The sequence below is a fragment of the Lissotriton helveticus genome, chromosome 2_2 (genome assembly GCF_964261635.1).
Source record: "Lissotriton helveticus chromosome 2_2, aLisHel1.1, whole genome shotgun sequence".
NCBI classification, from domain to species: domain Eukaryota; kingdom Metazoa; phylum Chordata; class Amphibia; order Caudata; family Salamandridae; genus Lissotriton; species Lissotriton helveticus.
In genome coordinates this window covers 297393166-297681523 of record NC_136060.1, presented here as the reverse complement: position 1 = coordinate 297681523, position 288358 = coordinate 297393166, and the positions used below count along the sequence as shown (strand labels likewise).

The 288358-nt window shown below is 43.4% G+C and overlaps 1 protein-coding gene across 1 annotated transcript; it reads left to right on the top strand.

Moving 5' to 3' along the window:
• Positions 1 to 64885: 64885 nt before the first annotated feature.
• LOC144821805 (ADP-ribosyl cyclase/cyclic ADP-ribose hydrolase 1-like) lies at positions 64886 to 277644 on the top strand. Its single transcript, XM_078678980.1, has 9 exons — positions 64886 to 64905; positions 83051 to 83292; positions 141586 to 141715; positions 164565 to 164700; positions 173194 to 173276; positions 194314 to 194390; positions 234538 to 234630; positions 263385 to 263471; positions 277445 to 277644. Exons 2-9 carry the CDS (start codon positions 83075 to 83077, stop codon positions 277497 to 277499), a joined length of 879 nt encoding a protein of 292 aa, XP_078535106.1. The 5' UTR covers positions 64886 to 64905; positions 83051 to 83074; the 3' UTR covers positions 277500 to 277644.
• The last annotated feature ends 10714 nt before the right edge of the window (positions 277645 to 288358 follow it).

Sequence of the window (288358 nt, the reverse complement as noted above, 5' to 3'; positions counted from 1 at the left end):
ATACCAAATGGGCATTAGCAAAAAGGACTCCCGAGAAATAGGAGCAGATGAGGTCAAGGGTCGCAAAGGTCGCAAAAGAGATGTAGTATGTCGAAATATAGGGGAGACAAGACACTGGGCTTTAGCGGTGAATAGGAGAACTTCCTCAAATGAATGTGGAAGCAACAGATCACGCTCAACAGAAAGCCAAAGTGGAGACAGGAAGGAGATGTCGTGTGACAGCCAACGAGAAGCTTGACGGAGGGAAAAGGATTTGTGGTAGAGACGGAAATCCGGGAAATTAGTACCACCATTTACTTTGGGTTTACGAAGGGAGGAGAGGGAGATGCGTGCTTTTTTCTGTTTCCAGAGGAATTTGGACAAGATAGAGTCAATACGACGAAAGTAAAGAGACGGAATATGGATCGGGAGCATGGAAAGTAAATAAATTAAGATTGGAGCAATCATCATTTTAATGGAGTCGAGACGACCCCACCATGAGAGGAAAAGGGGATTCCAGGAGGAGAGGAGGGAATCTATTCTAGAAATAACGGCGGTCATGTTAAGACGAACAGATGATGAGGGAGAGTTGGAAAAAAGTACACCTAGATATTTAAGTTTCTTACTCTGCCAAGCAAAGCCAGTGGAAGAAAAGAAGTGCGGAAGACAGAATTTAGTGAGGGGAAGAATCTCCGTTTTATCCGAGTTGATTTTATACCCGGAGACCAAAGAAAAATGTTCAAATTCAGCCAATAGGGAGGGAACAGAAGTAGCAGGGTCAGAAATAAAAAGAAGGATGTCATCAGCATATGCAGACAGTTTAAGGTGATTGGGTCCATATGGAAAGCCCGAGATAGAAGAATTATTACGAATAGAGGTCAAAAAGGGTTCAAGAGCAAGGATGAACAAAAGAGGGGAAAGAGGGCAACCCTGGCGGACACCGCGTTTAAGAGTAAAGGATGAGGAGAGTTTACCATTGACTAAAACAGAGGCTTTGGGCATGGAATAGATTAAGGAGACATAGGAAATGAATTTTGGGCCAAAACCATGCCATTTCAGGGAAGCCATGAGAAACGACCAATCAACTCGGTCGAAAGCTTTTTCAGCATCTACTGAGATGGCCGCAAGAGGGATGGATAAGGAAGGGGCTTTGCTGAGGACATTAAGGAATAGTCTAGAGTTATCCGAGGTGAGGCGACCTTTAATAAAGCCGCATTGCTCTTTCCCTATGAGATGAGGTAGAAGGGGGTCAAGGCGGAGAGCGAGAAGTTTAGCAAACAGTTTATAATCTACGTTGACCAAAGATATTGGTCGATAGTTTTTGCAAAATTTGGGATCACGACCTTCTTTAGGGATGAGGCAGATGGTAGCATCTTGGAAGGACCCTTGAGCGAGGCCTTCGGAACAAAAGGACTGAAAAAGGAGAAGAAGACGAGGTAAGAGAATGTCGGAAAAATGGAGATAAAATTCAACAGGAAAGCCATCGGGGCCGGGGGTTTTGCCTTTGGTGAGAGACGTCAATGCAGTGGATAATTCAGAAAGGCTAATGTCAGAGTCTAGAGTCGAGCAATTGAGCTGGGAGGTATCAGGTGTAGGCAGACGAGCAAAATATGACTGAAGAAGATCTGGGGTAGGTGGATTTTCAGGAGTATATAAAGTTTCATAGAAAGAATGAAATTGCTCCAAAATATCTTTATCCGTATGGAGGAGAATATTGGAAGGGGAATAAATAGCATCAATAACAGTCCGCTCCTTCCGTGATTTAAAGTAATTAGCAAGTAGCTTACCGGACTTGTTGCGACCCCCGTAATACCGAGCACTACTGCGGAGAAGATAAGAAGAGGCCGAATCTGTGGTAAGCTTATTAAAGGCAAGTTTAGAGCGAAGAAGCTCAGAAGACATCTGATTTGGAGAAGAGGTATAAAATTGGTGTTCAAGTGATTTAATATGTTGTAGGGCGACCTTGCGTTTTTGAAGAAATGCTTTCTTTTTCTTAGAGACAAAGTCAATAATGAAACCCCGGGCCGTGGCTTTAAACGAATCCCAGAGGATGTGCAAAGGGGTAGTAGGAGTAGAATTAAGGTGGAAAAACTCTGAGGTGAAAGAACGAAATGCTGAAGAGAAAGTGGGATCAGTGAGAAGAGAAGAGTTAAAGCGCCAGCGAGAGGATTTAGGGGTAGGGGGGAGAAGATCAAAGACAGTAAGGATAGGGGCATGATCAGAGATGACAATAGGTTCAATGGAAGAGGAAAGAAGGTTTTGAGATAAGGAGGAGGAAAGGAAAATGTAATCCAAGCGGGAAAAGGAAGAATGTGGGGGAGAGAAAAAGGAAAAATCCAAAGTGTCCGGGTGTGTGATCCTCCAGGAGTCTATGAGATGAACCTGAGAAATAGTGTCAAGAAACTGCTTGTGGGGTTTATGAGGAATGAAACGAACAGAAGATTTACGATCTAAAAAGGGGTCAACAATCTGGTTACAGTCTCCACCTAATAAAAAGGCATCGTCTTTGTATTGGATACATTTTGCTGTGATCACGGGCCAAAAAGAAGAATCAGGGCATGTAGGACCATAAACATTCAGTATAGTAATCGGGACAGCATTGACAAGCAATTTAACTAAGATCCAGCGACCCTCTTCATCTTTCTCCTCAAGGAGCAGTTTACATTTGAGACGTTTGTGAACTAGAATAGCAACCCCATTTTTTTTATGAGAAGCAGGTGAAAAGAAAACATCGCCGACCCAGAGTCTTTTGAGTTTCAAAGACTCAACGTCAGAGAGGTGTGTTTCTTGGAGAAGAGCAATATCAGGATTATAAGAGGAGAGGTGGGAAAGTACTCTCTGCCGCTTAATAGGGTGGTTAAAGCCTTTAACATTCCAGGAAATGACGTTAAACATGAGACCGCATAACCTTATTTAGGAATAGTAGGTGCCAAAACATACTGTACATGTAATAAGGTGAAGTTGAAACAATATAAGCAAGTAGAACTAGGGAATGGAAAACTGGATAAACATATTGTATGAGCAATAGGTTAAACTGCAAAAAATCGAAAAATATTAAAACCATTGAAAATGCAGAAAGAAGAGTAGGAGGAATAGGAAAAAGAGAGGGGGGAGGGGAAAAGGCGAGGGGAAAGGAAAAAAGGTCAGCAAAGGATGGTGAAGAAGAAAAAGAGAGAAGGCATAGAAGACAGTACAAATCCAAAAGGATGACTGTAATAAACATACCTGAAAGGGGCAAATACAGAAGGGAAAGCGGGGAAGTGGTGATGCGTTACAAGACGGGGGACCAGGAACAGGAGCGGAGCCACACCAAGACCTCACAAAAGGGGAACGAAGGACTGAACAAGATGGTGAAGGGAACATCCGAGAAGATCTGCGCATGGAAAAAGAAAGTTAATTAGGGACATACGGAACAAGATACACGAAAAATATAACCAGAAAAGAGAGAAGGGAAAAAGAGGAATGTGGAGCGTAGTCAAGGAGACTCAAGAAAAGAAAGAATTCAAGAGGAGAAAAAATGAAAAAAGAGCAAAAGAAAAAAGTCGAGAAGAGTACATAGAGCTAGAGAAAAGAGTGCCAGAGAGGAAAACATGAATACAACAGAAACATTTCAGCCACTGTCTGAAGGAGAGGAGGAGGCTTCCATTCCCTCCTCACTCTGCAGAAGAAGAAAATTACGGAGTTCACCAGGTTCCTGAAAAGTCCAAGTCTTATTCCGAAGAGTGACTCTGAAGGTACAAGGATGAAATAAGCCATAACGTGCCCCAAGAGAACGCAAAGAGGGACGCATTGCCAAAAATTCCTTGCGTCTGGAGGCAGTAGCATTAGAGACATCCTGAGAGAAGTAAAGTCGCTGACCTTGAAAAGTCAATTGTTTTTTGGTTCTTGCTGCCGAGAGGATCAAAAGAAGGTCGGTGAACTTCAAAAACAGGATAATAACCCCACGGGGTTTGGCAGATGAAGATTGTCTGGTGCCAAGTCTATGTGCTCTCTGAAGACTGATGGACGTAGAGGGGGGTAAGTCCAAAAGTTTCGGAAGGAAGGAAGTGAAGAAAGAGACTGGATCGTCCCCCTCAAGATTTTCTGGCAGATTGTAAATACGAAGGTTGTTTCTTCTGTTGCGATTTTCCAAATCTTCCGTGTGTTTCTGCAGAGAGAGGACAGTCTTTTCTAGCGTTACAATGCGTTGTGTGTTGGACTGAACCTCAGGTGAGAGTAGTTCAACAGAAGAGAGGCGAGCATCCATGGATTCCCATTTATCTTTGAGAAGCTGCATATCTTTGCTCGTCTCTTCGATAAATGGACGCATTGCACGAAGTTCCTCCAGAATTTGATCAATAGGAGACGAGGAAGATGGGTCGTCTGGTGTGGGAGAATTTTGTTTGGTACGTTTGCCAGTTGGAGCCTGTGGAGAGGATCTACTGGAGGCCGAATTACCAGAGGGGGTACGCTGAGAGGAAGGAGTCGACATTTTAGTAGACTGAGGCAATGTAGATCCAGCAGGTGAAGAAAGCTCCGGAAAACACACCGAAGAATCAAAGAGAAACTTAGGTTTACGTAATGATACCATAGGAGGCTCTCCCTCAGACGACAATGAAAGGTCAAGGCGCGTAAAAGTGAAAAGAAAGACGACAGTAGTGATGCAAAAGAGCACCGCAGTGTTAAGGGAGCCAGTCACTGGGGATATATAAGAAAATTCAAAAACACATCTCCGTGGGTTACGTTGACCAGAGGAGAGCAAAATTCGTTGAAAAACTTCAGTTAAATATGACAGGCATGCGCCAATAAACAGACCTGAGGAAGTACAGGTAAATTACATTGAGAAGCTCAGCGAGCTGAATGGCGTGGGTGCCGGTGGTATTGAAGCGAAAAGGCACAAAACCTGCCACAGAAGAAAAAGGCTGTGAGGCATTCAGGAAGCAGACAGTGAGGGAAACAGTCACATTATACCCCAATGACAAGCGCTGTAGTGGCAAAGCGCGTGGGGAAGCAGGTTTCACAGCAGGATCCTCACAGATTAAAAGTCTGAATAGACGTGCCTCAAAGGAGAGGAAATTGTAGCAGAAATGCACTTTAAATGCTCACCCCAGAAATTTGTGTTGCCAAGCGACTCATGGTGGTCGAGGGAGCGCTGGTTTGGTGATGAGGCGGAGGTCCGGTGCGTCGCGGCATGCCTAAAATGGCGGCTGCGTGAGGAGCGGCAGCAACATCGCGGCAAATGAAGAAAAACGGCAATTGAAAAGCCGCACTGGCGCTCCGTGTGGTCTCCGGATGTTCCAATAGCAAAATCCAGGAAGAAGAAGCGAAAATAATCCCCTTCACATCGGGGAAACTTCAAGGAGGTCGGGTGGTACGGCGGAGCTCCGTAGCTAGCCGGCCATCTTGCGCGGCGCCAAGCCACGCCCCCCACAATTTGTTTTTAATTTAAATAACTGAAGCCATAGTATGAAAATATAAGATGACTACAGAATTTAAAGAAATTGTCCCATCAGCACGGGTACAGAATTGCACTTCTTTAAAGGGGGACATACAGATATGATTAGGAAGTCACTGACAATGCAAGGCAACCAATGATTGAAGTGGTCTGACCATTTGGCCCATGCAGTACAAGTAGTAGTATGTTTATTTCAGCTAATTAAAACAATTCTTAGCGCAAAAAAGAAATCTAAAATAAAGGATAGAAAGGCATGAATATTCCATACAATAGGAATCCTGGAGCTTATTTATGAGAGCCCTGAGTCACTTTTGCACCACGTAAAGAGGTACATGCGTGGCACAGGGCTCTCATAAAGATTTATGAAGCCACACAAAGCCACCCTCCATGGATTGGAGTGGCCTCATCAATCATGAGTAAGGTGATCCAGCGCAAAATTGCTGCGTCGCCTCACTCTGCGTCCAGGGAGAGCTCTATGGGCGTAGTAGTGGATTTTCCCGTGCAACTACCATGGAATTTGACGCTGCCCCAGAGTTACAAATTTACAAATAGCGGTGAAGCGTAACAAGGAGAAATGTCTTTATTTTTCCTCTTTATGTCTTCTGCAATCTGAAGCAAACATAGAAAAAAGAAAACGGCTTGTAGGTTTGTTTTGTCCAATATTGTTTCCTGCACGGAAAGAATCCTGCATGCAAAGGAGGTTCTCTTCAGTGCAAGGGTGCCTACTTTGTCACTAGGCTGCCAAAAGGTGCCAGTCCAGGCAGAAAGGACAGGAATGCACCGTATTGCTTAAATATGGTGCCTCCCAGCCCTTTCACTTTGACCCAGGGCAGTACAGCAAGGTGCCTTGCTGCCCTGCCTTATGCCAGAATGTAATAAATGAGGCCTGGAGTTAACAAAATTGACAGCATAGAGAGAACCATTAGTAAAAGAATTTAGACTGCACATAAAGTTCACATATTGATCCCGTCTAAAAAACTTGCTCGATTGTTATTAAAAGACATTATTAGAAATAATAGGACCAAAAGGCAGCATATTGACCAGCATTAGTAAAGCTGGACCTAACATCCAATTTAAGCTCTAGTCCGATGCTGTAAATTTGCGGCTCAATGCACTGGTATTTTGGCTTTTGCGAGTATTACATATTCTAAAAAAGCTCAGAAAGGCAAAGCAACCTGTGCTCTATTAAAAGTTTAGTTTATGGTTAGCGAAAGAGTTCAAAACAGGGGGCCTCTTTTACAAGACCATTGCGCTACCTGTGCGTCACTTTTTTGATGCACCAGTGGCGCAGTGTGCCTGCCCATATTTGCAGGGTCACGTAAAGTTACCCAGTGTGACTTTTCATGGCCGTGTAAATATGGTCCCCTTTCATGAATTACTCTGCAAGAAAGGGACTTTCTATGGGTGTTGCTGTAGGTGCTTCCAATCAACATCCATGGAACCTGACACATTCACAGATTTACAAAGTGTCATAAACTTGGGATCACCTCAGAATCCGACGACTCCCTGATGGAGGCATAGGGAGGTGTAGGAGTGGCACAAAGAGGAGAAATACTTTTATTTCCCCTTGTTTTTTCTTCTTTTTGCATTCTGCAGCAAGCATAGAAAGAGGAAAATGCCATAAATTATTGTTTTTGTGGAGGAAAGTGTCCCTTCCTGCACAAAACAATCATTCCTGCAAAGCAGGCAACTGTCCAACATGAGGCAAGGGTGCCTGCACTGACAGTTGGCAGCCAATTATGCACCAGTGCAGTGGAAAGCACACAGATGCATCATATTGTTAATATGACAAATCCTTGAGCTTTTAAAATGATGCAACTCGGCGCAACAAAATGTCTTGCAGCGCTGTGCTGTGCCATTTTTTGTAAATTAGGCCCAGGTTGCTTAGTACTTTAATATTACAGTCTGCCAGTCCAGGGAGGACCTTTCCTGGTAGTTCGGGCTGGACTGTTCCCATTGGGCGCAGGGTCAAGACTGATTTGCATATGGCTGGGTCCAAACTGGAATGGCATGGTGAGCAAAAAAAAAGGTGGATACAGGCCCAGATCTCTGTACTGGGGTGAATATATGAATTTTTTCTGCATTCTGTCCATCAATTGTTCTTTTTGCATTTGTCACCCCGAGTGGGACAGGTATGCCCAAACGTGGGTCATGTGTTCTCCATGCCACAGGAGTCAAGATATCCTGGTTGATGAAGGCTGAAAGCCAGAAACCGGTCCTAGGATGCTTGTTTACATTCCAGGGAGGACCTGGCCTGGCAGTTCGGGCCGGACTGTTCTTATTGGGCGCAGGGTCAAGACTGATTTGCATATGGCTGGGTCCAAACTGGAATGGCATGGTGAGCAAAAAAACAATGGATTCAGGCCCAGATCTTTGTACTGGGGTGAATGTATGACATTGTTCTGCTTTCTGTCCATCATTTGTTCTTTTTGCATTTGTCACCCTGAGTGGGACGGGTATGCCCAGACTTGGGTCATGTGTTCTCCCTGTCACAGGAGTCAAGCTATCCTGGCTGATGAAGGCTGAAAGCCAGAAACCGGTCCTAGGATGCTCGTTTTCAGTCCAGGGAGGACCTGGCCTGGCAGTTCGGGCTGGACTGTTCCCAGTGGGCGCAGGGTCAAGACTGATTTGCATATGGCTGGGTCCAAACTGGAATAGCATGGTGAGCAAAAAAACAATGGATTTAGGCCCAAATCTCTGTACTGGTGTGAATGTATGACATTGTTCAGCATTCTGTCCATCAATTGTTCTTTTTGCATTTGTCACCCCGAGTGGGACGGGTATGCCCAGACGTGGGTCCCGTGCTCTCCATGACACTGGAGTCAAGCTATCCTGGCTGATGAAGGCTGAAAGACAGAAACCGGTCCTAGGATGCATGTTTCCAGTCCAGGGAGGATCTGGCATGGCAGTTCGGTCTGGCCTGTTCTCATTGAGCGCAAGGTCAAGACTGATTTGCATATGGCTGGGTCCAAACTGGAATAGCATGGTGAGCAAAAAAACTATGGATTTAGGCCCAGATCTCTGTACTGGGGTGAATGTATGACAATGTTCTGAATTCTGTCCATCAATTGTTCTTTTTGAGTTTCTAAAAGTGGCATTTTCAGAATTGTGACTTGAATCCATCTTTACAATTAAAGGGGAATTTAAATGACAATTCATTGGAGTGTAAACACCATATCTCTATCTGCTCCAAATCAAACCCTATCACTTATTAAATGTAATATGGTAACCAAGTGTTTGTCAATGGGGAAAATAGACCTTGCAACGGTCAAATTGCAACTTTAGTAGTTTTTTACAACTAGCATATGTAAAACTTAAACCCACATGTCCTACATTTTAATTACAATGTACCCTACACTATGAGGCTTTTGGGCATAGCCTAGAAGTGTTGTATAAGTATTTGTTAGACCCAGTTCTTTCGGGCTCACTGAGATACATAACAGCCAGTCGGAAACCATCATTCCAAGTAAAGTGAGTCTGATACACTTGTCCGATAACCTGTGCTCACCCTTTGGTAGCTTAGCACCGAGCACAATACACTGCGTCCATCACAAAAAGACTCAACATGTGTGTATAAAAACACTTGTCCTATATTACACACACTGAAATCAAAATGAGATACACATTGTATATACACTGTATAGTTACACGCAATTGTCAAATACCTCCATTAGCATCAAAACAAAACACACTGTATATACACTTCACAGTTATATGCAATTGGCCGACTTTACCATTGCAGAAAGGTCAAAAAGTAACTAGTCTCTGACTACGCCTCGCGACCCAGACCCTCAGTCTTACAAGTCCACCAGCCACTGATGCACGTTGCCCCTGCTGTTGCCCTGTTGACTAGACAGCTGGAACTACCTAACACTGAAAGGAACAGTTGCTTAATTTCGTCCATCCGGATAAGACCTCCAGGTGACCAACAGCACCAGCAGGAGTGCAGATTCACTATCCCCTCTGTAAATAGAAGGTTGTGACCCAGGAAACCGGTGCGCTCCCCATCTGTTCCCTAAAGAGAAGGTATGACACGCAGTAGACCCCAGCCAGTCAGCTGCAGATGCCCAAAAACGGTGAGCAACCTTTACAACGCAACTTTTAGAACGCACTACCATTACAACGAAACTTTTACAACTCAAGTGGATTTACAACGCAAGATTTTACAACACAAGATTTTACAACGCAAGTACCTTTACAACGCAAGTACTTTTACAACGCAATTATTATGTGTTATATGTAATATGTTTTATATTTTATTTAAAAAAATTTTTTATTATATTTGTGAATTATTATTTTTATTGATTTTTAAATAGTAATACATTTATATAATTATTAAATTTTACAATTAATCTATTTTATAAATATAATATTTTAGTATTAATAATGTAATGAAAAGAATTAATATTGTCAAGATTTTTGAAAGTTTACTTTTTTGTAATATATAATGTAAAGAGTCAGTAAATAATATTTGAAATATTAAAATATATTAAATATAATAAATAATATACTAAGGTATTAAATGGTAAAATACTCTAGTATATTGAAAAAAGTACTTTAGTATAATTGAAAAAAAAATTGAGTATTATATTTGATAATTTAAAAATAATATTGTTTTTAATCTCAGGTATTATATTTAATTTATTGTTAGTGATACTCAAGTTATTTGAATTAATACTTTAGTATTATAATAAAAAAATGGAGTATACAATTTAAAACAATTAATTTAGTATTATAAATAAAATAAAGTATTGTTATTGTATATACATTTATTAAAAATGATATTAGTATTGTTTTGAAACTCAGGTAATACATTTAATTAAATGTTAGTAATACTTTAGTACATTGAATTAATACTTTAGTATTAATTTAAAAAAAGAAAATTAATGTTTGCAATTTTTATAAAAAATATTTGTTTAGTATTTAAATTAAAAAATGTATTGGGTAAAAATTTAAAATTATTATTAATCTGAGAATATTTAAGTTTGGTTTAAGTTAAGAAAAAAAATTAGGATTAAGGTATTATTTAAATACTTAAAAATAACAATTAGTTTAAATATAATTATATTAAATTAATAAATGTATTTAAATTAAAAAAAAAATGTTTTAAAAGTGATGGATAAAATATAACAATTATTTACTATTAATAATAGTTGTAAAATGTATTAAAACTAATTTAATAAAATAAGTTCCCACGATTTTGCATTAATTTCAATGGAAGTAATTGTCTTTTATTTATTTCCATAGATGAAGCTGGTTGTCCCGCGGAACTGAAAATGAAGGTTAAAAAGAAGAAGAAAGGGAAGATTCTGAAAAGAAATGGGATAAGCATACAGGTAAGGATAATATTACATTATTTTAGAAGTAATACATTAATAAAAATATGTTTAGATTAAATAAATACATTAATAAAAATAAAGACAACATTGTTTCGTTCTTTATTTTTTTTATTAAAAAAATATAGCTACATTTCTATATTTTCAAGTAAATTAATACATATTGTTCTGTATTTTAATGACTTATAATTATTTTAATAAAAATATATTAAATTATTAATTACAAATAGTCCCTTTTTAATCTTTGCAGATTTCGATGACGTAAGTACATAAACGTGAACGTAAGCGGCCATTTTGAAGAGCATCGATGGAGGAAGCAGTTGGAAGCTGATCTGCGTTCAGGTAGGAAACATTTCTAATTATTATTTATACATGTTAAGTTAAAAAAGTATACATATATTGTAAAGAAAGGATAAGGAGAGATTGCAGTTCACAGATGTAATGTAAATATTGTAAAAAAGCATGTCGCCGATCATGTAATTAGAGTATGCCTATGTCGGGTCGTAGAAAGTTAAAAGTTAAAGAGAAAAGTTATTTGTGATAATAATTTATTTAATTTGAACAATAAAGGAATATACTGTTAATGTATTATAGAAAGAATTTGTTTACGAGATGAAGATTTCATAAATGCATTTTTCGATAATTTCTTGCTGTTCTTTGTATACAAAAAAATGTGAAATGTGGTTATTCTATTTTTGAAAAAAGCTTCTTCGATTTATAAATGTAATTTTGGTAATTAGAAAATGTCTAATAAATAATTTATTTTGTATGCGTTGTTTTTTGAAAGTATTAGGATTGAAAGTGATAGTATGATTTAGAAGGAGGGAATAATTGTTTACTTTGGATTGCTTGGTTAGATAATATAAAATTATCTTTATAATTTATTATTGTAACTAGTAGAGGTGAAGATAGGTAGAATATGATTATTTTGGTGGTAGATTTGTTTCTTTTTTTTAAAAATTGCATTGGATTTTTGCCTTAAATTCATAAATAGCAAGGGTGATATAGGGAGAAAATGTTTTGTTAGGAGGTAGTATTTTATTTAGGATGCCATTATAATGCTCACATATTTTTCAACTAAGTATTAGAATTATAATATGATCAATCAACATATTATAACAACAAGGAGTGCGAAAGAGTACACTTTTTGTACATCGTGGTTTTTATCTGGATATTTAGCGAGATACTTTAATTTTGGGTTTACCAAAATAGAAGAATAATTGAGTTTATATGATTTATTTCCTCTTATTACTAAGGTATTTTATATACATTTTCGAAAATATTTTGTGCTTGTAACCACAATTTGTATGACAATTACATGGTTATTTAAAGAAGCTTTTTCCAAGTTATTTTTGTGTTCCAAAAAATAGAAGAAATTATTTTTAATTCAAAATGCATTTTTATTTAAAAAAATATATATTGTCAGATGGTTGTCAAATTGGAAAATATTTTCCAAATTTTCAAAAAAATAGTAAAAATATTGGCTTTTTTAGATTCCGGGTTATTGTGGTATTTTGATGTGTCAAACATTGGTTTCATAAAGTTTGAAAACATAGAAGAAAAAAATGTATGGTAAAAAAAGATATGCAGACCCGACGAAAATTTAGAAAAATAGTTTTGCAAAAATGTTATAGCCAATTGTAATTAGTGTTTGTTTAAATTTAGGGCAAAGCAGGAAAGTAAAGAGAAAAAAATATTTAGAAGCTTAGAATGTTAGCAACATTTTCAAGGTAGTCTAGAGCCACAGACAACGAAAATTGTTGTATAATACCCAATAGTCTCTCAGACATTTCCTTTGTTCTTTGTGTAACTCGTGGGTTTAGACTACCAGCTAATGTTTGTGATAGTCTCATTTCTTGAAAACTTTGCTCCTTCTTCAAAGTTTCCAAAAAAGAGTAGAAATTAGGGTGTGGTTTTCCAATTGTATGGTTGAAGGAGTTATGCCATCCCTCAATGGCATTATTTGTTTTAGCTTCTCCCTCTAAACAGCTTGTGTAACAGTTCCACCACTCCACATGGAAACGTGGCTTCCTCCTGCGACCCGATCTGCATAGGTGCCCAATCCATGTGTCTTCAAAATAATTTAGAATGGGTGCCAATTTGTCTTCATTAACATTGTAATAATTTGATTCTGTAATGGCAGTGTAGTACTCATCTACACTTTCGTGAGGCACAAAACAAAGAGCTGTTGTAGGTTCAGGGGGGGAGGAGAGGGTAAGGCGAGGTTTAGCAGTTTGAACGGGTGACGGTTGTTGGACAGCAATGCAGAAGAATATTTACTGATCCCACTAGGAACTGTGCGTGGGGACAAGGCATGATGAACTGGAAAGTAGCATTACCGTATCAAGGTCACCCGGATGCTACGGAGACATACTATATATCCTTGCACAAGTTCTTATTTCCGTTGCGCCGCTCGACCTCCGGGGTGTGAGCTAAACGGCTGTGTAGTACAAGTACGGAAAGCTAATGGATTTACCGGGCACCGGGGGGATAGATACCAATGCATTGTTTGTACCAACTAATTTGCTGCAATAAAAATATATTTACAAAAAAAAAACAAAGAGCTGTTCATTTTTTTAACTCAACTTGTAGTTTGCTGTCTGTTGAGTATTCTGCAACCAGGGTTGTTTTCTGTAACTTACGCCAGAATGCCTGGGAAAAATGGAAAAAACAACCCTGAATTTGGGCATCCGTGTACGTTTTATTGATCACATTGATCATGCTCAATTCAAAATCCACAATTATTTTCCTAGGACTTTTGGTTGTTGTATTTTTAATAACTGATAAAAGTTCAGTGTAGGTTGCAGAAGACTTATCAGGCAGTAAACTATATACTAAGGGGATCACATTATGGTTAATTTTAGCATGTATAGTGTAAATTTGGGTGAAAGGATGGGGTGTACTTTTAAACGTCCCATCCATCATCCAAATTTCACTATTTTCTAACTTAACAAGGTTGCGGGTGTACTAAAAATTAGAATACGTTTTTGAGGGTTTTCGTTGTCATGGAGAAGGAAGGGTTCATCAGCAAAAGAAATAGTAAGTTCATGTGAAATAACAATGTCAGAAAAGGTATGAGGTGTAGTTGTGTGTGTGTTACTTGCCTGCTTTTGTCTTTGTATAATTCGCCTCAGATTAGGAATTATAGGCATATTACTAGCGACATGACTGGGTACATGCTGTGCAATCTCTCTTAAAATGGATCCTGTAGAATCATTGGAGGTGCTTGCAAGTTCTTTCATCTCATTTATGGTTTCTCTTACATCAATCTCCATTGCAGAGTGATTATGATCAGTTGTTTTAATAATAATATCTTCATGGGTAATCGCTCTGCCGCTGCAATGGGATGAGTAGTATTGCACGCACCTCCAATGATTTCTGGGAAAACTTATCCTTTCTTTACAATATATGTATCCAGCATGATTAAGTAATTTGTTTCCTTTTCTGGATTTTATGTAAGTAGCAGTTTCCTGAGCAGACATTATCTGTAAAGAAACAATGTTTTATTTTAGTATGTAAATTGAAATGACAAATAATACATAATAATAATCTATATTTTCCTAACTGCTGCATTTTGATGGAGTTAGAATAGTAATAATTACTTCTACTCTACGTCACACTTTCTCTACTGCTGCACCTTCCTGGAGTTAGAATAGTAATTCTTAGCCCTACACTATCCCACATATTCTCTACTGCTGCACCTTCCTGGAGTTAGAATAGTAATCCTTACCCCTAGACTATCCCACATTTATCTACTGCTGCACCTGCCTGGAGTTAGAATAGTAATTCTTACCCCTACACTATCCCACACTTTTCCTACTGGTGCACCTTCCTGTAGTTTGAATAGTAATTCTTACCCCTACTGTATCCAACACTTTCCCTACTGCTGCAACTTCCTGGAGTTAGAATAGTAATTTTTACCCCTAGACTATCTCACACTTTTTTCTACTGCTGCACCTTTCTGGAGTTAGAATAGTAATTCTTACCCCTACACTATCCCACATTTTCCTTACTGCTGCACCTTACTGGAGTTTGAATAGTAATTCTTACCCCTACACTATCCCACACTTTCCCTACTGCTGCACCTTCTTGGAGTTAGAATAGTAATATGTTTTGTAATGTGCTTTTTAAATACCTTTTGATGTAGATGCTTTATTTTTGCTGTACTTTTTGTTCTGGTTTCTTGTTTTTGGCTGGTCTTTTTGGTTGTCTGGTTTTCAGGGATTCGCTTTTTGATTTGGTTTTGAGAAGATTTATATGAGTATCTGAAAATATGAGAATTTCTTTTGAAATGTAATATTTAATTTCAATGTTTGAGATACAGTCACATGTGTAAATACTTTTCTGCATACGTTACATTACATTTATATTACCTTTTAACTTTATAACACTTTCCCACCTGCTGCACCGTTCTGGAGTTAGAATAGTAATTCTTACCCCTACACTATCCCACATTTTCCTTACTGCTGCACCTTACTGGAGTTTGAATAGTAATTCTTACCTCTACACTATCCCACACTTTCCCTACTGCTGCAACTTCCTGGAGTTAGAATAGTAATTCTTACCCCTACACTATTCCCCACTTTCCCCACTGCTGCACCTTACTGGAGTTAGAATAGAAATTCTTACCTGTATTTTATCCCACACTTTCCCTACTGCTGCACCTTCCTGGATTTAGAATAGTAATTCTAACCTCTACACTATTCCACAGTTTCTCTACTGCTGCACTTTCCTGGAGTTAGAATAGTAATTCTAGCCCCTACACTATCCCACATTTTCTCTACTGCTGCACCTTCCTGGAGTTAGAATAGAAATTATTACCCTTACTGTATCCTACAGTTTCCCTACTGCTGCACCTTCTTGGAGTTAGACTAGTCATTCTTACCCCTAGACTATCCCACACTTTCTCTACTGCTGCACATTCCTGGAGTTAGAATAGTAATTCTTACCCCTACACTATCACACACTTTCCATACTGCTGCACTTTCTTGGAGTTAGAATAGTAATGTGTTTTGTAATGTGCTTTTTAAATACCTTTTGATGTAGATGCTTTAATTTTTCTGTAGTTTTTGTTCTGGTTTCTCGTTTTTGGCTGGTCTTTTTGGTTGTCTGGTTTTCAGGGATTCGCTTTTTGATTTGGTTTTGAGAAGATTTATATGAGTATCTGAAAATATGAGACATTTTTTTTAAATGTAATATTTAATTTCAATGTTTGAGATTGAGTCCCATATGTTATTACTTTTCTGTATACGTTATATTACATTTACATTACCTTGTAACTTTACAACACTTTCCCTACTGCTGCACCTTCCTGGAGTTAGAATAGTAAATATTACCCCTACTGTATCCCACTTTTACCTACTGCTGCACCTTCCTGGAGTTAGATTAGTAATTTTTATCCCTACACTATCCCACACTTTCTCTACTGCTGCACCTTCCTGGAGTTAGAATAGTCATTCTTACCCCTAGACTATCCCACACTTTTCCTACTGCTGCACCCTCCTGGAGTTTGAATAGTAAATCTTACCCCTACTGTATCCCACACTTTCCCTACTGCTGTATCTTCCTGGAGTTAGAATAGTAATTCTTACCTCTAGACTATCCCACACTTTCCCTACTGCTGCAACTTCCTGGAGTTAGAATAGTAATTTTTACCCCTAGACAATCCCACACTTTCTCTACTGCTGCACCTTCCTGGAGTTAGAATAGTAATTTTTACCCCTACACTATCCCACACTTTCCCTACTGCTGCAATTTCTTGGAGTTAGAATAGTATTGTGTTGTGTAATCTGCTTTTAAATACCTTTTGATGTAGATGCTTTTTGTTCTGGTTTCTTGTTTTTTGCTGGTCTTTTTGGTTGTCTGGTCTTCTGGGATTCGCTTTTTGATTTCTTTGACAGAAGATTTATATGAGTATCTGAAAATATGAGAAAGAAATATGAAATGTAATATTTAATTTCAATGTTTGAAATACAGTCATATATGTTAATACTTTTCTGCATACGTTATATTACATTTACATTACCTTGTAACTTTACAACACTTTCCCTACTGCTGCACCTTCCTGGAGTTAGATTAGTAATTATTTACCCTACTGTATCCCACTTTTATCTACTGCTGCACCTTCCTAGAGTTAGAATAGTAATTCTTATCCCTACACTATCCCACACTTTCTCTACTGCTGCACCTTTTTGGAGTTAGAATAGTCATTCTTACCCCTAGACTATCCCACTCTTTTCCTACTGCTGCACCTTCCTGGAGTTTGAATAGTAATTCTTACCCCTACTGTATCCCACACTTTCCCTACTGCTGCACCTTCCTGGATTTAGAATAGTAATTCTTACCTCTACACTATTCCACAGTTTCTCTACTGCTGCACTTTCCTGGAGTTAGAATAGTAATTCTTACCCCTACACTATTCCACATTTTCTCTACTGCTGCACCTTCCTGGAGTTAGAATAGAAATTATTACCCTTACTGTATCCTACAGTTTCCCTACTGCTGCACCTTCTTGGAGTTAGAATAGTCATTCTTACCCCTAGACTATCCCACACTTTCTCTACTGCTGCACCTTCCTGGAGTTAGAATACTAATTCTTATCCCTACACTATCCCACATTTTCTCTATTGCTGCACATTCCTGGAGTTAGAATAGTAATTCTTACCCCTACACTATCCCACACTTTCCATACTGCTGCACTTTCTTGGAGTTAGAATAGTAATGTGTTTTGTAATGTGCTTTTTAAATACCTTTTGATGTAGATGCTTTAATTTTTCTGTAGTTTTTGTTCTGGTTTCTCGTTTTTGGCTGGTCTTTTTGGTTGTCTGTTTTTCAGGGATTCGCTTTTTGGTTTTGGTTTTGAGAAGATTTATATGAGTATCTGAAAATATGAGACATTTTTTTTAAAGTAATATTTAATTTCAATGTTTGAGATACAGTCCCATATGTTATTACTTTTCTGCATACGTTATATTACATTTACATTACCTTGTAACTTTACAACACTTTCCCTACTGCTGCACCTTCCTGGAGTTAGAATAGTAAATATTACCCCTACTGTATCCCACTTTTACCTACTGCTGCACCTTCCTGGAGTTAGAATAGTAATTTTTATCCCTACACTATCCCACACTTTCTCCACTGCTGCACCTTCCTGGAGTTAGAATAGTCATTCTTACCCCTAGACTATCCCACACTTTTCCTACTGCTGCACCTTCCTGGAGTTTGAATAGTAAATCTTACCCCTACTGTATCCCACACTTTCCCTACTGCTGTATCTTCCTGGAGTTAGAGTAGTAATTCTTACCTCTAGACTATCCCACACTTTCCCTACTGCTGCAACTTCCTGGAGTTAGAATAGTAATTTTTACCCCTTGACAATCCCACACTTTCTCTACTGCTGCACCTTCCTGGAGTTAGAATAGTAATTTCTACCCCTACACTATCCCACACTTTCCCTACTGCTGCAATTTCTTGGAGTTAGAATAGTATTGTGTTGTGTAATCTGCTTTTAAATACCTTTTGATGTAGATGCTTTTTGTTCCGGTTTCTTGTTTTTTGCTGGTCTTTTTGGTTGTCTGGTCTTCTGGGATTCGCTTTTTGATTTCTTTGAGAGAAGATTTATATGAGTATCTGAAAATATGAGAAAAAAATATGAAATGTAATATTTAATTTCAATGTTTGAAATACAGTCACATATGTTAATACTTTTCTGCATACGTTATATTACATTTACATTACCTTGTAACTTTACAACACTTTCCCTACTGCTGCACCTTCCTGGAGTTAGAATAGTAATTCTTATCCCTACACTATCCCACACTTTCTCTACTGCTGCGCCTTTTTGGAGTTAGAATAGTCATCTTACCCCTAGACTATCCCACTCTTTTCCTACTGCTGCACCTTCCTGGAGTTTGAATAGTAATTCTTACCCCTACTGTATCCCACACTTTCCCTACTGCTGTATCTTCCTGGAGTTAGAATAGTAATTTTTATCCCTAGACTATCCCACACTTTTCCTACTGCTGCACCTTCCTGGAGTTTGAATAGTAATTTTTACCACTAGACTATCCCACACTTTCCCTACTGCTGCAACTTCCTGGAGTTAGAATAGTAATTCTTACCACTACTCTATCCCACACTTTCCCTACTGCTGCACCTTCCTGGAGTTTGAATAGTAATTTTTACCACTAGACTATCCCACACTTTCCCTACTGCTGCAACTTCCTGGAGTTAGAATAGTAATTCTTACCACTACTCTATCCCACACTTTCACTACTGCTGCACCTTTTTGGAGTTAGAATAGTAATGTGTTTTGTAATGTGCTTTTTAAATACCTTTTGATGTAGATGCTTTCTATTTGCTGTATTTTTTGTTCTGGTTTCTTGTTTTTTGATGGTCTTTTTGGTTGTCTGGTCTTCTGGGATTCGCTTTTTGATTTAGTTTTGATAAGATTTATATGAGTATCTGAAAATATGAGAAAAAAATATAAAATGTAATATTTAATTTAAATGTTTGAGATACAGTCACATATGTTAATATTTTTCTGCATATGTTACTCTTTTTTTACTGCTGCATGTTCCCGAGGTTAGATTATTCATTGTTTTCCCTACACTATTCCACAGTTTACCTACAGCTGCACCTTCTTGGAGTTAGAATTGTTATTGTTACTCTTACACTATTTCACAGTTTATCTACTGCTGTACCTTTCTGGAGTTTGAATAGTAATTGTTATCTCTACAGTATACCACATTTTCCTACTGCTGCACATTATTGGATTTAGAATAGTAATTTTTATTCCTATTCCATCCCACACTTTTGCAATATTTTACTACCGATATACTTGAACACAGTATAAAAATGCTGTTATATAAATTAAAAATATTTACCTTCTTTAAAAGTGGACTTTTGAATTTCCAAAGATGAAAGTATTTATTATATTTTCGTTATTGAATTTCGGTGTAAAAATTAGATTAAATATGTGTGGATTAGAAAAAGATTTTAAATTTTATTAAATTTAAATTATTATTCTTTTAAATTAGAAAAGTACCTTGAAATTATTGTTGAAGAGGAGTATGGATCCTTTAGTAAAATCCAATTTTTTTAAACTTCACTTTTTCGTCAAACTTTATAGAAGTTTTTCTATATTTACTATTTCAACTTTTCGTGCTGCTAGAAAAATAATATATTTTTAGATATTTAAAAATAATTATATTTAATAAACCATGTAATTTCAATTATAATCATCTTAAAAAATGTTGTGCTTCATTTTATTAATATATGTCTCATTAATTATAGTAATATCTGGGTGGTAATAATGTTAATTTAAGTTTGAAAATCAAACTTATTAGGAATCGCATTTTAAATACTTTATGAAAATATTTCTGTTATTACTTTTGTAAACTTACTTGTATTGCGAAAAATAATGCTTCTTAAAAGGAATCGGGTGTTATCTCAAAGAAGAGGTCACAGGGTCAGCTTTTGGCATCTGGTCACTCTGGTAGTTGATAATCAACTGATTTAAAAATGGTGTCTTACTCGTATTTATAAGTTTGAGTCAGTGTCACTGTTATTTTTAAGAAACATAGCGTTGGTATTTATGTTTTTATTCCGTTTCATTTCTGTGGAAAGTTATATTTTAAAACTTAAATAAAAATGTGTAGTTTTCACTTTTTCGTTACAATTTGGCATCCATTTTGGAAGTAGTGTTGTGCTATTATTTTCATGGAAAGAGTTGTAGGACATATCTATGAACTACACAGTTTAAAATGGCGACTATCTTTATGTAAAATGTTTGTTTTTACGAATATTTATTTACCTTAAAAAATATATAGTCTGAGTTTGTTATATTTTATAAATCGTTCCATGTGTAAAAATGTCATTAGTTACTTTAAAATGAGTATTTTTTTAATACTCGAGTATTAATTTTAATACTCGGGTATTGATTTAAAGAAATCTTTCATATTACTTTGGATTAACATTTAATTTTTATCCACATTTTAAAACACTTCCCCACCCAAAACCCCTACATCCCGTGCCAGGTTTTATTTTACAAAACCCCCCCAAAAAAACGTATTTTATGCGTTGTAAAGGTATGCGTTGTAATTTAATTCGTTATAACAGCATTTTTCTAATAATAACTCTATTTCGCGTTGTAACAGTATTCGTTGTAAAAACATGCGTTGTAAAAGTATTTGCGTTGTAAAAAATGCGTTGTAAATACATGCGTTGTAATAGTATGCGTTCTAACGTCATACATCCCCCGAAAACACATGAAACCCCAGGAGTCTCGTCTCAATGCTTTCCAAAATAAAGTAACCTGTGGCGTGGTTCGAGGGAGAAGGAGCTGACGAATTCAGACAAAGGCCATGATGTCAGGTAGCGTACTCCTCTCGATCTGGAGACCAAAGACAATCTCAGCTCCTGGCTCCGGTTCCCCCGACGGCAAAAACACAAAACCTCTCCCTAGCAATAATTTTGACAAATGGGTGTTACCTCAATTCATTACATAAACATCACTATTGTCCCAGACCAGAATTACATAAACAGTTATTTTTTTATTGAGTCAAAAATGTCAACATACTATTTATATCTATACACATTAGTTGTCTGTACATCATAGATTTTTACATTAAGCCCCAAACACAAATATATACATAAAGGTCATTCCAATCCTACTCATTCCACACACACCCATATGCATCACTCAACCCATACACAACACAAAATACGTCATACTACAATACAAGAAACGGAACAATATACAGACGCGCGTTTTGGAGTAGGACAAGGGTCCAAATTCCTGCTTTAGGGCTCAATAGAAGCAATTCTTTACAGATACGGGATTCCTCCGAGAATATTGGAGCACAAAATTGCGCAATCACCAAAACAAGGGGTTCAGATTCTAAATCAATATTCCAAGCCTGGAATATATAGCGGCTGGGTAGGCCGACACCACTCAGACATCACACACTCTGAAGCACAAGCAAGCACAGGCCCCCTTGGTTGCAAGCACGGGTTTCTTGTACTCTGCCAGCTTCCCAAGCACTTCTCGAACTCCTCACATCTCAACACCACAGATGTCTGCTGATGTTTGTGCACACACCCCTCTTGCACAGCACTGGAGTATGTCAGGATAGTCTTTGTCCCAACCACAATCACTACCTTCTGTCTCTGCTGCACCCAGTGCTGTCCTTACAATTTAGAGGAGACAGTGATATCCTTTGTGTCCCTGGGATTTTATGGACAGGAGGCCAGCTCACCAGCCCTCAGAGAGTACTTCGAAACCCAGGACATGAAAGTTGCCACTAGCTGCAGGCCAGGAACATTCAAGCAGATTTTGTGATAGTCCCCAATCTTGGAGCCCGACCAGCTCCAAATCAACACAAGTCTTTTGATAGTCCAGTTGCAGTCCCTCCTACCCTAATAATTCCTCTTGTCAATGTCCTTACATTGAACCAGCATATTATGGTTTCAAATTCAAAAGTGTCTCTACTTTCAGAGGCTAAAGCCCCAGCCTCCCCACCATGGCCTTTGAAGATACGGTCAGTTGAAAATACCACCTTTGAAATGCACATGCCTTCTCTAAATTTTGATCTGTCTGCCATCCTACTAAGGGAGGTTTGATTGCAATCTTTATTGGAGCCAAGACCCTGCCAGCCTTGGCATGCAGGTGCCAATTATACCCTCACATCACCGTCCCAGAAGGCCCTTCAGAGGTCCACAGTTCCCCATTAGCCACTAGTTTATGGCCCTATCTCAGGAATGTGGCCATCTCCCTAGCATCCATTTGGGTATTAGGTGACAGGCCACCAGGCGCACAGAGCCAACAAAATCGAAATGCCCACTTCCCAAAGTTACATTTCCATTCCTGCAATGTCAAACCCACTCCCACTACTGGAGAGCATTTTCCATTAGAACTCATAGACACCAAACACCATACTGGTACTATTCTGTCTGTAGGAAATAAAGCTAGACACCTTTCCCTACATCCCCTAACACTAATCCAATGCAAGAAGCAGGCCTCATCACACTGGACACACCATCCGGTGTCATTCATGACTCTTGCAGGTAACACACCTGCCCAACCTCTTCCACACACCACACCCTATCACTAGGGAGAACTCTGATGTAGCAAGAGGCATGCTGAACCTTGGCACACAACTGTATAAATGCCAAGTCATATAACAATAAGCTGTGCACACAGGCCCCACCCTGGCAAACCTGTGGCAAATCAATGAGCTACCTCTGTGGACGGCACAATCAGTGAGGCAGGCCCACAGAGGCACATTTGAGCTACATACCCTTGTAATAGGTCTATCAGCATGATAAAGGACTTAAAATTAACTTGAATCCAACAATCAGATATACACCATTTTGCAGTATGTACATGATGAGCACATTGCATTGACACTGCATGGCAGTGCCAAACGTGCTAGAGCCCTAAGGCTAGCCTCCAGAGTAGTGGAAAACTGGAAAGGAGACAAGCACAATGTTGAAGGAATGCACCCTAGAATGAGCCATTCCTACAGTATTAAAAAGAAAAGTTTAGACCTGACAAAAGGTGCAGTGGGAGGCCTGAGATATGTTTTAAAAGGCTGCTTCAGTGGGTGGCACAATTTCATATCAATATGCTTTGAGCCCTTTTTGCCATTCTACCTAGTAGAAAAAACAATTTTAGTTTTGTTATAGTTTATTATGATTTGGTGTTCCTAGCAGTATAGGGCTAATAAGATCAGGAGCTTGTGTATACCTATTGCTGTTTGATTTATTAATACACAATGTCTTCTACATAAATGAAAAAATGACAGAATGTGAGCCCAGTTTGGACGAGAGGGTTTCATCCAATAGGCAGCTCAAGTCTGCTGTGTACTGTTTGAACTCTGGTGGAGCTAGTACACATCCTTGCCTCAAACTTGAATTGGTGTAGATCCTTTCAGACAACGATTGATTTGCTCCTATTTTACTCTTACCCAAGTTGATGTGTAAAGAAGTTGCATCACTCAGAGAAGGTGATCTGGGATGTTCTAAGGTGCTACATTTTGCCAGAGTAGTTTTCTATTTACACAATCAAAAGTTGTGCTAAAATGGATGAAACAGGTGTATGAAGGGAGTTTATTTGCTATTGGTTTGTCAATCAGCATGGCAAGACTGACCGAGTTATCAGTAGCAATTGCTGATGGATTAAATGCAGATTGAGCAAAAGGTAATAAATTAAAGTCAGCTGCCCATGACTCCAGGTCTTTCAGCAGCACTTTTGCAAGGTGGCTTAGCCTCTTTACCCAAGAGTGCTATTAGCCTATAAAAGGTTTGACCTAAGGTAGGGCAGTTTTCATAGATTGGCTGTAATATCGATTCATGCTATGAGTCTGGGATTATCAAAGTGGTAAGGAAATGGTTAAATAAACATTGTAGAATTGGAATACAATGTTCTTATCCATACTTGCAAAGTGCAGCTGTGTGTGACATGGCCCTCTCTGCTGGATTATCCCCAAACCGTTTGCCTTCTCCCCTCCTTTTTATGAACCTGTCTTTATTGGAGTTTAGGACCCTGTGCACTTTACCACTACTAACTAGTGCTAACGCTCTCATGCTCTTTCCTTTAAACATGGCTTACGGGGGCGTGGCCAGGATGCAAATGGAGCAAGATGTGTATTGCTGAGTCTCCGATCTACCGCCGCCTGTTAAACCTCAGAAGCCGGGCCACCGGACATGCTGACCATCACCGAGTGTCCAGCCCATTGCCAGATCGGCAGTGGGTGCCCCACCTGCTTAGGAGCTGCCCCTTGAGCATCGAGGGGGCCGCGGTTAGCTGTTGGGAGAAGCCGCTGCTGGGGACAACACCACCATCTTGTCTTGGGAGAGGTGAGAAAGAGTCTGTCCCCCAGCCTTGTTCCTGGGCTCCCGGCCCAATGCTTTTTCAAGGGAGACTCTGGGGGGGTCCTCTGATCTCCTTGGGGACCCGAGCCTCCAGGTCCCGGAATCCGAGCTCTGCACTCCTCCAGCGGTGCGATCCGGAGTAGCCGTCGGGCTGCCAGTTGAGCTGCCTTCCGAGAGCGGGGAGGTACGATAGTGTGAAGTGCTCCTTGGATGGTGTGACCCGGCCATTTGACGGGACAGAAGTAGGTGATCTCTCTTGATGGGGGCCTGCTCCACCCAATGGGCATTGGAGGGATTGTGGCCTGCTGCCGAGAGGAGCCGCCGTCAAGCTCGCCGCCCTCATCTTGTCACTGTGGCGGTGTGTAAGAACCTTTCCCCCTGCCTTGTTCCTGGATTTACTAGCTTGTTGCTGTACCCTTTCGGAGATGCTAGGAACTTGGTAGAATCATTGCCCCCCACCCAGTCCCTAAATCCAGGGCTCTATACCTTTGAGGCAGTGCGAGCCGCTGGAAACGCCCGAGCCTCCCGCTGAGCTGCCCCTGATTGCGGGAGGCTGGAGCTGCGAGACGTGGCCCCGGAGGGTGCGTGGCCACAACATCCGAGCTGAAGAGTCCTTGAGCCCTGGAGTACATCTTAACATGGATTATGAGCACTCTGCCCCCTTGATAGAGAGGACCAGTGCAACTGAGGTGATCAGAGCGAGACCTGGCAGCAAGGTTCCGGTGTGCCTGCCCGGTGAGCCTAATATGACTTGGAACAAGGACCTAATTGCCTGGGGGTGGTGAGAGTCCCCCCACTCTCGTATGCTGAGGGGCAGAGCAGTATAGACCCGGGGAGGTATACAGCCCCAGTGGAGGTTCACCCTCACAGGTGGAAATGCTGATCTCATCGCGTGCGGCATAGGCGGAGAAGGTTTGCCATGATTTGGGTACTGGGGACCTCTTACTTCTCCGGTTTGTTCTGTGTGCTAACTGAGGCCCCCCTGTCAATACTTCCTTGGGCTTGAGATAGCATCCTCACCAACCTATCCCAAGCAAGGTGCCCACTGCACCGCTTGATGGCCTGAGTCTACCCCGGAGATCACATTGGAGCTAGGGGAAAGTCAATAAACCCTATTGGTGTCTCCGGCGGCATAGAATTACCGGCTGAAAGGGCAGTGTGGTGACCTGGACCCCGTGTTTTGCCCTGAAGGCACGCTTATACCCTTCTCCCCACCACCTTTAGGGCTCTACTGTTGTGAATCTGTATAGCCTGGGCCACAGCTGAACCTGACACATACTTGGCTGCATTATCTGTACGCTGAAGCGATACCTAACTCGGAACTGTCGAGGCTGCCGCCAAGGAGTAATCTTCAGCTATGCCCCCCCCAAAAAAAAGTAAGGAGCATAAACCCACCTCATCCAGAGACAATTCAGTAACCTCCCTGTGGTCAAATATCAACCCGCATTCACAGCCTGCAGCCGTCTCCCCGGTTCCCGCGACGGAAAGGGATCAAGCTGATACACTGATTACACAGGCCTTTATGAACCCTTTCCTCTAAGAAATTAAGGCCAAAATGGGGTCACTTAAACAAGATTTTAAGTCTGGTTTGCAGGATATCCGGAGGAATGTCACGGAAATCGGTGGACGTGTGGATGATCTCAAACACACTATGGATGCCAGGACGGAGGATCACGAGAGCCTATAGCGACAGATGGCAGAGTTGGAGGATCAAAACATTACAGCTCAAGCAGCAGTACCTTGAGAATCGAAGTCGCATAATAATCTACGCATTAGAGGAGTCCCTCATGGAGCGGAAGCTAAAGACATCATGGCCTTCACAGCGGACCAACTCCAGGCGATCCGCTATAATGAAGATTCATCCCCACCCACCCTGGACTGAGCGCATAGTGTCCCTGGCCCCAGAGGCTGCCGAGATTTCCTCCCAGACATACTCACACAGGTCTACTTCTTTGTTGAAAAAGAAGGTATCCTGAAAAAAGATCCACGGAGCCAAGACCCTATCCTACAATGGCTTTTTGATTCAAATCTTCCAAGACATAACCCCTGTCACCCCCTGGAGGCTAAAAGACTTTAAGCCAGTTACAGACAAGCTTTGCAAACTCAATATCAGATATCAGTGCGGCCATCCCTTCGCATTGATATTCACCTGGGAGGGCAAACAACGAGCCCTTCGCTCATTAAATGAAGCGAAACAGCTGCTTCACCTCCTGCTGAATCCTGAGGATGGGGGTTCTCCTTCCTCACATGGGTGCTGGGGAAGGCCCCCTCCCTGGAATGGTCCATTGTCCCACTGCCCAGACACAGGCGAGGCCTCTAGGAGCGGGACTCCTCCCAGGCCAAGCAGGATGTTATCAACAACATCCGCACTTTGAGTGACTCTTCCCCACAGCCTCGATCCCCCGCGAAAAAGGAATGATCCAGGTAGGGAATTCTCAGATCTTTAAGCCTTCAACGTTCAACATGGTTGGAATTCTCAGATCTTTAAGCCTTCAACGTTCAACATGGTTCTCTAGAGTCTGGGCATGCTAGAGAGGACTAACTATCAACAATATGCCAAACCATCCTAGCACACTAGGGAGATGTGAGTTCCCAGAAGCAGATACGGACAAAACTTAGCGCTGGCTTGAGACCCCCAGCCTCGTCCTTGCCTGCTTCATCACTGGCTCTCGGCCTCCCCGAGGCGTTCCGGAAATGGGCGATTACCGGGTGTCTTTTTTTGCAGCAGGTCCTTGGAAGCGGAGATCTGAGGAACTGCCTTCGCCTGCCACCTCCCCCACGTTTACAGTGTCCCCTTGAATAGTGATTTCTTCAGAATGGCCTGACCTTTGGACAATGGGCTGATCCTTGTAGATATTGATCGGCCCTGTTGGCCGCCCCCTGTTGGGAACATTACCCCCTCCTTTTTCCTTCCCTCCCTGCCATTACCCCTTGGATGCACCTCTTATATGGAAGACCTGGTTGGGTATTCCCAGTCTTGTGGGTTTGGTCGCTGTTTGCGGACTCCCTGTTGTTTCAACTGTCTTACACACTTTCATATCCACCCTTCTGTACCAGGGTCTCTCCAGATATGGGATTGGGATCCCACAGACACTTTTGAAGGGCTTGTCACGAAGGAAATCTTGCTGGGCCGATGATGACTAATCTCTTTAAGTTGCTCTCGCTGAACGCTAGGGGACTTAACTCCCCTAACAAGAGACGCGAGATGTGGCGGTATCTTCTTCTCCAGGACCCTGATATTATATTCCTCAGGACACCCACCTTCTCTCCACTGACACTCGTCTCATGTCACATCCTAAATATCCGACACAATACTGGGCCTGTTCTTCCACTATAACAGCCCTAGTGGCCATACTACTTAAGGCTGGCCTGGTAGGGAAAGCCCCTAAAGTGATAAGGGATGCTGAAGGGTATTATCTTAAAATTCAAATACACTGGGGCACATGACCTCTGACCCTCCTAAATATTTACGCCCCTAATCAGACCCAAGACATATTCTTGCGCTCCAACCTAAGTGATCTGCTAATACTGTTAAAAGAAGCGATTATTCTTGGGGGTGAGTTTAACCTGGTATGGGATCCTGACTGTGACCCTAGTGCACACACATAACAGGGTACTGGTGCCATGTCCGCAACTCTTAAAAACGCCATTACTGACTTAGAGCTATTTGATGCCTGGAGATATACGCACCCTGTCTCCAAAGACTTCATATTCTTCTCACATGCACACCATTCATTATCACGAATTGACTATTATTTTCTCTCCCTCCCCCTGCTTCAATTATTAGTCACTGCGGAGATGTCTGACATTTTCGGATCTGACCATGCTTATATCTCAATATTACTTCAGCCTCCCAAACCCAAGCGCACCGTCCAACCTCATAGGAGACAACCTCCCCATGTCTTCCATGACCCAGTCGACCTAGTAGATATCCGGAAAGAGATCGAGGCCTTTTTTTATCAAAAAAGATTCCTCTGATACTTTGGAAGCTGTCAAATGGGATGCTTTTAAGGCGACCATCCGGGGAGTCATATCTTATATCGTGATAGCCCGATCTCGGGAAGCCCGCCTTATTGAATCAATTCTTTCTGCTGACATCAAAGCCCTAGAGCAAAGGGCCACCAACAACCCTCCCTTCACAATACAAAGTAGCTGGCTATGTTGCAAGACCATCTCTGTTTACACCACACTAATAGAACAGAACGCCTCTTGCGTGTGTAAAATTCGTTAATATTTATAATAAAAGAAGAACCAAGTCTTTGAGAAGTAAGAGGTGGGTTTATTAAAACCTCATCCTGTAACAGCCAACAGCAACTGACATAGAAGAATATTCAATGCATTACATTCTGAGTTCTAAGAACACCAGTAAAGACTCACGAGTCTTAAAGGGGAAGAGGAGGAAACATCACACATCTCCCTTCCATACATTTGAATAAAAAGAATACAATAAGAAAAAGATTCGGTAAGCCTAAGAGAATTGAAACTAAGCAAACAAAGAAAACATGTGCAGAGAAGGTCATGAAAACAATGAAACATGTTCAAACATAATCTTTTAAATAAATGGGAGCTCTACGGGTTCTTTGACTCCTTCTGAATGAAGACGAGGACCTGTCAAAGGAAGGGTTAGACAGAAAATGGAAATTATCACGTGAATCACTATAAAGAGCTGAGTCCCTTTGAGAAGACAAATACGGATCAACAACAACCACACGACTCTTATTCCAGATTCTCCCATCGTCAGTTTTAACAGCATTTTTAAAAATCTTGATAACAGCCCTAATATCAGAGTATTTAGACCAAGGTCTGCGTCCCACAGGAGTCTTTACTTTTACAAAATCCCCCACTTTGACCTCCTGAAAGCAGACATTTTTCTTTTTGTCAAAATTAGACTTGCGAGCATCTAGTTTGAGTAATTCTTTAGCTCTCCAAGAACCAATATCATTGTCCACTAGACCTTTATTCATACACATCCACCCAGGGCACAACAACGTGTTAGGAACTCTCCCTTTGAACAGCTCAAATGGAGACCTGCCAGTAGAAGAATGAGGGGCAAAGCGATAGGTGTTGATCCTGTCCTGAAGGGTGGACTTCCAATTCAGACTAGAAGAGCGAGCAAGCTGTATTGACTCTTTCAAAGTCTTATTAACCCTCTCAATGGCACCATTGGTTTCGGGATGATACAAAGAACATCTTTTATGAACTATCCCACATTTTTTCAGAAAATCAACAAAGACCGAGGAACAGAATTGGGGGCCATTGTCAGACAATAAGCTGTTGGGAAAGCTTTCCTTATTAAACAAGGGCTCTAAAAATTTAATGACAGCATCAGAAGTGATATCTCTGACAGCAGAAACTTCAATCCATCTGGAGTAGAGATCGATCAACACAATAAGATAAGGAGTATCAGAGACACCAGATAGAGGACCTAAAATGTCAATGGCAACCTCATCCCAAGGATGACTTGGTAAAACCCTTTTTACCATTGGCATTTGTCTTGTTTTCAAAATCTTATCACTAGAACAACACTCGGGGCATTCCCTGACCATTCTCTCAATTTCTAAGTCCATTCCAGGCCACCAAAATTGCATGCGAAGAATCTCCTTGGTTTTTACAATGCCCAAATGACCACAATGGGCATGTACTAACAATTTTTCCCTTAAAATGCTAGGAGGAACAAGCTTGGTCCCTCTAGTCAAAAGACCATTGTTAACAGAAAGTTCATCAGAAACTAGTAACCAAGGCTTACTCAACCGAGTGTTATTCTTCAAGGAGAGAATGACTTTAGAAATCTCTTCATCCTTCTCCAACTCTACTCTGCATTCAGATTCGTCAATAGCACCATCAGTCACCTCACACACACTTGTAAACTCCTCCCAGTCACATGAATCATCAAATTCGAAATTGTCAGAGTCAACTAATCTTGACAAGCAATCAGCTGATTTATTAGCTATACCAGGAATATACTCCACTTCAAACTCAAATTCTTGTAATGAAACAATCCATTTCCTGATCCTGGAAGATATGGCATCTAGCCCTTTTTTTGAAAACACTTCTCTCAAAGGTTTATGATCAGACAAAACACAAACTTTCGTGCCCCAGATCAAATTTTTAAACTTTCTCAAAGCCCAAAAGATTGCTAACGACTCCTTCTCTATTACAGAATAATTACACTCCGATCCTCTGAGACAACGAGAAGAACAGCAAATTAGAGCATCTTTGCCATTCTTTTTTTTAACTAAAACTGCTCCTAGTCCCTTGTCACTTGCATCAGTAAACATGACAGTAGGAAGACCAGGAACAAAAGCATGGAGAGAAGGTGCTTTTTTTAACTCATTCTTAATACACAAGAATTCCGCCTTACATTCACTTGTCCAGTCAAAGACAGCATTTTTCACTGTTAATCTCCTCAAATTACATGTCTTGTTGGCAACATTAAAGATAAATTTACCATAGAATTCCACCATGCCTAAAAATGAGAGAAGTTCATCTCTGCAAGTTGGTTCTTTTACTTTATCAATGGCCTCAACTAGCTCCTTTTTAGGAAAAACACCATCACCGGTGATACGATGACCTAAATAATTAACTTCTTGTACCCTGAATTTACACTTAGACCTCTTCAAAGTCATACCTGCACCATCCAAACGTTCCAGTACCAAGGAGACTCTTGTATCATGCTCACAAATACTACTGCCATAGATTAACAAATCATCTTGGTAGCACTTAACGCCAATCAAACCCCTTAAAATGTTTGACATGATCCGTTGGAAAACAGAGGCCGCAGATACAAGGCCAAAAGGCATCCTATTAAACTTGAAGGTACCCATGGGTGTTACAAACGCAGTCAAATCTTGAGAAGAGTCATCTAGCTCCACCTGATGGTAAGCGGAAGCAAGATCAAGAGTAGTAAAATACTTGGCTCCTTCTAAAGTACAAATCATCTCATCTATGTTGGGAAGAGGAAACCTATCAACTACGACCTCCTTATTTAAAGATCTTAAATCAATGCAAAGACGAATCTCGCCAGTGGGTTTCCTTGCTATAACCACTGGAGCAAGCCATTCAGTAGCTTCAACCGGTACAATAATGTTATTCTTAACAAGCTTGTTTAACTCTTCCTGAACCTTAGCCTGCTCCATAAGAGGGATCCTTCTAACTTTTGCTACAACAGGGAGAGCATTACTTTTCAATTTAATGTGATGCTTGTAACCACGCAAACAACCCAAATCTTCTTTAAAAACATTAGGAAATTGCTTAGCTAAACTCAAAGACAACTTTTCATCACTCATGTTACATACAGTATTAGATATCTCATGAATTTGAACTTGAGGAGACGCATTGGGATCAAGTGTAACACCCAACTGGCGTTGATGAAGCCAACCCAACAGTGCGTCTCCTTTTTTTTGACACATAAACTTTTCCCACAATAATGTGAGAACCAAGTTCAATCTCAGCCATGAAATATCCTAACATAGAAATAGGTTTCTCACTATAACCCAAAGGCAGAATATCACATTTAGACATTTTCACATTTCTTTTAAACAACTCATCAAACAGTTTTTCATCAATTATCGTTATCTTTGAACAAGAATCAAACTTAAAATTCACCATTGAATTTTCTACCTTGACCATGAATGATGGATGATCTGGTTTATCATCTTTTACCTCAAAACAAATAGATCTCACTTGTGGTTGAGACCATCTCCTCCTAGAGTTATCACCACTTTGTGTCTTTGTCCTGCAAAATTTAGCATAGTGCCCTTTCTTATTACATAAATTACAGGTTACCTTTAAAGCAGGACAAGTAGGTGAATTAGCCAAATGCGTGAATTGACCACATCTAAAACATGAAAACCTATTATTTGGTGGATTTGATGATCTAATCTGTTTTTCTTCCAAATGTATTCCCTCAGTTCTTTTAACTTGACAGACAGTCTCATTCACTTTTATTTCATCTTTCGATTCAGATATCGAAGGTTTTTCTTTTTCCTTACTAAGCTCTCCAACGCACTTTGTCATATGTTCAACTTGTTTAGCAATTTCTAAGACTTCTTCAAGAGGGGGTTCGTCTTTCAACCAAAGTTCCTTTCTAATTTCATCATGTGCACATCTTAACACAAATTGATCACGAATCCTTTCATCAAGGGATTGACCAAAATTACAGGACGAAGCAAGTTTCCTTAAAGAAGATACATATTCCTCCACCAACTCATCTTTTTTTTGTTCTCTTAGGCCAAAATGGTATCTCTCCATTATAGTACTAAGTCTAGGTAAGTAATGCCTATCAAGTTGTACGATCGTTATCTCGTACTCATTTAGATTTCTTTGTTCAGCAGCCGACAGGTCAGGTAAATGTTCAAGTACATCCTGTCCTTCCCCTCCTAGACAATGTAATAAGAGGGAATGCTTTCTTTCAGCACTCAAGTTTGTTCCACAAACTCTTGCATAATTTGCAAAAAAATGTTTCCACTTCTTCCACTTTACATTCGGCTCACCTGGACTCGTAAGGAAAAATGCCGGTTGAGTTACATTTTGCATCTTCTCCTTTTTTTTTTTAAACAAAAGAAATAAAACAATTTTTTTTTTATTTGTCTCAGGTGTTTATGTTATTTCACACCTTTTAAAAAAAAAAAAATTATAATACTGTTCCTTTAATAATACTGTTCCTTTTATGTAGATAGACTCACACTTAAGTTATTCTTCACTTTTAAAATACACCTCTTAAAGACTCTTTCTCTCCCTTTTGTGATGTTTTTTTTTTTTCCTTTTATTTTCTTTTTTTTTTATCAACAATTGAACAATATACGCTCCTTTTCCCTTTTTTTTTTTTTGAGTTTGGAAGATTTTAATAATGCAACAATCCAGACATGGACACGAAGCTGAAATACACTTGAAAACGTTCTGATTAGAACGAGGAATACAAAGAGAACACTGAAGTGACGCTGAGAAACTGCGCATGTATTCTGGAACGCAGCGCTCTGATTCCTTGAAACGCAGGGAAGTCGGAAGTCTGCACGTAATGTGTGCGCACTGTGACGTACTTGTCAGTGCGAGCAGATAGACTGCGCGAGATCAGTGACGTTGTTGCTCGCGAGCAGTCCAGCGAGAAGCAGAGCGCGAGGACGATACAACGCTCGCTTCACACAGAGATAGAAATTTCTCTAGACTCCCTTTAAATTATGTTCCAGATTAAATTATAATTCATTTCAAGCGCCACCCGCTCTCCTCACCAGTCAATTGCAGCCGCTGAGAAGACCACACTTCATTTCTTTACGAGCAGCCGCTGGAGGAGGGATCAGGTCAGTTTCCTTGCTGAGTTGTTCAGTTGAGGTGACTCCCGATCGTCGCCAATGTAAAATTCGTTAATATTTATAATAAAAGAAGAACCAAGTCTTTGAGAAGTAAGAGGTGGGTTTATTAAAACCTCATCCTGTAACAGCCAACAGCAACTGACATAGAAGAATATTCAATGCATTACATTCTGAGTTCTAAGAACACCAGTAAAGACTCACGAGTCTTAAAGGGGAAAAGGAGGAAACATCACAGCGTGCTCTCAAACAAAAGGTCTATACAGGGGGAGAAAAGGTCAGGTAATGCAAAGCATGGTGTTTACGGGCAAAAACCATGCGAGCTCACATTTCCAAACTTCTGCGAACAGACGGTACCCGGGCCATATTGGAACTTGACAAGAATTTAACACTTTCAAATTTCTACAGAGATTTATATATGCGGATGAACCCTGTCCCCTAGAGAAAATCACGTCCTTTCTTGATTCCTGCCCCTTGGAATCTATTAGCCCCCATCACATGAACGTCTTAGAAGCACCAATCTCACAAGGGGAGATAGCAAAAATCCTGAAACAGCTTCCAACAAGGAAAACCTATGGCCCTTACGGTCTTACTGTTGTCTTTTACCGCACTTTCTATCTGCAGCTTCAAGACCACCTTCTTCATCTTTTTAATAATTTCTCGGACACCACTGGCCTTACTCCAACTATTCAGAAGCTGAGATAGTGCTTGTCCCTAAGCATTGGAAAGACCCCTCCCTTTGTACTTCGTACTGTTCCATTGCCCTCCTAAATGCAGATGTGAAGATTTATACAAAGATCCTTACGAATTGCATGGAACCCTATCTGCCAAGTATCATAGACCCGGATCAGGTTGGATTCATCCACCATTGCCAAGGTGCAGATAACATCCACCGCATAGTCCATATCATTGAAAAAGTCCACTATAGAGACATACCTGCTTGCCTGGGGTCTCTAGACACTTAGAAAGCCTTTGACCGGATAGACTCTCGCTTTCTTAGGAAGGCACTGAGACGAATAGGGCTAGGCACTATCAATCAATCAATCAGTACATTTGTAGAGCGCGCTACTCACCCGTAAGGGTCTCAAGGCGCTGGAGGAAAAAAAAAGGGTGGGGGGTGCTGCTACTGCTCGAATAACCAGGTCTTGAGGTGTTTCCTGAAGGTGAGATGGTCCTGGGTCAGTCGTAGGTGTGCGGGGAGGGAGTTCAATGTCTTAACTGCTAGGTAGGAGAACGATCTTCCTCCTGTGGTGGTTCTGCGAATCTGTGGGACGGTGGCAAGGGCGAGGCTGGAGGAACGGAGCTGGTGGGTGGGGGTGTGGAACGAGATGCAGTTGTTGAGGTATTCAGGGCCCATGTTGTGGAGCGCTTTGTGTGCGTGGGTGAGCAGCCTAAATGTGATCCTCTTGCTGACGGGGAGCCAGTGCAGGTTTCTCACCTGGGCGGATATGTGGCTGTGGCGGGGGATGTCGAGGATGAGTTGTGCGGAGGTGTTCTGTATGCGCTGAAGGCATTTCCGAAGTTTGGCTGTGGTTCCTGCGTATAGGGCGTTCCTGTAGTCCAGTTGGCTGGTGATGAGGGCCTGGGTGACCGTCTTTCTGGTTTTGGTGGGGATCCACCGGAAGATCTTTCGGAGCATGCGCATGGTGTTGAAACACGAGGACGAGACTGCGTTGACTATCATGATTTCCGGGCTGATGAGCCCAAACACGCAGCAGATCACACGTATTCACATTAATGGCCGTCTTGCCTCCCCCATCCCGATATATCGAGGCACATGGCAAGGGTGTCCGCTATCTCCTCTCCTATTTGCCATAGTGGTGGAACCTCTGGCGATTGCAATCCACCAGTTGCCCGCCATCTCGGGCATCCTACTTGGAGGACACAAACATATGATTTCTTTGTTTGGGGATGACCTACTTTCTCTCCCTAACTACTCTGGCCTCATCTCTCCCAGCATTAGCTGCACTTCTGCGCTCCTTCGAGGACACCTCAGGTTTTAAGATCAAACCCATGCCCTGAATTTCACCCTACCGATCTCGGAGATGCGAGATTTACTAAACCTGATTCCTCTGAAATGGTCTGAGAAGACAATACGATATTTAGGTCTGGACTTGCTTTTTTCCCGGACTCACGCCAACTGCCCAAGCTATAGACGCGCCATACGGGAAGTGTTCCACAGATGGTGTAACCTCCCCTTTTCCTGGTTAGGACTCAGTAACACTGTCAAAATGTCACTCCTCCCAGAGATATTATATTTATTCAAAATCTTCCCTACCCCAATTCCACAAATCGATATTCTGTCCCTCCAACGTGATCTAACCAACTTTATCTGGTGCACGTCTTGCCCACACTTTTCTGACAAGATCCTGATGCTGCCCTGAGATTGGGGGTGCTAGTGTGCCCCAACCTTCTTGAGTATTATTGGGCCTGCCATCTTCGATACATCTCAGAATGGGTGGTTCGGGAGAGTGAAAAGAACTGGTTCCACATGGATCGGGTGGTAGCATGTAGACCTTTTTGATACCTAGCCAGGCTTCCCTGCGGGGCTTGCCCCTGTAGTGCATACATAGGCACTCCCATGAGAAAGGTCTTAGACATATGGGATAAACTGGCAATATCTCAGGCCTGAATTCCTTCCCTTCCCCTAAAACCCACATAGCACTTTACCCCATCTTTCCTCCTGCTTTGCAACCTCAAGCCTTTAGTGCCTGGGCGGATGGCGAGTGCCGCATAATACAAGATTTATTTTCACGGTACAAATTTATCACTTTCGACAAGTGCAAAAAATCATTCCACCTTACCGACAGTACATGGATGTAATATTAACAACTTTGCCACTGACTACTCTCCCCCACCCACACCCAAGGAGCGACCAGGCAGCTCACTGCCTTCAAGACTCTAGTCCAAAACTTTGAGAGCTCGAGAAGATTGATCTTTCACACTTATAAAGTACTGCAACACTCACAGCAACTCCAACTCCACACATGCCAAAAACAATGGAATATAGATCTCGGCGAAGAGATCCTCCCAAAGAGGTGGGACAGACTGTAGTAAGATATCAAAAAATCTACTAAAGCATCCCACAGTGTGAGTCGTCTTACAAGCTCATGGTATTCAGCAAATGGTACTGGTCTTCCCCCAACTTGTTGGAGGTGCCAAGGATATAGAGGTGACCTCATTCACATTTGGTGGTCCTGTCCCAGGCTGATGTTATTTTGGAAAGAAATCCTTAATTATATCAGAGACACAGTGGGATTCCTAGCTCTTTGATAGTGACCTTGTTAGGCATCAGACCTTCAACATTGGTAGCCATGACTCACTCTGATTGTTGCTTAATAACACAAATGCTAGGAGCGGCTCGGCAGTCCATAGCTCTTTATTGGCAGAAACCTAACTCCCCTCCTATTGCCACATGGTTTCTCCGCTTATGGCAAGTTCTGGCCCTTGAGCTACTTACCACCCATATTAATCATACTGACACCAAATTTACTTGCACCTGGCAGCCATTAATTCAGCATTACTCCCAGATAGAGCTTTCCCGCTTGGTCCCTTCTCACCTGAGAGCTTTACAACCCTTTGATGATCCCCTTGCACCCTACTAGAGGGGGGTACAACAGGCTTCTCCTACTTCATTGGACCTCTAGGGAGATGTCTTCCCCCGAAAAAGCTCTAATCATCCTCCCCAACTACAATCTGAACGCATCCTCCCCTTCCTGTCTTTTCTATTTGGGTTCCGTCTTCCCCTCCGCTGTATGCTGGTTGTGGCATACATCCACTACTCTCAAAATCTGCTAACAATAATGAGTAGCAATGAATACACAAGCGAAGTGCTACACAGACATGCATAAACCTCATTTACTTCATCTCTTCATTGGGGGTGGGCCCATAAGACCCCCACAAAATGTTTTTTTAAGCTGATTGGAGTTTTTTATTTTTTTTAATAACAATATTTATTTACATCTCAAGCTAAGGAAACAGCATATTACCGCCTCTTTTTGCTTTTATTGCTCCCCCACCCCGCTTTGATTTACACTTTAATGTCTTGCCTTGCAAGACTCCATCCATGTACTATGTTATTTGGAATGTAGTTTGTCATATGCCTTCTCTTGATTTTACCTGTTCAAATCATATTCAATAAACAGATTTGAAAATAAAATAAACATGTCGTACACCTAATTCATACATTTCATTTACCAGGTCCCTAGCAAAGTGGTGCTACATGTGCCATGGGCCTGTAAATGAAACACTGTGGGTATGCTGCACTTATTGAGCCCCCTATTTAGCAAGCCACTTTAAGACATGTCTCAGGTCTGCCGTTGCAGCCTGTGTGCTCAGTTTTAAACTAACTTTTCGATTTGTCAAAACAAAACTTTTGCTAGGTCTAAAGCTTCCATTTTAATACATATTAATCGCCCCTACAGTAGACCATAAACAGCCCAGAGGGCAGGGAGCATTGTATTTTAAACCATGGACATGTACCTTTATGTTTTACATGTCATTGGAGTAAAAAAAAACACTCAAAGTCATTTTTCACTGTTGCAAGGCCTGCCTCTTCTATAGAATCGCATTGAGTTACCTTATTATATTTAATAAGTGATTACTTTTAGTTGGGTGCAGGTAGGAATATCATGTTTTGGTGTCTGAGGAATTGTAATTTGAAACCCCTTTAATGGTAAAGTCAGATTTTAAGTAACAATTCTGAAAATGCCACTTTTAGAAAATAGGTATATTCTTGTCCTAGCCATTTGTAAATGTAAATGTATGTGTCTTGTAAAGCGCTCTGCTGCCCTGAGGCGTTGTGGCGCTGTAGACCGCTGGGGAACCCGTCCTGGCTTTCCCTGTGAGATGGTCCCTACTGGGTATCTCCAAGGTGAAACCAGGTATCCCCGGCAAATGTGGGGGGCCGTTGTAGAGATGAGGCAAGCTAATGCCCAGAGTTGCCGAGTGTGATCCCTGGTTAGAGTAGGCACCGAGGCGAGAATTATCGAGTCCGCTGACCCTGGTCCACGACCCTGCTGCGTTGGGAATTGAACCCTGGTCCCGGGCCGTTCTCTGCTTCTGGGTCTGCCGCCTCTAACCAGTGAGCCACACCACTCCACTTTTGGTGCTTGAAGCCTGTTGCCTTGTTCACATGACTAGGTGTGGTACACAGTTGGCCTTTGTATATTTCCCCTAGGCTGCCACACAATAGAGGCCTGAATGTTGGCAGGATGGGGTGGTGGGCAGAGCTGTGTACAGCACCACTTGCACTTCAAAGACACTACTTCGGCTCACACACAAAGAACACTAGCTTCTTGTCACTGCAGACAGACTGGGACAAGAGAATGTAATGGGAAACCCAATCTACCCTTGAGGGCTTGGGCAAATCAAATAAACGGGTAAAAAGTGCCTTCAAGGGATTTATTTAGAATATTCTGTTCTATTGCTTTTGGTATATATATATTTTTTTGTTTAAGAAATTTTTATGGAATTTTCAATTACAAGAAGTACAAGAAGAAATAAAAGCGATAAAACAATAGAGGTATACTATATACAGCATAATATGCATACAATAAGAAAAAATGAAAGAATGTACTGGAGTAATATATACATAACCGGAGAAAAAGAAGGGAAAGGAAGGAAATAGGAAAAGGAGGGAAAAGGGGAAAAAAAGAAAAAAAAAGAAAGGTAAACAGATATAAGGAGGCCAACGAGGGAAAAAGAATAATATGACAGAAAAGAAAGAGGAAATAACAGATGAATGTGCAGGATTATGAGTAGATAGATAAAATGAAAAAGGAAACCATAGGAGATCAGATTTATTTTTTGAGAGACAGAAAGAGAGGAAACATTAGTAATTCTATGCTCGTAAAGTAAGGTTGCATTTAAAAATTTTCATGCACGTAGACCAAACAGATTTCCAAAAGTTAAAAACATTAGAGCAGTCATAAAGTTGGTGTCTCAATGTTCCAGTATCAGTAGAACAAGACCAGCATAGAGGAGAAGAAGAGGGAGAAAACTTTGAAATCCCAACTGGGGTCATAATAGCTCTATTATAAATGAAATATAAAGACTGAGTAATACGAGCAGCAGCAGAAACTTTAAACAATTTAAACCATAATTTGTCCGAAGTTGCAACGGAAAAAGAAACACACAAATCAATTTCCCATGCAGTTTCAACAGAAGACTTCGGTCTCTCAATAATACGGGATAACAATAACTTATATACAAGAGCAGCTTTAGGTCTATGTGTGGGAAATAAGAGATGTAAAGGAGAGGTTGGAGTAAGGGAAGGTGTAGCGTCTGGGATAACAAATGTATGTAAGTGTGAGAGTAGGGCATTGGAAAGTATATTATACTCTTGAGTGCAGGAATCAGGTAATTGAAATTATAGTTGCAGAGTAGAAAAGGGGAGAAGAGAGTTTTGGGAAACCATTTGATGAACATAAATAATACCCTTCTCCTTCCAAAATTTGTAGTAGAATGATTTACCTTTATACCTAAGATATTTATTATACCAAATAGTGGAGGATAAGAAACATTGGAAAGGGGGGTTAGATCATTAGAAAAAATATTATAAAGCAGATTCTGAGAATATTTTAAAATAGGGTTATGTGATAGGAAAGTGCTATTGGACATATAAAGTACATTTGGAAAAGATTTTTTTTTTAATATGGAGCGTTCATAAACAATCCATCTAGGAATAGGGATAGCAGCAAAATCATATGATAAGGCAAAGGCTTGTTTAATTAGAAAAGCTGAATGATAACCTCTGAAATTAGGGAAACGGACACCACCCTCAGATTTAGGACAAATAAGTCTGGTAAGGGAAATACGTGGGTGTTTCTTATTCCATAAGAATTTTATACACATGTAATTAATTTGAGAAAAAAAGGAGAGAGGAATGCAAATTAGTAGCAAAGATAGTGTGTAAAGGACATGAGGAACAATCATCATTTTTATAGTTCCATCCTACCCACCAGGAAAGAAATAAAGGAGAACAGGTGTGAAGAAGTGATTGCATTTTTGTAAGTAGAGAATTAAACGTGTATTTAAGGGTGGTATGCAGAGAGGAGGAGAACCAAATACCAAGGTATTTAATTTTAAAAGGGCAGCAAGTAAAATCGGTATTGTTAAACATAAATTGATAACAGATGGAGTTTAACGGAAAAAACTTCTGTTTTTGAGAGATTTCATTTATACCCAGAAATACTAGAATATAATTGGACCTCTTCCATAAAGGGCGGGAGTGAGTCAGTAGGTTTTGACATATAAATTAAGATATCATCTGCATAGGCAGATACTTTGGTCTCAATGGAATTATGAATATAACCAGATATACGTGAATTAATACGAAATGCTTTCCAGGAAAGGTTCAAGGCATAAAACAAAAAGTAAAGGTGAAAGGGGACACCCCTGTCTTGTACCTCTGGACAAAGAGAAACATTTTGAGAAATGATTATTAACAAAAATACTAGTCCGAGGACAGGAATATAATAACATAAGATATAAAAGTAGGGCCAAAACCAAACCATTTAAGAGTTTTAAACATAAAGTGCCAATTGATCTGATCAAATGCTTTTTCAGCATCGAGGGATAATGCTGCAAGGGGAGACTTATATTTTTTAGCATATGAGATAATATTGGTAAACATTCGTGCATTATCTGATGCCAATCTACCTTTGACAAATCCGACTTGATCAGTTTTAACTAATAAAGGGACAATTGTTTCAAGTCTTTACGCAAGAATCTTGGAAAAAAATTTACAGTCGTAGTTTATTAAAGATATAGGACGAAAATGTTTACATTGAGTATGATCTTTATCTGGTTTGGGGATTTGAACAATTAAGGCATCCATAAAGGAGCCAGAAGCTTTGGCATCTTTAATAAAGGAATTAAAAAGTGCTAGAAGGTGAGGGACAAAAATAGAGGTGAAGGTAGAATAATCTTCAACGGACAAACCATCAGGACCAGGGGCTTTGGATTTTTTTTAGAGTATTAATAGCATTAATTATTTCTTGAGAAGTAATCTCTCTCTCTAAATCATTAAATTTATCAGGTATAGAAGGGGGAGAAGGGAGGCCTGAGAAAAAAGTATGTAAGTTTTGATTAGAGGAAAATGTATCATCAGAGTAGAGGGATTTATAAAATTCATGAAAGACTTCTGCAATATCTTCATCTGAGGACACCATTTTCTTAGTAGAATCATTAAAAATGGGGCCCATATTCTTGCGTTCAGATTTAACTTTCAGGTAATTGGCAATTATTTTACCAGCTTTATTTTGACCACCATAATATTTGGATTTAATTTTGAGAAGAATATTACAAGCCACAGTGGTGGCTAGTTTATTGAGTTCAGATTTGGCCTTCATTAATTCATGGAGAGTAGAAGGTGACTGAGAGGTGTAGTATGTGTGTTCCAGTAATTTGAGATGGTTTAATTGTTCAGTATACTTTTTCCGCATAGTCTTCTTTTTAGTGGAGACATAGGAAAAAGTGAAAGCACGAAAAGAGGCTTTGAAGGCATCCCAATTATGAGAGACAGACGTATCTATTGGATTATTAAACTAATAAAATTGCTTAATAAATGTGGTAGCTTCTGTAATGTAATTAGTGTCAGATAATAAAAAAACATTAAGCTTCCAACGACTAAATTTGGGTGAAGTAAGCGAGAGGTCAAGAATAGCATGTACGGGGGCATGGTCAGAGATAAAAATTGAACCAATTTCTGAGGATTGAATAGAAGGAAGCAGAGATTTACTAACTAGAACATAATCAGTCCTAGAACGAGTATGGTGAACACTAGAAAAAAAAGTATATTCAAGTAAATCGGGATTACAAGTCTTCCAGACATCGTAAAGTGGACGAGAGGTGATGGCTGATTGAAATGCTTTATGAGATTTATCCGGTTTAAACTTGCATTTAGATAATCTGCCTGAAAAAGGGTCAATCCACTGGTTAAGATCACCAGCAACAACAATATCAGGACAATCAATGGAAGAAATTAAAATTCTGATTTCATCCCAAAATTTGGGGTCTGGTTTGACAGGACCATAAATGTTAAATAAAACTAGGGTTTTGTTGTGTATAACAACCTTTGCCATCACCCACCGTCCAGCATCATCACATTGTGTACATAATATTTGTACAGATAAAGATTTATGAAATAAAATGGCAACACCCTCTTTTTTATTCAATGCAGGAGAATAAACAACATGCTGTCCCACCCAATTTCTCTTCACTTAAGAGAGTCTGCATCAGTACAATGTGTTTCTTGAAGAAAGGAAACCTGAGAATCAAGTTTAGATAAATGAGATAATACCTTTGGACGTTTGACGGGGTGTCCAAGACCACGAACGTTCCACATGACGCAACTTACACATAATGGAGGGTTAGTAGGGTAAAATACACGTGGAATCGAGACACAGCAGGAGCACATCTACAAAAAATGGAACAGCACTCATGAGATACAGACAAAAAAAATGATGCAAGAAAAATGACATACAGTACCACATCACATTCAGAGCAGATACATTTCAAAGGTAAATCTACAAAAGAAGATGCAACACAAAACAAATGGCATAGTGAAAAAACAACAAAAATACCTACTACACCGTAATAACTGAACAGTAAAGAAATAACAAAGGACATTAGTAACCTAAAAATATATAGAAGAAAGAAGCATAGGAAAAAGGATAGAGCAGAAAAGAAAAAGAGAAGAAACGATATAGAAAGAAAAAGGGGAAGTAAAAGAAAAAAATGATAATGAAAATGAAAAAAGCAACATAGGGAAGAAAAAGGAAAAAATAGAAAGTGAAGAAGAACAAACAGATCAAGGTATAATAACCAGACCTGTAGAAAGAGAGGAAGAAGATTAGGAGGGAGCATAGTGACGCAAGGCAAAACGGATCGCAGCAATAATAATAAAGAATATAGGGAGAAAAGAACCTCAATCGAGTAAAGAATTAAAGAGAGTGAAAGGAGCTAGTCATGATAGGACAGAACGAGGAAGGTAGAATAAAGAGAAAAAAAAAAGATCAAGAGGCAATTAAAGAAATCTAGAACAGTCAGGCATTAGCGTCCATTCCATTAGAAGAGAGGCTGTGGAGAAAAAGCTTGAGTTTATCCTGATCATCAAAGGAGCGAGAACGACCATCATGAGTAATCTTGCAGAGACAAGGATGAAGAATTCCTTATTGAATATTCAAATGACGCATCTGAGGGCGAAGTGCGAGGAATTCTTTACGACGTGCATTAGTTGCAGTAGAAACATCCTGCGAAATGAAGATGTTGTGGCCAGACCAAATAAAGTGTTGTTTAAGTTTTGCAGCTTTCAGGACTGTGATTAATTCAGTAAACTCCAAGAAAAGCATGATAATTCCACGAGGTTTCGTAGCATTAGAAGTTGGACGACCTAAGCGATGGGCCCTTTGTATGTTAAAGGGAGGAGATGAAGACGGGAGATGTAGAAGCTCTAGAAGGAATTTCTGAAGAAAGAGTACCATATTGGGCCCTTCAACATTTTCCGGAAGGCAATACAGGCGTAGGTTGGTTCTACAGTTCCGATTTTCAAGATCCTCTGTGTGGAGTTTCAGCTTAAGAATTTCTTATTCAAGTAACGGAATTTTTGTGGTAACATCTTGTATATCGCTGACATGTTGTTCCAGATTCAACACCTTGTTTTCCATAACAATCCACCTCTCCTCGATCTGTCGCAACTTCTCATTTGTTGTAGACATAAATGGTTGAAGACCACGAACTTCTTCCATAATGGAGTCTAGAACCGGGTTCTGAGAAGAATGGATTGGAGATGGTGGGTCATCTTTTGTCTTTTAGATTTTGTACCTGTTGCAGATAATCTAGCTGAATGGGAATTGTTAGCCATCGTAGTTTGGAGGTACATAAAGAGTTAGTTAGAACATTCAATAAAGATCCGGTGTTAGCCTAGAAAAAAGGAAAAATGGCGATGAAGGACACTGCAAGAAGTACAAGCAGAGTTACTCCGTTAGACCAGGCATGAGAAAGCGCATGTACGGCACATCCTTAATCGTGAAAATACAGTTGGTATGGAGACCATGAGGCTGACTTATCAAAAAGTGGATATTATATGAAGGAAACCAAATTGGCGATAAAACAGGAGCTCAGCAACCAGAAATGATAGTTATCAGCATCCCCAAGAAGCAGGAAATAACCATGCATCAGGGCACAATGGGAAACTGTTGTCACACATCATAAAATCATGGTCAATAGAAGAAAGTCCAGCAAATGAGGTAAGCCATTCAGCGTAGAATCCCCTGTCATGCCAAGCAAGCGTAAAAGTTAGAAGGCAAAGAAAAATCATTTCAATAATGTGAAAGCAGAAAAACCAGGATGACTGGCTATAGGTTAAGAAAAAGCAGAGAAAAAAGCTTGCGGGCGTGGGAGCCAGAAATGGCGACATCCCGCCTCACGAAAAATGCCAAGTTCCTTTTCCAAAAAAGGCGAGGGCATTAAAACATTACAAACGCAATCAATGCGCTCACCGCATACTCCAGCGTTGGTATTTGGCACTCAGTCAGCAGATAAACGAAAGGCCAGAAGGTTTGTGGAAAGAAAACGCGGGAGCGGCAGCGCAAAATGGCGGTCGCCCGCGTCGGAGACAGAATGTCGTAGTTTGACAGCGATTTGGTTAACATTTGCTTCAGCTACACGAAGCTTTCACTGTTAGCTTGACTATATTCCGGAGGCCAATTTGTATTTCTGGCTTCCATCTTAGTGAATGCGCTGCCTCGTGGTCAGCATGCCCTTTTGTCCTTTCTCTCTCCCGATTGCCATTTTGCTCTGCCCAGCAACTGGCTATTTTTAGCAGTGGTCAAGCCTGCACATGCGTATTCAAACTCTCTAGGTTAATGATCGGTCACTGCTTAGGAATGTTCTTCAAACTGACCAGTAGTACTAAACTCCTCCCACATGTTGGCCGTGTTCCAAAAATGCCCATATATGTACATAAAATCGTGTAAAAGTGTTCCGCCTATTTCTTGCATTCCTGTAAATTGTATAAAAACATTTGATGCTCAGTGTGATACTCCTTGCATTACCGAAGGGTGTTGTAGGATTGTATCACCACCCCATGGGGTCCTAATAAACTTGTCTCTTGCATTTTCCAGTTTCCGTGCCAACTTCTATTCTAAGGTATGAAGAGTTTTCGCAGAGTATGTAGGTCTCTCAAAAACCCAATACCACAAATTGGCACCTGAACAGGGACTCATCGGCGCCTCGGATGCCCGAAGGATTGGTCATGACGAAGGATTTGAAACTCGCCCTGGACGCGCGCGCTGCCACTGAGTGACCCGAGTCTTGGCACCCACGGCATTTTTCCCTTTCTTCCGATCTGACCTTCCAGGTGGCGCCGGTCCTCGACTGAGATCTTGATCATTGGGTTGCGGTGCAGTGACCGTTTGGCCGATTCGAGAACTTGGCAGTTGGAATCTGGACATTTGGGATATTTGGTAAGCTTTGGATTGGTAAGGTAGTCTACTGACACTTACTGTGGCTTTTTGGATTTGTTTGAGTTAGCTAACATTTGGATCTATGATTTGTACTATATGTGGAGTGCACCTCACAAAGGCAGGTAATGTGGAGATATTTCTCTGACTTTGTATTTGTTTGAACGGCACACTATGTGTTAAAACATATTAAGTGCCACTAAGTGCAATATCATGTTTTCGTAATATTTTTATATCAAAAAAGGGGGAGAAAGGACAATCGATCACTTGATCCACGGACACTGTTTACCACTCAGAGTGGTGGAAGGTCCAGTAGCAGCTTGTGTCCGTATCTAGTAGTGAGGATACAAAAGGGGGTTGCTGAACTGTTCCTATGGAGGGATAGGGAAAATGTACCTGGCGTGACCAAGGGTGTTAGAATGACACCCTGGGGCATCCATTATGTTGGATGTAGTTGCCTCACACACCCAGAAGGGTGTCATGCTTCATCATCGGCGGTTGCTCCTCGTCGGGGAGGCGGTGCAACCCCCGACGGGCTCACCTCAAGGAGGGGCTCTTTGGCGGAGATCTTTTTATCCAACAGCCTTATGGTGAGGTGAGGGTGTGTGGGCAGAATGGTGTATTGTTGTGGTAGGGTTATTAAAATGTAGCAAGGGGTACCGGAATTCACTTTATTCTGGGGGTCCCCTGGCTGCAATTAAAACGTGGGGCTAGCTCGCTAGGTGTCAACAGGTTAGGTCGAGTGACCCTAGAGGAGACTAGATGTGAACGTGGTCGACATGTTTCTCGCAATGGGTTAATCACCCGCGATTCTTCAGGACCTTATAAAAGTGAGAAAAACAACATCATGCTAGTGTCATGTGTGTGGTGTATGTTACCTCTGTGGATTCTCCTATGCCTACTGGTCAAAACACTAATAGCCACATGAGGGATCGGCGGGACAGGACATCAGGGATGAGCCCTAAGGGTGTAGCTCTAATCTCCTGTGTCCGCGTGGGGAGACCTACCCATAACCGCCGAGCTCGAGTATGGTTATGGGTAGGTCTCCCCACGCGGACACAGGAGATTAGAGCTACACCCTTAGGGCTCATCCCTGATGTCCTGTCCCGCCGATCCCTCATGTGGCTATTAGTGTTTTGACCAGTAGGCATAGGAGAATCCCCAGAGGTAACATACACCACACACATGACACTAGCATGATGTTGTTTTTCTCACTTTTATAAGGTCCTGAAGAATCGCGGGTGATTAACCCATTGCGAGAAACATGTCGACCACGTTCACATCTAGTCTCCTTTAGGGTCACTCGACCTAACCTGTTGACACCTAGCGAGCTAGCCCCACGTTTTAATTGCAGCCAGGGGACCCCCAGAATAAAGTGAATTCCGGTACCCCTTGCTACATTTTAATAACCCTACCACAACAATACACCATTCTGCCCACACACCCTCACCTCACCATAAGGCTTTTGGATAAAAAGATCTCCGCCAAAGAGCCCCTCCTTGAGGTGAGCCCGTCGGGGGTTGCACCGCCTCCCCGACGAGGAGCAACCGCCGATGATGAAGCATGACACCCTTCTGGGTGTGTGAGGCAACTACATCCAACATAATGGATGCCCCAGGGTGTGATTCTAACACCCTTGGTCACGCCAGGTAAATTTTCCCTATCCCTCCATAGGAACAGTTCAGTAACCCCCTTTTGTATCCTTCGTAATATTTTTGACATGCCTGTCTTAAGCACACCCCGAGGAATGTGCTGTCTTGGAAAGGGTACTAGTTATCGATTAAATGAATCTCAACCGGCTCCCCCAGAGGGAATGCCTAATCGTGAAATGTACATAAAATTTGGCCTTCCTCCTATTATGTATAGTACGTTATGGAATAAATATACAAAAGCCGACCTTGAATTGCAATGGCCACTACATGGGTCGTTTGATTTACGAAAGGTTCAGTATGTGGAGCAGTGTTTGTTTCAGCGCAGGTCTAGACAGGATATGTTTGATTGTGTGCGTATGTGGGAGAAAGCGGTGCGTGAATGAATGAAGCGTGAACAAGCCTTGGCGGACAAGGAGCAGCGAAAGGCTGCCCATGTTAAAGCTTTACAGTTACAGGATAAGGAACTACAGGACCAGAGAGATAGGGAGATACGAGAGCGTAATCTACAGATTAATGGTCAGTTTCCTATTCGACGTCCTCTCTATCCTGTCCTTAATAATGATTCTGATGATTTTTCATTGTTAGATCGTTGCCCGCCTCCATATATCATGCCTACGGCTCCAGATGCGGGTTCTGATTCATCTGATGAGCAGGATAAAAAGAGGGATACCCATTCTATGCTTTCTGCTGAGCGATCTGGAGATTTACGCCAGATGGCTCGTAAACTTAATAAAGATGTTATTTCTGTTTCAAGATTGAAGATGGTATGCGTAAGTAGTTTAACAAAGAGCAATTGTATTTTTTGGAACAATTTGGACAAGAAGTTGTTGAACGGTTTAGGAGGTATTCACCTGAGTTGGAACCTAAGGCTATAGCAGTTGGTTGTGATAATTTACATAAAGGTGTTTGTTTTCTCGCAGACGCCGATGATTTCTTCCAGCATCTGGTTCAGCTACGGAACGAGGCGTCACGACTACGGAAATTGAAAAAGGCGGCGGATTCAACTGTGTCTGGAGTGACGGTCGAATCCAAGGAGTGCCCTATTTTTGCAGCAGATAAGAGTGATACAGTTCACGTTATGCCTATGCGAGAAGCTGCGCCTTTGTATGTCCCTCCCAAAGGTCAAGGTACAGATGATAATAAGTTGTCTGCGGATTTGAAGGGATATTTCATATATAATTGGGTTTATACTCCTTGGAATAGAGCGGATGTTATGGCGCTTAAAAATGCTTTGCCTGACCCGCGCAAAAATCCGGCAGCTTTTTATGAAGGAGTAGACGGAGCTATTTCTTCATGTGTTATGACAATAGTCGATATTGATCTTTTTTTTGGGTTAATATTGCCTCCCGATATGTGGAGGGCAATTCGTAAGTTTGATGATCGACAGATTTTAGGTGCGGATTGGAGGGATATAGCACAGGCCGATTTGGATAGAGAACCCGCGTGTAAACCATGTAAATTAATTTTAGACCTCCCGGCGGCTATTTTGAATACGTTAAAAACGCTCATTCCCCCTAAAAAGATTGATTGGATGATGTTGTCCTCTTGTGAACAGAAGTCAGATGAATCGTTTCTGATTTCTTTACACGCTTTGAGGAAGCGTTTCATGATTACAGTGGTCAATTATTAACAGAGGACACGGGCAGGCATTTGTTTGTCGATAAGTATGTGGCTAATCTCCTGACGGAGATTGCAAAGCGTTTAAAGGCTAGTGAAAGTTCATGGACTACTGTAACTCCTGCCTCTCTTCTAACTATAGCTCAGTATTATGAACGACAGGAATTGGAGGCTAAAGAAAGTGGTGATAGAAAGGCGAAAGATTTGAAAACGAAGGTGATGCTGGCTCATGTTTACGCTACGCAGCCGAGGGGAAATGATAGGGGTGGACGTGGGTCTTATGGCCCGCCTTCTTCCTGCTCTGACATCTCTGCAGATCAGTGTGCATACTGTAAACAGTTTGGACATTGGCTTTCAGATTGTCCGGTGCTTCGAGAACAGCGTATTCAGCGTGGTCGAGGAAATAGTAGATTTCGGAATAGTTATTCAGGTCCCAGAGGTGGAGCGAATGATCGTGGTAGGTTTGAAGCAAGAGGTCGTGGTCAGGCTGACTATAATACTTTTGATCGACGGAATCAGTATAAGATAGCTGAGGGTGAGTCTTCTGAGTTTCAGGATAATATGTATGCATAGGATTGCGTAGGATGGGGTATGGAATCGGTTGAAGTACCAGTAGATCAAAGGGGCCCATATATTTCAGCGCATGTTTTGGGTTCTACTGATCAGTTTCTGGTCGTAGCGCTCTGTCCAAACAATTGGTTCAAAGGGCTCCCCTATTACATTAATAGGGTTCAATGGAACGCCTTCCCTTAGCCCATTGTCTCAACCCCTTCCATTTCACATTGATAAGTTCACTGCCCCATGTCCATTTTTGTTGTCCTAAATACGCCAGATAATATTGTGGGACTTGATATGCTCAAGTATTTTCGAGCAACGATACGCTGCGCCCCTGAAGGGGTGCGGGTCATTTTGAATGAGAATTACCCAGAGTTTGAGAGATCGTGCCTCCTCCAGGAAGCCCATGTGTTAGCCTCCCTTCCAAGTACCTTATGGGCCACTTCTGATACTGATGTAGGACAGATGATTATCCTGCCCGTACATATTACTGTAAAGGAGGGAGTGCTTTTGCCCCGTGTACCACAGTATAACATTTCTAGAGAAGGTGAAGCTGCCTTGACCCATATTATAAGTGACTTGATTGCTGTAGGAGTGGTGGAGGAAGTTCCCTATAATGTTTGCAACAGCCCTATTCTTCCGATTCTAAAGAAAGATACAGACACCAGGATCTATCCTTTCATTATTGATTTGAGGGAGGTAAATAAGATAGTAGTGCCCCAAAATCCTGTAGTGTTCCGATATTACTACCTTGCTTACCTTCGTCCCACCCACAGCTACCAATTTTTCTGTTATTGATTTAAAAAATGCTTTCTTTTCGATCCCCATTCATCCTGACAGCCGGTACCTCTTCGGCTTTACCTTAAATAATAGATCATCCAGATGTTGTCGAGTTCCTCAAGGCTATACAGAAAGTCCCAGTATTTACAGTCAGGCCTTGAAAAGACAGCTTGATTCTTTTGAGTTACTGTCTGGAGTGGCTCTTATTCAATATGTTGATGATATTTTGTTAGCAGCGGACACGCATGAACAATGTGAGGAGAGTACTCTCTCCCTGCTCTCTTTCCTTGCCAAGAATAATCATAAGGTTTCGAGAAAGAAATTACAATATTGTAGACCGAAGGCGACCGACCTCGGTCATCTTCTGTCTAAGGAGGGGCGTGCATTGACATCAGATCGAATTCAAGCAATTCTAGATACACCAGTTCCTTCCACACAGAAAGATATTCGTGCCTTCATAGGTTTAACGTCCTTTTGCAGGCAGTGGATATTAGGATTTTCCCACATTATAAAGCCTTTGTTAGCGTTGTTATCCAAAAATACATCGACTCCCCTTGAATAGACAGACGAATGTCAGAATGCTTTTGAACAATTGAGACAGGCCCTTTGCTCTGCACCAGTGTTAGGTACACCAGATTATACAAAGATTTTTACATTATATGTACACGAGAAAGATGGGTGCGCATTGTCAGTTCTAGTGCAGACTCATGGAGATAAACAGCGACATTGTGCATACTTTTCAGTAGTACTTGATCCTGTAGCACGAGGATTGCCTGGGTGTTTTCGAGCAGTTGCAGCAACAGCAGTGTCTATACGACAAAGTGAAGGAATAGTTTTGTCGCACAAATTGCTGGTGTTAGTGCCCCATGTGGTAGATGCCTTATTGAACAAAACGAAAACCTGCATTTAACTAGCGCTCGTTTAACAGGAAACGAGTTAACGCTGTTGGCGCCACATATTACACTCAAGAGGTGCGCCACTTTGAACCCTGCTTCTTTATTACCATATCCTGTTTCTGAGTCCCAAGAGGAAGAACAACATGATTGTGTTTTTCTGACTGAAGAACAAACAAAGGGCCGTATTGACTTACAGGATACGCCACTTCCAGATGTAGATGGGGAACTGTGGGTTGATGGATCGTGTTTAAAGCTGCCAGATGGTACGACTTCCGCAGCCTATGCAATCACGACACTCAAGACAGTGGTAGAGACAGCTCGCATTCCACACAAATCGGCACAACAGCTGAACTGATAGCTCTAACGAAAGCATGTGAGCTAAGTGCTGGATTATGTGTGAATATTTACACTGATAGTCGGTAGCGCACGATTTTGGCCTACTCTGGAAGGAACGAGGGTTTTTGACCTCGCATGGGGTGCAAATCATGCATGGAGAGTTAGTATACGATCTCCTAAATGCACTACTATGTCCAAAGAAACTTGCAATAGTCAAATGCAGTGCACATAAAAAGGTGACAGATAAAATAGGACAAGGGGATGCTTTTGCAGATCGTACAGCGAGAGAGACTGCAATGTTTGTGGTGAAATCACAGGCTGAGCGATGGCATGATGCCAGAGAGGAGATATTAGACATACAGAAATCAGCTTCTGAAGCGAAACTAGCAAATTGGGCAACAGAGGGAGTGTTGGATGATGAGGGCTGTTGGCGTAGCAAAGATATGGAGAGATGGAAATTGCCTGCTGCCTATCTGCAAGTAATGGTTCAAAATGACACATGGGCTGGCACATGTTGGAGTTCTTGCAATTACTAAATTGCTTACACGAGTTTGGGAACATCCTGAGATTGCCAGCTTGGCTAAGAGAGTAGTGCAGACATGCTTGATATGCTTACAGTACAATCCTGCCAAAGGGACTTATACTCCTAAAGGAGGGTTCGCTCCACAGACTGCACCATTTGAAATACTACAGATGGATTACATCCAGCTTGAACGCTGTAATAATTTAAGATATGTCTTAGTGGTGGTGTGTGCCTTCAGTAAATGGATAGAGGCCTACCCCACGAAGGACAATACAGCGTTGACAACAGCTAAGGTGTTACTCAAGGAGTACTTCCCTAGATATGGTGTTTGTAAATTTTTGTGGAGCGACAATGGTCCCCATTTTGTCGGAAAGAAATGTGGAGTGAAAGGATTGGGGATAAAGCACAAATTCCATGCTATGTTCCATGCGCAGTCAGCAGATTTGGTGGAGAGATACAATGCTACTTTGAAGCTGAAGCTAGCAAAGAGTGTGGCATCCACGTCTTTGAGATGCCGGATGCCTTGCCCTTAGGATTACTGTCTATTAGATCAGTGCCACACTCCCGATCTGGCCTCACACCTTATGAAGTGGTGTTTGGAAGGCCTATGAACATTTGGGGAGTTCCTAAGCCCCGTTTGATACATGGTGTGCCTTGTGTACTGATGAACGATTATTTGGCACGATTAACAAACGATTTACTTTCCATTCATCAACAGGTTTGAGAAGCGCTTCCAGATAAATCTGAGGGCAAGGCTCACACACTCTAACCTGGGGACCACGTGATGGTCCGATCATTTGAGAGGTCTAGCAGTCTAGAGCCGAGATGGCGAGGGCCTGAACAAGTGTTACTCGCAACCCGAACAGCAGTGAGAGTGACGAACAGGAAGCGGTGGGTGCATTCTACTCATTGTCGCCGTGTCTCTACGGATCCGGTGAAACCTGCTGTGCTGTCTGATTATCGAGATATTTTGGAATCAGAGAAGAGCCCAGCCACTACGCCCAGAGAATCTGAGGAAGCCTTCCCGGACCACTCTGTTCCTGGTGCAGCGAAGTATAATCTGCAACCTAGAAAAGCAGCTGTTTTCTGCGAGACTGGTTGAGTTACCGCCTTGAGGTTTGTGAAAACGGAAGCCGAGAATATCAAGGGGGGGGGAATCAGTTCTGCTTAGTGTAGAGACACCCGTCTTGAATCTTGGAGAAGAAACCAGCGGCTACCTCGGGGCTCAGCACTCATTTGTTTTTTTAGTTTCATTTTGAATATTTTGTTTTGAGACTATGGCACCTAATACGATGAGAAGTAAGAAGATTCTTGGTGCTGTGATTTTTGTTTTCACAATAGTGGTAATAGCAATAATATCTTGGGTCGTAGAACGAATGGCCCCGGCGAGAAATTATCTGCTGCCTACTACTCCAGTTCCATCTGAGCATTTCCATGTTACTTTGATTTATCATGAAGAAAGACATAGGCAAACTTATTTGAACAACAGTTTCATCCAAATTCTACACCACACCCACAACATGATGAACACTACAAACTGTTGGGTATGTGGAATGTTGCCTGGACATCAAAAGAAAGGAGGAACTCCACTTATTCCTCCTCCATTTTCTCATAATGGATCTTGCAACGCCTGGTACACTCTCCTCTTCACTTTGAGATGGCCAACAAAAGGTGGACTTCTTTTCCGACTTAATAAAGTTTGTCATAATGATAAAGATGGCTACCCACAAGCAGAAGGAACTAAACTCAAGTGGGAAGAATATCGGCAGGACAATGTATCTACACCCTGTATTTTAACTAATCTGAGAACTGTGAATATGTCTAGTTTATTTGTGATCACAGTTATCGAAGTAAAAGCTGAATTATGTGTAAGAAATAAAGGCACCATCCCAGTAGGGAAGAGTGAATGTACTACTACTCTAGCATTTGACACACCAAATAATATTGCTTTTGTAGCATCACGTAATACTTATTTTATTTGTGGGAATAAGGGCTACCACCGCCTTCCGATTGGGTGATTAGGGACATGCTACATATCTTTTGAATTACCCCCTGTGTTTATTGCCCCGTTAGACATTGATAACATCGATCAGACTGATACTGCTCTGCAGCAATATGTTGACTTCAATTTAGGCCTATTTTCTTTTGTAGGTGCAGCCTTAAACAGTAGAAAAATAAGATGGCTAACACGTGTTGTGGAAGCTGTTGCCAATAAACTGCTTCCGCTTTAGGGAATTTAACTGAGGAGCTTCAAATTACCAGAATTGTGATGCTTCAGAACCAAATGGTTCTAGATGTAGTATTGGCTGATCGTGGGGGTGCATGTCACATTATTGGAAGTAGTTGTTGTGTTTATGTCCCTGATAACTCGCCTTCTGTATATGATGCTATTTCTAAATTACATAAGATTGCTGCTGAAATCCACCCCAAAATTGGTACATGGACATTTTCAAATTGGTTCTGGACTTTGCTTAGTACCTGGGGTTGGAAACTGTTGACTGTCCTTTGTATTTTCATTGGAATACTCTTTTTCCTTCGTCTATGTATCCAATGTGGCCCTGCACTATGCTCTGTATGTATCACTGCTTGCATTCCGTCCAAAAGAGCTATTGCCACAAATGAGCAAATGATCAGCAATGAAATAACGAACATAATGATAATCAATATTGATGATGAGCACCCAGATTACTTCAGATATGAGGTAGCTTCAGCTAAATGCTAAAAGGGCCGTCTGTCGTAGTTTGACAACGATTTGGTTAGCATTTGCTTCAGCTACACAAAGCTTTCACTGTTAGCTTGACTATATTCCGGAGGCCATTTTTTATTTCTGGCTTCCATCTTAGTGAATGCGCTGCCTCGTGGTCAGCATGCCCTTTTGTCCTTTCTCTCTCCCGATGATCATTTTGATCTGCCCAGCAACTGGCTATTTTTAGCAGTGGTCAAGCCTGCGCATGCGTATTCAAACTCTCTAGGTTAATGATCGGTCACTGCTTAGGAATGTTCTTCAAACTGACCAGTGGTACTAAACTCCTCCCACATGTTGGCCGTGTTCTAAAAATGCCCAAATATGTACCTAAAATCGTGTAAAAGTGTACCGCCTATTTCTTGCATTCCTGTAAATTGTATAAAAGAAGCCATGCATTTGATGTTCGGTGTGATGCTCCTTGCATTACCGAAGGGTGTTGTAGGATTGTATCACCACCCCATGGGGTCTTAATAAACTTGTCTCTTGCATTTTCCAGTTTCCGTGCCAACTTCTATTCTAAGGTATGATGAGTTTTCGCAGAGTATGTAGGTCTGTCAAACCCCAATACCACAAGAACAGAAACGCTGCTGACTGTAACTTGATGCAGAGAGCAGTGAAAAAGTCCAAACGCAGTCAGCAAATTCAGTGCATGTTCCGATAATAATAATCGTCGCCGTAGCGGTGAAAACAGTGAGAAAGAGGTTCGTAAAGGGCTTCCAAGTTCCGCTGAAGAGCAGAGCTCATGTTTGTAAACACTTCTTCTCATTGTACATTATTTTCCAGAAGAGAGTGTAAGTGTCACGGGTTTATATAGAAAAAAGTTTTATCTTTTGAAATATACCAAGGGTACTACACAGTTATACAAACAATGTAACAAGAGGAAAATAAATACAATTGTATAATCCTTCAATGTCACTATTGTAAAAACTTCTTCTCATTTTACATTATTTTCCAGAAGAGAGTGTAAGTGTCGACGTTTCGGTCTCTATGCATTTGTCCATGAGACCATCTTCAGGACTATCATAAATTTAACAGTTGACCCCTAGTAAAACATGAAATAAATAATAATTACCATGCGTGAATTTAAACTATACATTCCATTATTTACAGAAAATAATTGATACACCCCTGCAAAAAAATTATCATTTCTCAATTGACAAAATTTCACATCAATGAAGTTAAGAATATCTCAAGATGCATATATTATGTAACATCCTTAGAACTCATGAAGAGATTTCTATCCCCAAGAGCACAGACATTGATTATAATGTGTCTAATTTGATCAAAATCATGATTTTCATATATCTTTTCTAATTGGGCACTATAGTTTAATCTAGAACCAAACATCATGGTATTGCATACAAATTATTTTGAGATTGATTTGTACATGAAACAAAGAGAATATATTATTAAAAGTCATCTTATCTTATAATTCATCAACTGCAAATTCAAACAGCCACATCGTATATTTTTAAAGTCTTTTATAAAAGAGTTATTTTGTGGAGCCAGAGCAATGGTGAATATACATATCTCACTACCATCTTAAAATGCCTTGCCATTATTTTGGATTACTTAGAAAACCTATTTCTTGATTCTCCATGAACATACAGATAGCAATTCTCAAAATGTTTCATTATAAGAGTGATATTTTACCCATCCTTACTGATCTGGTATTATAGACTGCCTAAATAGTTACATGAGAACCACTCATATTAACTATCAGTTTTTTAACCTGTTTACACATGTCCCTAGTTGTATTGTCCATTTTACTAATTAAAATATGGACCTATACTTTCTGTTATAGCAAATGTGACTTATTCAAAAAGGAAACAAATACCTGAAAGGTGTTTCCAAAGATTCAAGAATTATAGAATACAATTGATACGTATATGTTAAATCGATCGTCGTTCTGTAACTCTAATAATAAAAAGACAATACAACAGTTTGAGTTTATTTATCTTTGTCCATATGTGTATTAGTCAATTAATCTCCTTACCTACTTTGTTTGAAGTGAATAATTGTCAAAAGATACAGGTAAGTGAACTCTGGTGCTTTTTGGACGGTGTAATTAAATTTACCGTCCCCAGCAACTTCTGGTTTGAAAGAGGTTATTCTAAAAAAAATTACATGTAATTTGAGTGAATATTTAGTTCCAGTTAATATGGAACCAGGCATTAAATATAAATGGCGCTTTCTTTTTTAAGTCATACCTGTTAGATTTTGTAGCGCAGCGAAAATTCGGCAGTCTGCAGTTGGATTGGTATCAACCCGACTGCCGGTTTGAGCTCACAATCATACTTTGTTTGGAGCTCAAAAGAGGACTTGCCTCATGCATCTCCTTAGTAATGAATCTCACTGTGGTGGCCATCTTCAACACCTTTTTTACTATTGATATAATACTGTTTATATACAGAGTTTCTATTCTTATTAGGTTATGGGCAATTTGGCGTGAATTATATCCTCCACTTTTATACTTGACGATAGAAATAATTTTAAACTACTATTAGTATCTGTTACTTGTGTCTAGTAAAAATATGTCTTATTTTTCTCATCTTATAATGTGATTCAAACGTGAGTTCTACAGTGATAAAAGTCAGTTAAAAAAATTATTAAATATACACGTACTGAAATCATTCAAAATAATCACATAATATTAACATCTATATTTCAAATTGAATACATTTAAAAATGTAATTGTGAATAAATTATATGTTTAAATTGATCCATGCAATGTACATCATTTATATCGCTACGGATACCCAACATTTTTTATACAAATGCATATTTTTGAAAAAAAATTATCTTACAAATTATTATTATTATCATTATTAAAAAATTTTGTAGAGCGCGTAGTCACCCGGAGGTATCCCAGCGCTAGACTCATATATTTCCATCAATCAGATTGTGTGTTCAGCCGCTTATTTATACATGATCCGTCAATTTAAGAATTACTAAATTGTTTCATATAAATCACAACTATGATTATGAGTTTTATTCTACACAAAACTAGGTTGTGATTTTAAGAATTTACAGCTTTTCTATCATTGGATCAGACATATGTACACAATGTTATACATTCAAATAGATATCATAAAGCTTATAACGGACTAAAAATCATTACATTTTCGTGACTTTTCTTAATAGTCTAATGTCTTTTCATCAACTTTGCTGACACCAACATCTATTAACATATAACCCTTTTAAGAATAGCTGTTATCTAAACTGACGTATAGTACATAATGAATTATCAGTTTGTTTAATCTCTCATCGTTATTTATCCCCAAAAGGAAATTAAGTACTGATTGTACCAAAGGTGTTTTATTTATTTTAGACTGATGTTGTCTCTCGTAATCATACGTAAGGACCTCAATTCTCTTTATCTAATGGCATATGTGTGAGCCCACACAATTTATAGCATAAGAATTTCTGACGCACATTTCACTTAAGACATTCTAACGCATGCCATTCCGAAGCGGGGTTGAGGCCTCTATTAACCAGGTCAGTGCGACAGATCCATCTGCCTTCTTTTATTAACAATGTTTGCTCTACATTGTTTTGTCTCCTTGTGGGTTTCACTACTTCATTACCCACCAACGCATATCTTTTTCTGAATCTCCGGTTCTTCGGTAATGGTCTACCAGTGGGTCATTATCTACACCACACCTGATACGTGACTGATGTTGAAGGATGCGCTTTTTTACAGCCTGTATTGTTTTGCCAATATAATGTAACCCACATGGGCATTGGCTACAATAAATACCATTAGATGCGTTACAATTGGAGAACATCTTTAATGTGATCGAAATATCATTAATCACACATGTTTTAACCGTTTGGGTGGTATTGCATGCCAAACCCATATTGTATCTGTGATGACCTATTAAAGGTGTCAGTTGTCTCATGTTGTCTACTGTATTTTCTTTGTTCTCACTATATGCATGAACTAGGCGGTCTTGTAAGTTTGTACCTCTTTTAAAAGAGAACATGGGTTTTGCTCAAGTCCAGAGACACCTTTTAGTAGACTCCAATGCTTAGTGACAATCTTTTTAATGGAATTAGTATGGATGCCAAATGTTGATACACACACCAATTGGGGGTCCTTTGGACGATCCTTAACAGTTAACAAGGCTTCTTGATCATTATACCACGCTCATTTCATAGATCTTTTTAGTAATTTGGACGGATAGGCCAGTGCTTTGAGTTTATCTTTTAATTTCTTTGCCTCAAAGAAATAGTCATCTTTAAAGGTACAATTCCTATGCAAACATAAGAACTGTCCAAATGACAATCCGTCTTTTAGTGCTTGTGGATGGTGAATTTTGTAATTTAACAACGTATTTCTGGATGTCGGTTTGTATCTAGCGTGATATACAGATGGTTAGTCGCATCATTCTTGATTGTAATATCTAAAAAGTTCATTTTATCAGTGTCAAATTCAAGCGTGAACTGTAGATGTGGACTTATTGCATTTAGCCACACATGGAAAGCCTGTAATAGTTCTTTAGAACCTCGCCATATAAGAAAAACATCGTCTATATATCTCAGCTATTGTGTGATATTGGCTGAGTAGGGATTAGACGCTTGGAGAATATATTCCTTTTCAAAAGCTGAAACTTAAATGTTAGTAATGTCTGGAGCGTAAACTGCCCCCATAGCGACTCCTTTCTGTTGCTGGTAAAAATCGCTTTCAAACAAAAAGAAGTTCTCACATGGAGAGATTCACACACATTCCACAAAAAAAGTCACTTGATACACTGTGTGGTCTAGGTCTCAATTCCAACAGAGTGTTGAGAATCGAGAGAACCTCTTGTTGGGGAATATTAGTGCACAAACTAGGGGTCAACTATTAAATTTATGATAGTCTTGAAGATGGTCTCATGGACAAATGCATAGAGACTGAAACGTCGACACTTACGCTCTCTTCTGGAAAATAATGTACAATGAGAAGTGTTTACAATAGTGACATTGAAGGATTATGCAATTGTATTTATTTTCCTCTTGTTACAATGGTTCTATAACTGTGGAGTACCCTTGATGAATTTCAAAAGATAAAACTTTTTTCTGTATATAACTGTGTTTTGAATATTTTTTGTTTTGTGATTGGTTCATTGGTTCTTATGTTCTCACAAGGAACAAAAATATTTCTTAGATGAAAGACATTTAAATAATATCTCTCTGGCGAGTTTATCAATAATTCTTTCACTTAAAAATATATACCAAAAGCAATAGAGCAGACTATTCTAAATAAATCCCTTGAAGGCGCTTTTTACCCGTTTATTAAACTGGGACAAGTGCAGGAAAGCAGGAAATTCCAGACACCCCTGGGAATGCAAAACCTCAGAATCTTCTCCCACTTCAAAGTGGGCATCAGGTATATAAGTAGGACCCTCAGGCCCTCTCTTCAGTACAGTCCTCGACCCGTGGGCACTTCAGAAGAAGGACTGCTCTGATGCCAGAGAACTGCCTTGCTTCGTGGGGACTGTGCAGCGGTCTAAGAAGGAAGACTGGGCTTGCTCCCTTCATCCAAGGCCACCTGAATGGCTCTAAGCGCAAGTTAACTGGCATCAGGTGCTACAGGGGCACAACACGCTCCAACGGTCTCAGTGCAAATGCCCAGCTAACTTGATCTCTGTTGGAGTGAGTTCCTGATCCCTAAGGAAGTGTCTCACAGGTCCTGGACCCTTGGTGTGGCATCAGTTGAGCTTCTCCTGAATGGAAGAAAAAAAGAAATTCGGAAGTTTTCGGCTCATTGCGACTGGGAAAGGCCCTGTTTGTGACAAGATCTTGCCTCCTGCACCATTGCAAAGCTCCAGTGAGCCAGACTCTTCATGCTACAGCAACCACCAGCGGCAACCAGAAATGCGATATCTGCACTTTGCACTACAGAATTGACAGCCCTCTGTGACCGACAAAGTGAAGCTATAGCTATGACCATCTACGACGCCCAATAGGATCTTTGTGCTACAGCAACAAATGTGTGCTGCACCCAGCCTGCTGTTCGTGCTACAGAGACGACCATCTGAGAATACTGTCCCTACTTCTCGGAGCCTCTTCTATGGCCACCAAACCTCTTTGCACTGGACTTTAGAAGGTAACTTTTAAGCAGGACGAAGCTGCTCCCTGTATCCGGCTTACGCTCCATTGCATTCATCCTAAAGTTGTGAGTTTCACCCAGTGTCACACAACCAGATGATCGCAAGTGGCACTTTGTGCTTTTAGGCAATATACCTCAAATATTTAAAATTCCATATCTACGGTTCTGCAGATTGAATTTTTATAGTTTTGTTCTCAAATAATGTATTACATTTTACTCTATTTTTCTAAAATAGTGTAGGATGTTTCGTGTGTTGTTTAAGTTCTGCATAAATAGGTTAGACATTACCTCTAAGTTAAACCTGACTGTTTTTGTGCTAAGCTACCACAGAGTTGAGCAGAGGTTGATTTAGTGATTTTTTTGTGGTTCACCCTGACAGGGATTGTGGCTGCTGCTTGAAAGGGCTTACCCTCCCGCCCCCTCCACAGCCCCCCTCTCAACCAACAACCAATTTCTCAGAAGCTTGTATAACATTCAGCCCTGGCATGCTATCGGACATGCTTTGTTTAATATAATATTGCATTTGTTTGGGCACATCAGAGTGTGTCAAAAATCATCTAGATTAAAACTAAATTGCTCTTCTAGAGGAATCAAAGAATTACCATAGAGGTTGGTAACGTAGTTAGTCCAGACGTAGCGTCAGGCAGAACATTGTTGCCTTGTGCCAGTGTCTTTGACTTTACTTCCCTTTTGGTTACCTACCAACATTTTTGTTGTTTTTTGCCTGTGCAGTCTCTTTCTTTTTGGATCCTTTTGGCTTCCCAGTTTATGTTTTTGTAACCTCCACATAATGTTTTAACTTTTGGTGCGAAGGCCTCATTCTGTGGATCACTTGTTAGTATTCTTAGGGGCATATTCACAAGACCCTATCGCTACGGGAACATCACTTTTTGGACGTTCCCGTCCCAATAGGGCCAGAGCCCTATTGTCAAGGCAGCGTTAACTCACTTAACGTTGCTTAAACTTAGCGGGAAAGGGGGCATGCAGTGGGTGTTGCGGTGGGTATACCATCACAACACCCATTGAGTTTTACTCTACCTCCTATTATCGAGGATGGCGATAATATGTGGCAGCGCCAAACTTAAGACCTAGAAAAATCAGGTCTTACAGTGGCTAAACAAGGAGAAAAACTTTATTTCTCCTCGTTTTTTGCTTTTTCAATGTGTGCTGCATGTAGCAGCACACATGGAAAAAGCAAACTGGCATTTTCGGTTTGTTAATGTCTAGGAAGGGACACCTTCCTGTGCATTAACAAACCTCCCTGCCCGTAGACACCCTTACGCTCTGGTGCAAAGGTGCCTGTTTTGGCGTTAAGTCGTGAGCCTGAGCGCCATCAATGGGGGAAACGCCAGGCTGCAACACATTCTTGTGAATAGGGTGCAGCCTGGTGTTTCCGAAGTGGCGGTGAGAGGCGTTAAGCCAAGGAGGCTGGAGCCTCTCACCGCCACTTCTTTGTGAATATGCCCCTTAATTTCTTGTTTAAAAGAATGTAGGTACTCCTTAGCAAGTGATTGTACCACCTTTTGGCATAGTTGGGAATTAGCATTTGTCTTTCTTTTGACCCCCCCTTCCACTTAAATATGTCAAAAAAGAAATTTGGGGCTTTTCAAAGGCGGTGATTGTTCACCGTCAATGTTGAAATGGTCAGTAAAATGTGTGTTTCCACTCATCGTATAATGTCTCACCTTTAAAACTCTAGCATATTCTTTCATTTCTTTCATATATATTTCTTAGGTCAATAGCTATTCATTTATTCAGATTAAAGTTTGTATTTGTAACAGCGCAAATTTGTGAGAAAGTATCACTTTCACAATGCTCTAACAGGGAAAAGCGTGTAATCTGGGATAATAGTGAGCAACCACGATGCAGCCAGCTGCTTCTGGGGTGAATCCAAAAGCAGGCAACACAGTAATACAGGGTGTATTTAAATTGTTAATATCAGCTGCATTTTCTACCAAACTTGTTTGACTTCAACAGACATGTAGATGTTCAGGGGGTTCTCTCTCTCTATCTACATTGCAGGTACAGCGGCTGTTTACACAATATAGTGCGTGTTCCCATGACCCTAAATGCACGCATCAGCAGACATCTGTTATTGCTACATTTTACTTAATTCCTACGTTGCCCGCAGCGTCTCACTGAACAAGAGTGGGTTCACTAAAGATGCCATTTAATCTATCAGTATGCCTTTGGGGGGGCTCCACCCGACATGAACAGTCATACATAGGCCAAGGACGGGGGGAGCGCAAGGGCTGAACACGAGACAAGGTAACACGCAGATCGCCACAGAGGATTCAAAGCTTGCCAAGAGTATGTTGTTGAATGTAGTAACCTTAAAACAAGTATTGAAGAGCTGCATCGTAAGCTGTCATACGTTTCAATCCGACCCTATGAATTTTAAAGTGAAATCTGGCAGGATGTAAAGGCTTACTGAGCATACTCGCCGCACGAATACATGGGTACTCGCAAACATTTTCCCAGGGGCCAAAATGTTTGGTCTGTGATGTGACCGAGGGCCGCATTGATGCCAGGAGGGTGGTGGTTGGGGCAGGATAGCTTGTGTGGCGATGTGTGTGGTATGGTGGGTATACAGGAAGTGAAGCATATCTATTTAGTGGCTAAACTGCACAATGTGAAATGTGAAAACCAGAAAACCTGGGATTAATCAGGGCCTCTACTTTACCAGACTGTATGATCCTAACCAATTGTTTCAGCTTTCCCTCTTTGTTCTTCAATATCGCATATAGGAAGACCTTGAAATATGACTTCAGGATTTGTGCTTTGTGAAATCCTCTCCCGGGCTTCATTTAATAAATTATAATGTTGTACATGTGTAATGGAAACCAAGGCCACCCAGATGTGCATAACAACTGACTTAACTCTTACTTCAATTTTGGCAATGTCAGGGTGGGGGAGAACAATTAATGTTTTTAATTTCATATTTGATAACTACCACTTTAAACAAAAACATACTTCTCTGTTCCCTGACATAATCTGATGTAGTAAGGAGACATGGCTCTGCCTGTTTCTTTGACATCATTGTGATGTTACTGATGAGTGGAGTAAACAGCAGCCCAGGGCGCATGTAAAGATCAGGAGGTTTGCCAGCGCCCCCCTATCAGTGCACACATAGATGTATTCGCCATGTGTCCCTGGCATCACTAAGCTGTGGGTGTGTCAGGGACTGGAGAAGGGAGCACGAGAATGCTATCAGGTGACCGACGCGGGTTATTTAAGCTCACTCTGCTGGGCTGCTACAGCACTGATCCCTGCTGCTTCCCGCCGTGACCACCAGGAAGAGACACAGGTGAGTGGATACTTGTGAGTGATGCAGGTGAGCGGGCATCTGAGAGTGACAAAGGTGAATGGGCACGGATGCAGGAGGTTCAGAGGCACAGCAATCTGCCTGGGATGGGCTGACAAAAGGAATAAAAAGGAAAAGAATAAAGAGAAGCATGGAGTGTGGTGCCACATTTCACTTATTTAAAGTGAAAATTGAACAATCACAAGTGATGCACAATAAACAGTGCACACGAGGGGATCAGGCAAGTTCACTGTACTGCAGAAATGATTGGAATTTGCGCAAAAACAAAAGAGCATGTAATATGTAAAAAAATAAAAAGCTTGGCTAGCATGTTAAAGAAATCCATGCCAAGTCAAGTACACTGCTTTTTTGTATTTATGTATGTATTTGGGAAAACACGAAGCTTGGGAGACACCTAAAAAAGAGAAAGCATGCTGCCTCCTGAGCTTGTTCGCCATTTGCTTGCAATAACTGATAGACTTTATAGGAGCAACTTTAACAAGCACTGGTAAATGCATTAGGTTTCACCTATGTGATTAATAATAAACAGTTTTTTGTTGTAAGTTGTAGCTTGCTGAATGTATTGTAAGTTACAGAAAGTCTGCTAAAGTGTTATGACTTGTTTATGTATAAAAGGCAATATATTGTGCTATTACTAGTGGTATAGTGCGGGTAAGTATTAGCAACGTTTTGAAAAATGAATTGAAAGAGGGAAATTATGGAATTAATTGATGTGATAGCAATATTATGGGGTCGATTCCGATCCTGGAAAAAAACGTCTGTACGATTGGTATCCGGAGCCCTCTCCATACGAATCGTAAACATGGCATACGACCCGACGAGTACGATCCGGACCGGGGTATGAGGACGCGATTCGTACGGTCCACGTCAGGTAAGGGCGATTCATACGGAAAAGAACACAATCACATATACACCGTACGGTAAGTACACCACATGATCACAGGGTTACGGTGCGTACCCCTGCGATCATGGGGTGTATACACCGTACCCCGCGATCGCAGGGTGAATGCACCGTACACTCAGCGAACATGGGGTACGGTGCGTACACCCCATGATCACGGGGTACGGTGCGTACACCCCATGATCGCAGGGGTACACAGTGTACCCCTGTGATAATGGGGTGAACGCACCGTACCCGGAGGGGGGCTGTTCGTACCTGTTTCGAGGTGAACTCTGCTTCTCCGGATGTTTTTGGCTCCCGTGTAAAAAGCGTTGTACGGTGCGTACCCGACACGAATCATACTAGCTGGATCAGAGAAACCAGCCGCGAACCGTACGGATGTTGCGTACAGCGGGTTCCGAGGGAGATTCATACGGGGGTTTGATTCGTACGGTCTCTGTACGATTCGTACGGAGCCCAGCTCCTGGTACGATTCGTACTTCGTCGCACGTACCGGGGACGTTGCAGGGTACGATTCATATGGGAAAAACACTCCGTACGGCTATTCGGAGCGGTTTTTCCCGTATCGGAATCGACCCCCATGTGTTTAGAGGAGTTCTGACAACTTTTGGCCCTGGTGTCAATGCACCTGCTGCACAAATTCAAATCATGCCCCTAGTGCCTGCAAGATAACTGCATTTGAGACTGCCTTTTTAGTAGTAAAATATAGAAATATTTGGGGTTTATAGGAGTTCTGACAACTTTTGGCCCCGTTGCCACCGCACTTGCTGCATCATTCAAATCAAGCCCCTTTTAACTCTAAGCCAACTGCTATTGTGCCTGCCTGTATAGTAGTAGAATATATTAATATCAGGTATTTCAAGGAGGTTGTTACAAATGTTGGGCCTGGTGCCACTTCACCTGCTGCACCATTCAAATCATGACACTGTTGACTGCAAGGTAACTGCACTTGTGACTGCCTGTTAGTGGTAAACTATAGCAATTTTAGGTGTTTACTGGGGTGCCTAGAGCTTTTGGTCCTAGTGCTACTGCACCTGCTGCATCATTTAAATCAAGTCCCTTTTAACAGCTAGATAACTGCAATCATGACTGCCTGTTTAGTGGTCAAATATAGCAATGTGCTGTTTTTGGAGGAGTTCTGGCAACATTTGGGCCTGGCGCTACTGCACCTGCTGCACAATTCAAATCATGACTCCATTGTCTGCAAGGTAATTGCACTTGTGGCTGACAGTTTAGTAGTAAAATTTAGCATAGCTCTTGTATATTAACTTTATTTTTAACATGCAATGTTTATTACAACATTTAGAATTTGATCATAATGACCAAATAGATTAAGTTGAAAAAAACAATCTGATAATGCCTACAAAGTAAAAAGAAATGTACTGAGGCATGAATAGGAAATGCCACAAACATTCTAAGGCTAAAGCATCTGCTTTACACAACTAAGTAATATAAAGCAAGCCTTCCAGCATACTGTTAGAAGTTGTCTTCCTTTTCCGTGGGAAGAGATCTCATCTTGACAGTGAATGGGGCTTAAACAGTGTAAACAGCTTTAGTAGAAGTATCGTAAATGCGTGCACCCAGGGGAAGTCAGCAAAAAAAAGTTCCACACAAAAGTGAATGAACACAGTAATTCGGCTTTGGGTACTGATAAGAAAACCCTTTTGAGATATGTTAATTACAAGAGATTTCTCAAGCACAGCACAAGCGCTGAGCAGGCGAAACATAAAAAGCAGATGGAAATTAAATCACCATCTAAATGGATCCCCCAAGTACAGGCAAAATAATTAACCAGTATTCAAAGTTAACAAAAATAAAATAAAAGCACACTTTGAACCAACTTTGTAGCTGAGGAGAAATAAATTATTTTTAGGCAGACAATTTTACAGACCAATGAATAAAACTGACCCAAAGCCCCTTGCTATATATTATGCATATTTGTTTTAACAACAATAGTTTGGTTAAACAGCTAAAACTGTCTCAAAGTCCACGCGAAAAACAACCAACTTCAAAAAATGAAGAGAAAGAGGCTTTTATACTATAGATGACAGTGGCTAAACTGACTACTTCTAGAGTTTGCAAGTCCATCAACATTACGCAATTTGAGAGCCAAACTCAAAATCTTTCTCGTTAGAGCCCAATTAGAGCTTTGCCTCCATCTTTAACACTGCTGTCAGTTGATATGTTGCCAGCTAAACCCTTCTCTCCTTAACTCAGGATCATTGTAGCCAACACTTAGCTCCCTTTTCAAAAATTACCATGAGGCATTTCGTCCTATTCTATATTTTAATATTTTGATTGTCCGCTTATGGATGACAGAGATAATCGTGATAATTATAAGTGGTATCAAGTGCCCATCCTTATTTAAAAGGATAAGTCACTGGGAGAGTACCGGTACTTCTCAGGAGCAAAGGCACTCTAAAGAGTAAGTACCTGCACTTCTAAATTACTATTTAAATCACTGGTAACTACCCTGGGGCTGGTTATACAAGCTTCTAAACAGTCGGACATATGTAGAAACACATTTTCCCATAGACACAGAGTGGGTAAAAAAACCTTTGATACATCTGGCCCAGTGTAGTCCACTCAGCTTGTCACATTTTTAAGTGTTAAAGCAAAAAACTATGACAGCCTGTCTTAACCCTAAGAAGTGCAGTAAATGATGTTATTGATTTGCAAACGTTTTAAAAATAGAATTATGGCCTGCTTTCTTATTTCCCTCCTCAATATTTTGCAAGGGTGGGTTTGTTTGAAAACTGCACAACTCAGTAAATAATATGGACTGAGGGCATCTTCTATGTAACATGGGATTCCTCCTTTCATGTACCACAACAGATATTTCCACATACTTTTCCAACTGATACCAAGATGGCAGTAATAAGTTTCCATATCTTGGTCAGAAAGACTAGTGGTGTGGGACATTCAGATTTTCCAACAATTACGCTGGAGAGCCCGTTATAATATAATATATGACAGGGCATGAGGGTGGCTTAAGGGGCAGTGGAGAGGGAGAGGTGTGGGGATTGTTGGGGGTACCAAGTGATAAGAAACTGGGAGCCCAATCTGAATTTACCGGCTCCTGTATTTGGGATTGTTTCCTTCCTGCTGCTGACTTTCCAGGATATCTGCCCTGGTTCTTGCCGCTGAGCCATATACCAGCTGACAGGCGTGAGCCGCTTGAGAACCGCCATTGTTGCCAGCCCGCTTGCCCAAAGACTACAAGCCCCAGCATTCTGTACAGCGCGTACGCCGCGCACCGCGAGCACCAGGAGGTGCACAAAAGGGGGCTGGGGCTCCGCGGGGCGGGAGCCTAATCTGAACTTAAAGACTGCTGTTTCTGGGACTGTTTCCTTCCTGCTGCTGATTTTCCAGGATATCTGCCCTGGTCCTTGCCGCGGAGTCATATACCTGCTGACAGGCGCGAGGCGCTTAAGAACCGCCATTGTTGCCCGCCTGCTTGCCCAAAGACTACAACCCCCAGCATTCTGTGCGGCGCGCATGCCGCGCACTGCACTCTGAGCGCCAGGAGGCGCACACAAGGAGCCTGGAGCTCCCGCGGGCCGGGAGCCCAATCTGAACTTACCGGCTGCTATTTCTGGGACCGTTTCCTTCCTGCTGCCAACTTTCCAGGATATCTGCCCTGGTCCTTGCCGCTCAGCCATATACCAGCTGACAGACGCGAGGTGCTTGAGAACCGCCATTGTTGCCTGCCCGCTTGCCCAAAGACAACAACCCCCAGCATTCTGTGCAGCGCGCACGCGGCACACTGCACCGTGAGCACCAGAAGGCACACAAAAGGGGGCTAGGGCTCGCGTGGGGTGGGAGCCCAATTTGAACTTAACGGCTGCTGTTTCTGGGACCGTTTCCTTCCTGCTGCTGACTTTCCAGGATATCAGCTCTGGTCCTTGCCGCAGAGCCATATTCCAGCTGACAGGCGCAAGGCGCGAGAGAACCGCCATTGTTGCCCACCCGCTTGCCCAATGATTACAACCCCCAGAATTCTGTGCGGTGCGCACGCCGCGCAATGCACCGAGAGCGCCAGGAGGTGCACAAAAGGGGGCTGAGGCTCCCACGGGGCGGGAGCCCAATCTGAACTTACCGGCTGCTGTTTCTGGGACCGTATCCTTCCTGCTGCTGACTTTCCAGGATATCTGCCCTGTGCACCGCACCGTGAGCGCATGAGGTGCACAAAAGGGGGCTAGGGCTCCCACAGCACGGGCGGCCCGCCTTCTGTCTTGAAACGGGTCCTTGTGCCGGTACTTTTTATGTAGGAACTCTTTCAGGACCATCCACAAGTCACCTATCAAGCGAAGGAGCAAATTAGTTCACACACACTCCCGTATTGTGGTTATATTGATCTTGGGAAAAGTTGTTTTGTTTTTATTCCTAGGGAGCTTTCTTTTTTTATTATCTTCATGTATTGTCACACATATATTCTAACGGTAATTTGCATTTGTCCAGTGTGTAGGCTTTGTGCTTTTAAGTTGTCTAAAAACTACAGTTAAAAAATGAGTAGGCGGAAAGCTACTGCGGGGAAAGGAGTAGTTGGAACTTTAGATGCCTTTTTAACCAGGGCTGAATCTGTCCTTAATAACAAAATTTTGTTAACGGAGCATAGATTATCTTTGGAGCTGTCTACCTTACATGGAATGCTTTCCCTCACTCCTGCTATTCCTTATGTCTTGTTTGCCCCTAATCAGGAGATGCCACTAGAACAGAGTAGTCAATCACCTTTCTCTGATATAACATCGTTGAATGATACAGTCCCCTCTATAATTTTGGAGCAGGAATCGAGCCCAGTTCAACAAAAATCAAGAACAAGAGCACAAAAAGAAAAAGCAAAGCCCACCCGCCCTACCAATCCCCCAGTTGTAACTAAGAAAAACCGGGGGACTAGCCAGACAAAGAAACCCGTCAAGGGTAGTCCGGAGAGGAGTAGGGTAGAAGCTCCTACCTTGGGCGACGTTAACAATGTAAATTCAACTACTCAGAATCATGCTAGGACAGGGATACCATCTGCGGGTTGTCTAGAGGGGGAATACTGGGGGAGATTAGAAACCATGTTGACTACCCTAATTGAACCTATATTTCAAAACAATAAAAAAGGTATGATCGAAGATAGGTTGTCTAACTTAGAAACGTTGGTGGCAAATATTCCCCAGGATAGTGCGCAAATGTGGGTCTCGTGCTCACTAACCGCTATATGTATCAAGCTATTTAGCATTCGCAAAGGCCGAAATTCTGCGAATTTCGGCCTTTGCGAATGCTAAATAGACAAATGGAATGTATCAAACAAGTTTGATGCAAAATAAGGATTAGCAAAATGTGCTAATCCTTATTTTGCGATTGCACTTAAGGAATTGCAAATTTTGCGATTCCTTAAATGCAATGTATCAAACAAATATTATGGAAAAAATGCCATTAAGGATTAGCAAATTACCACCAACTTCTAGTTGGTGGTAATTTGCGAATTCTTATCAAAAAGCTTTTTTGAAAAAAACCAAAGGTGCCATATGACGCCCATACATGCCCTTAGGGCATGTATGTGCGCCATATGCCCCCAAATGTCTTTTTCAGGGGTGCAGCAGGGTGTTCTTGAGACACCCCTGCACCCTTGGAAAAATCCCTAATTTGCGATCAGCAAATTGCTAATTGCAAATTGCACTTTCATTCCTATGGGCCTCCTGGCCCATGGAAATGAAGGGGTAATTTGCGATTAGCAATTTGCTAATCTCAAATTAGGAATGCTAAGGAATCGCTATTGGAAAGCGATTTTGTACATACATACCGTTTTGCATTTCCTAAATAGCGATTCCTTAAAATTCGCTATTTAGGAAATGCAAAATGGTTTGTTGATACATATAGCGGTAAGCCACTGGAGTCAAGCTATCCTGGCTGAAGACGGCTGATAGCCAGAAACCGGTCCTAGGATGCTTGATTCCGGTCCAGGTAAGACATGGCTTGGCAGTTCGGGCTGGACTGTTCCCATGAGGCACAGGGTCAAGACTGATTTGCAAATGGCCATGTCTGAACTGAGGTGGCTTGGTGAGCAAAATAACGATGGATTAAACCCTGATCTGTGACTCGGGGTGAATGTTTTGCCATTGTGTAACATTCCGTCCATCATCTTGTGTGTTTTGCTGTCACCCTATGTGGGAAGGGAATGCCCAGACGTGGCTCCCGTGCTCACTAAGCTACTGGAGTCAAGGTATCCTGGCTGAAGACGGCAGATAGTCAGAAATCGGTCCTAGGATGCTTGATTCCGGTCCAGGGAAGACATGGCTTGGCAGTTCGGGCTGGACTGTTCCCATGAGGCACAGGGTCAGACTGATTTGCATATGGCCATGTCTAAAATGGGGTGGCAGAGTGGGCTAAAGAACGGTGATGGATTAAACCCAGATCTGTTGACTGGGTGGGAGTGTTTGATTGGTTCAGATGCTCCGTCCATCCCCACCCCCTTTTGTACCGCTTTGTTCGCCATTATTTGGCAGGGTATGCTCAGACGTGAGTCGCTTGCTCACTTTGCCACTGGATTCAAGCAAGCACCCGCGTAGCTAGGGGAGTGCGGGGGGGCGGTCCGCCCCAGGCGGCAATATTTTCGAGGCGGCACACGTCATTGATGGCCCATGGCGGCGGCCTTTATAATTTATTTGGGGACACCGTCAGTGTCTGCAAACAAATTATAAAGGCCGCCGCCATGGGCCATCAGTGCTGCGCAAGCGGGGGCTGCCGTGTATTTGGATCCCAGACCCAGAGCAATCAGCGGTAGCGCGCGAAAGCGCTACCAATGATCGCTCTGGGAATCATTTTTGACCAGCCCCCCCCTGCGCTGAAAGCGCCGCAGTCACGTGCGCCACCACCATGCGCTCTCGAGTCTGTGTACAATGCACGAGTGCGCTTTGTGACTTTCACTTTTGTTCTCTGGCTGCTGTAATGTTATGTGGGGTCTCCCAAATTCCAGTTCAAGCACCTTGCCCGAATCCTTTGAATATCTGGGTGGTGCTGAACTCTTCAGGCAGGATCACAGGCTCCGATTTCTGACTGAGGCACTGCTGCTTTCATGAGGGCACTGGGCAGTCCTTGGGCGTCGGAGCTTCTTCATTGTGAGCCACGGGGGCCCATATGCGCGTTGTGAGTGAGAGCACAGGACGCGATGATGTCACATCCTCGCCCACAAAAGCCACGGAATGAGAGGTCCGGGCCTGTCTGAGCCTGTACACTCAGGCAGCCCTTTATGGCCTGACGCTGTGCCCGGCATCATGGCGACAGGGCGAGTGGAGAGTCTGCATGTGGCATCAATCTGGACTGTTTATAATCATTATCGAGGCCGGTTTCTGCTTCATGATGTCAGGGAGGTCACGGCGGCAGAACGTGTATTCAAGCTATGAGACACGGCTGACACTGAGTGAGTTTATTTACAATTGAATAAACGCTTTGTGGTGGTAATGAATATGTCCCAAATTACGTGCAGCCGGTTTTATTAAAAAACATTTGCGTTTGTTGGTGTTATGGGGCCTTTGTTACGCCACTGGGCCAGTTTTTATTAATAATATCAGTGACATTTTCAATGACTGGAATATAAAGTATTCCTGCACTGAGTTCCAGCAAACTCAAATGTCATGTGTTGCGAAGTTAAAATTGTGCAAACGTTTGTGAAGTGGAATTTTGTTAAAACAAGTTGCAAATGTTGAATGCATTACCTTGTTGAAGTGATAAAGGGAGGGAAAAGAAGAGAGGAAGAGTGAAAGTGGGAAAGAGAGAGATAGAGAAATTGAAATAACTTACAACATTCAAAGAACATTCCTTGTCCAGATCTAAAGAAACATCAAGAGCTGTGTAACCAACAACCTTCTATCAATGTGGGTGATTTAGGGTCGACCACCATTTGTTTTCTCAGTCAGTATGTTACAAGTATGCAGGCACATGCTGATGTGTGCAGTATGCAGATTCCGAAGGAAGTGAGGGTTAGCCACGATTTCATGCAAACAAGATTTGATTTTTGAAAAATAACATGTTCTAGGTTAAACTCACGAGAAACGGTAATGGGAGAGGAACTATTGTCAGAAAAAGACTTGACATCATGATTCAGAAGGTAAGGGGAACATCGCATGAAACAGTGAGTGATTCCAAAAATTCTTTAGCAGCTTTCTCCGAAAGGACACACGGTTATAGAGCGCTTACTGATGTACTGGGTTGATTCGCCCACTCAACTTCCAAATACATTCAATGTTTATTGATAAAGCAGACTACAGGTTGGAGAGTAGAGAGGAGACGCTGCCCTAACAGCCACGCTCCCTAGTACCCACTAGTGGTGCCTATCTACAGGGCCTAATTTGAGCCGGTGGTTGAAGGTGGGACCCACTGGCATTCTTTGATACAGGTGACCTGTGCACATGTCTCAATTTGCTTAATGGCAAGTATTGTATTGTAATTGCATTTATATAGTGCCTACTTCCTCTGAAGAGGCGTCAAAGCGCTTTTCGGTGAGTAGCATGCTACTCTGGAACTTAAACACTATTAGTTGATTTGGTGTAATGTAATTGAAAGTAATTTGAGTTGTTAGAATATTATTTGGACTGAAAAGGAATAGTGGGGGATATGTGGAGTTGGACAAGAGGAAGTCATTGGGCCTCTTTTTATATTTAAAACCTATGTTTTGTTCAAACTAATATTTTTTGGTATTTCACTTGCAAACAGCGTGCCAATCGCAGGCAGCCTGCTTCGAGGTCACTTAAAACATTGATTTAATGTCTTCTTCTCTTTAAGTGTCTTGATCCATAATGCCTGTCAGAGTAGTATGTATGTGAGGGGGTTGGGAGGGCAGCTGTTGGAAAACGATTCCTTGCACTGTTGTAGATTTAGGTTTCTCTCTGAGTTTTCCAGATCCAAGCGTGAGGTGCTCACTCAGTGTATTTTTTTCCTTTGCATTCTGGAACTTGTCGTGTTGGGTGTATGATGGGATGAACAGGACTGGAAACCCCTGAGTGCAATAAAAACATATGGACAGGATGAGCTACTCAAGCTTGGAAATGGAGAACCTGAGAGGTCTGTGGTTTATCAGTGGAGCCCGTGCCACCAGAAATATCTCGTTCCAGTCCTAAGCTTTCCTTTTAGAAATCATTGCCATTTTGTACTGTAGTCTAGTAGGCTCAACTGAAGTGAATCACGACTGCGACTCCCTACATTCAATACGTTGTTGCATAAAGAGCAGAGACCCGAACATGGTGTCCCAATGAGAGGATGTAGCGTTAGGGCCAGACTCCAACAACTATGAGTGACATTTCCACACGAGCAAAATCAAGCAATGAAGAGGAGGGAAACATATAAATATTATAAATTACACCCATTTGAACAACGAGAAACTATAAGAAGATCTTAAAATGGCTGGAAAGCACCAGAAATGGACAGGCACGCACATAGCTAGGGGGTCACAACCCAGGCTGGAAGGTACTGAATGTGGTGATGAAGAATAAGGTTAAAAATACATGATAATGGGATGGAATAATGTAGTATGTATAACGTTATGATGTAAAGCATGTCAAGAATGTCAGAACACAAAAGCAGTGTGCGATTTCTCTGTCACTAGGCCTTGTGTGAAATGAACTTCTATATATCAATAACAATCTGGTGGTTTTTGGCGTGACAAAGCCAAGCTACATGGTTGACTTCATTGGGGGCTCCGGAGCAAATACGCCCTTTTTTCTGCAGACCTCTCCCCTCCCCTCCCGCTATCGGCCGGGGGCGGCAATCTGAGGGGTAGCCCCGGGCGCCAGAAGCTCTAGCTACGCCCCTGCAAGCAAGCCTGGCTGAAGACGGCTGTAATGCCAGAAACCGGTCCTAGGAAGCTTGTTTCCGGTCCAGGGAAGGCATGGCTTGGCAGTTCGGGCTGGACTGTTCCCATGAGGCACAGGGACAGACTGATTTGCATATGGCCATGTCTGAACTAGGGTAGCAGAGTGGGCTAAACAACGGTGATGGATTAAACCCAAATCTGTTGACTGGGTGTGAGTGTTTGATTGGTTCAGATGCTCCGTCCATCACCACCCCCTTTTATACCGCTTTGTTCGCCATAAGTTGGCAGGTTATGGTCAGACGTAAGTCTCTTGCTCACTTTGCCACTGGATTCAAGCAAGCCTGGCTGAAGACGGCTGTAATGCCAGAATCCGGTCCTAGGAAGCTTGTTTCCGGTCCAGGGAAGGCATAGCTTGGCAGTTCGGGCTGGACTGTTCCCATGAGGCACAGGGTAAGACTGATTTGCATATGGCCATGTCTGAACTGGGGTGGCATAGTGGGCTAAAGAACGGTGATGGATTAAACCCAGATCTGTTGACTGGGTGTGAGTGCTTGATTGGTTCAGATGCCCCGTCCATCCACACCCCCTTTTGTACCGCTTTGTTCACCATAAGTTGGCAGGGTATGCTCAGACGTGAGTCCCTTGCTCACTTTGCCATTGGATTCAAACAAGCCTGGCTGAAGATGGCTGTAATGCCAGAGACCGGTCCTAGGAAGCTTGTTTCCGGGACAGGGAAGGCATGGCTTGGCAGTTCGGGCTGGACTGTTCCCATGAGGCACAGGGTCAGACTGATTTGCATATGGCCATGTCTGAACTGGGGTGGCAGAGTGGGCTAAAGAACGGTGATGGATTAAACCCAGATCTGTTGACTGGGTGTGAGTGTTTGATTGGTTTGGATGCTCCGTCCATCACCACCCCCTTTTGTACCGCTTTGTTTGCCATAAATTGGCAGGGGGTGCTCAGACGTGAGTCCCCTGCTCACTTTGCCACTGGATTCAAGCAAGCCTGGCTGAAGACGGCTGTAATGCCAGAAACCGGTCCTAGGAAGCTTGTTTCCGGTCCAGGGAAGGCATGGCTTGGCAGTTCGGGCTGGACTGTTCCCATGAGGCACAGGGTCAGACTGATTTGCATATGGCCATGCTTGAACTGGGGTGACAGAGTGGGCTAAAGAACGGTGATGGATTAAACCCAGATCTGTTAACTGGGTGTGAGTGTTTGATTGGTTCAGATGCTCCGTCCATCACCACCCCCTTTTGCACCGCTTTGTTTGCCATAAATTGGCAGGGGATGCTCAGACGTGAGTCCCATGCTCACTTTGCCACTGGATTCAAGCAAGCCTGGCTGAAGACGGCTGTAATGCCAGAAACCGGTCCTAGAATGCTTGTTTCGGGTCCAGGGAAGGCATGGCTTGGCAGTTCTGGCTGGACTGTTCCCACGAGGCACAGGGTCAGACTGATTTACATATGGCCATGTCTGAACTGGGGTGGCAGAGTGGGCTAAAGAACGGTGATGGATTAAACCCAGATCTATTGACTGGGTGTGAGTGTTTGATTGGTTCAGATGCTCCGTCCTTCACCACCCCCTTTTGTACCGCATTAAATAAAATAAGCCATTGGTTTGCACAGAACTCTACAGTTGGTGCGAATATATCCAATAATATATTCATGGCATGTAGAGTTAATTGGATCGGGAATTCACGTAAACAAGGGACTGGTGAATGTATCATCATTAACTTTGACAACCCCCATACTGCAGGTCGTATTTTTTCAAGGGATTACAGTCTCTACCCACTAGTGAGTTCTGTAATCAGAATACTACCCCTGGGCTTTTTTATAGGCAACCTAGCAGTAGGGATACGGTGGAAGTAGCTTATGGAGGACTTCGTTTAGGAGATGCTCGAACAAGATCTGAACTCACTCATCAATGTATCCCCCTAGTGCAACCCTAACCATTGATGGATAGGTATTTTGGAATTGACCACAGATTGACCCTAAATAACAGATTTGACACCCTGACCGGTATGGAGGAATGTGATTGACTGCGGGGCCCTGTTTCTGTTGGGTCGAAGCCGGTCGCTGTATCCCAGGATCTTAGGGTTATAGCAGCTGGGCCCCCACGGAGGTGTTCAAACAACTTTCTATCTTGGAACATAGCGGGCCTGGCTGCTAGGCTACAGGATCCTAGATGGATAGTTTACGTTAAGCAATTCCTGGTAATCTGTCTACAGGAAACGTGGTCAGTAGAATGTGACCTTTTCCTGGAAGGCTGCAAAGCCTTTTTTGTCCCAGCTAAACCCTCCTTAAGGGGGAGACCAAAGGGTGGTTTGGTCATTTACATCTCTGTGACAATTGCATGCAAAGTGCAGGCCTTACCAATTATACACCCAGGATTCCAAGCTCTAACGGTACAAAAGGGGTTTACCAGCTGGGGACTGGTTAACTTTTATAACTCTGTTTCTCCTCCGTATAAGTCCAGTAATGTAACCGCCCTTAGCGAAACCATAATCAAATTCCTGAGCCAAAGCTTACCTAGCCTTGTGGTTGCCGGTGATTTTAACATACATCCTTGTGGTGAGCTGCTAATGTCTTGTATATCTGACATGGGCTGTACTCGCATGCACAGTTTCCACTTTGAACACACGGTTGAAGGGGAGTTATTAAACGCTCTGATTAATGATATAGGTCTGATGGCAACAATAGTTTTAACAGACCCCTGCACCAATGTTACCGTACCTACGTTTAAGGGACACGAGAAGGGGTCATTTATTGATTATGTCTTAATTTCATCTTCGCTACAATCTTTAGTAAGCTCTTTCAAAATCCCAGAGAGGGAATTCAGTGATCACAATCCTATAACACTCCATGTGATCACCTCCCTTGCTGAACAAATAGGGGTTGCACCAAAACTGAGCTCACTGCGACCAACTGATGGAATGCACAGATTGAAACGGTCACAGGTGACCCCAGAAATAATCTTTGATAGAATTAAAACTGTATGTGCTGACAAATTATCTCTCTGCACAATGGAATGGTTCTCACCAAAGGGGGTTTTGGATGCCTTTAAATCCATTTCAGGAAATGTTGCAGGGCTGTTATCTGCCCCAGCAAAAGGTCAAACCCTGGCCGGCCCAACATGGTTTGATACCCACTGCTCAAAAGTAGCTAGGAGGCTTAGGGAAGCTTTGGCACTTAAACCAAGAGTGCAAGCCAATGTTTCCGCTTGCCATAGGGAATATAAGTTGGCCCTTGCCGTACGAAGGGGAACACTGAAGGACGAAGCATGGATGGAGTTGTTGGATCCTGGCACTCTTAGAAACAGCTCAAAGTTCTGAAGTGTGGTAAATAGACCGCTGTTTGACCAGGAAGGGGGGGGGGGCTCGACTGTCACATAACAGAGGAGGAGTGGGAATCACACTTTGAACTTATGTTTGACTGTCCGCCTACGCAAAATCAAGGAACTCTTCATGGTACTCAGGAGGCAGCATTAAGATTTGAGAGGGGTGAGATCCGGGAAGGCATAACAGGCTTAACTACTACAAAAGCACCTGGCCCTGACGGGATCCCCCCAGATCTTTTGAAGTCAGACCCCTCCTTCTGGGCGCCAATACTGGAGTCCGTTTTTGACGTGGTGGCACAGTACGGATGCCTTTAGTCTTGGGCAACCTCCACCATAGTTCCTGTTTTTAAAAAAGGCGATAGAGGCAGCCCCAACTGCTATAGACCCATTTCTCTTATAGATTCAGTGGTAAAAGTGGTAGGTAGGGTCCTCCTTCAAAGATTATCATCCTGGGCTGAGGACAATAGGATATTCTCGGAAGCTCAGTACGGGTTTCGACAGGGACACAGTTGCCCAGTGTCTTAATCTTTTTTTGATACTGAGCAAATACACCATCTCTCGCCCTGGGACCATTCACCTTGTCTTTATGGATCTGTCATCGGCTTTTGATTGCGTCAATAGGATTAAGCTCTGGCAGTCCAAGTGGGCAATGGGTGTGGAGACCAGTATTGTAAATTATTTAGAGGACTTACACAAGTCAACAAAAGCCAATGTTAGGTTCTCACAAGCCCTGCATGTAACGAGGGATTTTAACATTAAGAAGGGAGTCCGGCAAGGTTGTATATTGGCTCCCTTTTTATTTAATTTTTATATTAATGAATTGGAATGCGTCTTACAGGCATCTGGGGATGACAGTCCTAGGGTAGGAAGGCGAGGGATCCCCGTCCTGTTAAATCCGGAAGATGCCATGCTCATATCCAAGACAGAAAGGAGTTTACAATCACTTTTAACCGCCTTTTCTGGCTTCATGTCGGACACGGATCTGGCTATTATCAACACCAAATCTTATGTTATGCAAGTGGGGCAGCCGGTAAAGAAGAATTTTCAATTTAGAGTGAGAGACTCTAAAATTCCCCACACAAACGGGTTTTCATACTTAGGGGTCCTCTTCGATAATAAGCTCAACTGCTCAACTGAGGTCCACTATTATGGAATAATGCAGTGATATTCACAGGGTGAATGCAGGGATTTTCAATTTTGGCTCCAAATTAGGGACGAAACCCACTGGAGCTGTGCTGCAAGTGTACCAGGCTAAAAGTCTAGTCATTGCTTCATATGGCAGCGAAATTTGGGGATACAACGTGGGAGAATCCCTTCAAATAACGGAAAATGACTTCCTGAAATGGCTTTTGTGTGTTCCACGTGGTACGTCTAATTTAGCAGTCCATGAGGAACTGGGGGTCCCATATGTAAATGACGCACTCTCCCTGCGCCCAATGATCTATTGGTTAAAGTGCTGGCTGAACCCAGACCTCCCCCTGACCCACATGATCATAAAAGATTGCATGTCACTTGACAACTCAGCTCGTATTCCGTGGCAGAGGTATGTAAAGGAAAATTTTGGCAGGTTAGGGCGGGGGGATATATTTTCTAATCCTGAATGCATTACTAAGAGAGATGTGGATGAAATTAAAACCGCCTTTTTGGCAGGGAGGAATCTGGATAGAGAGACAAATGAGGTACAGAAACCAAGTGTGCGGACGTACATAATGCTCAAAACAACCCCGAGAGCAGACCCCCACTGTCCACGCACGAAAAATTCCTTCTAACCATGTTTCGATTGAACCTTTTTCACCTTCTGCTTGTCAGACCTAAATGTTTTACTACAAATAAAGTGGGAGTTTCCTGATGCTGCGACGGAAAGTCTCCGCAGGACATGCTGCATTTTATGTTTTTATGTCAACTGTATGAATTTCCTCATAAACTCTATCTGGTTCCTCCTTTAAAAAGACTGAATTTTAGGCAGGTTCGACCAACATTGGTGTATCTTCAACTATTGAAAGAGGACTGCATATTTTTCATTGTGGGTTTCTTAAAAACAACTGTCAATTGTAGATATTCTATGGACCAGTAATGAGTGCTCCCCAAGTTTTTTAACATTTCATTTTTTCTACTGTTTTGGATATCATATCAATAATGCACTGTCATTTTTATTGTATTTTGTCGTGTAACTTTTATGGTTTACATTTTTAAACCAAATAAAGTTTTATTGGCTGATAAGAAACTTAATTTTTTGTAAAACATCCAATGTTCTTGAAGACTTTTAAAACAGATGGAAGGAGATAGAGGAAGAGAGGGGCATAGCTTAGTCAGTGAGATTCAGGATTATACATCTCAAATTACCCAACTAAAAAAGCAGCAGATTGCAGGGTGAAGGGGAGAGATGACCAAGGTTTGGTATGGACTATTTGCATTAGGAAACAGGGGCAGCACTGATTTGCATTAGGTGGGCTTCTGTATAGAGTGACATAGTGGGTGAAAAACGATGGGCTGGAATGTTACAGTGATTGCCACTGGTTAAGCTATTTGCAGATATTCATCCCATTACCTTTTTGGTGCTTTTGGTGTCAATAATATGCTTGGAAACCTGAGACTGGTACAGCTTTTCAAGCCTACTACTGCCAATGTTTTTCCCCATCCAAAAAATGAACAAGTTAATCAGTGAAATAAGAACAATAAGAAAAAAAACTGATGCAGACATAGCAGACCTGACTCAGGATTCCCAGACCTGAGCAGCAAATCAAGAATGCATTTGAAGGATGTCACACGCCAAACAAACCTGCTGAACCTATGCTACCTTGACCTGGTAGATCTCTCTGGGAACTCATGATTAAACTCATGATTATATCCACGTACAACACAACACTCTGGAGTCCCCTCCCTGGGATCACTTATTTTAAATATATTTTTAGTGCAAACCCCCTTCTTCATCTGTTCTGCAAGAATCCTTGATGGTACAGTTGTCAAATCGGTGCATGTGTAAGGATCTCCACGTTTCTAGTCCTCAACTTTAACAAATCATTTTATCAAGTGACTGACGGTCCCGTGTACTAAACCTGGGTCACAAATAGAGGAGGTTGTACAGGTAAATTAATAGGGTGAGCTGGGCCGTGGGTCTGGCTTGGCTCTAAAAGTCTGTGCACAAGTTGATCCATAAAAATGTTTGCCATGTATATCATGCAACAAATTTAATGTAGGAAATATGATAATATCTCATCAGAAATATATTCTAAGTGATAGTTTTTAGAAGCATTGACTGCTCACCACCAACCCTCGAGAAAAAGCCAATAGTAAACTAAGAGGCAAGTAAGTAGTTATGTAAACCTTGAGGCCCAGGTTTACCAAGATTTTGCACCGGATTCACTGTTTATTTGGCACAGACCTGATGCACAGGCCATTTTTGGCATTTAGTAAGCCACGCAGAGTTGATTTTCATGGCTTTGCGTGGTTCAGTAAATACAAAATAAAGCACTGCTTTGCATTACTTTGCATTGAGTAGGCGTTACATAGGTGGAGCATGGACATTCACACGAATCCAGCCACGTATTTTGACGCAAACCCAGATTTACATAGACTTGTAAACATAGGTTAGAGCCAAAATGGCGTACCTACTCGACAGAGGAGTAACAAGGAAAAATGTCTTTATTTCTCCTTGTTACTTCCTCTTTCTGTGTGTACTGCATTTTAGAGCTCACATAGAAAGAGGAATATGACTCTAAGGATTGCTTTTGTGCAATAAGGTATCTCTTCCTGCGACAAAGAGCACCTGCAACCAACTATTTACTACAGATTTATTAGGAGGGTGTAACAACCCGCTTGAAGCTACGCCCGTGCAAACATCTCACTACTGCACATTTTCTGTGCATCTCCTGACGTGGCACAATGTTCTCTCCAGTACTAAAGGGCTCTGGCGCTTAGTTTTCGATCTCTGCAACTAACTATTCTGAAGCCATCAGCGGCTTTAGATACAGCGATACTTCACACAACGGGAAGGTTAAGAGGGGAGGGAGGGGTGGAACAAGGAGGCAAACTTGACAGCTGAATCTGTTCAGAGTGCTCCTAGACCTGACTTTCTCCCCACTTGTTTTACTCTTTAGGAAAGCCCAGCTAGCTGCGAAAAGATGGCCTGCCAAGACGCGATGGTGTGGACACAGAAGCGCCGAATGATAGCTGTGGTGTTTGCCGTGATGTGTTTATCTGGTGTCGGGGTGCTCGCCTTTCCTCACGCCGGAAACCACCACGCCGAACAGTGGCATGGTGACGGGACCACTCTAAACCTGCCCGAAATTATTCTGGGCAGGTGTTATGAATACATCACAATGAAAAACCCTGGAGTCGGGTGAGTACCACCGCGGGACTGAGGGAAGAGCAGACCCTAGAGACTATTCATCAGGGTTCTGACGCTATCCTCCGTACAGGATGACGATAACAATAACGATGACAATGTTTTATGTATTGCACCCCAGACCACACTGCTGCAATTTCTAGGCACTCTGTATGAGCCAGTTTATATCAATTGTGCAAAGGGAGACAATATAGAGCAAATGGACTTCTGCATAGTGCTTCCTGCTTGCCTAACACATAAACCCCAAATACAAGTTGGTTGGAATTTTCCGAGCTCTGCCTACACCCTGTTTGTGCAACGATAGGAATTCCGAGTTGGAAGGGATTTACCACATTTGTTAATTACCGGGTGTACGAAATATCTCAACCTTAGTTTAATTGTGGCAGGTCAAATCTGGCGGAATTGAGCAGGTTTAAGGTGTACAGTATATACTGCACCGTGCGGATTTTGGGGCTGTAAGTATCAAAATTCGTATATTATTGCGCCAAAACTTGTGATGGGTGTTAGCTATCATACCCAATAAATCAATAAAAAATTTCATTGCACATATACATTATTTAAAAGCCAAAACGTCGATTATTTAGCCTGTGCAATTATTTATGTAATGTGGACCGGAGTAAAAATGATTTGCTGATTTAATGTTGCATCAGTGGCAGTCTCTGACTCACTCATGTGCCTGCAGTTCACTGGTGGCACATTTTGAACTGACCAGTTATGTCCTTGTCTCTCATTTCTCTGTGTGGCTCAGTGGGAATACCATCTCGAGATTGCTTTTAGGGTGCTGCCAAAAGTTCTCACTTGTTTCGGATGCCACTGGAGATAGCACATCAGTTGCAGCTCATCCAAGGAATGCTCCTAGTTCTTCTCAGAGCAGTCACATGCCCCCCAAAAAATACCACCCAAATTTATGGAGAGCCCATTTGAAGGCGCTTCAATACTGGTGAGGCTGAAGTCCAATGGTATCTCAGTTCCCAATGGAGCGTCAATATCTCAAGGAACTCTTGGAAGTTCTGGCACTAGGTAAAGCCCAGAGGACCTGATTCACAAAGGTAACTTAGACTTTTGAATGATTTACACTTTGGAGTAAGTTTACTACTTTTCTGGAATCCCCAAACTCCCAGTGTAAATCTACTACAAAACTGTAACTTACATTTCTCCATCTCATGAATGTAGCAATTGGCTAACTCTTGTATGGGTGGGTGATGTTCCTCTCTAAACCCTCTCTGATGGTTTCTACCCCCTTACTCTTTCCTAATCCCATCCCTCAATGGAGAAAGTGTGCCTCCTTTTATAGCCCTCTTCTCTGTCCCACACAAATTTGCAACTAAAATGTACACTTGCAACTGTGGAGACTCCCCAGCCAGAGCACAGAACTCTGCACACATAAGTATAGGTAATTGCAAGGTCTAAACTTAGCATGATGTTTGTGAATAGTACATAGTAGCATGGTTTGTAGTACTACTAAGCACACTAAAAATTGGAGTTTGTGAAGGAGACCTAGAGTAGGGAAACGCCCAGTCATCCTTCAGTTCAAAGGAGTGCACAGTGCTTTAGGGAGCAATGGGAGACCTTCTGGAGCATGGATGGGTCCTCTGCACCAGGGCTGTTCACTGTAGATGGTGGGTAAATGTAGTCTGAAATGCAACTCTACTGACTCTCCTGGGCCAGATAGGATTGCTGTGGCAACCAGGAACGCCTAGACAGGGACAGGATGGGACATGCCCGCCACGGTTAGTTCACAGGATCTCACCGCGTTCTTTATTACTAATCTTCCTGTGGGCACCACCGTGTGGATGTCTGTGACATCCTGTCTCAGGTGACAGCACAACCGGAGACAGTAAGCCTTTTCATAAGATGGGTTTATTCTATGCATGCGCCTCACCCACAGCCTCTCATTGACTGTTTAGAACATCAATGCTAGTTCATATCTCAACATTCTGATAATGCATCACTGGTCTTGAGGTCCTTCAGACACCAAATATCTTAGGAGAGAGGAGTTGGCCTAACTGCTAGGACGGTCGACCTCGAATCAGGGGAACCAGGTTCGATTCTCGGCAATGACGCTGAACATCCTGTGATTCTGGTAAATCACTTAATCTTCCCGTGCCTAACAAAAATGAATGTCCGCATGTACCGCAACTGCTGCTATGTAAAGCGCTCTGATACCCAATACCTTCTGGTCAAGTTTGTGCTACATAAAACTCAGTAAAATAAAAAAATATTGCTTTTCAAACACAACAGTGAAACTATAAAACATCTTACAATTAAATTAATATTTTACATGAAGTCTTTAAGATATTCTAGTTTTTATTTTGGTGTGAAGTTAAGAAACTTATTATGCCAAAAAAGAAAAGTATTATTCAAAATCTTTAAGATATTCTGGTGTACTTTTTGTTCTGAATCGGGGTCTCCAACCTATTCTTTAATAGGAGCTACATTTATGTTCTATAAAACTCATCAAGAGCTACCAATATTATTATTGTTGTAATAGTGACCGCATAAGAAAAAAATTACATTATTGACTACTATTTGCAAGGTTCAGTTATCAACTCAGTGCATTAGTCAGGGTCGCTAACCGTAATGTATAAAGGGCTCTGTCAACATGGAATGCCTCTACCTGGGTAATACACACTCAATTGTGTATATGTATATTAATTCAACTAAGTAAGATATTCTAATTTAATAGCCCGGGCTCTACGCAGGAGAGCTACTTACAGGTAACTGGGGAGCTACCAGTAGCTCATGAGCTTCTCATTGGAGAAGCCTGCCTTATATGTAAACTTTTCCACCAAAAGCATGCGATCAGATTTTGAATCATATCTCATTCCCCACAAAAAAAAATCGTGCCAATAGCCCACCTGACACCTAATGTTTCTTTCTCAATCAAACAGTAATTTAATTCAACACCATTTACACTACTAGAGGCTAAAGCTATACTTCTTCTTTACCATCCTTCAATTTCAACAAAGCAGCACCTGGTCCTTACTTACTGGCATTTGGGACCAACACACATTCCTGTCATGGTATAAAAGTTTGCAAACTGGGTCCATTCTGTAATCCTTCTTAATCAAGCCAAACTCCTCATCACTCTGTTGTGTCCAATGGAGAAGCCTGCCTTATATGTAAACTTTTCCACCAAAAGCATGCGATCAGATTTTGAATCATGTCTTATTCCCCACAAAAAAAGAAAGAAAAAACGTAATCCTGTAATCCTTCTGAATCAAGTCAAGCTCCTCATCACTCTGTTGTGTCTCATTGCAAAAGCCTGCCTTATATGTAAACTTTTCCAACAAAAGCATGCAATCAGATTTTAAATCATATCTCTTTCCCCACAAAAAACAAAAAAAACAAAAAAACGTGCCAATAGCCCACCTGACACCTAATGTCTCTTTCTCAATCAAACGGTAATTTAATTCAACACCATTTACACTACTAGATGCTAAAGCTATACTTCTTTCTTTACCATCTTTCAATTTCAACAAAGCAGCACCTGGTCCTTGCTTACTGGCATTTGGGACCAAAACACATTCCTGTCATAGTATAAAAGTTTGCAAACTGGGTCCATTCTGTAATCCTTTTTAATCAAGTCAAACTCCTCATCACTCTGTTCTGTCCAACCCAATACCGTTTTCTTTTTTTCTCAATTCCCTGGTAGATTGAGTCTTCACTGCCAAATTCTCCACAAAGCAAGCATAGTATTCTACCATGCCATTGAGGGAAAGTACCTCCTTTTATTTGAAGAAACTTCAAAATTTTTGATGACATCCACCGGTTCCTTTTTTTAGATGAACCCCTTCTCCACTCATTTCATAGCCCCCAACTGACTGTTTGAACCCTCAAGGCCACTTCATATCTCATCATTCTAATAATGCATCACTGCCCTTACTATAAAAATCTTAGGGCTAAGTGGATGGTGCCATTATGTAGACTGGTAGGACCGGAGCATTACCCGGAGATTACGAGAATATTAGCCACTGATAGACGTATGGTGGTCGTATTTAGTTTGGCCGGATTCTAATATGCAATATGGATAAAATGTTATTACATAGTTTTTCAAATATCTGGTAGTCTAACTAGGGACCATTTTATAGACTTTTCAAGTCTCTATTGTTTTTAACTAATGCTGTAATTTGTATTTTCTTTTATATTCTTAACTATTGCTGCATATTGTATTTTGTATGCTACCTCTATTACTTGTACTGTTCATACAGCACTTCACACTTTACAAGATCTCTGTGGTCGAAAGTAAAGTATTTGATGATGGAAAAAAACAATTATGCATCACTGGCCTCGATGGACTTGAGAGACCGCAATGTCGTCTTCTCTCAGCGAAACTCCCACTACTGGGCTTGTACATGGCAGCCTCTTCTTGCAAAGTAATCTACAGGGCCCCTCTCTCAGAAGCAAGGTAGGCTCCTCATCTAAGGTAGATTCTCATCTCCTTGGGTGGAACTTCCAAGGTGATATCCTTGCTTCTATCTCTGATACCAGCTATGGTTCTCAGATGTTTCTCCAGACATCAGTCAGTCCTAGAATACGCCCTTTATGTTTCAGTCTGAATTTATACCCTGCCGCTGTCTTCTCATCAACAGGAAGGACACGTGAGGCTGTCAGTCTCCTGCTTATAGAAATCCAAAAACATGGGTATAAGAAGAAGTGTAGCTTCCCACTTCATATTTGCCAGCCTTTTGGAAGCAAAACCTTTTGGGGAGAAAAAGACAGGACATGGCAAAAGGCAATATGTGCTCTTGTAAAGAAACCTCTGTCACCAGTCCTCCCACACCATATAGCAACATTTGAGGCTGTCACCTGAAATGAACAAAAGAGCAGGACATGTCGACATGCTATGCCTGGACTTCGAAAGAGACCATCATTGTGCCCAGTTTGCCCATACGAATTATCAGTCGGATGGGGAGGAGGTAACAGCTGAAAGGAACAAAATAGTAATACCTGCATTTTTAAAGAGGCCACAGTCACCAGTCGTTCCACAACACATATCAACCTAATGGGGGTAAGAGCAGGAAGGAACAAAAGAGTAGGGTATGGCAAGAGGATATCCATGTACTTTAATGGAGGTTGCAATCTCCAGTTCTCTCACACAGCCTATCAACCTAATGGGGATAACACATGAAGGGAGCAAAAGAAACTGGCATGACAAAGGGCTACCTCTGAAGTTCTAAAGATGCTACCGGTGTGAGTCCTCTCACATCCTAATTGTATTCCACTGTCCCCACAATCATTGATTATATACACGTTCTAATACATCCTTCTTTGCATGTATTGCACCACACACATATGCAGTATCCAGATAGGGAAGAGGTGTGGTGCAGCAGCCAGGGCAGCTGACTCCGGAACACGGGGGCTCACGGTTCGATTGCCAGCGACAGGTTAGCCCAGCACCTTGTTACTCTTGGCAATGGCTTGCCCAATCTTCCCCCCCCCCCCAGCACAGCAACACCTCACCTGAGGTAGCTGCACGCTTTAAAATGCTGGTATTATTATTATTATTTATTATACCTCGAATTCCCAAATGCCAAAGTCTGAACAGACAAATTACACAGACGAGGCCAGTACATCACTCTGCCCATAACAGAAAAAAGTGTAATCCTTATCTTATAATTCAATGCTGCCACTACTGTTAATCTATCCTAATCAGGGGGACTGACTGTTGTAATACTCACTATGAAAGGTACGCATGGCACACTCTTTCAAGCCCCAGAGCCCCATTCTGCTTCACAGACATTACTACAGCAGAGTTCAGCACACACAAACAATTGTTGTCTGTGTCAAGGCCAAAAATACTTCATGGCTAATTCAAGGCAGTGGTGCACGGCAGCAAAGTTAAGTAGGGGCTCCTTCATGTCCTTTATGTCCTAACAACTTTACAGAACAGTATATGTGTCCTGCCCCAAATGATTTCTGTTCAGGTATTCTTGTACTGACAGGAAAACTTTGGAAGGGCATCCGTTGGACAGGGGAAGATTCTCTGCTTCCTAGTGGTGCATCTGCTTGTCTTCATTACCTTGATGGTGTAATTTCAAACCCTTTTGTTTTGTTCAGAAAGGCACCAAAACCCTGCTGTCTGTTGCACTTACCTCGCCCCTGAATGTAGGGAGGAAATGGTGGTGCAGTGCACATAAATGTCTGCATAAATTACGGAGGGAACTGTGTCAGGTTAGGGGAGTCAGGGTTGTGCCAGGGAATAAAGTCTGCATGACTGGTCATACATTTCCTCTTCTTCCTCCCATATGTCCTCTTCTACACACCTACATAGATACATATAATTACTGTGAGGAAATATAATGTTTTATATGGCGTGGTTTTATGACCGCAAACCCATCTTGAATTCAGTCAGGCTCGTTTGGAAACCTCATCTCAACTCTGGGTAGCTGTGGCTTTGAGCAGTCTGGCTTAAACAAAGGAACTAATGTAAACAAATACAGCACCAAAACAATTGAAGAAAAAAAAAACACAACTCTAAAGAAATCCAAAGTCAATTTATAAAAATATATTGTATTTATATGAATTAATAGACACTACAGAAGGGTTCCAGATATATAAGTGCTTGCAGAAACAATCAATCACAACTTTTCACTTAGCCACAAACAAAACCGGCAAGTTTAACTAATTTTACAGTTAGAAACATTTTAAAGAAAATTTGTTTACAAGATGAATGAGGTACTTAGAGTTACTTTGGGCGACCAATTCTGTCAGGGAGCATGTTAGGAGAACAACTAAACAGTTACCTTCACCAGAAAACAGTCTCCAATCCTGTTCCAGCATTAATGGCAACTTACCTTTGGATTGGTCCAGATGCAGGGGATGCAGGAGGATGAGGATGCTCAAGGATGCTGCGGTTGTCGTTCCAGTGATGGTGGGGGGCAGCCACGGCCCGTGGAGGGAGTTCAGTGGGGCAGGCAGGCGGGGGAGGGGCAGGGTGGGGGGTGATAAACACCGGAATATGGATGATTGCAGGTAAGTAAACAATTAAATTAATAAAATGAATTTCGTTTCGTGCCCTGCATCGCAAAATGTGATGCAGGGCGCGCTACGAAATTAATTTTATTAATTTAATTGTTTACTTACCTGCAATCATCCATATTCCGGTGTTTATCACCTCCCCACCCTGCCCCTCCCCCGCCTATCTGCTCCGCCGGAACTCCCTCCACAGGCCGCAGCTGGGTGGGGAGGGGGGTTCCTGGGGCATCTGATCAATCCACAAACATGGTGGGGTGACTTTGCCCACGGAGGTCGATGTCCCTTCAAATCCAGTGGGAGTCCATCCAAAGATCAATCCCTACTGGTCTATGGGGTTCCATTGGCAATGAAACCAGCGGTTCCCTTCCACGGGCAGTAACTTACCTTCTGGGCTGTAATTTGGCAGTTAGATGTGATCTGATGATGTGCGGATCTTGGCTACCAACACCCTAAGGCAGGCTTATCAGTTTGTGTGGACCGGGTGCTGGTAAAGGAAATCAGCCAGATGACTCATGGAGTTCATTCTTCAGTCTGGGGCTCAAGGGGGACTTCTCCACAAGCAGGATTCCACAGGCATAGTCTTTTCTGTGCTAGCCCAGGGGGCAACAGGTGCAGTCCAGACTACGGTGCAGCTTATCTTGCAGGTCAAGGTCAGTAGGGCAGTCATTCTATGGTCCTCTTGTCCAGCATAGACAAGATCTGACGATTGGGAGCCAGGGATGCCATATTTTTGCCCAGAAAGTGCCCTCAGGGATGTCGCAAGTTGTAAACACAGTGGTCCCAAACAAGGACAATAGAGTTTGAAAAATAAATATAGAACCAGAATCAGCACTATATTTTAAGCTGTCCAGTCAGACAGATATACTTGTAATTCGTAAAATAGACCCATAAAACAATAAATTGGGACACAAGCCTGCGTCCTACTAGGTGTATATACAGTATATACGTAAAACTGAAAAACAAACATGAAAGCCCAGGCAGAGCGACTTGCTTGCATGTTATACATTTGATTAGTGCAAGCAGAGATATGGTGAGACACCATTACGCATGAATGATGTACAATGAGAAAGTGTTTACGGTGTTGCTGTCACTAGCCAATGACAACTTCCTGTGAAGTGTGGCATGTGGCTGTCCCAGAGTGCTCTATTCTGGAGACCCCAAAGATGGCTGAACCCTTCTCTCAGTATATGGAGCTTGGTATCCCTTCCTAGAGGTGTGGCTACTTGGGTGTTACACTCCCATCCCAAAAAATGTTTTGGCAACTTGTTTCCTCTTCTCTGATCCTGATTCCAGCCCATCTCCCTGAACTAAAGAGCAGCCCCTTTCGTGTGTGTTTGGCATTTGCCCTTCAAAGGCTGCTTACCCTGGTAGTTGTTCACATCTCTCTACAGTAGAAATTACAATTTAAGGTTTTTACTGTTAGGGCATGTAAAAATGCATGTCCTACTCTTTAATGTACTGCACCCTGTCATAGGGCGTGAAAGGCCTACCTTAGGAGTGACATATTTATTGAAGAGGACGGTTTGGGATTTTCCATTTTATTAAAAGGCTAATTCGAATTAGCAGTTTCCCAATTGCCCTCCCTGTCTGCAGTGGCAAGCTGGGTGGCACGTTTTACTTTGTCACACTTGTGATGGCACAACAAGTGCTGCAGTCCATGAGAGACACTATAACTAACAGGCCCTGGGTACCCTTATATACTAGGGACTTGTAAGTAAGTTACCTTACATCAATTGGGTATAAGCATATCAACCATATACCCATATAAGAGTTAGAGGACATGCACAGAGTCCCAATTAGCAGGGATGAGGGCATTTCATAGTCATTATTGTGTCAATCAATATTTTACATATGATGTTCTGACATTTAAGTTTAACCTGCAGTAATGGAAATAGGTACTTCAGGAGGCCTTATAATGTGAATGCATCACACACCAAAAACGAATTATGAGGAAACAGACTTTTGCAGATTCACCCCCATTTTTTTACCCATTGTTCCATCAGGTCAGGGTTTTCTAATATTAAATACAATTGGGCAGTAATTGTCTAAACCTTATTTAGGCTTTGTATTTCAATAAGACAATATTTTCATAATGGTATTCTGGCACCATACCACTTTGTCAATCTGTTTAAATGAGTATTTTAGGCTTTTTATTTTTTGTTGTAGACAGATTACCTTGCCTGACCGGCATGTTGCTGGGACCCCTTCATCTAGTTTTGGCGTGTTGAACATTTAGAAACGGAGTATTTGAATAGAAGCAGACACAGCCTCTAAATAACCGGGTCCAGGGCACCTGGATTTTGTCCCGCTGTGCATGAGTCTCACTAGTTCATTGAAGATACTGTTAAATCCGGTTCTAGGAATGGACCATCGAAATATAAACGCAGACAGCTTTTTAATAAACGGGTCCTGGCTATCTAGATCCTTTACCGACTTATCATTAGCGGTTTCTCCTTGAGGGCGTCGGGGCTCTGCCCCCTTTACTTTAGCTGGCACTGGTCAAAAAAGCAAACTGTTGTGTTTCACTGTTTTGTGTTAGAGACACAGTGAACACACACAGCCTAAAAATGCATGATTAGTTTCTGCTTTTTTTTCAGAGTCGGGGGTGCGCACACACTACCTGCGGATGATTCATTCTGCAGCGAGGCTGATGCTGAGTGGCAAAGTCTACAGCTTTTGCCGGGCTGACGATCTCACTGCCCTGGGGCTTGTGATGTCATCAGTTCGGCAAAAGCATGGACTTGCGAACCAGTTTCCACCCCCTGATGCCGTGGGGATGAAATCAGCCCTGGGCATTTTGCAGTGAAGCCCTGTAATCCCAGGGCTTCACCCGCCCTTTCCCAACTCATCACTGTGACGAGTTGGGAAAGGGTGGGGTTGAGGCTGTAAACAGACTGAAAGCTGAGAAATCGAGTCTGCGCAGACTCTAGATGGCTGCTTCCAGTGTGTCACACATGGGTTTGAGCAGCCAGAAACCAACTTGTGGTCGGACCCAGGCCTCAAAATGAGCAGGCGAGTTTTGTTGTTTCCGGTATTTGTTTTATTATTGTTTAAAAAAAAAGTTTCTTTCATTGTGGCCTCACATGACATCTACCCCTTTTCACACTCTCTTCTTCCCCCCACATTCCTGCGCCTGTTGAAAAATGATGAGTCCCCCCCCCTGTAGTGTAGTTCCTATATTCCCAATAGGCTCTGCATTGGAATAACATAAACAATAGTTTAGACGTAGGACTGAGGTCGACTAGGTCTCTACTGAATATGTTAGACTTAATTATGAATGCCAGCTAGCTCAGAGGTCACTAGAAACTTTCTCGAGTGAACAAGGAGGTATTAGCTTCCCTGAATAGACAAGACATGACAACTTTGCACCCTCCAGAACAAGGAGTATATCTCCAGAGTCGTGTGAAAACAATAGACAGCTATTTCACTCAGTCAATCGTGCATGCTTAGTTTCACCAGAGTGCAGAGAAATAGAGAGACGGGCGTTTTCAATAAAAGTTGTTATTTATTGAGCAGTCCTCTTTCTCGTGCAAGAGAAGTGAATTGCCACAATTGCAATACTTGTTATAAAGTAAAGTGCGTACAGTAAAAGGAGTATTATGAAATAATACTGTAAAAGCATTGATATGGTTTCTGAGCCATATGATACTTAAAACGGATAAAATATATACATACATAAAATCATTGACTAAACATACTCAACTGGTGCTTTTAAGATACACCTACCCCGGTGTACCTAACCTAAGCCTAGTACGTGGGAAGGAGTAAGTGAGCTACAGTTTAAGTTAAGTTAGTTTTTGCCAAGAATCTGCATCAAGAATTCTCTTAAGGATCTAATCAGCTCCGTACCTTGGTTTATAGAATGAAGGAGGTCTTGTATCTCGTTGTCAGGACTCGATCTCCCAGAAACCCGCAAGGGTGACTGGAAACACTGGAGCTGGATTTCTCGGCAGGAGAAAAGACAGCGTCTCTCTCAGTGCGTCAATGGGAGGGTCGGCTTCCTTCGGCTCTCGCATCAGCTGGGCTTCGGGCAAGTAGATAGCCGCTCTGATCCAAACCACCATGTGTTTGCTTAAGGCAACGTTGGTATATTTATACCTGAAAGGTGCCGTGTTTGACGTAAGGTAGGACATAAGACGTCACTAAGAACTTACAGTTCTTTCTGGACTCCAGGAGTTCTTGCACAAATCAAAACAAAAGCAGGGGGAATTCCCGGGCTGCTGGAGGCTTGGTTTGTTTAAAGAACGCGTTGTACTTTCTAGGAGTCTATGGGAGTAGCCTTGCCGTATTTGGACTGCATTGGCTATGACTAAATATGGATATGATTCTTATGCCTTTATAAGGATATGATTTGTTATAACCACATAAGGGCATGAATCGAGAATATTTAAATAGGGTCCTAGATACGTTCACAACACCCACTCCACGTATTATGTCAATCATTACTAAAATACTAAGCAATAGTAAACATATAACGAAGCATGTGTTTTCCTACCCACCCCAAAATACATAAAATGCATTTGAAATGGTATATGGTATATACACGAAAATGAGTATTTGTACTGTACGGTTTTCAAGCAGTGGTATCATTTAGATAATGTATACATAAATATTGGCTGAATGAATTGTGAAAATTATATTTATGAAATGGCTCTTAATACAGAAAAGAAGGTCGAGACCATTTCATCACATATTTATACAATACTGTACATGTGCTAGAGGCCGAATCAGAATATTGTCTCTAGAGTTTCAAAATAGAAGTTCTGTTCTCTAAGAATAGTTCTACTTTAAGCAGAGTACCATGTGCCAAAAAAAGTAAATATTTTGGAAATGGAAAAATAATTTTGTTTTCAGGGGAAAAAATAGTTCCAAATATTTTCAGTAGTTTTGTTTATGAAAAACTGAAGGCCGAATTCAGAGTTCAGGGAACGCTGTGTGCTCGTTGTTTTAAAAGTTATTCTCGTTGTTAGGAGAGAACATCATATCAGACAGGCTTACGAAAAATTGGTCTACAACAGTAGGTGAAAGTTCGACCAAGTTCGAAAAAGCTGCAATAGTGCATATGTGAGAATCATTGCCATCATCGATGTCGGGATCAGCAATACTCACAGAAGGTTGTACCTGTGTGGTGCTGCTTTCATCTCGTACTTCACCGCCACCTAATCGTAATGGTGAAGTCTCAACGAATGCCGTCATCAGAATGGGTAGCCGCTGGGGACAACACATTGCATGAGCCATTACCGAACCAAGCAAAGTATCGATATCCATAGGTACTGCTGATGGTAGTGTAAGACAGATGTCCAACACGCATTCTTCTCCGCATAGCAGACATCGAAGCACAGGTAAGATGCAATCTTGCCAGATTGGTCTGAATGAAAGAAACCAGGTAGTACTCAGATCTCTTAGCCGGGCAAAGCTGAGGACTTTAGTGATCCGTTCTCTGTAACGTATGGCCAGCATCGTTTCTTCCATTGTAGACTGAGTTTTGTCTGTTGCTTGGCTTGCCATATCGAAGCAGAAGGATCAAAAATAAAATTCCTGCTACGAGTCCCAAAAGAAGAGGCAGTCCGCCAAATACAGAATGGACAAAATTCGGGAAGATGCCCAGAACTGTTTCGAAGGGTGCTAACAGTCCAGAAAAAATGGTCTTAAATACATGTGCGATGCCACAGGTATCAGACATGTTTAAAATTTGACCTAACATTTCTACGAAATGTACGGGGCAATTTGTTGATAATAGGGAATGTATTTCTGCCGCTGTCCTTGCAACTTGCAGATCATACGTCTCTTTGGACGAGGTTAAAGGCACAGTTGTTTGTAAAAGAATAGACTTCATTCTGCTTAAAGTATCAATTCGAATAGAAGAGATATTCAAAGAAGGCCAGATTGCTGCCTCCATGTCTGGTTTACTGTTTGGATACAATACTTGCAAATGACCCTGGAAGTGACGAGAAAGGCTTTTCCTGGCATCATGCCACAACAGCTGTGGTCACTTAATATAACATAGCTACCGTTGGAAAGTTGTCTGAAAAAAGGCTCTATCTGTGTTGCAGTTGTGCCGTGCAGGTGACATGAAAGGTTATTTGATGAACCTTTGCAGGCTCCATGCAAGTTAATACCTTGACACAGGAGTGTACCGCTTAGTGAATTTTTACATTTGTTTCCACTAAGAAGTACCTCTTTTTTCCCTTCACTATAACATTTTTTTTTTGGAGTTCAACACTGCTTTATTGCATCATTTGAAATAAAGTACACAGCTTTGCGTGCCCACAACCCGGAGGCCGGCAGCGTGATGCAACCATCGTAACACAGCCTTTTAACCGGCATCCCGGAGGCCCGGTGGCGAGGTGTACACCTCCGGTATTGTGGAGCACTTGAAGGAGGAGCAGCAGCAGAACAGTGTTATCAAGATTTACATGTAGTACCATAACAGCAAACAGAACTCCCCAACATCGAAAAATAAAACTAAGAGGCAATTCATTCTCCCTTGGAAAAGTAAAAGGTGTCTAGTCGGTAAGGCAGCCCAGTTAGGCAGAGTCATGCATGTCGCCGTAGTCGCAGCCCCGTTTACCCACCAGGCAACCTGCACGGTCACTGACATCTACATGTGTGGTGGTGCACATTGTGGCGAGGTAGAGATAAGGCATGTGTATGCGGCAGATGCGGTGGATAGTAGTTAGGTCCAGTCAGGTGGGGGAAACAGCAGCCCCCGAATGGGGGGACCCCAACATCAGACATCGTATGGAATAAGGATGTAAGGTCAATAGCCCCCCGTCTCTGGGACAATATGTCGTAATAGGTGCAGGACACATCTATATGTGGGGATGAGAACAGGACTAATTGCCCCTGTCAGGCTCGTAAGGTACACCCTCAGAGAGCCTCAGGGTTGCCCTCCGGCGTGTCCGCATCATCTGTACGTGTTAGCAGATAGCACAATAGTGGGCCCCATATGTCCCTGGGTCGACTGGAGACAGGTAACAATTCAGCGAATGTGGTATGTTGGTCCTGACAGTAGGTCAAGTCCTCTAACCAGTTCTTGAATTTAGGCGCCCTACCCCGGCCCCATCGACAAGCCACGCGTCTCTTAGCCAAGAGGAGCGCAGTGTCTACGAATCTCCGGGAAGAGCTAGGAATCAGTTGAGTGTATCCAAGGAGTGTCACCAAGGGGTCAACGGGCACAATTTCGTTTGTCATTTCTGCAAGGGCATCCGTCACCTGCCGCCAATATTGCGCCACCTGGGGGCACTCACATGCCAAGTGTAAAAAATCCGCATGGTCTGCTCGGCACCGTAAACACCGATCATCATCTGTTAAGCCGAATCTATGTTTTCGCACCGGTGTATAATATAATCGCTGTAGGTATTTGTAATGTATAATTTTCAATCTGCTACTGGCAGATATGCGGGAAGTGAGCGCACAGCAATACAGCCATTGGTCATCAGTGATGTCTATTGCAAGTTCAGAGGCCCTGCGTGCCCGAGCATTAGATTCCAGCCTCAAGGCCGCGGTCCTGATCTGACGGTAAAGGCCAGAGACCAGGTGAGTCCCGTCCTGTGAGCATAACAGGAAATGAAGTGGAGGTAGAGTTTCCGGTTCATCAGGGAAGTTAGGAAGGACGTCCCTCATCCCCGCACGTAAACGGATGTAGTAGAAAAGCTCTAGAGGGGCATAGCTGTGCGCCGCAAAGAAAAGTTCCGCCGATTTGAACTTACCATTTGAGAACAAATCGCCCCAGCACGAGACATGAACCCTCGCACAGAGGTTGCGGAATCCTTGTTCCCACAGTAAAGTGAGGTTAGGGTGATAGGCAAGTGGCAGCCTCGGTGAATATGGCAGGAGACAGGCCAATCTTTTGGCTATATGGCGCCATGCATCCATAGTGCACGAGACCGAGGTATTCGGTGTGGTGATGGACGTTTCCGGACAATGAAGCAGACCGTTCAACGGTAGGGGATGCACAATCCAGTCCTCCACCGCAATATGTGGCATGAACGGCATGGGAGCCATCCAGTGGTAGGCGAATTGCGCCTGTGCGCACAGATAGTACTCCTCGAAGTCGGGGACATCAAAACCGCCTTTGTCATAGGGGAGGGTGAGCGTAGACTACTTGAGCCGCGGGCTCTTGCCGCCCCAAAATAACCTGCGTAGCTCCACTTTCAGGGTCCGAAAGAAAAAAATGCCTGGGAAGTAAGGAATGTTAAGAAAGAAATAAAGAAATCGGGGGAGGACAACCATTTTGATGAGGGACGCTCTTCCAGCCATGGAAAGTGGTAGGGTGAGCCATCTGTCCACAGACGCAGTCAGTTTGGTAATTGCAACTCCATAATTGGACCGTAGAGTCTCCTCTCTATCACGGGAGATGCGGATCCCCAGGTATCGGACATCCGTCCGGCACCACTCCAACGGATAGTCAAGGGGGAATTCATCCATCGCATCCATTAAGGGAAAAATTTGTGATTTAGACCAATTAATATGCACTCCCGACTTTCCACCAAACACAATAAACTCCCTGAGCAAGGGATTGAGGTGTGTCTCAGGGTGTTTAACATATAGTGTAATATCGTCCGCATAAAGGGACACGTCTACTTGCCGCTGTAGGCACTGAATCGCCCCATCTCGGTGTAGCTGACGTAAGCGACAGGCGAGAGGCTCCACAGCTATAGCAAACAATAAGGGTGAGAGTGGACAGCCCTGACGCGTGCCCCTGGTAATATCGATCGGTTGTGAGAGTCGAGAGTTGACCAAGACTCGCGCCGTGGGTCGAGTGTAAAGCAGACGGACCCATGATATATATAGGGGCGGGAATCCCATAGCAGTCAAAATGGCAAATAAGTATGGCCATTCGACGGAATCGAAAGCTTTGGTAGCATCTAGAAAGATGGCCGTGACAGGTACGTCTGGATGAACAGTGCGGAGAAGAGAAAAGAGGGTACGGAGGTTATGCGAAGTGGACCGGCCGGCCACAAATCCCGATTGGTCGGGTAGTACAATGCGAGTCATCAGTAGCGATAGTCTGGTAGCCAGAACCTTAGCAAGTATTTTAACATCGCAGTTTAGGAGAGAAAGTGGTCGGTAAGAATTGCAGGATTTTGGATCCTTGTCAGGCTTCAGGAGAGACGTGATTACCACTTCCCGCATGGAGCATGGAAGGACGCCATCGCTAAAGGATTCCAAATAAACCTCGCGGAGGACAGGTGCCATTATGTCGATGTAAGCCTTGTAAAACTCGGCGGGGATGCCATCGAGGCCCGGTGCCTTACCATTCTGGAGGGACACGATGGCATCCCGGATCTCGTCGAGTTTGAAAGGTGCTCCTAGGAATGCCCTATCCCCATCGCTGAGCCAACATAACGCCACATCTGCTAAATAGTCAGAATAGGAAGTGTCCGACCCTGCGTTGGTAGTGTAAAGCGAGCGGTAGTGTGTTGTGAATGCACTGAGAACCTCGTCCGCGTTTCTGATTATGTCGCCGTTAGTGTCTGAAAGTTCAAAGATGACATTGCGATCTCGTGGAGTTTGTGTGAGTGTGGCGAGTACCCTCCCAGGTCGATCTCCCTCACAATATTTACGGGCTATCCAATGTTTCCCACGGAACTTAGTTTCCCTAGCAGCCTCTTCTTCATACTTCGACAATGTTTCCCTGAAAGTTGCATACAAGTCAGGACCAGTGTCCTCTACCATGCGGATCTCTAGAGCTTTCAGCTCCTTTTCCAGTGTGTTAATAGTATGGAGGATGTCACGCAAAACCCCATAGCTTTTGGAGATGCAATAGCCCCTGACTGTTACTTTGAAGGCCTCCCAAATGTGTTCCACCGAGTCCACCGAGTCCTCATTTCTGGGGAAAAAGGCGGCTATCTCCTCCCCCAACTCAGTACGAAACAGAGTGTCCAGCAGTATTTCGGGGCGTAATCTCCAATGGGGCCTCTGGCCACTCCACCCAGGGGTGTGAAATCTAAGCAAAATGGGACTATGATCAGAGTATGTTCTCGGCAGGTGTTCCACCCCCTCTAACTCAGAGGCTATCCCCTTGGTGATTAGGAAATAGTCCAGTCGCGCCCACGTTCCCGTGTGTGAGGTAAAGTGTGTGCCCTCCTTCCTACATGGGTGTAAGTGTCTCCAGGCATCTATCAACTCGCCCTCCGCGATCACGCCCTCCACCGCCTCAAGCGCTCTGGGTTTATAGGAGCAAACCCCGTCTGCCCTGTCTAATGGAGGTAACAATGCTAGGTTGAAATCGCCACCCAAATAACATGACGCGAGCCTGCAGCCAGTATCTTGCCCCATAGTGTGGTGAAAAAAGCAGGTGTGTCTACATTTGGTGCGTACCCCACAGCAAACGTGTATGTGTCCCGGCCTATTCTGCCCCACAGTAAGGCATAGCGCCCTTCCCCATCAACCAGCTCCCCATATCTTTGAAACGGTACAGTGCGTGCTATAAGGATAGCCACCCCTCTCGCATAATTGGAGTATGAGGAAAAAATGCGGTCCCCAGCCCATCTGCATGCAAAGGTGATCCTATCTCGTGGCGGCAAATGGGTTTCTTGCAGCATAGCTACCTGAACGTGATGTCTATCAAGGTAGGCAATGACACTACGGCATTTTTGAGCATTGTTCAAGCCCCGAATATTCCATGACAGACATGTCAATTTTGCGTTAGCATTTAGAGTAGCCATAAAAAAGTCAACAATACAAGCAGCAATGCCAACCCGGGCAGCGGGTCCAAGCTTGGCCCACCCCACCCACATAGGTGCGCATATCATTGTATATTCTGCAAATATAGTCCAAGCGATAAATGCCTCTTCATCAAACATCCCAACCCCCCTCCCACTCCGGCATCCCAATCACGCCAGTAGCCATTGATCCCCTCCCAACATCCCTCCCCCCGCCCATCCACTAGCACCCCAAGCAATAACAGCAACAACAGTAGTAGACTTAAGGGGAGCACCCTGTAGGGGTATAGCATAGAGTACGCACAGCCACCTTCCGGACCATAGCTCCAGTCTGTACCGCCCTCGGTGGAGCCTAGGGCCAGAAAAGTGGGCCTTGGTGTACATTACCACAGGTGCGCCGAGGTTGTGCAGGTCCGTTGCGAATGGCCATCTCAATTGACACAGGGGAGCGCAGTGGATATCATGCAATCCTTGCAGGGGGATGATTCCAGCCCCATCGAGCCAGCCTAGTGTTCATTCAGCTCCGGCGGCGGGCCACCATCTCTCAGGTCCTCTGCAGCATCATGTTCCTCCCTCCGCGCCCTCCGCAGCGATTTTAGGAAGTCTTCCACTTTCTGCGGATTCGTGAAGAACCTCTGTTGTCCCTGATGCGTGATCCTCAGCTTCGCTGGGTATAGGAGAGCGTAATCCACCTGGGCTTCCCGCAATTTTTTCTTTACTTGGAGAAATATACGCCACTCTTCCTGCACCATCGGTGTGAAGTCCGGATAAATGGAGAAGGTAACACCGTCATATTGCAAAGTCTGCCTAGTTCGGGCCGCCCTTAGCGCAGTGTCGCGATCGCGATAATTCAACAATTTGGCAATAATGGGCCTGGGTGGCAGGCCAGGCTTAGGCACAGGTGCTAAAGAGCGGTGCGCCCGCTCAACAATAAATTGGGGGGAAAAAGCATCTTCTCCGATCGATCCTTTCAGTAGCTTCTCAATGTACAATTCCATCCTCCCCGTGTTTGTAGACTCCGGCACATTGGTGACGCGTATATTGTTTCGACGGCTGCGTGCTTCCAAATCCTCATTTTTGGCCGCTATGATTCTGAGGAGATTGTCCATCCTGGTGAGTTGTGTAGTGTGAGTCGCGGTGGTGTCTTCGTTGTCTGACACTCGCTGCTCCGCAGCTGTGAACCGTTCTTCATGTCGATCCACTTTATGTACCAAGGCATCCAATCGTGCGGTGACGCCATCAACCTTCTCAACCACCGTCGCGAAACCCTGTCTCATCTCTTGGAACAAGCCGTGAAGGTCAAGGCCCGTCTCGGGAGGTACGCCGTCCCTCGGCACCACTCCGCTAGGCCCAGACCCATCGGGTGGCGGTTTCGCGCCTTTTTTTGCGCCATCAAAGCTGAGCTTTGTCTGCCGGTTATCCAGGCGCCCCATGTTGGCAACAAGTTACTGCACCCGGTCTGCACCCTCCTTTTCAGCACGATCCAGACAACGGTCAAGCAAGCGGTCACAGATTGTGCCCCCAAGTCAGCTGTGCAAGGACAGGTCGTGATATGGCCACCGCTGTAGATGACCGCAATAGTCCAGCGCAGCAGTCCCTGGGGGCGAGGCACAGATCTCAGGCGCTTCCGTAGTTCTCAGGCACCCCAGAGGCGATAGTTTGCAGAATCCAGGCGGGGGTGGCGTCGAGCCAGCTCTGGTCATCTCATAGGCCTGGCAGGGCACTGGGATGGCCACACAGCTCAAGGGCAGGAGTAGCGGCCACCGGTACAGAGTCCCCCGGAGTGCAGCATCTCGAAGTATCCCTGCAGACGATGGCGGTGGGTATCGTCTATCACCCCAATCTGGTAGCGGGAAGTTGAGCAGTGCGTCTGGACCCTGGGGCTTAGTATCACCCGCTCTCGGAGCAGTGCCTTAATGGCTGCACAGTTCCATTGCCGTCGCGGCGTGGAGGAGGCCGGGTGTGCAGAAGGCAGCAATAGTGGCAGCTTCCCTCACTGTAATAGCGCAGCGCGTCGCCGTCATTAAAGCAGGGAACGTCTCGGGACCCACCGCTTCATCAAGAGCTGCAGCTCGCCTTCGGGAGGGCGCTTCACCCCGCGTCGCCGCCTCGGCGAAGAGAGACGGGCCTCCGTCCGTCCAGGGTGCGGGGACCAGAGGCTGCGGGGGAGGGGGACCAACCACCAGCGCCGACGCGGCCGCCCCTCACCTCCGACTTCGGGCACTCACAAGTTCACCGTCCCGATTCTAGGCGGCCGCCGTTGGTCTTGGCCTTGGCCCTCGTGGCCAGCCCCGGTGTCGCGTAGAGCGCTGCAGCCGGCTCCCTCCACTCACGGCTATCCGGTCACTCTCCGGTAAATCTTCAGCTGCCGATATCTCCGGTCGTCGATCCTGCAGCGGCCCCAATCTCGGGTCGATAAAGGAGGATGTCGTCCTGCAGCAGATGAGTGGCAGAATAGGTAGTTTGTCACTCTGTGGTCAAGGATATAGGCAGGATAACTGACCAAGGCGCGAGAGCTACTGTCTAAGCAGCCATTTCGCTTGCGCGCCCTCTAGCGCCCCCCCTCCCTCCACTATAACATTTATGTGTATAAGGTAATTTCCAGGTTGACTTGATGTATCCTTTACCCAACCTTCCATACAGGCTTGCTGGTATATATTATTGGCAATATTGAAACTGGAAAGTTGTTATCGAGATTGTAATTGTACCATGTATTATCCATTCAATGACAGGTCTCTCTGACATTGTCAATGGTAATCTCTCAAGTTTTTCAATGCTCAGAATCGTATAGTCTGCTCCTTTTTATGCCAAACTGATTTGTTTATCAGTAAGGTTAAAGATAGAAAATATTGACGTTGTGTTGATTAGACGCCATGGCAGGTAGCCTGAACGCAGGTTTTGCAACGTCCAGCCTAGCTGTACAATAGAACGCAATTGGGACTGGCCATGTTGTAACATTAGCAAGTCCTGCTCTATTATATCAATAGCAGAAGATACAATGCTGTCCAGTGAATAAATTCTGGAGGACAGAGTCGTTAACCCATTGTCCACTACAGACAGTGATTTTTCCAAATTAATACGATCAATTTCTCGTATTTTTTCTGCAGTTTCAATTTGCATTACTTTCCAAGCTTCGCTGTAAGCAGCGTATATACCGGCGTATATGAAACGTTTTTGACGCTGTTTGCGAGGTCCCAGTATGAAATCTCGCAAGGTCAGCACCTTCTTTAAGTAAAGTTAAGTGTTGCTTAATTTCAGGCAGTGTGGATTTCTGTAGCCACTCAAGGCATAGTTTTCCTACACTATATGTTGTAACTATCCCTGGATGTTGTCTCTGGGAATATCTTGGGTCTGGCCTGGTCTGTTTGAACCCCTGTATTTTGTTCAGAAATCTATCTTGACAGTTATTAGTGTCTGTGGGCTAGATCAACCATTTTTTCCAATCAGGATTTGTTCTGTTTTGGTGTAAAATATGGGATACGTCTATCTCCACATCTGTAGTGCTATTACTATCAGGCATGGGCTTTGGAATAGACGGTTTGCTTAAATCTTTAATCTTGGCTAGGCCAAGACAGGTTGTTTGTTGAATGGTGTCATTCAGGAATATTATCTGTTCTGGGATCATGCAGGCTCTAAATAATGATTCTAGACCTTGTACCTGCCAATCTTTTGAACCCCAGATGGTTTTTGTCTCAATGTTGTTTTTCCAAAATTCAAAACCAAATGTAGACATTTTTTCATAAAATTTTTCAGAATAAATCAATTTAGTATTTGTCAACATGTTTTTCATTCCTGTCTTATTTAACATTTTAAAATAAAACATTTCTGGATCTGTGTTGTTAAACCCTGAGAAATATGTGAATTTCTCAAAAAATGTTTTCGAGTTGCCTTTTGGCGGTGTTGGACAATGTTCCCATTGAATAAAAGTAAAAACATTTCTAGGATTAGCAGATTTATGCAAATAGTGATGACCATAGTGGTTAAAACAGTACATTTCTTCATAGTTCGATGAACCCTGCAAATAGTCATGTTCTGTGAATTTTGCTGACATTTCTAAATCTTACATCATATTATTAATATTTTCAAAGTCCCAATCATCAGAGAAAGTACTTGGTGTCACAAAGTCACTTAATGAAATCTTGAACTGATGTGGATATTTCACGAGTTCAACCGGGCCATAGATTTCGTAATCCGTTTTGTCCCATGCAACCCCACCGGGTATAGGATTGGCTGTGATGTTCACTGATGACAGTTCTCTTTTTTCAATGTGAGAAGATCTGTGAGGCTTTAGGACCAAGTTGATGTTCTGACTTACTGTGTCCATTGTACTATGTTTTCCATCAATAAATCTACCCAAACATAAAATCATGATGAGCCACAAAAGGAGGAAAAGTACACCTAACACAATCCATAATTCAATCCATGGTGAAATCAGATATGTTTCTTTTAGTTGATGAAAGAGTTCAGTCATTTTTTTGTTTCAAAGTTTTTGTTGCTGGCGTTTCTTCATGTTCACTTGGATCATCAGAAAAGTCATCGAAATTGATGAAGTAGCCAGATGCAGTTCTGTCAATTGTTGGAATTGCTTCCGGATTGTTATTAATCTTGAATTCTGTATGTTCAGAGGCTACATCATTGTAGACAGGTGCTTCTTGACGAACTGTTGCAATTTGGGTTTCAAGAAGCACAAGTTCCATGGCTTTGTTGCATAGTCCTTTTTTATTCACTGTAGGTTTATCAAAAGTGATTAGTCTCTCAGTTTGAACCTCTTGGATTGTAGCAAGATTTGGTCTTCTGCTATTTCTTGGGAGTCCACTGGGCCTACTACTTATTATTGGCCACTTGATTGTGGTTTTACCAGGTCGATGGATACAACTCTGTTCTTCTTTTTACCAGCAAGGGGCGGTAGTACTACTGATCTTGTTCCGCTGACAGCTAAGACAGGTACTGCTTTTCTGTAAGAAGGCCCAAATTCCTTCTTCACCGCGATCTTTTCTCTGACCAGATCCCCAATCTTTGGAATCCAGACAGGTCTTGCTGGGACAGGTGGTTTTTCTTCAGTGGCTTTTGGCTTTAGCTTTGTGTTACTTAGACTTCTTCTTGTTTCATTTAAGTCCTGTAAAACAGCCAAACGATCTTTGATATCAAAGAATTTTTCTTTCACCACTGAAGTCTAACAATCTAAATCCTGGATTATCATTCTAGTACCGAACAAAAGTTCGTATGGAGTGATACCTTTTAGAGAATTTCTTGGCAGATTATTAAGACTACGTTGGACACTTGTTAGATGTTTGACCCACCCATCACCCAAACCTAATACCCTCGCTGTTATATATATATATATTTTTTTTTATTGACTGTATAATTAATTAAAATCATTACAGTAAAATCAACAATGAAACAAGTTCTTGTTTATAAAGAAGAATAAATACTTAAAAAACTAAAGTTAGAGCTAATGCTAAAATCGGGACTGTGATTGGTTACATCGTTTGCTTGCATGAAATATTTTGTTCAAGTGACTGAGTCCCGCATGGTTATCCATTCCCCAACTTGTGTGCCTTGGAGTTAGTCTGTTGCAGTTGAGCGCATATGCTACTCTCCATGGTGCATTAAGTGTCTTACTAGGTGCATTGCTTTCTTGGTAGGGGGCGTGCAAATGGGACACTGTCAATAATGCTGCGTGGATGGATCCTGTCCACTGTGGACCACAGCTTTTAAGGCCAGCCTGATTTGGTGGATGAATTTCGCCAATCTTGCCAAGATCATTGTGGTGGTATTGGACAGACATAATGCTGATGCTTTGCTACAAGACTTTTTGTTCTTGCTGAGGCAAATTGGGCGCAGCAGTCGCCGTCGATCATTGTTGAGGTTTGGGCAGCAACAGAGAAGGTGCAGCCATGATTCCTTTTTGTAGGTGCACAATCTGCAAGTTATGGATTCCCCTTTTGGAGCCTAAACGGGATTGAAATCAGCTATCCCCAGCATGGTCAGCCTCATATATAAAATTTTGCTTCGGGTCTGAGTTGTGAGGGACTCAATTAAGTAGGGTTGTGCTGTTCCTGCCCTGTATGAATCATTTAGTGAGACCAGGTACGGGCTTCGGCGAAGAGATTTGTAGTGAAGGTCGAACTAAATTTCACGCACTATTAATGGCTATCTTCCATGCGCTCAAGGGGATGTCCTGCCGCGGCATACATTCTTCCTCGATCTTCAAGACTCGTATTGCCTTACCCAGCCTTATATACCATTCTGAGCCTGGCCACTCAAAGATGAATCTCAAATGATTTTTTAAGGAGTTGGCCGGGGCCCTCAGTATTCTTAAATATAGCTTTATAATCTCCCCCTGACATATCAGATCTGGTCTTGCAAGGCCGAGCTCCAGACTTAACCTAGTATTTCTTGCCGACTTTGGTATTAATAGCACCGATTTATATGCCTTAGCCTGGGCTAGAGTGAGAAGAGTATCCAGTTTCCCGGGGAAGGCTAAGTGACCATAGCTGATTGCCGGAAGGAGTTTTGCTCTAAGAGCTATCAGGATGGGGCTGGCGGAAGGGCTAGTGAGGTTCTGGCTAAGTTGTCTTAGTGCGTGGGTGACCTTGTTGGCTTTAGAGCTCTGCTGATTTATATGTATGTTCGCCTTGGCCCGTTCCGTGAACCAGACCCCTAAGTAATTGTATGAAGACACCGAGTTAATTAGATCGTTTCCCAGTTGTCACTGTGCTTTCTTTTTCTGATGGTAGGACCCAAAAATGATAACCTTGGTTTTCCCTTGGTTAACTGTCAAGTTGTTTGTGATGTTAAAGCTATTGAGGGCGTTTAATGCTCTTTGCAGTCCCACCTTCGTATGGTCCAGTATAACTGTATCATCGGCATACTGTAGAACAGGAAGCCTCATGTTGCCTAATCTTGGGGCTATTAGGCTGGCACCTTTTAGTGCCTCTCTCAAGTCCGCGGTATATAAGTTGAAGAGGGTGGGGGCCAGCACGTACCCTTGCTTCAGCCCGTTCTCTGTGCTTATTTTGGGGGAGACTGTACGGGCACTTGTTTTGACCCTCACCCAGGTGTCCTCGTGGAAAGACATTATTGCCTTCAAAAGATTTGGAGGGATGCCCCACTTTTCTAATTTCCACCATAATCGTTGTCTGACTACTTTGTCGAAGGCGTGCTATAGTCCACGAAGCAGCAGAAGAGTGGCGGGTGGTTCTTCAGTGTTGCCTGGGCTGAGATGTGTGCGAGTGTCAAGACATTGTCCATAGTTGATGCCTGAGACCTAAAGCCTGTCTGGTACATGGGTATTATGTTTCTCTCTTCTACCCATTTTTCTAGATCATTCAGTAGTAGACGAGCATAGGCCTTTGCTTCCAAATCTAACAGGGCGATGAGCCTATAGTTTGACGGCTTTAGGCGATCTCCTTTTTTGAAGATTGGGACAAGTATGGAGCCCCTCCAGGACTCAGGGGTTGTTGCTGTCAAGAAGGTATAGTTGAAGAGCGGAGTCAGAAGTTTAGCCCGGAACTCCGGTGCCTGTTTAAAAACATTGCTGGAATCCCGTTGGGCCCAGGGGCCCCGTCATTCCTCATGCTCTTTATAGTTTTGATGACCTGTTGGGTATTTGCCCAAGTTGGTAGGGTATCATCTACAACGGCCGGGGATCTATTTCCCGTCGAGGCCATGTCTGGGCACGGAAATGGGACTCCTGGTTTTGTGCCACTTTGTTGCGCCGACTCTGCAAGCTCCACCTTATCGCTTGGTGGGGGTTCCTCATTGGAGGCCGTTGCATATAGCTGCTTCACGTGTTGAATCCAGTGCATTTCTGCAAACCCATTTTCTCGTGATGGGCCTCGGTTGCTCAGCTGATTTATGTATCTCCAGAGTCGTGCTGAGTTCTTTTGTTTAAGCAGGGAGAAGACTTTAAGCCACTTACTTTCCGTGTCTGTTTTTTTGTGTTCCCAGACCTTCTTCCTGAGGGAAGCCCTCAGTGAGGCAATCGATGCTCCCTCTATTTGGGGGCGTCCTCTTTTCTGGTCTGCTAGTGCTTTGCGCAACAGTCTTTTGTGGTCGCGTATATCCTGTGGGAGGGTACTTCCTGGTCTATGTGGCCCGTTTGTTCTAGGGTTTTGGAGTTTGGGGTTCCCAAGCTTGGATTGTAGATCCTCTGTTATAATGTCCCATCCTTTTATGAGTGAGGGCTCGCTCAATAGGCTGCCTTCCTGAGCCTGGTCCAGCCATACTTGGAGTGTGCTGTTGGTCTTTTCTGACCACTTAATCCTCAGCAGGGCACTATGCTTCTCCTCCCCACGTGACTTCCTTTTTTTTTTTTTTGTCCTCATACATGCCAGCAGTTAGTAAATACTCTAAGTAGGCGCTCTTCAAGCCACTAACACAAACCTTCCTTCCCAGCCCTCGTGTTTGTGGATAGCCATAGAAGATTGCCCAGAGGTAAGGTTGTTACCCGTCTAACTTCCTCTCGTAATGGTACTTGTTGCATAGGAAGGACAGGACCACAAAGCCTCTGGCATAATCATTGGACTATTAGTTTATTTTTCACTCCAGGCATTCAATGCTGACCACAAATTAACAGACTTTTCACCCCCACATAAAGTATCTAATTTACTCACCGCCATGATGTTTTTAAGACAATCTGCAAACGTCGGAGGGAGTGCCGACTTCCAAACTTTACAAATCTCTCTTCTAGCAATTACTATTACATAAAAGATAAACTGTGACAAATTACTATTAATTACATAATCAGATGGAAGACCAAAAAAGACTAATCTAGAAGTACATAAAATTGGAAGTGAAAGTACCTCCTCTAAAAACTTACACACTTGTCCCCAGAAGTTACATATATTGGGACATTCAAAAAACATATGGATATCATTTGCGTCCTGTAAGTTGCATCTGGGACAAGAATATTGGACTGCAGTGATCTTGGAAAGTTTCGCTGGAGTCCAATACACTCTATACATTGTATATAAATGGTTTCTTCTTAAGTTAGAAGGTTTAATTATTTTTTGAGACATGGAGAAGGAATCTAACCACAGTTTTTCTAAATCATCTGAAATCTGGACCGAAGAAGGGTCCCATAATTTAACGATCTCTAATTCCAGATTGTCTTTATGGTCTAATAAAATCTTATACCATTGTGCAGTCTCCCCTTTCCTTCCTCTAGGACTACTAATTAACTCCAACAGAGGGTTCTCATCATCTGTCTCCCAATTTTGGCTTCCCCACCAAGCCGAAAGTTGATAAAACTTAAATCTCGTGAGGGTACCACCGGTTAAACCAGCTAAGAATTCCCATTTTAAAACTTTTGATGCATCACAAAAATCTCCCCATCTCAAGAGACCAGCTCTTTTTAAAGGGAGAGCCAGTTGGTCCAATAAACAGTCAGGGGTACCAGGGGAGTCCCAAATCGGGGAATATTGATGGTAATACTGAATGCGTAACACAGATGTGGCACTAGAGAACCTCTAGTGTCATCCCTTCACGGGCACACAAATGTTTGTCTTCCCACACAAAAGAAGACTTTCAATCCAATGTTTCAATTGTTCATAGAATTTATTTTATGCTTGAAGAAGAATTTATCATCAATATTTCATATTGTTCATTCGATATCATTCATGCGTTTGTAGCTCAGACATTGTCATAAGAAAGCATCCAATGCATTTCGGGCATTATGTGGCATGCCCTTCATCAGGGAAATAGACACTGTAAAGCAAGGGATAATAAAATCATATCATCAAAAATTGTATAAGTCTTATTTGCATCAATCATAACATTAACTACACAGAATCTGCATAATGTGTAAAATGTGTGAACTGTATGTAAACTGCAAGGGTTCAGTGATTCACATGCTGTGGTTAGTACAAGTGAAAAAACAAAGGGAATTTCTCAAAGGAAAAAAAAACTATCACTCACATGACTGGGTCTCTAGAAATGCATGTTATTCTGCAAATTAAAGAAAAAACGATGTTATAAGAGCAGCCTCGACTGGTGGGGCAGTCCATAAGGCAGAGGTCATTCTGTCACAAAGACGGATAGTCTGTCTAGTTCCTCAACACTAACCTTACTCGGGAATAGGTGCGCGATTACGTCCTTCTCTCCTCGTACTTCGCGATGGCACAATGAAATGCCGATCGCGTTCACCTATTTAACCAGGATTCCAGTCATGTGACAAATCACATGGCATGGCCATAGAAGAAAGACTATTCAGCGAGGTTGGCGACCCACCGACTACTTTCTAAGTAACGCCCCTGTCATTGGGAGTTGTTTTGAAATCTATTAATCATAATACGAATAAAGAGCCGGTTACAAAAAGAAATTGAGAAATACGCTGACGGAAATGCGTAAATTGTCATAAAGAAAAAAATGATATAGGTGAAAAGAAATATCGGGAATAGAACTACTCACTATAGAGATGTTAGATGGGCTGTTCTATGGTTAGAGCTAATGTGAAATGTGCAAGATGGAAAAGAATATTAGAAATGTAAGGTGTAAGTGTCAAATATATGTATGAACTCACATAGTATACACAAGGAACAGTCAGGGGAGCAATTAATTACAGGTAACATGCCAGTTCAATTCTTTCATTTAACCCCAGCGGTTTCTGACAGGATAAATTATGAATCCAATAGTTCTCTCTCTGCAACAGGTATTTAGAATTGTCTCTGCCTTCTATTTTCTGGACCGTTTCAAGAATGATGAATTTGATCTGGGAGATGTTATGATGTTCCTCAACAAAATGAGAGGATAATGCAGATTTCATATTTTTCAAACGAATGTTCGACTTGTGTTCAGTTAGACGTACTTTAATCCAACGTTCCGTCTTGCCTACATACAATTTGCCGCAAGGACATCTAATCCCATAGATAACATTACTCGAGTCACAGGTGGCATTTACCTTTAATTTGATAGGGTGACCTTTTGAAGGATGACAGAATATGTTCCCTCGGATTACATTGTTACAACTTCCACAGTTCAGGCAAGGTTTCGTACCAGAAAATTTAGTGGTAGATGTTGAGGTTATGGGTGTTTTATGTTGCAGAATTTCTCCAAGATTCTTTGATCTAGTGTAAGCAAAGATGGGAGGTTGAGTAAATGACTGTTTGAAGTCAGGTTCAAGATTCAATATCGACCAATGTTTTAAAATGGTTTGTTTGTATTTCCTGCTGGATGTTGAATATCTAGATACCACCACTGTACGTGTTTGTTCAGATTTTGTCTTGATGGTTAAGAGTTTCTCTCTATCCAATGTATCGACTGAATGTAATACTGAATGCGTAACAGCTTGCAGATCTGCATCCAATAATATAAAGCAGCCTTCAGAAGCTTCAGTCTGACCTTTTTAAAAAAAATGTTATCACCAAACTTAAACAGAAAAAAGTCAGCGCCATAAGGGAGGTCTTGCAGCATGGCCTGAAAAAGTAAACTATTGGAAGTAAAGTCCAATTTATTTGCTAATAGCCTGAAATTTTTAAGCTGGAAGGCATAGCAATAAAATAATAAATCCGGGAGAGCTAAGCCACCTAGTTTTAATCCTCTCCTTAACTTCTTCCAAGCAATCCTTGGGGTTTTAGTCGCCCAAATAAAAGATCCTATCTACTCTGCAGGTTGAGGATATCTTTTTTAGTAAATACTAAAGGAATAGAATTAAACAAAAACGTTACCTTAGGTAAGATAATCATTTTAACTAAATTGACTCTGCCATAGGCAAGGCGTTCCACTTAGACAGAAGTTTTTTAATCTCCTTTACCACTACTTCCCAGCTGGTCTTGGGAATCTCTTCTAATTTATGGGTCAACTGAATACCCAGATATCTCATCTTAAGCTTAGCTTCTGGGATAGGAACTGAATTATTCCAACACATAACCTCAGTTTTGTCCCTATTAATACTATAACCTGAAACCAAACCAAAATCCTCAGCAAGCCTAAATAATCTGGGAATTGCTTCTAATGGGTTTGAGGTATAAAGGAGAAGGTCATCTGCATATAGTGCTGTCCTAATTGATAATTCTCCTATATTAAACGATGAAATAATAGGATCTAGCCTTAAGGAACAAACAAAAGGCTCAATATATATATCAAATAATAATGGAGACAAGGGACAGCCTTGCCTTGTTCCTCTACAAATGTTCAGCCAATCTGACAAACCACCGTTTACCAGAATCTTAGCTCTCGGGCCCCTGTATAAAGATTCAACACCCTTAATATAGGTCTCAGGGAAGCCAAATTTCTTCAACACTGTCCATAAATAAAGCCAGTTCACTTGATCAAAGGCTTTGGCTGCATCTATTGCAACAATGGTGAGTGGCTTTTTCTTCTGGATTGCGTAATCTATAGCGCCAACTACTTGGAATGTAAGTTCGTTCAATTGTCGACCAGGAATAAATCCTCGCTGATCAGGGTGGATGATAGTTTTTATAACTTTAGCCAGTCTGTTTGCTAAAATGCCAGAATAAATTTTTAAATCAGAGTTCAATAATGAGATGGGCCGATACGACTCTATTTTTTCCGGGTCTTTATTCGGTTTCGCAATTAATGAGTTGGTTGCATCTAACCAAGAGGACGGAATTTGCTGTCCCTGAATAAAAATGTTATTAAATAATTTCTGGAGTGGAACTAGAAATTCATCCATATTATCCTTGTAGATCTCTATTGGGAGTCCGTCAGGGCCTGCAGCTTTACTTCTTGCCATCTTCTTCAGTTGAAATCTAATCTCCCCCTCAGTTATTTCCTTTGCCAAAAAGGCTATGTCTTCATCGCTCAACTGTGGTAAATTTCTCAAGATAGCCAGGTTTTCTAACTCATCAGATGGCCGATTCACTTTTTCAAGGTAAAGATCTTCATAAAAAGATCTAGCTTCCTCCTTAATGTCTTCATCTTCTGACAGAACTATACCAGTTCCTCGTTGTATTAAGGATTTAATATTATTTCTAGTCCTCTCAGTCCTAGCTTTCCAAGCTAACAGTGATCCGCATTTCTCACCATATTCAAAGTCACGTAATTTGCTTACTTCCCATTTATCTTTGAGTATTTTTTCAGTCCTTAATCTGAAGTTTATTTGTAAGTCTAAAAGTTCCTTTTCCAGTCTTGGTATACCAGTTTGGTCGCTAGAAATTGCAGACAGAAGCTGCTGTTCTTTTTTTTTAATTAAGCTTAGGTCATTAACATCCATTTCTTTATTTATCTTTCTGTTCAGAGCCATCTGAGAGCCATATATTCCTCTTAAAAAAGATTTAAGAGCATCCCATATAATATGATCTGAAGCTGATTCATAATTAAATACGAAAAACTCTGATATATTTTCCTTAATTTTTATGTTAAACTCTTCATTAAGCAAAATAGTCCTGTCCAAAGTCCACCTATACTCTGAAGAATTTTTTAGTATATTAATGCTTAACTCAACCACTGAGTGATCAGACAACCCAATCGGAGTATAGGTGACAGAATAGATGTTTACTAACAGTGATCTATCAAGCAAACAAAAATCTATTCTGGAAAACTGATGGTATTTTTTACTATAGAAAGAATACTCTCTATGAGTACCATGTTTGACTCTCCATACATCACACAACGTATATTCTTTCATAATATTCTTCAGAATAGAGTGAGATTTCTTTGGACAGTTATATTTGGCTTTTGAGGTGCGGTCAACTTCAGGGTCTAGTAGCAGATTAAAGTCGCCTCCTAACACTATAGGAATCGTATATTGTTGCAAATAATTTTCTAATTTCTGTAAAAAACTAGGATTATCCTCATTTGGACCATAATACACCCCACATAAGAACTTGACTGCGCTTATTGATACTATTGCGGCCAACCACCTTCCTGACTGATCTGTTGCCCAATCGTGGATAACAACTCCTTTATTGGCGCAAATTATAATTGCCACCCCTCTCGTGGTGCCCGATTGTTTTGAACACAAAATGGTCTGAACCCACTTGTTCTTTATAAAAATATTTCTATATTCGCTTGCTTCCAAGTGAGTTTCTTGTAAAAAAATTAAAGAAGCTCCAGCATTTTCTAGAAAATGAGAAACATTAAATTGTTTCTTGCGACTCCCTAAACCATTCACGTTCCAGGAAAGGATTGTAGTATACCTAGCTTGAGACATCCAAAGATTTTAATCTTTGATTGTGGCTAGAAAAAGAGCATATTAATCTGTAGTGATAATTAAATTCAAAGGAAAAGTAAACTTTTATGGCGCATAAGGACACGTGACTTCCTGATGTATTGATAGACGATGGCAGGCGGTACTTCCATCTGAAATGCTGCTCTTAGTGGCCTATGGTCGCTTTCCTTCCTGTCTTCCACTTCGAAATCGTCCATTCTGGCCACCAGCTCTTCGCTGATCATGATGTAGTCTATTCTTGAAACATTCCGAAATGTGGGCTTGGGCTGCCAGCTGGCCGAGCAGGATCTCTTCAGTTCGTTGGTGGACATCAACTTGTGATTGTTGAGAAGATCGTGCAGGGAGGCTGCCCTGCCTGGGCCCCTGGGAGATGCTACGGTTTTGTCCAGATTTTTCAAATTGAAGTCCCCGGCAAGGATGGCCTGGAATGTTTTGTGCTTGTTTAGCAGATCTTCTAGTTTCTGTACCAGTGCCTCCAGCTGGTCTTTAATTAAGGTCTGTGCAGGGTTGATATAGCAGTTTATTACCAGTAGACTCGTTGGCTGTTTGTTGAGACTCAAGCCTCTTATCTGTACTGCTTGCAAACCAGGGAAGTTCAAGTTGATAGAAGTGACTGTGAGTGCACACTCGAGTTTTATGAAGACGGATAAACCACCAGCTGGACGACCGAAGATATTCCTTTTTACGGCTGGTATTTGATGTTCGTAGTACCCTGCCAGAGGAGTGGTGGACAAGGCCCACGTTTCTTGGAAACAGATTATGTCTCCGCTTTCCAGGAACTGCTTCAGGTTTTTGTTTTTACCGATTTTACTAATCCCTGCTATGTTCCATGATATTATGATTAATTGCTGCTTTGACGTTGATCCGGGCTCGGCGTCTCCTCTGGCAGGCTGGCTTTTAACCTGGTTAGGAATGCTGTGTGCTCCTTCTTGCGAGTCCCCTTTGGTCAGGGAGGGGGGATGTGGTACAGATGACCCGTTGGTTGTTTTGACAGTAAATTCTAATGCCCAATTGGTCCCTTTTACCCATCTGGTTTCTTTCTTTGGGGCCCGGGCTGTTTATCCCATGCAGTACCGACCAAGTGGTCGTTCTCCCTCTTTCAGGGGCCAGGACATGTGGGTATTTTGGATTTGGCAAGATCCGAACTTCAATGCCCCATTCGGCAAATCGGGTGGTGTTATTCACGACAGCTTGTTGTATTGCTTTGTTCTTCAGTCCCACGACTGAAGAGTCGCCATGTGTGTCCCCCTTCATGCTCTCGAATTTCAACCAATTCTATGTCCCCTGTGCCTATCTTGTCTAGGGTGTCCAGATGTTTGAACAGGCATAGGATGTTACTCCGGTTCAGGATGTTGTGGTTTCCCGTGCTCGAGAATCTCGGTGTGAAAACCACCTCGTGGACAACTTCCGGTGGAGCCGGCATTAGTGCTCTTTCTTCCTTTTCTATAGCAAGTACTACTGAAGTTGCCTCTTTGTTTGGACTTCCTTGATGGCTTGAAGGAGAACTTCCTTGTGGCCTTACATTTTGGCCGTTGTTCATCCATGTAGCGGCTGGATCTGCGTGCTTGGGTTTAATTGGTTTGTGATGATCCCTTGCTGCTTCTTTGTTGCCGAAGTTGTCTGAGATGGCGTCTCTGTAGAAAGTGAGTAGTTTTCGACCATCGGATGGATATCAGATGGATGATTTTGCCTCTCTGGTGACTTTTGGCCCTTCCCCTTGGAGCTCCTTGGTGATGTTATTTGTTTGAATTGGGCTTCCGTTATCAAAGAGACCGGGGAGGCCCTGTTGCCCCAGTTTTTGTCTGTAAATATTGGATACAGCTGGGTTGCTTTTGAGCCCCATTTTAGGGGCGGTTGGTTGATTTTCAGTAGCTGGGATTGTCTCGCTTTTAGCTTTGTTTTTTTCTGTTGTTTCTTTAACTTCTTTTTTGCTCTCCTTGATAATGACAGTTCTTGCATATCTGTTGCGCGTGGGCTGTGCTCCTGCAGGGTTGTTCCGGAAACGTCGCCGTCCACGGGGTTTGGGCTTTGTAGGTTTTTAGCTGCTTTTGGGCTGCTGTCTAGTATGTGGTTCGTAAACTCTTCGCTTTTGCCGTTGTCAGCTGTGTTTTGATGTCCAAGTGGAACCGCAGGGTGCTGTGTCTCCCTGGGGATGGGACTATTGTGCTTCTCCCATTCTTCTTGGTTGATTGAAGTCGGAACCACCATGCTCCCTTTCGCTAGTTCCACTATGTCTGCTAGGACCTCGGGAAGGCAGGCCCATTTCTCGATGAGAGTAGAGCAGCGACAGGAACAATCACCCCGTTGGAAGGCTGCAAATTCGGAGACCCTATCGTCAAGGGCCTCCACCTTGGAGCTTATATCTGCTAGGCGGCCTGCAAATGCTTGTAGGAGATCTATTTGCACTTCCATCTTCGTTGATTGCCATAGAAGGGCCTTGTTGGTGGCACTATTAGTCTCCGTCAAAAATGATTTCTCTGGAGTCATGTCCGCGCTGCTATTGCAAGTGAGATAGACCGATTTTGTGTTAGGGGCCCATGGGGACGTCAAAGGCCATGACAAATTTGGAGTTAGGTCGAGGGTTTGTTCGATCTTTTGTTCCAAGCTATGGAGAAGTGAAATTGTAGAATACCCTGCCGCTGGGGCCGGTCCGACAGGCTGGGGGGGCGTTGATTTGGGATGCGTTGGTTCATCTTGGGGGGTCGCTTTTCCCCGTGGTCTGGAGATGTGGGCCGAAGTCATTGGTCTGATGGATTTGAGCTGTTGTCCTTACTGGAAGGCCTCCCGTGGGTGTTGCTGTTTCGAAGGTTTTGCTGGTTGTAATGTCCGGCCTGTTGTCTGTGGGCGGAGATAGAGTTCCACCCATGGGTTGACCTGCAGGTTGCATTGGGTGGAGTTGCTCTTGGGCTTCGCTGAGCGTTTCCTGGTCGGTTTTACGTGTGACGGTCTCATCCTTATATTTACTGGTAGAGGGAGACAAGAGTCTGCTGCGGTGGTTAGTGCTGTTTTCTCGGGTGGGCGTAGAACATCGGGGGAAGCACCCTGGTTGGTATCTTGATTGCTGCTTGGGGGGGTCTATTTTCTTGAGAAATTTTCTGATTGAACCCCTTTGATTGACCTCTTGCGGTTTTTCATTTAGGCTGTCTGAGAGTGATTTGCTCCTCGTGACTCTGGTTGATGGCGGGTTGGTCGGCGGAAGCATCTTGGGGCTTTTTTCTGGGGTCAAAAGCGATCGCCCCTTCTTTTTGAGACCCATGTGGCAGGGGTCCTTCTGGGGTCTCACTTCCCTCTGTCTGACAGCTGCACTGAGTCAAGGACCCGGCCTCTGATGTCCTCCGTAGTCTGTTAATTTCTTATCGGGCTCTCCGCTCTGTCCTGGCCGCTCTCTCCCCTCTTGCTTTGTGGTGGAAGAGGGGTCTATCAATTCTCCTTTCGGGGAGGTGCTTGGTGAGGGTAGCGGAGATGGGCGGGTGCTCCCTATCCCTCGCCCTCGCCTGGGTCAGTGGGATGGCGAATCTGCCTGGTGGTGGTGAGGGCAAACGTGGCTCACAATACAGGCACTGTGGGCTCGCAATACAAGGCACTGTGGGCTCCTAGCCTTTGCTGTTCTGACTTGGGCTGCCTCTTGATGCTGTGGGCGCGTCACTTGCTGGTATGCCAACTGGTAAGCCAACTGCCCCTCAAAGGTGAAGGAGCGACCCCTCTGTGGGGGACGTAAAGACGTCTCTGCAGCGTGCAGGCAGGAAGCAGGGGGGCAGAGGAGCCTTGCTCCCGCGGGCCCTCACGGGTCCGGGGGGCGGCAGAGCTATAACCTCTGCCGGGGTAGATCTTGGGCGGCTTGGTGAAAGTATGGCTTTGCCCCCCCGCTCGGACTCTGGATGTTATGCTGCTCCTCTCTGCAGCGCACGGCAGCCCACCTCCACAGCAGCGGCGGCTGCTCGGCTGCTCAGCTCCAGCTCAGCTTCGGTGCTGGTGGCGTGGGAAGGAGGGGTAGAGAAGCCGAAGTTCGGCACTCTGCCGTTTCCCAGCTCTCCTGGCTATCTGCGCCCTGGCTCCCTGCGACTCCCGTTGTCAGCATGAGGGGTGCATTTCGGCGGCTCGGCAGGCTCCCCTGATTTTGGCACAGAGCGCCCGATTCCCGGCGCCTGGCTTCACAGCGCACAGCGCAGCTAGCTCGCTAGCTCGGTCCGGGTCAACAGCTCCGCCTGAAGTTCCTGTGGATAGTAGCCAAGTGGGGAATAATTGTGTGTTGAGGGTGGGGAGATGTGTCGCTGTTATAGATTGCTTTATGTCCCGGTTTTTTCTCTCCACTACCGCATTTCCCTCGGGATGGAATGGACTAGAGTACCGCAATGCAATGCCCATGCTGGTCATGGCCTCCTTGTAAGCTCGAGAGCTAAATGCAGGACCCTGGTCAGAATGTAGCATGCCAAATGCGTATGTGCCGATAAAGACTCGCAAATCTTTTATAACACTTCTGGCGTCAGCCGAGCGATGGGGCCACATCCAAATGAATCTCGTGCAGGAATCCACTGCGACCATGATATATTTATAGTTGCCATCACTTTGTAAGGGACCACAATGGTCCAGTTAAATACATGCTAATGGTTTGGCTGAGATTAGAAGGGGCGTCTGCGCTGGTCGTTTCACTGTTGATACTTTCATTCTTTGGCATATTCCACATTCTAGAACAGAGTTCCTAGTTTGTTTTCTCATGCGCGGCCACCAATATCTCTGTTTTAATAATGATACTGTGGCGGAAACACCAGCATGTGCAGATGCGAGCCCTTCGTGTGCCGCTAAAATTAGTCCTAACCTGTGTTCCATGTTTGGAATTGCTCTATCCCCCACTCCAGGGATTTCAGCAAAAGGAACATTATTCGCATCAGTTTTGTATGAGTACTTTACTGGAAAGCCTTTCGGGAGTGTCTTACCACTGTCTTTTACTGAAGCACCTACAGCCTGCATTATCTCGCTGTCTATTTTTGTTTTTGACCGGGTGATTGCAGCTACGGAAGCTGTTTGCACAGCTGCCTTCGCGGCTTCATCAGCCAATGAATTCCCTGCAACGTGAACGCCATCACGTTGATGACTCAGCATATGTATCACGTGAGTCTTCTGTAGTTCTTTCTGTAAAACAACTACTTGTTCCCAAAGCATTTTATGCTTGATTGCGCCACCTTTTGCATCTTTGAAACCGTTTTGAACCCAGTTCTGCAAGTATTCATTGTAAGACAGGACGCAATAATATGAATCACACACTATTAGTGTGGGGAATTCGCGATCGGTATTTTCAAGCGCCATCTTAAAAGCCTGTAGTTCGCTGAGCTGTACAATATCCTAGAGATTGAGTTTTTGTGACCAGTGGTCTGAATTTTCCTTCGTGCCAACGACCTTTAACAATCGCGCACGCAGCACTGTATGCTTGTTTACCCCCAACTGCGGGTTGTGCTGAACCATCTGTATATATTATACACCCGTAATGTTCGAGAGGCAGGATTTCAGTCGGCAGAGGACATTCATATTCGAATTGGAGAAATTCTTGTGTTTTTAAGTTAGGATCGAATTTGTATACTACGTCTGATGCAGCAAGAGAATTAACCCATTGTATCCATCTCGGATGTAAAGCTTTAGCATTGGGAATGCTTGCTCTTGTTACTGCTTCTAGGGCAGGTATCGGTGTAACGATTATTATACGTTTACATTGTGCGAGGACTCTTTCTTTTGCTACAGCAATTTGAACCGCAGTTAGAATTTTTTCAGTTGAACTGAATTTCATTTCAGCTTGTGTGTACAAGTGTGATTTGTAAGCTATTGGTACTGTTTCTCCCTCATTAGAGGTTAGGTATGTGAATCCGCATCTTCCTGGGATGGCTCGCATTACAAGGTTGCGTTCGTTTGCGCGTGTTTGCAGTTTTGTTTTAGGTAACATGTCTGTTTGTAATGAACGTAAAATTTCTGTGTGTACCTGAGTCCAATTAATTGGTTTGAAATCAGGTTTTATTAATTCGTAGAGAGGTTTAACCCTCTCTGCATAATTTAGAATGTATGTTCTTCCAAAATTCAGGAAACCTAGAATTGATTGTAAGTTCTTCAGCGTTTTTGGAGCTTGGAGTACTGCACATTTCTCTAAGAAATTGTCTGCAAGGCTCTTGCCTTCACTTGATAATTCATATCCTAAAAACAGGAAAGTTTCATGGGCAATTCGTGACTTTTTAAAGTTGAATGTATACCCTTCAGATGTGAACCCAAGTATGATGGTGTTCACTCTTTTCAAGTGTGTCTCCAAGGTCGTCGTCTGTAAGATAGATGTCATCGACATAAGATAATGCCTCATCATCATACATTTGTAGTAACTCTGTTACCCTGGCTGAGAATAATCCTGGGCTATTCTTGAATCCGTGTGGGAGTCGACAGAATTGTTTTTGTGCCCCCATACCGGAGAAAGCAGTCAAATACCTGCTTTCCGGTGCAATGTTTTGACAAAAGAAACCATTTGAGATATCTAATGTTATTTTATATTTTTTGCGCACAATGTTATTCATTAGTGCTGCACTGTGTGAGTTTTGTACTGCAAAAGTTTTGCAGCAAGAGTTTAGGTGTCTGTAGTCCAAAACTAGATGATATGAATTGTCTGGCTTGGAGACAGGAAACAAAGGATTGTTCATTTGCGAGGTGCATGTTTCAATCACCCCCTGATATTCAAGTTGATCTAAGATCTCCCTGACTTGTTTTTTAGCTTCTTGCTTAACAGGATACTGCCTCTGTGCAGTAGGTTGATTTTTTAACTGAATTTTATGGTGAGGAGAATCCTCATCCCATCCTATATGATTTTTATATAATGCAAGGGCTTGGGCTACTACCCATTTTTCTAGCATATGTGTATTTTTTATGAATTGGAATGTGATTTGAGAAGGCAGGCATAATCATTTCTTCGCCATGTGGGCACTCTCTGACAAACTCTGGTGGCCAGTCTTTTTCTGCTAGAAGGATATCATAGCCTTTAGATAGTTTGTCCTAAAATAGACCTCTTATTTTCCTAGTTTTGTCCCCCTCTATACGTAATGTTATTTCATATATTGTATGGGGTATGCTAACTCTGGTGTCTGCAGTTTCCACTTGAATGTATTCATTCGTGTCCACTGTCTCCAGAAGATTCATCAGGATCTTGCAAGCTATGGTCACTTCTGCTGCGCTGTCTAGCACTGTCTGGGCCCACTCTCCGTTTTTCAGTTGTGTCCTCAAAATCCTCTGCATGTTTTATTTTAATACTGGCTACCTTCTTTTTTGGAAATTGTACTTTTTTACTTTGATGAGCAGGTTCCTTGTCTTTGGACTTGACGTGCTCTTCTTTGTGTTCTGACCGTCCTCTTCTTTCCGATTTTTGTGAGGAAGTCTGAAAAGATCGAGAGGGACATGTATCCATATCTTGATATCTATCAGCTTTTCTTAATTTATCCCTATCTCTAAGGTTGTATCTCTTCTCAGACTGATCCCTGTGGGGAGACTTGCCTCCTCGTTCTGGAGATCTATCTCTCCGTTGAGGAGACCTTCCTCTGGACTGAAACTGTTTTTCTCTGGGAGTAGTTTGTTTATTACCCTCCCACTTCTTTTTTTGAGAATTGAGATTATTTTTAATAAATGTGTTTTCAGGATTTTCAGTCAGTTGTGGTTTTAGTGGTTTCCCACCCAAACTATCTCTACCTAGTTCTTCATAGGATTTTTCAATTATTCTGGCAAGTTCAAAAGGTTGTTCTGCTATATCTGTTTCTTTCAATTTTTGGCGGATCTTTATATTGTCAAGTGTCAATTTAACTAATTCTCTATATGCTGTTATTGATTCTTTTAGCTTAACTAAAAGTTCTTGATCTGACATTTTTTCAATGTCATGGTGTGGTGCATAGCTGGCTAGAACCGGCCATGTGGCTCCTGGTCTACCTAGTGGACCGAGCCTGGTGATGTGATTTTGATGTTTTAGGGCGCCTTTAAACCAGAGCAGGTGCTCTTGGTATGTTAGTGGAATTTCAACATCCTTGAAAGGAGCGTATTCCTCTGGAGGTTCCCCTATTTTGTAGTAATGGAACTCTTGTGTCACAACATGTGCTGCTGGAAACTGTATCCAGGAATAGAATACCTCTGTCTGCCGATATTCATGGGCCTCTACCACAAATATGACCGTACCACCTCTTGGTGATACTCCATTATTTATTAGTTTGTAAGTTACACTCTTTCTTACATTGACTGGGATAAGTATGGCATCCTGGTAATTTTCTTGTAGAGTTGTGTCTTCTAACAATAGCTGAGCTGCTAATTCCTCTCTTTCTCTGTCGTCATCCAACATTTTTATTGACTTAAAATTTGCAGAGCAAGTTTCAAGGAAACAAAGATTAGGTGCACAATATTTTGGAACACTGTATCCTTCAACGTTGACTAAACCAAAAACTAATACATAGGATTCTCATCCTACTAAGTTCTGGCGGATATTAACCTTTTACCTACTCCAGACGTCTTTTGGAGTTTTTACGGGAAAAAGTGGTCTGTGTGAAAAGCACGACTGAGTTACTCTAGTATCTCGCGTTAGATTATCGCCTTACCAAACGGTATTCCCAATAGGCTCTGCACATTGGAATAACATAAACGATAGTTTAGACGTAGGACTGAGGTCGACTAGGTCTCTACTGAATATGTTAGACTAAATTATGAATGCCAGCTAGCTCAGAGGTCACTAGAAACTTTCTCGAGTGAACAAGGAGGTGTTAGGTTCCCTGAATAGACAAGAAGGGATTAGCTTCTGACAACCGCATTAACATGACAACTTTGCTCCCTCCAGAACAAGGAGTATATCTCCAGAGTTGTGTGAAAACAATGGACAGCTATTTCACTCAGTCAATCGTGCATGCTTAGTTTCACCAGAGTGCAGAGAAATAGAGAGACGGGCGTTTTCAATAAAAGTTGTTATTTATTGAGCAGTCCTCTTTCTCGTGCAAGAGAAGTGAATTGCCACAATTGCAATACTTGTTATAAAGTAAAGTGCGTACAGTAAAAGGAGTATTATGAAATAATACTGTAAAAGCATTGATATGGTTTCTGAGCCATATGATACTTAAAACGGATAAAATATATACATACATAAAATCATTGACTAAACGTACTCAACTGGTGCTTCTAAGATACGCCTACCCCGGTGTACCTAACCTAAGCCTAGTACGTGGGAAGGAGTAAGTGAGCTGCAGTTTAAGTTAAGTTAGTTTTTGCCAAGAATCTGCATCAAGAATTCTCTTAAGGATCTAATCAGCTCCGTACCTTGGTTTATAGAATGAAGGAGGTCTTGTATCTCGTTCTCAGGACTCGATCTCCCAGAAACCCGCAAGGGTGACTGGAAACACTGGAGCTGGATTTCTCGGCAGGAGAAAAGACAGCGTCTCTCTGAGTGCGTCAATGGGAGGGTCGGCTTCCTTCGGCTTTCGCATCAGCTGGGCTTCGGGCAAGTAGATAGCCGCTCCGCTCCAAACCACCGTGTGTTTGCTTAAGGCAACGTTGGTATATTTATACCTGAAAGGTGCCGTGTTTGACGTAAGGTAGGACATAAGACGTCACTAAGAACTTACAGTTCTTTCTGGACTCCAGGAGTTCTTGCACAAATCAAAACAAAAGCAGGGGGAATTCCCAGGCTGCTGGAGGCTTAGTTTGTTTAAAGAACGCGTTGTACTTTCTAGGAGTCTATGGGAGTAGCCTCGCCATATTTGGACTGCATTGGCTATGACTAAATATGGATATGATTCTTATGCCTTTATAAGGATATGATTTGTTATAACCACATAAGGGCATGAATCGGGAATATTTAAATAGGGCCCTAGATACGTTCACAACCCCCCCCCCCCTGGCTGTTCACTCGCTCCTTTCCTTTCACACTGGCCCTCCTGCACACATTGCCTGCCAACTACGTGATAATGTGCAGTGTTTTCTGTAATGGCCTGGCTTTAGCACTTAGTAATTACATAGTGCTGTGGGTGCCAGAGGGTGTCCTGGCTAACACACCTATATCATGGGCCATGGAACACTCATGTAAAATCACAGCAGCTCACTGATGGACTACTGACTGTTTGTGAACTCCCTGACATAGTTTCTTAATCTTTGACAAGCAGTAGGTGAACAGTGCAATCCCTTTGTCGTTTGTTTGTTTCTAAATTCAATTGGATGCAATATTAATACTTCCCTAGTGATTTCCTTTGTTTTCTCGCCAATGATGAAATTAGCATTTGAATTTTCTAATTTCTACTCGCCGTTTTTAATTGTGTTCATTAACATGGCGTCCACTGTGCACCACAGCGTGCAAACAACACTTCACCCTCTGTATTTATGTATGCATGTACATTGCATTTCAATAGGCAAAAGCCAATACCCTAGGGTGGCCAGGCATCCCCGTTTTGCCAGGACGGTCTCAGGTTTTAACCAGCTGTCCCAGCAAATTCCTAGAAATGTAGCTCATGTCCCCGTTTTTAAAGAGGGTCGACTGAAAATGGTGGGAGGTGTTTTTTATGTTTTACAAAGCAGTGATAGTTACCAATTGTTTCAATAAAGCAATTTAATCAACAGGCAAGCTACTGGGTTTAAAAATTGCATTTTATGTATGTTCTTACTGCCTCTTCTGTAATTCTCTGCCGAGGAGCGCTCTCATCACTTGAAGTAAAATTGTAGTCCTTCTTCTATTTTTGTTAAATGTCCCGGTTTTTGGCTTTAAAATTCTGGTCACCTTACAATACCCTGACTGGTTTTCATTATTATTAGAGCTTTCTTTCAATTTAACTGTGAACTTAAACGAATATCCAGTGATATGGCTGCTGTGGAAAGCCTTCAGTGGTGTAGTTGTCGGCAAGGACTTTTTGGAAAACTCTTGGAAGCCCTTGTGTCACTTGTGATATTTTAAGGAGGAGGGATCAAGCTCTACTTGCTAGGTAAAGTTTCAGAGGAATAACGTAATCACTTGTGTACAATTTTGTCTATGCCAAAAGTGTTCACTAGCACATTAGATGATTTTTTAAAAATCTTCTGTATCGAATACATAAAGCATGTCTACGAGGATCCTTACTCTGGTCATTGTGGAAAGCAGTTGTTATTTAATGCTTAGTAATGTATTTTCGGTACCGCTACACAGTCTGAACCTTGACTGAAAGTCACTGCGGAGGTTATTTGTTTCCAAATAATTTGATAATTGTGAGATAACAGCAGTTCTGAGGATTTTAGTGTTAGGTGGTAAAGGGACATCGGTCTGTAGTTGGGTAAAGTTTGATTCATGGGCAGTCAGTTTCTGAATAAGCTGGGTAAATATGACATCCAAGCGTTTTAGGGACAATCCCCAGTAACGTGTGTAGATCAGATGATAATAGACTAGAACAGTTTGATGTTTTTTTGGCACAAGGATCTGTGGTTGAGGCAACAGTTTGAGATTATTCAAGGCCTTTATGAGTGCATCTCCAGACACAGCTGCAGACATATTCATGGTTGGTTACTGAATACCTAAGTCCTTCCAGGGATTTGTGTGTTAGACCTAGATTAACCTGAGCATTGGTGTCTTGCTGCTGAAGATGGGCATCCGGCCAGCATAACTCTTTTGTGGGAGTTGCACATGTGCATAAGTGTGGGTTTTAAACTTTTTTTTAATAAATTTGAAATAGCTGTATAAAAAACATATTAACTTTTCACTTCAAATTTGGGAGTATGCCCTTTTAGATGTATATAACTGATTTGTAGGCATACTCATTGATCTAACATGCAGTTTCACAGGCAGGGCAGTACAATATTTCCCCGCAACTTCCTCTTTGTTTCAAAACTCAAAAGACTTCTGGGAATCATTTGTTGTGCCGTGCTTGGGCTGCTTTAAGGTTCTAAAACTGTGTGCACAAGCTGGCTGCAAGCTCAGTGATAACGCTGCAAAGAGAGAGACTGTTGCATTTACTATAAAGTGGTCATGCCGGTTACATTTTGGCATGAACTAAAAGTCTGGCGCTTTAATCTCCCTGTGCCTGTCTGAATCTCCTCTTCTTTCTTGTTTACATGCAAGTAGGTGAAACGGAAAAGGTATACTGTGATTTAATACTAGGTTACTTCAAAGAACGCCATTGATTAATTCCCCAGCACTGTTTTGCTTGGCTTCACTCTTAAAATTCGGATTGTGCTAGTGGCAAAAAAAGCTTTGGGAAAGCCAAAAGGTCTGCCTTTAATGTGATAAATCATGCAGCCAGTTCTTCATAGCAGTTTGTATGTATTACCACGTTAATTGTAGAGCTGGTGGCATTGCTTTTCATGTTTGCATGTATGCTTGTGTTGGTACACAAATCTTTCCTTTCTGTACTCAGACGCAGGGCTTGTTGTTCTGGTTTACTATTTATTTTGCTCGTATTTTACAGAATATGATCTATTTCCATAACTAAACATATACTCAGAAGTGGCTGCTCATCTCATGGCTCCGGGTTCTGTCGTGACTCTAGAGTTTTTCTTTCTCTATGCAGGGACTATCCTCTTTCCAAACAGAGCCCCAAAGTGAATGGCACTGATAGTTGGACTTCTCTGGACTAGTGTGGCTGGAAGTCAAAATGTTATCCATTGCTGTATTTTTACTGTGTTTTAACTGAAAGATTTTTCTTTAGTAATGAAACTATTCTGTGTCCCTGTTGGCCTCCATTTTTTACAGAAAATGCGTGCCACTAGTAATTCCGAACATCTAGTGAAGAGTGGGCACACGAGGTGCATTCCCAGTATTGTACTTGCCATTGTCTGCATTTGACAGGTAAAAAAAAGCTTGGTGCCCGGGGCTGTCTGTCTGTTCTCTTTCATAGAACCACTTAACAGAAGAATGGGGAGCCATTCATTTCAACAGCAGGCCTTCTGGCAAATCACAGCACAAGTATGTGTCTGCTGTCTCTAGTCTACAACCCTCAGGGTGAGGTAATTTTACCCAACCCAGCACCGGCCACGCACACCTTCACGGATCATTTACGATTAAGTTGGACTCATCACCCCACCTTGGACATAACTGTTCAGTCTGGGCTCCGAACCAAATGAATTGCAAATATTTTTCTGTTCCTTTAAAAGAAAATTGGTTTTCCCCTTTTTTTTTAAATGATTTGTGCAAAGCAGATTTTATAGAGAGAAATTTGCCTGCATGATGCTTGTAACGCTGTGTCTGCTCGCTGTTTTGATAATGTATTGCAGTGGTTGCTCGGTTCAGTCCTGCACAGTGCTCTTCCTGTCCCATGGGACAGATCTCTTTCCAGCCTTCTCCAAGGACTGCAATAACGTGCTGACACATCCCAGGCTCCTTACGCTAATCAGGTTACAAATAGTTCTCTGTTAGCTCTGAACCTTGCTTACCCCAATCCATCACATGATACATATAGCTTAGTCTGTGTGGCTAACTTCCTTATGTATTTATATCTGTATTGCTGCACTAAGCACACTACACAGGTAGTACAGACTGCATGTGAGGCTGCATGTCACGCACATATTTTACAGTATTTTAGTTTTAGAAACACGAGCAGCTACCTATGTGTTTAAGTGACATCTCTTTATTAATGTAATAACTGCACTTTCACAATTGCTTTATTAAATTTCCTGCTTTCTCAAATTTGCTTGAAAATGCACAATTTGTCCACTCTTTTTTTCAAAATTTTCTCAGGCGGGGGGGGGTTAACCCCCCGGAACCCTCCGTAGGTTGGTCGCGCTCGCTCGCTAGGCTCGCTCGCCACAGTGCAGTACAACAATCATTTCACGCCTCACCACTGTCAAATGCCACCAGCCGCCACTGCGAGTTATATGCATCTCACCAGCTCTTTAAAAAGTATCGTCCCAACCAGCTCGGTACTTTGTCTTTGAATTATTGATCAACACATTATCAACATAATTGAACCTGTGCTTAAGAACTCACACATGGTTTTTACATAAATCAGAGCTTTTATATACCTCGCCAAACATCAAATAAGCAGAGATACTGAACACTGCTCCGTACTGAACTGTCTCCGATCTTCTAGACAGTTTCCAGCAGAACTCTGTTACCAAGGAATTGATCCAGCGCTCCGATTGAAAAACTGTCTCAAAAACACTACCTATCACCTCAAGACTCACCATTAATCATGAAACACATATAAAGGCCCATACTACCAAAGAGACAATTTTTGAGCGACTGAATCAGGTGGTATGATTAACTAAACTTCTCACATGTTATTTACAAAATTATATTCAACTACAGTTTATCTATTTTCACCATGGTTTTAAACATTTATTATTTATTAATCAGACCATCAAGGCGATTGGATCAACCGATGGTAACTAGACCATGAATAAACAAGACCAGCTTGTCTTTTCAAATCTAATTTTATTAACTTTATTTTTCATAAAGAAAAAGCATTTACGTTTTAGAATCTTTATTTTATAAGCAATTAAGAAAGCAGCATTTTAATAAGGAAATGAATTAATAAACTGAAATTTTCAAAGCAAGCTCAGAAACATAAATTATTAGCAGAATAACAGTTCTCATTCCCTAAATCTATTTCCCTGTCAATTTCTCACTTCACCTAGAAAGGAAAAATCATTTAAAGTCTGCTGTCCTTACGTGCGCCAAATGTCCAACAGCATGTCACGTCAATCAGGAATCGGAAAATAAGAGTTTTTTCCCTGCTTATAGTGTCAGGTTTTCTCTCTAGCTAAACTTTTTACATTTTACATTCTTTTAAGCAAATCCGAGCTTTTCATTGGCTGTCCTGTGTCAGTCCATGATAAAAATACATTAGGTCATCTCCGATTCTTGACCAGGCTTCTCATAAGCCCTGTTGTCTTTCATTTCCACATCTTTCAGCTTCCTCAAGAAAGTTGCTTTTCCTCGAGTTTCGTACATTTACTTCCTAGCCTTGGCAGACACTTTAAGTTCCTGTCCTTGAGCCTTTTCTCCATGAGCACGTTCAACTCAGCAAAGAACTGCTTTTTCAATTAACGATGACAGTGCAGTAAAAATCTTCACAACTATGCATGTGCAAAGACTTCACTCTGGACAAGCTTTTGCGTCTGCAGCTTTGTCAGCCATGTTTTCTGAACCACCTTTAGGCCTCACTTTGGAAACTATTATTAAACAAACACAAGACATCAATTAATTAAAGAATTGAGACCCATTCTGTTACCCACCCCCTTTACTAATTAATCCTGCTAATTATGTTACCTAGCAAAAGCACAATTCAGGCAGCATTATATTTACTTTTTCCTTTAGGATCTGCACGAACTCCATGAGCTTTCGTCACAAAAAGGACATAACATAAGCACACAAAATAAGCACATGCCATTAGTTAAACAGCCGCATTTAATACTGACAATAGACAATGTTAGTTTATTATTTTTTTCTTGCGATTGCAACATAAAGCACATTAGTTTATCCCGCGTGTATTGATGAATGTATTCTTAAACTAAGTTGATTAGTAATTTCACAACAAGCTTATTAATTTAATTATTGTTATGGGAAATTAACTTCACAAGTTTGAACAAAATCTTGTTCTGCACCTTGCTTCATCAGACCGGATTATAGACAATAGCTAGGCGCCCTTCCGATTACTGAGACGCTGTGGCTTGTGTAGGAGATAAGTCTAGTGCCTCCAGTTCAAGTATCATAGCCTCCCAGTCTAAGGAGATATATTGCTTTCTCAGTCCTCTCTCCTCCTCCCTACGACAATAGGCCACTCGTAAGTAGAGTCACATGTGGCTCAGACAAAACAAGCTTTCCCCATAAAGTATGGATCATTTTTGCGAATGCTGGCTTCAGAACGTAATATTTGAAGCAACTGTTTTGTGAAAATAGGATTCGTATCTTGAATGAGGTGTAACTGATCTCAAGAACACTGATGTGTAAAAGGGATTACATTCTCGGATTTGGTATGTTAACCGTTACAACTAAGCATGTTAGCGATTATAGCTTTTGTATATTTTTCTGTGTACATTTTTCTGCACTTACTATAAAAACCTCTATACACAGACTCAACTGTGTACAATACTACACAGATCCAATGTTTGCTCACGATTAAATGGCTTTCACCTCAGCCACAGATGCCTTGTTCTTATTGGTGGCTTTCCTCCATTTCTGTGCTTTTCTAAAAAAATAAACTCTTCCTTTATTACATTCGTAGGTCCCTGGGACTGCATATAGAAATGAAGCAGAATTGGGTGCCAGTGTTTTTGTACCGAGTGAATGACCGACTAATGGCTTCATTTGTGGGTGTTTGGCTGCCTCCAACTTTACTTCCCTTTTGCCACCTGGTGACAATGGAGCTGTGAATGGCCATATGGCTGTCATGTTAGCACTTGCAATCATGATATTTATCTGCCCGTCCGGAATTCTGCGTAATTCTAAAATGTGCTTTTCGCGCCTGAAGAATTTGATGGTTGGCACAATGCTGTCAGTAAAATTGGACTGAGGTGACTCTACCATGCCTTACTTTATTAGTATTAACAAGAGCACATTAATAATGCTTTCTTTTAGTATTTAGAGTTCGAACACCTGATTAACTATTGGAACGACTGTTTGGAAACATTAAACTGCATGTTTTATTTTCGAGGGCATTACCAAAAATAATTTGTAATGTTAGATTTCAAGCATTAGGCACACAACCTGCCCTGTAAGTTCGGGCTGGACTGTTCCTATTAGGTGCAGGGTCAAGAATAATTTGCATATGGCTGGGTGCAAACTGGAATGGTATGACAAGCAAAAAAAGATGTCCGCTGGGAAGGAGCTCCTCAACAAAGCTTCCGGGCACTAGGATCAACAACAAGGTGTAAATCCCTGCTGGCCCCCCTGCGCACCCCTTTTTTTGCTGTTCCCCCACCAGACCAGGCAAAAAGAGGTCTAAAGCTGGATTGAATGCTGCCGCCATCCGCAAGAATCGACAAAGTAACCGGACGAAGGACCGAAGTTCCCGAAACTGAAAGTCCCTGAGGCCCGGACACTAGGATCACCGGCCCTCGGTGGAAATCCCTGCTTGTCCCCCACCCTCCACACGACATCTGCCGCTCCCCAACCACCGGATCACGCAAGAAGGGGAAGAAAGCAAAACACGCTGCTGCTGCCATCCACTAAAAGCCATGGGGAAACTGGACGAAGAAGCGAAGCCCCGGAACGAAACTGAAAGTTCCTGGGGCTCGCAGTACAAGAACACCGGAAGAAAGAAGAAAAAAAAACAGCATAGGGACCACAAGAGTGCTCTGACCCCCACTGCCCTGCAGAAGAAGGATCGTAGACCAGCAGAAGAAGAAACGTGCTCCTGACCCCTATTGATGTTCTTTTGGAAGGGAAGAAAATAAAAGCACCGAGACACTCACCTCTGGGCGAATCCCTCGTGGGCCTCGCTTTGAGACAGGAGCAGCAAAGGACAGAAGCGGTGCAGAGACTCCTGGACAGCACCGACCCTCGGGGCCCTCGGATGCCTGACATCAAAATGGCCGCCCAGGCCAAACTCCATAAGCCGGATTCACGACACTGCTGAGCCAGTAAGTGAGTACTAGTAGTGAGGTACTCGGAACCCCTGCGGGACAGCCTTCCACCCGTTCCTTGTGGGGCGCGACCCCCCCTGAAAATTAAGATCTGAGCTCCCACCACACGCCTGTGCCTGCCCCCAAAATGGCCGCCATGCCCGCAAATCGGAAGAAAAATTTAAATGAATGCCCCACTTAAAACTGAACTACGCCTATAGATTTCAGTATAGTCGACCTGTCCCTATTGCAGCGCAACCCCCCCCCCCCACTGCCGCAACCTGTGACCTACCCCATCTCTCCGGGGCTGCAGAGCTCTCTGGTGGCAACCATAAGAAGGCCGCCTAAAACACTTACCGGAGCTGACAACCACTAAACCGCTAACACTGAATGGCTCCACGATGCTCACTGTTTGATCCTGTTTGTATCTGGTCTGATACTTCCCTTATCTCATATGGTCAATTATGACCACCTTTGAGTGGAAAACACCACGGACTGAGCTCTATGCTGCTCCGAACCCACCACCAACAGGTAGAAGGTAGAGAGACTGAACACACCCGTGACCACCATCAATTCATGCTTAACTTCTAGAGGGATGCCCAGGAACATAAATCTCGACTGAGGCGACCCCGCAATCCACACCGCCAGCACCTCAATCCACCGCACCCCTGAGTCAGCCCTCTTCTACTAGCCCACATAATGTAGTGTAGTTCCTATATTCCCAATAGGCTCTGCGCATTGGAATAACATAAACGATAGTTTAGACGTAGGACTGAGGTCGACTAGGTCTCTGCTGAATATGTTAGACTAAATTATGAATGCCAGCTAGCTCAGAGGTCACTAGAAGCTTTCTCGAGTGAACAGGAAGGTGTTAACTTTCCTGAATAGACAAGAAGGGATTAGTTTCTGACACCCGCATAAACATGACAACTTTGCTCCCTCCAGAATAAGGAGTATATCTCCAAAGTCGCGGAAACAATAGACAGCTATTTCACTCAGTCAATCGTGCATGCTTAGTTTCACCAGGAGTGCAGAGAAATAGAGAGACGTATGAAATAATACTGTAAAAGCATTTATATGGTTTCTGAGCTATAAGATACTTTAACACAGATAAAATACATACAATGATAAAAGTTGACTAAACGTGCTCAACTGGTGTTTCTAAACTACGCCTACCCCAGTGTACCTAACCTAAGCCTAGTACGTGGGAAGGAGTAAGTGAGCTGCAGTTTAAGTTAAGATAGTTTTTGCCAAGAATCTGAATCAAGAATTCTCTAAAGGTCTAATCAGCTCTGTAACTTGGTTATAGAATGAAGGAGGTCTTGTATCTCTTTCTCAGGACTCGATCTCCCAGCAACCCGCAAGGGTGACTGGAAACACTTGAGCTGGATTTCTCGGCAGGAGAAAAGACAGCGTCTCGCTCAGTGCGTCAATGGGAGGGTCGGCTTCCTTTGGCACTCGTCTCAGCAGGGCGTCGGGTAAGTAGATAGCCGATCTGGTCCAAACCACCGTGTGTTTGCTAAGGCAGATGTCGGTATATTTATACCTGCAAGGTGCCGAGTTTGACGTAAGGTTGGACATAAGACGTCACTAAGAACTTGCAGTTCTTTCAGGACTCCAGGAGTTCTTGGACAAATCAAAACAGAAGCAGGGGGAATTCCCGGGCTGCTGGAGGCTTGGTTTGTTTAAAGAACGCGTTGTACTTTCTAGAAGTCTATGGGAGTAGCCTTGCCGTATTTGGACTGCATTGGCTATGACTAAATATGGATATGATTCTTATGCCTTTATAAGGACATGATTTGTTATAACCTCATAAGGGCATAAATCGGGAATATTTAAAAAGGGTCCTAGATACGTTTACAACAATAATAACCACCCGAATCTCTCCAAACTTGAATCTCTCCATCACTCTCCTACTACTTTCTGAAGACTCGCTGGATACAATTTCCTGCCCTCCAGTACGGAGCCTGCCCCGCCCCATCCACACACAATGCCTCCCGACACGACAGTCCACACCGCCCCCTCTTCTGCGAACCACGTAATTCCGCATGGCCCGAACTCCTTCGCTATCAGCTTCCCACCTGGCCTCTCACCTAAAGCGAAGAAGAACTTTAAACAGAAACTGATCAGACAGCATCCCGAGTCACTTTTTGTAGACACCTACCACTGCCCCTCCAAAGGAAAGGGAAAAATGGACCTTATCTTCCACACTGAGAGACACGAAGCATGGAAATCCATCTTCAGATCGCAGCTCAACATTTCAAAAACCACCTCACATAGCTGAAAACTAACAATATAATTCCCTTACTGCTCAAGGCGTTCTGGAAATACCACAGTGAACATCTCCTCCAATGGCACAGTCCTGATACAAGCCAACAGTGACAATCTAAAGTCCTTTGACACCCTCTTCCTCTCTCTCCAGAATGCACCCTCTCACACTCCCCTTCCTCTCCCACCCCTCCTCCCCCCGGACGAACCGGACCAGCCATTTGAACTCACCTACCGCTTTGGCACTTACTAACAACAACACACACCCCTCACTATGTGGCATCCCCCCTACCACCCCCAGGGAGAGCATGTCCTCTCCACTACCCCTGTCCGGTTCTCACCCCCACCTGGCACCCACATCTCCAGTACTCCCTAGCAACCCCGCACGCCCACCTCCTCATGACACCCCCGCTCCTAACTACTTCCCACCCTCGGCTCTCACTCCCACCCGCCACTTGCAGGCTCTCACCCCCCCACCACCTGCTGCCCACTCACCCCAATCCACTGCGAACAACCTGAGCACCCACCCCCACATACCCACATGCAACATAGCACCTACACCCCAATAAGACCCCCTACCACCCCAATAAGACTCCCTACTACACGACATCCCCCTCACCACCCCCATAGAGAACAGGACCTCCCTACTGCCCACCATTGGATCTCATCCCCATCCGTCACCTGCCGGCTCTCACCCCTCCCCGCCACCTGCCCTCCACTCACTCCAACTCACTCCGAAAAACCTGAACACCCATCCCCCCAAACCCACAGGCAATATAGCACCCAAACCCCAACAAGACCCTGCCACCCTGCACTCACGGCCCCACCCAGACCCCAAACAGATAACACAACCAAAATAAAGCTACCCATCTCCCTGAGATCCTCTCTCCTTAGACCCGACATGGACAACACATCCACCACTAAGCTACCCAACACCCTGAGACTCTCCCTCCCTAGGCCCAACACACCCACACTGGTCCAGTCCCGTTACCTCAACGAATTAGAGACTGAGCAGCGACTCTCCATGCTGGATACCCAGATAACAACTATAATCCAGGGCCTTAGTGAAATCCTAGCGAACCTCGCAGCGCCCCAGCAACCGCATCACACCCACTCCTTCACCTCCCAGACACAACAAAGACCGTCCACTGTCCCCCCCAGAGATGGGTAGCTAACCCCCTCCCCAATCTGACACAGAGACCGAAAAGAACCAGAGACGCTATGTCTGAGAGTGATGCGGCGGACCTCGCCTCCTCGTACGACAATCCCATTGCTGTCACCCTTCAATCCAAAATCCAGGTGATCACCGGACTAGGAAGAGACCAAACCCCTCCTAACTCACCTAGGCCACTGACCACCCGCACTAACACCCCCATGGCCCTCCTAACAAAGAAACCCAAAACAGAGACGATCCCCACAAACTGCATGCTCATAAACTGCAGATCAGCCACCAAACATGCCACAGAACTAGCTGAATCCATCCTCACTCACGACATAGACATAGCATTCATCACTGAAACCTGGCTTAATGATTCCTCCCTACCACTCCTGGACACTCTCGTCCCCCCAGGCTTTACAATCACCAATAAAGACAGAAAAGACCAAAGAGGAGGAGGCTTAGCAATCATTGACAGAGACAATATTTCCGTGACTGAAACAGACTCCTCCAACTACAACACCTTTGAGTGCTTAACTGTCAACATCAATACTTGCAACAAAAAAAAACTAACCTGCCACCTTATCTACCATCCCCAGACAACTCCACCACTTTCACTGAACACCTGTCTGACCTGATTGCCCACTGCTCACTACGAGATGCGAATAACCTTATTCTAGGCAACCTCAACCTACACTGGAACAGAGATAACAACCCGCTAATCCAAAACCTGATTGAGTTACTATGCAATAACAACCTTATGCAACACTGCACAGAAACAACTCACAACAAAGGAGCAACACTATATGCCATCATAGCCAAACGTGACACAGTGACAATAAACCACACCCTGCCCGTAGATTGGTCCGACCATCACTTAATCCTCTTCCACCTCACTCAGCCAGCCACTATACAACCCCCCCACCCAAGAACAGCCCAAATGGACCTGAAATCTCACTCAGATCAACATGGCTGACCTGGAGGAAAAAGTCAACTCCCTCCTCACTACCTCCTCGGATGACCTGAACACCTGTGTGACCTGATTGCCCACTGCTCACTACGAGATACGAATAACCTTATTCTAGGCAACCTCAACCTACACTGGAACAGAGATAACAACCCGCTAATCCAAAACCTGATTGAGTTACTATGCAATAACAACCTTATGCAACACTGCACAGAAACAACTCACAACAAAGGAGCAACACTATATGCCATCATAGCCAAACGTGACACAGTGACAATAAACCACACCCTGCCCGTAGATTGGTCCGACCATCACTTAATCCTCTTCCACCTCACTCAGCCAGCCACTATACATCCCCCCACCCAAGAACAGCCCAAATGGACCTGAAATCTCACTCAGATCAACATGGCTGACCTGGAGGAAAAAGTCAACTCCCTCCTCGCTACCTCCTCGGATGACCTATCCACGGCAGAACTCACTGACCACTACAACACATCCCTGACATCAGTTCTAGACCAGATAGCCCCTCTGAAACTAAAAAAACAGGAACATCCAATCCAGACCCTGGTTCAATAAGGAAATCAACAATGAAAGGAGACAACTTAGAGCCATAGAAAGACTCTTGGAGAAATAACCCCTCCGCAAACCTTCTTGAACAAATCAAAGCAGCTCGGAGAAAATACAAAAAACACATCTGTAATGAAAAAAATAACTCTTCTGCTCCGCCCTGGACAATGCAAAAAATAGGCCCAATGAACTGTTTAAACTCATCAAGCAACAAACCACCAAGCCCCCCATACCCTCCCCCCAGGCCTCCAAGGAACTGTGCAAAAACGTTGCCATCTTCTTCAAAGAAAAAATCTCCAAGATTGAACACTCGCTAGACACCAGCACCAATCCTGCCTGCGAAAGCCTGCCACCTGCTCCAATAAAAAGCACATGCCTACACCATACAAATACATGGAAGTCCTTCAATCCCATCACGGAAGCCGAGATTATCAAGTTAATCTCGACTTGCAAACACGCTTCTCACGTCCTGGACCCCATACCCACCCAATTGACCAAAAAACTCAAACTCTCCATAGCCCCGTTCTGGTGCAGAATCATCAACAGCTCTCTGAGATCCGGCATCATACCTGAATGCCTTAAAATCAGTCAAGTAACGCAACTACTAATAAAAAACAGGCCTTGACTGCATGGACCTGAACAATTTCAGACCTGTCTCCAATCTCCCACTCCTATCCAAAATCCTCGAGAAATGCATCCTTTCACTACTGACTCAACACATGGACAACATCAACCTTCTTGACCCCACCAATCGGGATTCAGAAAATATTACAGCACTGAAACGGGCGATCCTCAATATCACAGATAATATCCATAAGTCACTGGACTCCGATCACTGCTGCCTTCTCATTCTCCTCGACCTATCAGCAGCTTTTGACACGATAGATCACCAACTTCTCATCAAGGCCCTACAAGAAAGTGTAGGTGCCAATGAGCAGGTCCTCCGCTGGTTCACCTCCTTCCTCCAGAACCGCTCGCAAAGGATAAAAATCAAAAACTTTACCTTCGACCTCCACCCCGTCAGCAGCGGTGTGCCCCAAGGCCCAGTGCTATTACCACACTGTTCAACATATACATGGAACCCCACACCACCATACTCAAAAAGGCGAATATCCCCTTCCACCTATACACCGATGACACCCAGATCTATCTAGAAACCTCCTCCCCAAACAACATCCTCAGACTTAACAACACTCTAAAAGAAATTCAACGCTGGCTGTCCCAAAATCACCTTAAACTCAATCAGGACAAAAAGGAGAGCCTCCTCATCTCCAACAAAGAAGAGAACCCGCAAATCACAGAATAGCTTAAAGCTATGGATGCTCTAAACGGTAATCTCACCGTGGCTAACTCCGTAAAATCCCTAGGAATCAATTAGGACCATAAACTGGACATGACCAACCACATCAAAAGCTCTGCAAAGACTACCTTCCTCAACCTAAAGCTTCTCTACAAAATTAAACCATTCATCCCTACTAAAGGGATGAATGGCCACACAATCACTGGTGCTATCCGAAGCTCGACTATGGCAATGCAACCCTAACCGGCACCACGAAATCCCACCTGGCTCCCCTCAAAACAACCCTCAACGCAGCAGCCAGAATGGTCACTGGAATCAGGAAATACGACCACATTTCACCAGCACTAAAAAAACAAAAATGGCTCCCAGTTGAACAGTGAGCTAATTTCAGAATGGCCTGCCTCAAGCACAAAGCCCTTCACACTGGAAAACCGAACTATCGGGCCGCCAAACTCAAGAGGGCCGGGCAGACAAGAAACCTCAGGAGCTTGAACTCCCTCCTTCGCATCCCCTTGAGAACACGCAAACATAAAACCGCCACGAGGTCATTTGCTGGAAATGCGCCAAAAATCTGGAACTCCATCCCAGCAGACATCAGAACTATCCTGTCCTTCACAAAATTCAAAAAGCACCTAAAAGCCCTCCTCCTCCATGGCTCCCTCCCGAATGGATAGCCGCCGCCCTCACACTAACCCTGACACCGGTGCTCTCTGACTTTACATTGCTCAGTTCCACCTCAGTCCGCTCCTAGACAAGCGTGCAAAAAAATTAGGCTGCCTCAAGATTCTCGGACTTCCTCAATAAAGCATTCAACGAGGCTACCTCAGGGCTCAACCACTACCTCAAGAAGCCTCAGCACTCTTGGACTGCTGAACTTTATGTTTAGACTGCTCTGCCATGTAACTATTATGAAACACTGTTGTAAAGCTCTCCGATACCCCTGGGTCAGGTCAGCGCTACATAAAACTCCAAAAATAAAAATAAATGAACAAATAAAATAAAAAAAATTTAAATACGGATTTAGGGCCAGATCTCCGTACTGGGGTGAATGTATGACATTATTCTGCATTGTGTCCATCAATTGTTTTTTTTGCAGATTTCAAGCATTTTCAATTGCAATCTGTTTCACTTTTTTAAGATAAGGATTGATGGGGCCAGATTCCATATCCTAAATTTACTTAGGAATACCTCGCCGATGGTCTTTATTGCCTACTAAGAAGCGTAGAGGGACAAAAACGAATAGCCAATTATACTTTTCCCCTCCCGTACAGCTAAAGAACTACGGACTCAGAATTCAGGTTTTGTTGATTTATTACAAAACCAGAAACAACGGAATATAGACACACCTCAATATTAAGGCGAAAAGATACATGAATACTAATACAAAGCCCGATCTATGAATATAGTTCATGCAGCACAATAGGCAGAGAACGATACATTCCAAAATCAGAACACAGCTGAGTATAGACACTGTGTCCAAATCTTTTTCATTTGTATTTCCAAAATAAAGAATAACCTGTCCCTGCTCTACTTCTAAAGTGGCATCCCTTCCTAATTTCCCAGAAGAATGCCCAAAGGTGTCAGCACGTGTTGACTTCCTAAGAAGTGTACTCATGTTAAATGTGTCAAGTAGCGTAAAGCTACAGAGCTCCTACTAAGATGCTCTCCTTCCTCTGTCAAAAGGAGAAGTCCCGCGAATCTGTAACCTGTGCCTAATACAAAAAGACAAAGTTAGACCCCTAACAGGTCACATGGTACGTTAGTCCATGAACACCTTCCTTGAGTAACTTTCCACAAGCTCCAATTAATTTGCAGTCTTGTTTGCCGACCTTGGTTCCCAGGTTTTACCAGGCATGGAAGGTGTCCTCCCTTCTCTCTATTCTAGTTCTTCAAAGACATTCCTCTCCTTTCATGTATCTTCTTAAATCTACAATAACGAGGTCAAATTCCTGCACCTGCTCCAGGGGCAAAAGGAAAACTTTCTACACACATACATTTTAATTAACTCCCAACTCGAAACAAACGAGGATAAACGAAACTTAAGAAAACAAAAGTTATGCCTACAATTTGGCTAACCTAAGAACGTTCTTAAATGTGCACTCGTTACACAAGCCTCTATATGAATCTTAACAGTGAATACATTTGTTTTATCTAATGATCATTATATACGTGCATAGTTACGTGAATTCTCTAAATAGGTGTGAAATGCTGATCAATCCTGTAAATGGAGTCACACTTTCGTTCCACTGATTTTAATAGGATTATATATAAACTTCGTTCTTATATGCACAAAGTTAAACCACACATTAGAATATATGCCAGTGCAGTTCGTACATGAATATAATGCACCCTTAAAATTTAAGGGCGTCAAACCGCTCTATCAGCCGCGGGTTGGTATATAATAGTGACAGACGCAACATATGCCCTTTAATCTCAAATTCATCCTTCTTCGAGATGGTCCCATGGCTTGACCTGTGGCTTTCATCAATACTGCTTTACTAAACCACTCCTTGCCTTTTACCCACAAGTGAGATCGATTGGCATAAACACTGTTTGTTTACTTTGTTTACTTTGTGAAGTGACTAATCATTTTCTGAAAATTGTGTTTTAATGTCGCTCTTTGGTCTTCTAAAGCAATTCATTTGTGTAAGCATAATGGTATATTTTATGAAATACAATACATGTACTCTCTATGGCTTCGAGCAGTTTCAACTACATTTAATAATATTTCTTTACCTCCTACAGGAATAAAGACTGCATTCAACTGTTAAATATGTTAGCAGCATCAGTTATGAACAAGAATCAGTGTGATATTAGACCTGAAGACTATGAAGAATTAATGGCAGTCACAAGTTATCCCATCCTGTGCGACAGGGTAATATTTGCTTGTATTTACATTGATTGTTTATTACATACATATAACAATGTACAAATATTATTTTTTAAGATCAGCGCTTCATTTGTACCAGTACATGCAGTTGTTGGCAACCAGCACCTAATTTTGTAACCTGAACTTCTTTTTCACCATCAGACTTTAAAATCCAAACAGAGCATGAGGGGAAAAGGAATAAAGAAGGAGAAATATTACAATAATAAAAAAGTATAATGGAAGAAAGTAGGGACAAAAAAGACTGCAACAGTGAGATAAGGAGACAGGAACTATAGGGTGGGGGAATGAGGAGTAATCAAGACAAAGAAGCCAGGGTTTTTAGAGGCCCATGCGTTCAGCAGTGCTCATAACAAAATCTTGAAGTCCCTGATCTTATTGATTTACAAGTTACACACTGGTTATAAAGAACAAGGACTATTCTATACAGAAAGAATATTCATTTTGCAGCCAATAAATATTTGAGATGTTTGATATATCCTAAACAAAATTTAGTCCTGCACATAGGACAATGTGTGCATTTGTGCAGTCTGGTTGAAACCAGGATTCAAGCAGCATATAGCATGTACTGATTGTGACTGAGAAATTGTGTTGTTTGTTGAAGAGGCGGTGGACCCTGTTCAACCAACAGCCACAGTCCCTGTCATGGTGAAGCACAAAATTCCCTACATCAACCTGTGCTTAGCCCACTTGTAGCTTGCCACAAAAGCAGTCAGGCTTACCTTATAGGCAAAATGTAAAATACTTATGCAGCACTCAAATAACAATAAAGTGGAAACACAACACAAGAAAAATCCCACATCAATTTAGGAAAATAGAGTCAATTGAAATAAATTATTGCATGCCAAAATAACATTCAGCAGAATCAGATTTATGAATTTTTAATGTTTTTAGTAAAAACTGACTCCTAAAATATCAAAGCACCAACTAGTTGAGGAAGACTGGGTTATATTAACAAAATACAGCCAACTGCAATGGAGCGTGGGCCAGATTCAAGAAGTGTATTGGGCCCGGTTGACACTTACCTTCGGACTTAGAAGAAATTCTGGAGAAAAAATTCCTTAGAAGGTAAAGTTCAGCTGGACAAAGCTGCAGGCGGTGTCCGAAGAGGGAGTGTTGTGATCGGGGAGCCACTGGAGGAAGTCACAGTGAAGATTTCTACTTTCCTCTTAGTCACTTTTTTGAAAATCAAAAATCTCCAGTAGGACAAGGCAGGAAGCTATAGTCACCAAGAGTTCCAGGGGGATGGATATCCTTTTGGCGAAGGACCACTGAAAAGGATTTGCTGCTGTGGAGAAGAACATAGTGAGAGGTGCTCCAAAGTCAGAATGATCGGTGATGCACCTTGGGTGGATAGATGAATAGGTTGGTTGTGGTTTTAAACTCAGTTCCCAGAGCAGTTTTCAGCCAAAAGTTTTGGATTTTGGCTATCTGGGCACCTTTAACACCACAACCAATGGTTCAGGTATCGAGGGGCACCGCTTTGGGGTTCAGGACTCACTCAGGTTGGGTCCAGGTTCTGGTTCAAGGTGGTGGGAGCATGTTATGTCCCTGGGGCGCTGACTAGGAGGTCAGCAAACTAGACCTTGGAGTCACTCTAGTTCTGTGGGACTCAAACAGTAGTGCAGGCCACCGAGAGTTCAAGACAGGCTCCAGGCAGCAAACCAATCCTTCCAGGTGCAGCAAAGCAGTCTTGTGGAGTACACAGCCAGCCACAGAAGCAGGCATTCCTCTGAGAGTCCTTCCGTACGTCTGAAAGTTAACTGAAGAATGGGGCTGAGGGCCCATTTTTGTACCTGGTGCCTTCTTCGAAGTATAGGTTTCTAGAGATTTCTCTTTGTTGTGCTTGGAATTTCCTGACTCCCTACCCTGACTCCAAGCTGGCGGCAGGGACAAAGCAGTGGTGACAATGCCTTTGTGTGAATGCAGAGCACATCCTGTTCAGTTCCAAGTGGGGCTGATCCCTGCTCCACCCCCATCCGGTCAGCAGATGACCCATTCCGGCATACATAATCCCTCTACTGTGTGACCAATTGGGAGGAATTCACAAAGTCCAACTGCCAACTACAGCCAGTCATGTGACTTAGGACACGCTACAGGCCACAGACTTGCAAAGGGCAGGAAAATGCTAACTTTCTGAAAGTGGTGTTTTCAATATGGTAATTTAAAATCAAACTTTACTATTAAAGAGGATTTTTAATTACAATTTTATAGATGCCAAAACACAAAATGCTTGCCTGTCCCCAAACAAAAAGTTGCGCTTATTAAATGTGATAAGTCAAACCAATGTTTTCCTGTGGGACTTTTAGGACTCACAGGAGTGAAAAATGTATTTAGGAGTTTTTCCCTACCAGAACATGTAACACTTAAAAGGACACATCCAACCTTTGAATTATAATGCACCCTGCCTTTTATTATAGGCTACCTAGGGCTAATATTAAGAGTGACCTGTGTGCATGCTTAGCACGAAACATGTAACATAAAGCCTTGAACTCGATGCGCTTGTTCACCTTAAGGTAGTGAAGTGGATGCAGCAGAGCTGAGACAAAGGCGTGTCGAGGCAACCAAAAAAGAAGGTGGGTGGCCGCATTTTGAATGAGTTGTAGATGGCGAACGGAGGCCTTATGTGCGCCAAAGTACAATACATTGCCATAGTCAAGTCTGGAAATCACGAATGCCTGCAATACGGTTCTTTGGGCTGCGGGTGGAATTAACCAAAGGATTTCTTTCAGTCACTTGAGTACAGCAAAGCAAGTTGTGGTGACTCCAGACACTTGGGTCCTGAGAGAGATTGTTATCAATAGTAAAATCCAAGTTCTTAACCTGAGGGACCGGAGCAGGTAGAGGTCCCAAAGTGTCAAGCCAATGGCTTGTTTACCGGAATGAGGACCTCAGTTTTAGAAACGTTGAGCTTCAAAGCATTACTGGACATTCACAAAGAGATATTACGCAGGGAAGTGTCCTGATGCTGAGCAGATGAGAGAGAAACAAATTATCTTGCTTAGCCACTGTGGGCCTGATTCACAACGGTAAAGTTAGCCCAAAGGTCTAACTTAGCCCAAAAGTCTAACTTTACTACTGTTCTGTATTCACACAGGTAAGTTAATACTAGCAGCTTTACTACTAGTAAACTTGCTAGTAAACTTACTACTAGTAAAGTTACTACTGGTAAAGCCACTAGTAGTAAAGTTACTAGTAGTAACTCACCTTTGCGAATACAGAAAAGTGGTAAAGTTATATGGGCTGATTTATAGTTTGCGAGACGGGTTACTCCTTCACAAACGTGACAGATATACCGTCTGCTGTATTATAAGAGTAATAGGATAGAATGGCCTTGTAATGCAGCGCCTGGGATATCCGTTACGCTTGTGACAGAGTAAGGCAGTCGGTCAAACTCTAATTCAAGCCAATAGACTTTTGGTCTAACTTTAACTTTGTGAATCGGGCCATGTGTATTTATTAATAATAAGATACAGATTGAGACATTGCTCAGCCGTCCCAAGGCCTGGCCAAAAACTTTACTGGCTATCAGATAAAACATTGCAGTCAGTAGTAGCTCAAGTCAGTAATCTATTCAAAGTCATCCAGCCAAAGATTTTAACAACAAAGCTAATTAAAGAAGCAGGGCGATAGTATCTCGGATAGACACAATGTCTCTTCTTGAAGACAGGTGCTATCATCGAGGTCGACTAAGGCTTAGGTATGGATTGTTTAGCAACCGCATTAATATGCAGAATAATCCAGAGGTCCCAAAGAGCTACATTACATTTAAAAACATCCAAGGGCACCCCATCAGGACCCGAGGCCATATTCAATTTATTTATTTTATTTATTTTTTGCAATTTATTAAGCGCAACGTATACCCGTGGGCGTCTTGGCGCTGATGAGATTCCCTAAATATCATTGGCGGCACAGAAGATGATATATACTTTATTGCTCAAAGAGCCACGTCTTTAGCCCCTTACGGAACTGAAAGAGTGAGGAGGACATCTTAATGTGCTGTGGCAAAGTATTCCATAATTTGGAGGCTGCAACTGTGAAACGCCGGTCTCCCCAGGAGACTGTTTTCACTCGAGGGACCACAAGTTGGTTCAAATTGGCTGATCGAAGCTGTCTGCCTGGTTTATAAGGTATCAGCAGACCTTTGAAGAAAATTGGTCCTTGATCATGGAGTGTTTTGTAAATGATACAAAGCGATTTAAATTTGATCCGATTTCGGATCGTTAGCCAATGATATCTCTTAATAGTGTCCGATATCGGGGAGAACTTAGGTGTTTTGGAAAGCAAACGCGCCGCTGCATTCTGTACTGATTGCAGTTTATTCATAGTCCTGGCTTGGGCATTTAAAAACAGACCATTACAGTAGTCAAGGGATGATAGTACTAGAGAGCTTATTAAAGTTTTCGCGGCAGTTCCAGGCAGGTATGGAATGATTTTTCTGATCATCCTCAATTTATAATGGGCTGTTGCCGCTACCTTGTTGGCATGGGCCACAAAATTTAATTCTGCATCAAAAATTACTCCCAGGTTCCTTGCCTTAGTAACTGGACACGGGGGTCTCCCATGGCGGGTGGCCACCAGATTGTTGACCACTCTGGACGGAGGTGTCCAAAAATGAGCACCTCCGTCTTATCAGAGTTAAGTTTAAGGCAATTGTGTGACATCCACTCTTTGATTGCAATGATTCCATGCCTAAAACTGTCTGCCACCCTGGGTCCGTTATCTTTAATAGCCAATACAAGTTGAGTGTCATCAGCGTAGGAGGTAACGCTCATCCCGTATGCTTTGATGACATTAGCAAGGTCCGACACATAGATATTGAAAAGTGTCGGACTTAGGGATGAGCCCTGAGGCACTCCACACGGTAATGACAGTTTGGCGGATTGTTGCGGGACCAAGGTGACTACCTGTGATCTGTCTGCTAGGAAAGATGCAATCAAATTTCTCGCTAGGTGATGAACACCCAGCTTTTCGACACGGTCGACCAGGATCTTATGGTCGACCGTTTCGAAGGCCGCTGACAGATCCAGCAGTATGAGTACTGCTGTCCCTCCTTGATCACGAATTACCCTGATGTCATCTGCCGCCTTAATTAAGGCAGTTTCTGTGCCATGATATCTTCGAAAACCAAATTGGGTTTCGTCCAGTAATTGATGTTTCTCTATAAATTCAACTAACTGTTGATTCATGGACTTTTCGATCACCTTGGCAAGGAAAGGTAAACTCGCGATAGGCCTATAGTTCTTTACATCTGCCTTATCTAAAGTTGATTTCTTCAGCAGGGGCTTTACCAGCGTGTTTTTAGGGAGTCAGGAAAAGTACCTGAGCTAAGTATCAGGTTGCAGACTGAGGTAATGACTGGAATAAGGATGTCTATCACTGGTAGGAGGGCTGAGACTGGGCAAGGGTCTAATGTTGATCCGGTTTTAATTGAGGATACGATCCTTTTAATCTGGTCTTCAGTGATCACCGAGAAGCTTTCCATAAGCCTGTCAGATGGCAAATCAAAAGAAACTGGTATTGTTGGATTTAAAGAAAAGGCCTGATAGATGTCATTGACTTTCGAAAAAAAGAATTTGGCCAATGAGTCACAGAATGATTGAGATGCTGGAGGAGTCAAATCAGGTACATTACCGGTCAAGAGTCTTGTAATGTCATACAATTGTCTACTTGAATTTTTAGCTTTTTCTATTTTAAGCAAATAGAATGATTTTTTGGCTTCAGTGATCATTGTTTTGTACCTGGTCAAAGATTCTTTGTATTTAGCCTTGTCCTCGGACGCATAATTTCTTCGCCACTGTCTTTCCCTGTTTCTATTCTGCTGTTTCTGCCTTCTTAATTCCTCCGTATACCAGGGGGCAGATGGTATCATTCTGTTCTTAGATAAAGTTTTTGTAGGTACTAGCTTATTGGTGGCATTACCTAGCCAATCATGAAACTGTTGGATAGCAGCGTTCGGATCAGAGGAGAGCTGCGGACACGTGTCCTCCAGTAGATTAGCTAGCTCCGTCTGGTTAATATCTTTCCAGATTTTAATTGGTGCAGAGGAAGAAATAGTAGCCATTTTCATTGAAGTATCTTTTATGGTCAATTTACTAAAAATGGCATGATGATCGGTCCAGGGCATAGGAAGAATTTTGGAGATCTGCAGACCCTCCTCATTTGAAAAAACGGCATCTAAAATATGCCCTGCAAGATGGGTCGAGGAAGTGATCAGTTGTCTGAGGCCAACTATATCCAAGTCCGCAATAAGGGCCTGTGTGTCCTTATTATTCGCTTGGTCTAGGTGAAAATTAATATCACCCAATATTGTGCAAGTCTCCTCTCTGACTAGAGTTTCCATTATTGTACTCAAATTTTCTAGGAACGCAGTCCTTGTGCCTGGAGGTCGATATATTAGTAATCCCTTAAAGTTGTAGAGGGCACTAATCCTTATACTGAACTGCAGTGCTTCACAAGTCATAGTGGGGATGGCTGTCGTTCTGATGGGAAAACGCTCTCTGGCTATAATAGCCAGACCGCCTCCTCGTTTCCGTACTCTGTCCTGACGATATATGTTGTAACCTTGGGGTACTTGCAAACACAACAGTGATGGACAGAATGTGGATCAATGTCACACATTCACCCCAGTCCAAAGATCTGGGCCCAAATCCATCGTTTTTCCACAATTGCAAACACAACAGTGATGGACAGAATGTGGATCAATGTCACACATTCACCCCAGTCCAAAGATCTGGGCCCAAATCCATCGTTTTTCCACAATTGCAAACACAACAGTGATGGACAGAATGTGGATCAATGTCACACATTCACCCCAGTCCAAAGATCTGGGCCCAAATCCATCGTTTTTCCATATCGCCATTGTCTAACCCAGGGTGGTGTGGAGTGGAAAAACGATGGATTTGGGCCCAGATCTTTTGACTGGGGTGAATGTGTGACATTGATCCACATTCTGTCCATCATTGTTGTTTTTGCAGTAACCGCTCTAAGTGTACTGGGGATGCTCAGACGTGAGTCCCAGGCACTCCACACCACTGGAAGCAAGCTAGCCGGGCTGATGAGAGGTGTTACCTCGAAACCGGGCCGGTCCTCGGATGCTTGTTTCCGTTCTGGGAAGGACATGGCTTTTGTAGTTCGGACTGGACTGTTCCCATGGGGCACAGGGTCAGCGCTGATTTGCATATCGCCATTGTCTAACCCAGGGTGGTGTGGAGTGGAAAAACGATGGATTTGGGCCCAGATCTTTTGACTGGGTTGAATGTGTGACATTGATCCACATTCTGTCCATCATTGTTGTTTTTGCAGTAACCGCTCTAAGTGTACTGGGGATGCTCAGACGTGAGTCCCAGGCACTCCACACCACTGGAAGCAAGCTAGCCGGGCTGATGAGAGGTGTTACCTCGAAACCGGGCCGGTCCTCGGATGCTTGTTTCCGTTCTGGGAAGGACATGGCTTTTGTAGTTCGGACTGGACTGTTCCCATGGGGCACAGGGTCAGCGCTGATTTGCATATCGCCATTGTCTAACCCAGGGTGGTGTGGAGTGGAAAAACGATGGATTTGGGCCCAGATCTTTTGACTGGGGTGAATGTGTGACATTGATCCACATTCTGTCCATCATTGTTGTTTTTGCAGTAACCGCTCTAAGTGTACTGGGGATGCTCAGACGTGAGTCCCAGGCACTCCACACCACTGGAAGCAAGCTAGCCGGGCTGATGAAAGGTGTTACCTCGAAACCGGGCCGGTCCTCGGATGCTTGTTTCCGTTCTGGGAAGGACATGGCTTTTGTAGTTCGGACTGGACTGTTCCCATGGGGCACAGGGTCAGCGCTGATTTGCATATCGCCATTGTCTAACCCAGGGTGGTGTGGAGTGGAAAAACGATGGATTTGGGCCCAGATCTTTTGACTGGGGTGAATGTGTGACATTGATCCACATTCTGTCCATCATTGTTGTTTTTGCAGTAACCGCTCTAAGTGTACTGGGGATGCTCAGACGTGAGTCCCAGGCACTCCACACCACTGGAAGCAAGCTAGCCGGGCTGATGAGAGGTGTTACCTCGAAACCGGGCCGGTCCTCGGATGCTTGTTTCCGTTCTGGGAAGGACATGGCTTTTGTAGTTCGGACTGGACTGTTCCCATGGGGCACAGGGTCAGCGCTGATTTGCATATCGCCATTGTCTAACCCAGGGTGGTGTGGAGTGGAAAAACGATGGATTTGGGCCCAGATCTTTTGACTGGGGTGAATGTGTGACATTGATCCACATTCTGTCCATCATTGTTGTTTTTGCAGTAACCGCTCTAAGTGTACTGGGGATGCTCAGACGTGAGTCCCAGGCACTCCACACCACTGGAAGCAAGCTAGCCGGGCTGATGAGAGGTGTTACCTCGAAACCGGGCCGGTCCTCGGATGCTTGTTTCCGTTCTGGGAAGGACATGGCTTTTGTAGTTCGGACTGGACTGTTCCCATGGGGCACAGGGTCAGCGCTGATTTGCATATCGCCATTGTCTAACCCAGGGTGGTGTGGAGTGGAAAAACGATGGATTTGGGCCCAGATCTTTTGACTGGGGTGAATGTGTGACATTGATCCACATTCTGTCCATCATTGTTGTTTTTGCAGTAACCGCTCTAAGTGTACTGGGGATGCTCAGACGTGAGTCCCAGGCAATCCACACCACTGGAAGCAAGCTAGCCGGGCTGATGAAAGGTGTTACCTCGAAACCGGGCCGGTCCTCGGATGCTTGTTTCCGTTCTGGGAAGGACATGGCTTTTGTAGTTCGGACTGGACTGTTCCCATGGGGCACAGGGTCAGCGCTGATTTGCATATCGCCATTGTCTAACCCAGGGTGGTGTGGAGTGGAAAAACGATGGATTTGGGCCCAGATCTTTTGACTGGGGTGAATGTGTGACATTGATCCACATTCTGTCCATCATTGTTGTTTTTGCAGTAACCGCTCTAAGTGTACTGGGGATGCTCAGACGTGAGTCCCAGGCACTCCACACCACTGGAAGCAAGCTAGCCGGGCTGATGAGAGGTGTTACCTCGAAACCGGGCCGGTCCTCGGATGCTTGTTTCCGTTCTGGGAAGGACATGGCTTTTGTAGTTCGGACTGGACTGTTCCCATGGGGCACAGGGTCAGCGCTGATTTGCATATCGCCATTGTCTAACCCAGGGTGGTGTGGAGTGGAAAAACGATGGATTTGGGCCCAGATCTTTTGACTGGGGTGAATGTGTGACATTGATCCACATTCTGTCCATCATTGTTGTTTTTGCAGTAACCGCTCTAAGTGTACTGGGGATGCTCAGACGTGAGTCCCAGGCACTCCACACCACTGGAAGCAAGCTAGCCGGGCTGATGAGAGGTGTTACCTCGAAACCGGGCCGGTCCTCGGATGCTTGTTTCCGTTCTGGGAAGGACATGGCTTTTGTAGTTCGGACTGGACTGTTCCCATGGGGCACAGGGTCAGCGCTGATTTGCATATCGCCATTGTCTAACCCAGGGTGGTGTGGAGTGGAAAAACGATGGATTTGGGCCCAGATCTTTTGACTGGGGTGAATGTGTGACATTGATCCACATTCTGTCCATCATTGTTGTTTTTGCAGTAACCGCTCTAAGTGTACTGGGGATGCTCAGACGTGAGTCCCAGGCACTCCACACCACTGGAAGCAAGCTAGCCGGGCTGATGAGAGGTGTTACCTCGAAACCGGGCCGGTCCTCGGATGCTTGTTTCCGTTCTGGGAAGGACATGGCTTTTGTAGTTCGGACTGGACTGTTCCCATGGGGCACAGGGTCAGCGCTGATTTGCATATCGCCATTGTCTAACCCAGGGTGGTGTGGAGTGGAAAAACAATGGATTTGGGCCCAGATCTTTTGACTGGGGTGAATGTGTGACATTGATCCACATTCTGTCCATCATTGTTGTTTTTGCAGTAACCTTGGGGTACAGCAACTACTAAATCTGGGTCAGAGGCCTCATCCAGCCATGTCTCAGTGATGAACAGCACGTCTAAGTTGTTATCAACTATTAGATCGGCTATTTCCTGTCGATGTTTGCATGCAGAGCGTGCGTTTGTAAGCGCCATGAGAATAACGGTTTCTCTAGCAGGGGTTGCTGGTTTGGCTGGAGTGTTGGAAGTATGTATAGGAATCGTGGTACTGCAGAAAGGACATTTGAAGGTGGGATTATATGGTAAACTTGCTGGAGCAAGTACCGTACAACTAGCAGTATGATGTGATTGCAGCTCCAGCAAAGCGGAGCGTGAATAGATCCTTCTGTGATGTAGAGAGATTTGACCAGGGGTCATAGCCCTAAGCCCGGACTCAGCGCGGACGGGCGCAGACGGGCTCGCCTTTGGCGCGCCTTTGGCGCGCCGCCGGCGCGCCCGCTGCGCCCGCCCGCTGCGCGGACGGAAAGGCATACTATATTTATACGTGGCACTGATTGAAAAATGGAGGAGGGCGTGGCCGTCCAACAACTGGAACGCGCCGCGTTCCTCGCCCCAAGATGGCGTCTAAGTTGAATGTAGCCCCGGATTCAGCCCGCAAATCGGCTGCACCGTGCCCATCCAGTAAGAGTTTACACTTCTGTGCGATGTGAATCTCGCGCTGAGTAAGTGAGTGTAATTATTAAAACAGCATCTATTAAAATAAGTACAATTTTTAAAATATAAATGTGCTCGCTATTCGATGTGCAAGCTGCCTCTAATATTTGTAAGCCCCCGGCTTTCCGCCTCAGGGGAAGATTTTAGGGAAATTTTATGGAAGCTCATTCATAGTGCCATCGACCTCCTCATGAGAAAAATGAATATATGCAGTGGAACCATCAATTACCAAAAATTCACAAGTAGCGGGTACAGAATTGGGCACATCATATATATAGCTTGAAAATGGCTAACCCAAAGCTCTGGCAAGATAGTCGAAAGGAAAGAAGGCTCCACAGCGGCCTTCAAAATAGAATGATTTCCCAAAATTTGGTGCCATCCCTCAGCCTTCTACAACACAACAGTTGATCCCAAGCCTCATCACACAAGAGTTTTTTACAAGTGTTTAGAATTCTCCTATAGGAAGAATAGCAAATCGCAACCCATGAACAGTCTCCAGGGGTGGCCTTCAATGCTTCCAGCAACAAGCGATGTGCCCTTGAGCAATGATTATCAAACTATTTGTGGGGATTAGAGTCTGTAGATGTGAAGTTGCAAGTCAGCAAAGATTTAATACTGCCATGCATGATAGCAAATGAACTAATGATAGCTGCATCAGGGAAATTAAAATTCAAGCAGATACCAAAGTTAAGCTGACAAGCTCTAAAAGATCAAAATAAAAAACAGCAGGTAAGACCTTATTCCAACTAAGATGCTGCCCTTGCGCTTGAGATCTAACATTTTCCAGACCAAACTCACGGGGGAGGGTTTTATTGAGTCCCAAATAATGGACGCCGTTAGGGGATTATGATCGCTCAGTGGGAACCAAACTACCTCAAAATTTGAAAGAAAATGGACCATAGATGAAGAAATGAAAGGATAGTCAATCACACTGGATAGCACTTATTTTGCAAGTAAACATTATTACTGTGGGGCTGTTTACCACTGAATGGTTTCAAGTCGCATCAAATACATTAGAGCAAAGTTTGAAAAGTCCATGATTTATTTAACTTTGAACTCTGAGTTGGAAAGTCCCATGATATTGATAACTACACCCTTACAATTTAATTTTGTGTATACCCCCATATATTCTTCTTCTCTTCTCTCTTCCTTTAATTTTGCTCATCGGTGTCTTGGGGGATCCATGCGCAGAATGGTCTCACTGCCCACAGACGCTCAGACTTTAGATGTTCATTCCTTAACAAAAGTTTATACCTGCTGCCCCACCTGCCCAATCCTCCTCTCCATCTCAGTATTAAAAAAACACAAATACTTGGTCTGCTGACACCCTCCTTCACCACCCTTAAAAATTCACTGTGTCACCCAATCCCGATATTTAGAAATTTCAACACCTGGCGTCCTGCCACTTCACCTCCACTAACCTATTACTCTTCAATCCGCTTCCCTACTCAAAACCGCACTCTGCTCTCTCAATGTGGAAGCAGAGAGCCAACATCATGCTGATAGCAGCACTCAAGGAGCAGATGGTCAGCATGTGCAACAAGCCCATGTCAGTGCAGGTCTGCCAAGGTCAGCTTCTGATAGACAGCCGTGGTCGGTTGTGGGAGTACCTGCAGGGTGGTGACGTGGGGAGGGGGAGGGTCAGGGTGAGGGGTAGTAATGTATGGATTACGGAGCTGTACAGGTAAGTAAACATATAAATGAATAAAACTAATTTTGTTGCATCACTGCATCCCCAAATGCTATGCAGTGCGCGCAACAAAATTTGGTTTATTTATTTATTTATATGTTTACTTACCTGTAAAGCTTCGTAATCCATACATTACTACCCCCCACCCTTCCCCTCCCCCTCCCCACGTCACCGCCTTTCAGGTACTCCCACTACCGACCGTGGATGCTGATAGAAGCAGCAGTGAAGAATGCCACTTGTGTTCTCCCACATTCTTCGGACTGGCAGAAACTTGAGAGAGACGGGCAAATGCTGGTGGGCTGGCAGCGCATCAACCATCACTTTACTGCCCTTTATGGGTCTCAGTATACCAATGGGTGATGGCAGATCATCGTCTACTAAAGCCATAGGTTCGGGCCCAGGTTTTCACTGCTCTGCCCTCAGACTAGTGAGTGAAATGTTTCTATTGGAAACCATATAAAACAAAACACATAAAATCAAGCACTGTAGGGTGTAGTTCAAAGGAACATTCCACAAGGTAATCTAGATAACACTCTGCAACTACCAAAGTATTTCACTCCAGAATACAGACACAATGTAGTACATTTTCTTCTGATTGAGAAATACTTAGGATTTAGTTTACAACCCCATTGCGCCGCCGGTGCATCCTTTTTTTGATCTACCTGCAGCGCAATGGGCTTACCAATATTTACAAGGTCATGTAAAGTCACCCGGTGTGACACTTCATGGCATTGTAAATATGGGTTCCTTTCACACATTACTTTGTGTGGAAGGGGCGTTCCGCGGTTGTTGCTGAGGGTGTTCCCACACAACATCGATAGAACCTGACACATTCCCAGATTTACAATGTTGTATAAAGCTGGGAATGCATCAAAATCTTATACCTCAGGAGGCACAGGAGTAGCGCAACGAGGAGAAATACTTAAATTTTTCCTAATTAGGTCTCGCATAGGCAACGCAGGCTGCCTCTACGAGGCATCAAGTAAGTTGTATTAGTAGTGAAACTCCACCCATTTTGGTTTTTTTTGTGTTGTCACTTGCCATTGGTTAAATGTGTCATTGCTGGTTTCATCTCGCGCATTGATTGGCTGGTTGTCTGAAACGTCATTTCCGGTTTACTTCCATTTCGCAGGAAGCAGCACTGACCAACTACAATGTAGTTCCACTGCTGGCTATTATTGTTTCATTTAGACACTACTTGTTTTATGTAGGCATCTCTCACGCACACAAGCACGTCTGGGCAACAATAATAATGTTTTAATATTTACGGCGCTGAACGCTGCCCAATGCTTTTCTTTTTATTTTTTAACGCAATCGTTTTTGTGCTGTTGTCCGCCCACATTTCTTGAGGCCCCTGCTGGTTGAATTAATTTGACAGGAGGACGAGTCTCTTCAGTCAGGCCTGCGTCACCGACACAGGATGGGCTGCTCACAAAACAGCACAGATAAGCAGCGTGGGCTGTATTTCTTTCAGCCCTGAGGTTGGACCATTAGCTTTCCTTTACAGTGGGCCGTGTGGTGAGGACCGGATCAGTAGTGTGTAACACACTCGGGGAGGGTAAATGCTGGAGCAGTCCTGAGTCCAACTATGCAATCACAGAAGCTGGCAGCCCACCCAGCTGTCCTTGTTTCACATACACACGGCTTGTGTAACCAGGCGCTTTATAAGCCCTGTATTATTATTATTATTATTATTTGGCTGCTCCCACATCTGATGTTACTTGAGTTCACATTTCGATCCATGGATAGCCTCAAAATGCGCAAACTTTTAATCTAAAAAACGGTGCCAAATTTACCGAGGTTAAAGTGTCATTGGCACATGCATAATTACATTTATCAAAAAACACGATTGTCATTCTGCTTTTGGATATATAGAAAATACATGCACACATTTGCTCCTGCTGAGAAGAAGGAAGGCCGGTTGAATATGGGAATTGATTAGCAAAAAGGAGCTTTTCTGTAGTGCCACACAGGTAACCCTAGATGTTCTATTGCACACTAGTGTAGGCACTGCGGTCATGGAAGTGATCATGTGAGCTAAGATCTGGTATTCTGAAGTTTTATTAATACCTTAAGGCTGTATGCTACTACAACCAGGGGGCTAATTTAGTTTCAGGTACGCAAATTGTGTATTTTTTGTGATTTGCTGACATGTTATCAGCAGGTAAAACCTACCAATAATCTTCTAAGCAAATCAGAATTTCACACCATGAATCGCATTCCAGGTTGAGAATCAGAATTTCACTTTATTTGCCAGGAAGCTCCCTCCACGATTTTAAAAGCCTTAGACATGGAAAATAGTGCGGCGTGTGCAATTTAAGCGTGTACAAATAGAAAATGTGCAATTAACGCAGAGGCACATAATGCCTGATCTGGGCTCCTGGGTTAGGTGCAAATGGGATATTGCCTCCAGAATGGAATGAGCCTCACAGATGTAATCAGGGAAGTCTTTCACTACTTATACGTGCACTTATTCATTAAAAAGATTAAAGAGTGAAATAGCTTAATGGGTAGAAGGCGTTTGGTATTTTGTTTGTGTGACTATTGGACAGGCAAAAAGGAAATTTCGAATAGGGCCATGCTATAGTTTGCAGAACAGGTGCATGCTCTAACACCGATTCTTGAACCATTACATGAGCTAATACTGAATAGCCAACTCTACATGACAACCATGGTTCCATACATATTCACAGAGGCTATGAAAGAACTATTTTTTTGTTTCTCAGCATTTCTCTTTTAAATGACGTTCAATATTAAGTTATAAATCCTATTACTGGGAGTTTAAGGCAGCAACACCTGGCAGAAACAACAGACACATGCCATAGCTGGAAACATCCCTCTGTAGGCTTTCTCATAGTTGTAGTCAGCTGTAGTTGAGCTTATGCACAAGGGGTCAGATTCATGAAGATGCGCTGTAGTGCTACACAGCAAGACAGCTTGCTGCACTGCTTTACACAAAAAGGGCAGCCATGTGTCATATATACCGAGATATGGAACATTCCTGATCTCTCTCTGTGCTGGCGCACGTAGTACAGTGCCAATGCCGACTCCCTTGTTAGATCTAGGACCTCAGTTAGCATCAATGCAGTCACCCTTGTTAGCACTAGGACCTCATTTACGAGTGTAGCAACAGGACTTTACATCTATACATGAGTGGGCAATGAAGCACCCATTTCTGTAATGTAAAAGGTCTGGTCACAACTACTGAGTCACAAAACATGCTACACTGGCAGCTGAGTTCTACATGGCTAAACCTATGACATGGACAGCAGTTCACTGACAAACAAGGATTTGATTTGCGCACCCATTTAGGTCCGGAGCAATTTCTGGACCTCACTCATGTCAAAGTACAGGACTAGCCCTTCATTCACACACTAGATTAGTGTGAGGTTGGGACCAAAATGAAACAAGCATTTACAATGGTGTAGGTCTCGCATTTGTGAGAGTTTGAGCTATTGGCATTGTAAATGACAATGCCTTTTATTTAGGCGTTTGAAAACCTGCAAGCTGTGCGTAAACAAGCACTTTGAACTTATAGTCCTTGCATATGAGACGCAAGGCTGGCAGGCTCTTTTACTGCAAGCCTTGCTTCTCATAAGCAAGGACTATATGTACAAAGTGCGTGTTTATGCACTACTTTCAGGTTTCAAAACAAATAAATAAAAGGTATTGTTATTTACAATGCCCATAGCTTCAACTCTAGCAAATGCGAGACCTATTGCATTGCAAATGCTTGTTTTTCCTCTGTCTATGTATGCTGAGAAAGAGGAAAATGCCATCAAGGTGTCCCTTCCTGCATAAAAACAATCATCCCTGCAAACCAGGCACCCTTGGAACATGTCACAAGGGTGCCTGCACTGGTGCATAGTAGCCAATTGTGCACAAGCGCAGTGGAAAGCACACAAATGCGTTGTATTGTTGTTAATATGACTCATCCCTGTGCTTTTAAAATGACGCAGATTGGCACAGCAAACTGAATTGCGGCACCACGCTGCTTCACTCTTTGGCAAATGCAGCCCACTGTTTTGGTTTCAATGTTCATGGAACTAGCCTCCTTTTTCCATAAGATCTGTTTGTATCCTAAAGATTTTTAAGATTAGGCTAAAAGAACACATTTTGTCAACATTTCATAATTGCTAAAGCTTGGATTTTGCTATGATTTTCTGCTTTTTTCTTATGTTCTTGTTATTCATGTACAGCACGTTATATAAAAGCAGTATGATACATTATCTGGAATTTTTTTTATAAAAAAATATATTATTGAACTGTTTGGTCAGGGCACAGGAGCACAGTAAGGCCCTTCCATGACATATTGTAGATACTTTGGGGATACACTGCGCATTTTTTGAGACATGCTCGCACACCCTGGTGTTTTGACACATCAGTGACATTTCTGGGCATTCCTGTGGATATGCTAGATAACTTTGTTATTATGATCCATCAGTGAAAAGCATGGGCATTGTAAGGTACATGCTGGCTTGTCCAAACTTTGGTGGTTCATCAATGACATTTCTCTATAGTCATTGAGTCATTCTGCTTAACAATGAACAATTTGTAGGGGTTTTACATACTTTCATAGGAAAACAAAATAGAAGAAATATTTCTCTAAAACATGAATACATATAAACCTGTTCAAAAGAAAAACAAATGAAAAAAACTACAGATTGTTCAAAGTAATAGAACCCAATTCTCTCCAAGATCAGTTTAAAACATGAATACTACTTAACTGAAAATATTTGTTATACCTGTCAGCCGTTGGGTGGTCTTCTCCCCAAACGTTTGCCTTCCTCCTCCATTTTTTGATTTCCATTTAGTGCCTTAGCCTGTTTCTGGTCACATGACTGAGTGTAGTTTACAGTTAGGGTTTGTGTGTTCCTTCTAGACATCCACATACAATATGGAGCTTAGGCATGCCTAGATGGGCCATCACTGGCATGAAGGGAGGGAGGAGCTGGGCATAGCATCATTTATACCTGAATAGGCTGTGTCCAGCCTCCACACAATGGGCTGCATACCCCCTGCAGTTCTCCTGGAGCCAGGACAGGAAAGGCAGGATGCCTGGAGACTTCTAACCTCTCAAAGCTTCTCTCCTACTTCAAAGGCACAACTGGGTATAACTGCTGGGTCTCAGACACCACTATTTCAGTACACTTCTGGGCCTGTGGATACTCTGCCAGGAAGAAGGACTGCTGTGCTGCCATAAGGGCTACCACTCTGCTGGACTGCTGCTCTAAAGGAACTTCTGCACAGCTGTGCTGAATTTCTGCCTGCTACCCTTTTGCTTGTTTAAGGAGGACTGGACCTACATCGCTTGAACCCAGAACCCAGAGTGACTCCAAGAACTAGTTAGTTGGCCTCCTGATCCGTAGGCTCAGGGACACCACAGGCTTCCAACCACCTTGCACCTGTACTTGGACTCTACCATCTGTGAGTCTACCCTGCCACCCTGCCAAGTGGTGTCTCCCCAGACCTGGACCTTTGGAAGCAGACCTAAGGTGCTCTGCCCGCCTCTGTGGTACCAGCAGAACTGATGCATGTCCTCTGTTGTCCGGCATAAACCCGAGCAGAAACCTTATACATCTCCGCTGCTGCATGGATTAGACCCATTGCAAAGACCTGCATTAACCCCCCCAACAAATCCTCGGTGCAGACCCTTGCATCCCTCATCGACGGCAGCCTTGACGACAATGCTAGGCTCCATGTCGCAACCTCACAGCTCTTCGGAACCGATGTATCGCTCCAACTGCATGCTGCCTCCTCCATGCCAGACATCAAATTCCAAACTCCATCAACGGGATTCTTGATGATCAAGCAGGTCCTTGCATTGCAGCCTCGCTGTATCTCAGAGCCGACGCATCACTTAAGCTTCGATGTGAATCCACACAACACTCGGGAAACCAGGATTTAAGGTACTTTGTTGAGACGCCTAACTGGGTCCCTTTAGCCGGTCCTCATTCCATCACAGTCGACCTGAGCGTGTGACTTTGTCTTGGTACAGCCCCACCCTATCCTATGCCCACTGTTGGTGCTTTGTGCTTTTTGGCATCATTTTCTCTAAAAAATGTAACATTGAATATCTCTGCTTTTACTGATTATATTTTCATCATTTAGGTCTTGTTTTATTTATGTAAACTTACTCGATTTGTCTAACTCTGTGGTGGGTTCCTTTTGATGTTCATTCTCACTGTGTTACTGTTTGGAGGAATAAATACCTCAACATCGCATGTGGTTACAATGCATGCAAGTACAATGTGGTCATTCGATGACCGCGTTGCTACAACGCAGTGCCATTACTGAGCAAGGACTTGCTGTAGGGGGCGCTGGATGCTGGAATAGTATAATTTACTATTCCACCCCCAGTGTGTGCAATAGTAGGGAAGCTGTTGGAATAGTAAATTATACTATTCCTTAGCTTAGAGCGCCTCCAACAGCAGGTCGTTGTAACGACTTGCGTTGTAATGATACTGCGATGTAACAACGCGGTCGTTGTTACATCGCAGTACTGACCGTGCTGTAATCACTTGCGTTGTTACGCATGTAATGTAATGACTTTTTCCCGTTTGACGTGTTGCACAAATAATTTAGACATTGCCAATGGGTTAAGCCATACTGCTCTGCTCCAAGATATCCAAGGGTTGAGCACAGGTTAATTTAGGGTTTACTGGTTACTTCACCCTGAGGAGAATTGTGGTTGCAGCTTGAGTAGGGTTTTACGTCCCTCAATCAGTAACCCAATTTCCTACAAGGTTTTAAAAGGAAACTAATTTTAGACCCCACGTTAATGCCAGGTTAGGGTACAAAGACTTGAGATTAAAGTGCAATAAAGAAGCATGAGAACAAAGGTAGAGCGAGGCAACTTTAACAAAAGGTGGAAAGATGAGGAACATTAGGAGGAAGAAAATTAACTAAGTTTAAAAATACATGAAGAAAGTGGTAGGGGGATGTCATCACACAAAAACAATGGTTGACGAAGGAAGAAGGAGACAGGATGTGGGAGGGAATGAGAAGTGCAAATTAGGTTAGGTATTACAGTAGAAAAAGCCAACAGAGAGATACATTTCTTTCACCCATATGTTTGAGGAGCAAATGTATTCTATCAACAGTAGATTGGTTCTGTTGAATTAAAGTCAGGTCTCCCCCACAATTGTCCCTTCCTGATTCAAGATATATGTGTCGTCTACAGGAAAAGCGGTCTAGAAATTCATATTGCTACCAAAATGTGCATCAGTACATTATAATGTGGCATCTACAATGCAATGTGATCAGAAAAAAATAAAATAAATTGTTCATTGTTTAAACTCTTTCATGCTGATGACGGCCCCCAGCCGACATGGCACACAGTGCTTGTGTTCTGATGACGGCTGGGGGCCGTCATTACCATGCCCGCGATCGGAATGTCCAGCACAGGAGCGGAATTCCGGCCGCGGGCAAGGGGTTAAATCAAATACTTGTTCAGCCCCTTTATTTTTAAACTTGTGTGTGTGTGTTAGTGTGAGTGTGTGTTAATCATAAGATTCTTTTCCATATGAGTTTCAACTAATTTTACATGTAGACGAAAATATGATCTTAAACATGTTATTTGCGTACTGAATGTTTTTCACAATTATATAAGGAATCCTGTGACATTAAGGGCCTAATTACTAACCTTGCGGTCGGGCCACCACACAACTGTCGGTGGCAGTCTAACCGCAGCATGGCTGTCAGTCTGACCGCATGATCAGGAGTGGGGTGGTTGGGCTGCCTCAACACCGCCGACACCGACGGAATCATGGACCCTGCGGCAGTCTGCAAAGATGCTTGGGTATGGTGGCAGTGCTGAGACAGGCAATACCATCAGTATTACCATTTGCCTTTCCAACAACCTTTTTATGAAGAGAATACCGCCATGAAAAGGTAGCTGGAAACTCAATGCAGGGGCGATAACAGGGCCGCCGGGCGATTTTGCATGGCGGGGAGTAGTGCATGGGGCCACATGCTGTGATCCCTCAGCATGTACTGTCATGCGTGCACTGTGCACCATGTATGACATGGTGCATGGTAACAGTCTACGCATGACAGTGCAGGTGCTGCATCGCAGTGGCTTCGCCTTCAGGCTCACTTTGTGTGCCTAAACATGCCGCTGCTAACAAAGCACTGCGGTTGCAGAGGTCATGTTATAATACAGCGGTCGCCAACACAGCAATGTAACATGTGCAAGGAAAATTGTTTTATTTATTTAAATACTTACCTTACTCCTATCTGTCGTATGTCATACTCCACTTCCCCCACCCTGCCCCTCCCCCACCCCGACCCACTGCCCCGCAGCACTCCCTCGGCAAGCCGCCACTGCACTGGCCCCTATGCCTATATTGTCGTTGGACCCAGAAAAAGTGTTGATTCTTTCGAGTGGGCGTATATGCACTAGACACTTCGACCATTCGGCTTCTGCTCCACTTTTTGTATATGAGTGGTCTTTCTCTATACATCACAAACTGCGGATGTCAGGATTAATGGAGAAATGCCGACATCATGTTCCCTAGGGAGAGGCACCGGTCAAGGATGACTGCTCTCTTATCTCTTGTTTGTATTTTGTCTGGATCCACTGGTGTGTTGGGTGAGGACACAAGCGTATGTGACAGGTTTCTCAGAGGTTGAGGGGCACTAAAAAAAAAACCCTCAATATACGCCAATGATGACTTGTTATATCTAACGAACCCAGACATGTCCATTCCAGTGATCTTGTCCATTTTCAAGGCCTTAGAAAGGTACTCAGGATATAGAATAAACTGCAACAAATCGCTATTGTAACCTTTGGTCAAGGGGGCACACAAGATGACACCTATCATAATTTAAGAGGGACCAGAGATGAGTTCAAATACCTGGACATTGAGATTATCCATGACAGGTCTCTCTTTATTGACCAAAAACCTAGAAATAGTCCTTAGGGAATACCACACAGATGTGGAGAAATAGGAAAAATTCCCCCGCCCCTCCTAGGTAAAGCAGCAATATTTAAATTGGGCATGCTGCCCAAACGGCTCCATAAACTGCAAAACACTCCATTCAAAATCCCTGACTCTTTCTTTAACAAATGTGACAACGTTGACAAGACCACTGGAGTCCTGTTATGGTACAGGGGGTACACCCTGTATCGCACTTCACACCTTTCAAAGATCAGCTTACAACAGGGTGTGGTCATTACATACAGACCGAGGATGGGGCAACTCAAGGTCCTCCTAAGAATTGACTATAATAGAAGTCAATCATTCAAGCCGGTCCGCGTACTGAACCCCGTGTGTCTTAGATGTAAGGCAGCAGAGGGCTCTTTTTTACATGCACTGGGGACTCTTCCCCTTTACAAGCCAACTGGGCCACAATTGTGAATGAACTGGAGATGGTGTTCTTGGGTGTACTATCCCAATGACACCCATATACATCCTCCTTGGAATCCTTGGTGAAGTAGATCCCCCAGAGCTGAGTTACAGCTCTTTAGTCGGGGTTTCGTAGTGGCAAAAAAGAGGCATTGCCCAAAAGTGGGGCTCCATGGTTTACACTGGCAGGGGATGCCCGAGCAAATTTGAGAAGGTTTGGAGGAAAAGGAGTGAATTTTATGGCCTGAACTGGGTAGAACTGTAAGCTCAGGACCTTGGAACAACCTGACACTTGGCTGACTCAGACAGACATGGGTAGTCTGGAGAGACTGAGAGGCGTGATCACAGATTGAGGGAGGGTGTGGGTGCAAAGAAACAGGATGGGATAAGCCATGAGGGGACTAGGAGAAATTGTTCATAGATATCTATTGTGACTGCTTAAAATGACAGATGCGTTGAAGAAATCCTTTGTTTGATGTTTTCAAATGGAAAAACAGAGAAACAACAAAAAGTTTAACAAAAAAAAAAGATGTGCCCAGTGTTGACTTTTGGGGTATGATGCACACTGTTGAAGTGAGATTTAGGAAGGTAAATAGAAGCAGCTGAGATGAAAAAAACTCTAACCAATAAGATGGTCAATGTCATCTACTATAAAGGTGGGTGTTTTTGCAAACGAATGTAGAATTTCAATGAATGAAGGGAGAGGTGAATGATCCACGTTTTCGTGGAATATGGAATGAGGATTTTCATAGGAACCTCGAAGGCTAATGAGAGTTTTGAAGGCAAAACATATTTGACTAAGCCAGCAATTTGTTACGGATCTGGTTATTGCATTGGAAGGATATTATAATGATGAAAGGTAAAAGTTACATCTGACATGCTTCAACAGAACTGATCAGCTTAAGGAGGCCGGGGTCAAACGGGTGTGTATAGAGGACGTGAATATCATTGCATAAACAGGATTTTTATGAACTATAGTAACTGTTTCTTGATGGTGTCATTCTCTATTTTATGAAAGTGGCACATCTTCCCATCCTTGTTTGACATTAGGTTTTTAGTTCTTTTCTTAATTGGATAATAGAGATGAACCTTTTTTGCATTTCTAACAAGCAGTTTTATCGAAAATGTTCATACACAAGTCATAAAATCCTAATACAATCGTTGCATTATAATAATCTTGCTTTTTTATTCTTATAGTCGGTGTTCTGGAGCAATACCAATGAGTTAGTGCATCGTTACGCGAATGCAGCACAAAATCTAGTCACAATGGAAGACACACTCTTGGGATACATCGTAAACGGCCTCTTGTGGTGTGGCAAATCCTACGCTTCAGGTATGATCATAAAAATGTTGGAATGGGTAGGATAATGCATAAACACTCTTTCGTGTTAGAACATTGTATGCAGAGCAATGCACATTATTCTATTATGCACAAGGAAAACATGGACGAAGAAATGTCGGCTAATGATAGTCATACACATCAAAAAAGAGTAACTAACAGTTTTCTTGACCTTTGACAAAAAAGTCCTTTCTCTTAAATGTTTAACCATTGCCATCGTATTGTTATTTATCTTTTATGTTATTCTTTTTATCTCAGATAAACAAAAAGTGAAACATGCAACGTAAATGTTTTCATTAAAAGAAGAATGCACTTTTTCCACCTTTATTTTATTCAGGGATGGAAGGCTGACTCGGCCTTGCCAGGATTCAAACTCATGACCGCCTGAAAAAAATGCATCAGGCGTTCAGCCAACTGATCCAGCTTGCTGGGGAAATCTAGCCTGCTGTGAAAGTGAACGCGTGTTTAAATTGTATTATTAACGTTCAACTGTTAATATACACATACTAAAGGTTCATGATGCTAAAGGCAACAGAAGAAACTGTGATCCTCACAGATGGACGAATGTAGAACTTTGCTTCTATGGATATCATGAAATTCATTTAAGAATGTAAAAACTAGTTGGCATGTGCAAAGTGTCGTTTAAAACTCAATTGAGGGAAAAGAAAACATTAAAAAGTAGAGTTTATCAGAGTAAAATGCCTACAAAAATATACCACGAGTAATATTTAATTGCTGTTGTACTATATTGGTACATATATTTTTAGATGCCGTCACAGTGCTTACGTTAACAGTAAGAAAGGACGGTGCATATTTACTCCACTGATGCCCAACAGTTTGAGTGGGTTTGGCTACTCAACCTATGTACAATCCCACCCTTAACTTGACCATCGTTAATAATTATGGAAAAAAACTATGCAATTTGAGTTGTCAGAAAGTATGAGGTCACCTATGTTCCTAGTAACGTTTCAAAAATGAAGATGACTTTTTGGCAGCATTGCCCAAACCTCATTAGTCAGTGAACTTTTGCAGTCAGCTTTTCTTCACTCACCCTGTAACCACATAATAGTAAGTACAATTTTATTGTTTTAAATTATTTAAAACCGTGACAATATATAGATACTTGCATATAATAAAAACTTAAGATCACAAGGTGGTATAATTCAAACCGGCAACATGCACATGACATCAAGTTAAAATCCGGCAACCTCACAATCTGTCCATAGTGCCGCACGCTTGGTTTGACCAAGGATTGTGGGATTTATGTCAATAGATACAATTCATTACAACATCAATGAAAAGTACTGTATAAATACGTTTTTGTAACTATCCTATTTGTACCCCACTCCAGTCAAAATAATAAAAGAGGATAACCCCTCGCGGAACCAGCTCAGCGCCACTTTGTACGCTTACGAGCAGCATTGTCCATAAAGTGCAGTATACAGTGGTGTCAGGTGGTAGGGGTTAATTCTTCTTAAAAAGTCTCTAAACATCTTTATAAGATCCTCAAACAGCTATATTAGTGCAATAGATAGTGGCTCAGTAAACAGCTTTGTAATACAATAGATAGTGGCCAAGTTAGTCAAGGAGGCTATCATAGGGTCCTAATTTCCTCAAAATAACAGCTTTTTTACATTTCAATCATCTCCATGACAAGAAATTATTATTTTAAGTAGGAGGCTAGTGAGATGTGGAACTGGAAAGAGGAACTTCCGCTAGTGTACGTCCTCCAATGGGATGTTAAGAGCTAGAAGAAGGACTCATGATGACACCCAAATCTCTGTTTGTAACCTCAGGGAGAGGAAAAACAAGCATGTGTGGGATGGAATCAGTGTGGAACCATGAAGATGTGTCAGAGTAATAGCAAGATCAAGTGTGGCAGCCCGGCTTTGCAATCACACAAGGAGAAGACAGGTGGAGCTCCAATTCCAGTCACAGTCACTGCATCCTCCAAATTGATTCAAACGCCTGCAGCTCTGAACTTCAGCAGCAGTCAGGCTGCAGCACAGTATTCACCTCATAAACAAGTCTGGAAAGGTCCTCTACGGAGAATGCCATGCAGCTTTTCATAGATAACCTTGTACACCCTTCGGAAAGACCACTGAAAACAAAGACTGAAAGAGGAAGAAATAGGAGGTGGAATTGTCCTTAGTGGGCAGCATGCATTCTACAGATTGTACCTGATGGTCTTATAGAAATAACTCCACATGAACTTCTGCTGAGCACCAATTGTGTTGGCACAGCAAAATAAGGAGGACCTTTCAAGAACAAAGGAAAATGGTGGGTGTGGCACAGCTGCACACGTTGTCAGAGACTTTTATCCTTACCGTCACAGAGATTCTGAAATCAATTTCTTGCCATTGTGTCAAAGTCCAAACAGGTTTTTCAAGTCCCTATGCCTCACTCTCACTTACACCACACAAAAAGATACAATCCACCTTTGAATAACCCTTTTATTATTTAAAAATATATATATATATGTCAAGACCCCTACGTATATTGCTGCGGTAAAGAAGGTAGTGGTTTGCTGTCAATTGTCTTCGACTTCGAAATTTCCTGTAAATGAATAATGAAGCCAATCACCTAAGTATTGTTGTTCTGAAATATCTGCAAAGTTACTTTTTATACCATAAAATGTTTTACAGTGTTTTACTTTGAAAACACAAATTACAAAAATGCATTTATTCATTAGTTTATAGATATCTCTAGCACAAATCTGTTTTTGCTTTCATCTCGAAATTGCCTGAACCATGTATATAAACCTGCTTTTTTGTGCCTTAGAATGTATTCACAACTGATCACTGTAATAACGGAGGTTTGAATGTAAGAACTATAAACCAAAATGGAGAAAAGGAAAGGCTTGTAGCAACAAACAGCAATCATTTGGGTTTTGAAAAAAGTCACATATTACCCTCCTTGTCCTTTTACTAGTACTTACACCTATAGTCAATTTCATATGAAACCTTTGCAAACATGTCTAGTTTTTCCCAGCAGGGGCCTGATTACGAGTTAAGGCGTTATATAATAGCCCTGATAAATAATGATACCAATGGGGTACGTTATTTATCGGGTGTGATAATAAACACCTATTATGAGTTTATGGGGAATAACATGCAGATTTCAGCGTTTAATGCACCAAAATGCACATGATACAGTAAAGACTGTATTTGTTCCCCTGTTAAATTTTGGTAGGATTCGCCTGTCAAAATGTAATTAATTGTGGGTTATTTAGCGGTGGATGTCCCACCTCTGTCCACCCTTTGGAAAGAAACCCCCCTAATAATTAATAACTGCCTATTGAGTTGTTTATTTCTTACAAAAGTGCTTGAAGAAACACAATGCAAGCACTTTGATCAGAAATTAATGTTGAGCAGGCCTACATGACTTGGTGGCCACTTGGCATTTTTTTTTTCTCACAAATAAACTCCCCAATATGGGGCGTTGCTTTTCAGAAAGAAAAAAAACAAAGCATGGAGGACACAAGCATGGAACACCTTCATCAAGAGGATCAACCCAAACAGGACAAGCTTCCACATGCACTAACGTCAGTCATTATTTTGCTGATTGGCTGACGGTGGATCCACCGGCAGTCAGTCAGTGGATTTCTGTTGGAAATGGGCCTTTTTGCAGGGTTATCCCCAAACTTTTTGCTTCTTCCTCCTTTATTTTTCCTGACCTGTAGTTGTTGGCTATAGGACTCTGGGCACTGTACCACTGCTGATCAGTGCTAAAGAGCATATGCTCTCTGTATAAATTGTTATTATGATTGGTTATCCATAATTGGCAGATTTGTTTCATCAGTAGGTCCCTAGTAAAGTGCACTGAGTGAGAGAAATCGCATCTCTAAACTAGCCCCTTATTCTTGGATATAGGTGGATGATGTAGGGATACATAACTTCAGAACCTGGTAATTTACTTTCTACCCATCACAATTCTGTCAGGTCAGTAAGCTGCCACTAAAGGTTTCAATATTATTAATCTATTTCCTACAGTGTTCGAAGTATTAGCCATATTGTTTTTTTCTCCACATTATTTGTATTGCCATTTTAAAATAGACAACAATACGCAAGAATTCATTAATACAGGCGGTCATTTACTTTGAACTCTATCTCAAAACATCTGCCTAATTAGCATTTTTGCAATACCACGGTATCCATTAAAATATTCAACAATTAGCCATTGACTGCCATACATTGGTTGGTGTTATCCCTTATAAAATGGCCCCATTTGGTTACATTTCAGCCTGTATTGATGTGCATGCTTCATAATGCATCCAGGTGTTGAGCGGCTTATTTGTTGTCTTTGCTGCTACACATGTTCATATGTTTAATCATTCAACATTACTTGATGCTCTGGGAGTCATAGTTGTGAAGACCACCTACAAAAAGGATTGGATACTAACTGTCTAACGGGCGCTCTACAATATGTTAATAAGGTAATATTAAAACAGAATATCACTTTGGTGCTTCAAGAAGATGGATGTGTATCCGACATCCAGAGAAGTCCCGCAGATTTGGAAGCAAACAAAACCAATTATCCTCTGAGCACACTATTATTAATAAATTCTTCAGTTATAACACAAATCATATGGTAAATGTCACTGTGAGTTTATTCCGGATAAGTAATCAAAGTCTTTTCCAATCAAGGTATCAAAGTTCATCCATATTTATTGCGTTTTAATCAGAAATTCACCTTGCATTCAATGTAGTGAGTACAACAGCTTCAGCTAACACGTATTTCGTCGTGTAATAATATCACACTTTGACTTCCTCAGGGCTGTAACCAAATAAACAGTACCCATAAATATAACACGATCTAAGACTGTCATGCTCTTTAAGGTGTGTAAGTACCAATCACCCATAATTTAGTGTAAGTTCAGCTTCCTTTGTAGGTATATGTAGAAAAGAATGGAACGAAAGTCATACCACTCCAATTATAAGATACACCCAAAGTTTGTGAATATATATAAAGTCCCGTGTCAGAGGAAACAATATATTTCAAGATCGAGTGTGGCAAGCAGTGTTGCAATAATGAAAAATAATCACCTAAATATTCACGAAAATTCCACTAGCTCAATTTCCTCCTCGGGTTCGGTCCTTATATCTCATCTGAAGAAAAAATAATAAAATTACATCTATTCTCTCTATATCATTCACCTCACACGGTAGCGCACCAATAGACAATCTATATGATCCTTATCTGCCATCGGGTTCTTATCAAAGGTCTCCAATTGTCCCCACATATTCCGGTCCCACCTGGCAACTGGTAACAGCTAAAAATTACCAGTTCAAATGGCAAAAATGAGTTACCTATGTCAACCTTTTCTGTATACGGTTGATATTCAATCAGTTCAAAAATCAAACTTCTCTCTCCAGTAACGAGATAGCTAAAACGAATATATAAAAACATCAATTTCCCATACATTTACTATAACACATACATCAAAATAACTTGATAGGTTACACTCACCTTGTGAGTGACAATCCTCATCAATTAATTTCCTGACCTCTTATACACATTTATAATATCCACATCTACAATAAAAATTGATGTCTACTATTCACCACAATTATATATTTCAATCTTCCAAAATGACGTGAGTACAAAGCTACTGGCACTCACCATTGGCGTTTACCAACGAAAGCTTAGGGGATACTCAGTATCGCACAATTATCACTATCTTCCACTCTGTGAAACAATATACATATACCTCATTATAGTACACGTTCCTGATATAAAAAATAACAAGTATATGGAGCGATCAGTTTAGATTCTGCAGTATTATTCCAGTACGTATAGCCCTGTTCGTATAAATAAACTTTTTCACTATCCAACAATTCTAAGTAATATGGCAGTAGCACTTACCCTCGACATTTAGCACCTATAGTTCCGGGGACTGTAATTTCATGTAGTACCTCAAAATATCCCTGAAATAACATTGATAACAATATCTCAGTATGTGGAGCAAGTATTAAGAAGAATATATCTACGTCCTAAATCCAGATGCTCACCTTCTCCGTATCGGTTCTGTAAATCTAGACCCCCAGGTGGTGCGTAAATCCGACTTCCCCTGTCCTAAAATAAAATTTCAAAATTGTAGGAAACCATAACCATATCAAAATCATGGATAACACGCTATCTTAACCGTGGACACGGAACAAATTACTTATGTTCCTACCTGTCTTCGGTTAGCGACTTCCCTAGGTACTCCGTACGGCGTTCAGCACAAGCGCCATCTTGTAATGTCTATTTATCATCTCTAATATTGGGCACCATCTTGTAACATGTTAATATCGCCTTATTGTCAACAAAGGTACTAAACCCATCCGATAATATCCTCTCCAGTTATATTAATCATAAAAAACTCCGTAAGATTATATGTTCTAATCATAAGTTCAAACGTTTACATCCTCTAATGCCATTAACAACTCCTACGGCTGAGTCCCGTTTCTCAGTATTTACGATCCCAAATTCAGTCGTATACATCTTCTAATATTATTGTCGACTCCTTAGAGATATTGCCACAGTACTGCAATATGGAAGAACGCAATTCAGATTCTATTTCTATTGAAAACAATTACATACAAACAAACAAGATAATAAAGAAATCATAATGTCACTTGGTGGGTATATATAGGTCAGTTTTCAGGGAGATGCCCTATAGTCTATTTCTTACAAAAGAGCTTAAACCAACACTAGCACGTTCAACAGAAGTTAATGTTGGGGAGGCTTACATGACTTAGTGGCCACTTGGCATTTTTTTTGTTTCTCACAAATAAGCTCTTCAATGTGGGGGTTTGCTTTTGATAAATAAACAAAAAAATGCCTGAATGTGCATGGAAAACACAAGCAGAGAACACATGCATCAAGAGAAACGACCCAAATAGGTAAAGCTTCCACATACACAATACGTGGTCATTATTTGGCTCATTGGCTGACGGTGGTAAGTCAGTGGTTTCCCAACATCTTAATGAGGGCGTTAAATCACATCCCTAAACTAGCCCCTTATTCTTCATTGGAGGTGGGTGATACAGGGATACAGAAATACATAACAGGGTACATTACTGTCTACCCATCATGCTTCTGTCAGGGCACTAAGATGCTGCTAAAGGTCCCAAAAATATCAATTACTGCTTCCTACAGTGTTAGAAGTATTATCCATATTGTTGTAACTACTTTCTTTCAAACCTAGTACAGGCTGCTATTTGGGTAAAACTTAGCGTAAGCCTGCAGAAAAGAATATGATTAGACTGATTTAAGAATTTCCTAAAACAAATGCAGAAACAATTTGATCAGAAGGGGTTAGGAAAATGTGCACAGAGACAACCTCACGTGGATGCTGTGCCTGTTTCAAAGCAATCACTTCTATGGTAAGCCTGGGTGGGTTTGGCGGAGTTCTGCTACGTGGAACTCCGCAAAGCGCAAAAAAACCTGCTGCACTACACGGAGCACCGCAAGCAGCAGAGTACGTTAGATAAATGCTGTTTGCAGTGATTTTTAGCGCCGATGTTTGTCTGCACTGTGCAATCATCGCAAACGGCACCATGCACAGCACAAGCGGGCAGTGCTTCCTCTCTGCTGTTCGGATAGACTTTTTACTTGAGTGACAGCTTTCTCAATGCTAACAGATGGTTTCCCAATGCGAGCATACGCAACCACTAGCAATGAGAAATCGGACCGCCATCGTCAAGAAATCTCATTAGGAGTTTGATTTTCCATGCTTGTACTCGCTAACTTGGTGTTGACGATCGCGAATGAGGTAAAATCTCGCTGGTATGTGGATTTTCCTCACTTGCACTCGCCAACGAAAAAAAAATACTCCACTCTGCTACATTCTGCAGAGTTTTTCGGAACTCAGTGAGCTCAGCATAACGCGGAAGGGCAAAAACTGTGCAAACTCTACGAGCGGAGTGGATTTTACGACTGAGACTTATTCTATAATCACATGAAATAACACATCATGAATCTAAACGCTTCATAGTCAAATCCCACATTTTAAAAACTATGCTGGTAAAAAAGCACTACAGAAATTTCATTTTCTCCAGTTGCCCCAAGTAAATGTGTCAGTGTAAGGCCACAATATGTATGGCTGAAACAAATCAAAATATTCCTGGTTTTCACAACAGTATACAGTAAGATCATTCTCAGTAATGCTTTTCACTAAACATCTTGACATATAATTTACCTTCCTCTTCAAACTAAATGTTTTCTGCCCTATTGAAATTCTTTCATTTATAGCAGTTCGTATTTAGAGAGACAGCATATATTGCTGAATTATAAGATATTAACATTTGAGCAGTAAAGTTTGTGCAGAATGGAGGGCCCTCATCTTTCGTTGTAGTATACAAAGTATAAACATTGTTTTTTTATTATAGTTGTGTTTTTATATTTACTGATTAAAATGTGAATGTGTGCGATGTCAAATGAAATTTTGTTTACATCTTCGGTGTCTAAACTAATTCATCTTCATGTAATATTTTCTTGCAGAATTTAATTATCAATCGTGTCCATCAAGATATGATTGTGAAAACAATCCCATTTCTGTTTTCTGGAAATTGGCATCAGAACACGTGAGTAAATGGCTAAGGTTGGGTGGTGAGTTTTAAAGTGAGTAGTGCCGGCTGAACACTATTGAGAATAGGAAAGAATCACACATTATCTTTCTTCCATTTTCACTTACTTCTTTATGTTTATTGTATTGGTTTATCTCAAAACATAAATTGTTGAGCAAAATGGTAGCAAAAGTGTATGCAACTGGTTTTATGAAATGAAATAAAATACCAGCATTTATAAAGCGCACAGCTACCTCCGGAAAGGTGTCCCGGCGCTGGGGGCCCTCTGGAAGATTAAGCGAGCTATTGCCCAGAGTCACATGGTGCTGGGCTAACCTGCCGCCGGCACCAGGGATCAAACCATGAACACTGCTGCTCCACACCTCTTCGACAATGACCCTTACACTATGGTGAATGCTTGTTTATGACTGAATTTACAGTTTACAGAAAGAAACACTGCTTCAGGCAACCACAAAAAGAAATCTGAAATGGCTATTGGTCGTGAGACTTTTCCTATAAGTAGCACACTCAACAGTAATACATAGGTTCAGTGACTCCACCTTGTCAATTGTAAAAATAAACATGACGAACAAGGACATTCACTTTAGTCTGCATAATTCTGCAGTAAATGCATAATTCAAAACACATTATTCTGATAAACCAACCAAAACATGACGTTAATTCCAAACAATGGTCCTGAGTATGTATGTTCACTGAAAAAAAAACAAAGGTTAAAGCGACAGTTATAATTAGGTACAGTATAAAACAAATTGATAAATCACTGGGAAAAACAAAGGATAAAGTGCCATTATAGTTTGGTGAAAATGTTATTTACAACACAACATTTTAAACTAAAAAATACATTGAAATTCACTAATTATCGTCAACTGAAGTAACTATAACTCACGCCAAGAAGCTACTGTAATTTGCTCCATGCACAGTCTTGCCATAAATGATGTCATTTCAGATTTTCTGAGTGATGTTATTAATGCTGTCACTTAACATGTCATGAGTGATGTAATATGTGAGGGTGTAAGCAGTGCGTGGAGAGGACGCAAGTTAAAGAGATTTTCAGGCTTGAGTTATAGTTTCTTCAGTTAACTATAACTGGTGAATCTTAGTTTTGTTCTGTGAATTTCTACTGTTTATTTTTTTTCTGTACTATGAGAAATTAGATTATTGGATGAGGGAGTTAAAACCCTACTCAAGCATCAACTATAACCCTTGTCAGGGTGAGGCACACGTGGGAAACAGCCTTTACAACAAGGTTTTTCCCACGTTGTGACTTAACCACGCATTTTTAATCACACATGTTTTTGCAACGTGTATGTTTTTCCAATTGGATTGCCTTTACCACGCATTTAGGGTAAGTTGGAAGGTGTGGGGGATCTTCCCCCACAGATACATTGTTTTTGAATAAATAACCAATGTATGGTAATGGCATCTGTTGTAAAAACCTACATGTTGCAAAAAAATGCGCAACAATAAATGAGTGGTTAAGGCTTGCAACGTATTTCCCTGCATTGTTCCGTCATACAACTGGTACAAGCAAACTCCAGATTAACCTGTGCTCAACCTTCAAATAGCGTCTCACAGAGCAGTCAGGTTTAACCCAGAGGTAATGTGTAAAGCATTTATGCAGCACTTCAAACAGCAATAACGTGAAAACACCGCACAAGAAATCTCCCATACCAATTTAGAGCAATTTTTAATAAAGAAAACAAGATCAAATGGCAAACATTCTATCAGTAGATTTGGAAACATGCAATATTAAAGATTTTAGTAAAAATATCACCAAAAACACAAAGTGCCAACTGTGGATATATGGTCTTGCTGGACCAGGAAAAGTCACATGTTCAGGCTAACCGCGATTGAGCACGGTCAGTTACAGGGACCTGGTTAGGCAAGCTGAGCAAGAGTACTTTAATTACTGGTTGTGGGGCATTGTGACGTTCCACGCCAAGAATACGTTGCACATTCAAGGCGAGACTTTGGTTTCAGGGAACTGCAATGAAAGGTCCTCCATTGTAGTCAACGATTCCGTAAATTAGGGTTTGCCATGCGAGGTCTGACATTGAGGATGTGTCGCGAAGTTGAGGCAGTGCATAAGTTCTGAGGAGCTGCAAGACCCTATTGTGAGAACCTGCGTCATCACAGAGGCTGCCATCAATGAAAGATCTGCAATGCGAGTGTCTGCATTGCGAAGCTTCATACAGCAGCAGTTGCGGTGCAGGCTGAGAAGTCAATCCGGAGTCCTTGCACTGGGAGAACCCTCTCAGCTGAAGCAATGCATCAGTTCTTCTCAGGATTGAGCCATACAGCAGAGGAGAAGGGCCGGTTCTGCTGGAACCACAGATGGGCTGGCGGAGCACCTCCAGGCCCACTTCCAGGGGTCCAGGACTAGGGTGGCACCACTTGGCAGGTAGAGCTCACAGATGTCAGAACCCAGGTGCAGGTTTCAAGGTTGTTGGTGCTTTCTGTCCCTGACATTCTAATGTGGAGGGCAGCCGACTAGCTCTTGGAGTCACTCTAGGATCCTGGGTTCAGCAGATGTAGGTCCAGGCCTTCTCACCAAGGCAAAAGAGCAGCAGGTAAGCACCTCAGGGCAGCAGTCCTTCAGAGCAACAGTCCAGCCGAGTGGCAATTCTTTCAGTGCCACATCAGTCCTTTTTCCTGGCAGGGTCCACAAGTCCAGAAGGGTACTGTAGAGGTGGTGTCTGTGGTGTCTACGGTCTAATATTTATACCCGAGCCTTTGTAGAGGGAGACACGTCTAGAGGTTTTTCTTTGAAGTTCCCAGGCATCCTGCCTTTCCTGTCCTGGCTCCAGACTAAATACAGGGTGTATGAAACCCTTTGTGTGAAGACAGGACACAGACTATTCAAGTGTGAGTAGGGCTGTGCCTAGCTTTGCCCTACTATCCTGCCAGTGATGGCCCATCCAGGCACACCTACACTCTCTACTGTGTGGCTCTCTAGGAAGAATACACATACTGTCAGCTGCACCCAGTCTTATCACACAGAGACAGACTGCAGGTACTAAATGGCTCAGGCAGAAAAAATTCCAACTTTCCAAAAGTGAAATTAAAAAAATTGTAATTTAAAAACTGAGTTCACAATGAGAGAGGATTTTGCATTACAATTCCAAATACACCAAACATGAACTGGGCACCTGCTCTCATTTGAAAATGATCACTTATTAAATGTAACGTTTTCTTAGCAATCATTTTAGAGAAAATATTGTACTAATATTATTAATATTGTCATCGAAGATGTCATGAGTAATGTAATATGTAGGGTAATTAGCAGTGCATGGTGAGGGGTTCGAGTTATTGTTACCTTAGGGCATGAACTACAGTTTATTGAGATAAGTATAACTATAACTGCTGAATTTCAATGGTTTTGTGTGTGTAAAATCTGAACCTAACTATAACAACCCTCTAACATTTGTCTTTTAGTGAATTTCTCAGATCTTTTTAATTCTAATTCCTAACTATAAGGTCCCAGTAACCTTTGGTTTTTTCAGTGAATGTCTACAGATTTTTTATTGACATTTCTTAAATATAACATCCTTGTAACCTTCGTTTTTTCCAGTGAATTTCTACGTTTTTTAATGTAAAGTAATATTTAATTATCACACATTTATCAAAGAGTTTGCTGCAGGGCCTGGCTTGTGGCTAACACCCCCCACACATATAGGTAACTCCCCGCTGTGCTGGGTGCACGGTTGGATTTTTTAGTGAATTTCTAAGGTTTTTTAAATTCTACTTTATAATTATATAAGGTCTGTGTAACCTTTGGTTTTTTCAGTGAATTTCTCCTTTTTTACGTAAAGATTCATTACCATACATAATCAAACCACCATCGTGCACCGCCGTTGGCCGTGTGTGGTGGGGTCTGGACACAGGGCCTGGCGGCCAGGCCCTGCAACTAAACTCTGGATGCAGCCAACCTCATGCCACCTTTGACCGTGCCCAGTGGGGAGTTGGATGCAGGGCCTTGCCTGTGCCCAGACCCGGTGCCCAACCCCTTCAACGGCAGAATACCCCGAAGAGGGGCACACAGACCCCCCTCCTCAGGCCCGCCACATTTATTTTAGGAGAAGAGGGTACATGGCCCCCCTCTCCAGACTGTATGTGACCACAGGGACCTCATGCCTGGTGCTCACTCTTAATTTATGGGGGCCGGGTAACTCAGCCCCTCTCCCTGGGTTAATTTCGACCCAGAGATTCCATCACCCTGGACCCCGACATATTGTAAATTGGGTTGGGGCACGTAGCCCCCTCCCGAGACTGATTTCTAGCCTCAGGGAACCCATCTCCATGGACCCAGCCATATTATAAATGGGGAGGGAGGAAAGCAGCACCCCTCCACGGGTCCATATTGGCCCAGGGGACCCCATCCCGGGGGCATGGCTAATCAGTCTAGGCCTGTGCATCCTCCCTTACCCAGCCGATGTTGGCCCCTGGAGCCCCATATCCCAGCCAACAAAGAGTGGATGCCCTGGAGCCCACCCAGGGTACCTACTTCACCATTAATGGGGGCTGCGGCCCCCACCCGGAGCCGGCATTGATACCACCTGGAGGGTGCTCCCTGTGGGCAGGAGCAATATTTTAATCTATTCTCCCACCCGCTGCACTTTGGGGCAGAAAGCAGATGAAAAGCAAGCTCCCAGCAGGCAGGAAAATGTTTTATGCTCTGGCCCGCTGAAAGCAGATTTAGTGTTTGTTCTCGCATGATGGGAGCTTTGAAATTGGTCTTGCCAAGCGAGAACAAACAGAGATTTCCCTGCATGCGCCAGTGCGGCCAGGAAAACTGCAATGTCCCGAGGGTAGGCACTCCTGGACACAGCTGGAGTTGAGCCTGGTGGATGGGGGTCCTCAGGACTATTAATGGCTTGGGGACGGGGAGCTGCACGGCCACCCTCTCTCTTAAATTTGCAGCCAAGCCCCAGGGGATGGGGTCCCTGAGGCCAAATTGTGCCACTGTAGTGCTGTTCAATAGCAGGCCAGCCAGAGCACTATGGTACTCCCTGAAACAACATATTTTTACCATATATGTGGGTAGTGTAAATACATACTGCAGTCCACATATGGCATTCAACCTCCACGCTTCTGGTGTATTTCAAATGCCATCTACATTGACCTTATAGGAAAGTTAAATTGGCTAATTAGATGAAAGTAATACATATTATGAATTTTTAGGGAAAGCACAAGAGCCATGTCACCAATTAGAAGTAGCACAACACATGGAGTCCCTAAGCTAGCAAAACTATACAGAAAAAGAAGTGGAGACCATTACAATAATGACGTCCTTTTTTACACAAACCTAACAATGGAATAGAACACAGCTCCTACAAAGCTGACAAACAACCTTCTGACATAAGATACAAAAGGTTGTTTGGTGGCAGTAAAGACCTTAGTTTTCTGTATGAAACCAAAGCACTTATAACGCGCACGGATACTCAAGAGTGTCCTGGCGCGAAAGCCAACTGTAGAAAGCACAGAGCACGGAGCTTGATGGAGGTCCAAGTTAGTTAAAAAGCAAGGTCTTTAGTTCCTTTTTAAACAGCCTGAGATCCTGAGTGTTTTTTTCAATTCATAGGGAAGGGTGTTCCATGCTTTAGCTGCCCTAAAAGACAGAGAACTGACCCCCATACGTGTAAGACAAAATCGGGGAATGACTGCAAGACATAATGCGGCTGATCACAGTTGTCTTCAGGGAACGTAGAAATCGAAGCGTTTCCTGAGATAAGAGGGCCTATATTTATAAAGGGCACCGTGGGCAAGAGTGAGGGCCTTGAACTGAACATGTTGCTCCATGGTAAGCCAATGCAGATTCCGAAGATGTTGCTTGGTGCTTGATCTTTCAGGATTACCCAGCAATACTCTTGCTGCCGCGTTTTGAATGGTTTGCAGCCGGTTTTGAATGGTTTGCATGTTTCAGGTGCTTGCGTGCCATGCCGGTATCCCAGAGGCATGGCACGCAAGCACCTGAAACATGCAAACTCTTCCACTCCAGTGTTACTCTCTGGAGACTGGTCTTCTTATTAGGTGTCGCTTGACTCAATGGAACACATAGTCACATGCAGGAATCTTGCACTATTAGGACCTGGTGAATGAAGGTAGAGGAAAGTCATTTGAGGACCAACAGGATTAATTATCCCCTTTCCGCAGCTATGGAGGTAAAAACTGCTATCAGACTTCTGAGTAACAGCTATGGCCACTGATCTTGCACCATTCCCACCTTTGTGATCCTGGCTAGTGTACCCTAAATCTTGGGGTAACTTCAAAGGTGCTGTCCCTGGCCGGTATGAATGACTGATGCATGGTTTGTGTTTGGCTGCTAAGGACTGCATGGACCAGCTTGATTTGAGGAGGAGGAGATGGGACTCATTCCACACATCTGACTCAGTGTTATAGAGTGTGTTCGAATTGGTCATGTCTGCAGGGATATCCCCAAATGTTTTGCCTTCACACTCCTGTTTTCAAAAAACGTTTTTGTTGACATTGAGGACTCTGCACACTTTACCACTGCTAACCGGGGATGGTGAAACTGGCTTACACACATTTGACACATTTAATTTACTTATAAGTCCCTAGTGAAGTCCAACTACATTTATCCAGGGCTGTAAATTAAATGCTACTAGTAGGCCTACAGCCACCCACATAAGTGGCCCTTAAAAAAATTCTCATGAAAGCCATTGCAGCCTCTGTGCAGTTTTAAACTGCCAGTTTGAACTGGCAAAGGAAACCTTTTTGTCAGGCCTAAAATATCCTTTTTAATATATATCAGTCACACCTAGTGTGGCCCTAAAGGGTGCGGTGTACTAAAACAGTTAGCATTATCCTTTTAAGTTTGACATGTTATGATAATGAAAATCTCTTAAATACATTTTAAATTAATTTTTCATTACTGCAAGGCCCACCTGTCCCATAAGATAACATGGGGCTAATTTATTACATTTACTAAGTGATAACTTTAAGTTGGGAGCAGGTGGGAATATCGAGTTCAGTGTCTAAAGAATTGTAATTTAAAGCCCCTTTTTGTAGCATAGTCAGCTTTCAAGTCACAATTCTGAAAATGCAGCTTTTAGAAAGTTGTCATTTTCCTGTCCTACCTTTTAGTGTCTGCTGCCTCTATCTTGGGTCAAATGACTACCAGTAGCTAGCAGTTGGTCTTTGTGTATTGCTTTCAGTTAAGTTCAACCCACCCGCCCCACCCCTTACCTAGCTTGTAGTGGTAGGTCTTTTGATATGTTTTCCTATTTGGGAATTGGCTGTCTTTGATGTGGTAGGTTGCTATGGCTATGTTTCATTCAATGGTTGTCGCTGGTGGCAGGTGCAGAGCTTGCGGGTAGTTTGAAGTTGTTTCAAGTTATTTCAATGAAGATTGTCGGTTGAAAATACAGTTGGAAGTTGCAAGGGAAGTTTTTTGACGGGTTAACATTGGAGTGAAGATAGGTAGGAGAGTATGTTTTTGACAAGGGGAATTCAGTGATGGTAGGCACAGATCTGGGGTGGCGGGGCGGGGGTCCGGGGAGAAATAGAAAATTAAATTAAACTTACCGTGTCCTTGCGTCTCTCCTCATCCCTCCAGCCCAAACAGGTAGCCCACCCAGGCTCCCCTGAGCCAATCACAATGCTGCAATACGGCATGAGGCTGGGTGGAGTACATGCTAAGTGCTGGCCTGAGACGGCCAGCCAAACATTCATGCCCTCCTCCTTTTCCCTGCTCTGTCAGCAGAGCAGCCCCAACCAGCCTGGAAAAGCTGCAGTGCCCGCAATAGGTAAAAATAAAAGAATGATAACAATGAGTTGTTTAATTTGTAATTACCCTTCTGAAAAGCAGTGGGGCGGTGCTCCTCCACTGTAGTGGAGGAGCCCCCACTGGAGGCATATGAGGGGCTCTTAGGGGATGGGGGAGGTGCATGGTTAGTTATCACAATGTCTAGTGAGGACAGATTTTTATAGCTTGTATGGTGAGAGGCCAAGGGTTTGCTTAATTGAATCTGCACCTGGTTCATTAAAGAGGCCTTTTCCACACTTAACTATGGGTCATATGGGTTTTTGGTGCACCGTCCTGCCCGAATCCTTGCATTTATTTTTCCACTGCCAAAATATGTCTCGGGCGTGGTTTTCCATTTAACTCTGTATCTTGAAAAACGGGGACCACCAGCGTTTTTCATTTATTATGTATGAGCAGCCGGAGACATACCCTGACAAAAGGACGTAATACTGTTTTTACAAAACTAAGCCATACTTCGCCTCCTACCTGCATCCAGACTCATCTATATTCATGTAACACTCATAGATAGCACACTCTGCTCCTCTTTCTCTGTGTGTGTTTCTTCTCCCATCACCACAGACAGAAGCGGGGAAAATAGCAATATGACGCGGCCAGCGCTTGGCTGCTTCATATCACTTTTTCATTGACTTCCTGCTCTCCACAAAGCTCCCGCCCTCCCATTCACCACCACACTCATTTGCCAAAACCAATAGCTTGCCCATAGGCAGGACCTTATTGACTTTGCCAGTGCTTGTTTTGAATGTGGCTGGTTTAAACACCAAACTGCACAAACCAGAGTGGGTCCTTCTTTTAAACAATTCAATGTTATCTGCCTTCCAGAAGCTCTGGTTCTTTGGCATTAAATATTGATGTTTATATTTCGTACGCTACCTTAGACATCCAATCAAGATCTTGTTGGGCTGAGGGTGGTTTGCTTATCTTTTTTTACGTTTTGTTCTTGGTGAAAGCATCATGGTTCCGCTATGACTTTCCATTTTTTCAGTTGCTTTGTGTAGAGTGAAATGGTTCACATGTACAACATAATGCTTCAGAGATTCAGACCTGCAGATTAGGCTATAAAAAAACCCTGGAGGCCAGAAAAGCCATGTAAGGGGGGGGAAGCCTGAGACTCGTGGGCATCCAGTGTTACAAACGACAATTGTGCATTATGGAAACTGATTTATTCTTCCCCCTTATGTTTTTATTTTTTTTAAAGATGCCACTGCTTCTGGACATCTTGATTTTACGTTGGGTGGCACATTTGGGCTGCTGTTGTGGCAAATGACCTGAGGAGTACCATCATGAGCAGACTGCCTCCACCTTGGTCCCAGTTTACTATACTTCCTATATTTAAAAAAGATGATAGGTACGATCCAAAATGTTATCACTTTATGTCCCTCTTCGATTATACACTTAATATTACGGGCAATATTTTGTTGTCCAATACAGACGTTTCAACTGGCTTAGGCCAATAGTTGAGGACTACTGAACAGTGTTTACACCTGTATTTGATCGTTAATAAATATTGCAAGGTGGAGATAGTTTTTAACACTTAGCCATTATTGACACAAGCAATGAATTTGACTGTGTTAATTGCATAGTTATAGTCCATCATTATTTCCTTGCGCATTGAGGAACCAACTGCCTGGTTCTTGAGACAATTAGATACTGATGTTGCCGCTGGTGTTGGATTTGGATCAGAAAGGGAGTGTCCTTATTCATTCAACGTTAAGAGAGGTGTTCACCAAGGATGTGTGAGGGCATATGCTTCTCTTTACGCTCTACATCAATGACCTAGAGACTTGTCTGGTGACCAATGGACCTGAAATGCCACAGCTGACTGCACAAGTGCTTTTCTAAGCTGGTGTTGCAGTACTCATGACTAGAATGGCCAAAGGGCCACTGGTTTCTTCTGCTCTTTTAATAGATCAATTGGACCTAAACAAGAACTGTAACACACATGATTTGTGGTGTTAAAACCAGCAATAGCCAGACTTTCCCGTACCTTAGTGTCCCACTGGAGGGTGCTTGTAATTGTCACCATCTGCTTAACATTAGAAACATTCAATTTGTCAGATACAGTGAAGCACTTTTTAAGTTTACCTCAAAATGATGATTAAAACATTTGAAAGAGAGAGTTGCCATTACCAAGGGTAAACAGTCTGTTGGTGATTACTCATGCTGCAGGGTTGTTCTGCTTTACTGATATTTTTGTATACCCAAAGCAGAAGATGCCTTCTTGAAAAGGTTGCTGTCTGTTCCCACCAGTTGCTGTACAAATGTTCTGTTTACATTTGTCATTCGGACGTTGGGCTCACCTATTTGAGGTACATCAGGAAATAGCACCTTCTAACTCTCTGGCTATCGATTTGGAAGCAACCTGAAACTAGTTTTAATTGCTTGGTAATCAGTGACTGTTTGCAACTAGATAATACTCTCACCATTCCATGGCTACGCTATCGTAAAACATTATCCGCTGATCTAGGTAAACCAGAGGTATTTTGTGATCGTTAATCCATTGCTGCCTCTTCTGAAGAGATTGTGAAGCCTCTTTTTTCAAATTATGTAGTGATGCCAGAACAAGCCCAGAGTTCATCAAGCACACAGTCTGAGCTAATTATTTGCTACGTTCAATTGATGCTGTGAAACCATATCTCACTGTGGTAACAAATATGCAGTCCAGATATCTCTTGATGCGCTTCAAGCTAAACTATGAATGACAGTGGATGGATGAGCGTCCGACCTGTCCTTGTGTAATGAAGAGCTGGTAGACCACAGGAGAAGAAAGTAGGAGGAAGAAGAGGCTTTATAAAACCCTGCCGTACACCAACATTCTAACCACATCAGCAGGTGGAAGGACTGACTATTCTGTTTTTGGGAGGAGAGAAAATATGTGAACTACAGAGACTCTCCTCCCCTCACTCGGAAGATACCACACATCCCCCTTCTATACAAATAATAAGTTCACACAAAGGAAAAAGACTCAGGAACCCTGGGGTGAGAACAAAGGCAAGGGAGAGGGAGAGAGAATAAGGGCAGGTAAAAGAGATAGACCAACAGAACATGAAATCATGTGAGACTGTGGTGAGCTGTATGATACAATTTACTTTACAGCATAATCTTTGAGAAAACTTGGACATCTCTTACTTCTACTTGACCTGGTGTGGGCTTTGGCTTTCTTAGCATCAGCTACAATGAGTGCGGTCTCACTCTCACCCCTTCCTTGTGTGGTAAGGTTTGTGAAGGGGACAGAGTACATCACCAGCCTCCCTAAGTTCAAAATTCTCCCATCTTGCATTTTAACTGCATTCCTGAATAGTTTTACAATTCTCATACGTCTTGTAAATTCGGACCACTTCACTCTGCCCTGGGGAGCTTTAACTTTGCTGAAATTACCCACCTTGAAACTGATGTCTTAGACTGCATGTGTTCTGCCATACCTTAGTTTTCTTTCAGCCATGACGCACTCTTCTCTTTCACCCAAAGTAGGGTTCTTAGAGAGGTCTGACCACCCTTTGTGCTACTTTATCCACCCAGGTACCAACCTACAGTTGGGCTTCCTAGCTTTCATTAGTTCAAAAGGTGTCAGGTTGGTATTTTGGTGTGGGGTTAACCTCTATTCTTGGAAGCGCTTCATCACTTCCTCCCTCCAGCACAACCTACTGACTATAGCTAACGGGATGCCCTGCTTGATGTTTTTGATCAGTCGTTCTACCATCCCATTAGCCTTCGGGTGATACAGAGCACAGAACTTGTGCTTTATTCCATTGCACTGTAAGAACTCCTTCTTTTCCTGAGAGCAGAATTGAACTCCGTTGTCCATTTGTATGGTGCTTTGCAACCCCTCCCTCTGGAAAACTTCCGCAGGAACTCTATAACCAACTTAGTGGTGATCTTTGAGACAAACTTCAACTCGGACCACTCACTTAATCAAATTAATCAGGTGGGTTGCTGTAAGTACAAAGTCTATGAGCACTAGGATATACTGTGATCATTTCTCCCCTGTTAACAGGCCAATTATGTCTAAGGCTACGTCCACCCACGGACCCTCTGGTGGTGGTCTACAGTTCACGAGTGGCATATGCAACTTGAGTATTTTGTCACTAGAGGAGCACGATATACACTCCTGTATCTTCCTCTCTTTGTCAAATCCATGTTTGGCCACCAAAAATCCAAACGTAGCCTCTGTTTAATCTTGGTAATACCAAGATATCCCTGGATGGCCAAGTTGAACTGTATGTCCTGCAAGGTTCCACGTGGAATTAGCTTTGTGCCACGGAATAAACACTCATCCACAATGGACAGTTCTTCTCTAACCATCCAGAATGGTTTAAGCGACTCGTTTGACCTGGACTGACCATCTAACCTACATCTTTTCACATACCCTCTGCAAGAGTGGGTAAGCCTTCGATTCTTCCTTCCAGTGTGCTTCTTCTATTGCCCCTTGGGTTATGTTGCACACTTTCGCATTTTGTAAGCTCAAAACCTCATCTTCCTTATTTGCTAGTATTGTTTTCCTCCTTCCGTGGGTACTCTACAAGGCATTAGAGGCAATCTGCAGCATAGTTTCTCACCCCTGGTATTTACTCCACCCAAAGGTGTACTCGTGTACATTCACTACCCACCTTTTGATCCTACTCAAGATGGAGTTTAGTCCTTTTTTTGTAAAAACTTCAATGAGAGGCTTATGATCGGTCCTCAAAATGAAATTGGTTCCCCATTAAAAAAAATTTAAACTTGTTAAGGGCCAATGTGCAGCTAGAGCCTCCTTCTCAATCATAGAGTAGTTAATCTCTGCATGACACAAGGATCGAGACGCAAACGCTAACCTCTCCTCCTCTTTCTAATCCTCTTGAGTCATGACAGCTCCTAGGCCTTTGGAGCTAGCAGCTGTTGTTATTACTGTTCTCCTGCCTAGTAAGAACGCCTTCAGGCTAGGAGCTCCAGCTAAAGCTGCCTTGGTGTCCTCAAACTCTTTCTGACACTCCTCACTCCAATCGAACACTACCCCATTCTTCAACAGACTGCGCAGCTGGTATGTTCGCCTAGCACAATTTTGAATGAATTTACTGAAAAACTCAACCATTACCATAAAAGATTTGAGTTCCTCTTTGAGTTTTGGAGGCCTAAAGTTTAGTGTAGTGTCCTGTAGCTCTGTTTTGAGTAGTATACCATCTGCCGTCACTCTATGTCCCAGTAACTCTTTTTTCCGAGCAACTTATTCTGTACTGTTCACTTTTTACTGTATGTCCCTGCTCCTGGAACCTCATCAGAAGTTGTTTGAGCCTTTGGTCATGTTGTACTCCATTCTCCCCAAATATCAGTACATCATAATGGGAGCACCTGGAGCATATTGGTCATAATGTTATAATTCTCTGGAAAACTGCAGCTGCTGACACAAGTCCCAACAGCAGGTATTTGAACTTGTAGGCACCCATGAACATGATAAACGCCATCAGTTCTTGTGACACAGGGTGAAGTTTGACTTAGTAGTATTCAGAAGTCAAGTCTAGAGTAGAGAATACCTTGGCTCCAGCTACCCCACTCATCATTTGTGTGACGTTCGCCAAACGAAATGTATCCACAACAACCTCTCTGTTGAGAGCTCTGATGTCTATTCACAATCGTACCGCCCCATCACCTTTCTTGGCCACTACTATCGGTGCCAGCATTCAGTGGCCTCCACAGGTTTGATCACTTTCAAACTGCACAGTTTCTCTAACTCCTCCCCTACTGTCTCCTGCATAGATATGAGCAAGTTCCTCACCATGGCCAAGATCAGCTGTGAGTTTCCTTAAGTTTTATTCTGTGGCTTATCCGGCACACACAAGGAACGCTTTTTGAACGCACCCGTCCTCTCACCCGCTTTATCTAACGATACCAGGAGTCACATGCCTTTACCCCGCCGTGCCTCTTATTTCGCTGAATTGTTATTAACCATTTATTCTTGATTACCAGGAACATTTACCTAGATTTGATGCTTTGAGTCGGATTCTCACTTGATTTCCGCTTGAGAGTCTCCGCACACAGATTAGACATCTTTTTCACCGGCCCTGGGCCCTGTCGGGTCGGAATTAACACCGATAGAGCGACCTTTCAATCTGTACCCGTTTCGTTACAGCTCTGAAGAGTCGTAGGCGGACTGTGCCACATACGACGAAACACGTGTCGGCTGGTTTTCTCGCATCTGAACAATAAAAGACACTACATCAATGGTGGATTGATCGTGCTACATACTGTTTAATTGTGCTTTGGACTAACCTTTGTCTCTACCAAAACTGTTAACAATGATTGCTTTGTTCAATGTTTATCATCTGAGTGTGCATGGGCATCATGTTTGTTTCAATTTCCGGTACTGACTCCTGTTTGTACTTTTCTGGGGGGGTTATAGGGCTCATCCCCTCGCCCCTTTGCACCTCAAAAAATTAGAAACTTTACATTTAATGACCTGCGTTACTTCTAGCTGTGCGCCACTGACTAAAAACCCTTGCTCTGTTTTACAAGTTCCTCACCTTGACCGAGATCAGCTGTGAGTTTCCTTAAGTTTTATTCTGTGAACATAGCATTTAAGACAACCCAACTGTTTGGAAAATACTTCAGGGAATGCTTCTTCTATCGTCACCCTAGGATATTGGCCCTCTTGTGAGATGCATATACCTTGGTGACTGTAGTCTGTCTTTATATGCCACAGTTCCCCAAAATGAACCCCTTAAGTATATGGGTTATCCCCCCGGTTGACATTCATTCTTTGTAGTTTTTCCCTACCTTTGAACATTTTGTCAAGCGTCTCTGCTGACATTTTTGTTAAATTGGAGTATGAATCAAACATAATTTCAATCTTTTGTTCTTCAATACTTATGTTGTCCTTGGGGTTACCCACCTGTTCACCTTCTATTTGTAAATCAATCTCATCACACACTTGTGTTGTTCCTTCTCTAGCATTCCTTCTGTAATTCATGTTACTCTTGCACCAGATCCTGAAGTGGCCCTGCCTACCGCACTTGTTGCAAGTCACCTTCAATGCCATGCACTCTTTGCTGTTAGCTAAATGTCCCATCTTCCCACACCTATAACAGTTTCCTATGAAACCCCAGCTATTTTTACTCTCCTTCAGCTCTTTCTTAGCTCCTTTAACAACCAGAACTTTGCTCGGATCATCTACAGTCTCATTCACTTATGTCTTCCCCTCACAGTCTTTTTTTATCTTGCCCACACACTGCATCATGTGTTCCACCTGTTTGGCCACAATTCACAATTAATACCTCCCCCAGTGGCAGATCCTCCTTCAGCCACAAATCCTCTCTTATTCTTTCAATTTTTATAAGTTAGCAAGAACTGGTCCCTTATGCGCTCCTCGCACGCTCCCTCTAATTTGCAGCTTGCTGTTAGTTTTCTCCAATCTGTAACAAACTCTTCTACTGTTTCCCTCTCTTTCTGAGACCTCTTCTCAAAATGGTAGCGCTACATGATGGTGCTTATTCTTGGCAAGAAATGGTTGTCCAACTGCCTAATACTTATCTCGTACTCATTTAGCCCTCTTGCATCATTAGCACCCAAATCAAGCAAATGCTCCAAAATCTCTTGCCCTTCAGTCCCTAGATATTGGTGTAGTTGCGCTACTTTTCTTCATAGCCCTAAGTTAGGAACCCATACTACTGCATAGTTATGGAATTATTTCTTCCATTTGTTCCATTTTAAAATTTGCTCCCCTGGAGTAGCCAGGAAAAACGGTAGAGGTGTCACATTCTGCATGACTGTGTTATTTGTGAAGAAGTATTGTAATCACTGTTGGCAACATTTACTATTAATCTTCAACAATATACAAAATAAGTATAGGGCTAAAATATTTCTAGGTTTAACCCTTAAATTCTTTCTTCGCAGTAACCTGCAAATAAAAAAAGAGTTTGTCTTAGAACTTTTATAGTGAGATAGAACCAAAGCTCTCAAATATTACCAAATTAGATGGATTTCCACCAGGTGGAACTATTTCCTTCTATTCAAGGCTAGAAGAGTAGGCTTCCCCTCTGCCTTAGTCAAGATGTAATCTTTCTTTCTCCCCCTCTCGGAACTTCTCAGAGAGAAGAGGAAGAATAGCATCCTACAATGCAGCACGGGAGGGTTTACTGGAGAGCTATTTCGGCAGACGTCTAGCTGACATCATTCCGGCAGTCAAAGGGAAGGGCGAGTGGTGAGGACACTCACCACATAAAGCAATTGATGAAACATTGGCCCAACAAAACCCAAAAATAAGGTGCGGCAGGCGGGCGGAATTGAAACTGCTGTGCCAGTCAGCGTGACAGGCACGGGGTTCACTCTCTCGCTTTATTCTTTATGACAAATGGCTTCTCTCTCTAACACATGACGTTGGCACCAAGGAAATTCAAAAGCTGTGCCTGTCAGCACAACAGGCCTGATGGAACCACTCGAAAGGTAAACTCCACTCTCTGGTGTTGACACTTCTTGTGGAATACGATTCGTGCACCACATAGCTGACTCGCTCTGTCGTTCACCAGCCTCAAACACAGCCCAAAATACTCCAAAGCTGAAACGAATAAACCAAAAGGGTCTGGAGAAGGGTTTCCCCTTGACGACTTTACCTGCAGAGTATTAGCAATGTGCTTCCAAAGAAGGTTACTCCATGAAACCTGACAAACTCTGTCAAGACTCCACGGTGACTGTTCAGCACAGCAATAACTTTCCCCAGTTAATGCAGGGCTTTAAGTGGGGGGAGGGGGTCAGTGGGGGTCTGGGCACCACCAGTTTTTTGGGGGGCCTCGAAACAGGTCTCTAGGGGGCTCTATTTTCAGGCCTCAAAGGTAGGGCGACCAGACGTTCTGGTTTTTGTTGGTGTTTCGGGTGAGCATGCACACGCACTGCTTCAGCAAATCAAGCTAATACGCTCCCAATACCCCCGGCATCCCCACACTAGCTCAATCAGAGGCGCAACTAGAGTGCCCACAACTCCTTAGTAATGTGCTTTAATCGCACCATTGTGTCTATCAATGGTAACTCAAGTGGGATCATTTAGAAGCTTAAAACATTTTGTGTGAGAAACTGCCTACATTTTGATATCTCTTCTTTACTTGTGATCATGGGAAACTTGCTTGTAAAAGTACAGTCAAACAAAAGTTAGACGTGAAATAATACAAACGTGTTTGCACGGAAGGAAATTTTATGTGACCGCATCATAACGAGGATGTGTCAGCCCTATTTTGCAAGTGTAGGAACAGCAGGCTGATTTTGTGCGCTGCGACGCTGGCCTGCAGCCAGTGTTAAAGTCACAGAGGAGCCTATTCAGTGTCCTGGTGACAAGCACCCACTGGCATACCCATGGAGCGATGAAGGGGAGGAGGGAGCATTTGCACTGTTGAACAAAACGCCTGTGGACACAGTAGTAGGAAGTATGGAGATGCAGGGCCTCTAAGAAGGGGTGAAAAAACGACAAAGAATTATTTACATGCAAATGGTCTTTTAAAGACCTGTGAAGTACTCGGGTGCGGCTGTGTGTGCACTCGGGAAGCTGTCTCAGCCTGGGCTGCCACACAGAGGGGGCAGGGGAGGGGGGCTCTGAGGAGTCCTACAGCTAACTGCTTGTCAGAGCAGGGGGTACTGCTACACTAGTTATCTTTATTTAGACCATGCGCCTACTTAGATAGGCCACACCCCTTCGAGGTTTGCACCGCCCCTTTTCGAGCATCCTCAGTTTTTTTTCCCACTTAAAGCCCTGAGTTAAGGGATAAACTATGCCGGTCAAAATAAAAGTCTTCAACCGAAAGTGATGGTGTTGCGTTGAAAAGCCAGGAAGGGAAACCGCTATCCAACCGAGGTGCAAACAACTCCACGATCAGAGCAAGGTGACACAACCATAGCTAGTCCGAGGTTCAAAACATATTCACTGCTGCCACTCAACCAGGGTAGTCTTTAGGAGCCAGTTTCTTGAGGTTCCGACGCGCTTGTTGAGGCGTCAATTTCGCTGCCGATGAAGGTTCTCATATCCCGTTCTCTGTCGCTAGTGTAATGACGAGCTGGTAGACCACAGGAGACGAAGGTAGGAGGAAGAAGAGGCTTTATTAAACAAACATGGTAGCAAATGTCCCTGTACAGACCATTCTGTTGTGGGGAGGAGAGAAAAGGTGTGAAATAGAGAGACTCTCCTCCCCTCACTCGGAGGATAACACACCTTGTGATCTGCACTCTGCTCAGACTACTGTGCACTTCATATTTTCCTGCAAATTGTACAAAGAAGCTAGCGTTACCTCATTCCTTTGCTCAGTTCTCTACATGTTGCACGATGCAGACCAGCTCTTTTCTATTTACAACTGCTGTCATCAGAGATTATTTGTGCAGCAGTGATTACTTTCATTCAGTACGGGTCTAAAAGAAGTAGATTTTCACAGTAGTATGCGAAAGTTTCATTCATGCATCATAAAAAAAATCACTTTTCTGTGATTAGTATTTAATTGTTTTACTGTGTTTGGCTGTTATTTTTTGTAATAGGGGACATCGAGTGATTCTCAGTTTTGCACCCACTTGCCGTATTTGTTTTTTTGAGCAAATGGTGAATTTGGTTTCATCCATGAATCAATTCTTTGATGAAATCAGGTTTTTATAAATGATGTGATATAATTAAATATGCATCTTTTGTGTTTTATAAGCGAGTAAAGAGTAAATGAATTGCTCTGTCAAGACCACTGTATGGGAGAGACATGTCTGAAAAATGTGTAATTCACAGGTCTGGCACTGCCTCCTGTCTCACTTTGTTTTCTGGTTTTAGTCCCTCTACCTTTACATGGCTGGAGATGCAGCTATCCAGTTTGGGATATTTTACATATCCTCTGATCTTTCCCTTGTCTGGCACAGTGCAGGAAGCAAAATATGCTCCAGTTTGGTCCATTCGTAGAACCAACCTTCCGCTCTGACGTCTCAAACATCTCAGGTATTATGTCCCAAAGGAGGTGGTGATTCACACAAGAGGAGTTGCAAAAGCAGCGATCATGATGACATGCCATGAAAGGCTGATGTACAGACTGAATGATTAGCTGCTTGTCTTGGATTGCATTTGGTACATTTTGTGGGGGCCATCGTGGGGGCTGCCAACTAACTGAGATAGATGCATTACATACTTATGTTTAGATCCACTTCTAAAGTTCCTTGGACATATAACGTATAACTAGTATTAGATTGATTGATCTCCATGAATTCCTGCAGTAAAAAAGTGAAGGGAAATATTAAACTGTTTTTTTAACTGATCATAAAATAATACAACCATAACTTCTCTTTAATCTTTCCTCTGTTTCTCATAATATCCAATTGTTTGCATGTTTTATTCACTGGAGCACAGCACTATCACTTCGCCAATTCTTCTAGCTCCCTCGTGTATTTTGCAGATGTTGAAACTGTAAAAATCCTAGATTTATTTGATATATTCACAATTAATTCTTCTATAACAAATAGCACACATGCATGCTTCTCCTTGAAAGTCACAAATTAAGAACAGGGTTTGTGTTAACAAATTTCTGGGTTCACTACCAAAGTGCTATTAAGTATAGGGTCATATGCATGTAGGCACCTCTGTTTACAGTGGAGCAACAACAGAGGGTCCCTGGGAAATGGGTAATTAGGAGGGGGGACTAGCCAGGGCGAAAAAAAAGTGGGGACCATTCCGTACTCCTGGGGAATGTATCCCCGAGTTTCAAACCTTTAAGACTGTAGGTAATGTTCTCATACATTTCTGTCGATAATTAATTAAGCCGGCCCATATTTATAATCATATATGGTTACCGACAGAGAATAAGTGAAGGTGTATTTTTCAGTCAGTTATCCATATCTCTTTTAACATTGATTGCCACGCTATTAGTCGCTATTTACGCCTGATACATTGGTTGCATTACACTCAGGACTGAGAGTAGTTCGGTTCACCCTGCTCTGAACCCCATGAGCTCCTCCATCATGTATGTATCTATATGTTGCTAGCCCACATGAGTTACCAATACATTTCAAATCCCTATAGATAAGTGATAACGTCTGCCATTATATTTACAGGAATTCTAGACAATATATAATACCACCAGTGGTATGTTCCCTTTATGAGATGTTCTACTACTGTACCCAGAATCGGGACTTTCCTTGTGAATAGGAATTTATTTTATAGTATGTACGTATTGGTTTTCCCTTTTTCATCTTTCTTTCATCTTTCTTGCATTATAGATCTATTCTTTATCTCCTCCTGAGATTCTTTTTTATGGTATGCATGTTGCTATGCCCTTCACACTATCAGGTCTCTTTTTTGATATATTACTTTTATATCCTAGGTGATGGCTATTGTATCGTACAATTTTCAGACATAGATAGTGATCGTGCTCCACATTAAAAGCAACTTTTGACCATTAATAGTATATGAATATTTATTGTGTATTTACCCCCACTGAAACTGGATTTGTATAGCTCAGAGCCCTGCTGAATGTGAATAATGGGTATAGTACCATCATTACAGATGGCCATTCTGACCACTTTTGAATAATGTTGAATCCTGCGCCCTGATGAAGGGTTCTTAAGTACATGGTACTTCCGAAATGCGTGTCGGCCCAACCCTTCATTGTGTTGTAATTGTTTTGTATCTATTTTGTGAACTTTTACATGTCATGTAATATTGTTTATATGTTCAATGTAGTCGTGTATTTTATTGTTTGGTCTGTTCATATGATTTCTATGTTTTTTCACCTTGGAAATGTACATTTATTGAATGTCTAACTAGCATAGATTGCAGGGCTCTTCTTCTTCCCTTACTTTTTCCCTTCTATCTAGATACAATATTGCTGATTGTGTATCATATGTATGTTTTTTTATCTTGGACAAAACAAATGAAAAATCAATGAAAAACAAAAAAAAGATATGTATGTTTTTGATAATACATGATTGAAAAATTATAAGTGCTGTGGGGTGCATATATTATATATATGGTTGGATTTATTACCTCATTATATGAAAACCGAGTGGGGGACACTGTTCATGTGGCATCTCTGTTTACAACATGAGAGACATAGATAAAATTGATCCTAAGCAATTCCTTCTGTTTATCGATTCCCTCTTGGTGGTGCATGTGATATAAATTTAGAGTGCATGCAACATGATTGAAGTTAATCTACAGGATCAGCAATGATTATTATAAATTGTTTTACTGCATGGTTTGAACGTAATTTCTAAGAAAAATATAGCTGTAGTTGATTTTCATATATTGCGGACTAAGGATGTGACTATTTTGTTTCTCAGTTTGCAAAACAGGCTTGTGGCGTGATACATGTGATGCTGAATGGATCATCAACTACCGGGGCGATCCAACCCAACAGGTACCTGGCTACTAGTACCCATCAATGTCCATGTTAACAATTATGTACTTTTTAGCATGACATTATCATATTTATCCAACTTCCACAATGCAGGTAGTATTGCCATACCTATCTGTATACGCTTACGTGAACCAATACATCTATAGCAATGCTTTGTAAAATTGAAGCCTTGGGCTATGTATATGTTGTTCAATATACATGTGGTGTAAGCATGTGATGCACTTAGGGACTGAGGGTGTGATTTAGGGTTTGAGGAATAGGGTACTCTCTCTGCCAAACTAAAGGGTCACACATCTGATTTACAGACAGATGGACCTTAAGTGTGTTAGCAATGTAGACTATTCTGCGTTGGCATACTCCTATGACAGCCTGACGGAGTAAGTGCTATTGGCGTGTAGAGGTGGGCTTCAGCAAGGCCTACCAGTGCTAGGGGTTCGCCCTTCTGTGCACGCAAGTCCTCAGACAAGTAAATAGAATTTGGCACAGAAACTGAAAGGATACAAGAAATGTTTATTAAACCTCATGAGGTGGAACTACATTCACACAGCACCCTTCGGTAGTGTATGAAGTAGCACAAGGAGTAGAAGAACCATGGGTCTTTTATACCCACACAGGAGCTCAAAAGAGGGCGGTACAAGCACACATAGGAGAGTTACATACATAGATGGTCATACAGAAATGCACAGTCAATAGTAAGGGAGGAGCTAGCAGTTGCTGACTCGGGTAAAATCAACCTGACAGTTACAGACCAAAACATTTGTATGAACAGTAACAGATTACTCTTCGCATGTGCAGAGTGGCAGAGTCTAAGTATAGCTAGTCCTCTAAGCAGAGCACAAGGGTAAACGACAGTTAAGAAGGAAAGAAGACCATGATTAGCACATGGCAGACAAAATTGCTGCTGAAAACAAGATGGCTTCAGCTAAATGCTAACACTCATCGCTGCCAATTTTCTACAGACAACCCTTTTAGCATTAGCTGTAGACATTTATGATCTAGGATAGTCCTTGTATATATCTTGTATATCAATTCGCATCATAATATTAATTTATTTATCTAATATTTTCTGGGCATTCACTTGTGCAACATTTAGTTTAGCAGGAGTACAGGCAGTAATACAAGCAGAGCAAAGCATCGGACCACATTGTATACATAAGCAATATGTCAGTAGAACAGAGAATAATATACATAAGATAGTAACTACTTTCCAACCCTAAGTTAAATCTAACCCCCAAAACAAGCTGGCAAAAGTACATGTGCCAGTATTGGGGTGGATTTCAGCAGCAATCTTATGTAATTTAGAGATTGCATCAAAAACTGAGGGGGTATTGTCAAGTATATAGATGCAGCACCTACTTCCGATGATACGGCATGCACCACCTCGGCTACATCTAGGACCATACGGTTTTGGAGCGCCACAATCCTTGCAATTTGCAGTTCCTCTGTAATGTTCCCAAGTGCCATAGCTGTCTGGTTGGTCACAGCTTCCACTACATGAGTCAAACGTCTGATCTTTCTACTGTTTAAGGCAGCACCAACAAAGAAGAACAGTCCCAGATTGAAATCAACATATTGCTGTAGTGCAGTGTCAGTCTGGTCCACCTCATCATTACTTATTGTCCTCTTGTATCTGTTCTTAGTAATATCACTAAATAATCGATAGTCCTTATGATATGATGCAGGTGCCAGAAACACAGGTGGTAACAAAACGGACATGTAGCAGATTCCGGACCATCCAACAGGTAGATGGTAGTATCCCTTGTTCCTGCCGACAAGGTAGGTGTTATGCGAAGACATGAAACTACTGTTATTGACACCTTCAATGGTCAAAACTAGAGTACATTCACTTCTTCCTACTGGAATTCTCCCGACACTGATTATACACAAGTCTGCTCGGGCTCTCATAACAGATATTACAAATGGTCCATTACCCTTGATAGTTCGCATATTTGGGAAAATATATGGCTTAGAAATATTTCTGTGTCAGTACTCCTCCCACTCCCATTTAGTTCCTTCAGCCTGTGGATTGCCATCTTCATCTGGGTAACACACTTTATTGAGATGATAGTTTATTCCCCCTACAGACATACTAGTAATGTTAGCTCTTTCAGAAGCAATTAGAAGTGAAAACCAGGCTTGACAAGAACCATTATGGGAGAAGGGGAGAGGAATGAAAGGTGTTCCTCCCTTCTTCTGGTGAGTAGGTATTATCCCACACACCCAACAGTCAGTAGTGTTTGTCGTATTGTGCGTATGGTGCTACACCTGGATGAACGCGTTGTTCAAGTAAGATTGTCTATGCTTCTGCTCATGATATGGGAGAGTAAAATAGTGATGCTCAATTGGTACTGGAGTAATGGCAGTCAGCAATTGTCGAGCAGGAGCCGCTTCCTCTACAACCCAAGTTATCACTGCCAAAGCAACTACAGTGACGACAAATCCAGTAATGCACATGGTTTTCTATCACAAATTCTTGCAGCAGTTGACATTCTCTCCATCCCGCTGGTTAAAATGACAAAAATCGTTGTAGCTCTAAAGTCCTGGGCAGCCGCTGGTTTCTTCGCTGAGGTTCAAGACGGATGTCACTATGCAGAACCGATCCCCCCCCCTTGGCACATCAGCTCCTTTTCACTAACTCAGGACGGTAGCTCATCCAGTCTTTTTCAACAATGAAGGTTCTTTCCGGGGTCTCAGTTGATATCAGGATACACCAGAGATCGTGTGGTCCGGGAAGACTTCCACAGGTTCTCCAGCGGATACAACTTGGTCTTTCTCCATATCCAAACTCTCTCAATGGTCAATCAGGGCAGCAGATTCCACCAGGGTAGATGGCACACGCTTACAATGGGTTGAGTGTACCCAGTTCTTCCTGTTCGTCACTCAAACTGCAGTTCTCGTCACAAGGAGCAACTGCTCCGGTTCTTGCCACCTGGGCTCCAAGCTGCTCGACCTCTGGAAGGCTCTGACCATTACGTGGTCACCGGGCCGGAGTCCATGGGCCTCACCTGTGGACCTGTCAGGAAGAGCTTCTCGAACCTGTTGATGAATAGAAATCAAACTGTCAGTCAACTGTGATAGATAGTCACTCATCAATACACATGATACATCATGTATGGGACGTGGCCTAGGAATTCCCCAAATATTCATAGGTCTTCCAAATACCACCTCATGTAGCGTAGGACCAGATCGTGAATGTGATCTGATGGACAACAATGCCAAAGGTAGTGCATCTGGCCATTTCAAGGATGTAGAAGCCTGTATTTTCGCTAGCTTCAATTTTAAAGTAGCATTATATCTCTTCACTAGCCCTGCTGATTGTGGATGAAAAACTGCATGAAACTTCTGCTTGATCCCTAATCCTTTCAGGACATACTCAACAACTTGCCCAACAAAATGGGGTCTGTTATCACTCCATAAAAGTTTGCAAACACTGAATCTGGGGGAGAATTCTTTCAGAAGCACCTTTGCAGTGGTCAGAGCTGTTTTATCTTTCGTAGGGTACGCCTCTATCCACTTACTGAGGACACATAGCACTACTAAGTCATATTTTAGATTATTGTAGAGTTCAAGCTGAATATAATCCATTTGCAAAACTTCAAAAGGTGCAGTTGGTATAGCAAACCCTCCTGTAAGAGTACGTGTCCCTTTACCAGGATTATACTGGAGACAAATCAAGCAGGACTGTACTGTCTTTTTGCTGTACCGGCAATCTCTGGATGCTCTCAAATTTGCATAAGCAATTTCGTTATTGAGGAAGCTCCAACATGTGCCGGCCCCTGTGCCATGTGAATCATAGGTTGAAAATAGGCTGTGGGCAGTTTCCACTTGCACATCTCTTTATTCCTCCAGCAGCCCTCATCATCCAATGTTCCTTCCTTAGACCATTGCTCTAGTTCTTCAGCGGAAGCAGATCTCTGCATGTCTAGCACTTCCTGCCTAACATCATGCCATTGTTCGGCCTGTGACTTCACTACACACATAGATGTAGTACTTCGCTGCATTGCAGTCTCATGAGCTGTGTGATCCGCAAAGGCATTGCCTTGTCCTATTTTATCAGTCACTTTCTTGTGTGCACTACATTTAACAATTGATATTTTCTTTGGGTATGTCAAGGCAGTCAAAAGATTATGCACCAACTCTCCATGCATTATTTGCATCCCGTGGGATGTAAGAAAGCCTCTCTCCTTCCAGAGTAACCCAAAATCATAAGCCACTCCAAAAGCATAGCGGCTATCTGTATAAATGTTCACAGACAATTCAGTACTGAGTTCACACGCTCATGTCAAAGCTGTTAACTCAGCTGCCTGAGCTGGCTTCTGTGGGATACGGGCTGTCTCAACTACCATCTGAAGTGTTGTAATCGCATATGCAGCTGATGTCCTGCCATCTGGTAACTTCAAACAAGACCCATCAACCCACGATTCCCCATCAACATTTGGGAGTGGCGTGTCTTGCAAATCGACACAACCCTTTGTCTGTTCCTCAGTAAGGAATATACAATCATGAGACTCCTGTGACTGAGACTGAGTCACTGGGTATGGCAACAAAGTAGCTGGATTCATGGTTGAACATCTTTTCAAGATGATATGAGGAGCCAAAAGTGTCAATTCATATCCTGTCAAATGAGCACTAGTTAAGTGCTGCGTTTTGGTTTGGTTCAGAAGGGCATCAACTGCATGGGGTACTGACACCAATAATTTGTGTGACAAAACTATCCCTTCTCTCTGACGTATAGACACAGCTGCCGCTGCAACAGAGCGGAAGCACCCAGGCAATGCACGGGCAACTGGATCAAGAACAGCTGAAAAATATGCACAAGGACGTTACTTGTCACCGTGTGTCTGTACTAAAACTGACAATGCACACCCATCTCTCTCGTGTACATAAGTCTTAGTGTAATCTGGAGTGCCTAATACTGGTGCAGATCAAAGAGCTTGACGCAATTGATGGAAAGCATTCTGTCATTAGGTCGTCCATAGAATGGGCATTGGAGTGTCTTTAGTCAGAAGAGCCAACAAGGGTTTAACAATGCGTGAAAAGCCTAAAATCCATTGCCTAAAAAAAGAGGTAAGACCAATGAATGCACGGACATCTTTCTGAGGACGGAGCACTGGTGTGTCTAAAATAGCTTGAATGCGATATGGTGTAAGTGCACGTCCGCATGTCCCTCCTTAGACAGAAGGTGACCCAAATAAGTCATCTTTGGTCTACAATACTGCAATTTCTTCCGGGAAACTTTGTGACGGTGAGATGCAAGGAATGAAAGCAAAGACAGTGTACCTTTTTCACACTGTTCTGGCTTATCAGCTGCCAACAAAATGCCATCGACATATTGTATGAGAGCCACCCCCGTGGGTAAAGGGAAAGAATCAAGCTGTCTTTTCAATGCTTGGCTGTAAATACTGGGACTCTCTGTATTCCCCTGAGGAACTCTACAGAACCTAAAGGATCGATTATTCAAAGTGAAGCCGAACAAATATCGGCTGTCAGGATGAATAGAATTGAAAAGAACGTGTTTTTCAAATTTATCATGGTGAAGGTAGTAGCCGTTGGAGGAACCAAAGTAAGAAGTGTCATAATATCAGAAACCACTGGGTATTGTGGTACTAAAATCTTGTTAAACTCTCGTAAATCAATGATAAACCTGTAGATTTTAGTATCAGTGTCTTTTTTCAAAATAGGTAGAATAGGTCTATTGCAAACATTATAAGGGACTTCTTCCACAACCCCCACTTCAATCAGATCATGAACAATGCGTATGAGTGCCTCTTCACCTTCTTGAGAAATTTTGTATTGAGGCAATCGTAGCAATGAAGCTCTGTCCTTGACACTAATATGCACTGGTGGAATAACCATTTGCCTTACATCAGTGTCCGAAGTCGCCCACAAAGTACTAGGGAGTGAAGCCAATGCAATATCTTCCCTAGGGAGACAGGACTTCTCAACCATCGGATAGTTATAATTTAAAATAGCACAGTCACCTTCTGGGGAACAACGTATCGTAGCCCTCAAATACTTGAGCATATCAAGAACCACAAATGTGTCCGGTGCGTTAGGGGAAAGCAGAAATGGACATGGAGCAGTACATTTATCAACATTGAATGAAGTCGTTGTGACAGTGGGCTAAGGGAAGGTGTCCCATTGAAACCTATTGATGTAATGGTTAAGCCAGACAGGGGAGCCCTTGGAACCAATTGTTTAGACAAGGCGCTACAAGTAGCGCCTGTATCAACCAGAAACCGATCAGTAGAACCCAAAACATATGCTTAGAAATAGGGACCCTTCTGATCGACTTGAACTTTAACTGATTCCTTACCCCATCCTAGGCATTCCAGTGCATAAGAAGAGTCCGTCAAATCAGAAGTCAAATTGTCAAATATTTTATATTGATTACGCCTATCAAACATATTCGAAGAATTTGGAGGACACCCCACAGTCTCAAATCTAGCACGATCATCCATTCCTCCCCTATGCACTGGGGTCCCTGGGCGACCTCTCATTTGTCCCCGACCACTCTGGTACTGCGCAGGGCGTGAACGAGGACATTCAAAAGCCCAATGTCCGATCTCCCTGCAGTAAGCGCACTGATCAATAGACAAAGTAGCTCGAGAAAAAGAGGGCACACCAGAACGATACATTGCATGTCCGCCTCGACCACTATTTCCATAAGAGGGGCCATAAACCTGAGCTATCATAACCTTGGTTATCAACTCCTTATTCTTCTTATCCTCGTTTCCCTTAGCTTCTAATTCTTGTCGTTCATAATACTGAGCCATAGTCAAAAGAGAAACTGGGGAAGACGTAGTCCATGAACTCTCGCTGGCCTTTAGGCGACTAGCTATACCTGGCAACATGTTCGCGACAAATTTATCGACAAACAGATGCCTGTCTGTGTCATCTGTCAATAACTGGCCACTAAAGTCCTGGAATGCTTTCTCAAAACGTGTAAAGAAATCAGAGACCGATTCATCTGCCTTTTACTTGCAGGATGCTAATATAGTCCAATCTATCTTTTTAGGGGGAATGAGTGTTTTTAATTTAACTACAATGGCTTTTGGAAGATCTAAAACCACTTGGTGCGGTTTCTGTGCAGGTTCCCTTTCCGCATCAATCCTTTCCAGCTGCTTCCAAACAGCCCCAAAAGTTGTATGGTCATCGACTCTACAAATAGTTCTCCACATATCAGGAGGTAAAATAAGCCCAAAAAACATGTTGATATCAGATAAGGTCATGGTACAAGAACTAATAGCTCGTTCAACTTCGTAATAAAAAGCAGCCGGATTTTTGCGCGGGTCAGGCAAAGAGGCTTTAAGAGCCATGATATCTGCTCGACACCAAGGAGTGTAAATCCAATTATAAATGAAATAACCCTTCGCATTCACAGAAGCTTTATCATCATCTGTTCCCGCACCTTTAATAGGGACATACAAAGGAGCGGCTTCCTGCATGGGTTTCCCATGAATTACAACATTCTTATCTGTCTCTGAAGCATCGGCCTGCATCATGGAGGTCTGAGGTGTTTGTGCAGCTGCAGCAGCCGCCTTTTTCTCCTCTCGCAAATGGAATACATCAGCTTGCAGTTTAATCATACATCTAATTAAGTCAGCCACCTGAGGGAGGAGAAAAAGACCGTCAAGCAATTGCTTATAATCCCTTGCTATATGATCAGGCTCTACCTCCGTGGAATGTTTCCTAAACCGTTCAATTACTTCTGTGGCAAACATTTCTGCAAAATATAACTGCTCCCTTTCCTGCCATTGTTGTATGTCAGCCAAAAGACCAGAAGCAGAAATATCATTACGAGCAGCTCTATGGGTAGCAGATCTAAGGTCAGCCGCACATTCAGCGGTCAGCATAGAGCGAGTCTCTTGCAACTTATCCTGATCTGAAGGAGAATCATCATCATCAGAATCATGAGTAGGAGCAGAGGTAAAGTTATATGGAGGCGGAGAAATATCTAGCAAAATGGAATCATCCTGTGGTTTATTGAGGAGAGGATAGAGTGGGCGCCGGATAGGGTATTGGCCATTTACCTGTAAACGACGCTCCCTATCCTCTCTTCCTTTTATCTCCTTCATTTCTTTCGCTTTCAATTCCTGTGCTTTTGCATGGATACTTTTGCATTGTTCCTTATCTAATAAAGCTTGCTTTCTTCTCATTTGTTCACGCGCTTCTTTCTCCCACATTCATACACAGTCAAAAATGTCTTGTCGACTCTTACGCTTAAACATACATTGTTCCACATACTGAATCTTCTTAAGATCAAATGACCCATGCGTAGGCCAGCGCAACTCAGGATCCTTGCTAGTATATTTATTCCATAACGTGCTGTACATTATAGAAGAAATACAATTTTTAATATACATTTCCCTATTAGGCGTCCCCTCGTCGGGAGCAAACTGTATCCTCTCAATACTTACATCAGTACCGCTACAAAAGCAACACATTCTATGAAGTGTGCTAAAAACAGGCATGCCCAAGAATATTGTAAAATATACAATATTTTACAGCAGTGGCACTTATAGCAAAGTGTGCCGTTACATATACTTGATAGATTAGAGAAAAATCTCCTCAGTACCTGCCTATATAAATTGCAATTTATATACCTACATACATTCCATATGTTGGCCTACTGTCATATTCCATATACATATTGTCGCATCAAACAACCTTACCATACATAGGTCTCCAGAATCCAACTGCCAAGTTCTGATTCGACCAAATGGTCTCTGCATGGCGAACACCAGAAGCGATTTCAGTCGAGGACCGGCACCACCTGGAGGGTCATATCAGAAAGAGAGGAAACACGCCCTGGGTGTCAAGACCCAGGCCTCCTCGGGCATTGATCGTACACAGCGAGATTCCAATCATTCGCTTCAACCATTCCTTCGGGCATCCGAATCGCCGATGAGCCCCACTTTGGTTGGGCGCCAATCTGTAGAGGTGGGCCTCAGCCAGGCCTACCAGTGCTAGGGGTTTGCCCTTCTCTGCACGCAAGTCCTCAGACAAGTAAATAGAAGTTGGCATGGAAACTGAAAGGATAAAAGAAATGTTTATTAAACCTCATGAGGTGGAACTACATTCACCCATCACCCTTCGGTAGTGTATGAAGTAGCACAAGGAGTAGAAGAACCATGGGTCTTTTATACCCACACAGGAGCTCAAAAGAGGGTGGTACAAGCACACATAGGAGGGTTACATACATAGATGGTCATACAGAAATTCACAGTCAACAGTAAGGGAGGAGCTAGCAGTTGCTGACTCAGGTAAAATCAACCTTACAGTTACAGACTAAAACATATGTATGAACAGTTACAGGTTCCTTTGCATATGTGCAGAGTGGCAGAGCACAAGGGTAAACAACAGTGAAGAAGGAAAGAGCACATGGTGAGCACATGGCAGACAAAATGGCTGCCGAAAACAAGATGGCTTCAGCTAAATGCTAACACTGATCGCTGCCAATTTTCTACAGGAGGTTTGGCCATTCGACCACCCACCCGATTTAGATTGGGTTCTCAATGTCCATCACCACTGGGGAAATCCTGGCGATAAGAGACAGTGAACACTGCAAAATGGCCCCCACATCAAAATAAAATATTAACAGCTGATTTATAGAGCGCTTGGTTACTTCGAGCAAAGTAAACCAGCGCTAAACAAACAGTGTCCATCTCCACCCCCAAAAGTGGTCAGCTAGTCCCTTAGGCTGCAGAAAGAACCATGCCTTAAGTTTCTTGCAGAAAAAAATTAATTCAGAACCTTCCTGTCTCAGGTCAAGAGGCAAAGTATTCCATACTTTAGTTTCCAGAAAGCCAAAAGACGTCCGCCTTGTTGAATTTTTATTACCCTGGGAGTAGCAATAAGCAAGGCCCTTGAGGATCTGAGATTTCTGCTCCATACATACAATTTTGCCAAGGATTGTGAGTATCGGGGTCTCTTTCTATTCAGAATTTTGTGACTATATCTGAGAGCCTTGAAATTAACTCTCTTCCTTTTCTAGAATATATCGCTTTTTCCAAACTGTAGATATTTAAGATCCTGGCTAACCACTGTTGAAATACTGGTGGTGACTGATCGAGCCACGCTGAAGCAATACATAATCTCAATACAGCCATTGCCACAAAAATAAAATAACAACCCTCTCCCTGGGTGCTCTCTGAGTTCACTCCCAATATCACTATCGTAGGGGTTAAGTTGACTACTATTTTCAATGCTCCTTGTACAAAGTTCTTTATTTCTTTCAATATTGTCGATAAGTGCGGGCAAGTTGCAAATATATGAATTATATCGGCCTGCAAATTTCCACATCTGGGACAATTAATTCCAGTAACCGCCCCCCATTGTGCAAGTTTTGCCGGGGTATAATACAGCCGATATAAGGTTTTATAGTGCTGTGCCTGTAGTGCTGCAGAACACAGAATATTTTGACCCAATTCTAGTGACAATTTAAAGCATTCCAGTTCTGCCTCCAACTTAATCGACCAACTTTCCCCCCACTTATCCATGTCATCTGGTTTTGTTTCAATTAACTCAGCATAAAACCTTTTAATAGTGCAATTTACTCCCTTTTGTACCACCTCAAGGGGAAAAAAAGGGGAGGAAACTGGGATTGAAAATATGGGAGCCAATAACCAAATGGAAGGAAGAAATATAATGTACCATGATGTATAGGCTTGTAATGTTTATTGTGATAGGAGGTAGGGTCTTTAAGCGCCTAGTAGAAAATGATGCCTCGAAATGTCTTTCCCCACTCCCTTTCGTTTAATTTTTTCTTTATTTACTTATCTATTTACTTATTCTTTTTTTTCTTTCTCTCTCTTGTTCTATATTTTTACTCGTCGAATATAGTTTAAAATCTTATATACGATGTATATGTTTCTCTGAATGAAATGTATTAGTGGATTTGTTTTGTCTAGAAAATATGACCGAATGTATATAGTAATCTGTTCCTCATCCCCGGTTTAGGGGGTACAAAAAATGTGTTAAAAATTTCAATAAAAATACATTAAAAAAAAGAAATTAACTCTCTTCCTCACGGCGAAGCAGCGTAAATTGACAAGAGCAGACCCAACGGGCGTCTGCCTCGGGATGTTAAGCAGCAGCCGTGCAGCAGCATTCTGCACTCTCTGAAGTTTAGCCAGTTTGCCTTGTGAGACACTAAGATACAGCTCATTACAGTAGTCCAGAGTGGACTAGTGCCTGGACTACTAATTTCCTAGTCTCCACCGGGAGAAAGTCAAAGATGTTACTCAGTTTTTTCAAAATTCCGAAGCATTTTCCCACCGGACAAGAAATCTGGCTGTCAAAAGATAGATTGGCCTTAAACCATATGCCAACATTCTTCACTTTCATCTTAGGTGTCAGTACAAGCCCTAATACGTCTGGCCACCACTCCAGGAACCAGATTGAAGGTTGTTTCTCTACAACCAGGACTTCAGTTTTACCAGCATTTAGCTTGAGACAACTCTGAGACATCCACTCCGCCTGTTCCACCATACAGGATCTCAGGCGGGTTGCAGAGGCTGCTCCGTCCATGGACAGGGTAATAATGAGCTGCATGTTATCGGCGTATGACACAATTTTAAAGCTGTGGCGCTCAATGCCATCGGGTAGGGGCGCAAATAAAGATTACACAGAGTGCTGCAGAGACACAGCCTACAAAAAAATGGCTGTTAACCACCTGGAAAGTGCACTTCTGAAGAAAGGAGGCTGTCCAGTGCAGGGCCATCTCCGTTGTTCCACATTTCTAACAGCAGAATGCTGTGGATACGGTATGAAAAGCTACACTTAGATCCAACATGATCAGTGCAGCAGTATAGCCCCTGTATGCTATGTGTCTCAGTGAATCAGATGATAACAGCAGTGCTGAATCCATGCTAAACCTTGGGCAAAACTCTGATTGGGTTCCATGTAATAGATCCTTCACTCAAATAAAATTGATCAACTGATAATTCACATGTTTTTCAGGTACTTTGGCCAAAAACAGAAGCAAAGAAATAGGCCTCAGATTTTCTGTTTTTGCTGAGTCTAGGGAAGGTCTTCTTCAAAAATGGCACAACAATGGCCTGCTTCAATTTCTAGGGAACTTGCCCAGATGTAAAAAGACATGGTAAGTAGGTCAGAGAGCTCTGGGAGAATAACCTCCTTACCTCGCTCAAAAATCGTGCGTGAGGCCGGGTCATTTGGAGAACCTGATTTCACTTTGCCCCACAAGGTGTGCAGTTGATCTAAGTCGAGAGTATTAATCCTGGAGAATTGTTTTTGTAGCTCCTGTGGTTTTAACTAGACTTCAAAGCATGACGCATCTGTAATCCCCTTTGGAAAAGAATCGTAAATGCTCAGAAACTTATCTCTAAAGAAATGGCCGATCATATTGCACCCTTCCTCAGTAGGAGTAGTTGTCGTACAACTAAGGAGGATAATGATTTAATAATCATGAAAAACTCCGGCAGGAGTTCTGAGGGTGCCCAATTTTATTTGCTTACAATAGGCTATGTATACTTCTAATCTGCTTATGATAGTCTTTCAAAGCCTTGCGATAAATAGCTTCATCCTGAATGTTATAATATCATTGCCAGTAGCCCTCAAGATGCTTACAAGACTTTTTAGCATCTAGAGATCTTCGTTAAACCATTCGGCTAAAGGTTTGAGCCATTAAGCTCGTGGTTGGTGCAATATGGTCAAGCACATCTGTGATCCAATTTTCTAGTTGTGAATTGGCCACTTCCACCTCACCACTTAAAGTTGGGGAATTTGACGACAAAAGGCAGCTGGGGTGACCTTCCTTCAACTACATGATTTATTCTTCCTACCTAAGATCGCACTCAAGATAAGACTAGGTGCAGAAATCTGAATGGGTATAGCCCAGTGGTCCGACCAAATAAGGGGGACAGGAGAATTCACCATTACCCCTGAAAAATTAGAGTAGATTGAATCTAACATGTGGCCCATCTTAAGCGTGGGCGCATGCACCACTTAAACACTCTGAAGAGCTTCTAGATCTTCTACAAACCGAGTAGCCTACTTACGCCTTGCGCCTTCCATATGAAGATTAAGATCACCCAGAACTAGAAAATAGGAATAACGCAATAGATTAGAGGGTAAAGTATCAGCCAAGGCAGTGACAAAGTTCGAAGCCTGACCCATTGGACAATAGTTCAGAAACGCTACGAGGGTAAAATTGGCAGACAGAGCCAGAGTAAAGAGAGCTGCTTCACAGCCCTCAATATTTATCTCTGAAAAGGTAAAATAAAAATGTTGTCTAAAAATAATAGCAATCCTTCCCCCCTTTGAGTCTGTCTATCAAGTCTCCTGATTGCATATCCCTGTGAAATTGCAGTGAAATACCTGGTGCAGAATGCTTAGTAAGTAACATCTCAGAAAGAAAGAGAGTGTTAAGCTTATGGTCTTTTAAAAAATCTAAGACCTCCATTTTATGCTTCGTGAGAGAATGACAGTTGAGCACACAGCAGCGTACCCTAACTAAATAGGACTGGTTCTCGCATCCCCCTCCGAAGGCCCTGCCTGCAGTGCAGAAAAAAAAAACACAGCCCCGGTACCAAGGGAAACATGTAGCATGTTCCAGAGGTGCACTCACAGCACACGTCCGCTGCAGAATAGACCGGCAACCAGTACAAATTGTGGCCGACACTACTGAATCGTAGGCGTTTCTGGACTAAAGACTTTCAGTCACCCAAGACCACCACCCTTAAGTGCAACACCACCTGGCTGACAATGGCAAGAATGTCCTGCTCTGTAAATTTGTGTTTTTAGAGTTTATTTGTTTGTATCCCTTCCTTAAGTGACTCTACAACAATTTTTTCCTCCTTTCACTCCACTTGTATATATAACTCCAACCACTAGTATATGTAGTAGACCTTTGTATTTACTACCTTTCCTATGTGATTTTAGTGTTTATTTGTTCATATATCTTCCTTGAGTGACTCTACAACTTGTACATTTGCACTTTTTTCCTCCTTTCATTCCACTTGTATATATAATTCCATCCACTAGTATATGTATTAGACCTTTGTACTTCATACTATTCCTATGTGATTTTAGAGTTTATTTGTGTGTATCTCTTCCTTGAGTGACTCTACAACTTGTACTTTTTCCTCTGTTCGCTCCACTTGTACATTTGCAATTTTTTTTTCTGTTTATATCTTTTAAGTAACTCATGTAATCCAAAATCCTTATGTAACGCAACTGGTTCTTTTGTAAAGCGCTCTGACACCTTCAGGTAATGTTCGTGCTGTATAAAAACGCATTAAATAAATAACAAATAAATAAATAAATGATCCTCACTCGTTCTAACAGGCGAGTCCGTGTAAACGGATAGAGTGTTTGGTATCCGTGCAAAAATAAAAATATAAGTACAAAACCACTGAAGAGCTTAAAAACAAAATGCCACTCACGTCCCCACTCGATTCTCAGGACTTACTGTCATGAGAGGCAACTCTACGGTGTTGGGTCATTTGTTGTATTTTCAAAACAAAATCCTGCTTTGGGATTTTTTGGGGGGGCTGGTAAATTACAAAAACATGTTAAAGCTTAAAGGAAGGCATTGCCATTTTGACAGAGCTGTCCATTAAGCTTTAATATATTGATAGGAAGATCTGGCACCATTTGGTTACCCTCAGAGCATGTTCAAGTGTGCTCTACATTATTCACTATAATTTGGTTATCCCCATGTAAGGTGGATTTATAGAGCGCTTCTTGTCGCCCATGAGGATAGCCAGGCCCTGGTGTGAAGTACCCATGGCGGCACAGCTGTATGCTCCAAAATTGAAAACCTTGTTCAGTAGACTGTGCCGTGAATATTGCAACAGACGTCATCGCATTAAGGACAAACCCCCTAGTAGCATTCCTGTAGTGTAATATTCGTTCAAAACCACCATGCCAACCGAGTAGGTCCCAGACAGAAAAAGGCCAGAAATGGCCACCACACACCATAAGAAAGCTTCCATGCCTCAGGAGTCTGCGTTCAGAAATAGAAATAACAGTAGGTCTAACATATAGAAAAGGCCCTCTTAGTGTTTTGAGGGAATTCAAAGATTTATCATCAATCAATAGGTAAAGCCTGAATGTGGTAGAAAGTGGTTCTAATGTGTATAGACTAACTAGGACGAAGTGACACACAAAGTAACTTAGAGGTAGCTCTGTCTCTGTGACGTGTTTTGCTCTCAGTTGCAATACTTTATTTGCCTTACTCTTCGTCCAATGAATGACTTGGAGAGTTAAGTATTCCATCATCCAGGACAAGGCAAATCTTTGATGGGTTGTTACAGTCCACACTTTTGTAGAGCTTACGTTTTTACTAACTGAGATAAAGGTGAAATGGTCTATTTAAGTTACACTTTGCATTCTTCCAACCATTTGTTTTCCCCGAGCCTTCTTGTATACACCTCTTTTCCACACAAGGAGCAACATCCTAAATCTCTATTCTCTGGTAAGTAGTGGATATATCACCCATGTACTAGCACAGTCTTTCTCTTTAGGTGAGTCTTGCAGTTTGAAGTGCGAGTGCACACAGTAGCACTTCATCACAGCAGGGAGGACTCATGGGTAGTTGAGCTGAGGGGAAGAAAGCATCCCCCATCAGCTGTCCACAAATGTGCGATTGCCACGTCCCTTTCTTCTCAGATTTTCATAGTCCTGTGGATGCCCTCATGCTGTTTATGATCCCTAAAACCCCAGTAGAAATGAAAATGCACTTTATCACAAGTCAGATGGTTAGGTGTAAAAGTAATAATAATTGGGGCATTACATATGCTCACTGGTGCCGGTGCACCAAGAACACAATGACTAACATGGACCACTGGGCATGCATGATATTAGTAGGCAAGGTGAAGATTGCAAGTCAACTGGGCATCGTGTTGCAGCACTACACGATCACAGTGACACCTCAGAGTCAGTGCCGGACACCGCTGAGTTTGTTTAGTTGTTTACCCTTTCCCAGTAACACAAGGGGGTAGCACCTCAAAGTATGTTGTTGGAGATTACAACTCTAAAACAGATAAGCAGCTTTCAAACACAGTTTCATGGCAGTTCTAGCTTAGGCCAGACTGCCAACCCCTCCGAGTTCCTCAGGTTATGGAGCAGGGCTGGCTGCAGGTGAAGACCCCAAGTGGGCACACCGTGGACACATACATTGGGGTTTTCAGGGATAGCAGGGAGCTCACCACTGTACCATGCAGCTCTGCTCCACCACTGCACTTTGTAGCTGGGAACATACTTCCTCACTGAAGGAGAGGCTTCAACAACACTTTGAGCAGGTTTCAGGATTCTGCAAGTCTGTCCTCGGGTTGTTAAGAAGGCAGGTGGTCCAATGGTCCAATCCTCTAGCTCAGAATACATCTCTATGCTCACTGCTGGTTGTCTACTTCTAGGAGTAGCATATCCTGACTCTGCAGCAATGCCCTGGTGATTCTGCTAAGTATGTATAGCTGGCTGGCAGATACAAATGTGAATTCCAGAGCCCTGCTCTGTTTGGGTGCACCTGGAGAGTTGGTTTCTGATCACTCAGGTTATGCAACTACATCTCTTTGATCTGAACATTTGGCTGGGAGGGGCTGGAGCTAGATGTTTCATATCAGGGTCTATAAATTATTAACAGAAACATTCTACATCACACCTCTGAGGAAATGTGTAGTGATAAGGGGCAGGGACTCGCCTTGCACTTCATAAGGAGCATCGGTGTCCCACGCTCTATTCGCAAGAGCCTCTGGAATGATCTGGGGTCTTCTCCCAAATCAAAACCTGTCTTGCAGGCTCTTTTCTTGTCAGCTATTCACCCACAGGAGTTCCATAATTGACTCCTGTCTTCATGGAGTCAAGCAAAGTTCATATTTACACTGCGAATATACGTCCACATCCATCTAATGTTGATGGAGCGAAGGGTCTGGCTTAAAGGACTGTTTTAACTAGGAAAGACTTGGCGGCACCTCCCCATGAAAGGTAACAGGAAAAAAGACTACTCCTCTATTCTGTATACAGTAGTCAGTTTTAGAAATAGAGGGGTGCAATGGTGTTCCAGACTTTGCTCTAGGTGTTAATCCATTCTGCTACAGGTACTCGGCATCCATGAATGATTGATACATGCCTTGATGAAAAAGGAAAATAAGAGCAGTGGTGCATGAGCCACAAAACAATTATGAACATTCCATTCCAATATACATACAAAAGCTAAAGCCTCCACCAGCAAGCCCGCCCACAAAGGCTGGATCAAAGGATCTGTGCGAGGCTAAGAATCCAGATCATTGCCACAAGTTACAGAGTTAAAAGCACAGATCCTTGCCTTAAAACAACAAGCAAGTTGTTTTCCCTCACCTGATAAATCCTGCAAGTTGGCCTTAGCGAGATCATGGCTAAAACAGGTATTACTGAAAGTCCCTATGAATGCTGGAGGGCATCAACCTAGCCGTTATGTGAACACGTGCACAAGTCAGCAAACTACTCTACTGGCCGGCCACTAAGGACACAGCGTCTAGAATTGATCCTGCCATATAAAATGCTAATGGGGACACCACAAACACACAGTGGAGGTGACACAGGTATTTGCAGACTACTGTACACAGCGGTGCCCATGTCCTCACAAGAACTTGACTCCTCGTTAATGAAGGAGATCCATGTGCCCTTGATCCCTGAGACTCTCTCCTGCATTCTTGACCAGCCCCTCACGCTTGAGGAAATTGACAAATCATTATCAGACCATAACCCGGGAAAAACATCAGGGCCAGACAGCTACCCAAATGAATTTCTTAAGCGCTATGTTCCCACTTACACCTGAATCTCCTAGCGCTTTGCGCTGAGTTTGTGGCTCATGGATCATTTCCTTCCAGAGCTGGACACTGCCACCATCCCGGTAGTGGCAAAAACTGGCCAACAAGCGGACCAATGTGCCTCCTCTAGGCCTATCTCCTTGATCAACGCAAACATTGAGGTGTGTGCAAAGGCTCTGGTGACCTGATTGACTCGAGCTCTCCCTCATCAATACACTCAGATCAATATGAGTTCATGCCGAACAGGAGCACTCATCACTGCATCTGCAAAGTACAGCTGGAGCTCTCCCAGGTACATTATATTACCCACCCTATGGTATTACTACTGATTGATTTTGAGAAGGCGTTCAATAAAGTCACATGACCTTTCCTGGTGGGGATTCTGCAAAGGACAAGGTTTTGGACCTTACTTCAACAAAGTAATAGGCCTTATCTATGCTGCTTCTACCACCCAGGTGTGGGTAAATGGAGAGCTATCTCTGCCTTTTCCCGTTAGTAGTGGCACCTGGCAAGGATGCCCACTCTCCCCACTCCTATAATAATCATTGCAATTAAACCCCTAGAGCAGCTTATTAGATGTGATGCCCAAGTAAGGGGATGATCATGGGGGGATGGAAAAGAGTAATGCATAGTGCTCCACGCAGATAATATTCTGTTGTTTCTTGTGGACCCAACGTCCTGGGGCCGGAGATGCCTGGAGATTCTTTGCTGGCGTCAGGGGTGAGTGTCAATGTGAGTAAATATGTGCTGATGCCTGTGATCCCAGTGCACTGTCTCTCCTTTAAATACCTGGGAATCTATATCTCCTTCCTCCCTGATTTGGCATTCATTTTGAAGGTTTTATATGGCGCAAACAAGACCCTTGTGGGTAGCAGAATGCTTTACACTTGTTAGAGAACAGGGACATATAGTATAAATATAATCAATATAAATAGTCAAGAAAGGAACATTATATGATGGAATCTCTGGGAGGGAGGGATCGCTTCATGATAGAACAGAACATCAGAACAGTAGAATAACAAGCGAGTTGTAGCAAGAAGACAACGGTCCAGGTGGGCTCAGTGAGAAGAGTTCCAAGGACCTAGGGCAGAAATGTGTTCCTGAGTAGTAATTTAACTTCTTTATTGAAAGATGCTGTTGAGGGATTCAGTCAGGTTTCAGGGGGGGGGGGGGCAGGGAGTTCCAAATTCTCAGGGTGATGCCAGGGGAGGCTCTATTGTAAGTTTTCTTTTCTTTTTAGAGAATCTCTGAGGTTTCAGCAGTAAAGTACAGAAGCTTCTAGAGGATCTGGAGTGTACCAGCATCTGAGCCAGGTAACATGGGGCGTGGAAGTGTAGGGCTTTGTGGGTCATGGATGCAATTTTCAGCTGAATTCATGCTTCGTAGGGGAGCACGTTGAGGGATTTCAAATCAGGGGTTATATGCTGTTTCTTTTTGAGCCAGTGATGAGCCTTGCTGCAGAGTTGAGGGAGGCTCTTAAGGGAGCCGTTGTGGATTTCGGCAGGTCGCCTAGGATTGCGCTTCCAGCTTGGGAATCACTAGGGCTTGGATGGCAAAAAGGACGTCCTTGAGGGTAGGAAAGGTTTTAGTATTCTTAAGATGTTCGCTTTGGTATTAGCTCCTTTGGTCGCAGTACTACTATGGCTCTGCATGTTAATGTTCTTGTCGAATGGCTCCTAGTGAGACTTAACATTGGAACCTTGGTGGAGGGGCTGAAGAGGGACCCTCCACGCTGTGAACGCTTACCTCTGAACCCTCCGGGTGGGGCGGGGGGGGGCTAGTGTTATTTAAAATAGTGATCCTTTTCTGTCTTTTGTAAGTCCTGGCCAACTTTCCTGACCCAATATCTAGGAGGTGGTTCCAGACAACAGCATTGAAGATTGTGGCCTTTCTATGGGCAGGTAGTTGCCATCAGGTGGCCTTCATTAATGGAAGCCTCTCTCCGTATGATGGGGGACTGGGTATGGCAGACCTACATAGCTACTAACTAGCTGCTCAGAGTGTGACACTAAATGAATGGTTCAGTGGAGGCTGAGAACAACTTGCCTCTCGGAATACAATCCCTCGCTCCCTTCCTGACTGTACCCGGTGGCCTTGCTCTGCTGTATGGCTGCGATTCGCCTCATTACATGGGATTGTAAAGTCACTGGGATGACTCTGTTATGGCAGGGAACCTGGCTGCACCATGTAGCTGGGTTGCAGGGCTTTACTCAATGGGATAAAATAGAGATCACCCACCTGAAAGACGTCTGGCGAGGGAACACTCTGATGTTATTTCAAGATTTTCGGAAGCAGTACCTGTTCTCTCCTACACAGCTCTATCGCTACCTTCAATTGCGCCATGTACTATCAGCACACATTCTCACGGATACACACATGCCTGACTTCAACCTATTTGAGGCCAAGATTTTCCTAGGGAGACTGGGCTAAGGTGCCATGTCTCGCATTTCTCACTCCCAAATCAGCAACTCCACTGACCGTTTCTCAGCCCTTCGTCAGCAGTGGGAAGCATGGGTGGGAGACATAGATGATGATCGCTGGCGCGAGGCCTGGATGACCATGAGGGAACTAGCTATCTCTGTCCATTTAAGAATGGTTCTGCTCAACCACCTACATATGGTTAACCTGACCCCCCCCCCCCAATGCCTACATCGTGCCAGGAGGATGTTGCACAACAGCTGCACTGGATGCTAACTAGTCGAGGCTGACTTTCCATATGGTTGAACCTGCTCTATAATCATCTCTTTTTGAGAGGGTATTGGGAGAGAACTATTCATGATACTGGGGTGCATAGTGGAACTCACTCCCATGGTGACATTGTTGGGATTGTTGGAAGCTGTTGGGGAGGGGGCAGAAACTGGAAAGAACATTTGTTGGAGTGACTACACTGGAGGCTAAGAAACATATATATTGCCTTTGTAACAGTTCTCAAAGGTCATTTAAATGATGGTCTAGACAACAAATATGCTCAAATGTTACCCACACACTTTGAGAAAACTTGGAACAAACTCCCAGTGCGGCATGGAGACTCATTTTCTTTATTTAGTTTTCAAAAGTTTGGAAAATATCAAATCTACTGCCAGGCTCACCATACAGGCAAGGCATGGTGAAGCTGTTATCACTGTTCATCACAATCCGACCACCATGGAGATGGGAGCCTCTTCAGAAAAAAAAAACTCCTGTCCTGATGATAAACTTTAAATACAGCGGCTGGCTCAGTTCTTACACACAGCCTTTTGACATCCGGTGCCCCAAAAGATAAATGTGAACATTAGTATTTCAAAAACCCATTTCCCTTTAGTGATGTAGCTGAATTGTACTACCTATTAGATCTTTTCTTCAAAAGTAAAGTAGATACTGTGAATACATAACTTTAGTCGTTTTCTTGCAAAGAAAAATATAGGTTTGTTCTGTGATACTTTGGAGACTGTTCATTGGTAGTGACATTCTGTGGTGATGTAATTTCTTAAACATTCCACATTCCTGAACTGCCCCTCTGGAATGTGGAATGTGGTGTGGGGTTTGAGGTCGAATTATGTTCTACTCTTGAGTTGCTGCTGGACTGCAGACGCTGTGGCCAATAAACTCAGGACTTGAACACTGTACGTCTCCTGTCTCATCATTGTGACCTTGTCATCACAATTTGGCGACGAGTTGTCCACAGTGAGGAAGCCAGTTACTTCTGAGGCAGCGCAGCTCGTATACCTGGTGGAGCACTATCCTTCTGGAAACATCACAGGGAAAGAAAACAAAACGTACAGGCTAGTATTTGTTTGCTTGTTGTGCCACTCTTCGTGACTTTTAGTGAAACTTCCCAGTAATTTTGAAATCGAGGGTCTAGGGGTGTGTGCTCGACAGTGAGTGGAACGTGACCAAATTGTAATCAGGAGGTGCAACATTGCGCTCATCCGGGTCACGCACCATAGTCAACAACTGTTTCAGAAAGTGCGTGTCCCCTTGTCAATTGAGAGTCTGCATTGTCCTCAGCAGTTCAAAAGGCCATTTGGGTAGATTCCCATCCCCTATTTCGCATTGATGACATCATCAGCACTTTCGTAGACCCCAAGTTTTTTTCAAAGATTGATCTGGCGTCCGCCTACCATCAGGTGGAGCATGATGAATCTTCACGTCACATCACAGCTTTCGTGTCGCCAGAATGCGCATTTCAATTGAGGAGAATGCCTTTTCATTGGGCGTCAGCGGCTTCTGTTTTCCAGCACGTGCTTGAGAATGTTTTAAAAGGGATTAATGGGGCTGTGACAATCCAGGGCGATATAGTTGTCATTGGTAAAGATATTGCCAGTCACGATAGACTCATGCATGCTGTGTTGGAGAGTCTGCAAAATTTTGGGGTTGTCGCCAACCTCAAAAATTGTGAATTCACATAGAAAAACATTGAGTATTTGGGACAGATAATCGCTGAGATGGGCTTCAAGCCCAGGCCTGGGCTAGTTAAAGCAATCACTAAGGCGCCTACTCCCAAGAGTAAGGAACATGTGGCGTTGTTCCTAGGACTCTGTGAATTCTACTCAAAGTTCATTAAAAAAATTTCAGCAAAAACTGTCCATTTAAGAGAACTGTTAAAGAAGAACAAAACATTTGAGTGGGGGGATTTGTGCCAGGACGAGTTTTCAAACTTTGAAGAACGACATTGTCTCGGCAGGTGTTTTAGCACCATTTAACCCCTCCAAAGAGTGTATTAATACTTTAGATGCCAGCAACGACGGCTTAGGTGCCACCTTTGCCCAGCTGAAGGGTTCATCTGATTTGACTGTTTGGTTTGCATCCAGATCTTTGAGAGTAAACAAAAAAGTATTCTCAGTCATTGAAAAAGAGCTTTTGGGCTGTCGGGCAGTAGAATGCATTCAAATGTTTCATTTGCGGGAGAAAGTTTACTCTTAGGACTGACCACAAACTTTTAGTCAGCATTCTTGAGGGTGCTGTCATTAAAGATCATACACCCAGGTTGGCTAGGTTAAGCTCAAAACCTTTTCAGTATGACTTCAGTGTATAATACATCCCAGGTGGGAAGAACATGAGGGCAGTCTATCTGTCTCGTTCTCCTCTAAGCATTTCTGATTATCCCGTGAATGTGGATGAAGATGATGACGAGTGATAATTGCTAGTTTTGATGTTTGTCATGATACCTCGTTCACAGAACCGGAGATGCGTTGATGAATCTGCGAAAGATGAGGAACTTGAATGTGTCAGGAAATTTGCTATGGGGGTTGGCCCAAGGAGAAAGCTTTGCCATATGGTTTGCAGACTTACATCAAGGTTCCTGACAAACTTTCAATCGAGAAAAAAGGGATGCTGGTACGGAGTGACATGTTTGTGGCCCAAGTTGGTCTAAGCAATAGAATCATCTTGTGTGGTCACGAGGGACACTTAGGTCAGACAATCACCAAGAGGAAGATCAGAGACAGATATTGGTGGCCTGGCATGGATGCTGCTGTCATAGCCACCGTTCACACTTGTGTCATCTTTCCAACCAGCGATAAAGGCCTCAAAACTAAAGCTGTCCCTCTCCAACCCGTCAGTCTGCCTGAGTGTGTGTGGTCAAACTGGCAAATGACTTCATCGGTCCTTTCAGTACATTGACACACAAATTTAAATTAACTATTGTCGTTGTAGACTACTACAACAAATAGTCTGAGGTGAAATTTGTGGAGAAACCCACCACCTACGGTGCTGTTAAATTTCCAAACAATCTGTTTTTAAGAGAAGGGTGTCCGAAAGAGATTGTCTCTGACAACAGAGTCCAGTTTGTGTCGAGGGAAATGAAGAATTTTCTCGACAGCAATGCCATAAGACACAATGGAGTTGCTTTGTATCACCCCATGGCCAACGGACTTGTAGAAAAAATTAACTTCACCCTGGTGGAATGCATACAATGGCCTTTGCAGAACAAGGTAGAGTTGTGCCAAGCTGTGAAGTACATGCTGTGGTCATACAGCTCTTGCCCCAACGCTGTTTTTGGTCTGGCTCTAGGCTATGTCTTGCATGGTTGAGGGAGTGTCAAGCTAAAAGTGATCGGATGGTGTGTGTAGATAAGAGTGTGAGACCCAGACTTGAGAAGTTTCAAGCCAAAATGAAGTCAGTAGGATGTAGTGCACAGGGTCCAACCCAAAAGGTCAGATTTACGTGTAGGCGATTGGGTGCCCGTGAAAGATTCTACTCATGTTGCAAAAGGGAGGTCCAAATTCAGAGCACCCATCAGAGTGGAAGTTGTCACCAGGTATGCTGTCCGCATGGAGGGAGATGAATGGTGGAACAAGGGCAAAATCGTGAAGGTGAATTATGACAATTCTTTGCCGACACACGTGGAACCTATTGTTTCCTCTGGTGATAAGGTTGATGTCAGCTTTTCCTCTGGTGTTGCTTATCTGCCCCAACAGAGGAGCAGTGGTCGCACTTTTACCAAGCCCATCAGGTTTCCTGATTAACTTTCTCTGTCCTTAGCTTGCCTGCGGGATTCAACTGGTGGGATTAATCAGTTTCTATATTCTTTATGTGCTTATGGTGGTCTTAAGTTTCATTTGCTTACCACTTAGTTCTTTTGTTTTTTGATTCTTAATGCTAATATACTTTTATTGCTTCTTTCTGTACCATGTGTAAGGAAGGGAGATATTGTGGTGATGTAATTTCTTCAGAGTCAAAAACAAAGAAGGGAGGTAGAGCGAAACGACTGGATTCTTGCTCCACTGGGATACTTAGATAAACACAGAGAATCCAACCAAGAATGGGAGGGGAGGGGAGTGTTTTCAACGTGTGTTGAAGCACTCAGTGTTTTGAAAAATACCCCTCACACACCAAAAGGCCCCTTGGTGTCATGCTTCATCATCGGGGTCTTCGCACCCCTCTATCGGGATGCGGCGTGCTGCGACCTACGACTACGCGGGAGCACTAATAGTAAAGACTATGTGTGGTGTTGGTGTGTGGGGTGTCTTAGGTTAAGTGAGTGGTGGGATGTGGTGAAAAAATTAAAAAATACCTGGCGCATGAGTTTGAGGAAAAATTTATTCTGAACTCTGGCTGGTATTATTAAAAGAAGTGCAAAGTGAGGTCAGGGCTGTTATATTAGGGAACAGGACCTCTGGTGTGCGTTGTCGACATGTTTCGGAGCCAAGCTCCTTCTTCAGGACGGGGGCACAACCTCCCCACCTTACTCACGTTTTTCTAAAATTAAAAAGTGTATTATACAGAAAAGTGACGAAAATATAGGCTAAGTGTGCCTACAGCGGTCTGCTACAAGTACAATGACCTGCAGAAAGACAAAAAGGAGAAAACAACATTGGTTACCCTTGTAGCGGGTAGTTCAAGCAGGTGCAGTCACCTGGAACCTCACCATTATGCTTGTTTTAAAGCCTGTGGAAGGAAAAAGACTCACAAAACTCACAACATAGAACACACATGTACTGGTACTTAGAGTTATTATTGGTCCTACTTTTGAAGCTTGCTTTTTTGCCTCATGAGCATAGAGAACGTCTGGGGTGTTGCTATTTTTGCAATCTGTTGGGAAGAATGATGTAAGATTTAATAACTCATTCTTACTCACTTTGGTTTTAGGAGGATGGTCTTAATTGATCAGTCTGTGGATTACTCACGATTACGGGACGCTATGGACACCGTCTACCCCCACACGCTGCTCCGCTGGTTCTGAATGGTAGACCAGTGGTCATGCTATTTATACCCTGTTTCTTAATGGGCGGAAGTATCTGTGTTTCCTAACATGGGTGTTCCGCTCCATGTTAATTGACAGATGCCCATGTTTGGAACGTCCGCTAATTTGCCTCGCGCATGTCTCTCCGTCATGTAATGACATGGCATAGACGTCTGGTGATTCTCCCCGTAGGCGCATGGTAACTGATCACTCGCGCATGCGCACGCCAGTGATAAATGGCGCATGCGCGATTGCTATTGTCATTTCTGACAGACACTGATTATCGCGCATGCGCTTCTTGGATTCCAGCGGTCCTTTCAGTACTGTCTGCGCTTTCAATGGGGCAATATCTTTCTTATTGAAGCCGGTTTATAAAACTTCAGTTTTTTGGTCTCAGAAGTATCCTGATTGAGTAACTTCAGACATATGATTGTGGTCGCGCTGTATTTATCTGATTAGTTATAATAGTCTTCAATTTTAGAGATATTTATTAATTGAAGTTCTATTTTTTGACATACTTGAAGGACCGTTTAGGTCATTTACGCAGTGTCCAGCTGTTAGGTAGTGAGTTGCCATTTTCGTTGACGTCCAAGGCCATTTTCCCTGTGGAAACTGCAGTAGCTGCCACCTGACCAAGAAAAGCAAAAAACTTTTCTTCCGTAATGGAACCACTTGGGAGCAAAGGAAATTTACAAATTGCAATACTAAAAACGTAGTATATCTGATCAAATGTCCCTGCAACCTTGAGTATGTTGGTATGACAACGAGGGCCGTTAAAACAAGAATGAACGAGCATAAGAGCAATGTACGCTGTAAAAAGAGCACAACGAAAATGGCAACTCACTACCTAACAGCTGGACACTGCGTAAATGACCTAAACTGGACAATTATTGAGCAACTACCCTCTGAAGCTGGGCTCTTCCAGAAGGAACAGAGATGGGTTTTCAGGCTTGGAACCCATATAATTGGGCTTAATGACGATTTACCGTGGACCCAATTGACCAATGACCAATGACCGGTGAAACGGTCCTTCAAGTATGTCAAAAAATAGAACTTCAATTAATAAATATCTCTAAAATTGAAGACTATTATAACTAATCAGATAAATACAGCGCAACCACAATCATATGTCTGAAGTTATTTATCACTGGCGTGCGCATGCGCGAGTGATCAGTTACCATGCGCCTACGGGGAGAATCACCAGACGTCTATGCCATGTCATTACATGACGGAGAGACATGCGCGAGGCAAATTAGCGGACGTTCCAAACATGGGCATCTGTCAATTAACATGGAGCGGAACACCCATGTTAGGAAACACAGATACTTCCGCCCATTAAGAAACAGGGTATAAATAGCATGACCACTGGTCTACCATTCAGAACCAGCGGAGCAGCGTGTGGGGGTAGACGGTGTCCATAGCGTCCCGTAATCGTGAGTAATCCACAGACTGATCAATTAAGACCATCCTCCTAAAACCAAAGTGAGTAAGAATGAGTTATTAAATCTTACATCATTCTTCCCAACAGATTGCAAAAATAGCAACACCCCAGACGTTCTCTATGCTCATGAGGCAAAAAAGCAAGCTTCAAAAGTAGGACCAATAATAACTCTAAGTACCAGTACATGTGTGTTCTATGTTGTGAGTTTTGTGAGTCTTTTTCCTTCCACAGGCTTTAAAACAAGCATAATGGTGAGGTTCCAGGTGACTGCACCTGCTTGAACTACCCGCTACAAGGGTAACCAATGTTGTTTTCTCCTTTTTGTCTTTCTGCAGGTCATTGTACTTGTAGCAGACCGCTGTAGGCACACTTAGCCTATATTTTCGTCACTTTTCTGTATAATACACTTTTTAATTTTAGAAAAACGTGAGTAAGGTGGGGAGGTTGTGCCCCCGTCCTGAAGAAGGAGCTTGGCTCCGAAACATGTCGACAACGCACACCAGAGGTCCTGTTCCCTAATATAACAGCCCTGACCTCACTTTGCACTTCTTTTAATAATACCAGCCAGAGTTCAGAATAAATTTTTCCTCAAACTCATGCGCCAGGTATTTTTTAATTTTTTCACCACATCCCACCACTCACTTAACCTAAGACACCCCACACACCAACACCACACATAGTCTTTACTATTAGTGCTCCCGCGTAGTCGTAGGTCGCAGCACGCCGCATCCCGATAGAGGGGTGCGAAGACCCCGATGATGAAGCATGACACCAAGGGGCCTTTTGGTGTGTGAGGGGTATTTTTCAAAACACTGAGTGCTTCAACACACGTTGAAAACACTCCCCTCCCCTCCCATTCTTGGTTGGATTCTCTGTGTTTATCTGATGTAATTTCTTCCACATTCCAGAACTGCCCCTCTGGAATGTGAAATGTGGTGTGCGTTTTGAGGTCGATTTATGTTCTACTCTTGAGTTGCTGCTGGACTGCGAAAGCTGTGACCAATAAACTCAAGACTTGAACAAGGTATGTCTCCTGTCTCATCATAGTGACCATGTCACCACCCATTCTCTGCCCTCCTTCATTCAAACAAGCAAGCAGGTGATGACTGGAATGCTTTAATTGAACTTGAATTAATGTCAGCCACTGGTAATTGCTCGGGCCGCATTACAGTCCATCGCCTATGGCTGATTAGGATATGGCTGGTTCCTGTCATATGGGACATGGTGGATAAAAAAGGATTGCCTGAAAAACAGCCCTGAGTGATTAACAGCCAGTGAGATTAATTTGAGCAATCTACCCATCACTTGTTTTCCTAATGTTAAGCTCCTAAGTGCATTGAGGGTCCCCAGGAGTGCTGTACTCACTGTGTCACTGCAACAAAGCTGCAACCTTCTAAAGAGTACCAACTAGGCCGGAACCACCCTGGGGTTCTTGTGTTCCAGATCAGAGTGAACCTGATCTGGCAATTTGGGCAGAACTGTTTGTTTTGGAGAAGGACCAAGGCTGATTTGCATTTGGCAGGCTACTATATGAGGTCAAAAAAACTATGGATTGGAGTGCAGTCCTGAGAAATTACCAGAGGCTGAGATTCAAGCATTCGGTGTCACTGGTATGCCCCAACAGGCTCCCATTCTCACTATGCACTGGAACCAAACTGTACCCTATTGAAGTCACCCAAAAGGCGAGAACCAGTCTAGGGTTGCTTCTGTTCCAGATTGGAGCAAAGTTAATTCAAGCTTTCCACTCCTCACTGTTTTGTTTTCCCCTTTCATTAAATGGCAGGTTTTTGTTTGAAAATATTGTCTCATTTCTTTGTACGTCAAACTAGCTGGCCCCGCACTTTAGGTTTCACTTTAAGGTCTCAACCAGAATATTCAAGTAGTGGTGCATATAGCAATACCTTGCTTGATTTAAATAATGCTAATTTCGGACTCTTTTGTTTGAACTTCCAAATCTTCTGACACATTCAGGTTGGCGTTCCTGTTTTTTTCATGGTTTCTCATTCCTTCGATTGGCTTTCAATGAAGGCCATGGCACTTCACCGATGGTTGCATAGTCCCATTTGGGTTTCGTTAGGTTTAGGTGCTGGGGCATTCAATGGTTCTTTTGTTAGCCTCTCTATACAATAATATATGTCGTTTGTAACTGTAACACATTGTGTGCTCTATGATGTACTTACTTTGCTGGTAAAATTACATATTTTTTGCAGATTTACGCATTTTTGTTTCAGAGTGCACACTGGCTTAGTCTGTCATTAATAAACAGTGATGTAGCAAGGAGGGGCGGTCCGCCCAAGACGGCACGCATTTTGGGGGCCCACGCTCTTGAATGAGTTTGTTGTGGAGGTGACAAATGCAGGAATCACCCCTGCTCCTCAGCACAGCCATTGCTGGCGGCAAAGACAGGGACCGCCACGGGCAGCAAAGTGCCTAGCTATGCTACGATTAAGAAACAATGTTATTCATGAATCACCCTTGCATGTTCATTTGTTTTACTTTGCCTTGGACTTCCAGCTTTTTTATTCGCAAAGTAGAGACATTTTGCACAAGGTCTTTCTTAAATGGAAAACAAAATACTGGCTTTTTGTCAGAAATATGTACTATGCAAAATTTTGGAGTGTATTCCTTTTAAGTTCACCTCAAAAACTCAATTTTCAGACTCCTTTTCAGAACAATCTTCTCTAATGGCACAGTTTCATTACAAAAGTGCCTCTAACTCTAGTGTCCTAATTGTTGTAGTGCAAGGTGTTGCTTCATTGTGGTATTTTCTTTCCAGGACAGCTGAGGATAACACACACTAAGGGCCTCACATTTAAAAAAAGCATTTTGAAATTACCAAATAGAGAGTTTTACCAAACCGCTATTTGGTAATCGAAAAATGCTATGTAAGTAAGGAATTGCCAAAGATGTAGCAATTTATTAATAATGCCAAATAGCGATTCGGTAAATAGGTAATGGCTCTTAGGTAATAATACCTCCATTCGTTCCTATGGGCCTAAAGGCCCAATGATGGGAATGGTTTTGCATTAGCTAATTTGTGATTTCCTAATTCTTAATCCCAAATTAGGTAATGCACAGTCAAAGGTGCCCGGGGGACTAAGGCCTCCCTGAAGCACCCCAAAACGAAATGTGCACATGTAAAGCGTACGCATGTGTATGCCACATGGCACTTTGAAAAATGCATTTTTCACATTGTTACCATCAACTTGGAGTCGGTGGTAATAGCATTTTCATAAATGCATAGTTTGGATGTAGAAAATGCTTGCTACATGTACTAATGGATTCGCAAATTACGATGACCTATTTTAGTAGCAAGTTTAGGTAATTGCTATTTTTGCGCTCACCTAAAATTGCAAATACAAAGCTTTTCATTAATCTTTGAAAGGCTATTTTCGAAAATTACCGAGTTGCACCATTTGCGAATGCAAAATTATTTGATACATGTTACCCTAAGTTCCCCAACTATTTTCAACACTTCCGCTATCAAACATCAGCTCTATTGGCTTTGCTAGCATTTGTTTGGGTATAATTCTGAAGAGAACTGAAATAATCATTATAATGGCGAAGCCGCTTTATCCCACTCTATCCAGTTTAAACCAGGCTTAGCAAATGATGTTCTTGGGGCAGATCTGTCTTTTGCCTCTTATGCTCATAACTGACAGCATATAGGGCCATATGTAGGTAATCTACATTTACCAATTCTAAAATACCGAATTATACCGATTCGGTATTTCTGAATCGGTAAATGGTATGTAGGAAACAATTCGGTAAATATTACCGAATCGGTACGATTCGGTATTTAAGAATCGGTATTTACCGATTCGGTAATTCCCTTTCATTCCTATGGGCCTGGAGGCCCATAGGAATGAATGGGAAGCCATTCACTATTACCGATTCAGTAAATACCGAATCGGTAATAGGGGGCCCATATTCAAGGGTTTGAACAAAAGAAGGTATTGGGTCCTGAAACTGATCAGCCTGGACCTCAACAATCGCAAAACAGAACAAAGTGGCTAATCAGATTTGTTTTGTAATTGGTTAGGACACACTCAGCCAATTTGTGCTGCGTGAACCACGAGTTTTATATTACAAAAAGATTTTTTATTTTCATTTTTGATTAAATTTCATTGATTTGTCCGTATGTCTTCAAAGGAATATTTTGTCAAAACAGTAGAATCAAAAACAGGCAATTATGTGCGCAATATATACAAGTGAAAAAAATATTCACAAAAGATACTCAAAATTCAAGACACCAACATACCAATTATTACATACAAAGCAAATTGAAACATAGAAAACATTTCACAAAAAGAACCAGTCCTTTAACTTATATACCAATGGACAGGCGTAAATCAGAATACAGTGAAACTGCCTGCCTGTCTCACAAAACCTGTGATAAAGTCTTTTAAGGATTGACAGCTAGGGCCGACGACAGTGGGATTAATTATTCCCTGGCTGCACCCTTCTTTCTTGTCACAGGCTGGGGGTCAACGCGTTTCGAACCGTGAATGATTACGAGGTTCTCCTCAGGACATGGACTGGGTGAATCCTTCACTGTAAGACATGAGGAGTGGTGTCAAAGTGATAGTGCGAGTACATAAAAGCACTCTCTGACTGGAAAAGGAAAGATTTTAAGGTAGGACACGGGACTGTTATGCTGGCATTTAAGCATCTATGTCTGCGTACTCACGTGAACTGATCAGTCCTGACCGCCACCAACCCTTGTCTTTCAGAAAATTCACACTGTGTGAAGCTAATTTCCACCTTTGCAGCCCCTGCGCGCTCTCTGCAGGTAAACCTTAAAATCTTTCCTTTTCCAGTCGGAGAGGGCTTTTATGTACTCGCACTATCACTTTGACACCACTCCTCATGTCTTACAGTGAAGGATTCACCCAGTCCAGGAGAACCTCGTAATAATTCACGGTTCGAAACGCGTTGACCCCCAGCCTGTGACAAGAAAGAAGGGTGCAGCCAGGGAATAATTAATCCCACTGTCGTCGGCCCTAGCTGTCAATCCTTAAAAGACTTTATCACAGGTTTTGTGAGACAGGCAGGCAGTTTCACTGTATTCTGATTTCCGCCTGTCCATTGGTATATAAGTTAAAGGACTGGTTCTTTTTGTGAAATGTTTTCTATGTTTCAATTTGCTTTGTATGTAATAATTGGTATGTTGGTGTCTTGAATTTTGAGTATCTTTTGTGAATATTTTTTTCACGTGTATATATTGCGCACATAATTGCCTGTTGTTGATTCTACTGTTTTGACAAAATATTCCTTTGAAGACATACGGACAAATCAATGAAATTTAATCAAAAATGAAAATAAAAAATCTTTTTGTAATATAAAACTCGTGGTTCACGCAGCACAAATTGGCTGAGTGTGTCCTAACCAATTACAAAACAAATCTGATTAGCCACATATTCAAGGGTGGCAGGGTGTCACATTGACACCCTGTAGCACCCCTTAATCGTGCATGTGTGCACATACGGCACACATACATGCCCTAAGGGCATGTATGTCCCCCACATGGCACTTTTAAAAAAACACAAAATTGCTTTTTTAAAGGTTTTCGATATTTACCACCAACTTGTAGTTGGTGGTAAAAAATGAATCCTGAATGCAAGAAGGCACTCACTTGAGTGCCTCCTACATAGCTTTTTGGATTCGGTAATTACCGATTCCTTGAGGAATCGGTAATTATAGAATCCTTAAACCTGCCTCCTACATCTCGAACCCTTAATACCGGTCGGTAACGGCCGAAATTCGGTAATTTCGACCGTTACCTACATATGGCCCATAGTGATTTAAATTAGTTTTGGGGGTTAGGGTGTCCCAACATCCAGCAATACTGTGCAGTTCCTTGTCACAGGGCCATGCATTGGTTTAGGTGAAGCAGAGCCACCTAAAATATATTTTCAAATCAGCTGCTCAATACATCAGAGAACAAATGGAGATCATGTTCTGGGATGTCCACAAGCAGAAATGTCAATCTAAATCACCTAAAGAACTCCATAATACTACGGAGTTCAAAAACACAATCAAGGTCACCTGAGATATTTGGAAGTGCTAAGAAAACTACCGGGCCTCCAAAGATGAATCCTTAGTGGAACTGACTTTAAAAAAGAGATGGTAAATTCCACAATGACTCAATACTTTTCTGCTCCTACATGAATGTCAAAACTGTACTTGTCTTTTCCTTTTTATTTTTGTTTTACTTTCCTCTCTCTTTTATTTGTCTTAACAACCAATTTCTTAGACAGGTACTACTTTTCTTGCAATAAAGGCAGTAATGCCAAACATTCTTGTATAAACGCCAAATCCAAAAGCAGTCAATTGACAACGGTCTTTTGAGGAACAATTTTGTAGCCATGGTCATTGGCAAGAATCTGTGGCAGACAAGAGCTTGTAAGAGGAAAGAAGTGAAAATGTGAACAATCACCACATTTAACACCTAAAGGCTTACTTTAGTTGGATGGTGTTGTAGCTGAGTAAGAATCTTTATATTAAGGATATTTAAATTGAGAGTATTCTGTTCTCAGCCTCAGCCTCTTTTAGGCACTGGCAAAAGATTCAGATAGTATTCGGCGATTTAGCGAGTAGCTCAAAATAATCCTAAGGGTAGTTGGTGTACCGTAATTCCACTGATACATGAGTGTAGCAATGTATAGACAATGTTCACAAATCATTAGAAAGGCACAGGTAAGGATAACATTTCATGCTTAGTAACTCCCATACACATAAGTTAGAATATTATTGTCCCCTGGACTGTAAAACTGACAATGGACTTCGAAAGATCAAAGCCAATAAGCTGGAGCAGCAAGGGATGAATCTAAAGAGCGACTGAAATGAGGACAGTGCACTGACAGGATTGTGTCAGAGAGTCACTTACAAAAACTCTCCTAACAAACACAAATGAGAAAATATACCGAAGCAAGTAATCCTAATGACACACTGTTTACTGATAAATCAAAACTCATAGAAAACTTACTCAATCTGAAAAATGATTATTTCACTGTCAAAATAGGGTTGTTTCATGACAGGCATTCTGAACTTACACAGCTATACAGAAATTAAAAAATAACAAAATAACAAAATGGAGGTGAAGCTGAAGTCTGTAGTAGAGCCTCTTTTCCCTGTGAAATGGCTTGTAGTTGGTTTATAGACCTGGAAATTAGTCTAAATGAAAGTCTGCACTTTATTCATGTGAGTTTACTTATGCTGTCCTTAGCAGAAGGCCATGTATCAAGAATGATGAGCTCAGGAACCATGTAAAGTTTGTAATACCAGTAAGATGATATTCATCCAGCTCTATTTTGCCTTTGCAATATAACAAGAACATCCATTAGATTTCTAGCTTTGTTGAATAATTGGAGTGAATCAAGCTGCTCCAAGGCCTCAGTGCTGGAGGCACTGAGGCACAGTAATGGGAGCAGTTGGTGTCATGTGAGTTTCTGACATGATAAGGGAACCTGCCACTACACCCATGAAATACAGCTGATGGCTTACGCTGCTTTAGATGAAGAAGGCACAGGTTTGAGTGGAGAATGTATGGAAATGTGGAGCACTGATGTAGTAGGAAAAAGAGAGGAACACCACCTACATTATTACCATTCAACATTAATGTTTTGATATAGACCTTGACAATGATGGTGATCAGCACTGTGGACTGTGCCATGTTGCAAATAAGTTATGCCTTGTTGCTCCCTGTGAGAGCTACTATACCAATTCATTGTGCACTAACGTTTAGAAATGTATTTGAAAGCTCTCACTAAATTCTTGTTTTCCTGTACTCTGGCATGAAAGTATTCAGTAACTGTGTGGAATTGAATTATCCATGCAGCTACAACTAAGGGCCTGATTAAGATGATGGCCAGAAACTTTCATCCCAACACCATCTCAGTTTTGGGATCCGACTAACTCGTGGTCGGCGGTTCTGCACATCGATTGCGATGTCTCTGAGCACCGCTCCATCGGACTCCCATTGACTCCTATGGGAGCCCGTGTTCCAACCAACAGCACCGGCTCCTATGGGGAAAATGGGTGTCTGCGGAAAACCCTGCACCCTGTCACAGGCACCCCATTGTGCCTGCCACACAGTGCATGGTTTAAAGGGGGGGTCTCTTAGGTAACCCCATGGCCCCCAACCGGAGGCCCCAGGATGAAGGGGCGCTTGCTAGGTGACCCCAAAGTCTGTTTTGGACAACCTTTTCGCGCCTGACAGACCAAGTCGGAAAGGCTGTTGGAATCCGACATCGTAATTGGTTGGGCGGAAACGCTGTCCCTTGAGCTGTACGACTCGGCTCTAAGTGACACAGATTCTCCTAGAGCCGGTCGGAACTGATTTGGAATGTCCAAATGGTTACACTTCCCACGGTGAAAATCGTAATCGGTCAGGAGGATTGGATTCCAACAGAGGCGGGCGGAGGGGTTCTGACGTGGCCTAGGAGAATCCGACTGCCTCAATAGGAAAAACACAAATCAAGGCCCTAGACTGAGTGAAGATGAGAAGGGGAAATGGTGTCACGTGGAACAGATAGGAAAAGCATGCAAACTTGTGGGTTTGAAATATATACACACAAGTTGTGACTCATAATGATAAATCTGGTATATAGTGGATACTACAGTGGAAAATATAATGTTTATTCTTCTAATAATCTATGTATTCAAATAATTTGAAGCCATCTGTCTGTGTTGCGGTAAAAGTCACACCTATGTTTGAAATGCAAGGAACCAATCCACCTTTCTACCCCTGTTCATCAGCTTATCACTCTTAAACATTCACAATTTCCTCAAGGCTGATCCACATAAAAGATGAATGAGTACCATTCTTACCCTCTCACATTCCTTCACTTAACAGCTATTAAATGAATCCCAAATTGTTCTTACATGCCCCAGTAATCCAGCCAACTCTTTAGTATTTACGTTGGAAACCTCATGAAAATATTGAACTTATCTTGGAGAGTTAGTAAAAGGCATGAACCAAAGCTCTCATGATTGTAAAATATTAGTTAGTATTATGTGAGCCAGTAGAAAGTTTAAAGAAACATCGCCAAATGCTTATAAGCTAGTCAGAATGACATCTTCTGCCTAGTGGTGGCTCATGGGGGGTTAGGTTTCTTTCTCATGCACAATTTTGTAGTTGGAATGACGGCTTTAGAAATACCCACAAGGCACGACAAACTTTGTAGGTAATTCAATTTTGAATATCAACCTGAAGAAGCCAGCCACTGAATTTGTTCTGAGCATACTTTGTCTTTTGGTTTCTAATCCCTATTACAGTGTTGTCAAAGTTTTGAGCTGGGAAATAACAACTACGCTATGGATGTTTGAACATATCATTTAAAACGTTTATGATATTTGATATCTTTGAGGGGTTTTTCTTTTTTGCTGTAAGCAAAACATAAGAAAGTCCATACTGAATAATTCAAAATTTGACTCAAGTGGTAAAATGACATTGTGATTCCCCTTTTATTAAGCCGTTGACATGATTGAGATCTAATTTACTCTATACTTTCCAATTTAATATCAATCCCTCTTTATTTACCTATTTGTTAATCCATAGAGAAGTTGTCACCCAAGCTGATTTTGTATATGTGTCTCCATAGTCCAGTTATCTCTACTGTAAATATTATTCTATGTCATGCATATTATGCTTTCTGCATGTTGGAGAAAAGCAAAATGCTTCAAACTCTGCACAGTTGAAGTAGATGACAAAAGGGTATTCACCCTGGAAGTGAGGACTATGAAAGTCTGCCAGCCAGACAATGATGGAAAATGATCATAACCAAGCCGGTAGTGCAGTATGGTAAATGGGCTTTGTTGTGTGATATGGGACACAATGGCAGCCGAAGAATCAGACGGTGGGAGTAACTCCTCTCTTAGGACATACAACCATTGCTTTAGTGTTTATACAAGTTTAGGTTGAGTAAGGTTTTCTGGAAACTCTGACCAGAAGAGCAGAAACTGGTGCAAAAGTGGATCTGAACCAGAAGTGTGTCCTTGCATTGTCTGTTGGTTATGCTGCTAAGTCAGTGGTGGCTAATATGTGAGATCATGAAGGGAGCATGCCAGCACTTAAGGTGCTAGGCTATGTGGGACAGTTCAGGAGTCTGGTGTGCTTAGATCCCTGGCCAGGAGGCGGAAGAAGCTGGCAACAGAGAGAGCACCATTACAGGAAGGGAACCAAATTAACGTGTAATTACATTGGCAAAGCAAATTGTGATATAATGTGCATGTATATATATGTCATAATGACCTGAATGAATCTGCGGTGTTTCCATAGTGCAAAATATTGATAACAGCAGATAAGTGAAGAGAGCATGAAAGGAAGAAAGCAGATTTCTACTGCTGAAGGCACTGGAAGGCCAAATTACAGTCATGTACAGGACAACTTATCAAAAATTAACTGCAAGGCTCAATTGTGCATGTAGCATGGTTTTTTCGCTCCCTGGTACTGTGTTGTGGTGTGAATAAGGCCTTATTATAACATTTTGTACAATGTTAGTAAGTACTAGAGGAAGGGGGTCCAATGTAGAACCAGATTACTTAACACACAATTAAATAATAATAACACAATTAAAGAATCTGCAATGTTTTATTCACACAGCAGACGCCATTAGGATATAGTATCCAGCATTTTGCATTATAAAGACGGTTGATTAGTGCCCAGGAGGGGGGAAGTGGTCAAGTGAGGTAAGTGCAGGTAGGGAAAGTGATCATAAAAACAGACAATAATCTGAAAAAATGTATCCTGATTTGGAAAGTACATATGAACACAAATCACATCGAATCAATTAAGCAACCCATGCCCCAAGCAGTACATCAATGTTACAATTTATGGAGATAGGGGCTGGAATCCAGGGGATTAGTTGTCCCAGGGGATTGATTGTCGACGTTTCGACCCACTAAGAGCAGGAATTCGTAGAGCCCTTGCGGCGGGGTCTTCATCAGGACAGGAGAGGGGCTATCAACCTAGCGGGTAGCCGCAGGACATCTTAGTTGAGACAGTAGGCTTTCCTGAGGTTGGACATACACGTAAGTTGATGCCAACCGCGTGCAGGCGGGGATCAGGGGCGGCCCAGGGACGTGGGGCACAAGGAAATTCTTGAAGCCAGGGTTGAAGATGAAATCAAAGTCGTCCCATATAGTTAAGGCGGCGTGGCGCTCGAAATTGTCGGTGCCCGCTACACATGTACAGGGGTAGTTGGTGTAATCAGTGTCTCCCCCTGTTGTTAGGGCGGCGTGCCGCTCAAGTACGTAGAATTTCGCACGGGGAAATGAATCTGCCCGGCGTCTCCGTATCTCGGTCAGAAGTCTTCTCCCCTGGGACAACTAATCCCCTGGATTCCAGCCCCTATCTCCATAAATTGTAACATTGATGTACTGCTTGGGGCATGGGTTGCTTAATTGATTCGATGTGATTTGTGTTCATATGTACTTTCCAAATCAGGATACATTTTTTCAGATTATTGTCTGTTTTTATGATCACTTTCCCTACCTGCACTTACCTCACTTGACCACTTCCCCCTCCTGGGCACTAATCAACCGTCTTTATAATGCAAAATGCTGGATACTATATCCTAATGGCGTCTGCTGTGTGAATAAAGCATTGCAGATTCTTTAATTGTGTTATTATTATTTAATTGTGTGTTAAGTAATCTGGTTCTACATTGGGACCCCCTTCCTCTAGTACTTACTATGACCCAGGTCCCAGTGACTTATTTTGGGTAAAACCCCCTTGTACATACCGTACAATGTTAGTAGACAACATACCTGGTGCCCTGTTGAAAGGTTGACTCCTGCATAAACATGAGTTGGTGAGGCAATGTTGCTTCGTGGATTACCATGAACTGGATGCATACGGTCCAGAATCCTTCCATTGAAAGAGAGATCAGATCTAGGCTCCTCTTTATCTTGCCTCAGCTTTTGCCAACATAGGATAGCTTAGATCTTGAGTGTTAATAACTGCATTAGGGACAGGTGGTCCCCCAAGTTTGTTATTTTGACTCAACACCAAAGGTTAAAAAAGATGCTAATTGGTAAAGTTTTAGATGAAGACACCCAAGAGGCACATTCATATTGGTTAAAGGGTTGGCAGACAGGTTATCTGCATTGGGACATAGATAGAACAGGAATTCATTTTGTGATGGAGAAAGACCAACCTAACTCTCTCTCCCTTGAAGGCTTTGGTGTGTGAGAAATTCAACCTGCCTCAGAAAATGTAACATAGAGTGTCCCGCAAGAAGCTCCTTGCTGACCAATGGACGGATGTAGTGATGGGTTTTATGGAGGCAGTGGAACAATAGGGAGGGTCCTTCTAAAGTATGGACAGATGGTCTGTGCCAAGGTGACAGCTCCTGAGCCAGGACAATGGTTCTAGATAGACAAACACAGAGTACTGCAACACACTCCATGGCCTACAGCACATACTAGATTCACCTAAGATGTAAGCCGGGGATGTTTGTTGGTTAATTATTTTGTAGAAATGTTATAACACTTTAATGACCCATTAGGGCACGGAATATGCAGCGTTTAGACAGGATATCAGGAACAGCAATATTGTGTGAAGAATATTGAGAGCAAAAATATTGTCAAGGTAACTTTCAATAGGTAAGCAAAGTTTTACTATATATATAACTCCACATATATGTACATTGATGATATATATATCTTGGTCCTTGAATATTTTGACACAATATTCTGTCCACAAGATATTTTTCTTTATGTTATTCATGATCTGTGCCTTTAAGTGACTGACTGGTTTACCTAGCAAGGAATGAAAGGCTTCCTATAACATTAATGGGATATATGATATGTGCGTATAACAACATGAGCACTATGTGTATCTGATAAACTGAGCCACTCACTGCTAAACATGTAAAATCCAAGAAAGACAGTTTAAAAAAACACTTCCTCTGAAAATCCTAACTGGGCGTAACAAAAATCCTCTAGTGAAAGAGGTTTTAGAAATCCGCAAATGAATGATGCATTTGACAGCAAACAATTACCTTCCTGTAATTTCAGTTCAGTCTAAGCAGCGGGATTTGTAGTTTTATCTGTATTATGTATGACTTAATTTTCACAAGTCTAGTAAGATGTATATTTTAATTACCTACCAACTGAGACACATGCTTATCAGCTGAACTACACTGTATAGTGGATCTGCATTTTGTGGGACGTTTTCTCAACAAAAGATTGTGTTGCTTCCTGTTAAAAACTTTCCCAACAGATTGGGTTCTTACTTACATACATTTCTTTTATTTGCAGCATATTTAGGACCATTGAGGTTCCTAATCTAGACCCACTGAGAGTAAAGGAAGTAAAGATTTGGGTTATGGATAACATCGAGGGTCCTGACAGGTATTATCCTTAATTTACATTATTATTTGTATGGACTTGCTCCATAATATTAATATTTTTTAATATTATGGGCCAGATGTACAACCCACCAATTTGCGAGTCGCAAATTGCGTCGCATTTGTTACTCACAATTTGCGACTCGCAAATTGGGATGCACAACTGTTTGCGATTCCCAATGGAGTCGCAAATTGCATCCCTCATGCATATTAATGAGGCTGTCACAATTTGCAAACCTATTGGGAATGGCTGGCACTCCCAGGAATGGTGGCCACCATGTCTGGGACAGCTTTTAAATAAAGCAGTTTTTTTTAATGCAGCCGTTTTCCTTGAAGGAAAACAAGATGCATTTAAAAATTAAAAATTAAACTTTTCAGTTTAATTTTTAAGGGCAGGCAGTGGTCCTTAGGACCACTGCCTGCCCTTCAAAAATATTTTTTGTGCCTCTCACAAAGGATTCCCATTTGCAAGTGGTTTGCCACCCTTCTGTGAATGTTGGTAAGGGTGGTAAATGGTGACTGTTTTGCGACCGCAATTGTGGTCACAAAACAGTCATACATAGCTTCAGGAGTCGCTATTAGAAAGGGACGCCCTTGGAACACTCTTTCCTAATAGCGAGTCGCTAATCCTATTTTGCAAGTAGCAAATTGATTTGCGAATCGCAAAATAGGATTAGTACATGGGCCACACAATGTTTGCAGTCGCTAACGAGTCTAATACATATTTGTGCCTGCAAAAAACGTTTGTACATCTGGCCCTAAATTTATAATGACTTAAAAGTGCAAAACTGCACTGTGCACCGTATGTTTTGAAGGTAAAGTATTTTGATGCAACAAGTTGTCTTCTATTAAACCCACAACGCGCTATAAATTGCCAACAACCTAAAGGAGTCCCACCAGTTACATCTCTGCATGACCCTACCTTGATTTGTAAAACCTTCATTAACTGACGGGTTACCTGACAATATGAAACACAGCAAAAAAAGGTTGATTCGATCCTGTTGTTCACAAACCCTATTGATGCCAGAAGGAAAATCTGAATTAAAAAAACAATACATTATCTGAAGACCATAAAATGCTGTCATTTACTTCATGCCATTTTCAAGTGACTGTAAGTGAAACACTCCAAACAATATGTGTGGTTTATTCTCGGCCTAGGCAACTTTTAATTACGCCAGAGTAATCAGAGTAATTTTAGTAATTACACATTACTCTAGTGTTGAGAAATTACTCAAATACTCCAGCTTGAGTAAATAAGGGTAATTTGGCGCAAAAATCCTACTGCAGGCGTACAGTAACAATGATCTAAGAGACAGCGAGTGGCTGCTGGCTATTGCTGTTCATGCCCTGTGTCATATAGTTCTATTTTGTTAGCTCAAAATGCATCCTCTGGCCTATTTTGGACACAATCAATCAATCATAGCATTTGTAAAGCGCACTACTTACCCGTGAGGGTCTCAAGGCGCTGGGGGGCGGGGAGTGCTGCTACTGCTGAAGAGCCAGGTCTTGAGGAGTCTTCTGAAGGTTAGCAGGTCTTGGGTCTGCCTTAGGTGGATGGGGAGGGTGTTCCAGGTCTTGGCGGCAAGATGGGAAAGCGATCTGCTGCCAGAGGTTGCTCTTCGGATGCGGGGAACTGTGGCGAAGGCAAGGTCGGTGGAGCGGAGCTGTCGGGTGAGGGTGTAGAAGCTGAGTCGTCTGTTGAGGTATGCTGGTCCGGAATTGTGAAGTGCCTTGTGTGCGTGGGTGAAAAGCTTGAAGGTTATCCTCTTGTTGATGGGGAGCCAGTGCAGGTCTCTCAGGTGGGGTGTGATGTGGCTGCAGTGAGGGATGTTGAGGATCAGGCATGCAGAGGCATTCTGGATGCGTTGTAGCCGTTTCAGGAGTTTGGCCGAGGCTCCTGCATTGAGGGCGCTTCCGTAGTCCAGCCTGCTGCTGATGAGGGCCTGGGTGACCGTTCTTCTCGTTACGGTGGGGGATCTACTTGTAGATCTTGTGGAGCATGAGTTGGGTGTTGAAGCAGGAGGAAGAGACGGCGTTGACCTGCTTAGTCATGGAGAGGGTGGAGTCGAGGATGACCCCTAGGTTGCGTACGTGGTCGGCCGGTGTTTGAGCTGTTCCCAGTGCGGTTGGCCACCAGGAGTCCTCCCAGGTGGTGTGGCTCACTGGTTAGAGGCGGCAGTCCGTAAGCATAGAATGGCCCGGGACCAGGGTTCAACTCCTGACGCGGCAGGGTCGTGGACCAGGGTCAAAACGGACTCGATAATTCTCGCCTCGGTGCCTACTCTAACCAGGGAACACACTCGGCAACTCTGGGCATTAAGCTTGCCTCATCTCTACAACGGCCCCCCACAGACGCTGGGGATGCCTGGTTTCACCTTGGAGATACCCAGAAAGGGACCATCTCACAGGGAAAACCAGGACGGGTTCCCTAGCGGTCTTCAGCGCCAGGATACTCCATGGAGTCGCAGTGCGCTTTACAAGTACACCCACATTTACATTTACATTTACAGGATGAGGACCTCCATCTTGTCCGAGTTCAGCTTCAGTCGGTTGTTCCTCATCCATTCGGCGACGGCCTGCATTCCTTCATGGGGGTTGGGTTTGACAGTGTGGGGGTCCTTGGTGAGGGAGAAGATCAGCTGGGTGTCATCGGCGTAGGACATGATGTTGAGGTTGTGCAGTCGGGCGACGTGGGCGAGCGGTGCCATGTAGATGTGGAACAGCGTTGGGCTGAGGGATGAGCCCTGGGGTACGCCGCAGATGATCTCGGTGGCTTCGGAGCGGGAGGGGGAGGCGGACGCTCTGTATTCTGCCGGAGTGGAAGGAGTGGTCCAGTCCAGGGCCTTTGCTTTGATCCCGGCGTCGTGGTGGCGTGTGCGTAGTGTGCGGTGGCAGACTTTATTTATTTATTTATTTATTTGTTCGTTTTTATATAGTGTGGACTTTACCCGAAGGTGTCAGAGCCCTTCACAATAGTAACAGAACTGATACATGAGAACATTACAAGTGAACAAAATACAAAAGCAAACGTTACATTAAATGAAGCAAAAATGAAGCAAAAAAGAGAAATCGTGAGCCATCAAAATACAAGAGGTAGCAAACGGTGCATTACAAAAGTGACAATCGTGAACCAACAAAATACAAGAGGTAGCAAACGGTGCATTACAGGAGGAAAAAGTGACGTGTGCAGGTTACAAAAGCATACAAAGTAAACATAGAGGTATAATACTGCAATATATGGTGGGCACTCAAGCACACGAACAAACGTTACGTAGGCCATGGTGGCACTTGTGCAGGTAGCGAAAATAAACAAATGTAAGAGGTAGAAAACAGTGTGTTACAAGAGAAAGTGACGGGTGCATGTTACACACGAGTACCAAACACAGGAAGAAAGATAATACTGCAATAAATGGCAGACTCTCAAAACACAGCCCTCATCCTCCTGGACCTGTCAGCCGAAGGCGGCTGACAGGTCCAGGAGGATGAGGGCCGCGGTTTCTCCGTTGTCTAGTAGAGTCCTGATTTCATCAGTAGCGGCAATGAGGGCAGTTTCGGTGCTGTGGCTGCTGCGGAACCCGGACTGGGACGGGTCGAGGATGCTGTTCTCTTTGAGGTAGCGGGTCAGGTGTTTGTTGACAGTCTCCTCGATGACCTTTCGCCGGAAGCGGGGAGATGGGCCGGAAGTTCTTGAGGTCCTTGGGGTCCGCCTTGGGTTTTCTGAGTAAGGCGTTGATCTCGGCGTGCTCCCAGATCTCCGGGAAGGTTCCTGTCTCAAAGGAAATGTTGATGGCTTTCCAGAGATGGGGTGCGATGGCGGCGCTGACTTTGTTGAAGATGTGGAGTGGGCATGGGTCTGACAGAGATCCAGAGTGGATGGTGTTCATGATCTTGATGGGGTCGTTGTCGTTAATCTTGGTCCAGGAGATCAGGTGATTGGTGCGGATGGTGGTCGTGGGGGCGTAGGTCTCAGTTGTTGTCGGGGCGGTCGTGGAGTTGAAGCTTTCATGGATGTCAGCGATCTTGCAATGGAAGAGGGTGGCCAGCGAGACGCACAGGTCTTGCGAAGGTGGGATGTCGTTGGTGTGGGAGCTGGGGTTGGAGAGTTCCTTCACGATGTTGAAGAGATCTTTGCTGTTGTGTATGTTGTTGTCTAGGCGGTCTTTGAAGGAGGCCCTTTTGGCGGATCTGATGAGGTGATGGTGTCTGCGGGTGGCATTCTTGTGGGCTGCCTAGCTCTCCGGTGTTCATTCACGGAGTCAGTTCTTCTCTAGCTTTCGGCAGGTTTGCTATGAGGCCTGAGGTCTTCAGTGAACCAGCTGGCTTTCTTGCTGGTGTGGCTGTTGGAGGGTATCTTGAAAGGGGCGAGGGTGTTATAGCAGTCGTCTATCAACTGTCTGAGGTTGCGGGTGGCGGTGTTGGGGTGAAAGGGTTCATTTTGGACTACGGAAATACCGTTAAATGCTGGATTAAGCTTCTTTCATTAATATGCATTCATAATAGCGAATAATGTTGCTGTAATTACAAATCATTTCGCTAGAGAGCATTATGCCAGTTACTACCACCCCTAGTGTATCCCTTTTGCATTGCACAGACAGCAAGAACAAATCCTCCATAGATCCATCCATATCCTCAGTTTCCTCTGCACTTGTTTAGAACTACCCCAAATCAGTCTGCACAAGTCTTACCTTCCAAGTAAATAAAAAGTTAATTATTTGATTCACTGTTCCTAGATCTGAGTGAACCGATATTGTCTTCAGTATAAAAAGATTGGCGAAAGTGGTGTTATCTAATGTTACATATTTATATGGCATGAATTTTGCCATTGGTTTGGCAAAATACACACACACGCACGGAAGACACAATAGAATCCCATGAATGGAGACCGTAAAAGGAACAGAATGTCACTTATAAGCCATGCTTAGTATCCTGCATTTCAGTATATATGAACTGCAAATATTACATGCCTCTCATACATTTAATAAACAAAGAGAATGCCCTTAACAATTTTCAGGTAGAATTGTTAATGTTTCTTTCTTTCTTTTCTAAATCAATATTACCCAGTGCTGGCCTTCACTGTTTAGTTATATTTAGGACCATATTTCCATAGGAAAAGCATCTTTTGGCTTCATTTGCCAAATCTTTGAGAAACTTTCCCCAAAAAACTCATCCACTGCAGCTCCTTTCTGAAAGGTTTCAGGGTGATTCATTAAGCGGGGCCAAAAAAAGGGTTGTTCCAAAATGCATTTTTCCCATTATTTTTCCAGAGGAATATTAGACACAGCTACAGCCAAACAGACCTAACCATCTGAAACCAGATTTGGCAGACAGTTCGATCTTGGTCCAGAAAGTGTGCTTCTTGAGATTTAGTACTGTTCTGTAGTTTTTGAGAAATTAAGGCGAAAAGTGTTTGATATATTCAACAATGAATTGTGGTTGGGACGCAACCTAAAAGAAAAGTTGTGGCCACCATCTTAAGACTCAGGTACTCAGCCCAACTTGGTCCCAAGTCCTAAAAATGAAAACACAATAAGATATAAGGGGGCAGTAGGGGGAACACTGACCCCTGGGTCTTGTTGAATTCCCAGAGGCACACACCTAATCTCAAATTACATTTTTGGTAGTGGGCGTTCCGTGGATCAATATTCTACCATGATCCTCACTATGGCCCACCTAGGGCTTTGCGGTGGGTTCATAGATCCAGAGCGATTCCCCAGAGGTATTGCACTGAGTGTTGTGGAGGATCCGCAGAACTATTAAACAGTGTAAAACGGGAATTGGGGGCAAGACTCTGCCCGCAACTACCCACTACGCACGGCAGAAGGCCATGTGCTGCAGGCAGTGGGGCACCGGCTGTGGGTGGGCTGCAGGGCCTGTCCACAGGCCAGGCTCTGTGCCTAACCCCACAAGGACACTCAACCCCACATTGTGCAGGAGGTTAGACATGTTCCTTTATGCTAAAAAAAACATAGACATTCACTGAAGCAACAACGGTTAAAGTGACATTACAGTTAGCAATTGTACTAACATCTTAATTTATAATTAAAAAAAACTTAGATTTTCAATTAGAAAACTAAAGGCTGAAGCTACGTTCCAATTATGTGAAAATGTCAGGTAGAACATATTGGTTTAAACAAACAAACCACTGAGATTCACCAGTCGTAGTTATCTCAGTTAACTAAAATTTGCTCCTTAAAGTAACTATAACTCGCACCCTTGCCATGTGCTGCTAATTACCTCACATATTACACCACTCATGACACTTTCTATGACATCACTCTCTGAAATTACATATTTCATAACAGCACTGTGCATGGGGGAGCGAGTCATAGTTTGAAACAGTTTGTTTAAACTGACATTTTCATTTTCACCTAACTATAACATCCCTTTAACAATTGATTTTTTCAGTGAATTTCTAAGGGTTCCTTTTTATTATAAAGAAAGCAACTATAACAATTCACAATTATAACATCACGTAAACTTTTGTTTTTTTCTCTGTGGCAGCATCCATCTGTTATGGAAGTTCTCAGTTCAATATCTTGGCAGACAGTTTCAGTATTAAAGTTCGGTGGGGTCAGCAAAGAAATATTTGACTTTCACAATGAAGAAAAAGCCACAACCCAGTTTACAAAAAATATACAGTTTTAAGTTTTAGACAGTCAAGTATTCTGCCAGATTACATAGACCAGAATGCTCACTCAAGATGCATGCAGTAAAATTACCTGCTTGGTTGCATATATCTTATAGGAATTCCACTTCAAAATATTATGTGCTCAGACCTCAAAGCTGTCCCTTGGGTTACAGAGATAATGATACAGGTTCATACTTCAGCTGGCAAAAATACCCAGTGCTACCCAGATCTCTCAAGCTTTGGGAAGCAAAAGTATCCCATGCATTACAGAAACCTTCCAGACTAATGTGTTCCTCCTCTGGTTAAACAGATATCATTTTATGAGGTTTCAAACAGTGAAACCATGCCTTATGTTACACTTATCTGACAGGCTAAGGCAGCAATATTCAGGTTGCTGAGCTCATATTAGCTCAATCGTTTTTGGCGGCTGAGAATCCACCTTACAAAGGTATTTGCACATGTATATTTAGCTCACTTGTGAAAACTCCCTTTTTACCAGGCTAAAGATCATTTACTTTTGACATTCAAAATAGATGGTTTAACTCATAAAGTTCTTCAAGTGAGTAAATGTACTCTCTGTGTACATTTATGCTCACTTACACTTTTTCCCCCTGTAAAATCCAGTGGAGACTCTTTACAGTCTTACTTACTGTAGCCCCAACTACATAACTGAGCTCAAACTACAGTCTAATTAAAGTTCTCATTCATAGAGACTTGTAGCAAATATGGAAAGGAATATTCATTTAATTCGTTTGGATGCAGATTTTAGTTAGCTGGAGATTTTTTCAAGTACATAAACCCCAGGATCATTAACATTTTATTGACAGCTGGACCTTGCCTGCAGCTACACTGCTAGTAAAATAACGTGCACAAAATTGCCAAAGTACATCTTGGCCCTCATTACTTGTGGCATCTTAAAGCTAATGGGGCAAGAGAAAGCAGTGATCAATCCCATCGGAGTTATGAGATCCGTAAGAACACTGCAGACCTCTTTACTTTCACATGGAGATTTCAGTTGCTGAAAAAGCCAAAATCACTCTGTGAAATTCTGGAAAGTTACTGATACATTTGTCATCTTCAGTTTTCACAACATAGTTCCAATTGATAAGTTCCATGTTAGATGACGAAGAGAACCTGACATCCATGTCTGATTGCCTAATTTAAGTACATCATTCGATGCAGAATTATTGATCATGTAATGTTAACCTCCTCCACTTCCCATGACTTGGTTGGATTCGTTGACAATGCCTCCTCTCAGTCGCCCAACCATCAAGTGGAAAGACAGTCATGGTGTGTGAGTGTACTGTTGGCCTAACGGCTAGGGCGATCGACTTCAAATCTGGGGAACCAGGTTCGCGTCTCGGCAAGGATGTGCAAAATCCTGTGATTCTAGGCAAATCACCTAATCTCTCTGTGCCTAATAAAAAAAATGTATCCTCATGTAACGCAACTGGTGCTTGTGTAAAGAGCTCTGATACCTGAAACTTTGGATCAAGTTTGCGCTATACAAAACTCTGTAAAAAAAAAATAATAATAAATTAACAGTTTTAGAGGTTTGCCAATCCTTCAGTTCTCCAATAAAATTGCCATAGTCTTTGCATTGGTTGTGTGCTGACTATTTTTCTAAAGCAGTCTCTACTCACGTCTCACAAATTAACTTTTACCACAACTTTAGAGTAAAAAGTCATACTGCTCATCTAGTATTTGGATTGAACCATCATGATTACATCAAACAGGCATTGAAATCCCTCAATTATCTACCATTGAAAACATTAGCCTTCTTGGACAAGCTGTTTACTCCTTACATTAAAAAAAAAGTGTAAGGTCTAAATTTGTGATCCGTAGGACCAATATTCAACAATACATTTGGTAGAGAAAACCTTTTGTAGATAGGGGCCCTTCATAAGGAACTATTTACCTATCGTAGTTCTATAAAACAACGTTCTCAATTTAACCGCATCGCTGCGGCGGCTATTCCGCCGCAGCACTAAGTGGGCGGGGCGGCCGCTCGGCGGCCGCATGCTGGTGACGGAACCGCTCCTTCACCAGCCGCGGTTGAGCTGTGCTCGTGACGGAGCGGTTCCGTCCTGGCCCCGCCCGCTAAATAGAACGCGCCGCACAAGCGCGGCGGCGGGGCCATGGCAGAACCGCTCCGTCATCATCACAGCCCAACCGCAGCTGATGACGGAGCGGTTCCGTCATCAGCATGGAAAGGGTTAAGGAAATCTCTAAAAACCTACCTTTTTCTATTTAACATATGGGTAGCCTAGCCTTTCCTACAATAACTTATAATTGACCACCTATCACTTGATCTTGTTGTTCTCCATGCCAGACCCCTGTGAATGGTCGTTGCCTTCACTGTTATAGTTCCATCTGTAATTAATTAATTCTTCCTCTTGGCTTTAACACTGTACTTTCACAACCATGGTTGAGGGTCATTGCCAGCAGATGCCATCCTTTGATTGCTGGTAGAATGTTGCTCTACCTCTATAATTGTTTATTGACCCCATGTAACCTACCCAAGAGCCTCTCTTTACGAAATGTCCCAATGTCGCTAACTAAGAACAGGCATGCTACTAGTGTTCACATCTTCTATGTGGGAACAGAGTACCATTAAGCAGGACAGTCATTTGGCAGGGACCTTGGATCAGCGTCTTGAGAAGGTATTGGTTGCCTGAATGCAGAACAGGAGTATGTGTGTGATCTGGAAACTAGCAATATGGCCAATGAGACTGAATTGTAATATCCAGGTCAAAGATTATATGAGAAGGTCTAGAGAAGAACAGTACACCAAAACACTGGGTCATTTCTAAGAGTACTGTACATTGAGTAGAAGGTAAGCAAATGGAGAGTTAGTAGCACATGAAACAAATGCACCTCTCAAAACTGATGGCAGTTAAGCACGCAAGAGAAAAAAGTACTTGAGTCCATGAGTGGATACATTACCATGGCCTATCTAAAGGGGTAGCCAGATGCATTGTTCATTGACTGCCCTATAGACAGTGCCCCCCCATATCTGCTTGGTGGCTTTCATCAGATGTGTTCTCACAGGAATTACTGAGTGCTACAGAGTGGCATAGTTCTGAAGCTGGCCCCAACAAGGGATGCACAGGATTTCAGTGGTTGGACTTGGTTCTGACAGATTTCATGAAGAAGGCATGTAAAACTCTATCTGAGAACTGTGTTGCCTCACTTTACATCACAGTGACTCATGTGTGAACATGTGCTCTATTGTATTTCTTCTGGTCACTGGACTTGGGTTATGGACTGGTAGAGTGCCATCTACTGTTTCTTAATTTATATCTGCTTTTACTAGAGGTTGGAAGCAGGGAGCTATGAATGTATGTAATAACCTGAAGAGATTCTGAGTCTTGAATGGGTGTATGCACACCTTATCTAGTAGGACACAGCTTCTATACATGATTCTTTGAAATTGTGCTAAAGATCCATTGGCATCCAGAATGACTTCATTACTACAGGAATTCCAGAAATATTCGGACTATCTGGAGAGATTTACTTGTGTGTCAAGTATTAAAGGCATGTTGGTGGCTGAGCGGATCCTTTCCAGTTGTAGGTTCGAAAGAGATGTCTGTGTAGGTTTTTAGTAGTGGGATGTGTTCAAGTAATGACCCACATGGGCAGGAAAAAGCCACAAATGGTGCAGAAGCCCTTTTACACAGACATTAAAACTGATTTTAGATGTAGCAAAATGTGTAGAGAATCAGGGCGACCTTGTTGAGCTAAATACATGTTGTGACTAACTTAACAATAGTGAGTGGAAATAGTTTGAGTGTGCACTGGTTGCTCCCCCCACTCACCCTCCATAGTGCTGATTTCAGTATATAGTGCAATTTGCGAAGCACAAAGTGTGGTTGGAAAGGAGGTTTCCTTTGTACTTATTTTGCCTGCCATGATGTCTATGGAAAGGAGATAAGAGTGACACATGGGGTCTGAGTACATCTATGTCTTCTCGAGCACCTTGAAGATGGATGGTTGTGATACACCAGTGGTGTCTTTGGCAGTAAGGCAACCACTGCAGGCCAATCCCCCAAGCAACACTTCAGCTTTGGAATAGTCTCTCCTCAGTTTCTTCAGGTTCCTCTCCTCAGTAAAGGTTTCTTCTTGTAGTCCAAAGTGATCTAATTTCATGGGATCAGGGTCCCAGTATTTATAACCCAAAATCCTTTGTTCTCTGAAGGGAGAGGGGCCTTTGCCCTGTCCAAACCAGTTCCGAAGCCCTCTGTTTACCAGACTTCTTCTTTCCTTTCACAGTGCAGGGCATGCACATCAGACGCCCCACAGGAGGTGGAGCCAGCATTGTGGAAGGCAAGTACAGTCCTGGAGCACTTTGTTTACAGGACTCCTTCTCTTCTTTCAGTGTGCAGGGCAGAGACATCAGCCGCTCCCCAGGGGGTGGAGCCAGCATTGTGGAAGGCAGGCACAGCCCTATTCAAGGTTCAGGTGCAACTCCTCCCTTCCATCCAGATGCAGATCTCTCTATTCACCACTGCGTGACTCAGCCTGTCTCTTGGAATTCCCCAGCCCTGTCACTCACAAAACCAGACACAGGAATACACAACCTAGCAGAGGCAGGTTTGGATGGTTTAGACAAGCAAACACCTACTTTCTAAAAGTGGTGTTTGCAAACACAGAATATTAAAATAAACGTTATGAAGAAAAGGGAAGGTTTAGGGACTGGGGAGTGGGTGCACATGCCCAGTCAGCATGACAGTATCAGACTGCACGCAGGCTCTGCAATGGCAGACCTTAGACACATTTTACAAGGCTGCTTCTGTGGCTGGCACAACCGGTGTTGCAGGCCCACCAGCAGCATTTGGATTTACACACCCTGGGCAAGCTCAGTGCACAAGACTAGGGTCTGACAAGTAAACCAAACAGCCAAACATGGAACCACTGATTAATACAACAATGTACATTAGGGAGCACTTACACTGTGGCACTGGATAGCATTCTCACAGTGCCCAAAGCATCTAACACCAGCAAAAATACGAGGCAACAACAAAAAAATAGAAGGGAGACCCACGCCAATGGTGCCAGGTCCAACACGTGTCCCCTCCAGCTGAAAAGTGGGAAGAACTACCCTAACTCCTGGGAGTTGTCTTCACTAAGGCGGAAAAATCTGGACAGACCACCAACGTTGGCGTGTTCTGCACCAGGGCGGTGTTCCACCGTAAAGTCCATACCCTGTAGGGAAATAGACCACCTCAACAGCTTTGGATTCTCACCACTCATCTGCATCAACCATCCGAGGGGCCTGTGGTCTGTCTGAACCCCGGAAGTGAGTGCCAAACAGGTATGATCTCAGCTTCTTCAGTGCCCAGACCACAGAAAATGCCTCACGCTCAATAGCACTCCAACTCTGTTCCCGTGGAAGTAACCTTTTACTGATGAAGGATACATGTTGATCTAGGCCCTCCTCATTCATCTGTGATAGAACAGCCCCAACACCATGCTCTGAAGCGTCTTTTTGAACAATAAACTCTCTTGAGAAGTTGGGTGCCAGGAGCACGGGCGCCGTGCACATGGCAGCTTTCAGGGCCTCAAAAGCTTTCTGACAGGTGTCATCCAGATCACCTTCTTGGGCTGCTTCCTGGAAGTCAGTTCTGTCAAGGGGGCAACAATGTTGCCATACCCCTTGACAAACCTCCTGTAATACCCTGTGAGACCTAAGAAGGCTCTCACCTCTGTCTGGGTTTTGGGTGGCTCCCAAGCCAGGATGGTTTCAATCTTGGGTTGTAGGGGCGCCACCTGACCGCTTCCAACTTGGTGTCCCAAGTACACCACATAACCCTGCCCAATCTGGCACTTACTCGACTTGATCGTGAGGCCTGCTTTCTGCGGCGCCATCAACACTTCCCAGAGGTGGCACAGATGTTCCTCCCAACTGGCACTGAACACTGCAATGTCATCGAGGTAGGCGGCACTGAACTCATCCAGTTCAACCAACACCTGGTTGACCAACTTCTGAAAGGTGGCAGGGGCCTTCTTCATCCCAAAGGGTATAACACGGAACTGGAAATGCCCATCTGGTGGGGAGAATGCTGACCTCTCCTTTGCCCCATCAGTCAAGGCGATCTGCCAGTACCCAGATGTTAAGTAAAACGTGCTGCGGTACTGTGCAGCCCCTAGCCGATCTATAAGCTCATCAGCTCTGGGGATGGGGTGCGCGTCAGACTTCGTGACTGAATTGAGCCCTCTGTAGTCCGCACAGAACCGGAGTTCGGGTGTGGCACCCGACGCTGCAGCCTTCGGGACCAAAACCACTGGGCTGGCCCAAGGACTGCTAGATGACTCAATCACCCCAAGTGCAAGCATCTTTGATACCTCCCTTACCCTGTCAGTTACCCTGTAAGACTTGTGTTTCACAGGTAAGCTGTCTCCTGTGTCCACATCATGGACGCACCAATCTGTGACACAGAAACCAGGGAGAACAGATCCGAAAACTGTCCCAGCAACTGGTGGCAGTCATTCTGTTGCTCATAGGTCAGTGTGGAAGAGAGGTTAACACCATCCACTGACCCATCTTGCTCTGAGGCCGACAGAAGGTCAGGAAGAGGCTCGGTCTCCTCCTCCATCACAGCATCTGTTGCCAAGAGCATGCCCACTTCAGACCTCTCTAAGTGGGGCTTAAGGCGGTTGACACGTAGGACCCTCAAGGGGTTCCTAGGAGAGCGCAAGTCCAAGTAGGCAACTGGACTCTTGCCATCCACGACCTCAAAGGTCCGGTCCACTTATCCTGGAGCACGCAGGGATTCACTGGGGCCATGACCCACACTTTCTGGCCAGGTTGAAGCTCTACCAGAGTGGCATTCTGGTCATACCAGCGCTTCATCTCCTCCTGGCTGGCTTCCAGATTCGCCTCAGTGAGTTGCCTGAAATGCCTAGTCTGGTTCCTGAAGGCCAGCATGTAGCTATATACATCCTGGGATGTTTTCCTGGGAGATTGCTCCCAGCTTTCTTTAACCTGACTCAGAGGCCCTCTGACTGAGTGTCCATAGAGAAGCTCAAAGGGACTGAACCCTAGAGATTTCTGTGGCACCTCAAGGTATGCAAACTGTAGGCACGGTAAGAGGACGTCCCACTTACGCCTCATGGGTTCCTCAAGACCCATAAACATGCCCTTTAGGTTCCGGTTGAACCTTTCAACCAGCCTATTTCCTTGGTGGTGGTAAGGAGTGGTGAACTTGTAAGTTATCCCACACTCCTGCCACAGGGACTTCATATAGTTGGAAATGAAGTTGGTTCCCGGTCATAAACTACCTAACAAGGGGGAACATCCTTTACGACGCGGATGTTACCCCGCGCTACCATTACGACGCGTCTCTTACAACACAAGTCGTAACCACGACTTGCGCTGGAGGGCGCTCAAGGACAAGGAATAGTTAATTTACTATTCCAACACCTTCCCTACTATCCACGGGGACTGGTGTTGGAATAGTAAATTAAACTATTCCTAAGTCCGCACCCTACAGCGCAAGTCGTGGTAACGACTTGCGTTGTAAAGCACGCGTTGTAACGGTACGCGTGGTAATAGCCCACGTCGTACCATCATACATCCCCTCACGAGGGAATCCCACTCGGGAGAAAATTTCCATCAGTGCTCGTCCCACCACGGGGGCCGTCACTGTCCTCAGAGGTATGGCTTCCGGGTACCGGGTGGCATGGTCCACCAAGACCAGGATGAACCTGTTGTCCATGGCTGTCTTGTGGTCCAGTGGCCCCACAATATCAATCCCCACCTGCTCAAAGGGGCTACGGGCCACAGGGAATGGCTGGAGAGGAGCCTTGTGCTTCCTCCCACTCTTTCCACTTGCCTGACAAGTCTGACAAGTCCTGCAATGAGCATCAGAACTCTTGCACATTTGGGGCCAATGAAAGTGGGTGACAAGCCTTTCAAAGGTCTTGTCCTGCCCCAAATGTCCTGCTAATGGCACATCATGAGACAGCCCCAATAGGAAGGCTCTGAACTTCTAGGGTACCACCAGCACACGGGCTGACCCAGATTCAGCAACCTTAGGCTCATTATACAGGAGACCATTCTCCCAGTAAATCAAGTGAGACCCTGACTGATCACCTGCTGCCTGGTTTGCAGCCTCCTGCCGCAAGCCCACAAGAAAAGGGCACTCTCTCTGTTCCTTGCAAAATTCCTCCCTGGAGGGGCCTCCTTCTTGCTGCCAATGGGTCAGCTCTGGCAGGTCCCCAGTTCAGCTACTTGCTCTCCGGTAGATTCCAGGGCATCCCCCTCAGGGTCTACCTCCTCCTGGGCCGTGGGAATTTCGGGGGCCTGTTTCCCACACCCCTAGCCACTTCTCTCTTCGCAGGGTCCTAGGCCTCCCTCTCAGGCTCCAGGTCCTCTTGAGAACCCCTACTGGATGACATTGACCGGGTGGTCACGCACACCCAGTCAGGCAGTCCAACCATCTTTAAGTGAGTTGTCTTCTCCAACTTTTCCCAAGGGGAGCTCTCCAAATCATTTCCCAACAAACAGTCAACAGGCATGGCGGGCCTCACAGCTAACTGAAGAGTACCAGAGAACCCCCCCACTCAAAGGGAACCTGAGCCATTGGACAAAGGCTCTCTGTGTTGTCGGCGTTAACAACTTGGCAAAATGCATGAGGGACTATCTGCTCTTGAGACACCAAGTGACACCTGACAGCTGTCACACTGGCTCCTGTATCGCTAAGAACCTCCACGTTTTGGCCAATGACGGTCACTCGCTGCCTATATTTCTTAATGTTCCTGGGCCGCTGAGCCTCTGAGACCATCTCACTGTCTCCTAAAGAGACTAAGGGCATCTGTGCGGGACCCCTCCCACCTTGGACTTCATTCTCCTCCCCCAAGGCTACACTAGCCATCTGCCGGGGTGGAGCACCAGTGAGTGCTTGTTTACCAAACAGGCGGTACCTGGTATCATTCGCCTTATGACCCAGGTCACCACACTTGTAACTCTTCAGGGGCCCCTGGGGAACAGGACTACCTGTCGGGTCCCCTTGCTTTCTCTCAGGGGGAGGCTGGGAACCTTTAACGGGGTTCCCTTGGGGACTACTTTGAGGCCCTTTGCGGAACTCCTTCTGTTTGCCCTTGTCCCCCCCACTCTTCTTCTGGGGACTCTGCCCACCTTTGGCTGAGTCTCCCATGTGACCCTTGTGGACCCGGGTGTTCACCCAGCAGTCCGCCTCCTCAGCAAGCTTCCTAGGGGTAGTCATCTTGCTATCTATCAGATGCAGGTGCAGCACAAGAAAACAATTATCAGACAAGTGCTCCGGTGTAATCAAATCAAAGAGACCTTGAAAATGATTAACCTTTCTGCCCTTTACCCCACCATCCAATGCTCTGCAAAAGAAAGTGACATATTCAACTCAAGTACTGTTTTCTAACTTTTTGCATTTCCTGAACCTCTGCCTATAGAGCTCAGGTGTCAAACCATGTCTAGACATCAATGCATCTTTCATGTGAGTGTATGAATTGTGGACTTCAGAAGGCAAGTCTAACAATGTATCCCGCCCCTCACTAAGGACCTTCCCCACAACCCCGCTCCCCAATCTCTCTCAGGGACCCGGTGGGAAGACATGGCTACCTCATAGGCTCTGAACCACTGACCAATATCATCATTTTTGTAAAACTCCTTCACCACATCCTTGGGAATATACACTCTACTTTCTGTATGTACTGACCGTATGCTGCTTCCAGAGGGAGTAACTTCTAAACTTTTGGTTTTAAACTCCAACTCCCTCAAAACCTTTTCATGCTCAAACTGCATTTTCTTTTCCTCAAGATCTAATCTCCTATTTTCTATATCCAGCTGCCTATCCACCTTGAACCTGGTCATCTCCATTTCATGCCTTCTTGATCTCTCTCTGTCCTCCAGCTCCTCTGTAGACAGACTCTTGTTAGAAGCATTGTTACCTGCAGGGGAAGGTATTATCTTCCTTCCCAAGCCCAATGGCTCTTCCTGTTGTACTTCTGCATCATCATCCTCCTCAATCTCAGGAGTTTTTCTTGTTTCTACCGAGGCCCTCAGCGCCTTGTAGAATTCTTCTTTCTTGGTGCACCCAACAGTGGAATTTCTAGCAAAAGTACCTCAGCTGCTTTACTGTGTAGCATTCCAGCCTCTCTTCTTCCCATTTGCAATTAAGGGAGACTACAGATTCTGCTCTCTCTACTACAACTGAATCAGGTATCTTTCAAAAATAGAACAAAAATCCAAAAAGGAATCTACCAAAAAGTAGGTGGTATCGTTACGGTCTGCACTCAATAAGTAGTGTTCACCAGTCACTGTACATGAGTCACGAATGCAAATCCAGAATCCTCACCGCTGACTGCCAATGTTAGATTTGGGGGTCTGTAGTTGGCACAGGTAGGTACTGTTGACAAATAGGGACCCTCTCCTCTAGTCAGGATAAGGGGATTACACTCCTAAAATAACCCCTGCTCACCCTCTAGGTTGCGTGGCGCAAGCTGTCAAGGCTTATTTCAGAGGCGTTGTAAGTTAAGCAGATGTGACCACATACAGTAACCCAGTGACAACACTACAAATGGACACCACACAGGTTTTATATCGAAAATAAGTAGACTTTAGATAGAGTTACCACAAGACCATGAACGACAAAAATACACACTATGATTACTTTAAGATGGTGGATTTAAGCTTAGTTCAGGTCAGTTCTTAGATGCGTTACTCTGCGTCACTGTACCTTAAGTTGCGTTGCGCTTCCACGACCAGCAATGTTGCATCGATGGGAAATGCGGCAAAGTTCAGATACAAAGAAATAAAGACGTGAAGATCTTCCAGATGCGGCACGCTTCTCGGGGATGTGAGAAGTCCTCGGTTCGATGCGTGGACTGCAGCGGCAAAACCCTTACGATGCGACGGCAACAGCTCTAGCGGCGACGCTCTTCTCCCACGATGCTTGAAGCTTCCGCTCGATGCGACAACTACAGCGGCAACATCAAAGATGCGACGGCAGCAGCTCCGACGGCAACACGCTTCTCGGGGATGCGAGGTGCTCTTGGTCGATGCACCAGTTCCAGCGGCGACACCCTCCTTTGGAGTTGCGACGGCAGGCACAGCGACGGCTACACACTCCGACCTTGGTGCGAGATTCTTCTCCTGATGCGGTGCAGTGCGACAACTACGGCGGTGACACCCTCCTTCAGAGTTGCGACGGCAGCAGCAGCGATGGCGACACGCTTCCTCTTCGTTGCGACACACAGTTCCTCAGAAGGCCCAAAATAGCAGCAAGCAAATCCAAAGAACTCTGGGGAGCTGGGGGTGAAGTCTAGGGAGAGGGAGAGGAGGGAGAGGGAGAGGGAGAGGGAGGAGAAGGAGTAGAGGGAGGAGAGGGAGAGGGAGAGGAGGGAGAGGAGGGAGAGGAGGGAGAGGAGGGAGAGGAAGAGGGAGAGGAGGGAGTGGGAGAGGGAGAGGGAGGAGAGGGAGAGAAGGGAGAGGAGGGAGAGGGGAGAGGAGGGAGAGGAAGAGGGAGAGGAGGGAGAGGGAGAGGAGTGGGACAGAGAGGAGGGAGAGAGAGGGAGAGGAAGAGGAGGGAGAGAGGGAGGGAGAGGAGACAGAGGGAGAGGAGGGAGAGGAAGAGGAGTGAGAGGGAGACAGAGAGGAGGGAGAGGGAGAGGGAGAGGAGGGAGAGGAGGAAGAGAGGGAGAGGGAGAGGAGGAAGAGAGGGAGAGGGAGAGGAGGGAGAGGAAGAGGAGTAAGAGGGAGACAGAGACGGAGAGGAGGGAGAGGGAGAGGATGGAGAGGGAGAGGAGTGAGAGAGGGAGAGGAGTGAGAGAGGGAGAGGAGGGAGAGGAAGAGGAGGAAGAGGAGCGAGAGAGGGAGAGGAGCGAGAGAGGGAGAGGAGCGAGAGAGGGAGAGGAGCGAGAGGGAGAGGAGTGAGAGGGAGAGGAGTGAGAGGGAGAGGAGTGAGAGGGAGACGGAGAGGAGAGAGAACCCCCTGTAGGAAGTTCAGCTCGCTCGCTACGCTCGCTCGCATTACCGTGTCACAAGATGAAGATTGTCGAAAAGGTGTGTCACCGACGTGGAAAGTTTGGAAAGCTGTGCTGTAGGCAGAGGGTGTCTGTGCCCAGCCAGAACCAGGTCTGCCTTCTCTGGAGTGATTTCTCGGCAGGGGGTAGAGATGGGATTGTCAGAGGCAGAACTAGCCTTTGAGGTGCAAGGAAATCTCCCCCCGCTTCCCCCATCGCAGCCCAGGTCTAATCAGCACTTTCCTGATCTACCTAGACTATCGGGGGCCACCCTTGCTTCTTAGCCATCTGTCGTCCAAAACCCAGACAGGCAATCCACATTCCAACAGAGGCACACAGGATGACTGAGCAAGAAAATACCTACTTCCTAAAAGTGGTATTTTCAAACACAGAATGTAAAAACATCCTTTAATAAAAGATGCATCGTTAGATTTTGAGTTCAGGCATACGAAACTTTATTTTCCCACCTAGTTCCCAGGGCCAGTTATGTTTATAAGATGTTATAAACAAACTTCCCATTCTGTCCTATGGGGAACAGGTAGCCTTGCAATAGTGAAAAACGAAATGGGCTGTAATTCCCTATCAGGAAATGTCACACACTCCAGGGCATGTCCTACCTTTCACATACACTGCACCCTGCCCATAGGGGTACTTTGGGCCTATCATAGGGGTGCCTTACATATAAGAAAAGGGAAGGTTAGGGACTGGCCAGTGAGTGCACGGGCCAAGTCGACATGGCAGTTACCTTTTCCGGGCTACTCACATGGGTGGCACAATCGGTGCTGCAGGCCCATTCTTAGCAGTTGGTTCCTAGGCCCTGGAACACTCAATGCATTTTACTAGGGGCTGACAAGAAAACCGAACAGTCAATCATGGAAACACCAATCCATAACATACTTTACCACAGGAGAACTTGCACTTTACCACTGATCTGCTGTGCGAAAAGTGCATAAAAACACCACGCCAGCAAAAACAGAGTCAAAACCGGGAGGGCAAAAAGCAAAAACTCATGGGAAACACGCCAAAAGATGCCAAGTCTAACACACAACATTGAATAACTCTTTGGTGAAAGACTGCTGAACAGGATTTGCTGAAATTGAGAAGAAGATTGACTCCTCTTTGGCTCAATTGGAGAAAGTAAAAATACAAGTCTCTGCTTTGGAAGATACCCAGGGAGAGTTCTGGTCAGCAAATATATATTAAACTCTAACTGGAATATGCATTTATTGGGTTTCCCCAAAAGAAAAGAATTGGTATCTTCACCAGTAGAAGTTATAGAAAGCTTAATTAAAACCCCTGCTCTCCCGGAGTTTAAAGAAGAACTCACAGGCATGAGATCGCATTGTATCCCTTTCATGGAGTATGCTAGTGCCGCACAACCACACACACTGCTAGTGAACTTTGAAAACTTTAAGTTCGAGAGAACGTTCTTTCATAAACAATAATCAAACAGAGCATTAAGTCTCAAGAGGGTTTCAGTTTTCAGGTCTTTCCTGATATGACTTTTGAGTCCTCCGTGCGTTAGAAGGAATTGAGATGAAGCAGTGGGTGCTCAACTATAACAATGCAGCTGGCAAGGCTAGCGGTGCTGTTGAATTGGACCTTTAAGATCTTTCATGAGGCAAAGGCAGCAAGAAATTATCTGCTAGAACTTCAAAGATAATAGGTCACTGTAATTAAGTCTATCACATTTCTGACTTTCTGTGTTATATGATGGAGGAGAGAATGTTCTTTTTATCTTTCAACACACTGAAAGGGGGGAGATTGTTCTTTTTGCCTTTCAACACACTGACTGACTGTGGGGAGTGGTGTAGCTGGAACTAGGTCACTTAGGGCCATATGTATCATGCCCAAGGCCCACATGCATCAAGCATTTTTGGAGTCGCAAAGGGTGCGATTCCTTAAAATCGGCCGTTTGCGATTCCAAAAGTGCTTTTTGGGATGCATGAAGCAATTTTAGAATTCGTAACATTTTTGCGAGTTCTAAAATTGCGATTGCTTTTAAGAAGTCGCAGATGTGCGATTTCTTAAAAGCAATGCATCATTACTTTTAAAAGTGCAAAATCGCAATTAGGGTGTCAAATTTACCGAGTGTTTGAACCACTCGGTAAATTTGGAAAAAGTGTTTAAAATGCTGAAAATGTTTTTTTTTCAACATTCATGTTTCACACACACATGTCCTTAGGACATGTGTGTGTGAAACATGATGCGAAAAATACATTTCAGGGGTGCAGGGGGGGGTCCTTTGGACCCCCCCCTGCACCCATGAAATTTTCAAAGTGCCACTCGCAATTTGCTAATGCCTTCCCATTGACTCCTATGGGCCTTTTGGCCCATAGGAATCAATGGGAATTGCGAAAATTAACTTAAGAATTCGGTATTTATTTGGGATTCGGTAAAAATTGCGATTTTTACCGAATCACAAATGAATACCGAAAATAATGATGCATACCATTTTGCACTTCTTAATTTGCGATTCCTTATTTTTCGCAAATTAAGAAGTGCAAACTGTCTCAATGATGCATGTGGGCCATAATGCGTTCGCAAACGCCAAAATTCGCAGAGTTTCGGCGTTTGCGAACGCATTTTCGCAAAATGGTAAGTATCACCCAAATCTGCATGCAAAATAAGACATCGCAAAATTTGGGATTCCTTATTTTGCCATTGCATTTAAGGAATCGCAAATTTTGCGATTCCTTAAATGCAATGTAAGAAGCCAAAAAAGTTTGCTAAATGGCCTTAAGGAATCGCAAATTACCACCAACTTCTAGTTGCGAATTCCTTGAAAAATGCACATTTCAGCATTTTTCAAAGTGCCATGAGACGCACATACATGTATGTGCGCCACATGTGCACCCATGCATATTTCAGGGGTGCAACAGGGTGTCCTTTGGACACCCCTGCACCCTTGAAATTATTCTCAATTTGCGATTAGAAAATTGCGAATCGCAAATTGAGAATACCTTCTCATTCATTCCTATGGGCTTCCTGGCCCATAGAAATGAATGGCAAAGTATTCTTTAATTGCGAATTCGCAATTTGTGAATTCGCAATTAAGGAATATCAAGAAATCGCTAAGAAATTGCAATTTTCTTGATACATACCAATTATCGATTCTGAAATAGCGATTTCTTAAAAATCGCTATTACAGAATCGCTAATTGGTACCTTGATACATATGGCCCTCCACTTGAAGGGTGGACAGGACATCAAGAAAGTGAAGAAGGCGCATGAGAAACTAAAAGGGGGACAGCGGGTGGATTGTTTGTGGGTGGGGGGGAAGGAAGGTGCGGTTGGGAGGAGGACTAACAGCTTGCTAGTAGAGCTGCTGACTAAATAAAAAAAACAGTTTCCAGAATCAGAATATTGTTTTTTAGAATAAGATGCGGGTGGTAGGAAGAAACAGGATATTGAAAAGGGGGACCATGAGGGCACTATGGTAATATGGTTCAAATAGCAGAGCTCTGTGGATGGGTATAAGCTTTGCATGTCTATGAATGTGAATGGGCTCAACAACTGGAGGGAATGCAAGGTCATTTGTATTGGCTTGAAAACCGAAAACAACTTTGTCTTTTTACAGGAGACTCATATAATTAAGGAGAAATTCGGGTGAGCCACATGAGGGCCATTTCAACTTTTGTTGCATTCCACTGCTTTAACAGCGCACAGAGGGGTTGCAGTTTTAGCAAGCAGGAGGTTTAGCAGTGATAATATTAAATAATTGACAGATGAGAAAGAGAGATGGAAGATTGTAGAGGTGCTAATTGAGCATGTGCCAATTACATTGATTGCTACATTACAGTCGAAATATTGATGGACCGGAGACTATGTATGCTTTGATTCTTCATCTTGCTCAATTTTTGAAACATGTTTTAACTGGGTCCAAAGGCCAGAGCTGGACCAGAGCAGCCCGAAGGCTAAACAATGTAAACCAAGAGTGGCCCAAGCCATAATTAGGTTAATGGATGAGATAGGTGTTTTTGACCCCTGGCCTATATCAAACCCCACCCTGAAATAGTATACATTCTTCTCTGTCCAGTTTCAGATGGCTTCAAGAATTGCTTTTTTCTTTACTTCCAATTCCTTTCTTAATGTAGGAGCTTCTTATGTTCTTAATTGTTTTTTCAGATCATAAAGTAGACTGCTTGGAAGTGCCAACGCTCTCTATAACTACTCTTACGTATAGATGATGTTTTAATAAAGCCCTACTTTCAAAGTACGATTTGTTGGAAGAGATGGGATAACAAACTCGACTCAACTCTTTTTTTTGGAGAACAGAGGCTGTGCATCACCAGAAAACATTTGGGGTGTGGTTATTACTTATGAAAGCACCCGGAGACAAATAGAGAATGAGAAACTATTAAGTCTCTTAAAAGCACTCCAAAGTGCCTAAATCAGGCCACAGCAGGTACCAGACAAGCCGCAATACTTAGCTAGAGAAGAGGCCAGGAAGGAACTACCGAATTTCTTGTTGGAGAGGGAGATTATAAGCTCCCAGACCAATGGCCAACAGCTATACGAGGTTAGTGGTAGATTGTTGGCATGGCACATTCGGTCTCGAAAGGTTCAGAATAATTTCACCAAAAATAGAAGACCCCACTACAGGACACATTGTAAGGGATAAAGAGGGAATAGAGTCTGTTTTCAGCACAGACTTTCATAAAATGTATGAAGAACATATTGAACCTTCAGACGAAGATATTGTACATTTGTGATAACACATTGGCAATGGAAGCTGCAGGCGATTGATTGCCTCGATAGAAATAGAGGAAGTGGTAGAGGTGTTAAAGGTACATCCAAGATATAAAGCTCCAGGGGAGGATGGCTACCCCCCTGAATGGTACTCATTGATGATTAAATACCTAAATAATCCACTTACAAAGCTGTTCAACCATGCCCCCTTCATTTAAGAAAGAAATTGTAATTTGATTTCCTAAGAAGGAAAAGAGCCCGAGCAGGTGCATTCTTACTATCCTATCACTTTTCTTAGTTCGGGATTACAAGAGTTTCATGAGGCTCCTTGCTAGGAGACTATCAGAAGTAATAACGGATCTAGTGACAGTAGTTCAGAAAGGGTTTGTAGTGACTGTTAGAATTGGGGGTAGTTGGCACAGGTATGTACTTGTGACAAATAGGGACCCTCTCCCGTAGTCAGGATAAGGGGATTACACTCCTAAAATAACCCCTGCTCACCCCCTGGGTAGCTTGGCATGAGCAGCAAAGCTTTATCTCAGAGGCGTTATAAGTTAAGCATTTGTGACCACATACAGTAACCCAGTGACAACACTACAAAGGGACACCACCCAAGGTTTTATGTAAAAAAGAAGTCTATTTTATATAAAGTTACCACAAGACCAATAAATGACAAAAAGAATCCACAGAACTATTAGATTTCAAGAGTTCTTGTAAAAAGGCTTAAATCAAGGTTTTGTGCGAGTCGGTAGCCCGGACGGGCTACAGCGTGGTTGAAAATAACACAGAGTCTATCAAATCCAGCAGACCACGTTGGTACGGGCCCACTCAAATGTCGACAGATTCAGTCACAGTACCTTTTACTTGGAGCAGCCGGCACGGATGTGCGAGCCGGTTCCGGTGTTCTCCACGGTGCAGAAAGGAAGCGTTGCAGGACGCGTTGTCCCTTGATGCGGTGCAGGCAGCGGCCCATTGACAGAGTCGGTGGATCCAAGGCTTGCATTGCAGGGCGAGACCGTGCTTCGATGCGGTGCTTGCAGCTTGCGGCGACAGAGCCGGAGTTTGGGAGCTGGCGTCGATCAGTCCGGACAGCGGTGCGAGTCGGGTGGTGCATCGCGAAGCGTGCGAGGCGGTGCTCAACTCCGGTGCGTTCACAGGACTCGAAGTCAGCTGCAGTGACCACGTCAGTCAGACCAGTACGAGTTGGTGAAGCGAGGCGTTGCATGTCGCGGTGTCCACCAGACGCGGTGCAAGCTACGGTTCGGTGACGCCATCAGGACGAAGTCGGTAAGCTCAGAGCTTGCGTTGTTGAAGCGGACGTTGCTTGATGCGGTGCCTAGAGGACACCGGGCCTGTCGTGAGAGTCGGTCACAGTTCCCTGCCTCTGTCACCACTGAAACAGCGTTTCCAGCAGCAATTCACAAAGGCTGGTGACGTCCACTGGTCCTGGGACTTCAGTCAGTGGGCAAGCTCTCTTCCAAGCCATTGGAGATCTTTGCACAAAATGAAAGAAAAGTCCACAAAGTTCTTTCTCCTCTCTTTGGCAGTCAGACAACCACTGCAGGCAAATCCCCCATGCAGCACTTCAGCTTGGGAATAGTCTTTCCTCAGTTTCTTCAGGTTCCTTCTCCTCAGCAGAGGTTTTGTCTTGTAAGTCCAGAAGTGATATAATTTCCTGGGATCAGGGTCCCAATATTTATACCACCAAATCCTTTGTTCTCTGATGGGAGAGGGGCCTGTGCCCAGTTCAAGCCAGTTCTGAAGCACTCTGTTTACCAGACTTCTCCTTTCCTTTCACAGCGCAGGGCAGGGACATCAGATGCCCCACAGGAGGTGGAGCCAGCATTTTGGAAGGCTAGTACAGTCATGGAGCACTTTCTTGACAGTCTTCCTTCTCTTCTTTCAGTGTGTAGGGCAGAGACATCAGACACACCACAGGAGGTGGAGCCAGCATTGTAGAGGGAAGGCCCAGTCCTATTCAGGTCTCAGGTGCAACTACTCCCTCCCATCTAGATGCAGATCTCCCTATTCACCACCGGGCTGCCCCAGCCTGTCTCTTGGAATCCCCCAGCCCTGTCACTCACAAAACCAGACGAAGGAATACACAACATCGCAGAGGCAGGCTTGAAAGGTTAGGCAAGCAAATACCTACTTTCTAAAAGTGGTATTTGCAAACACAGAATATTAAAATAAACTTCACTAAAAGATGTATTTTATTATTCAGAGTCCAGGCATATTAACTCGAATTTCTACCATGTTCTCTGAGTCTGCTAGGATTATAAGCATGTAATAATCTAGCAGCCCATTCTGGCCTATGGAGAACAGGTAGCCTTGCAATAGTGAAAAATGAAAATGGCTGTAATTCACTATTAGGACATGCCACACACATCAGGGCTTGTCCTACCTTATACCTGCAAAGCACCCTGCCCGTGGGCCTACCATAGGGGTGACTAATATGAAGTCAAGGGAAGGTTTAGAGACTGGCAAGTGGGTGCACTTGCCCAGTCAGCATAACAGTAGCAGACTGCACGCAGGCTCTGCATGGCAGACCTTAGACTCGTTTTACAAGGTCGCTTCTGTGGGTGGCACAACCAGTGCTGCAAGCCCACTAGCAGCATTTTGGTTTACACGCCCTGGGCACACTCAGTGCACTGTACTAGGGTCTGACAAGTAAACCAAATAGTTAATCATGGAATCTCTAATTAATACATCAATTTACAATAGGGAGAGCATATGCACTTTAGCACTGATCAGCAGTGGTAAAGTGCCCAGAGTCATTAAATAGCCAACAACAGGTCAGAAAAAATATAGGAGGAAGGCAAAAAGCTCAGGGATGACCCTGCAAAAAGGGCCAAGTCCAACACTGACACAATACTAATTGAAGCAATGGATTATTATGCAGCTAACTAGATTCCAGTATTAGTCTTGTTTGTGGATGCTGAAAAAACTTTTGATTTGGTGAAGTTTTCATTTAGACCTTTGGAAAAATGAAATTTCCTTGTCTACTTCCTAGGACAATTGAAAGAATATATCAAGGAGTGGAGGCACAATGGCATTAAACAGGAACATCTCAACCCCTATAAATATCTCTCTGGCCACAAGGCAAGGGTGTCCATTGTCACATTTACTGTTTGCAGATTTCACTGAACCCCTTGCATGTGCCCTGAGGAGGATGGAAGGCCCTGCTTCTATTAAGAAAGTGTTATGACTTCTAGGTAATGTTTCGGCTTTTGCAGGTTAAACAATAAATACCTCAAAGACAGAGATGCTGCCCTTCAACAGTGACATGAAGAAGCTGCATGAAGTTCTTCAGAAAGTCTATAGCAGCAGCCCCGTGATGTGTATGGAGATTAAGGTTAAAGAGGACCTTCATGATCTTTATACTCTGAATTATATTTCCTTAGTTAGAAAGATCAGGGATAAATTAGACAGGCGGCAGAAGCCACCAATTTTGATTGTTGGCAAGGTCTCAGTGATTAAGATGCATATTCTGCCTTTATTGAATCTCAAAACTTAATGTGAGGATTTCAGAATTTGTACAGAATAAGGCCAATCCACCAATCAATCAATCAATCAATGAAGCAATCAGGGGTTTGTGAAGCACACTACTCACCCGTTAGGGTACCAAGGCACTGGGGGGTGGTGTGTGCAGTTCCATTGGGGTCATTTTAGGAGCCAAGTCTTGAGTTCTTTCCTGAACTGGAGCAGTGTGGGGCTTTGCCAGAGGTGGATGGGGAGGTTGTTCCAGGTCTTGGCTGCGAGGTAGGAGAAGGATCTTCCAACTGCTCTGTTCCTGTAGAAGCATAGGATGGCAGCCAGGGTGAGGTTGTCTGAACAGAGGTTTCTCTTGGGGGCTTGTATGAAGAGACGGTTGTTGAGGTATTGTGGCCCGATATTGTGGAGGGCCTTGTACGCGTGTGTGAGCAGCTTGAAAGTTATCCTTTCTGCGATGAGGAGGTGTTGGGTGATGTGGTTGTGCCTGGGGATGTCAAGGATTAGCCTGGCTGTGGCGTTCTAGACAGTCTGGAGATTGCAGAGTTTTTTGTTGATTCTGGCTAGAGGGCGTTGCCATAGTCTAGTCTGATGAGGGCATGTGTGGCCGTTTTTCTGGCTTTGGAGGAGATCCATTTGAAAGTTTTATGGAGTACGCGCAGGGTGTTGAAAGAGGCTGAGGAGACGGCGTTGATCTGGTGGTTCATCTTTAGAAATGAGCCCAGTATGATGCCAAGGTTACGTGCATGGTGTGTCGGGGTGGGTGAGTTCCGAGGGCGGGGGCCACCAGTTGTTGTACCAAGCTGACGGGGTGGAGCCTAGGATTAGAGCTTCTATTTTCTCTGAATTGAGTTTCAAGCAGCTGTTCTTCATCCAGGTTGTGATGGCTTTCATCCTTTCTTGGAAGTTGTGCCCGGTGATGTTGGGTTCTCTGGTGAGCGATAGAATGAGCTGGGTGTTATCGGCGTAAGAGACGATATTGATCCCATGGTTCTGAAGATGGTAGCGAGCGGGGCCATGTAGATGTTGAAAAGGTGGGGCCGGGCTGAGGGAGGATACTTGGGTTACTCCACATCTGGTCTCTGTTGGTTCTGAGAGGTAGGGATGGAGTCTGACTCTCTGTTTCTGCCTGTGAGGAATGAGCGTGTCCAGTCTAAGACCTGTCCTCGAATCCCAGAGTCTTGGAGTCTGTTGGCTATTGTGCAGTGGGAGATGATGTCAATTTGGTATGGTTTTTCGCTAGGATTGCTTGAATCTCAATTTTCGGAAAAGAAACTAAATAATGTGATGACCAGAAACTGCGAAAACAATTTCAATTTTAGATTACTATTTTATTGAGAACATGAATCATTCTTCCAGCTACTCACAAAATGAAGTTACGCATTATAAGGTGTTATAATGTAACCCAGTGCTTTCCATTTAAGAGCCAGTCTTGCTAATATGAAAAATTACTTTGTGTGAGGGTTTTCCCCTCGGGACATGTCCTACTTTTAAAATCTATGGTCACTTAGGTGTTACTAATAAGCAATAGAAAGGGAGGTTTAGGCCTGACAAGCTGTTTATTTTGCCAAGCCAGATTGGCAGTTATTAAAACTGCCTGCCAGGCTGCAGATGCATGCATAGAGACATGCTTTACATTTTCACTTCAGAGGTAGCACAACAGGTGCTCCAGTCCATTAGCGACATTTAACCTAAAGTCCCAGGGTACACTTTTGCACAATATAATAGGAACCTATAGGTAAGTTGGCTATGCCAATCGGGAGTGTTGGAAATGTTGACATGCTTTAGGGTTCAGAGAACATGGCTGGTAGGAAGTATCCCAGTGAGCAAAGTGGAAAAACCAGCAGCATCGACGAGAGAAAATTAGGGGTGACCATCAAATAGAGGAATTTTCCAACAGAAATGAATACTTGTACTGTTTACCATCACATGTTATTCTACTTTCAGAGACTCGTGTGGCAGTCCGAGACTTTTGGAATTAGAAAGTACCCTAAAGAAATGGAACATTCATTCTTCCTGTGTGGATAATTATTGGTAAATATACATCTTTTATTGGCATCATTAATGTAGGTTTAGGGAGAAATTCAGGGCATGCAATTATAAGTGCATGAGCTTTTTCATACTCCAAATCCTCAACCCTGAATTAAACGCTGCCATTGGCTAAGCCAATCATGATACTTTTAACACTGACATTAATTAAATGTATTTGCCAGTACGTTAGTTTCAGTGTTAGAGGTGTGAAAGAGAAAGCGTTTATTTGCCTGTGTTGGGTGAACACTAATTGCAAAAAGTTGAACTTTAACAGGTGTTAATTAGTGATTTCTGGTATCAGTGATTTTCAGAGTTGAACAATTTAAACAATCTGCATAGAAGCAATTAATTAAAAAAATGGTTAATGAAACATTGTAAAATTAAAAAAAAATAACTGTACTAAAATTAAAATGTTGAGGAGCACACAGCCGTCACTGAGCATCCTTGAATTTCCTGATAACACACATACTTAGAATGGTGAGTTAATAATTAAGAAGAGATTATCTGACGTAAAATACACTACGCAATGTGAGTAGTTTTGAAAACTTGTAAATACGCATGCACATGTATACTTGATTTGCAGAGGATGATGCTGTCAAATTAAAGTGTTGGGACAGTGCAAGGGAGAATATTTTGATCCAGTGATAGGCACTACCATATAAACCAGCAATGCCCCTGGTACAAACCAAAGCTATCAATCGTGGTCCATTCCAAACAGTGTTTATAATAGGCCATGATTGCGAGCTCTAGAGTTGTGAGTTTCCACAGTGCCTGCCAGTAAGTCAAAAGAAGCATCTATTTTGAACAAAAAAAATTAAAAGTGTACTTCCCTGCTTCCTTGGTGGTCTGTTCCGATCCCGGCAGTACATGAATCCAGCACAGGCACCCAAAGTCTAGTGAATGTCCCTAAACAATGCAGACACTGCTCTCAAGCGTTCAAAACTATTAACAAGCATGAGAGAAATGCCAGTAGTGGTTGGAGCAAGTTGGCATGGCATACACTCAGGGACTGAGAGCCTGTGCCTGTTCTCCACCCAGTTGTGCAACACAGCTTGCTTTGGAAAGATTTAACGTGTGCCTATCAGGCTGGGCAAATGACATGCACACTTGCAGCACCCACCACTCCTCTTCCAGTTTTTGTGATTATCTTTATTAGCTTGTATATGGTGTTGATTCAATCCACAGAAAAAACACATATGGCATACAATAACCTCACACCGTTGTAGAGTAAGGGAGTCGTAGACAGCACAATACATGTGGCAATTGCATCAGGCACTGAAGACATGTGCATTGGGAATTTACCCCCTATCAACAAAACCTCGTGGTTGAATGGGTCAAAATAATCAACCTAGCATAGGAAAAACACTTGCCAACAGAGGATGTAACCATTGTAAAGAAACAAGGACCACCTAGTGAAAAATCACAGTTCCAAGTACAGGAAAAGATTTAACACTACAATAACAATCCCATTGGCAACCAATTAAATTGCATGCATTAAAACAATATAGGCCAGAAAGAACAAGTAATTCATTTTCATTGTGATTCATTATGAACTTCTAAAATTGTTATCTCTGAGGATCATTAGTTCAGGATGAATCACGATAAAGATGAATTGTAATTACCAGTGATTGATTAACCTAGTCACAACCTAATGTTTAACCTGTACATAATCTATGGACTTTATGTATATTGTATTATGTGTATTTTGTCCTGCTTTGTTTCATTTGCTTACAGTATATATATGTAGCTATGTTTGTGTTTTTCTTTCCACATTGTTGTACATTTTTTAACATTGATTTTTTTTTATGTACGATAGATGAGTTGTGAGACCTTCTGACAAAATACATTTTTTAGTTTTTATACCCTATATACATAAGGGATAAAACATGAATCCGATATTATCCATGAATATAAATAAAATATATAGTCCTATTTACTTGTTCTTTCTGGTCTATATTGTTTTATTGCATGATATTTAATTGCTTGCTAAGTTGATTGTTGTTGTACTGTTCAAAAGAGGGTTTAAGCACGATGTTTGTTGTCATGTGCCATATCTATGTACATTGCAACAGATCCTGAAGCATATTCACGTTGGTAGCACCGGGGAACATCTTGCTAATCCTCATTGGGGTGAGATATGCACAGTGCAGGAAGTGAAATTATATAAGTCAAAACCGCACGTTTCATGTCACCCGTTTGACCGATTGCAGGCATTGGTCCTATTGTGTGTCTGTGTGTGTCTGTGATATCACTCCCAAGTGCTATTGCCACCAATCCCGCAGCCGCGTATGTTCCACAGTTGGTCTGCTCCGCCACACAGAGTAAAGGGGTGTGATGACCCTTGCGGTGTTTTTCCCTCCAATAAAGCTGCTTCACGTTGGAGGCTTCTCAAGATCAGAACCCAAGGTCTTACGCATCACATCCCACCGGGTCAAATACATCAGGAACTACTCTGGACCAAGTCCACTATCCAACGCTAAAACATTGATGGCACAGAGGCCTTCCCCAGTCACCACATCTGCCCAAGTCATGATTCCCGCCGCTTCCCAATCCTGAACCCAAATAATGGTCCTCAAGCCTGCGCACTCTGGTGCGGCTCAAATGGGACCAGAAATAAAGTGCTGTACGTAACAGCACTCTATCTGTGTCACGAGGGGGAGTAGTGTCAAAGAGTCGGTGCAACAATGGTCTCCCTGCCAACTCATCAAAAATGTTAGCACATTCTGGAGACAGCTCTCCTGTAATCCACTGCATATGCCACTGCAGTTGCGCTGCAGCATAGTACAATTCACAGTCCGGGGCACCAAGGCCACCTTTATCCAAGAGGGCAAATAGTTTATTTAGAGCAACCTGTTGCTGGCTATCGCCCCAAATCAATTCTGTCAAAAACCCTTCTTAGACTTAGCAAGAAGTCCTTACTGATGATCAACGGTAGAGGCTGCAAAGGAATAGAAGTCATGGCAGGACCAACATTTTGGCAATGGGTGTCCTGCCCATTGAGGACAGGGGTAGCTTGGTCCAAAAAGGATGGGAGTGGTGAATCGTGGTCACTGCCTTCCTAGGTCCCCCTCTAGCAAAACATCCGGATCATAATACACCTGCATGCTCACATATTTAATGGAGTCAAACCACCAATCCAGTTCCTTATGCGACATTATATCCAGACAGACTTCAGGGATATGAAGCTGTGACCGATGGCAGCACTGCAGGGTCAGCTCTCAAATGTATCAACATGTCATCTGTATATAGGGACACTATTTGAGGAAGTCCAAAGACCACACGATCCCATTGTGGTGCCAGCTCCTGAATCATACACTCCAAAGGCTCCACCACAAAGGCAACAGCAGCAGCGATAGGGGGCAGCCGAGTTCTGTACCTCGAGCCACGTCAAAGAAGTAGGTATTATGTCCCCATGCATATCCTGGCAGTCAGATTGGTGTACAGTAACTCTACCCAGTGCAAGATTGGAGAGACAAGGGGTGGTTTGACGCCGGCCAAGATGGCGGCAGAACCTTTTCGCTCCGTCCGGGCCCCCGTTCTCACCCTCATTATCCGTCCTGTATCCGGGAGCCGGACAGCGGAGACGGCAACTGATAAGTACCTGGTGGCATGCTGAGGAGGCAGAGGTGTCTCCAGCCTGAGACAGAGCTGTGCCCAGTGTGCTGCGACGGAGGGCCTGCCCTTCGGCCATATCGGAGATCCGGACGGCGGAGTCGCGTCTGGAGCGTTGCTTGCTCCTGACGTGCGAGGCCCGGGATCCTGGCTATGCAAGGTCTGTTGCTTTGGGGCCAGTGGCACTGAGATAGTGCGTGTTGGTGTGGGACATCCTGAGGGCCGCATGACCTGTGGGCCGCCGGTGCTGAGCTCCCCAGGGCCAGACATCGATCGGGGTGAGCCGCCAGTGGTCTCTTCATTGTGCTGGTGTAAACAGGGCACAAAAGAACAGTGCTGTGGTGGCTGGGGGTGTGGCCCTTCTTATATGGCAAGTGGACGCTGTGGTCGTCTATGCGGGCCCCCCCAGCTCTGCCCAATGAGGATGCCCCCCTGTAAAGTGAAGCTTGGGCCGGCGCCTTGCGGGCCTATTGTGTGGGCCTATAAATGTCGCTGCGCCCAGAGGTGTGCCGGGCAGTGCCATCCGGATCACGCCATACAATATACTGAAGTGAGGAGGGGTTGAGGGGACAATTCAAGTGAACATTCCTCAGCTTCATGGTGGCTCCTGCTGGACTCTTCTCTTGATGGTGACGCGGTGAGATCTACGGCTGGATGGAGCGGCTGAGCTGCAGAGACTGTTGGGCATCCCAGTCCAGCATGTGGACAGACTTTAAGGCATAGGGAGCGGCATCTACCCGCGCGTCTCCTTGGCCCAGTCCCATTCTTGATTGTATTGAAGGGATCCATGTGTGCTGCGTGATTGATGTGCAGCGCATACCAAAGCGGGTGACAAGTGGTGAGATTGTGCCTGGAGTGTTCGCCCATGGACCCTGATATCCGGAGATCGGCCCGCATTTGGCCTGTGGGGGGGTGAGGAGTCCTTGTGCCCCCCACACGGCGAGGACTTGGTCATGATGAAACCGTAGGGTGCCCCGGCTGCAGTGTAGACGAACAAACTGGACAAGTATGCAGTACCGCACCAACGGGAACACGAGGACGGGGCGATTGGGGAGAAATCAGCCGGTGAGAAGCCATCCCTGGGCTCTATTATGTCGGCGATCCCAACCTTGGGAACGAATCTGGAGACCAAAACCGATAAAGTCACGATTGAAATAAACCTGATGAGGGCGGATATGAGGAAAACCTTGGAGAGGGTCACGCCAACTGAGGAGAATGTGGGGGAGTTCCAATCTGCGACACGTAAGTTGGAGGAGCGCGTGCAGAAACATGCACAGCAACACAAATTGATGGCCTTGCGGCTGGGTGATCAAGAAGGGAGAGCTCGTCGCAACAACCTTAGGGTGGTGGGGATACCTCATGAGGCGGAAGGCCCCAGTATGGATCTCTTTATCGAGGACCTTATCCTGAACCACCTTAGGCCTAAGAGATTATCTGCCTTCTTCACTGTGGAGAGGGCACATATGGCCCCGATTCCTAAGCTGAAGCCTGGATCTCCTCCTTGGACACCTATTGTGCGCATTCCCAATTTCAGAGCTCGGGATGCCATCTTGCAAGCAGTTTGGATGAGGGGAGACCTCCCCTTCGAGAACTCGACAGTGAGGTTCTTCCCAGACTTTATGCTGCGAGTACAACAGGAGAGGCGCACTTTCGATGGGGTGAAATGTGCCCTGCGAGAGAAGAGGGTAAAATCCATGATGCTCTTCCCGGCCAAGCTCAAGGTCCTGGAAAATGATAAGACCCTGTTCTTCACGTCACCTGTGGAGGTTCAACAGTGGCTGGAAAGGGGCCCCCACCAGCCACATCACCGTCGCACTGAGGAGGATTGGCAAGGGAGCCGTTTCCGTGCTCTCGAGTCCCCGTCTCGACGCAGAGAAGGGGGAAGGTCGGCGTCCAGATCCAGGAGCTCCCGGTCTGTCAGCCCTGGGAGTGAAGCACGCTCTCCCATGAAGTGAGGGACAGGACTCCTTGCTGTGTATTGCTGTTTAACTTTTTTGGCCCTCAAGGTATTGTCCTGATGGACTGATATTATTACTCCCGTTCCAATGCAGTAAACGTTTGGGGCTCATCCGTAGGAGACACTGTTTTGTACTTTCTGGCTATTGGACATGTTGAGGCGTGGAATGTGGGGGAACCGGGGGGGGAAGGTGTCGAGTACCCCACAAGACTCACCTGGGCTTGTGAGGCTATCCCGCAGAGACGACAGTAACCACCGCCCCTGACCCCAACAAACCCCCGCGGGGAATAACACCCGACAAGGATGAGGTGGAACCAGGGATGGGGGCCAAAAGGAACCAAGGAAGTGGCTTTGATGGTAGGGACGTTGGGACGGGTCTTGGCACAGCTGAGGGAACCAGAAACACCAGATTAGGGCTAGGGACTACGCTCGTGCTGTCAAACACCCCACAAGACACATGCATACCGGAGCCCCTGTTTCTGACACTCACCACAAGGGTCGTTCGGGTCGACTTCAGAAAAGGCCAGTGCTGTGTCGTCCAGGAGCCCCACGTCCGTGGCAAAGGAAATGAAGAATGAGGCACTTCTGCGCTTGGACCCCCAAGGAACCAAAAAGAACTCAAAGAAAAGCGCTTCTGCGCTTCACAGCAGGCAATGACAAGAACTCCAGGGTAAGCGCTGTAGCGCGGCCCAAATGTACAATGCTCCCACGCTACCTGCGTGTAGGAGCCAAGCTGTAGCCCACCTGCGCCACTGCCAAGCAAGGTCCAATGGAATAAGGTAAGCGCTCCTGCGCCTCGGGCAAAACAACAGAGGAACAAATGTTAAAGTGCACCTGCACTAGGAAGAGAAACAAGCAGTAACACTCCTGCGCTACTGCCGACAAAAGAACTGAGGCTTGAAAGTAGCAGCGTGCCTGAAGCAGCTGCTTCAGGACAGAGTTATCAGCAGCGCTCCTGCGCGGCTGACAGGAACAGGTACAAGCAGTCACGTAACGCGTGAGGATTGGCAGCGTTACCGTGACCTGAAGAAACCCTCGGCGTCTGCTGGGCTCATGCGCGTCTGACGGAAGGAATCAGAAGCACCGATCCGGCGGCCACACGCACTTTTAAACGTGTTGGCCCGGAAGTGCTTGTTGCGGTGAGGACTAGAACGGGACACCACCTCCGGCCGGAAGTGAGTATCCCAATGTCTGTGGTGAGGTCTAGAACGGGACACCACTTCCGGCCGAAAGCGAGTCTCCCGTTCTCTGCATGTATCCTGCGGCGCCCGGGACCGCGGAAAGCCGCACACGACAGAAGGGCATTGCTGTGTGTTTGTGCCAGACAGACCTATCCAAGTTTCTTGTTCAATGGGGCGGCAGGTGCTCTGCTCTTCGGGATGTGGGTAGTTTTAGAGCTACAAGGCAGGGTTGTAGGGTAGGGGGTCGTTGTTATGGGTTTCTGCATTTTTAGTATGCTTCTTTGTTGGGTTCTCGCTTCAGATATCATGCGTCACTCTTGGGGTCAGATGGCATCTTTAGATGATTACAAAAAACACAGTTGATGGACAGAATGTAGAACAATGTCATACATTCACCCCAGTACAAGGATCTGGGCCTAAATCCATCATTTTTTTCACTCCACACCACCCTGGGTTAGACACTGGCTATATGCAAATCAGCTCTGACCCTTTGCCTCATGGGAAAAGTCCAGTCCGAACTGCCAAGCCCTGTCTTTCCCAGACCGGAATCAAGCATCCAAGGACCGGTTTCTGGCAATCAGCCTTCATTCAGCCTGGATAGCTTGACTCCAGTGGTGTGGAGAGCCTGGGACTCACGTCTGAGCATACCCAGCCCACTCGGGGTGAAAATTACAAAAAACACAGTTGATGGACAGAATGTAGAACAATGTCATACATTCACCCCAGTACAAGGATCTGGGCCTAAATCCATCGTTTTTTTCACTCCACACCACCCTGGGTTAGACACTGGCTATATGCAAATCAGCTCTGACCCTTTGCCTCATGGGAAAAGTCCAGTCCGAACTGCCAAGCCCTGTCTTTCCCAGACCGGAATCAAGCATCCAAGGACCGGTTTCTGGCTATCAGCCTTCATTCAGCCTGGATAGCTTGACTCCAGTGGTGTGGAGAGCCTGGGACTCACGTCTGAGCATACCCAGCCCACTCGGGGTGAAAATTACAAAAAACACAGTTGATGGACAGAATGTAGAACAATGTCATACATTCACCCCAGTACAAGGATCTGGGCCTAAATCCATCGTTTTTTTCACTCCACACCACCCTGGGTTAGACACTGGCTATATGCAAATCAGCTCTGACCCTTTGCCTCATGGGAAAAGTCCAGTCCGAACTGCCAAGCCCTGTCTTTCCCAGACCGGAATCAAGCATCCAAGGACCGGTTTCTGGCTATCAGCCTTCATTCAGCCTGGATAGCTTGACTCCAGTGGTGTGGAGAGCCTGGAACTCACGTCTGAGCATACCCAGCCCACTCGGGGTGAAAATTACAAAAAACACAGTTGATGGACAGAATGTAGAACAATGTCATACATTCACCCCAGTACAAGGATCTGGGCCTAAATCCATTGTTTTTTTCACTCCACACCACCCTGGGTTAGACACTGGCTATATGCAAATCAGCTCTGACCCTTTGCCTCATGGGAAAAGTCCAGTCCGAACTGCCAAGCCCTGTCTTTCCCAGACCGGAATCAAGCATCCAAGGACCGGTTTCTGGCTATCAGCCTTCATTCAGCCTGGATAGCTTGACTCCAGTGGTGTGGAGAGCCTGGGACTCACGTCTGAGCATACCCAGCCCACTCGGGGTGAAAATTACAAAAAACACAGTTGATGGACAGAATGTAGAACAATGTCATACATTCACCCCAGTACAAGGATCTGGGCCTAAATCCATAGTTTTTTTCCCTCCACACCACCCTGGGTTAGACACTGGCTATATGCAAATCAGCTCTGACCCTTTGCCTCATGGGAAAAGTCCAGTCCGAACTGCCAAGCCCTGTCTTTCCCAGACCGAAATCAAGCATCCAAGGACCGGTTTCTGGCTATCAGCCTTCATTCAGCCTGGATAGCTTGACTCCAGTGGTGTGGAGAGCCTGGGACTCACGTCTGAGCATACCCAGCCCACTCGGGGTGAAAATTACAAAAAACACAGTTGATGGACAGAATGTAGAACAATGTCATACATTCACCCCAGTACAAGGATCTGGGCCTAAATCCATCGTTTTTTTCACTCCACACCACCCTGGGGTAGACACTGGCTATATGCAAATCAGCTCTGACCCTTTGCCTCATGGGAAAAGTCCAGTCCGAACTGCCAAGCCCTGTCTTTCCCAGACCGGAATCAAGCATCCAAGGACCGGTTTCTGGCTATCAGCCTTCATTCAGCCTGGATAGCTTGACTCCAGTGGTGTGGAGAGCCTGGGACTCACGTCTGAGCATACCCAGCCCACTCGGGGTGAAAATTACAAAAAACACAGTTGATGGACAGAATGTAGAACAGCCTGGTCTTGCCACATGTAAGGAGGGTCTCTAATGAGTGGGGGGAGGAGGGGAGAGGGTGTGGGCTCAACCCATGGCAGCACAACCTAACAAAAAACTGACATTCTTTTCCTGGAATGTGAATGGTCGGGGTGACAAAATCAAGCGCACTATGGTTCTACAGTATTTGCAACCGACAACCCCCAGACATTGTCTTACTCCAGGAAATGCACCTTAAGGGAAACAATTACTTAGCTCTCAATAGGTATGGTTACACACTGCAAGTCTATGCAGGTTACACGTCCGGATCCAGGGGCACAGCCGTACTGGTTAAAAATGCGATACCTCTGATAATACAACGCACATGGTGCGATCAATTGGGGCGCTACACTACCTTGTCAGATATTTAGGTGGGGCAGGTGGTAAATATATGCTCAGTATACATTACCCCGCGGCTGCATGAAATAACGTTTCCGGACCTTAGTCAGCTGTTTTTGGACTTTCCGCCTGGTCTGTTGCTTCTGGGTGGTGACATGAGCAATGTACTCACACCGGACATATATAGGGAAATTCTCCCCTCGGGAGCCAAGGGGCCTCATCCGCTGTTCTCCTTCGTGAGGGCTCTGGGCCTGTCTGATCTCTGGTGATGTCACAACCCCAGGTCTAGACAATTAACCCATATCTCTGAAGCGCATGGCAGCAGGGCTCAGATTGACTACGTTTTTGCACTCACTGCCTCTGTGGGCCTCTTTCAGGGCAGGTGCCATAAGGCGCAAGTGATATCTGATGACTCACCGGTGGAGGTACAGCTCCAAAGGCCAGTTCGCGACTGGTCTCTCCCTCCAAGATTGGATCCCTTTCTCTTTTGGGACAAAGACTTTCGGGAGAGTTTTGAGGACCGCACAGAACTTTACTATGCAGAAAATGTCAGTTCTGATAGCTCGACTAGGATCCTCTGGGATGCATATAAAGTGGTAGTGAGGGATTTTGTGTTGGCGGCAGGCGGTGTTAAATGTAAAGAAACTAGACTCCGGTGCTAGAAGCACAAGCAGGAGATACTCGCTCTGGAGCGCACAGTGGCAGCAGTCGCGGAGGAGTCCGAAGGGCTTAAGCACTCCCTCAAACTTAAATAGCGCGCCATCCAAGACACTGCCTACAATGTGGCTTGGGCCCACGCATTTGCCAAACAACAGAGAGTCTATTATATGGGTGACAAAGCTAATAAGCTAATCGCATGGCTGGAACGAAGGGACAGGGGTCGCACCTGGGTGTTTGAAATTTGTTCAACAGAAGGGATACAGGGTGGCACAGGGACAGACCTAACAGAGATTTTTGCCACATACTACGAAAACGTTTATCGGTCTCAATCCACAAGAGGGGAACTAGAATGCACTGAATTTCTGTGGAACATTTCTCTGCCGATGCTTGAGTTGGAGGATGAGAAAATGCTTTAATCTGCTTTTCAGGTGGAGGAAGTAGAAAGTGCCATTACAGTCCTGGAAAGCAGCGGGCCCGAATGGGCTCTCCACTAAGCTGTTTAAATGTGTGGCGAGCAAACTTGCTCCCTACATGCTTGACATGTTTAAGGAAGCGTTCGAGGTGGGGCAACATCCGGAGGACACTAGAATGGCAACCATCGTTATACTCCTTAAAAAAGGGAAGCTGCACGACCTTTGCAGCTCTTACAGGCCCATTTCCCTCCTTAATTTTGAGGCTAAGGTTCTAGCTAAAACTATTGCCGGGCCGGCTGGGCCCGGTCCTACAGTTTTTGATTCACCCGGACCAATCGGGCTTTATGCCTCATAGGAACAGGAGGCTCAATTTACGATGTTTATATGGAGTCATGTACTTGACTCAGGTCAGCCCGACATTGCAGTCGCTCTCCTCTCGTTAGACGTAAGGATGGCATTCAACAGCATAGAACGGGCGTACCTCTTCGTGGTTTTAGAAAAGGTGGGCATTGGCCTGCAGCTGCAAAGGTGGATCCGATTACTATACACTGGCATGATGGCCCGAGTTCGGGTCAACGGGTTTGTTTCTCGAGCCTTCGCACTGCATAGGGGAACGCGTCAGGGGTGGTAAACGCCCAAAATATAAAATATAGAATTCGAAATATCGACAGCCAGAATATCGACTCCAAAATATAGATAGGCCAGAATATCGAATCATCCAAATATAGTTAGTCAGAATATCGAAATTGAGGTAGGAAATATCGAGTTCCATAATATCGAATTTAAAATATCGATTTTCATAATATCGAAAAAAAAATTGTGTTATGTATGGTAGTATATGTGTTAAAATTATATGTTATTTTTGTAATGTATGTTTACTTTTTTTAAAGTAATGAATGTTATCTAATTTAATTTTTGAGTAATTTAATTCCGTAGTGGGTTGTGGGTTTACAGGGGAATAGTGTGGGAAGTAATTTAATTATAGTAAATTAAATATTAATTTTTATTTATATGTATTGATAATTAATTGATTGATAATTAATTATTAATTGGTAATATATTTTTATTAATTGGTAATTAATTTTTAATAATTGAATAATTGATAATTATGTTAATTGCATTATTTATTATTTGGAGCGGGTTGTGATTTTATAGGGGAATATGGTGGGAAGTAATTTAATTGTAATAAAGAAAATATGTATTTTTATTTATATGTCTTGATAATTAGTTGATTGATAATTATTAATTGGTAATTAATTTGTATTAATTGGTAATTAATTGGTACTAATTAGTAAATCATTTTTATTATTTAGTAATTATTTTTGATAATTTTTTTATTGGTATTGATAATTAATGTAATCTTATTTGAATATTAAATAATTACTTTACCTACTGTTGCACTCTCTGCAGTGGGAATAGTAATTTTTACCCTCCCGCAATCCAACACTTTCCCTACTGTTGTACTCTTTGGAGTGGGAATAGTAATTTTTACCCCTACGCTATTCAACGCTTTCTCTACTGTTGCACTCTCTGGAGTGGGAATAGTAATTTTTACCCTCCCGCTATCCATCGCTTTCTCAATCAATCTATCAATCAATCAGTCATTTTTTAAGCGCACTACATACCCGCAAGGGTCTCAAGGCGCTGGGGGGGAGGTGGGGGAACGCTACTGATCGAACAGCCAGGTCTTTAGTATCCTCCTGAAGGTCAGCAGGTCTTGGGTCTGTCGTAGGCTCAGTAGGAGGGTGTTCCATGTCTTGGCGGCGAGGTGGGAGAAGGATCTCCCACCGGTGGTTGTTCTTCGGATGCGCGGGACGGTGGCGAGTGAGAGGTCGGCGGAGCGTAGCTGGCAGTTGGGGGTGTAGAAGGAGAACCGTCTGTTGAGGTAGGCTGGGCCGGTCTTGTGGAGTGCCTTGTGTGCGTGGATGAGGAGCTTGAACAACAGACCAGAAACCCAACAACTTGTGTGAACCAAATCATGATAAAGTCTTGCGGACCACATGGGGAAATATGTGGTCATCATAGAGTGTTATTGTCAAGAAATCACTCAACATGCCCTGTAACTTCAAAACAAAGCTAAGCCTTCCCACCCACCACCCTCCTTCAAGGTGGAACCCCTATTGAAAAGCAGGACCAGACCAGTGGACTCTCGAAAAGGATATGGATTTAAGAGAGTCAGCCAATGTAATCAGCAGCTTTTGGCGTAACCATAGGTCCACCCTGCATTGTATCCGGTAAGTACTCAGCAGGGAACTCTTCATGGACAGAGAGTCTGCTGTGTCTGTGGCTCCGGCACTGCCCCCATGCTTGGAGACCCCATCCGGACCAATGCAGCCACTACCGGTGTCCACTCCTGTGTGTCCTGGTCCCAGGAAGGGTGAGAGCAGTATTTACGATTGGTGCAGTAATTAAACAGGCGTGCCATCACCGGATTTGGAAGGGCCCATGGCGACGGTGATGGTGCTGGTACTCGATGAACCTGCTCCACTAAAAAGAACGTGGACATCCTGCCTCCCAGGACTGCATGCGTCAGCCATTGATCTGGATACAGGCTCATGCTAGGCCTCCAACCTTCTCGGCTAGGTCAACCACCCAAATATTGTTCTGTCTCAATCTCCCCTCCACATTTATGGACAGGTCCCACCTCCCTAGAAGCTGCAGCATGGTTCCGACCAAAGACCAGGGGTAGGAAGGCGCAGCCAGTTCAGCCCTACAGGGCACAGTACCTCTCCCAAGGGTCAATTCGATCTCACAGGGATCCCAGCAATGCAAGTGTCTCTGCAGTCCAGGACCACCTCAGGATGTCCGGGTTTCTGGTAACATGCCCAGCGGGGCCCCTGAGTCTCCTGCAGCTTTCGGTCTCCAGCATCGTAGTTGTCTTGCACTGGCGGGTATCGCTATCTTCGAGGGTTCCAGGCATCCAGCAGCCCAGTGAGAGTCAGTAGCTGTGCGACGGGGTCGGATACCAGCTATATCCCAGGATGAAAGTGGCGCAAGACGGAGCTCGCGTCTATGCAACCACTCCCGTCGCCATTTTGGCCACGGCCCGCACAACTCCTCATCCCTGCTGCTGTCCCGCACCTGTAAGGGCCCTGTACCTGCTCTTAGACTTTGTTGGCAGGATGCAAAATAAAATGGTAATACAATTATTATCTTACCATTTTATTTTGCATGTTTCATGTTTACTGTGCTCTCAGTAGGGGGCGATGCATCTCCGTCCTAATGGAAGGAGCCAGTAATTTCTAAGAGATAGAATCTGTCTTTGAGTTTGTACCCTAATGTCAATATATACTACGTTATAGGACTTGATTAGGAATTCAAATAGACGCTTGTTACCCTTCAAAATATGTACTCATGATCTGCTGCTGCCCTAGGAATGAAAGCAGAGTCTTTAGAAAGTTAGATGATTTAATGCCCACCAAGAATACGTTTGACCTAATTTTGGTTTTACGTGTTTTCTTACAGGCCAGCACAGATTTTGCAATGTGTGAGCAACCCTGGCAAGTGTCTGCAAGTCTGACACCAGATAAAGAAAACGTATTCAAACTTCAGCACATGAAGACATTTCAGATGGGGAAGGTGCTGTGTACTGTAAAGGGAAACACTTGGAAGGTGGCAGAAGGCACAGCTTTTTGATTTACAATAAAACACGTTTCCAAGTCTTACTTATAATGTTGTATAGTTTATATTTTGTAACACCTTACGCCAATGTTCACGTATTAGGCATTTGTGTTGTTGTATTAAACCCTTCATTTTCATTGTCGCTTGCAGCTGGTAAACGAAAACGAAACATTTGTGAGACTCAACATTTATAACATCTATTTTTTCGTACAGTTGTACATTTTTCGCTAGTTTAAACTTTAAAAGGCTGTAATAAATACATCGTCCACAGATCTAGGTCTTTATTAAATATATTTCAGAGCACAACAAGCATTCTCAAACCCAACAGGCCTCACCTTTAATATGTGGTTGTACACGTACTGGCTTTGCCATTCTTCACGGACAAAATAATTTAAGATTGCCAGAATCTGATTTGGGGTGCTTGGTGATAAGCACCCCAATTTTCTGTAACTGCAGATATTCCCATGTGAAGTTCTGAAGAAGTACAAGTAAACTCATTGATCCACCCCTTACTTTCTGTTGTCAAATCTTCTAAGGACCTGATGTGATCAAAACACCATACGTCACCAAGGCTCGAGATTCCGACCAACTAATGTGTGCAGAAACCAGCCAATGTTGCTGTCTAGCTGAGGCATGTTCCTTGCCAGAGAGTGGTCGTGGCAGTGGGCGTGCCGTAGCAATGGATGTGCCTGAGCACTGCATCTCAGCAAAGCAGCTGCCATCTTGTGACATCTGACAGTGCGTGGGATTCTGTCTAACTGTACTAATAAAGATAAAGATTAAATCTGACTGTCAGATCAAGTTCCAGCCTATATGGTTGATCCCCCTGTCTCCACATATCCAATCAGTGCTGGGCGCCAACTGTGTGGTAAAGCGACCAAGGATCTAAAGTGCAAGTTCAGATTCAGAAGGAGAGGGTGGGCACTCCCAGGTTCTATGATGACATCTCGTAATTTGCAAGCCGAAGTATTTAAAATAATCATCAGCCACGTACAAGTGGGAGTTAACGAGGGAAGGTACAAGGCACCCATTAGTTAGACAGATGGGGATGTCTCCCAGTTCACTTAGGGCCCGAAGCATCCCAATAGATCTGCAGGATATCCAGTTCCTGAGGGACTAAACTGCCGACCTGGTGGACATAGTATATCGTCCGTATGTAGTCAATTCCTGTCCTAATGACCACTTGTTATGTATATCCCTTCAACTTGAGCGCCTCTTGGATCAAGTCTGCCAATGGCTGAAACTTACACATAAGTCTCTCAACACAAAGGCAACACTAAAGTTATAATCAAATTAAAAACAAAAACAATGGCACTGAAGGGAACTACCTTGTTTGCGGTGTGCGTCTTGTGAAAGAACAAAATGCAGTCACTGAATGTAAAGTTGGCCAGTGACTGAAGTGGGTTGACCCTATGCCCCATGATGCATACTGTAGTTGAAGGAAGTTACATGTGAATAACACAACACACCAAACTTGAACTGTCTGAAAGTTCCTCAAAATAAGTGTATTATACACAGAATTTTAGTAAAAATCAAATGGTCTTAGCTAATATCATGCCTAAAAATGACAATAGGGGACAGGGAAGAAGAATTCCTTCAGTCTAGTTTGTTCACTTTACTCATTCTGTGCAATACGAACCAGTAATTTAAGCCCCATCCCTTCCAAAGTACATTGCAGCCATTATTTAGAAGTTGTGATTAGTTTAATTAATTTCAGCACACTGTGAGGTATTTTTCAACTATGCATTTATTTGAGAAATATATAAAATACGCTACACTTTTTAGGTAAACTTGGCTATGTTTATTTGTAGATAGAGATAGCGGCCACCGCATAGCTTAGTTGCTGCCTAGCACTAAAGTGGCAACATTCTTTGTGGATACTTTTTTTCTGTTTGGAGTGTTCACAAACATTGAGAGCATATGCTTGCGAAATAGACTGCAATCATCAAAACATGTGAGCACAACAAAAGAAGACTAGTGGTGAACCTATCATTAGGGTTATGCCTAGCTATAAACAAACAGTTATTTCAGCAAGAATGAAAAACAAAATAGGTAAGATGGATGATGCCCACAGAGGGCACTCTGTCGTTTTCTTTTTTCCAGGGTTTGCTGGAAAGTACACAAGTGTTTTCGCCAGTGCTGACTCCAAGAAAGAATAACTGTCCAACTACATGTATGCAGTAACCACTGTGAAACATTCTGGGATATGGATTGTTAGATCTGTCAGCCTTCGGGTGGTCTTCCCCCAAACATTTTCCCTTACTCCTCTAGTGTTTCAAATCTCATTTTGTTGGCCATAGGACTTTGTGAGCTTTACCACTACTAACCAGTGCTATAGTGCGTGTGCTCACTCCTCAAAACATGTTATATAAAAGGGGGTGGTCGATTACAAAACAGTTAAACATCTCATTACTTAAGAAGAAAGGTACGTCAACTAAGTAAATCTCATTTAGATTGCATTTAATCCAGCTACTTGCAGTGATTTGCTGCAGTTATACATATATTATATTTCAAATTCATACAATACATGGTAGATTCCACTTAATTCTTAAATTAGTGCTCGGTGATTGTCAGATAAAGAAAGGGATTTAAAGAAGGGTAGGGTGTGTTTGGAAAAGAATAAGGGACAAAGAAAAGGAATTGTGTCCTTTAAACAATTCAGTCTTATTCAACAAAACATTTCCAGTCATGTTACAGATCACAGTGTGTTCCCACAGTGTACACTATACACATTAATTGAATTTGGCTAATTTCACTCCCAGAACTCACCAGACACCACATCGGATCCTTGCATATGAGAACATGGTGATGCAAGAAGTGATGGACATTTGCACAACACGTACCTATGTCAAACATAACATCACTCAGGGTGAGAGACGAGCACTGGACAATTTAAGTAACAACAAATTACTGGTAATCAAACCGGCGGACAAAGGAGGGGCGATAGTCCTCCAAGATGTCCAAAATTACAAAGAAGAGATCTACACACAGCTCCGGGATGGAGTGAGCTATACTGCGACCAACGCCGATCCTACCAGGGAGATTAGGAAACTGATCCGAGAGATCACGGATAAAGGCCGGGAAGAGGGATTCCTGAGTCAGAAAGAATACGAGTATCTGAACGTCGCACAACCCAGAACACCGACGATCTACACGCTCCCTAAGATACATAAGGACATGACCAAACCACCGGGACGCCCCATTGTATCGGGCTGCGGTTCTCTTCTTGAACCTCTATGTAAATACATAGATACGTTTTTGAAACCCCTAGCAACTGGGACTGCCACCTATGTCAGAGACACCATGCAGATCATTAATCAAGTGGATGAAATTGCCTTTGATCAGGATAAACAAATAATGGTCACATTAGACATTGTCTCATTATATACGAGCATCCCCCAGGACCCGGCTCTAGAAACCATGAGAAGGGCACTGGACAGGAGAACCCAACCAACCCAGGTACCAACGGATTTCATCATTCAACTCCTGGAGGTGGCGATGAAGAAGAATTTCTTCGTCTTTCAGGATGAATTCTTCTTCCAGAGTAAGGGAGTGGCGATGGGGGCTGCATTTGCCCCGGACTTAGCAATACTGTATATGGCGGAATTTGAAGGAGACCACATCCTCACAGGGACTAATCCATTTGAATCCAATATTTGGATGTGGCGGAGGTACATTGATGATGTGCTGATGCTATGGAATGGGAGTGTAGATGATCTCAATGGATTCTTCAGTTGGCTGAATAACCAGTCTAAAGACATCCAGTTCACCATGAACATGAGTAGGACCTCAGTGGATTTCTTAGACATCAGTATCAAGGTCCAGAATGGTCGCCTCCATACAACCCTCTTCCGTAAACCCACTGAACGGAACAGCCTACTACGGTACACAAGTCACCATACTAGAAGCCTACGGGATAATCTACCGTTTGGGCAGTTTCTCCGGATAAGGAGGAACTGCTCACTCAAAGAAGACTACTTCCTAGAATCTGATCTTCTGATTAAGAGACTTATGGAAAGAGGCTACCCAAGACGACTGGTGACTAGAGCAAGAAAGAGAGCCTGGTACAGCCCAAGGGAGGAACTTTTGAAGCCTAGAGAACGTCCCGTGGACTCCGAAAGGATCATCTGCGTGACTACTTTTTGCACGAAGAGTAACCAGATTAAGAAGACGGTAAACAGACACTGGCCTATGGTATCAGATGTGATCGACCATGAACAACTGCCGATGCATGCGTTCAAGAAAGCTAAAAACATCAGGGACAAAGTGGTTTCATCTTATCTAGGAACTCCGACGCCTCCCACTCTGCAAAGCATATGGAACCTTCCCCAAGTGGTCGGCCATTTCAAATGCACGAAGTGCAAAGCGTGCCCACAGGCATTGGAAACCAAGGTTTGGAACTATCGTAACAACACAGTTACCTTGAAAACAATGACTAACTGCAACACAAGTGACGTTATCTACGCCATCATATGTCCTTGCGATCTGGTATACATCGGACAAACCAAACAACATGTGAAAAAACGTATTTTACAACACTGTAGCAGAATTAGGTGTCAGACACCGGGCTCCCCTCTGGTTGAACACTTCATGTCTAAATCACACACCCCTGAATCCTTCAAATGGCTGGTGATCGAGAAAATCACTGTGGGTCCCAGGGGGGGCAACCTGAATTCACTGTTAAACGTTAGGGAGTGTAAATGGATGTACACTTTGGACACCGTGGACAATGGCCTGAACGAACTTGATGCCACTTACTCCCAATTGGCTGGACTGGTACCCGACCAGTAAGATGTCATAACAAAATGGTGGTATATCCAGTACAGGGACACTTTGTTTGAATGGACATTTGTATCAATATTGCAATATGAAATAATGTGGGATATGTACATCTAGATGTTTTATATCCAGGGCAGGGGTACTCTGTTGAACTGTACTTCTGCATACAAATGTTAACGATGATGCCACGAGGGATGTATACACATAAGTGATCCATCTTTAGAGACCTTGTGCAGTACGGTCCAATGTTTGAATATGTGATTTCCAGGGCAGGGACCCTCGGGGGAACTGTACATCCACACACTTAGGGTGATGTAAAATCATTATGGGATGCGTACATATATGAGTGATCCACACATATAGAAACCACGTACCTCAACATCGCCTGTGTAGAGGTTAGCCACAGATCTATGCATAATACGAGCACTGATTTTCTACTAGTTCACACCTATTGATGCCTTCCCAGTATCTAGGCTCAATGAGCGAGGTGACATTAGAGGATCACGGTTTATCCATTTTTCCCCCCCCTTGACCTGCGCGATGCTTTAATTAATCTGAGAGACCTCTTGGAGATTTTTCCAGTGTCTCATGGCCGGCGCATGCGCTCCTCACCTTCCACAAGCCGCGCAGCAGCCAGCGGCGGCACCGCGTGGTGCTTTGACACGCCCCTTGGAGACGCGCCCTGGATACGTCTGCTACTTCTACAGGCAGACGTGCGCCTGCGAGCTGTCACTGTGGACGATCCGGCAGCGGTTCTCGCAGGTAAGCTCGCTCCGCTCCGTCTTTGCGAATTCACCAAATTAGATTAAGATCCCTCTGCCTTGACCACCCCAGGTGGCACAACTCCGACAATTATGTAGGAATTTACCCTAACTGGAAATCTTCTGAATGCACGAGCCTAAATTGATTAAATGTCGAGGAGTTACGCTCACTGTCCTGGCTTACCCAGATAGCGCGACTTTTCCTGGCAATATACCGCGGGATTTTTCTGCTCAGTCATACCCATAGTTATGTAGAAACATACCCAATCCATTTGAATGCATTTGATTTCAACTTCGAGGAGTTACGCTCATAATAGCGCAACTTTTTCTGGCAATATAACATCGTGTACTATTTATTTTTCCTCTCACCAACAGGGGCCCTCACGCCTGGGAGAGATTAGTCTTCCCCTTTCTGTATGAGACCGACCATTTATGCTAGTTGTTTCGCATTGTTGCCTCACATACCGCATGGGAGGGATGTCCCCCATGGCCGGGTATTGATAAGCGTACGACCGACGGGTCTACGGGCCCGTATTTCATGGACACACCCGTGACCTCCACCCCCTTTCTTGAATCTAGTCTACCACATAGAGTGGTCATACCTAGGAATACAGTTTCTATATTTTTTTCAGATTGTGTAACTCATCTACACGCTCGACGGGACCGCCCGCTGGTTGAAGGACGCTTGCCTCACCCACAGCTAGACCGGTCCTAGTATCGCCATCCACTGCACGGGCGAACAGAGTAAGTCGATCTTAATCTGCGTTGCCCAGATTATAAGGACCTGCCCTCATTATCCTTCCTAACCGTAATCTATTTTCTTTAGAGAACCACGACACAGGCGCGAGTCCCAATTCAGACGGGTCACCCCTCGTTCGCCTGCACATGTAGGTACTTCTCCAATTTTGGCCTTGTTTTTTAGATTTCAATTGACTACATCTAGTGACACACATTTTTGTTTTCCTAGGTGCTCACTGTCACTGTTTTTAATTGTCCTGAGGAAGACCCCAAACTGAGGACCCATCTGCCCTTAACTTGGGGGTCGAAACGTCGACATCATGACCTACACATACACATCCTACCGGAAATTAGCCAAATTCAATTAATGTGTATAGTGTACACTGTGGGAACACACTGTGATCTGTAACATGACTGGAAATGTTTTGTTGAATAAGACTGAATTGTTTAAAGGACACAATTCCTTTTCTTTGTCCCTTATTCTTTTCCAAACACACCCTACCCTTCTTTAAATCCCTTTCTTTATCTGACAATCACCGAGCACTAATTTAAGAATTAAGTGGAATCTACCATGTATTGTATGAATTTGAAATATAATATATGTATAACTGCAGCAAATCACTGCAAGTAGCTGGATTAAATGCAATCTAAATGAGATTTACTTAGTTGACATACCTTTCTTCTTAAGTAATGAGATGTTTAACTGTTTTGTAATCGACCACCCCCTTTTATATAACATTGCACTGACCCAGGTCGATGAGGTAAGGGTTTACCCCATTATTACCTACCACTCCTCAAAACATGGCAACATTGGCTTACACCCAGTTGGCATATTTAAGCTACTTATAAGTCCCTAGAAAAATGGCACTACATGTACCCAGGGGATCTAAATTAAATGCTACTAGTGGGCCTGCATACTGATTGTGCAAACCAATTAAGTAGCCATTTCAAACATATGTCAGGCCTGCCATTGCAGCCTGTGTGTGCAGTTTTAAACTACAGTTTTGATCTGGCAAAGTAAACATTTTGCATGACTAAACCTTCCTTTTACTACCTAAGGGTAGTTCCTACACTGCCCAGAGAGTAGGGTGCTATGTATTAAACAAGCATTGGAATAGCAAAAGGTCTCGCTTTTGGGACCTTCTGAGTATTTAGTTATGCAACACAATATCCTTCGTGCAACAACATCAACTGTTGCATGGCTAATCACTTACAAGGTCCCAAAGGCGAAACCAATTGGCTATGCGAATGCTTGTTCCTTTTGCTGCTGTTCTGTCATCTATATAAAGCAGTGCCTCGAGAGAATGCTTCGATAGCTCTTAAAGAAAAGCCTCCTGTACCAAAACATCTCAACTTTTGCCTGCTTAAATTAAAAACTTGATTAAAATTGTTCGTCTAACCTCAGAAAACAGCGAGCTCAACCAGTTTTTTTGTCATAATTAACTATACACGCAAAAGCAAGCACTTCTACAAAATGTAAGCAATGCAAACATTCACTGGAGTTACAGTATCCTGCACTGGACTGAACAAAAATGGTGCACTGACATGGCAGTCCCTGACGTAGGTAGGGTTTCACCTGGCTTGAGGGAAGGACGGTCAACAGTCGCTACTGTTGCATTTTTTTTAAATGAGCACACCTAACACTGATGCCCAGGAAGCTACGTTCAGCCCTCCTTGGCTGCTGAAGGTCGTATGGGAGGGTACCAGGGGCAATAGAAGGGCTGATTAAGATAGAGGGGGCTGTCCACCTCCTCTTTGTTTCCTATGTGTGATCCTGTGCCCATGACGTGCCGTCTGCCTCTTTTGGCCCCTTATTCCTGATTTCGGCAGAGGCCCTTCCTGCTCATCGTCCAGTCACTGTGTGCCGGCCCACCTTGCCACAGCTCCTCGACTGGTAGGTTGGTGGTGGTTTTTGGTGCAGGCATCTTCAAGAAAGGCAAAGTTGCATGATGGAACTATGTCAAGTAGGAATAGGCTGCTCACCCTCTTAGCGCAGTATGCAGACCAGAAAGGATCACGTTAATTGACGTCCCTCAATTCCTGTTCAACTGATAGAGCGCCCACAGGATGGGCAGACAAGTCTGATGATGCCATTCTCCAACCAACAGATATTTTGCATACATCAGTAAGCTCTGGCAACACCCCTGGCCATTATCTATTCCACTGGAGCAGGTGATACTCTAGGCTTGTACCTCTATGTTAGAGAGAGCTTTTTTTAAAGTTGCATGCAGGCCTAGCATGCCCCGTTATTCTACCAAGAGATTTAGCCTATTAGTCACCAGTCCTAGCTATGCCTCTGTCCTGAACGATAGTAGCAGAGCCTAGCACTTTGACATATCCATCCTAGTCAACCAACTTTGACTTACAGAAGGCAGGGCCACTTGTTAATCATTCGAGCTAGAGCACCCCAGTCCACGGCTGCATGCGCACCCTGCCCTGTTTACGTAGGACAGTATTATTTCCCCATGAACACCTCAAAAAGCTCTAGTTCTATGCATTGTGTGATTTGTGAAACAGAGCAAAAATTTTGCAATGGCTTATGACATGATTCCCGTCAGAAAAAACATTCTCACTTAATTTGGTTAGAGTTGGCTATTTAATAGAACAGAACTGACAGTTGGCTCCTAATTTTACAGCAGTTTGGATATACATCAGCAGAAAATTGTGAAACATGCTACTACACATAGGACACCAATAAGTAAGCATTTCTGCACTTAGACGGTCATTTGCACTATTACCCATTGCTTCATAAACCAGCGTTGAGCATCTAAGAAGGATGTAAAATTATTTTTTGTAGTGCAAAGACAGGTTCATGGGGAAATAATCAGAAAAACTGCTGGCTTGATTGTTACTTAGGGTTAATATTTCGTTACATGAAACACAATGACGCAAATGTCAGTGTCATATCAAGAAATGTGCACTATTGTGAACACAAGAGTGAAGAATGCTATTCAAATGTAAAACACGAGATTAAAATACAAGGCAGATATTCAAAATGGTAATATGTTGGGCAAAAAAAAAATGTTTCCTTTGAAAACCATGTGGGAACGCTACACGAGTATACCGATTTTCTAGATATTTTTGGGAGTGGAGAAATCTTTTTCCAAATCAGCCTGCAGCTAAACAAATTCTGGAAGCATTAACATTGCCTTAGGAAGGAAAGGAAAAAAAAAATTATGTCGCCAGTATGAATGAACACCTCTTTAGAATTGATGCCGCCAGTAGGAAATGAACACCTCTTTAGAACATCAACCACACTGTAAGCGTGCAGGTAGTCGTAATCATAGTACAATATGTTCTTAATTATTTTTTTAAGGATTCCAATAAATGCAACGTACCAATGCAACAATACAAAATACAAGAACTGTTTACGAGCTTACGGTTTTAAAATATAAAACTACTGCCGATTTACTATATGCAATGCCATAATTGTGTTAACGCGGGATTACTGGTTACTAGTTACCTTACCAGATCCCAAACCAAGTCGACTGGATCATTGGTACCTGTCATTAAGTAAAAGGTAATCTAACAATAGGTCAATCAATTAAGAAGTTACACCACTCTAAATGACCACTGACCAGGATTATGTTTCAAAGATTTAATATAAAGTCAAAGATAACTGAAGATACAAACTTCTCAAGATGAGGTTCAAAAGATAAACTGGTATCACTATGAACATAAATTCTTTGAACAATCTGAGTCTACAAAACAGAATAATGAGTACAAGTTCGAATATCATGAGCGTTGCCAAAATGGATACAAGTTGCAACCTCAAAGTCATTACAGAAAAGAAAATTAAGGTTAGTCTGTCCCTACACTATACTAAGTGACATCCCTACTTAACAAGATCTTTACCCCTCTAGGTGTCAGCCGTGGTGACTTCCTAAGAAGATCACGCACTTCTCTTTGTCTCTTCTCTGATAATGGGTCTCTCCTGATCAGTCTATCTGCCTACCCATCCGCTTCCTTAGGCTCCCAAAATCATCTGCTCTGCCCTCCTCCCGGGTCGCTTTCCCTAATACCAAAACACATTTCCGATAGGAACGCCCCTTGGGACGCCCCTCACGTGGTACATCTTTGCGCGGTAAACTCCATGATGGTACTCTTCAAGACCCTCGTTAAAGTTGACCTTGGCTCCCAGGCTTCTTCTCCAGTGCGCCGATACCCCCTGAAATTCCTGAAAACTCCTACAGGCCTGCGCCAAGCGCCACTGAACAAAGCCCCTTTCATTCTAGCTGATTAGGACCCTCGCACCTGCATACAGTCCGTCCTGCAGTGGGCCTCAAATTCCAGACTCCACCATATCTATAGGTCGTAAAGCACACGCGAAGCTCTGTACTGGACGCCTCTCGACTTCTCTTCTAACGAGCACATGGCACATCAAAGGAGATGACATTATCAGTTCAGGCCTACTTGATTTACATGAAGCGGGTCCCTGCACTCTAAAACATTAACTTGATTTAAACAGCATTCTTAACTA

Coding starts and splice junctions, on each gene's coding strand:
- LOC144821805 (XM_078678980.1), top strand. CDS start 83,075: ATGGCCTGCCAAGACGCGATGGTGTGGACACAGAAGCGCCGAATGATA. Junction 141,716..164,564: donor ATCCCATCCTGTGCGACAGG/GTAATATTTGCT, acceptor TTATTCTTATAG/TCGGTGTTCTGGAGCAATAC. Junction 263,472..277,444: donor TCCTGTGTGGATAATTATTG/GTAAATATACAT, acceptor GTTTTCTTACAG/GCCAGCACAGATTTTGCAAT.